This window comes from Mauremys reevesii, linkage group 3, assembly GCF_016161935.1.
Source record: "Mauremys reevesii isolate NIE-2019 linkage group 3, ASM1616193v1, whole genome shotgun sequence".
In the NCBI taxonomy this organism is placed as follows: domain Eukaryota; kingdom Metazoa; phylum Chordata; order Testudines; family Geoemydidae; genus Mauremys; species Mauremys reevesii.
This window is the reverse complement of record NC_052625.1, coordinates 135,648,729-135,872,277: the sequence shown is the minus strand read 5'-3', so window position 1 is coordinate 135,872,277 and position 223,549 is coordinate 135,648,729. Positions and strand designations below refer to the sequence as shown.

General features: G+C 41.9%; 1 long non-coding RNA gene across 4 annotated transcripts; it reads right to left on the bottom strand.

The window, feature by feature from the left end:
- Positions 1-91,805: 91,805 nt before the first annotated feature.
- On the bottom strand, positions 91,806-216,251 carry LOC120401661. Of its 4 annotated transcripts, XR_005596626.1 has the most exons (5): positions 215,997-216,251; positions 95,820-95,874; positions 93,673-94,005; positions 93,467-93,560; positions 91,806-92,660 (listed from the first exon to the last, which is right to left on the bottom strand). It is a non-coding gene; the product is annotated as an uncharacterized LOC120401661 (long non-coding RNA). The 4 variants fall into 4 exon arrangements; XR_005596623.1 differs by lacking the exon at positions 93,673-94,005; XR_005596625.1 differs by lacking the exons at positions 93,673-94,005; positions 215,997-216,251 and adding an exon at positions 184,551-184,613.
- Between the last annotated feature and the right edge of the window lie 7,298 nt (positions 216,252-223,549).

The following is a 223,549-nucleotide window of genomic DNA, read 5'->3' as shown; positions in this document are numbered from 1 at the left end:
ATGCCTCATAATCACACTCGTTTCCATTGTTTTGGTAATTTATTTAAACTACAATACAGAAAAAAGTCACAATAACCATTCAACATTTCCTAAACATATGAAAGTTAAGTTACAAACACTTGGCAACTAACACCCTGCATTCCAGTTATAATCCTGGATTTTCATTTAAATTACATTACAGAACACCAAACAGCAAAACTAAAAAAAAAGTAGAATTTCATTTTAAATTGCTCAGACTTTCACACATGCAAGTCATACAGTTTTGCTAATCATTGTCCTGGACCTGGCTGGGTACTTTGGGAAGTGCTTGCTTCTAATTGTCCTGACATTTTATTAACTGCTTGGTAGATGTTTTATTTGCCCTCAAAGTCTTTTTTTTTAAATGGGTAAGTAAAATAAATCCCGAGCTGTAATTTAACCCCATTGTCCACTTTGGCACAGGAAAAAAGTGAGAAAGCACATAGATCTTCCTAGATGATTCCCTTACTGTCATTTATAAGGCTTTACATCACTTTGACAATGTAGGGGCCTTAAAACTTTTACAGGGTTTATGCTCCTGGGGGAATTGACTGAGAATGGGAACAGTAAACTAACAATAGCAACATTAACAATGTTACTATGCAGGCAGGCTGCTACATTTATGTTTGAGGGACAGAGTCTGTCTTGTGCTTAATAAAAAGACCTAACTCTCCAAGGTCCCCAGAGAGCCGCAGTAGCAAGCGAGAGGGACAGGGTCTCTCTCAATGGCAGGCATGCATGCCCCGCCCTGCCCTGACCATGATCAATGTCTCCCCTGCAGGCATGCACACCGAGACCCCCTCCGCCTACAGTGATTTGCGTCTCTGAGGCTGCTCCAGGCACCCTGAAACATACGTGCTGCCTGGGCTGCTGGGGAAGAGGTGCATGTCCCCCGGCAGATTTTTTTTAACTTTTTTCTGTGTGGGAGGCACAGAAATATGCGGGCCATATGAATTCTGTGCTCTCACAGGGGTGCAGAATTCTGTCAGGAGTAAGAGGTCAAGCAGACCATCCAAGACCTCTCATTTGAGGGTCCATCACTGTTTCAGAGAAGATAGATAATAGGCTGCATAGCCTTAAAGACTCAAGGGTGATGCTTAAGTCGCTGGGTATCTATATGCAGGCAACAAAAAGGAAGCAGTGTTGACTGCAACAGTTGCAATGATACCCAGGGTCTATTCTTCATTCCCAAGACCTATCCAAGAAAAAAAGCAGAGGTTACAGGAGGCAACGACCACCACTTTCCTTTTCTGTAGCTACCAGTTCAGCTAGACAAGCTAGCATATCTAAGCAAACATTTTGATGAGTTGATTGAGGACAGACTATCAGTCCTGAGAGTACCATCTTCTCCTTCCCTTTCATTTGCTAACCGTTTATCCCACTTCCTAAGTGCTTGGTCCCACATCACCTTGGATCAATGGGTCTTAAGCACAGTGGAACTGGGATACCCCTTCAGTTTGTCTGTTCCTCATTCCCATCCTGGTTCCCCATCCCTCTTCAAGGACCACTCTCACAAGTTAGTGCTAATGCAATAGGTCCAATCTCTCCTACATACGGGGGCTATAGCGGAAGTTCCCCGATATCTAAGGGGAAAGGTTTTTATTTCTGCTACTTCCTCATCCCGAAAGCAAAAGAGGGTCTCAGACTTATTTTAGATCTAAAGGAGTTAAACAAATCACTGAAAAAAAATAAAATTTCAGATTGTAACTCTAGCTTCGATTATTCCTTTTCTGGACTGAGGGGACTGGTATGCTGTCCTCAGCTTAAAAGACACGCATTTCCACGTGGCAATCCATCAGAGCCCCCATATGTTCTTCAGGTTTGTAATCCACAGGTCCCATTATCAATTCACAGGGCTACTATTTGGGCTGTCATTACAAAATGCATGGCAGTGGTAGCAGCATTCCTGAGAAAGTCAGGAGTCCACGTGTTCCCTTACCTGGACAAATGGCTGGTTAGAGGCTGTTCCAGGTGTCAAGTACTGTCCAATGTGGCCTTTATCCAGTCAACTTCGATATTCTAGGACTTCTAATCAGCATGGACTAATCAATTTTGATGCCTGTGCAGAAAATAGAATTAATCGGAAAAGTTCTGGACTTTACAAAGACCAAAGCCGCCTTGCCACAGCTAAGATTCCTGAAGGCACATCCTGTCACCACAGTGTGCAACTGCCTCAGACTTCTGGGGTATGTGATGGCATGCATGTATGTGGTTGAACTCGCCAGACTGCACCTCAGAAAACTTCAAGGATGGGTAGTATTCCCTGAGCTGTCACCCTCTAGATATGGTGGTATAAGTATCAGAGCAAGTTTTGTTCTCCTTGGACTGATAGACAGACCTGTGAATGTCTGCATAGGACTCCCTTTTGCTTCCCCACAGCTAAACCTTACCTTAGTTACAGATACATTGGCCCTAGGTTGGGGAGCCAACCTGGGATCCCTCCAGACTCAAAGTCTGCTCAACATTTGAAAACACATATAATCATCAGGGAATTGCAAACTATCCATCGAGATTGTCTGGCCTTCCTTCCATATCATGAATATTACAGTAGTTATGTTCTATGTGAACAGATGGGAAGGAGCCTAGTCCTCTCGCTTGTGTCAAGAGGCAATTCTCCTGTGGTTTATGATTAACCAAGTCCATTCACTTGAGAGCTGCATATCTTCTAGGAGTGCAGATTACCCTGGAAGATCAGTTGAGCAGGTCATGCATCAATCACCACAAGATAGCCAGATACATCTTCCAGCCCTGGGGACTCCCCAAGTAGATCAGAAAACAAGAGTTTTCTGCAACAAGAGTCAACAGAAAATGCCATACATTTTTCCCCAAGGGGTCACAGGCCAGTTCATTGACAGATGCCTTCCTTCTCTGGTTGACCAACCTCCGATATGCCTTCCCTCTGATCCCTCTCCAACCCAGAGTCTTGTTGAACCAAGACAAGGCTCATCTCATGCTAATAGCCCTAGTGTGGCCTTGACAACACTGTTTTTTGGCACTGATGGTCCTATTGGTCAAACTTCCACTATTTCTCCCCCTAGATTCAGATGTGATCTCCCAGGACCATGGGCAGTGGTGAGCTGGAGCAGGTTCCCACAGGTTCTCAAGAACCGGTTGCTAAAATTAGACCTCCATGGAGAACCGGTTGTTAAAGGGCCAGGGGGTGGGCAAAGAACTCTGGTCCGTGGACCGGACCATCCTGTTGCTCCCAGGATTCCCAGCTGGGGAGGCTGAGGCTCCCCCAGCCCTTCCCCTGCTTCCCCCAGCTGCAGCGTGGCCAGCCGCCGGCACCAGCTGGGCAGCTCAGCTGAGCTCTGGAGTCGTCCTGCTGCCACTTTTTGAATGGCTCAGCAAAGTGTGGGGGGGCTGCTGCAAGCTCCAGGGCTGGCCAGAGGGGAGGGGAAGGGGAAAGTGGGGCAATTGGCCCAGGCCCTGCAGGGGCCCCTGGCCCCACAAGGATCTCTCCCCCGGCCCCTCCCCCGCTCCTCCCCCCCTTAAATCAGAACTTTTTATAGGGAACCAGTTGCTAAGATTTTGGTAGCTCATCACTGACCATGGGTACCTTCTCTCTTCCAACCTGCAGGTCCTCCATCTGATAGTGTGGATGCTTCATGGCTAACCCCTTTGGAAAGGGGTTGTTCAAGGGAGGTGCAGGAAATATTTCTAAATAGAGAGCCTTCTACTAGGAGCACTTACCTGCCAAAATGGAAAAGGTTCTCCATCTGGTCCCATCAGAAAGGTGTTTCCCTACCCTAGGCTCCTAGCCATCATGTTCTGGACTATCTGTTAATTCTGAAACATGGGTTAGCCATTAGTTCCATCAGGGTTCATCAGGAAGTGATAATAAGAACCCAATAATAGTGGGGGATTTCAATTATCCCCATATTGACTGGGAACATTTCACTTCAGGACGAAGAATGAGAGAAAAAAATTCGATACTTTAAATGACTGCTTCATGGGCAGAGCAGCAGGTATCCCCCCAGAAGGAGGACTCTAGATTTAATCCTGAGTGGAGGAGAGGAGTGGGTGTAGGAGGTAACTATAGGAGGCCAGCTTGGAAATAGTGACCATAATAATATAAATATCAACATCCATCCCTGTCTGGGGGAAGAACAACTCTGCTGCCCAACTTTCAAAATTTCAAAAAAAAAAAAATAGGGAAATGAAAAAAAAAAAGTTAAAGAGACAAAAGTAAAAAAATTAAAAGGTACAGTGCAAGAAAGTGCAAGCCCTTTTAAAGATTAATAAATAATTAAATATGAGCCAATAATCCAAAAAAAAAAAAAAAAAGAAAAAAAAAAAAAAAGAAAAAAAAGTAGCCAAAAGACAACAACAAAGAAAAAGAGAGAAGAAAAAAAAGAGAAAAAAGAAAGTGTCAAAAAATCCCAAAGCCAAACAAAAAAACAACAACAAACAAAGAAAACAATAAGAAAAGCCAAAAAGAAGAAAGAGGAGCAAGGAAAAAAGCAAAAAAAAAAAAAAAAACAAAGTAAAAAAAAAATTAATTTCAAGCAAAGTAAGCCTAACTGCACAAAGGCAGTGGGCCCCGATGAAACCAAATAAAAAAAAAAAAAGGAAAACTAAAAGATGATAAAGTCAAAACGGAAAAAATAATTGGATTCTTTGCTTCCACTTCTTGCTTCAGGTTTCAGAGATTCCCATGGCTGAGCTGGCTTTTGTAGGTGACAAAAGGAGGAGGCTGTTGAATTGAAGTGTCACTACAGAGGAGGTTTTGGAATAAATTGATAAACTCACCAGATAAACACACCACTCAACATTGCCAAGTCACCGAGAGAAGAACAAGAACTCAAGAGTGAAAAACTAACCTGTCCCAACCCCAATGTTACTATTAACCTTAAATCATAATAATGACTTAAAATCGCTAATGTAACGCCAATATTTAAAAAGGGCTCTAGGGGATCTCCTGTGAATTACAAGGTAAGTACCGTCAGTATAGTACCAGGCAAATTAAATTAAATAAAAAAATAAAAATAAAAATGAAAGAAAAACAAACAAAAAATAAAGCAGCAATCTACATAATTTGAAAAGAGCAATAGAGTAATACTGTCTTATTAAGAGTCTTACAGACTTCAACAGACATAACACAAATGTGGACAGGGGGGAATTAGTTCAATTTAGATTTCCAATTTCCAGAAAGTAGGTCCAAGGGTCCTCACAAAAAGGTTAAAAAAGGTGGGATGAAGGAAGGATAAAGGAAGGGATTTTCATGGATTGAACTGGTTGGGGACAGGGAAAAGTGAGAGGAATTAAGGGTAAAATGGTAAGGGAGAGGTAGGGTCCTAGTGGTGGGAGGTCATTAACTAGTCTAAATCCAATCAATTTATTCATAAATGAAATGGGGAAAGAGGAAAGAAAAATGAAACTAAACTACTTGTAAAGAGTGAACACTAAAAGAAGATAGATAAGAATAAAAAGATTGGAGAAGACTAAACTAATCAAGAAAAAAAAATGGCAAAACTAAAAAAATGATAAAAAAATTAAATGTAAAAATAAAAAAAAGTAAATGTAAATGGAAAAAAAATGAAAAATATACACACAACACATGAGATTACATTTTAGCTGGGGCTAAGGAAAAAGATCTTGAGTTTATGATGGATCTTTCTCTGATGATGTCATCAAGAAAAAAGAGGTGGTGCAAATAAAAAAAAAAAAGAGAATAAAGAATAAGGGGATAATAATAGATATAATATAAATCCATGGATAGCCCTAATATAAATAATCCCACATCATGCCCAATACTGTGTACCAAAAGATGTTCTAGCACTAGAAAAAAGAAAAAAAAGCAGAAAAAAAGAGCAACTAAAATGATTAGGGGTTTTGGGAAAGAGAGATTAAAGAAAGATTAAAGAGGCTAAGACTCTTCAGTTTGGAAAGAGAGAAATGGAGGTATAGGAAATCAAGAGAGGATGAAATCAAAGAGTGATGTTGAGAAAGTGATGAGAAAAGTTTAAGAGGAGAACTTATTTAAATATTTACATAATACCATAATAAAAAAAATAAAAATAAATAAAAGGCATAAGGTTTTTAACAAATAAAAGGAAAAATTCTTCTTCTTCTTTTGGATTGTGCTGAGACTGACTGGAAGAGGGGGAGGACTAGGCTAGGATGGGCTAGGACTATAAAAATGGATGGTGGAAAATGGATAAATGGCTGGTGGCTAAGGGGATAAATGGCTATGGGGTGGATAGTGAAGGAATGGTCAGGTAGATCAGAGGATGGAGAGAGATGGCAAGAGAGATTGCCCTCTGTGCATCATCTCCCTCCAGGGGCACCTGGCATTGGCCACTGGGTAGTGGGATAGACCACTAGATGGATGGACCTTCTGACCTTTGGTCTGACCCGGCCTGGAAGTGATTTTGGCTTTTCAACCCTCAGTGGATAACCGCTTTCTGTTTTCCACTCCAGTATCTATTGGATTTACAAGACAGGTTGTACCCACAGGTGGAAGAATCTATTCCCCCATGAGACTTGAATCTAGTGCTAAGAAAGCTGGGTCTACTCTTTGAGCCAATGGTATCCTGTTTGTTGCTACACCTTGCAATGATGGTAGCCTTTTTGGTAGCCATTACTTTAACTAGGACAGTGTGGGAGTTACAGGCTCTGGCAGCAGAATTTCTCTACACAGTTTTCTATAAGGACAACGTTTACCTTTGCCCTCACCCAAACTTCCTTATGAAGGTGGTTTCCAATTTTCATACTAAATCAAATAACTTACATACTTTCTTTCCAAAGTTTCATAAACAAAGATGAGAAAAAGCTCCATACTCTGGATGTTAGAAAGGCTTTGGCTTTTTACCTGGATCAGACTGAGCTGTTTAGGTCAATCTCACAGCTGCTCATTGAAATTGCAGACAGAATGAAGGGCAGTCATGTGTCCTCCCAAACAATCTCTTTATGGGATTTCTGTCTCTATTCATTTGTGTTACCAGTTGGCTAAAATAACACCCTCAAGTAGGATATTAGCCCATGCAACCAGATCTCATGCGGCTTCTGCATCCTTTCTGACTCACATGCCCATCTTGGACATTAGCAGGGCAGGAACTTGGTCATGAGTCTGTACCTTTGCCTCCCACTATGATGCCAGATTTGGTTGTGTGGTCCTCCAATCCTTATTCAACTAGACCATGAGTCTGTTTCCATTTTAAACTGCTTGTGAGTCACCTACTGTGAAATGGACGTGTGCAATCACTTGAAAAAGAAATGGTTATTAATCTATTCTGTAACTATTTGTTCTTTTAGATGTGTTGCAATGTCATTTCACAACCCACTCTCCTTCCCCTCTATATCAGAGTCTATTCCAGAAGAAGGAACTGTGGGGGCGTCAGGGGCAGCCTACACGTGGTGCTGCAAGGCAGCAGAATGTGCTCACTCTGCCCTGACAGGTACTGCTGAGGGAAAAATCTGGCAACTGTGCACTACGTGAGCACACACCTACAGTGGAATGGATGTGTGCACTACATCTCTAAGAACAACAGTTACAGAAGAAGGTTAGTAACCGTTTCTTACATTGCTTCACTTTCAAATTTAGTAGTGTTATACATAGAGTGATGAGCTGGGTGAAAGGGGCAACAATAGCAACCATCTCAAACTGACCAAAAAAATCTTGGTACCCTGATGTTCATGCAGAAAAAAACTAATGTGGTCCTGATTCTCATTTACACTATGGTCTCGCTATACCAATCTGACAGCGTAAAGGGACCTTAAAGTGAGCATAAATTACTTACCTTCCATAGTGTAACGGGCCCTCAGTGCACATGAAAAGAGCTAAAAATAGGTCTTACTTGTAATGCAAAAAGGACATTTCTTAACATGTAAAATCTATTAATTATCAAGAGATAATGCAAAAACTCAGAGCTTGCTTTTCAACACAGGTGCCTTAATAGGAAGCCCAAACGGGACATCAGATTTACATACCCATAGATAATTGCCAATTAAAACACCCACAGAGATTGTATATTTTAGTTGTCTCTATTTGAAAACTGGGCCCAGTTGTGTAAATCAGTGGTTCTCAAACTAGGGCCGCCGCTTGTTGAGAGAAAGCCCCTGGTGGGCCGGGTTGGTTTGTTTACTTGCCACATCCACAGGTTCAGCCGATGGTGGCTCCCACTGGCCGCGGTTCACCGCTCCACGCCAATGGGGGCTGCAGGAAGGGCGGCCAGCACGTCCCTCGGCCTGCGCCACTTTCTGCAGCCACCATTGGCCTGGAGCAGTGAACTGCGGCCAGTGGGAGCCACGATCAGCCAAACCTGAAGAAGCTGCAGGTAAACAAACTGGCCCGGCCCACCAGGGGCTTTCCCTCAACAAGTGGCGGCCCTAGTTTGAGAACCACTGGTGTAAATCATTTAGCTAAAAGCTAGCCTTTAAAAATTTTCCATTGCTATTTCCCACAGAGTTAAGACCATTCAGGTTAAACCTTGTTCATTTTTTTTTAATCCTGATGCTTTGTCTACTCTGTAGCAGCACCAAGACTACATAGACTGTTTTTCATTTCATTCTTCGGCTTGTCAGGCCCAACATGAGATGCAGAAATCGCATTAACATTCAGGTTTGGTAGATATATATTTTAAAATTCTAGAGCAGTCTGATGTTTATAGAACTGAGGGACAAACAGAACTGGCTGGAGCCACATGTAATATGACCAAGTGCTGCACACATTTCCAGCAGCCTGTGGTAGTCTCACTTTCCAGTGGCCTAAAACAAGATAGCTGTTCATAGCTCAATGTGGATAACAGAGATTCTACTTTAGATCATATAGGATTACTACTGCTTTTTGGATTCCAGGACAGTCTGTTTAAATGCCTTCAGAGACAGACCCTGGACACTAGTGTTCAATTCACAGTTTGAATTTTGAACATCCTTGTGATGATTACATTCCATCGTTACTTAATACTTGCCTGCTGCAGCTATAAATGTTGCTTCTGTTACCTTGAGGGCAGATGTTAGAGATGACAATCAATTGGAGTACTTCATCCCATGGCTGGACTCACACTATGTACATCCTAGACTAGGTTACCACAGTTTGGACACCAACAAGTACCAGCATTGTTCTAAGGCAGCAAGTGAATGAGGAGAGAGCTTCCTTCTAGCCAGTTAAGGAAGAGCCATGCTAAGCTTCTCTCCACTGAGAGTTGCTGCTTGTAGATGTACAGTACATATTCTAAGTTCACACTACACTGAAGCAGCTGTATGCTTATGCAGTGAGAGTCAGACATTCTGTTAAACTGGGAGAAATGTGCAATGGTCTCACCATCTGAGCACCCCATTTAGCTCAAGTTTAGAACTAGTGCACAGTTTAAGGTTCCCTCCAGGAATGGATTACAGTACTCACAAATTTTGCCAGGGCACTACATTATTGGCATACTATGAACAGTCTGTCTGCTCCATTCCCAGAATTCTCCTCGGCAAACACAAACAGTTGTATCAAAATGTGTAGTTAAGTGCTACTGTGATGACAGAGTCATGGGCAGTCGGGCCTAGTGGTCAGATCCAGAGTCGGCCCTAGTGGTCAGAGCTAAGGGTCAAAACCAAAGATAATGTCAGGTACCAAGCCAAAGGTTAGAGCCAGAGACAGTGTCAGAGGTAAGGTGGAGGAGCAGAGACCTGGAGAAGGGCAGGACAGCAGGAATTGGGAGTAGATAGGAGCCTAGGACAGAAGCCAGGAGCAGGTGGGAAAGCAGGAACCTGGAGCAGACAGAAGTGCAGGGCTCAGGAGTCATGTAAGTAGGAGGGGTTCATAGTAACAGCCAGCCAGGGATTCCCCTAGTTGCTTGGACAACTTCCTGGGTTAGATAGAGTCCCTCAGCTAATCAGGGGGCTGGATGTTTCCCCCATTTGAGAGCTTTAGGGGTGGGGCCCTCTGTGAGCTAACCCTTCCCTGGCTACCCAAGTGAGCTGCTGGATGGCAGTTGTGGCCTGGGGCCCAGGTTCAAGGCCTGTGATCCCTTACAGCTACAGGCAAACAACTTTAAATGATTAGGATGAAACCAAACTCATTTTCCTTGGCTGAATTCAGTTTTCCATCTGTAAAAATGTAGCTATATAAACTAATTTTTATAGCATTTTGTTACATTCCATTCTGTTCTGGTAGATACTAAAAGTCAGGTATTTGTAATACCTTTTAAATAAAATAATTGTTGTTTCTACCTGCCATTAGTCTCTGAAGCTTTAGTCACTGAACAATATTTATTTATTCAAATAACTTGCATGTTATTCATCCAGCTCACTATGTTCTGCTTAGAATACATAATTTAGTTCATCAAGCAATTACATCTCCTCACTTTAACATGGCTACAGTCCATTGGAAAAATAATATTTAAAATTCGGTCAGTATTTTTCCCTAATAATTAAGACACTTCCTGCCTTATTTATCATTGGTCTTTGTTTGTGCAACAGATAAACATAGCAGTACTATGCAAACCTAGTGAAAAGAGTAAATCAGGCCAGCAGTAGTAGTGAAAGTGTCATATCAATGTACCAGTAAGGTGCATTGTAAGAAGCTGTTTTAGATCAGCTTCTGGTATTACTCTTAATCATGACAAGAAAAATCCAATTAACACTCATGCTATATAAGAAGATGCAATTTTTTATTTTCTAAAGATCTGGCAAGGTTTTTAGCAGTAGATTTAAAATTCTAAAGACAACAGCTTTTTGTAAACGTGTTTTACTTGCAGTTATAATATCTGTAGTGAAATCAGTTAATTAAAACTAGATTTGCAAAGTACCCTAAAACTGCCATATCAGAACAGCCATTTTTAAAGAATTTAATTCAAGCTTTTTCAAGTTGCATTTTAATGAAGCTGTAATGATATCCAGCATGTAATTTTATCATATACTGATATCCAAAAACCCTGTTTCCCATTTAAAGATGTTTGTATGGGATCTGTAATATGTTATAGTACAAACTACTGAACAAGTTTGGCATACATTTCATTTTTAAGGTGAAATGTGCCATATTTATCATTAATTTTTAAGCTGTATTCTCCATTCTATTGATTTCATTGGGAAGGTTACTGAAAAACTGATAGCAAAATATGGCCTATTATCTTTTCAGTGTCTTATGGATGTTAGATGTATTTCCAGAAAGTGACACTTGTAGAGCCTTTTACACATAGGCAGAATGTTCCACAATGTAGCAGATTTCACAAGAAACCTTATTGCCAGCATGTACAACACATTGGGTCCAGTGGGGTCAGGATTTCACCCAAGGTGTGTTCAAAGCATTAGATGTCATATGGTCAATACATTACATTTCACCTTTAGTTGTCACAAACTACATCACACTATCTTATGTGCAATCTTTTCCCAAAGTGATTAGGAGAAATTAGTGAAATTAAATTTCAGGCATAATATAAAAACTCCCAATTAGGGTGAATGACAAAGTTTTTATTATTCATTTCATGTATATACCTACATACATATACACACATGCAATGTGCTGCAAGAACTGGTTGAGGCTTTAAAGACATGAGTAGTTACTCCATGCTGTGAGATAAATGTTAAGGTGAGTCAATTTTTAGGTGAATAAACTGATCTTTATTTAGAAAGCAGCTCTCTGAAAATTAGTAACTTCCTTTTATTTTTCTACTCCCAAAAACAAGACATTTGCCACTGTATTCTGTTTGATCTTAAGTGGAGGAAGGTCATAGTTTGCACTGGTGCTAGAGAATTTATGAAGCTCAAATTGGTCTATCACTTAACTTACTGTGCTTCCAGCTATTTGTCTGATACTCACATTTTAAAATAAAGGTTATTTTTTCAGTATAACATTTTCTTGAACACTCTGGTTCTTCTGTAGCAATACATTTAGTTTCTCCAGAAAGAACTCAGAGTACTGAACACAGTGAGTGTGTTGACTAATTCTCAGTTTTCTAGACCCTCAGGCTATTCAAATGACCTCTTTGGTGAGATTTACCCACAGGAAGTGAGAAAACAGCAGATTGTGACTCACATAGGAAACAAACTTTTCCAAATCAAGATGAGAGGGTTTTTTTTGCAAATGATACATGTTTATGGCCAGAGGCACTGGAAAGTGATTTGCCACCTTGGTATAAACAAGCTACTGTGACTTATGGTCTGAGACACAGTGACAATTTAAAAACTGCACCTTCTCTTTGTTTAAGCAAGCCATAACGGTTTTGTTGTTGGGGATTTGATTGGAAATGGGAAATCTGTCCTAGTATGAGTCTGAAAGTCTGAGGACCATCCTACAGAGCTCATCCTTGCTGAAATCCAGGAAGGGATTCATGATTTTAGATGTACAAAAATTTGAAAGTGTGCTTTTAATAAATAAGTACTAAAATACCCCTATTTTTGGAATAAACTACTGAATTCTAGTGGAAAGAGACCCTATAGGAAAGACTTTGTCTGACTCCTTCATGGTACATCCCTCAGTTAACTGGCCTGGACTCTTTCTGATGATGGGCCAAATTCTGGTCCCTACTGTTGCCCCTTGACATCACTCTGGCAGGTAAAGAGGCTGCAGAGAGTCCTGGGGAACTCCCCAAGCACAGGGATGATTAAGGCTGATGTAGGCAGTCCTATGCGACCCTTCTGTGCAGCCTCCAATGTAGGGGCATGCAAGGGGTGAAGCAGAGGTGGGACATTGTGGATCAGGGCTGGGAGAATGTGGGCTGACATTCAGTGTGTTATGGCTATCCTGGGCTGAAGACTATAAGCAGCATGCAAGGCTGGCATACATTAGAACAGCCCCTGAGATGGCTCTAAATTACACTGGAGGGCATGATGGCCCATAGAGTAGCCAGAATAAAGAATGTATAAAGGTGTCACAGAGTCACCCTATTGTTTATCATCTTTAATGGCCCAGTGTCCCATTCCTTCTAAAACTTTTAGATTTAGGACTCTAGTAAACCTCTTAGATTTAGGACTGTGCTGGAAAGGATGGAGAGCTGGTGTATTATGAAGAAAGTTACTGAAGACATTGAGCCAGATTCTCAGCTGGGATCAATGAAGCTAGATTGATATGAAGCAGTTGAGGAGCTGGACCCCCATGCCTGCAAAGGCTTCCCAGTTTCACAGAGGAAAGTGCTCACAGGCTGTCCTTGTTATTCCTTTGGAAAAGTTGGGTAGCACATGATCCCAATAGCACAAGCTATTGTGCAGGGAAGAGGGGGAAAGGAGTCCAGGAGAGGTGGCTGTATTTTAAAAAAGCCTTATTGAGGGCACAGGAACAAACCATCCCAATGTGCAGAAAGAATAGCAAATATGGCAGCTTGGCTTAACAGTGAAATCTTCAGTGAGCTTAAACACAAAAAGGAAGCTTACAAGAAGTGGAAACTTGGACAGATGACTAGGGAGGAGTATAAAAATATTGCTCGAGCATGCAGGGGTGTAATAAGGAAGGCCAAAACACAACCAGAGTTGCAGCTAGCAAGGGATGTGAAGGGTAACAAGAAGGGTTTCTACAGGTATGTTAGCAACAAGAAAAAGGCCAGGGAAAGTGTGTGACCCTTAATGAATGGGGGAAGCAACCTAGTGACAGATGATGTGGAAAAAGCTAAAGTACTCAATGCTTTTTTTGCCTTGTCTTCACAGACAAGATCAGCTCCCACACTGCTGTCCTGGGCAACACAGTATGGGGAGGAGCCCTCAGTGGTGAAAGACCAGGTTAAGGACTATTTAGAAAAGCTGAACATGCACAAGTCTATGGGTCCAGATCTAATGCATCCAAGGGTGCGGAAGGAATTGGCTGATGTGATTGCAGAGCCATTGGCCATTATCTTTGAAAACTCATGGTGATCGGAGGAGGTCCTGGATGACTGGAAAAAGGCAAATATAGTGCCCATCTTTAAAAAAGGGAAGAAGGCAAACCCGAGGAACTACAGACTGGTCAGCCTCACCTCAGTCCCTGGAAAAATCATGGAGCAGGTCCTCAAGGAAACCATTTTGAAGCACTTGGAGGAGAGGAAGGTGATCAGGAACAGTCAACATGGATGCACGAAGGGCAAGTCACGCCTGGCCAACCTGATTGCCTTCTATGATGAGATAACTGGCTCTGTGGATATGGGAAAAGCAGTGGATGTGATATATCTTGACTTTAGCAAAGCTTTTGATATGGTCTCCCACAGTATTCTTGCCAGCAAGTTAAAGTATGGATTGGATGAATGGACTATAAGGTGGATAGAAAGCTGGCTAGATTGTCAGTAGTGATCAACAGCTCAATGTCTAGTTGGCAGCTGGTATCAAGCGGAGTGCCCCTGGGCTTGGTCCTGGGGCCAGTTTTGTTCAACATCTTTATTAATGATTTGGATGATGGATGGATGGTACCGTCAGCAAGTTCGCAGATGACACTAAACTGGGGGGAGAGGTTGATACGCTGGAGGGTAGGGATAGGGTCCAGAGTGACCTAGACAAATTGGAGGATTGGGCCAAAAGAAATCTGATGAGGTTCAACAAGGACAAGTGCAGAGTCTTGCACTTAGGATGGAAGAATCCCATGCACCGCTACAGGCTGGGGACTGACTGGCTAAGCAGCAGTTCTGCAGAAAAGGATCTGGGGAGTACAGTAATGAGAAGCTGGATATGAGTCCGGAGTGTGCCCTTGTTGCCAAGAAGGCTAATGGCATATGGGGCTTCATTAGTAGGAGCATTTCCAGCAGATCGAGGGAAGTGATTATTCCCCTCTATTCGGCACTGATGAGGCCACATCTGGAGTATTGTGTCCAGTTTTGGGCCTCCCACTACAGAAAGGATGTGGACAAATTGGAGAGAGTCCAGCAGAGGGCAACGAAAATGATCAAGGGGCTGGGGTACATGACTTACGAGGAGAGGCTGAAGGAACTGGGCTTGTTTAGTCTGCAGAAGAGAAGAGTGAGGGGGGATTTGATAGCAGCCTTCAACTACCTGAAGGGCGGTTCCAAAGAGGATGTAGCTCAGTTGTTCTCAGTGGTGGCAGATGACAGAACAAGGAGCAATGGTCTCAAGTTGCAGTGGGGGAGGTCTTGGTTGGATATTAGGAAACACTATTTCACTAGGAGGGTGGTGAAGCACTGGAATGGGTTACCTAGGGAGGTGGTGGAATCTCCATCCTTAGAGGTTTTTAAGGCCTGGCTTGACAAAGCCCTGGCTGGGATGATTTAGTTGGTGTTGATGCTGCTTTGGCCAGAGGATTGGACTAGATGACCTCCTGAGGTCTCTTCCAACCCTAATCTTCTATGATTCTATGAAGAGGTTCTCACTCCACTTAGCCATGTCTCTTCAGGGGCACTGAGCACTGTTGGCTCAGCACTGCTGATTAATAGCCTCACCCCCATACACTTTGGGAAAGCAGGCAGCTCTATAATGGCTGCCTCTTTGTGGGAGTACTGGAGGGGTGTGGATAGGCACCTTCTTCCCACAGTGCACCTACATGCTGCCTCCCTAATTTGACCTGTAGTGTCTACTACATTTAGTTCAAGATTATTATACAGCAAGAAAAGAGTTAAATGCAATTTGCTCTAAACACAGCAGTACAAAAGGATATTACTCCTACGTATACCAAACTTTCAAATGCCTGTCATATTTTCTTGAATGAAAGCCCTATTGGTAATTTTTCATTATAAGAAAAATTCTTTTCAGGAGAATCAAAATCAACAAAGAGATTACAGATAGCAATTCCAACACTGTGCATATTATAGAGAACAAGCACAATAAATAAAGCTCTGTATTTAAGCAAATTTGTGGAAAACTTATTGAAACAGACCTCTTATATATATTTTAGAATGAACATACCGTAGTGCTCCTAAAAGGCATTAGACTGATTGTAATGGAAAATCCTGTATTTATGCCTAGAACGGGTGCAGCAGGGAGCCTGCCATATTATTTATTAGTACTACAATAGTGCCCAATCTCCAAGTGAGATTAGGGTCCCATTATTCTAGGTGGTGTACATGCACATGGTAAAAGAATCCAACACAGTTTACAATGTAACTAGATAAGATGGAAGGTGTGAGAAAGGAAATCTTAACTCATTTTTAAGATAGGGAACTGAAATACAGAGACATGTATTATTTGCCCAGGGTCACTGTGGCAGACAAAATTTTAACCCACATCTCCTCAGCCACAGTTCTAACAGTGGGGAAGAAGCATATGTCTCCCTCAGCAGCTCTCCTCCAACTGAGCTGCTGGGCCGGCCTTTTATACTTCTCCTTCCTGTCCCACCCCTCTGCTTCCAGCATGTGAGGCGTGGCCCTCCTGGTTCTGCTCACCAGGAGGCTTGCGGTGTTCCCTGTGCTTCAGCCTCTGAGGGTGGCCATGCCTCCTCGCTACATATATCCATATTTGTTTTTCCTTGTATACTGGACACGTTCTATAATGTGCTTGGTTTCTTTGTTTATTACTGGAAAAAATCAATAAAACATTTTTAAAAAAGGATGGTACAGATTCAAAGGGGGGAAGTGCTGTCTTTTCTTTCACTATTTTCACTTTCCTTTTCTCCCTTGCATGCTAAAATTTGAAGTATAAATTCGGTTAATCTCTGTAATCTGAATGCACAAAGAGAAAAGAGGCCAAATTCTCTGCTTGTATAAATTGGCACAGCTCCACTGAAGTCACTAGAGCTACACCCATTTAAAACAGTAGTAGAGGATTTGGTCTGAGGTATCTTCATCTCACTGAGATTCTCTTGGTAACTAGGTTCTAAATCACAATTTAATATATTTTAAGGTTCAGAAAGAAATGGTGGTGGTGTCTTTAAGAGAACCTGCTCCTAAGAATCAAAGAAAACAGCACCGTGCACGCAATTATGAAGTTAAAGAAGTTATGAGACTAAGCTCTATAGCCCTTTACAGTGTTACACAATGTGTCATTTTATTGGGAAGAGTTTGCCATCTGACTTCGCTATGTGAAATTTCAAGATGATATTTTAAAATCTATCTAAACCAGCAAGAACATAAATATAAAACCATGAATATAAATATAAACCATTTAAAATATATCTAAAGTGAGAAATCCAGGAAGATTCTGATCATAGAAAAAACTCCCAGATACCTGAATTTGTCCACATCCATGTCTCTCTGTGTAAATATCTGTCTACTCATACTCATAAATATTTCATTTGGCTCAAGTTTGAATTTGGATTCAGCTCCTTACCTACACAGGCAGAGTTCACAAATTGCTTGCTTAGTGATCTTGCTCTATTTTGTGTGTGTAGATATGTGACTCTCATGGTCAAAATAGAAACAAACTCCTTTAAAAAAAACGCTACATGGCTATATTGTCAATTTTCTGAGTAGGACTCTGAACATTCCAACTTCTCTTTGGATTCTTCCTGAAAGATTCATTATAAATTATAGTCAATTAGCTGTTCAATTCCACATGTGTGGGAATAAAATGAGGAACTTGTCATACAGAGCCATTTCTATAGCCAGTTCTAGGATACCATCCTGAAGAAAGCCAAAAAAAACTTTTTATAAAGCCTCCCTTCCAGGTCCCTGAACATGTTTGTAGATAGCCATAGAAATTTTGGGGAAATGTATAAACCAATTGCATTATCTTTTAGATGACCCCATCTCATCCTTAGCACCTACAAATTAAGAATGTTATTGCTGCATTTCACAGCTATTTCCTGTTTGTATTTTTTTAAGGTTTTTCATTAATATGTATTAGAGAAAAAGAACAACCCAATCATACATGCATAACCTGCCTTTTCTATCTGTTGTCTCCATTAGCTAACACCCAGGTGCAGGATATATGTTCAAGGATCTGATTTAGTACAGTAAATCCTGTGTTCCTGTCAGGGAAAAACAAATGGTCAAAATCACTGTTTTTTTTCCATGTTCAGCTAGCTCCCTCCAAACTAGTTTACTTCTAGTCTAAAAATCAGACATTTGAAGTTCAATAAGAGACTGAAAACAAGCACTTAGAATTCATGTATCTGGTGTCTACATGTGCTATGTGTCTACAGGTATAATTGTCTATGAACTTTTCTCTCTTTTCAGGCTTTAAACAGTGGAAAACACATTGTGTGTTTAGAACATGCAGCAAGTTACATAACAATACCGCATGCAGGTACACTGAATGCAAATCCATATTAAATAATAAGAATATAGAACATAAGAACAGTCACACTGGGTCAGGCCAAAAGTCCATCCAGCCCAGTATCCTGTCTTCCAACACTGGCCAATGCCCGGTGCCCCTGCGGGAATGAACAGAAAAGGTCATCATCAAGTGATCCATGCCCTGTCACCCATTCCCAGCTTCTGACAATCAGAGACTAGGGACACCATCCCTGCCCATCCTAGTTAATAGCCATGAATTTATCTAGTTCTTTTTTTATAATGGCACCAAGGGGTGGCTTAAGCACAAAAGAATCAAGGTGAAGAAGCATAAAACACAAATTGTGCATTTAGACCCTGATCCAGCAAAACACTTAAGCATGTGCATAATATTAACCACGTGAATAGTGCCATTGAAATTAATGGAATTGCTCACATGCTTAGGTGCTTGAGGGGTCAGGGCCTACTCTAAGAATAAAGGTAAATAAACCTTATCGTATCTCAGAAACTACTGGTTGCTATTTTATTTGGGATAAAAGAAAAAAAAATCACATCTTGAATGTGCTGATTATGTCTGCAGTTCTAACATTGAACCATGCCTTAATGGTGTGTGGGGGGATTATGTGTAGGTGAATATAGGGTGTATATCAGACAAGCAGTATACATTTATACTGTGCATTGGAAGTATCATATTCCGAAACCTGGGCAAACAAACGTAAATGTGTAGGGCAACCGTGTGGTTATTCAGATCCCTTCAGCTTTTTTTCATATTCTCATATTTTTCATGTCCCCTCACTTGGTAATCAGTTTATGTCTTAGTGTGGGTGACTTTCTGTATGCAAAAAAAGGAGGAGGTGTCATAGCATGTCATAATATTGTGTCACTGGACCTGTAAAACTTGAATTTTCCCTTAATAGAACTCTCAGTCCTTCATGACCTACTCTGTTTCCTCATTAGGACAAAATTCTCTCTAATCAAGAAGGTGGATATTGACTTCATTGTTTTGTTCTCTTTAGAAGCAGACTCTATATAGGTGTAGTTCTGTATAGGTACAGTTGGAAAGAGCAAAGTACTGGAGAGAAGATCCACCATGTAGATCTGAGAGGAAAAGTTGTAATTCACCCCTGCATGAAAGACCCATGCAAGTCCACTTATGCCTTCAGTGTACAGGGTTAAGTAGGGCTCGAGAATTTGTCAGGCCCTCTGCACTGGGACTGAATTTCACCCTCAGATTCTAGATCTACCTTATAAATTAACAAAATCTGACAGCATATTATGAAGACAAACTTCTTTTGTTCCCCCAAAAACAAAAGGTTAAAGAAAAAGAAAGCAAAGCATGTCTCTTAGGCTCTTAATTTTTTTTTAATTCATTTTCTTTATTACCCATATTATGCTTTTATTTATTTATTTTAGTGTAGTACAGTAGGTCTTGGGATCCACTGCTCTATGTAAAAACCCTGAAAATGTTATTCCTCTCACCTACTGTACATTCAGAAAGCAGATAAAGGAAAGCATATTCTGCAAATCAAGTTGGTTCAGTTCCAGTGCAAAATGTGGACTTGACTGACTGCAAGCAGAGCTGTCAGCTTGTACAGGCTTCACTGTCAAGAGCTGTGTCATCTGTCAGTGTCTGTTCCAGCTCACTGTACCACACAGAGGGAATGCACTGTTGCCTCCCAATTGATAACACGCTGCCAGGAGCATGTTACTTTCTCATCTGTCTTCTTGTAGCTGTCAAAACTGGAATCCATTAATTAGTTTGTTCTTGTGAATTTTAGTTGTTCTGAAGACATGTAAATTTCAAAGTAAGACAAAAAAAATGCCAAGGTGCCAATAGGGGGTTCACAAATTCTAAGTGGCAGTTATTAAGAACAGTAAGTGCTGGCTAGCAGAACTCAATCTAAGTGAGTGTAATGATGTGGCAAGTTTCACCACTTTGCTTTTAATCAGACCGAGCTGCTTACAGAAGCAGTGATACAATGACAGTTAAGGAGAGGGGAAAACAACAAGTCACCAACTAGTTAGGACAGCTGGGTCAAGAAGATACTACTTGTTTTTTTAATTTTATGATTTCCTTTTTACCTGTTTTCCTCCTCCAATGAGTCATATTTTTTTGATTGAGCTCCGTTTTCGTGTCCCATGAAAGACTACTGTGATTGCTGATGCAGATAAGATTTTGTAAAATCCATACATTTAAGACAAGGTGCCTTAAATGTAATATACCCAGCATTCAAATCTACAGAATGATTGCTTTGTGTAAAACTGAAATATATATATATTTTTATGTGTTTTCATGTATCTCTCACTCACACAAACTCCTCTTCCTCTGAGCGGTGACAAAGAAACTTAAGGGAAAATTTGCAAAAACTCCTAAGTGACTTAGGCACCTAAGCCCCATTTTCAAAAGGGACTTAGGCACTTAGACCTAGATCCTTAAAAGTACTTAGGTGTTGCTCCGTTCAGTGTTGAAACACCTAACCCCTAGGCAGCCTGCTGCCTAGTTTAATTTTCAGCCCCAAGCCAGGTGCCCAGGCTCTCCATACAATGCATGAGGGGATTTAGGCACCTAAGGCAGGAATTTTCAGAAGCCAGCAAACTGAATGGAGAGCCACTGAAGCTTGCCAAGGAATAAAATGCAAAGAAAAGGAGTGGAGAGACAAACGGGACTCAGATACATAAGTGGCTGACCAGGAGTGGCCCTAGCCATTTTGCTGGCTAACATGCAAAATGTTGTTCTCCACCTCCCTCTGTGGTAGAGGGGAAAAAAAGGCTGGCCAATCATAGCAGAGCAAAAACAGCTGGCCAATCTGATCAGAGAGAGAGAGAGAGAAGAAAGCACAGCAGCACCAGGGCAGAGGCTCTGCTCACTTGCCCCTAAACTCAGCCCTGTGGTTGAGCTAATGCATCTAGTTCAGGGATCGGCAACCTTTGGCATGCGGCCTACCAGGGTAAGGACCTGGGGGCTGCGGGAAGCACATCCCTCAACCCACGCCACTTCCCGCAACCGCCATTGGCCTGGAGAGCCACGATCAGCCGAACCTGCGGACACGGCAAATAAACAAACCGGCCCGGCCCATGCCAAAGGCTGTGTGCCAAAGGTTGCCAATCCCTAATCTAGTTGATAGGCCAGACGTAGGCACCTCCATCAGCTCAGGATCCCCAGCTGTCAACCCTCTTTTGGAGTTAGGCACCTAAACCAGGTCAGCTGCTCAGGTAGCCCATGCCTTACCAGACAAAACCCCTGTTCTTTCCTCTGCTGAGACTTGATACCTCTTTCACGCTTGCCCTACATTTCCTGTGCACCCAGCTGTCTTTTGTGTGGATTCTGTGCTGTCCCCTTATCCACCACATCAGTAGGGTTGCCATCTGTCCAGGCTCCTAGGAGCATCCCTTTTTTGAGGTAGCTGTCCTAGGAATCTGTAAGGGTTCTCAACACACACTGTCAGCTGTGCAGTTTTAGGGGCTCAAATCATCCCAGATGTCCCGGGGGTTTTTTGGCCCTCAGAGGTGGGAACTCTACATATCAGTGGACTGCATCTGGCCTTCTTTCTGCAGGGGTCTGACAGTTACCAGGCCTTAGACATGCTCAGAGCACAATTACATAATCAAGCCCCGCTAGCAAGATAGGCATTTCTCCACCTCGTTTGAGAACCTCACTCTGGGGCTTTCGGGGCTTCAGTTTGTGCTGGGCCACTGAGCGGCTAATTATCAGTGAGGCAGTTTCAGGTCTTAGGCAGCTTTGCAAATGTTGATCAGCAGGATCTCAGGCACCTACAAGATTAGGCAGCACCGGAGCAGTGGCTTTGAAAGAGTCAGTGGCACCTAAATGGCAGACTTATGTGCTTAAAGAGGCGAAGAGGCACCTAAGTACCTTTGAAAATGGGACTTAAGGTATGTCTCTTCTGCAATTAGACACCTATGGCTGGCCCATGCCAGCTGACTTGGGCTTGGGCTAAGGGGCTGTTTAATTGTGGTGTAGATGTTCCAGCTTGAGCTCCAATTCTGGGACCCTCCCACTTCCTAGAGTCCTAAAGCCCAAATGTCTACATTGCAATCAAACAGCTACTTAGCCTGAGTCCCGTGAGCTTGAGTCAGCTGGCAGGGGAGAGCTGCATGTTTGTAACCGTAGTGGAGACATACCCTTAGACACTTTCAATAATTTAACCCATGAGCTCATAATAAGGAATCCCATCACCAAGCTGAACCTTAATTTGGCTCTCGAAGGCCTTATCAAGCCTCCCTTTAAACATCCCATATTTGTCATAGTAATATTCCTATGATATGATTATGGCATAATTATGATGCATTTTGTATAAGATAAGTCATGTGAAGTGTTATTGGAAAAGTTATGATTTGCTGAATATGATTATCCTATTTGTATGCACATATCATTTTTGTATCTGAAGTTATGAATATTGACTATGGATCTGTATTTCAGATGGGCTTACTCTGGAAAACACCCACAGGCAGCCTTTCAGATACAACAATGAAGAAGCCAGACAGTGCTGATGGCTCATCAACAAAGACAGTGGACTGTGGAATAACTTAACCTTCCTGTGAATGTTTTGGTCAGTCTGTAAATAATAACTGCTATAATACTGCAAGGGCATGTGATGAGACCACATGTCTCTGGACGCCAGCTTGGGATGTCTGTATTTTTACACAAACTGGTCTGGGAACCAAGTTTTGAAACTAAGGCTTCCCATCATATGCTAAAGCTACATAAGGCAGGGAGTGACATCATCTGTTGTTGTTCACTCCCTACACAAGGAGACTCCTGGGAACACCTGAGAAACAAAGACTGTAGCTTGTGCCTTAAGAATCTGCAGCCTGCTTGCATCATCAATCAGGGTGAGAGATTGTTAATTCAAATCCTAGCTTTCTAGTATGGTAAACTTAGTTTGCATTTTTATTTATTTCTGCTTTGATCTGTTTATCACTTATAATCACTTAAAATCTATCTTTTGTAGTTAATATGTTTATTTTATATTTTAATCTAAACAAGTGAGTTTGGAGTGAAGTGTGTGGGAATCATAGGGATCGTTTCTGTTTTCAGTTTCTAAAGAGTTGTTAGGAAGAAATCTCAGAAAAATGTTAAGATTTTTTTTGTTAATTAAAAATTAATATTTTAAGGGCTGAATATATTAAAGGTTTTTCTCCCTTCATATAAAAGTAATTCTCCAGTAGATACACAAGCACAACCTCTCATGAGCGTTAATGAACGTTTCAAGTACCATAAATGGGAAAACAAACATATCATCATCACAGGAAAAAGTTTACAGCAAACCCTGGCCCAAAAAAGACAATTTAACGTTTAATCACACAGGTGGAAGTTAAAGGCGGTGTACAAAAGATACTGAATTTGTGCATGAAAAAGTTAAGTTATTGTGCATGTGTATAGATACCGGCATGGTCAAATAGATGTTTGCATGCATAGTTACCTTATTTGCATAAACTAATGTGGTAAATTCATGCAATTTTGTAGATGTGTGCATGTTTTTTTAATATGCTCACATTCACCTATTAAGAATTTGGCTCAGAATCAGCAACTTATCAATTTACTCCATCACTCCTTACACAGGTCAGTCTTTTGAGAAGTACAGAATATTCAAACACTCCACAGAAAAACAATAGATACTTTAGTGTGTTTTCAGCATTTTATTTGAGTCACTTAAGGTAATAAAAATGATATTCAGAGCACTGGGGTATATACTTGCAATAACCAATTTTTGTGGTTTTCACATTTCAAAACTTTGTTTTGGTATTTAATTACATACTCTAGTGAATAGGAATTAAATAGTTTGACAGGTTTCAGAGTTTTTTTCCTCCTGCTAACGATAGCTCATCTCAATTGATTAGACTCTGCCTGTTGGTATGCATACTTCCACCTTTTCATGTTCTCTGTATGTATAAATATCTCCTGTCTGTGTGTTCCATTCTATGCATCCGAAGAAGTGAGCTTTAGCTCACGAAAGCTCATGCTTAAATAAATTTGTTAGTCTTTAAGGTGCCACAAGTACTCCTGTTTTTTTTTTTTTGTAAATAGTTTGAGAGTCCTCTAGTGGCCCTCACTGTCTTTTATGTTCCAAAACCCATTAGAAACTCCGCCAAAACAGCATGTATGTATATAGCTAGACCTTGCATGTTATATATAGTTATTTGGACACCATCACATAAAGAGATAAAAGACAACATCTGCTATGGGCATTTATTGCCTTATATGCAGGCTTAAATTCTCTTAGAGTATTTCCCGGAGTCCCCCCATCCCCCTACCCCATTATGCTATAAAAACTCCAGGGCCCAGCACAGGGGTGGGGGGGGGGAGCTCAGGGCTTCTTCCCTGCAACAGGGTGGTGGGGCTCAGGGCTTCAGCCCTGCAGGACATGCCAGGGCTTGGGGCTTCAGCCCCACAAATATGAAAATATTTACCAGAGCTTTGCTACGGACAGTTCTGACTAAATTTAAGCCCTGCTTATATGCAAATCCACTATGAACCTTATCTCAAGTAATAGCATAAAGAGTCACTTGAATTAAGTTGCCATAGTACTGCAACCCTCAGGAGCAACTGCTGCCAGTGGAGGGGAGCAGACTATAAAGCTGGTTTCCCAACAGCATAACACACCCAAGCAACAGATCAGCAAAGACAAGGATCCAGAACCTCTCTGTGAGGGATGTGAGTGAACAAAAAGTCATTTTACATTAGGGAGAAAGTGCCAACAACAGTGGGTGAGGTGAGGTTTGGATATGCTTCAGATAACCCGCCAGACTTTTTGGATTCCAGCTACAGAGACCTGGACAACGCTGCCAAGAAGAGTGGACAGAGCCTCAAAGCTCCTAGAGCCAAAACAGAGCCACAAGTCCTCCATATAAATAGCCCTGTGTTTCCAGTAGGTCTTGGAGGATCATGGACTTAGTGGCTGCATTCCATTCATGAAAATGGCAAACCTTATCTCTCTGCCCAATGAAAGAAATGAAGAGGAAACACCTTGAGGGATCTGTAAACTGGTACTCCCTCACAGGGACTCGATTGGCACATCTAAATTATAACCATCCGTTCTGAAATAATCTCTTCATAGGTCAGTCAGCATTGCCACTGATCAGCCATTAACTGCACTAGCAGATGTTTTACTGTAAGACTGGAAGTTAGAACTACCTAACAGAGCCCCACACTCCCCACGTACACAATGGTGGGTCAGCCATATGCCTATATGCTTCCAATTGTTAGTTAATAATAAAGCCCTTCAGGAGAACATTTGCCAGTGAGCACTTGATCATCCCTCCTGCTTCTCATAATGGCTAGAAATTCATACCTTTATCCACACATTTATTAGTTATGACCTTCTGCCATAAGAGCAATTTGCTTAGTGCACTCGATGTGATTTTGTATGATTTGCCAAGCTAATTTTTATCTCCATGTCTAGCATTTGAAAATCTTTTGCCTCCGTATTAATTTAACATTTTTATCTTTTACCCATTAAATGCTGCTCATTGTGACCTTTAAATTCACTTACAAAGGATAATCCATTGGTTAATCTGAACCAATTGGCCTCAGTTACACATTCAGTGACAAACCATTATTTCTGTCCCAGTTCTTTAATTGGCCGGAATGCTCTTTCCTATCAGATATATTACCTGTCAGAGTTGCCTGCTAGCCTTTGCATACTTCCTGGATACTGTCCAGGCCATTAAAGCAACATCTTCTGTTCAAGTCTGGAATATTTATCCTGAGCCAAAATCCTAGCTTTCTCCCTGCTCTTAATTAAAGCCTTAAGAATGTTGGCTGGGTCATTCTACAGACAAGACTTTTGAAATGTAAAAACGGATATGAAATCTTTCATGCTGAATTTTGTTTTAACTCATTTAACTCATTTAATCACAATTTTACATTGTTAATAAAACGATTTGGCTAAGGTATTTTAATATTTTTGAAACTTTTGTTGAACTTTTTTACTACTATAAGAAAGAGCTTTCTGAGAAAAAAATACCAACTATTGTGACAGTTCCCACAGACGTTCAGCCTGCAGAGAACACAGACAGATGGAATGACACCGAATCTGCTAGGGCAGCACACAGAGAAGCAACAATTAGTGCACCCTTTAAATGGTGTGTTTTCTCTTAGCACTAGATCTGATCCACCTCTCCCCTGCCTATTTAAAACATATACAGAAATGTTGGCAGAATCAACACTCCTGCACCACTTGTGCTCAGGAAGTGGTAGCACCAAGACTTCGATTGCCCCTGGGCCCTCCATTTCTTGTTCACCTGTAAGAGTATGCCAAGAATGTGGCTCATAAGCATTATTTTACAATGGAAGATTATTTTGTTGTTTGATGTAAATCTTGTTGCTTTACTGTATCATTCCCTTCAGTCCGAAGCTTCATTAGAGTACTTCCCATTTTTCAGACTTTCAAACACTATCCAATATCTCTATTGCTTTTAAAAATATGAAAGCCAGTCCTTTTACAATTTGAAGCCACTTAAATGCAACACTAAATCCTCATAATTATACTAATAGGAGTAGAATAAACCAGGTGAAGAGTCACATATGTTGCATTACTGCTCTACTCAGATGTTCCCCATGCTGAACTATATAGAGTTGCCTATCAACAAGTCTTTAAATTCTCATTCTCCAAAATGTTTAAAAGCTGCTCAAGGCACTATGATATCACTTCCATTTCTCTTTGGCTTGATACTACACTGTATATCCAAACAAATCTGGAAGCTATAGTACACCTAAATGTACTGACATTTATGTGTGCACATCAACAATAACTCCCACCCCACAACATATTAGAAATGTTCAAAATATGAGCAAGTATGCTTCCAATCAATAAACAGATTCTTTCAATCAATGAATTCTTTTTCAGCTGGACTGAAGCTGAAGTGTTGGATTTTAAGTGTCAAAAACTGAGGACCCAAGCCTGCAAAGGGATATTTGTAAGCGTAAGTATCTGCCCAGGCAGGTCCTATTTCAGGATCGGGCCTTTATATGCTTCTGGTTTTATGTGACAATTTCAGTGGCATCCAAGCTTAAAGTACAAACCAAATTAAAAGGAAAATCAAACAGGCAAGAAGAACTGCATCACCAAATAAAGACAATGTACATTGCCCCAGCCCCTTCCAATGTGAAAGTACTTAATGGTTTAGAGTAGATCTCAAAATGGAAGACAGCATAGCAAGTGTTATTTTTGATACACATGGGGCAAGTAAAGGATATTTAACTTCTCCAGAGCTACTGAAAAATTGTCAGATAAAAAATAAAAGCATATAGGGGCCTGTTCCTGAAATAGGACTAGCATAGGCAGATCTTTACACCTTCAAAGATTCTCCCTGCCCCCCGCCCAATCTCTATGTTCCCAATCTTTGCCTTACCAATCCCATTTTTCCTCCTGCATCCTGGTTCCTTGTCAGCTCTGCCTCCTTTTCCTTCCCTACAGCTTCCTTCTTCCCACCCCACTGGTTCCCTTGTCCAGCTAATCCCAGTCTCTTCCCCAGCTCAGTCTCCCAGACCCCCATATTTCCATCCCTGACTCCCAGTTCTGGTATCCTTATCCAGCCAATCCTAGTCTCCCCACATGTGGTTCCCAGTCAATGTCTCTATTCCCAACCAGTCCTAGTCTCCCCAACTCACAGTCTCCCACACCAGGCTTTTTGTCTCAAACTGCTTCCCCCCACCAGGTCTGGCTCTTGTCCCCTCTACATTTCAATCAATCAGCTTTCTCTTCCACAGTGCCTGGGCATCAGCAGGGAATACCGAGAGCACAAGACAGACAGGGTCCCTGCTTGGTGCCTGGACCTAGATCTAGCACAGCCCAGAGCAGCTGAAAACTGCAATTGCAGGATAAATTCTGCTCAGACCCCTGCAGCCCAGACTGGAACATGCTCAGTGAGAATGGAATCTTTGGGGAATTACGATGTAAAGATCTAGGAAGTCTCTACTGAGCATGTGCAAACTGTGATTTTTTTAAAGACTTCTAATCTGGCCAGTTTGGGCAGATTTTCACTGGCACATCCTTGACACAAAGGCCTTGTGTAGACATAGCCCCAGATGTTGTTAGACTTTGAGCTTTTGCTTTTTTGTTGCTGGTGTGCATTTTAAACATGTTCAAGCTATGCACTCTTTTGGGCATCAGATATTAGCATTCAAGCAGATAATCTGCCACTTGGAATTAACATTTGGCAGGATTTATTAAAACCTGCTTAAACAAGCATCAAAGAATTCAGGTGCAAACAATCAACCAAGCCAGGAAAACAGCTTTGCTATTTGCTACAACTATTGTGGGTTTGGAGTTATCTAATTTAGAGGCAAACTTTGTCCACTTTCCCCTTTGTTTTTTCTGGTTGCTGACAATATTCACCTTAACCCAGCCCAGTGGGGAATTACTATGGATTTGCTCTAAATCGGTCAAAACTCTTGAACTAGATATATGGTATGAATCCTTGTTTGTCTGGTATCACAGAGAATGCATCTCTCACAGCCTTGATACACATGCAAAACTGTCTGCTTTCACTGATGCGGAGCAGTGTTGTAAATATAACTGAACTTGTGAAAGAAACAAGGTGTTAATTGATAGTGCACATATTCCTCCTCATCAACCTCTGCTGCTAGACTACTTGTTTCCTGTTTCTAAGGAAACCCTGATTCCTTAAAACAGAAAAGATACTAACTCACAATACAATTTATATTCTAATTCATCTGAAGCTCTGCTCATTGAAAAGAGGACATGTTGCCCATTTTGTATTCAATAGTTACTTTGAACTTGGATTAAATAAAGGTTTGACTAGTGCTGACTATAATAATCTATAGATTCTCATATTATGTGAAATGTGATACTTTGTTTTCATCTCTGATTCCTGCATTTCATAATTAGGGTCAAGACGGTAACAGACATGGCAGAAAAACAGCGCTGTGTGTCCGATCAGCTGAAGACAATTTTAAATGGCTTGTCTGTGGTTGTTATATAGTGCCTGCCAAAGTGGTATACGTGCACTGATTTGCATCACAGAAGAAAGGAAAGACCATGGTCTGTCAATGCCACCCTCCTGACAATCATATGGAGGTGATCATGAACATAGTTTCCTAATTTATTTGAAGTTAATATATTGATGTATGGTTTAAAATAAGGAACAAAAGAACTTTTTTCCCTTTTTGTTCCTATCCTCACCTCAAAAGCGCAGGCCTAGTGGCCCTATGCATCAAAACAGCATTGGCCTGAAGGCTAATAGGTACAGATGTAACCAAAAAACACAACTTATGACAATAAGGTCCACTTGCCCAAATTAATCCAAGAGAAGGAGCTGGAGGAACTCAATAATTCCTCCCTAATTATGCAACAGATAAGAGTAAACACCATTTTAAACAAGAAACCAAAAAATAAAAGCTTGAGCCACCTCAAAAGGATTCCAAGTGTGGAAGTTTTAATTGTCCATGTGAATATTCTAAGCCAAAGGGGAACTTGCACACTGAGGGAAACTTTCCAACTCATCAGACTTACAGAACATATACCCCATTTTATTTCAGGTATTTGAATTAACTCCTCTTATTATTGTAGCTGTCAAAGATGTATGTTCTCTCAATTTGTTTTCATTGAATATACTGTAGGCAACACTAGATGGTCTTTTCCAAGTATAATTTTTATGAAACATTCCATGTTAGCCATGTTGCATCATGACATAGAGCCTCCTCCTGGACTATCAGAGGTGGAAGGTTGTACAGTACAGGTACATCCTTGGAAAAATAATTTCCCACTGATTTGCATTAACCTGGTGGATTCTTTTATGACATCAAAAGGCTGAATTTCAAGTTGCCCTAGACAGTTAGAATTCAATCCAGTACTCCCATTAGAGTCTTTGGATCAGGCCCTTAGTGCTTATTATGCCATTGGCAAAGTAATTCACTCTAGAACAGTGGCTCTCAAACTTTTGTACTGGTGACCTCTTTCACATAGCAAGCCTCTGATTGCGACCCCCCTTTATAAATTAAAAACACTTTTTTATATATTTAACACAATTATAAATGCTGGAGCAAAGCGGGGTTTGAGGTGGAGGTTGACACGACCCTCCCTGTAATAACCTCGCAACCTCCTGAGGGGTCCTGACCCCCAGTTTGAGAACCCCTGCTCTAGAATCTCACATTTTTTAGAATTTCTTTTTATATGTCCAATCAAGTCACAAATTTGACAGGTCATAATAACCTGGGCATTCTTAACATGTGCCCCTGATAAATATTCTCTTTGTCTCCCTCATTTTGCAACATTGTCCTGAATTAATAACATGATGATTATTTGTCAAAACAGACTGTACTACTATCAGAATTGTATGCTAACGAACACTTCTCTGCAGGGTCACAGAGAAGCCGTATTATTATGGAAGAGATGAAAAGCATAAGTAATTGTACAATCAGCAGGACAAACACAAAAAACTGTTTTAAAATGTGTTTTATAGTATTCTCTTTTTCAGTCACCCCGTGTGCAGACATACTGTCAACTTAAATTTGACACAAAATTTAGATTTCCTAAAAAGCAAGCTTTTACAGATTCTAAAACAAACATGTTTCAATGATTTAAAAAAAAAATTTAAATGGAAGCAGATGTTTTAAAATGAATAAAGTTTCCCTTGTAATGTTTGCAACCCAAGCACTGCAGCTCTTCGGACCACGAAATAACTGTTGTGGATGTGCAGATGCCTATCGGGAGAGGAGGACGGATACAGATTCCTCAGCTGCGTGACTCTGCAGTCCAGGACATTTTTATTAATTAAGTAGACAGTTAGGGGATGGGACTGGGATTGGGACTACTGTGAGTCTGGAGTGAAGGACTTCAACAACTGTAGGGTATGAGAGCTTTTTGTTACTTGACTGTGTGTGTGTGGTGCATGACAGCACTGGCTCTGCTGGTCCGCCTCTGCTAGGTAGCAGCCCATATTTCCTCAAAACATCTTGTCTTGTTTTTTCTTGGGCCCATAATCTTCGCCCCTCCTCTGCAGGCAGGGGGATGCTGTGGCAGGTCTGGAGGAGGAAGTGAGATGGGAAACACAACCATACCATAAATTGGTAATAAGATGGTAATAAGATGGGATCTGCAGCATTCAGTAAAGATAGGGTGACATGTAAACAGTCAACAGAGATTGTTTTCACTTCTGGTGGTTGATGCTTTTCGATTAATGCAGGGAGAGCTTAGTGCTCTCTCTCATTGATGATCTCTGTTCTATCCCCATCTCTAGAAAGCCCTCACAGTTCAGAGTCAGATTTATGTTAGAATAAAAGATAAAAGTTACACATGGCTACCGCCTGCTCTGCCCCCTGATTCAGTCGGGTGGTCGGGTTAATGGCCGGGAGGTTGGGGGGGATCTTGAATATTAACGCTGCTAAATTCGAATTTAAGTCCTAGTGTAGACCAGGCCTGAGATCCTGAAAGTGAAACAGATTATAAACAAAAGTGAAACTGATTCATTGTTTTCATTGCCCACCCTGAGAGAAATGGAAAAAGGAAGCAGTCAATATAAATAGTGAAGTCATGTTCTGAATATAAATATATTTCAAAGTTGTTATTGTCAAAAACCACTATTAAGACCTAAATATTGCTAATTAATTATTATTATTATTTAATGTTATAGGGAGCCAGTAATAATCCCTGAGGTAACACCACTGAATTAAATGTGTTGATATCAATGTGTCACAAGCCAGGAACTTGCCTAATAGTCAGAACAGAGGCAGTCATGTCTAGTGGTTGCAGCTGGAGTCAGCCGCCAGGAACAGGACAGGCACAAAAGAGATCACAATGGTGGATATGTGCATTGAGCAGTCAGAGATCCGATATTGCTGTAGGGCTGACTTCCTCAACCAATCAAGTAGTCCTGCTGTAGCTCAGCTGTGCTCATAGGCTGCCCAGAGAGTGAGCAGCTGCAAGTCCTCATTCAGAGGCAATGCATGGGGAGGGGAAATGTAATGTGCCCTCTCCACTGATTGCTCAGTCAGCTGGACCCTCTCCCTGTGGGACAGCTGAGCTGGTGAGTGAGCTGCGCTGGGCAGGGAGAGGCAGCTGCTTTAACTCTGCCAAGAGAAGTGGAGGAACAGTGGGGAGCTGCAAGGGAGGGGCTGCTGCTTTCTGGGATGTGGGGACCGCCTGGGAGGTTATGACTCAGCTGTTCTGGGGTTGTGCCCCTTCTGCCCCCCACTATCTGCAGGCATGGTTCATCTTTACACAGATGTGATGATTTTGGCTCCTGGATTTTATGTTTTTTACTGTACCATTTTAAGCTCTATTTTTATTCAGAATGCAAAGTGCCTGCTTTCCTAACACATACACAAGGGCTTTAAGTGGGTTAACATACTACAGTACTGCCCAAATGTTACCTGGAGTTGGGCATCTAAATCCCCCTAACATCAGACACAAGTGGCCCAGTTCTCACCCCTTCAGGATGTGAGGTGAGTGGTCTCCCTCTGAAGTCAAAGTCTCTTCTCCTGCAGGAAGAGAATCAGGTCCCTAAATACGTAAACTGCTATTTTGTGGATGGGTAGCAGCTAATTATAAAGTTCACACATGCTAGCAAAGCTGTTATTACAAACCAAAGAAATGAAAATCTCTGGAGACTCACTACTTAGAGCTAGGTACAGTCATGACTCAACTAATCCCCAGGCCCCTCTGTCCTGTGTGGGAGGAGCAAGGTGACAAGTTCATTTCTCAGTGGTTAGACCTAAGATCCATGTAGTCTGTGCAGTATCAGGAGGTAGCCATGTTAGTCTGCATCCACAAAAGCCCATGCATCTGAAGAAGTGGGGTTTTTACCCACGAAAGCTTATGCCCTGTTAGTCTTTAAGGTGCCACCGGACTCCTTGTTATTTTTGTAGTCTGTGCAAGATTTCAAAAGAACTCTTATTCCAATGCTCTTAATGGAGCAACAATGTACACTATAAGGATCTGGCTCACTCCTAGTCCACACTTGGACATCCTGCAGCCCCAGCTTAACAGCGAGAAGGTGCTTAATACTGCACCTGAAACAACACGATTTTCAACAAGTTGTTCCTGGCCTTCGTCAGTACTCTTCAAAAGGGCAGGAAGGGGCAAAGAGCAGCAGCACCCCTGTCAAAAGGCTGCCTCAGATACCTCAGCAAGTAAAACACACCTTGGTGCTCAAATTCTTAGGCCAAGGAGTGGCTTGCGAGCCAGCCACACCCAGACAACAGAACAGCCAGGACCCTGTGAAGAGCACCACTGCATTGGCTGGGATTTGTCCCCTTGACCCTGGCATGGTAGGTGATAATTCTGCCACTAAACCACCACTGCCCTGCTCAGTTTGCAGCTCAACAATTGCAATCAGTTGAGTTATTCAAGGCCATAAATACTAATACCTTAAATTGCACTTGCTAAGCAATAGGCAGCCAATACAGTTTGTGGAGAATGGGTGTCACCAGTTCCCAAATAAACCTTTAGGGAGTTTATTGCTGTGCTCTACAACAGCTATAGTTGACAAGTAATTTTCAAGACAAGATTTACAAAACTTTGGTCTGGGGAGCATCTGCTGGTGGCATGTGGAGAGGTAGCTAGTCACAGTGTGCTGAATCCTTCTCCTTATTTCAACTTAGTACATTGCATTAGAAGAAGCTAAAATATATTTTACTGATGCTAGTCTCCTGCACAATTATAGCAGTTGCCATATTAAGGGATTGCAAATAGGAAGGCCCATGTTCCACTAAATAGCCTATGTGCTAAATGTGATTTGCATTTAAACATATTTGGGAATTTCTGTTCAAGTTTAGCCTCAGTGGCATGTGCCTCTCTGTTTAAATCCTCCATGGCGATTCAGAGAAACTTCCTTGTGTTGGTCTCTGAAGCTATCCGTGACAGGGACAACAGGACAAGCAATTGCGTGCCTGAGTTGCTCCCAAGGAATGAGAACTTGTCATATTATTTCTTTATACCATGCCTGTAAACTTTTAGATTTCAAAGAAAACAGGTAGTGGTAGCGTGTTATTTCTGCCTGGGATTAACATTGTCTTGTTTTTCCCCTGAGAGACAGACTGAGAATAGGCCATGCTGTGTCATAAGTTATAATGTAGAGTTGCTGCCAGGGATACAAAAGCATATGGATAAACCTGCCCCCTACAGGTGTACAACTTTTTGTTATCAAATAACTCTCCATCAGTCTTGGCTTTCAGCCTCGCCACTCAAGAACTGCCCTGCTAGAAATTACTGAACACATTTCCACTACCATAAACATTGGCCAGGGTTATATTTCTAGATTCCAAGAAAGCTTCTGACAGCCAACCGTGATACTTTATGTAATAAGTTGTCAGCGTGTTGTGTATAACCTAAAGCTGGCACTTGGCTTAGGTCAAAGCTGTCAAATTGCCAACAAAATATGATTACTAAAGGCACTAAATCTTCTTTTCAGCCTAGTTTTGTTGGGGTCCAGCAGACAGAGGCCTTGGTCTATTATTGTTTATCCTGTATATAAATAACCTATCTCATGAATATGCATGGAAAAACAGACTTACATGTATGTATAGAACACTGCAAGCAGATGCTGCAGTCACACTAACAAGATCTGTAAATGGCTTGTAGAGAACCACTTATTATTACTAAATGTTTCTAAAACTAAGTCTAGGGCATACTTCAGGGGCTTACTAACAAAATTGGGCAATAAATGTGTGTAATTAATACCAAATAACAAGGGCCTGCAAGAATCAAGGTATTATTCTTTGTAACGTGAACATTGTATTCATGGAAGATTTGATAATGACAGAGACTGAAGCTCTCTATCCACAGAACAAGTTTAGCCTGGAGAGCAACAGTAGTGTCTCAACGTGCCTCAGATCTGAGCTGGAGGGTCAACCCCTGGAGTGAGAGGATAGTTTAGTCTTCATGCCCATTCAGTCCTGAGCATCTATAATAAGATTGTCAGTTGTAAGTTGTCAGCCGTTTTTGTGATACTGTCATCTGTCTACTCAAAACCTGATTGAGAAGATGGATTCATTTTATTCCAGCCACTGAACACCAGATTTATCTGGAAGTTGAGGTAGGTATGTGAATTTTGTAGCCAACCCTATCCGTCTGATGGTCTGAACCAGGGGTAGGCAACCTATGGCACATGTGCCGAAGGCGGCACGCGAGTTGATTTTCAGTTGCACTCACACTGCCCAGGTCCTGGCCACCTGTCCGGGGGGCTCTGCATTTTAATTTAATTTTAAATGAAGCTTCTTAAACATTTTTAAAACCTTATTTACTTTACATACAACAAGAGTTTAGTTATATATTATAGACTTCTAGAAAGAGACCTTCTAAAAACTTTAAAATGTATTACTGGCACGCAACACCTTAAATTAGAGTGAATAAATGAAGACTCAACACACCACTTCTGAAAGGTTGAGGCACTTTAAAGAGGTCTCATTTTCAGAAGATGCAGTGACTGAAAATCAAGCCCATTTAAGGTGTCTCAGAATTCAGTATGAAAAAGATGGGGCACATAAAATCACTAGTCACTTTTGAAAATCTTGGCCCCAGTCCCTTTGCGTAGAAGGGGGAGTGCTCTTCCCTGCCACTTTTTGCACCTCCGCTGGGACAGACACCATCCTGCCCAAAATGTTGCTACTCCTATTCACCTTGATAACTTTATGTTTACTTTGAGAGTGAATTTAGTGCTCATGGAAGTGAGGCACTAATAGTACACTGTAACAGTAATAGTACAGTAATAAACTGGAAGCTTCTTGGGGCAGGGACCATATTTTTGTTCTGTAGTTGTACAGTGCCTAGCAAAGTGGGGTCCTGGACCATGAATGGGGCCTCTAGGAGATACAGTAATATAAATCGTATTTAATCTCTATAATAGGATTCCAGCATTGTCACCCATTTGTGTCTAAAATGTCTGTTGGGTCAGTGTGAAGCAATTGGAAACAGCAACAAGCATGGCTGAAATCTCTTTTTGTTCAGAGTATCACCAGGTTGAACCATCACTGAGTTTTGTGGTGTGTTACTGTCCGATTTTAAGTCCTCAGCCATTTTGACTTTACAAATTACACCTGTCCAGTGTACAGCAACAGTAAGGAATGTGTCTTATGCCAAGCCAATAGTCCTAGACTGTTGTGATATCAGAGGTAACTCAACCAGTCACAACCCTTACTCTACAGCTAATTTTCATACAACAATTGTATTGGTTGTATGAAGAAGACTGTACAGATGGTGGATTCCTTGGCTCAACTGCTACCAGGGCCGGCTCTAGACCCCAGCGCGCCAAGCACGCACGTGGGGCAGCATTTTCCCAGGAGGGCGGCAGGCAGGTCCGGCGGACCTTCCGCAGTCATGCCTGCGGGAGGTCCACCGGAGCCGCCGGACCAGCGGACCTTCCGCAGGCAGGAATGCGGAGGGTCTGCTGGTCCCGCGGCTCGAGTAGACCTCCCGCAGGCATGACTGCGGACAGTTCCCTGGTCCCGCGGCTCGGGTGGACCTCCCTCAGGCACGCCTGCGGAAGCTCCACTGGAGCCGCAGGACCAGCGCACCCTCCACAGGCACGTCCCCTGGAGCCATGGGACCGGCGCCCAGCAGCGCGCCCCCTGCGGCATGCCGCCCTGCTTGGGGCAGCCGGATTACTAGAGCCGCCCCTGACTGCTACACCCATATGCCCAACTGCCACCTGCACAAAGCAACACAAATCTCCCAGCACACGCCTCCCAAACACAAATCAGCACTACCATCCACACAACACCACAACCAATACACACAATAACCCCAACCACATGCAGCTCCTCACGGCAGCACAACCCCTCATTCATCACCTGCACCAATCCTTAATTTTCCCAGCACAACACAACCCCCATACAACACCACACATAATAACTGCAGACACATATTGCCCTCACTGCAGCACATAATCCTCATTCCTGACCCACACAAATCAACACAAATCTCATAGCACAACAAAATCCACACAAATAACTTATTACTATGAATAATAAATCTAGACATGCCTCAGTACATGTACACAAAGTTCCCCATATAATTCTGCCAGTGTAACCAAATCATGACCTGGAGTTTCTCTCAATTCATATCCTTGACTTTTCTTGATCAGCCAGTGACTCTCATACTTATTGTGCCAAATCCTAAAGTTATTTTGTGATGTGCCCATAAGGGAACAGGATGAAATTATTCAGATCTGACATTTTATTTATTACTTGGAAAAACATGTGACCTTGTTTCTTTGATTGTTTTTTTTAATAGAAAAACAATTTTAGGACCACAAAAAGTCATCACTTTTAAGTACGTACTTCTAGTTTTTGGTTGCACTGGTTAATGATTTGCTTTAACAAGGAATAAAGGTGCCATAAATTCTAAATGACTGATTACTTGGTCAATAACTGTATACAGTGATTCTGCCAAAATATTTTTCATATTAATCCTTAGACCCATGCATTTCAAAATAAAAGAGGCAGTGACTTTGTTGAGACTCTGGTAGAAGAGAATCAAAGTCACAGCATAGGATACCACTGAGAAAAAGAACACAACAATAAGAAAATAGTCTAAGGAGGAAAAAAAAGACAACAACCTGACAGACTGCAAGTGGAGGGAAAAAAACAGCAGAAAGGAACGGATTATATGTCATCATTCAGCCCTGAGTTAGAATTAATGAACAAAACCATCAGAGGCCAGGAGGTCACTTACTCTGATTGGACTTGTCTTCACTAGACTGTTTTAATTCAAGTTAAGTGATTGAGGTGCTTGTGTGTGTGAAGGTTAGCGTGGATACTCCTCACCCATTTGATCAAGGCTACAAACATTTCTTCTTTACCCTAGATCAGCATTCTTTCCCCCACCCCCTCTAACTTCCCAGAGTAGTGTGGTTGGGTTACCAGACGGGAGCTACAACTAACAGCTCCGCCTAACGACTCAGGCTGGAACCATTGCTTCGATTTTAACTTTCTCTTTTTAACAAAACACTCAGTTTAACACTGGTTTAAACATACAGTTAGCACAGTACTCTACACAAATAAGCACCGGTACCAAAAACATGGCCCCATTTTTCCGTGGCCCTACACATGCAATGGAAAAACTAATATCCCCTTTGAAAACACTGGCTGCAGATATAGATCCTTTCTAACCATAGACTATCATCCCTGCTCTGTATTTTAACTATGACCTGCACAATCAGGGGTGTATCTCCCGGATCACCAGCAGGTACAAAGTCTTTTTTATCTTTTTCTAGTATGAAAGAGTATTTGTGAAATTACCTCCAATATGGGGAATGCTTGACTGCCTAAATCATCATGATGTCCTCATTATGGCTGCCAGAACTCTTGTGAGAAAAATAGCATGTGATGATGTAATTAAAGACAAATAGCACAATTCATATCCACAGTGTTAAAGCAGTGTTAAGGTTCGATGGCCACTGCAGTGACCGTGCAGAGAGCGGCATGACTTCAAGCCTCGGGTATCCCTCACAGGCATAAGTCATGGGTTAGGACCTGCCCCCTTAGTGCTTGGAGCTTAATTTTGTCTTTTTCTGACTTCTGAATGTTTAATTTTGCAATTAAAAAAAGAAAAATGAAGAAACCATTGTTTATTATGTTCCCACTGTTTGTTAGACAGCAGCAGAATGCTCTGTGCTGCTCAATATGTACAATCAATGCAGTAGATAGGATTTCATTTTATATTCACTTTCCTGTATCATATGGAAAAAGGCAAGACTCCTGCACCACTCTGCTTTTTTCAAATGGCCCCTCTGCTGCTAGATGGAAGAAGTCCTGTGTCCTTCCCCATACAGCTTCAGTAATCATAGATATAAAGACATGTGCACAGAATCAATAAAATATTGGCAGACTGTGAAGAGTTCATATTACCAAATCCAGGGAGCTTGCAAAAACCCTTATATCTTTGAAAAATCACAGCCAAGTTCCACCGATCATTGAAAGCAGGGATCTGATTAGTAGGGGCTCGAGCTCCAAAATTTCAAGTTTTCACAATTGCACCACTAGGACTGTTCATAAAAATAATCTTTTTCTTTCTTATAATGGGAAATACTTTTCATTCTCTTTATTCTTCAGAGTGCCTGAACCATTTCCCCCAAAAACTTTCACCAAAAAAACCCCAAACAAACCCCAAAAAACCACTCCTGTGCTGAGAACAAATTTGCTTAATTTCAGTCAAAAGTTACAAGAATGACAAAATTACAAGTAGATGAAAATGACCCACTAAAGTGGAAATGGTTGCATAAAGTATGGGTGTCATGTATAGTTGTATTTATGCACACACTTCACACATATACACCACACATATGTGGTGCCAACAGTCATGTCATAAAATGTGGAACCTGAGAAAATACTGTTGAACCATGTGATTAAGGAATTTGTCATGAACTTCTGGCCATCTCATCTGTTCTTTGACCATTAATCCATCTCCCTTGGGATTATATCTGATATTCAAAAACATCTGAACAAATTCAGACCACCATTTTTTTAATCTGCTGGCCAGAAAAAATATTTTCTTCTTCCCTTCATATTTCCCAGCTATGATTCAGCCATACACCAGTGACACTCTTCTATATATAAAAATGTCACAGCTTGAAAGTCTGATAACTCACTTTTTTGCAGTGCTAAAATTAGGATCTTTATATCACTGGAAGGAAAGATTCCCAACTTCCTCACACCCCCTACAGCTTACACCTAGTCATGGAAGGACCTATAATAATAGATTTTAAAACTATGGCAGTTCTCTGTATAGAAAATCTATTTTAGGCCATTTTAAGAGGTTTTTATGGCTGCTTCTAAGTCCTTATCTGCCTTGTCTACTTCTTGACTAAAATGTGTATCAGGGTTATATACCCACATAATCTGCAGTTTAGTGGTTACTTCAGCATTAAAAATATTTATCTGATAGGTATCATGCCATGTCATGGATGATCATATACTCTAGCCATAATTTGAAAGTTGGAAGACTGATTTAAAAATTGAGGCAACTGGCTTAACAGTTCATCATTTAAAAAATTAATTTATGTTATTCTTAAAACATGTTTAGAAGATAAGAGCACATGTAATAACCTGCTGTCTGGATGATCTGAGTTTTAAAAATACAAATAAAAAAAAGAAACTGAATCAAAGCAAACCCAATTTAGCTTTTGGTTTTTTTTTATTAAAATATGGAAATGTAAATTGAAAAGTGTGTCTGAGACACTGGAAGATGCTACCTGAGGGAGTTCTTTGTAGAGAGAAGGAACAATTTTGTGGGGAAAGGAAGAGGAGTTGCTGTTTTAAAAAAAGAAATCTTTGATTGACATGAGAAAATGCTGCCACATGAAATAGTTCACCTTCTTTGAAGGGTTCTTTTGTCAGTGAGGTCAGGTCAAAGAGGTTTGAAAGGTCCTCATCAAAGGAAGTTGCCTTTCTAGGCCTAGCACACTCCCTTGCTGGAGTAGTCTTAGTTAGAGAACTACATAGAGACGTGGGAAGCAGGGTGGTGACAGCTGCATAGTTGAGTGACTATGGCTGGCTGATCCATGAATCAACACTGTCACCTGCTGTGGGGAAGACAATCTCCCTGTCACCCTGGCCTGTGGTAAATTGCTGCATGTAGGCAAATATTAAGATGAGGGTGACTAAGTGTAGTACAGTGTTGCTTGATTTATGTATATAGTGAAGAAATAGAAAACGCAATTTCTTACGACTCAATACCCTTTCCAGTCCTTTCTGGAGCTGAAATGGTGAGAGGAGGGACAAGTGGAGTACCCAAAAGAAAAACAGATTAACATTCACCCTCTCCCCGTCATAACTCTTTTCCAAGCCTCTAAAGCACTTCTGCCCATCCGTTATATGGAAAAGAGAGAATCCAGTTATTTAACTTCATGAAGGAGCTCTTTGCTGAACTCTCAGAATCACAAATTCTTAAAAGACCAAACTGCAGTTGATGGCTTCAGCTATGAATTGTTTGAGGGGGGTGCTAAATACAAAATGAGTTTTCTGCAGTGTTATCGAGCTTGATACTCTACCCCTCAGAGTCAATGGCAAAGCTCCCATTGACTTAGATAACGGCATAGAGAGCACACTTATAAAGTTTGCAGATGATACCAAGTTGGGAGGGGTTGCAAGTGCTTTGGAGGATAGGATTTAAATTCAAAATGATCTGGAAAAACTGGAGAAATGGTCTGAAGTAAATAGGATGAAATTCAATAAGGACAAATGCAAAGTACTCCACTTAGGAAGGAACAATCAATTGCACACATGCAAAATGGGAGATGACTGCCTAGGAAGGAGTACTGCAAAAAGGGATCTGGGGATTATAGTGGATCACAAACTAAATATGAATCAACAGTGTAACACTTGCAAAAAAAGCAACCATCATTCTGAGATGTGTCAGCAGGAGTGTAGTAAGAAGACAGGAGAACAACGAGCAGTCTGGTGGCACCTTAAAGACTAACAGATTCATGTGGGTATAAGCTTTCGTGGGTAAAAAACCCACTCCTTCAGATGCACAGAGTGAAAATTACAGATACAGGCATAAATATGAATTGGTATATGAAGAGAAGGGAGTTACCTTACAAGTGGAGAACCAGTGTTGAAGGCCAATTCAGTCAGGGTGGATGTGGTCCACTCCCAATAATTGATGAGGAGGTGTCCATACCAAGAGAAGTAAAATTGCTTTTGTAGTGAGTCAGCTTTTGTAGTATTTCTTCTGAGGTGTTTTCTTCACACATAGCTCTTTTTGTAGCTATTTCAGGGTTAATTGTCTTTGGCTCAAGAAATTTGTGTGAGGTTGACATAATGGTATTTGATGTTCTGTCCATGAGTCTGTGAATTGTAATTTGGTGATTGTATTAAAGCATTTTGAAGTGTGTTGCAATATTCTAACAATGGGTAAATCCCTTGAATCTGCCAGGTCTCCCCCCCCCTCTCTTTTTTATTTTTTAAATCAAGTTCTTTGTTATTTGTACTAATTTATTTGACTGCAGATAGTAAAGGTTTGGTGTGACGTGTTTGAACTAAATATATTGAAAAGAATTGATGATGTGAGTCACTTGTGAATTGTGAGTGATTATCTATTGTTAGTTTATCAGCAATGGCATGAGAGAGATGGCTAGAGTGACCACCTTGTCCATCACAGTGCCCAGTGCTATACCTCTACCACTGTGTGTAGCTTGGGGCCTATCCCCTACTCCTACAGTCTCTATGGCTTAGAGCAGCCATCTAGAACTCAAACAACAAGGGTCAGGCCTGAGCATCTCCCCTAATTAGCTCACCTACTGTCCCAGTGAAAACAGGTGATAGAAACTCTATTGTCTTTGTTTTGTATTGCTTAGAGGTGTGGCGACCTACACAGGACAGGCTAAACTAAAGCGGGTTTTATTTCTGAGGCTTTCAAATGTATGCTCTGCTCTCAGCAGCCCAGCCCAGCACACATACAGAGCCAGTCTATCAGAGTCACTGCCTGTGCCTCACATAAAGGGACAGTGCACGAGTTATTCAACTGTGCAGGATACAATACATCCCACCATCAACAAAAGAAGTTTGGAGATGACATTACAAACCTTCCAGCTTAATAATAGGATTAGGACATATCACAGTCCTTCCACTCTTTGGCTTTAAATCTTGTCCCATATCTGGAATGAGTGTTGTTTATTGTATTTGTGGGCACAATCATGTCATCAGATGATTGTGCTTGTGTTGGTTGTAACTGTGTTTTTTCTTCTCTTTGTCTAGCAGGTGGCTTGTCTGTAACACTGTCAGTGTTCTCTTCACTTGCCATTTCAGCATCCTAGTGCAACCACACCTGATGAGGAAAACATGACCTAAGAGGAGCAAACCTCAGGTGTTAGGTATTTAGGTGAAATTGCAGTCCATTCTCTCTCTTTTACAGATAACCTGGGTTCTTTTGCTGGTTCAATTACTGTGCCAGGGTAGCACTGACCACTTGAGCTTCACATCATTATGCTGGAGATTCTTGTGACAGATTTCATTTTCTGGCATTTTTATCATAGTAAGTCTTCTGTCTTCTTACATCCATCCAGCTCTGTTTTATTGTGTCGTGATTTGCAATTCAGGACATTAGAAGAGACTCCTTTGCATGTGTTACTGATTTGAGTCTTCTGCTCATTAGCATCTGTGCAGGTAAAGCTGCTGATTCCATAGGTGTGTTTCTGTAACTCAGTAAACCAAAATAAAGGTCTTGACTGTCTTCATATACCTTGGTAAGTATCTGCTTGGCTATATGTACAAATTTGTTAGCTAGTCTATGGGATTGTGGGTAATATGGACTGGCAGTGATGTGTATGAAATCCCAGTCCTTTGCAAATCTTTGAAATTTCTCAGATATATATGGTGGTCCATTATCTGAAATGAACTCACTGCAAATACCACATCTGGCAAGTATTGTCTTGGTGTGATTCATGGTACTGGCTAGTGTGTTTCTTACTTAAGTGACTTTGAAAAAAATGACCATAATAATCAGCTATTGGCAAATAGCGGTTTCCTCAGTGTTCAAATAGATCAGTTGCAAATTGCAGCCAGGCTCTGCTAGGTGTGTCATGAATTGCCATAGGTTCCTTGCAGTTCTATCTCTAGTACTTTGCACAAATGCATTAGTTGACCATTTCTTCTGTTCGTGCATTCATGTTGACAGGGCCACCCAGAGGGGGGCAATTTGCCCCAGGCCCCACAGGGGCCCCCATGAGAGTTTTTCGGGGGCCCTGGAGCAGAGTCCTTCACTCACTCTGGGGGCCCTGGAAAACTCTCGCAGGGCCCGGGCCCCTGGAGCTTCTTCCACTCTGGGTCTTCAGCGGCGGGGGGTCCTTTCGTTCCAGGACCCGCCGCTGAAGTGCCCTGAAGACCCGTTGCGGAGGGTCCTTCCGCCTCAGGACCTGCCACTGAAGTGCCGGGTCTTCGGTGGCAATTCGGCGATGGGGGGCCCCCACCGCCGAGGACCCCAGGCCCCCTGAATCCTCTGGGCGGCCCTTCATGTTGAGCCAATAAAGTGTATCTCTTGTCCATCTTTTGCATAGTCATATACAGAGATGGCCTTCATTAATCTTTGAGAAACTCTGGGTGCATTTTCTTTGGAATTGCTGTTTTTTTCCCCCTTTTCAGCACTTCCTCCATAGTCAACTCTGCTTTTCCATTTAAAAAGTCTCTAACAGTAAAGGGAACTTGCTGTTCTTGTGCAGGCCTCTCTGACCTCATTGTTTCTTTCAAAATGTTCATAGCATCATCACTGTCTGTTTCGCTATTTCCAAGTGAATATTTCCAAGCTTATTTGTGGACACTGGTAAGTGCTATAGTATCATGTGTAGCTTTTCCTCCAAGTCTTCCTCCTCTTTTGCATCTTGTCCTACAAAATTGGGTGAGAGAAGAAGATCTACATCAATTTCTTTTCGGGGCTTGTATTCCACTTTCAAATTGTACCTTTGTAGCTTTACGATGATGTGCTGAAATATTGATGGTGCAGAAGCCAGAGGCTTGTCAAGAAGGTTTTCAAGGAGTTTTTGATCTGTTTCAACTGTTACTGTGCAGCCATATATGTATTAATGAAATTGCTGACATCTAGTAATAACGGCAAATAATTCTTTTTCTATTTGAGCACAATTTTGCTGCACTGGTGTCAGCGCTCAAGATCCGTACACTGTTGGAGCACCTTCCTGCAACAATACGGCTCCAACTGTTGCTTGCGAAGCATTTACTTGTAGTGTTATCTCTTTGTTTTCCTTGTAACATTTTAGTTTTGTTTTGAGGCTGATGGCATTCTTCGCGTTTTGGAAGGTCTTGTCCAGGTTGCTGTCCCAGTACCACTTGCTGTGTGTTTTCCCCAGTTCTCATAGAGGCGCTGTCATGTCTACTAATCTTGGTATAAATCATGCTAGGTAGGTCACGATCTTTAGTATGATTTCTAATTCCTTTTGGGAATTCCTTCACTTCTCTACAGTGATTTCCATTTTGCTATGATTCAGTTTTAGGTTGCACTCTCTGCATCTTTTGAGTAGTGCTATTAGGTGGTGGTGGTTCTCCTGCTGGTACTGTCAGGCACTAGTATATCATTAATGATGACTAGGGCCAGTGTTTTCCAGAAATTGCTGCTATTACTGTGTTTTTTTTCCAAAATGACTCTTCAGTTCCGGAATCGCCGTTCAGAGGGTGGGCAGGGCACATGGGGGTCATGTGCCCTTCAGATTTCTGCCCAGAGACCCCTGATGCTCCCCAGGGTGCTGGGCAGAGGCTGGGGGCTGGCTGCTATTGAGACTCGCTGCCAACTTCTCCCCTCCTTACACCGGTCTGGGCTTGGCAAAACCACTGCAGAGCTTCCCCTGGGCAGGCAGGGCACTTGGCAGTGGGGCGCTGGGCTCCTTGCTGTGCTGCAGAGCATACGGCACTTCCACCTCATCTCGGCAGTGTCCATGGTGCCTCTCCCCAGCTCACCTCCCCCGCACACAGCTGGCTCCTGGACCCCAGCACACCGCTGGCTCTAGCCCTCAGTGCCCAGCATTTTTAGGCTAATGTTTATTTTTTGCTCATATTTATTGCTCATGTTTGTCGCTACCTGTTTTTTTTTGTATTTATATAACACATATCCAAAATACACAGCTTTGAAAATCCAAAATTACTGTTTTCATTGCTGGAAAACACTTGTCCTAATGATGACTTTGACTGCTGTCAATACTCGTATTTAATGGATTTTTTTCTGGAATATCTCTTGTGCAGATGATGTACTTAAAAGGCATTATTTTGAACCCTCAACTTCTAAATGGAGTGTGGAAAGTGATTAACTTGCTGCTGTCTTCATCCAATCTGATCTGCCAGTATCCAGATATCATTGAAGGCGGATAGGCTGCAGTGTTCCTGCATTGTTGCTTTTTAAGTCTTGAGGGTCTATGTATATCCGCATGGCACCAGTGTTTTTCTTTTCTGCTGCAGCCATTGAGCTAACCCATTCCAATGGTTCCTTCACCTTTTCAATTATATCCTACTGTTCCATACACTAGGTTTCCTGCTCCACTTTGGGTTTATGATTAATGGCAATCATGGTGCTTGTATAGTTGCAATTGCACTTGTTGCTAGCTTGAGTTTACAATATCCTAGTAGACGTCCCCATGCCTTCAAATACATCAGAAAATCTTTTCTTCATTTCCTCTGCCTTGATACGCTCTTTTATAGACTCCACTTCCATTAGATTTTTTTATCAAGTTTAATGATTTTAAAGCTATCAGTCCCAATACTGGTTTTGCTGGTGTGTTCATTACATAGAAATCTATATTGACATTTTTCCTTCTACCTGCACTGAAGATAGCATTTCCCCACTATGTGGAGTGGATGCCCTCCATCTCCTGGTAGTGTCACTGACGCAGATGATATTAGTGTCAAGGTGTGGAATAGACTTTTCCTGTAGTGAGTCTGTTTTAGGGATGAAAATTCCTTATTCTATGTTGTAGCCAAAAAGAACGCTGTGCCCTTATTGTGAAAAATCTTCTCGTTGGAAGTGTTCTTCTCCAATTGCATGCACTGTACATCCTGCACTGTTCTGTTTCCTGCTGCAGTATGCTCATGCAAAATGGTTTGTCTTCGTGCACATTTTCCCTAGGGCAGGGCATTCCTCTTGTTTTGCCTGATGCCATCCACATCTGTTGCAAACCTGCTATGTCTGTGCCTTCGCTCTTTTAATGATGCATAAGGCTGGTGCCCAGCTTGTGAGCCCCTATTTCTTTGTTGGGTGCATGTCTGACTGCTGGTCATACCTCTCTCTTTTATTACATTCATGTTGTGACTGGTGTTAGTGAGTACTCCCATTTGCTCTTTGGATATCTCATGTGCTCTAGCTAGCCTAATGGCTTTTTCTAGCATTAAGCTGTCGTCCATTAGTAATTTTTCTTTCATTTCTTTTGCATTTGATCCCTTTAATATTCTATATGTCAGCACACCATCCCCGTCTGTGAAAGCACAGTCTTTTATTAGCAACTGTTTCATCAATTGTTCCAGTAGGTCCCTGATTTCGCTGTCAGAAAATTTTTCTTTGTTTGGAGATATTGTCTGATGAGGAATCTCTGCTCCAGATGTTAATGAACCTACATCTGCACACACCCAACTCAGTAGTTATCAGACCAAATCTAGTAATAAATCCTTTTTTTGGTATCCAAAATACTGAAGCTCCCTAATTGCATTGTGAGCTTCCTCCAAGGAACACTGCCCATAGTCAGGAATGATCAATTCCTATTGTCTAGCCTGAACAAAACAACGTAGATATACTCCCTTGAGCCATCAGTTTACCCATAAAGAAATCTAATGTTCTCCCTTGAACCATTGTTCTTTCCCTACCCATGTTCAAGTAAGTGTTCTGATGCCTGGATCCAAAATCTGCATCAATTCCATTGGGACTTCATCTTCTCTTTACTGATCATGCTGAGGTCTCTGATGTCTCCAGCACTCCGGACCCTCAGCTACCATCACCACCTGGGACCCCCGATCGATTCAGGTTTCATGGACTGGTGAGAACCCAGCTCTCTCTCTCTCTCTCTAGGTATAGCCGCCTGACCCTGACTTGTGTGATCAGTTATAGTTTTCTAAACCTGACTTGTGTGATCAAATTTCAGTTAGATTTAATATAATAACTGTTTTGTTTGTTTGGCTCCCCTATGATTAGTACCTGGCAATAAATAACTTTCATAGGTAAGCTGGTTGCTTCTCTTGCTCTCTCTCCCCCCTCCTCCCACCCTACCCCACTCCCTCATCGTGGGTGTTTTTTGACTTCCTCATTCACTGTGCAGCCACACTCCTTGTACCTAAGCTAAAGGTCCCTGCAGCACCCAAAAATCCTGTGGGGTTTGCTCATCAAGTGGGTAACTACCAGAACAATTGTAACGTGAAAGTGGGGATAGTGACTTGCTGAATTTGGGGCATCTGAGGGTGGCAGCTTGGAAGTGCTGCTCGACCCAGCCTACTGAGTCCAGGGACATGTAAAGGGTCAGCTTGGAAGTGCTGATTAACCCAGTCCACTCAGCCGTGCTCTGTTAATGGGGTGTGTGTGTGTGTGTGTGTGTGTGTGTGTGTCCGCCTGATTCTGGGGCTGGAAGAATCCAACCCTGGGGAACCTAGGTCCTGCAGGATAGCTCCATTGGTAGGGAACTTGCAGAAGGGAGAAGTAGAGCTCCGTATAAGAACACAAGTGACACAAGCCATTCATTGATAGAATTACACACCACCCCCCAAGAAGAGTAACCCTAATAAATGAGCATACCCCAAAATAATGGGAAAATCTGATAACACTGTACGGACGGTCCACTGTGTGCAGCTGCTCTGTGAATGCCAGCAGCAATCTTGAATTGTTTCTTTCCATGGCACACAGCAGAGCAGGCACCACAGATTCACTTTCTGTTTCCCAGCTCATGAAATACTCCAGGACCAACCACATTGTGTTCATAATGCCCATCACCAGACTGGTTAGCACAAGGGTTGGCAGCCTGTGGCACACATGCCAATGGCGGCATGCGGGCTGATTTTTTAGGGCACTCTGCTGCCAGCTCAGGTCCCAGATGCCAGCCCTGCTGTGCCCACTGCCAGCCCAGGTCCCAGAACCCCAGACCAGCAATGGGATGAGCACTCAGCCCGCTGCCAGTCTGGGGTTCTGTCTGCCGCCTATGCTGCCAGTCTGGCACGTGAAACCTTTTACTGGCACGCGAAACCTTAAATTAATGAAGACTTGGCACACCACTTCCCAAAGGTTGCCAACCCCTGGGTTAGCAGTTCAGGATCCATGCTTTCAGGCAGAGATGGCAAGCACACAATTTACAAGGGCTGTTGAAAAATGGCACAAAACAAAGTCGGCAGCCCATCGAATGATGGGATGGAAAGAACTGCATCGTGAGATGATGAGCACACCCCCATAATGCCCCATGATCCACTCCCAGAGTTCCCGGCGGCAGATGGTGGTGAGTTGAACAGAGGGATAGCTACCCACGATGCAACGCTCTCTCTGTCAATGCAAGACCACTGACTGTGGAAGCGCTCTGCCAACACAGGGAGCGTTGTGTGGACATGCAGAACCAATGTAATTAAAGCAGCTTATGATCATCGACATAACTTAATTTAACTCTGTAGCGCAGACAGTGCCTGTGTAGACAGTGCTAGGTTGACGGACAAATTCTTCCATAGACCTAGCTACCGCCTCTTCGGAAGGTGGATTACCTATGCCGATAGGAGAATCCCTCTCATTGCCATAGCTAGTGTCTACACTGAAGCACTACAATGGAGCAGCTGGAGTGGCGCAGCTGTGCCACTGTAACGTTTTAAGTGTTGACAAGCCCTTATTTTTCTAAATGAAAGCTGAGATTATGATGTAATCATATGATTCTAGGAGTTTAAATCTGTGGCTTAATCCAGCCCTGCCCAAGATTTACCAAATTGACTGAAAACAGGTTTAATTATTTGTCATTTAAATGGTTGTTGTGTTAAGTAAAAAAATCACCTTTTTTGATTGGAGTGAGCTTCCTTCCTGAATTACACTGCCCTGTTTACGATGGGCTGAATTCTTGAAAGGGACAATCAGGGACAGAGTTTTTTGTTTTGTTTCTAGAATTTTACTGATTACATGACATTTCTCTTCCTTATTTATTTGCTTTCACATTTTAACAAATAGTTCTAGTGGTAATTACCAAATTTATATAGTCATTGCAAACTAGCACGTGTGTGTGATAATAGCACAATTTGATGTTTATGAAGTGCCACTTTTCTATAAATGTAGAAATTCTATTAATTATCACTGGAGCTGTTCATTAATACTTGGAAGTAGAAAAATAATGAATGGGAATGCCATTTATTCATTAAAATTTTACTGATCAGTCGTCCCATTCATAAATTAGCCTTGTGCTTAGTTTCAAGCAGAGCTCTGCGTATGCTGTGAGTTTTGAAGGTCAATGATACTTTAACCCACATCTGTCTCCAAGATGAAAACATGTTGCCTTCGACTGTGTGCTTGTGATGCTACATGTGATGCTGCCTTTGCATGAGATATAAAATGGAGCTTTTCCCTGAATACTTGTGGTCATTAAAAATCATAAAGCATTTTCTGCAAGAGTGGGCTTAGCTCTGGTGTCAGTTTAAAATAGGTAATTTCATTCTACCTCCCCAAAATTTCCCCATATCTATAACTGGATATACTATTTTGTCCTGAGCTGTTATGTAGTGTTACTGTGTGCTCTTTAGAGACTGGTGATGATTTCTATCTCAGGGGTAGCTACCTATTCTTTATAAAGTTTGCTGAGCACTTCAGTTTCTTTGGCAGAAAGGTGCTATATAAATGTCAGCTATTATTAAAATTATGCTTTACAGATATGTTAAACATGACAAAAATGATAAAATAGTTTTGAAATATTTTATGAAGTTTAAATGCATGAAATGTCTTTGAAGCTGTCTTGAGCTGATGTCTATTTCTGATCATTTTGTGTAATTCTACAGCTCCAGGAGGTTGAGAGAGTCACAAAGTATAAAACAATGCAATGAATAAGTAGTAATGGTCGTTTCCGGAACAAAATATCTATACATAATGAAGTTATGCAAGCCTTAAAAAGCTGTGGTTGCAGGGTATAGCAGTAAGTAGATCTATTAAAGGGAAAGGTCAGCATGTCACTTAAGTCTCCCCTCAAAAAAAAAAAAACCCACAACTCCAGTGCGATAATTTGCTTAGCAACCCATGAGAAAGAAAGCTAATGCAAATTAGCACCAATTTCTAATGCTTCACAGCTCCTACTTCTTATCCATCCTCCGCTGTGCTTAGGCCAAATTCTACCAACACTAACCCAAACAAACATACTTTCAGAGATGTGTGTTATCCATGTTTTTATTGGCAATGACTAAAAGTTCAGCTCTAGGGTTCCTGGATTTTTAAATAGAATAATGATTATTCTCCAGATTATACTATACCTTGTTCATTGGGTGATTATCACTTCTACTGCAGGTAAAGAAATGACCAGGAAGCATGTACTGTACTACTAGAAAATCAGAAAAATTCATATTGGAGAAACAAAAAAATACAAAGAACCTCAATGAAGATGTGTTAAACATTATCACATTTGATCTGATGATCAAAACATGCAGAGAACAAAACCAGATAATCCAGTGTGGATTTTCTGAAAAGGAAGTGCATTAAACCAAGAAAATTGTGATGACCTTATGTCACTGTGCCACAGTGGGTCACAGCTATGGATGCCAGATTCAAGACAAACTATTGAGAAATAGAGTAGACTCATCCCACACTGGTTATTTTTCCATAAGATGTACCAGCCAGTAACAAAAGTAAACTTCTGTCTCATCACACAGGTTAACAAGTCCAAACTGCAGTCTCTTTAGGCATTCCAGCACTTATTTCACTACCCTGACACTAGACTTTATGATGAGTGGTTATTTAAAACCAATTTAATCATACAAAAAGAGTTCTACTGATTCTAAGAGATCAGCCATATAACCAGGCCTATATATAAACTTAGATCTTACACAATAATCACGCTGTTGCCAATCCTTTAGTAACTAATACCTAAAGATTTATTTATAAGAGAAAAGAAAGGGGAGAGAGTTATAATGGTCAAGGAAAACAAACATCTACAATCGTATACAAGTTTTTGGATCAGGTTTGGAGCTGTGATGGAATAAACTGCTGGCTTATAAAGTCTATGGTAACTTCCAAAAGATTGGAAGGTCCTCAGTCTATTGTTTGGAATGCTCCTTTTAATGTAAGTCCATAGTCCAGAGATCAGAGCAGGAAAGAGGCAAAATGGAGATGCTTCTAGGCCTTTTATATTATCTCCCATGTAGAGGGGATGCTCTCAGTCTTCATTTGTGGAAAATTACAGGCACAGGATGGAATGCAGGGTCACGAGCAAGTCACATGCCATTGCATGCTTTGATGAGTCATAGGTAGGGCCCTACCACATTCACGGCCGTGAATAACACGTCATGGACTATGAAATCTGATCTCCCCCATGAGATCTAGTCTTTTGTGTATTTTTACCCTATATTATACAGATTTCACAGGGAAGACCAGTGGAGACTGTTGACTGGACGCTCAGCAATGAAGGCAGTGTCCCACCAGCAGCAGCACAGAAGTAAGGATGTCAATACCATACCATGCCATCCTTACTTCTGCTGGCAGTGGCTCTGCCTTCAGAGCTGGGCTCCCAGCCAGCAGCTGCTGCTCTCCAGCTGCCCAGCTCTGAAGGCAACGCTGCCAGCAGCAGCAGCAGCACAGAAGTAAGGGTGGACATACTGCAACCCCCCCTACAGTAACCTTGCAAACTCCCCACAATCCCCTTTTGGATCAGAACAGTTACACCATGAAATTTCAGATTTAAATATCTGAAATCATGAAATTTACTATTTTAAAAATCCTATAACCATGAAATTGACCATGAATTTGGTAGGGCCTTAGTCATAGGAGCAGCAGTTCCCCGTATTCTGGCTAAGGTGTCCACAGGAAGGCTCACCAGGAAGGTATAAACTTCTTCTATGGTCTATTGTGAGAGCTAAATGTCTTTTAATGGGCCATCAACTTGAATAGTCCATTCACAATGTGCTGGCCAGACTTGTTGTAAACTACTTTGTGGGTGTTACCCTAGGAGCAAACACATTTGAAAGACTGGTACACAGTCAATATTCATAACTTTAGATACAAAGATGCTTCATGCATACAAACAGGATAATCATATTTGATTGATTGTAACTTTTCCATTGATACCTTACATGACATACTTTGTATGAGATTTGTTGCAATTGCATAACAGTGGCAATATTAAGGATATAACTGTTGTTTGAATCTTACTGTGTCACACCTAAGACATGGCAGATATTCCTCAAATTTCCTCCTTTTACAAGCAGATCCTTCAAAAGGTAAATTTGGGCTACTGGTCTTAGTTTCCTAGGTTAGTTATCAAATGACACATCTGAAAGAATGCAGTATACAATCAGATTCAAATTCTTTTTAATCCTATTTATCAATGTGTAAAGCTGTTCTCCAAGTATCCATTGTTGGGCTTTTGTTGTTTATTTTACATCAAGAAGTTCATACCCGCCTATTGCAACAGATGGAGGGCTCTACTCCAAGGATGTAGGATGTGCCCAGGTTCTGGTTTTAACCTACTCTGAGTAATTTCTTTGGTTCCCTCTTTAAAAACATCCTATGAATCCTCCTTGCAAGATCCCTTTAATAAAATTTTGTCTGGTTTCATGAATAGCAGTTACTTATAAAGACTTTTTAAGTGCAACTATATTTTGCATAAGTACATAATCAGTTCCTGCAAAATACTTCACCTTTTGTTATTGATTTGGGAGATATAGCGTATAAAGCTGCTGCCTTTAACACTCTACAATAATTAAATGTACTTTACCATGCAGCTTTGAGACATATTTTAAATGCACAAAACATGTTTCTTATTGTGAGCCACATTAAGTTACTGGTCTAATTTCTGCAGAGACCAGCAGACACATATATTGACTCTGATTTATTTATAAAGCCACTAGTTGAATTACCAAGCTATTTACATTGTTATTGTCTGTATCAGTTAGTAACTATTTTTAAAAATTTCATGGTAATGTTAGCAAAAGTAAAACCACTTACGGCAAAAAGTTATTTAGGACCAGCTCAAGCCTTTTTCATAGGAACAGTCCCCTTAATCATACATTATGTTAATGAAATTATTTGCATGGGTTAAACTTGAAGGATTGGGCCCTAAATTATCTCCCTGTTAATTATCATCACAATAAAAGGGATGGATAATGTAGAATCCATGGAACTATGGACCCTGACCCTAGGCTAGGAAGGGACCCAATTACCTCTAATATTTGTATGTCAGGATCTGTGGGTAGGAGCCCAGTACAAGATTTTTGTTTGGTCTGCCATGGAGACTAGGGAGCAGGAGTTAACAATAGCAAGGTGGTAGCCAGGAGTGCTATGAAGCACTTTAACTTATTTTGGGGAGCACTTTGGTTGGGCTGGATATGGACCCTATTTAGTCTTAATCCACCACTGGTACATGTGACCAATCGTGGCACAAGTATAGCTGCAGAGATGACTCAGAAAATATACTCAAACTGTTTTAAAAGTAATGGAAATAATTAGCTATTATATGGATATTTTTATTCCTAGGGTGGTAAGGACATAAAGATAAGGTATAGTTAATTACTACCAACATTTTTTTTTACATGTAGATCCAAATCTGAAGTATGCAGTATACTAAGTGTGTAATCAGTTTATTTTCTCAGTTGTGTTTCTCTATTTTCTGTTTTTGTGTGTGTAGGCGGCTGAGAATAAATGTAATTATAATTTTATTATATAACACCTGGGTATTTGTTGAAGGGCCACTCTAAATATATCTAGCCAAGAGAAAATGCTCCTTCACAGAATCATGACAAAAAAAATACCCTGTAGGTCTCTGAAGGAAAATAAACTCGGAGTGCCATTATTTCAAACTCTGCAATCTAAAGTCTTTACTTTAAACGAAGGAGGACAGGTTAAGTGTCCAGAGAAGTTAGACATAGCTAGTGCCAACAGGAGATAGTTGGTGAATGTGACAAAGTTTGACACACCATATAAAAAGTGTTTCAGCAAGGATAGATGGAATTACACTGAAGTGTTTGTTGGGGGCATTAAATGCTGTTGGAATTTAAATAATTGTTTACTGGATTGTATTGAAAAGATGAATAATATTCTTACCTAAGATTAACTTCAGGTGCTGAAGTGAGTAGGAGCCTGATCTTGAAGAGCACCACAGATTCTAAGGAGATCTAAAGTATGGCTTATATTTCCAGCAAAAAAACAAACAAACAAACAGAGTCAAGTTACGAACAGGAAAAAATCATTAGCGTTTGCTATCATTAAGATTGTTTGGCTTTTAAATACAAATCACTCTAAATAGGATAGGAGGTGACAATTCCGTTCTGAAGGAAGAATTCATAGAGAGAGGGAGGCTTTTTTCTTGTTTTATCTTTCCAAATAACAAATTCAACATGAGAAGCAAAATCATTTCTGTTCAGGAACCCAGACCAGACATTAAGGGCCTGAAGCAAAGCAAACTTTGAAGTTAGGGGGACTCCTTCCATTAGCTTTAATTGACAGCAGATCATATCCAAAGAGTTTCTACATGTACAATAGTTATTGGTGAACCTCAAAAGGTTCAGAGGTGTTGGTATTTTTCCAGATGAAGTCACTTTGGTATAGAAATCTACAAAGCTATTATTTCTCACAAGATTTCTAATATATCTTCACCTCAGAATATTGTTAAAAATGTAATGGAAAGTCACATGTAACCCCTCTGCCAGGTGGAGTTGGCAGCAACAAGGACCAGGTTCGATATCTAGGGGTTTCGCTTAACAATACAAAACAGTAATCTGGGAAAACTAAACACCAGCCTGAGCACCTCTACAAGGTAATACTTCCCCTCTTGCAAGCAATGATACTGTGTATCACAAGAGATCATTTTTATTCAAAGGAAAAAAAGGGAGCACAGCATTAATTTGAGCAAACACCACCACAATTCAAAAGTATGTGACCATAAGAAAATGCCACCTTAGAGTCCATTGGGCAGTGTCCTTTGCCTCAGTTTCCCATGATGCAATGTGAAAGTCTGATGAACCAACGTTCCTTTAACTTGCCATTCCTCTCTTTGTCTGCGGCACTCCACTCACAGTTGGCTGCCCTTTATTAGTGAAGACCGAGAGTTCATAGATGTGTTCACAGGAGTTTGCCCCTGAAAAGGGGGGCATTGAGCAATGCCTCTGCTGCTGCTGCCACCACCACCGGCTTACAGTGGTTGCTGTTTTCTCTGCCACCATTATCACTGCTACTGCTGCTTACTTCACTTCTGCAATGGCATGTTCTGAGGTTCCACCATTTAACCCAGCTCTCAGTGATTTCAGCAGCCTCTGCATTGTCTTTCACTGCAACACTGTCCCCACACCAGGTCTAAGGGTATGTCCAGACTACCCGCTGTATTGGCGGGTAGCGATCAATTTATCGGGCATCGATATATCGTGTCTTGTCTAGATGTGATATATTGATCCCCGAACGCGGTCCCCGTTGACTTCAGAAATCCAGAGTGAGCGACGGTAGCGGAGTCAACGGGGAGCCGCAGCTGTTGATCCCGCACTGTGAGGACGGGAGGTAAGTCGGAATAAGATACGTCAGCTTCAGCTATAGTATTCCCATAGCTGAAGTTGCATATTTTACATCGACACTCTCCCCCACATTGTTGACCAGGCCTAAGGCTTAGCCCCTACACCTGTTCAATGATGTTAACTCTAGTAATCATTGAACAGAAACAAGAACTCTTAACTGAACCTAATCATCTTTGTCTGAAAAGAAGAGGCTCAAATGATGAGCACCTCATTATAACACCTATCTCCACCCCTTCTCATTTTCACTGGGATTTGGCATTCCTATCCCTTGCTTAGCAAATGAGGTTAAGTTTAGGGTGACCCTCTCAATCAGGGCTTGTTGCATACAGTTCTGCTGCCCTTTACTCATTCAATAAGGATAACAACATTTCATTATCTCTGCATTCAATACTAAAGTGATTTGTAACTCAAAACCAGCCAAAATCAATCACTTTGGCAAAGCAGCTCCATCTGCTGAATACCTAGGCAGAGTAGGTATATCTATGCAAATATGAAGTCTTCCCCCCCCCAGCTCTTCACTAGATGTCAGGGGACAGCTCATTCTGCTTACACATACTGTGCATATCACGGTCTGTGTTTTTTCAATGCTTATAACTTTGCTATTCCTAAACCAGATTTCTTATCAGAAACACTGTTACCTCAAAAACAAAATTAGGGTACCCCCAGAATAGCTCACCTATTGCCCCCTCCCAGGTTTTGCTTGATTAAAATGTGATGTCCTGTCCCTTTAAATGTTTGTGATCTCCCCAGTGCAAAGCCTCTGTTTCATGTTGGTTTCACTTTTGCAGCTAGAATAGTAAAGCCACCACAGCCCACCAGTGTGTACCTATCAGGTCTCTCTGCATCTCTCATAGAATATTATTAGGGTTAGGGACCTCAGGAGATCATCTAGTCCAACCCCCTGCTCAAAACAGGACCAATCCTCAGACAGATTTTTACCCCAGTTCCCTAAATGGCCCCCTCAAGGATTGAACTCACAACCCTGGGTTTAGCAGGCCAATGCATCTGTCTGTCGCCTTCTCTAGTGGCTCCAGAAATATAATATTGGCAATGCAAGACTTCTATCCCACGAATGTCCAGTGCTCCCATTGCCCAAACAAGAAAAAGTAAGCAAATAATACTGTAAAATGGGGGACAAAGGTTCACCTAGACGCACAGCGTGGCAGACTGCTGTTTTTGCTGCTGGGACAGCATGAGTCAGCTAGTTGGAGAGGGAGAAGTAAGCAAATAAAGATAGAACAAAGGAATAGGCTGCAGCCCGGAGCTTCTGCAAACAAAATGAAGTGGAAGCAAGCAGCTATATTGTTGACCACATGCTAGCAGGCAGGCAGGCACTGAGGCTCTGTAGCCAGCAGAGAAAGCCCAAGAACAGCCAAAGGACCTTATAGGCACACAGCCAGCAGAGGGTGACTGAGTGCAGATTGTACAGCAACAAACAAACAAAAAGAATTTCCCTGTGAAACAGAAGGCATCCAGGAAGTGTGATATCCAACAGGAGAGCAGAGAAATGGCACCTTTTCTGGACAATGTTTGTGAGTTTGACAACAGTCATGAAACCTGGGTGGTGTACCTCAAACGTTTTGAGCAACCTGTAACTTGCAGCAGCATTCCAGATGGACAATGAGTTTCAACCTTTCTGATAGTGATGGGTCTGAAGACCTATGGACTGTTGCATGACCTATTGTCTCTAGCTGTGTCTGGAAATGCATATGCCACAATTACTGCAGCTATACAGGAACATTTTTCTCCTTCCCCACCAATAATAGCTGAATGGTAATGGTTCCATCAGTGACATAAGGGAAGTGGAGAATTGGTACCAGTTTATTGCTGCTTTAAAGAAATTATCAGTGCATTGTCAGTTCAGACAAACATTAAGTGATGCTCTGTGCGACCACTTACACTCTGGATTACACAATGACCAGGCCTGGAAGAAGTTATTGACTGTATCAGAGCTTACATTCATAAAGGCTGCTGAAATGGCAGTTGCAATGGAGATCACAGAGAAGGATTCTCTGGAATTTAATGTCAATTGAGAAATTCATCTCCTGCATAGGTGACACAGAAGACTATGGGAGCATAAAGAATTTCCCTATGGCTGTTGTGTGCAAATTACTCACACTGAGAAGGCTTGCTGGGCATGCCAGGTTATTTGCAGAAAGTGCCAGAAGAAAGGACACATCGCTGTGGCCTATCACACAATTCAGTCACCAGCAACACAGAGTAACCCTACCTCCAAAGCAAGGCACCTATGAAGACTGAACATTAGAAAGGATTTAAATCAAGAATTCATTATGTGGAAAAAGACAAACGCTCTAGTGATATTGACCAAGACCTAGCACTACACGTGTTATCAGAAACTGGAGACAGAGGTGGCATCTCAGTCACACCCTTGATTGAAAGAGTTCCTACAAGAATGGAGCTTGATATTGGAGTGGCTGTTTCACTGATTTATGCATCTCACTATCATCAGCCTTTGTTACAAGTTCCCCTAGAAGAAATCTCCATGGTTTTGAAGACTTACACTGGAGAGAAATTAGTCCCAAAAGGAATACACCAGGTGAAAGTTCAACTAGATGGTCAGTCCGTTTTTTTATCCTTGTATGTTATTTCAGGGAAGTATCCACCATTATTTGGTTGATCTTGGCTTGGGAGGCCATTTGGACCAAGATCAAGATGATCACGAAGGCACCTCAAATATCTTCAAGAAATATTGGGCAGACGCTCCAAAGTTTTTGAAAGAGAGCTTGGACAGATGAGTAACTTGTTAATGAAGCTCACTGTTAAGTCTGACAGTCAGCCGAAATATAGCAAACATAGAATTGTGCCTTATGCTCTGAAGCCTCTGGTAGAAGCTGATTTGGACTGTTTAGTGAACATTGGAGTCTTGTCACTCATTTCACACAATGAGTGGGCAACACCCATCATACCAGCCTTTAAGAAGAATGGTTCAGTCTGAATTTGTCGAGATTTCAAAGTGCACTGAATCCAGTTTTATGTGCAGACCAGTATCCAATACTTTGTATTGAAGATTTGTTTGCTAATCTTAGTGATAGACGGTTTTTCAGGAAATTGGATTTGCTCAATGAATACCTACAAATGGAGATTGATCAGGCATCTCACAATCAACACACAAAGAGTCTTATTTTGTTGCAACAGGTTGCCTTTCTGTATTACATTGGTACCTGCTCTATTCCAGAGAGCCAGAGATGAGATTCTGAAGGGATTGAATGAAGTTCAGTGTTATTTGGATGACAATCCTTGTTAAAGGAGAGAATCATCTTTGAAATGTGGATGCTATCTTACTTTTGGAAGACCATGGACTGAGCGTATGTTGAGACAAATGTGAATTTTTTTAAACCTTCAGTGGATGTGTAATTGATGCCATGGGCTTAAGGAAATTGCTAGAGAAAGAGAAGACAGTTCCTTCAAGCTCCACCACCAGAGAATGTGTCCCAATTATGTTCATTCTTAGGACTGCTTACCTACTATGGTAAATTTCTGCTTAATCTGGCAACAGTATAAGGCATCTTTACATGAAATGTTACAAACAAAGAAAATAGAAATGGACGAAAGTACGTGTGTGCTTTTAAGGAAGTAAAAAACAAAAAAAAAAAAAAAACCCACTGTTGACATCAGCCAAAGTTCTTTCACCTTTTGTTGCTTCATTACCATTGCAGTTGGCTTGTGATGCTTCACCATATGGATGGGTGCAGTTCTTGCCCATGTTTTTTCCTAATGGCATGGAGAAACCAGCTGCCTTTCCATCACGAACACTCACTACTCCTGAGAAGAACTATGTGCAATTAGAATGAGAAGCTGTCAGTATTATCTTCAGAATTCGGAAATTCCATACCTATCTGTATGGTAGACATTTTACCTTGCTGATGGATCATAATCCATTACTCTCAATTGTTGGACTGAAATATGGAATTCCGTCATTAAACAGAAGATATTGAGAAGAAGGCAAAGTGCTTGACTATATGTCAGCAAATTCAGCATGATCCTGGTCCAGCTCATCTACACCCTTGGTCATGGCCTCAAACTCCTTGGCCACATGTTCATATGGATTTTGCGGAGTCATTAGAATGTTATATGTTTTAGTCATAGCTGACACCTATTCAAAATGGCCAGAAGTTTTTAGAATGTCTTCTACTATAGCTACTAAGATTATTGGACATCTCTGTATTTTGTTTAGTCAGTTTGGTTTACTGTTGCAGTTGGTAAGTGACAATGGCCCTCACTTCTGTTCTGAAGAATTTCAGGAGGTTCCTAGCTTCAAATGGAATTCAGCACATATGCTCATCGGAATTCAGCACATATGCTCATCTCTTTACCATCATGCTATGAATGGATTAGCAGAATACATGGTTCAAACACTTAAGCATGCTGTAAAAGCTAACAAGTCTATTCTGAGTCATCAGCAGAACATGGATCATTTCTTGCTTGTCTACAAGAACACACTATTTGCTGCTACTCAGAAGTCACCTGCAACTCTTTTCTTGAAACGATCTTCGCATATCTATTGGGAGCTGCTATATCCTGATATTGTCTCATGTGTAGCCAAATCCCAAGCTATGCAAGCTGATTGACAAAGTGAGACTTGTGATTGTTCTTTTCAAGTCAGAGACTTAGTGTGGATTTTCAGCTATGATTATGGAATTAAATGCGTACCTGGAGAACTTGTAAAATGCCTGGGATCTGTTTCATTTGTGGTGAAACTATCCAATGGTATTTTATGGAAACAACATATGGATCAGTTGCAGCCTCAACTAGCACTAGAGTCCAAGGAGGTTCTAGTAAGACTTTCTGTTTCTCCAATTGAACGTTCTTCCATTACAACTAATTTTTATGACTTGGTGGAAGAAATTTTGGTAACAGATCCTGTTGATTACATTCCAGATCCAGCTGATTCCTTACCAACAACTGCTCCTGTTGTTCAGGACACTATCACACATTATCCTAAGAGTGTGAAAACCAATTGTGCGCTTGAACTTATAAATTGTTTAGTTAGTGAGTTGCTATTCCAGGGCAGAATAATTCCTTGCAATTTAAGAGTTTGGGGTAGTCCACCAAAATTCTTAGTTAGGCTTATATAGTGTTTACTGTGAGCCATGTAAATGATAATGTGTATGTGTTTGGAAAGTTTTTTTTAAGTAGGGGGGAATGTGTTGTCTTGTCCTTTTAATTGTCTGAGCTCTCCCACTGCCAATGCAAAGCCTCAGTTTCATGTTAGTTTCCATTTTACAGCTAGAACAATAAAGCCACCACAGCCGAGTGTCCCAAAGCTCCCTCTGTCTCTCTCTCCATATATGCTGGCTGCAGCAATATAACAAAGATTGAGTAAAACCTGGCTTCAGTGGGGAATTCTGCTTAAAGATAGCATGTATGTTATAGCCTTGAATTAAAAACCACAGGATATGGCTATTGAATAAATTACTAGATGAGCTTATTCCTACTGGATGTATTTAATTACATCTCTACCCCAAAAAATCTTACCACATTATAGATGAAACCACGTTATATCAAACTTGCTTTGATCTGCCAGAGTGTGCAGCCCCGCCCGCCCGGAGCACTGCTTTACCACGTTATATTCGAATTCATGTGATATCGGATCACGTTATATCGGGGTAGAGGTGTATCTTCAAAGCCAATTCCTGAGAAACTTTATATTATTTTTCATAGAAAAATAATATTTAGTTGCAATTTTTAAATGAATTTAATTTGTGTTCATGTGCAACAGAAGGAAAAGCTACCAATGTCTTCAAGATTTAGGAAGTGAGATATTTGATTTATAATGTTTCTTTGACTACAGTCTATCATGTTATCACTTGGATAGCATGGGTACACAGACCACTCTACCTTTGTCAGAGAGTAGGTAGCTTTTATTGCTGCTATGGAGAGGGTTTACCACTCTGCCACAATAGAGTATTTTAATTCACTTATGATTTTTGTGAATATTTGGAAAGCATAGAGATGTTACTGTTTAGGGGTTGACATCTACATACTTTTTGTATACTATTTAAATACTGTTTGTGCATGAACTTGTAATGTTTCTTTTTTTCTGGATGTATATATGAATTATGTATTATTTGTTTAAAATATTCTGGGTATGTTGTAAATTAAATAATAAAATAAATTCAATTTTGGTAAAAGGGTTTTTTTTTTTATAATAAAGCTAACAAGGACAATGTCGACATGCATTTGGTGCCCCAATGACATTAATCCGTACAACAGGAAGCTGAGTATTCAACCATCAAGAGTCTTAGATAATTCCCAGCAGTGATTTGGGTGTTGGCTGACCTATGGAACCCTGACATATATTCTCTCCTGGATCATGTTAAAGAGAGATGAGAGAAAATTTACCCATCTGTTTTTGATACTTTGCATCCACAGTTCTGAATGTACATGTGTTAAGTGTAAATTTGTTTCTGCAAACCCTTTTCATACATTAATGTCAATGAGACTAATTGTATGTTATGTTTGCAAAAATCTAGCCCCATGTTACATCTTTTTTTTTAACGTAACTTTTCTCTTTCACTACTATCTGCACCATGTATTACAGGTAGAATATTGTTTCAGTGGTGTTGTAGCTGTGTCAGCCCCAGGATATTAGAGACACAAGGTGAGTGAGGTAACATCTTTTATTGGACCAACTTCTGTTGGTGAGAGAGACAAACTTTCAAGCTACACAGAGGTTTTCCTGATAGCTCTCACCAACAGAAGTTGGTCCAATAAAAGACATTACCTCACCCACCTTTTCGGTCAGGTAGAATATTGACAGTTTGAGACTGAAATCTTATATGCAGTGGTAGTGCCAGGTTCCCTACATTACCCAGTCTCAAGAGGTGAGAGAATAAATCAGTCAGCATGGCTTAGCTTCTCTGCTGAGACACGCAATAAATGAGTGCCAAGTGGGGTGATAGATTTTGTGATGAAGACACATGTCCATGGGAATAGAACTGAGACTATCAATTTATGTCAAGTAGATCACCCAACAGCCTTTGGATTGCAAATTCACTACCTAGAAATAGAAGGCTTCGTATCATATATCTTATCCCCTGAGTAAGCAGTCACCTAACAATATTATTTCGGGTCCTTAGCTTTAAAAAAAACCTCTTCAAAATCTCTTTTTTCACAATCTGGTTTTTGGTATTTACTCCCTTCCAGCATTGGTAAACTATCATCCTGGTCCCTGTAGCTGTCTCTACTCATGGTCATAGTGTCTCCGTGTGTCAGGAGTCAATGTTGCACTTATCTGTACCTCTAGCTCTCGCTTTAGCTGCTTACTTTGTGCCGCCCAGCTTGCCCTTTACCTTTGTGCTCTGAGGCTTAATCCTCCTGCTAAGACACTTCTACAGGCTTGTCCCTTCCATGATATCAAAAGTCCAATATCACAAGTTCTAATCAACTGTAAACAAAAAGCCCTTCTGACCCTCCACAGAGGAATGTTAAGACAACTTCCTTTGCCATCCTCTCTCAGAGGGTCATCCCTCACAAGAGCCTCGCTTATTTCTTGCAATTCTCTCCTGCAGAAAAATCCTGCTATCTGCAATCTCTCCCCAGCTGAACTCACTCAGGCAAATTATAAATTCCTGATATCTAATGGCTCACCACCTAACTCCACCCACTCTGTCCAAGAGGTAATCAATCAGTCAATCACCCCACAGGTAGAGCATCTCACTAATTATTTCCCTTCTCTAGCAGGTGATGGGGGTTCACCCCATCATGATCCTTCCTTAATCCTCACCTACCTTATATATTTAACTAGTTCTGTGTCCTCTCATAAATCAGTCCTTCCAGACCCCTCATTATTTTTGAAGCTCCTGTCTGAACTCCCTCCAAAGAGCCACTATTTTTTCCAACCATGAGGTGTTGAGAACTAAATTCAGTAGTTTGGGCATGTCCTTACCAGAACTCTATTACTTTCCATTCTATGATGTGATACTTCTATCTGGTGTATGCAGTTCAAAATTCCACAGGCCTTTATTGTCATATAGTATTTCAAACTCACATCTAATTTGCCCTCCATTATCACTACTAGATCTTTTCAGCATCACTCCTTGCTAGGTTTCTCCCTATAGTTGAATATCCTTGTGATGGATAACTTTTCCTCAGATACATTTTTGCCAAGTTAAATCTATGTTTTTGGTTTTCTGCCCATCATTCTAACCTCTTCATTTCCCACATTATTATTTCTCTGTCCTTACTGATGTTCACCACATTTTCCTATTTAGTATCATCTGTAAATTAGCTGTTTACTCCTCTTTTCAGATCATTATGAAGATATTGAATAAGGCAGCCCCTGCAATAGCCCACTAGATGCTTCTCCTAATCCAATATGTTTCCCTTTTCCCATTACCTTTTGTTTATGTCACTTTAGCCAGTTTTCTGAGCATGTGACACCATTCACAGGCAAGCTAGTTTCACTGGTTTTTTTAGTCTACGAGGTTGAGATACACAGCATCACTGCATTCCCCTTCATTCACTACATCTGTAATTTATTTATTTTTTTAAAAAAATCAAGTTTGTATGGCAAGATATATTCACATCCCTATTTAGTACTTTGTAGGAGGCTGGTGGTTATTTTCTAAGTTTTCCAGTACTGTTTAAGTGACAATTTTTATTGCTTTGTAGTGTATAAAGGAATAAATGGCTGCAGAAAATTATAAAACAAAGTGAAGTTTCAGCATTTAATCTATACTACAAAGCACTAGAAAGTATTGTTATTCAAAAAACAAATATAAAAAAGAAAAATGCATTGTTTTCTTTTGAAAGTACTGTGTTACAGCTGGCATCGCTGACCTACAAGCCAACTGTAGCAAGAAATGCAACGTGGTAGTTAATTATTAGAGTGCAAATTAAAAAGGAAATACTCTATCAACTTGACCCATATTGTGTGTGTTCAGTTTCAGCTAAGGGTTTTCTCCCTGAACCTTCCAAGATAAACACAATTAGACTTCTCTCTTTCTGGGAGAAATTCCAGTCACTTTTCATGGCCCGAGTACTCAGGCAGCAAACACTGGAGTTACAGTAGTGTCGGGAGAAGGATGGGCTCCTCCCTTCAAACTGTGGAGAAAGGAGAACTGCTTCATGCCTCGGGGCTGGAGTAACTTCCCCAACTTATTTCCCACTGCAGAGAAGCCTGAGTGGGTCACACTTTTTTGAACTGAGTTACAGATTTGCCAACTGCATCTCCACTCACACCTGCTATACTCAACTGTCTTCCTTCATTGAAGTGTACTGAAGAAAAAATGGTGTTCAAGAAAAATTATCTAAGCAATCTAATCATATGATTAGATATATTAGACCAAAGGGAAAGAGTCAAATGAAAAGATAAACCAAGATATAAATTAAAAGGGAAAAAAAAAGCATGAGATGGAAGAAAAAACAGGGCAAGAGAGAAAAACAAAAGCAAAGTAGAGATATTACATTGAATATTATTGTGTACAACATTGTAAAACTGTTTGTGATTTATAGAGCTAGTTACTGGTAATTGCATAGAACAGTTTTACAGGAAGTTTAATTCCAAAATGTTACAAAAATATGCACATAAAAAGGGACCTGGGATTTCCTGGATCCAACGTACCTGTTGATCTTGCCCAAACAGAGAGAGCAAGAGTGAGAGAGAGAGAGAGAGGTTACATTAGATAAATATTTTACCTATCTCATTGGGTATGTGAGAGAATTAGTTAATGTTTGTAATACATTGAGATCCTCAGTAAAAGGCACTGCAGAAGTATTGTACTGTCATTTATTTCTTTGACACTGAGATTGCCTTTCTTATTCTGAGTGTTATAGTGCCTATTACAATTAAGACTGTGAAACTTATTCTAAATGCATGAAAACAAAAGGTTATAACTCTTTTCTAATGTACCCTTTGAGCCAGAATTTTCTATGCTTGGCCTCTTCCTAAAGGGAATATGTATACAAACAACAATAATTTAGGAAGAGACTAAGCATAGAAAGTTTTAGCTTGAAGGGTACATTAAAAAAGAGTTATAACCTTTTGTTTTCATGCATATAATTATTGTTTTTGAAAGTGTGAACTAAGCCCTATCAAGCTACTCTTAGCTATCAGAAAATAAAAATAAAAAGATTTTAGCCGTTGGAGGGGAAAATCCTCACATGCTTCTTGAAAAGAGTTACAACAAAAATTACTAGCATTTGAAATTGGAAACTTTGCATGAACATAGCAGCAAAGAGTCTTGTGGCACCTTCTAGACTAACAGACGTTTTGGAGCATGAGCTTTCGTGGGTGAATACCCACTTAGTTGGACATACATCCGACAAAGTGGGTATTCACCCACGAAAACTCATGCTCCAAAACGTCTGTTAGTCTAGAAGGTGCCACAAGACTCTTTGCTGCTTTTACAGATCCAGACTAACACGGCTACCCCTCTGATACTTGCATGAACATAGTGCCCACCACAGAATGGGATCATCCATGTATTTGGGGGGAAAACATTGGTTTTAATTAAGTTAAGAGCATCTGAATTTATGCAGGATCAGGACTTCAAAGACTGATGTACTAATCATGTGTGCACACTTTTCAAAACTAGCTAAGTGGCAGTGGTTAACTCAAAGCAAGATTTTTGTAAAAAGCTTAATTGCTTTTGGTCTGTTGGGAAAACACCCCCAGCCAATTCAGTTAAACTTGCACACATTTCAAATTTGTAATTAATATTTGTAATTAATTACCAAAATATAAATAGACACTAAGCAACCCTTTCTAATGGATAATGGCATGTGTTTCAAAAATATCTTCAGTATTGTGATTTTTACCATAAAACTCTAGTGATTCTGGGGTGTTTAGCCTGCCTCATGAAAACATGATGAAAAGAATTTTCCCTGATTGAAAATAGCCAGCATTTTCTGTTACTCTCAATGAGACTGAAGCCAACAAGATAAACTGTAGGGAAATGATAACCATCCGCAGGTGGAAGTGAGTCTGCCTTTAAAAGAGTTGGCTGCCACCTCCCACTGTTTTCAGTGAGGCTGAAGCCACGCCCACAGACTAAATGGCTGCCATTATATGGTTCAGGGGGCTAGATGGGACCAAGGGACTGTGAGGAGCAGCAAGAACTCTGTGAAAAGTAGATGTGGAGAATGAGAAGGATCAGGGGGATGAGGGGTCAAAGAGGCAGATTTAGAGGTTGTGCAGAATGTGGGGCAAAGGAATGTGGAGGAAGAAAAGAAACTGAGGGGGATGCGCAGGACAGTGTTAGGGGTGGGAGTTGGAGAGGTTAGAATGGCAGCTCTGCCAGCCTGGGCTAGAGTTGCCACCTGTCTGGGTGTTCCTTGGATTGTCCCTTTCTTATCTGAGATAACTGTCCTGAGAAAATCTATAAGGGTGCTCAGTACATACTGCCAGCCATTCAGTTTTACAGGGTCAGGTTCATCCTGGATGTTCCAAGGGATTTTTTTTTTATCTCAGAAGTGGCAGCCCTAACCTGGGCCATAGCAGTAGGGAGTATTGCTGCTGCATCAAGACCATGCTAGGAAATAGATGGCAGTTCCCGTCTCTTAGGGGTGAGGCAGGTAAGTGGAGTTTCCCTCTGAGCAGCCAGGGAGAGGCTGGCATGTTTGTGTGCACATTGACTTTAAACCTGAAATTATCTCACACACAAATTGGCAGAGGAGGAGTAGATAGGAGTTAAAATGTCAAAAGACAGACTAAAGGATATGATTTAATTTAAAATACGGATTTTTTTTTTGCCAATCTCTTGTTTTTTAGCAATCTGACTCATGATTTTTGATCTCTTGATATTGACAATACTGCTTCTTACCTGGAGAGTTGCTCATAAAGGCCCAATATGGGTATAAGAACAAACAACATACATGGTTGTTACACTGTTGCATGGTTCTTGTATGTACCTGTGTGTACTGTATAATGCTTCCTCTTTGGTTCTGCAATGAGCCAGCAGGCAATGAGATATTAGCACAGACTAGTGCACATGGGGGTTTATAACTTAGGGAGTCTGCAAACAGAGATGAGAGGAACGCAGTGCATGGAGTTATGGGACCAATTATCAAGATCTAAATCCAAGTATACTATACACATAGGAGATTTTAATTATCCACAATTTTGTTTGGATGGTAAAGAGAAAAAAAACACAGGTAATCAAGGAGACATTAAAACACATTAATGACAACTTCTTGATGCACAGAGTGAGAAAAGCAATAAGGAGAAGACATATTAATAGGCTGACAATGGATGAACAGCAAGAAGTTCTGAGGAAATAAGGCAATAAAGCTTCATGGATTTGCTCAAAAACTTGTAAATGGGCAGTAGAGACCAATCCTGCATGTGGCCTGGAAAAGGCTAAATTTCCTAACATATATTTAATCTCAAATAACTAGCTATGACATATTCTAGCTAAAACAAGCATTTTTCAGGGAGGTTTATATTCTCTGGCCTCATTCTGTACTGATTAGATCAAATTTCCTGTTATTTTGTAACAATTCTGGTAGACCATCACATATTACTGAGGTTTGCTGTTATCTTCACCTGAACACTACCAAAGTGCTCTATAACAAAGGATGCTAATATTACCAAAGTACTCTGTCATCGCCAGCTACATTATTTTAAATTATATGTCATGCACTCACAATAATCATATCAACAATCTGAAGTTTCATGAGAGGAAGTTTTTATGTAGCAAAAAAGCAGACAAAAATAATTGACACTTGCCATCAGAATGAAATAGCCTGTACATTTTACAAAATTAAAATCAGTGTAATCACAAATGCATTTGTCTACAAAGGAGTTGAATAAATTTGGATGTAGAAAATGAATACAGCTTAATTATTATATTGGAATATACCATTACTCACAATACATTGGATTACTATAACTCAGATTTATGGGGCACTATTTACTGGTTTACTAGCAAATGTTGAGAATGCAACCTGTGTTATCAAGAAACAATTTCAAAATAATACTACCAGTAGAAAATATTTCTGGGAAAGACCACAGAACCAGATGACAATGACTGATTATTGTAAGTTCCCCCTTTATGTATACATTTTCCCAAAAAGAGATGGTTTCCTTTCAAAAAGGTATGGCAATTTGAATAATCTGTACATTAGCAATATCTAATTATCTCTATAGACCAGTGGTTCTCAAACTTTTGTACTGATGACCCTTTTCACATACAAAGCCTTTGAGTGCGACCCCTCCTTATAAATTAAAAACATTTTATATATATTTAATACTATTATAAATGCTGGAGGCAAAGCGAGGTTTGGGGTGGAGGCTGACAGCTCACAACCCCCCATGTAAGAACCTTGTGACCCCCTGAGGAGTCCCAACCCCCAGTTTGAGAACCCCTGCTATAGATGCACCCTTCTAGGGGCCCAAACAGACAAAGGATAACATGCCAAAGATTGTCTGGTTTTGCGGAATCAGCATTAAGAGTTTATATTCAAGACTGTTAATTTTGCTAACAATAAGATATATAATCAATGTATAACACTCCTAAGTATGACTGGGGGCATTATTGCTATAAACAGAAAAGTGATGCAGAGTAGATCTGGCACCTGAAACATATACAAGTTGTACTTGAATCCTATTACATCACATAAGCCGTGTATATTAATTAATTATACATCATTGTTGGGCCAAGCATGCTTCCACTGACACCTATTTGGGGGAGGCACTTTTCACAGCATAGGGGTTTCTCTTTTGATACAAATATTTTTTTATTTGACTCACCTTGATTCACATAACTTTAAAATCACTGGATGGGGACATAAGGGAGGAGAGTTTTCAAACTCAATATAGATTGCGAAAGGAAGCTTAAGAGTAGGAATTCTGAGTTCACCCACACCTAGTATATAGTTTGTAATGTGCTTTTGGATCTACTGGGATGAAAATCCATGTAGAAATCTTGAAGAATGTTATTAGTGAACTTTCCTTTCCATCATTTTCTGGCAATTCATGGATACATTGGTATGAGTGAGGATAATGTTGCAAGGCTAATGAGTTCCAAAGAATGCAGTTGTACTAATAATAAGATATATGCACAAAGGTTGGACTCCTTGTCGGCTGCTGCAATTGCTCACCTCTATCCAAGGCATTTTATAAAATATGGTAATTAACGTGCTGACTTTAGACATTCTAAATGTATTGTGATGCACATGTTCAGGAGTGGCAGTAAAAGGCCACGGCTGGCATTTCTTTAACTAATAATTATTGTGTTTTATTGTTGTGGTTCTCTAATGCATTAACAAGCTAGGACTCAGCTTTATTAGAATTCACTTGGCCCCACTGTTCCTATTCTCTCACATAATAAATATGCATGGATTATTTTCCTCTAGCCTTCACTAATTTAAAAGAAGATATCCTCAATGAAATGTATTCAAATATTTTGACATTTTGCTTCACCTCACTTACAGAGCAGAAATTGTTTCTGACAGTTATTATACAGTACGGGAATCCTGCTGTTTCACTCTGCTGAAGCGCAGGTTGAAGAGACACAGCAATTGCATTTTGTTCAAAGAGTGATTCTCTGGCCTAGAAATAGCAACATAGTCAGCTGTGATTCACTGGAAGTTTAGATAATATCCACTCTGTACATCTCCAACAGGAACATGGATTTGTTTGTACATTTGTTTGTTTTTCTTCTTAAAACTGAAGAAAATGAATCAGTGATGGAAGTTTAGCACCTTCAACTTTGGAGGGAGGTTCTGATTGTAAAATACAAGTGGGACTTGGGAGAAATGGAAGTGAGGGAAATTGAGCAGGATTTTCTTCCTTCTCAGCTTTCACTTGGAGTGAACATAACAACATAGTCAGTTTTGAAAATATATTAACCTATTTATGCAAATCATGCAGTAGCAAAGGTTACATTGCCTCACGTTTATATTTCCAAAAATGCATAACCCCTCTGCCAGGTGGAGTCGGCAACAACAAGGGCCAAGTTCAATATCTAGGGGTTCATCTTAACAAAACCAAACCGGCTCGAGCCCCCGTTCAGTAACTTGGGAAAACTTAAAACCACCCCAGGATGCCCCTAAGAAGCAATACTTCCCCACTCACAAACACGGAATCTGTGTATAAGCAAAAGAGAACTTTTATTAGAAGTGAAAGGGAACCCAGTATTAATTTGGACAAATGCTACCACAATGATTCAAAAGCTTATGACTGTAAGCAAACACCCACCCAGAGTCTGTTGGGCAGTGTCTTTTGCCTCAGTTTCCCACTTTGCAGTGTGAAAGTCTGACAAACATTCCTTTAACACACCACTCCCCTCTGCTGCATCCCAGTCACAGTTGGTTGTCCTTAGTCAGCAAAGACCTGGAGTTCAAAGGTGCATTCACATGGATCAACCTCCCACCTCTAAAAGGGAGAGGAGGTTGAGCAATGCATTAACTGCTCATGGTTATCTTTGCCACTGCTTATCTCTGCTGCTGCTATCACTGCTGCTGCTGGCCACATCACTTCTGTGACACTGTGTTCTGAGGGTCCCCCACTAGCCCAGCTCTCAGTGATTTCACTGAGTAGTGGGGAACTGCTGTGCTGCTGCCTCTTCATTGTCTTTTACTGTAAAACTGTCCCCGCCCCAGCTCTAAGGCTTAGCCCCTAGACATCTCCCAGGGATATCAGTTCTAGTAATCACTGAACACAAACAAGGACTCTCCATTGAGTCCAATCAGCTCTGTCTTTAAACACTGGAAAAGGGAAGGTCAAATGGTGACTAGGACTCTTTATGCAGAGTCCACACCATCAGATAGAAACACCTGTCCCCATCTTCCTCTCAGCCTGTAACAGGTCGGGACTCACCCCAGCGGTGCCTCCTGCTGATGTCTCTGGGAATTAGCTCTTTCCAGTGGAGCGCCTCCTCCTGGTGGTGTCCCGTCCGTCGTTCTGTCCTCTGTCGTTGTCTTTGGACCCGCATTGCTGCATGCTCAGCGGCGTCCTCTTCGAGGCCACTGCCCTCCAGCAGTGCCCCTTAGTCCATCTGCGCCCCCTTCCGGGGGGGAGGGGTGGGGGGCGGTAATCAGCAGTCTCACACCCCAGTCACTATGTCCAACTGCCCTCTGAGTCCAATCCCTCTTGTCAGGGATCTGGCATAGCAATATGGCCGCTCCCTACGGCCAATGGCTGGGTGCACTGCAAGGAGTGAAGGGGGGGGACCCAGGCCCGCCCTCTACTCTGGGTCCCGGCCCAGGGACCCTCTGGCGTCAGCCTCGCTGTCCTTCTCTCCCCTTCCGCTATCTGTTTCCCTGGACCGCTTCCCCTACAGCCCCTTGCACCCGCTAGGCCCTTCCCTTCAGGGCCTGCAGCCTGGCAGGCTACAGGTTCAAGCTCCCTAGCCTCCCCAAGCCTGGCCAGCACTGCGCTGTCCGTGGTGCTAGTCTCCTCCCTTGGAGACTGACCTTCCCCTGTCAAAGGCCTGGGACAGACTCACTGCTACAGCTCTGGGCAGGCTTTATATACCTCTGAGCCTGGCCCTAATTGGCTGTTTCTAAACTGGGCCCTGATTGGCTCACAATAAGCCCCTCTCTGATTGTCTCACAATAAGCCCTGTCTGCGCAGGCGCCCTGGCCTGCTGCAGCCCACTCTCACAGGGAGTGGGGCAGTCCGCCCCACTACACAGCCTCAGTGGGTTTTGGCATCTGTACCCCCTGCTTAGCAAGTGAGGTTCAGTTGAGGGTGACCTCCTCAATCAGGGCATGCTAAGTACATTTCTGCTGCCCTTTACTCATACAATAAGGAAAACATTTCATTACCCCTGAATTCAATTTAAAAAAATTATTAAAGCTTACATTAAAATTGCCTAAGGGTCCGCTGGTGACAGCTTGAATGAGTGGCTCCATGGCTAATTTGAAGACGGTGGAGCTGAGTGCACAGCCTTGCTTCATACAACTATGGATTGGGATTTCAGGGGTCTCCCCTTCCATGAATGGTGGTGGTGCTGTCTTTGTAAAGTTTCCGGACCAGCTGAAGGAAATTTTCAGGCATCCCATAATCTCAAAGCATGGCAAAAATGTGCTGATGAGGCATGGAACTGAAATTCACTGTAATTCAGTCTGTAATCCTAGCTGCAATGCAGCTGGCATACAGTTTGTACCTGGTGGAGCAAAGAGAGGTGTGTCTCCAGTTACTGGGGTTGTCTTGCTCGACCTTCTTGCTGATGAGTACAGTCAGACTTCTTCCAGGAGCTGGGAGTATGGCAGAACTGTTTGCACTTGAAGATATCAGTTAGTACCAGGCAACTGGGATCTTGTCTTTTCAGGATATCATAGCTAATGCCATATTTTCCTGGGTCTGTGGTTTTTGTCTTCATGAGTCTGGTCATTATTTCCTACGGTGTAAAGTCTTCTTCCAGCCTCCCTTCTTACCTCAGCCGAGACAGATGAAGGCATCCTGGATTCTACGTATCATTCTGGACTACACAGTTGAACACATCCTTGTGCTACCCAGGGTTCTTTCAACCCAAAGCTCTTGGTAACTTTACTCTGTGCGAGGAGGTGTCAGGAAGTAAATCAGGGGAGTCACGGCCGTCCGACTGATAGATACCTGGCACAAACAGGACAACACAAGAGTGCTTTCACTTAAAGCTAAACTTTACTTAGTCTCAAGCACTTACACCAGTCCGCAACAAGTTAGTAAAACACCCCCAACCCTTGATAATTACCAAAGCTGAGCGTGGCTCTTGAGTGACACAGCGGCAGGCTTCCGGTGGCCAAATCTTCCTTCTGCTGGTAGGGACTGCAAGATGTATCCAGAGGGAGAGTCCAAGAGAATCCCCAAATGAGTCCAACTATCTCAAGCTTTTTCCCCTTATTTATACATTAGTCATAAAATGACATGTCCCTTAAAGAAACCTTGTTAAGTAAGCAATTTCAAGCAAGAGGTTCCTTCTGACTATTGATTAACCAGGTGTGGGTTTTCCAGAGTCTGCAGCTCTGAGACCCCAATAAATATTCCTGCTCTTTTTAAAATGCATGTATCAACAACTTCAACACAATTCTTATCAGGAAGGACGCGGGGTCAAGCTGCCCTTTCCGTGGCACCCAAAACCCTCTCCCCTCCTGCCTTGGTCAAACTGAGATTGCTGAATGATCAATTTACAGCTTGCTGATTAGGTTCCTTTTTAACAGTAAACCATAGCGGGGAGGGATAGCTCAGTGGTTTGAGCATTGGCCTGCTAAACCCAGGGTTGTAAGTTCAATCCTTGAGGGGGCCACTTAGGGATCTGGGGCAAAAAAATTGGTCCTGCTAGTGAAGGCAGGGGGCTGGACTTGATGACCTTTCAAGGTCCCTTCCAGTTCTAGGAGATTGGTATATCTCCAATTATTACCTTTTACCTATAGTGGTTTTAGGCACTTTACTGGTTTGCCAAAGTCTCCCTGCACACTTGAAGTGCAAGAATAGTCTTTCAGATGGGATGACACAGTATGATGAGGGCCCATTGAGGATTTCCCTTATAGCTGTAGGGCAGTTTGACCAGTATAGCTTCTCAATCCAAGATGCTACTGCCAGATTATAGCAGCGATTGGTATTTCTTCTCATGGCTTCCCTGCTGTAGTAGTTATAGCTAGACTCAGGGATTCTATGAGAAATCAGTGTGCTCTCCTGATTTCCATCCTTCCCCCGATGCAATTTCTTCAGTGACTCTGTCTACAAGGAGGTCAAAATCATCGAAGGAGTCTGTCCTCACCAACTCCTCCATCCAAGCTTGCCATCTAAGCTGCTGCTCCTTTGGCTGCTCCATCACAGCAGGCATAGGCTGTAAGATTGTTATGGGATTATCCTGTGGCCTCTTTTACTCCCAGAACACAGGATTCCATTGCACCAGATTTTGAGGAGAGATCTCAGGTCTGATGCCGATGCCACTGGTGACAGGATCCTCCCTAACAGACTTTGGGCAGCACTGGTCCTTTTAGGAAGGACAGTCTTTGAGGCATCAGTATTGGTCCTTTTAAGGATGTTGTCTTGCTCAGGAGTTTCTGGGATGGTGCTGGTCCTTCTGTGAATGAGGTCTATCTGGTTGGTCTCTGATATAGTGTGAGGTCTTCTGGGGACAAGGTCCCATTGGGTGGTCTTGGAAGCTGTGCTGGTCAGTCAGTCTAAGGATGAGGTCCTGTTGTGTGGTCCTAGCAATGGAGATAGCTTCTCCATTGGCAGGGTCCTGCTCAATGACCTGCAAGGAGGTGCTAGCCCTCCTGGTGGCAGGATCCCGCAAGTTATCTATGGAGAAGCGCTGACCGTTCTGATGATGGGGTCATGCTGGACATTCTATGTGCTGTTTGGAGAGGGAATTACCTTGTGTAGTCTGTGAGGGGGCACCAATCCTTCTATTGGTGGGGTCCTGTTTAGAGATCTTTGAGTCAACATTTATCCTTTCAATTATAACATCCTGTTCAGTGGTCCCAGGGACAGAGGTAGTCCTTTCAGCAGTAAGTTGTTGGACCATGTTTTCCTGTTGTGGCTCTGAGGGAGTTGTCTGGGACACAATAGCAGGAGTGTGAGGAGAGCCGAAAGCCAGAGCTTGGGCATGCAGCATTTCTGCATTCCAAGCTGTGGTGCAATGCAGGTAAAAGAGTCTTCTAGAGTTGGCCCCTTCTGGTGCAAGATGCCTTTTGCAGGTAGCTTGATGCAACTTACATTTCTTCTGTGTTTCAAAAGGCATGTGTCAGACAGCATATTGGAAGGTGATTTGCTTGCTATGGATTCTCTTCAAGTGTCTGTTAAGACCACCAAGGCATTGGAATCCTCAGACAAGATAGCAGATAAGGCAAAGGGGCATATCCTTAGGGATGGGATACTGGCAATATAATCATTCAGTGAATGAGAAGCTAGATATGAGTCAACAATGTGCCCTTGTTGCCAAGAAGGCCAACAGCATATTGGGCTGTATTAGTAGGAGCTTTGCCAGCAGATCAAGGGAAGTGATTACTCCCCTCTATTCAGCACTGGTGAGGCCACCTCTGGAGTATTGTGTCCAGTTTTGGTCCCCCCACTACAGAAGGGATGTGGACAAATTGGAGAGAGTCCAGTGGAGGGCAACAAAAATAATCAGGGTGCTGGGGCACATGACTTATGAGGAGAGGCTGAGGGAACTGTCTGCAGAAGATATGAGTGAGAGGGGATTTGATAGCAGCCTTCAACTACCTGAAGGGGGGTTCCAAAGAGGATGGATCTAGGCTGTTCTCAGTGGTGGCAGATGACAGAACAATAAGCAAATGGTCTCAAGTTGCAGTGGGGAGGTCTAGGTTGGATATTAGGAAACACTATTTCACAAGGAAGGTGGTGAAGCACTGGAATGGGTTACCTAGGAAGGTGGTGGAATCTCCATCCTTAGAGGTTTTTAAGGCCCGGCTTGACAAAGCCCTGGCTGGGATGATTTAGCTGGTGTTGGTTCCACTTTGAGCAGGGGACTGGACTAGATGACCTCTTGAGGTCTCTTCCAACCCTAATATTCTATGATTCTCTCTTTCTTCTCCATGCATTGGATGGGCTTCAGTGATGTCAACAGTCTTGCTAGACAGTTCTCCTTGATTTTGGAGAGTAGTATCAAGAGGTTCAGCAAGGCAAGCATATGGTGAGGTGTTGAGGCTCCACCGGGGAGTTTCCAAGGAGATGCTGGTCCTTCTGCTGGTGGTACCTTCCGGGATGGTGTTTGCAGTAACAGGAAGCCGCCAGCATGAGGATCGTCTTGGGAAATGGAAGAGTGGAAAAGGTTCTCCTTGTGACATCCTTCTGCTGAAAAGTGTGTGAGTCGATGTTTGTCCTGGCTCTGATGTCCTGGGATGCAGTCCTCAAGATGTGAGACCTCCCTACATCAGCATCTCAGTGGGTGTTTTTCAAGGTGTTCTTAGATACTATACTTGATCTTAACCAAGAATTGTAATCCAAAGCCAAAACAGATCACTTTAGCAAAGCATGTCTGTCTGCCAAACAACTAGGCAGAGTAAGTGTGTAAATGCAAATATGGACTTCTCCTGAAGTCTTCTGCCCCAGTGGGTCACTCGATTTCAGGGAAGAGCTCACCCAGACCCTGCTTACAAATGTAAATTGTCTGAAGGAATGATATGCAACACTTGACTGACTTTCCTTTTGTGTCATGATCTCATGCACATTATATGTGTGGTGACATTTTTTTAATATCACCAATGTGTAGCACACAATTAGCAAATCCTCCTGTTAATGCTCAAATGGTGTGTCTTATGTGAACACCTAGTTTGTGGTTTTCTTTAAAAAAAATAATTCTGTTTCTATCGCTAATTACATACACAGTAAAAAATAAATTTTGTCCTTAGATATGTGTATGCAACTCCCCTGAAGTTGAAACACAGTTGTGGAAGCATATCTGAGGCTAAAATTTAGCTCTGAGGACCTTGCTGCTAAAGCTGTGTGCGAGAAAAGTTTCATCATGCTTATTTATTCTATGACATGAGGAAGATCTCCCATGGAAACCAAAGCAGCAGAAGGAAGGAACAATTTAAGGAGGAAGCTGTAACAAGATCTAGCTGATGTTATTCTGCTTCTTTTTGCTGTTTGTATTATACAAAACCTATATTAGAATCTGGGATTCACCTTTTGGGATAACAAAGGGATAGCAGAATGCACAGCGACAAGAAGGCAAAACAGAGGCACGTTATGCTGCTCTTTGAAATATTCAAGAATGGAAATTTCATTAGGACCAAAACAAATAGTGGACTTGGGGGGAAAGAGGTATACAGGGTCTATTCTCCCATCAGCATATAAGGGATTTGTTCAGGTGCAAGTCTCATTAATGCTATGATTTATCAAGGAAGTAACTCTCTAATGCACTGATGGGAAAATCAATTTAGTGTTCAGGGAGAGCATGCTGCTCAAACTGATGTCCAGTTTTTCCTGCCAACAGAGACATATGGTTGTAAACTGTGATGAGATGGACAACGAGAGTTGTTGCTATAGAAAGATTGGGAGTAATGTCTGAAGCACTACACAAAACTGAAGACACACTCTTAAGATCATATCCTGCCACTGATTTTATCCCAAATGCCCACTGGGTTCCATGGGAGTTGCTCATTCAAAATGGTGGAAGGATATGGCCCTTCATGTCCTAGAGATGCAAGTCTGCATTATCAAATGCAATAATCAACCTGGCATGAGAGCTCTGAAGGAAACCTAATAAGCTAAGTGTATAGAAACTGAATGCAATCTTGAAAAGAGCTCTTTTTCTTGTCTTTTCTTTTGTGCTACTTCATCAGAGAAGTAGAGGAAATAGGAGATGTCTGAAGAGTTCTCCAGGATGCTTTAAAAAGAATGGCATAATTCAAACATGCTATTGTACTAGTCACCAGGATGTGAGGTAGTTTTACAGTTACAGAATTTCACTCCAGTGGAATTGTTGTATCAAGACCTTGTCAAAGCAACATGCTATTTAGGAAGAACTATTGCAGATGTAAATACAGACCTCACTGACTGTTGAGGATTATCAAGATTGTATACAAACTCACATTTCTACTTCTGGATGCTGATGCGCCCCAGGATACAATCACCCTAATAGCTCCCTCCCTAGTTTATTTTAAGACACTCACTGTCAAACAAAACACCTGATATCACAACTGACAAATTAACTCTACTTCCTAGGCCTCTCTAAGTCCTGAAGTGCAGTCTCTTTAGAAATCTCAGCCCACTGAAACATTAATTTCACATATGGGAAAGGATATGTAGAAGCTTGAAATAAACTGACTAATCTGAATTGAAAGCAAGGTGTTTATAGCTGAATTGCTTGGTAATAGCAATCATAATGCAATTAAATTTAACATCCTTATAGGAGACGTAAATGCCAAAGAAACACACCACAGTAGCGTTTAATTTCAAAAAGGGGAACTACACAAAAATGTAGAAGCTAGTTAAATGGAAATTACAAGTAACAGTCATAAGGGTGAAATGCCTGCAAACTGCATGGAAACTAGTGAAAACAGCATAATAGAGGCTCAAACTAAATGTACACCCCAAACCAAAACCAAACACTAACAGAACCAAAAAATTGCATGGCTAAACAGTAGAGTAAAATAGGTGGTTAGAGGCAAAAAGGCAACCTTTAAAAATTAAAAGTCAAATCCTAGTGAGGAAAATAGAAAGGAGCATAAACCTCTGGCCAGTCAAGTGTAAGAGTATAATTAGGCAGGCCAAGAGTGAATTTTAAGAGCAACTAGTTAAAGACACAAAAACTGACAGCAAATTCTTTTTTAAGTACCTCATAAATAGGCAGCCTGCCAAACAGGCAGTAGGGCCACTGGATGATTCAGGTGCTAACAGATCACTCAAGGACGACAAGGCCAATGTTGAGAAGTTAAATGAATTATTTGCATCAGTCTTCACTGGAGAGGATGTGGGGAGATCCCCAAACCCGAATCATTCTTTTTGGTGACATATCTGAGGAACTGTTGCATATTGAAGTATCAATAGAGGATGTTTTGGAACAAATTGATAAATTAAACAGTATTAAGTCACCAGGACCAGATGGCATTCATCCCAGAGTTCTGAAGGAGTCAGATATTAAATTGCAGAACTACTAACTGTGCTATGTACCCTATCACTTAAATTGGTCTCTGTACCAGATGACTAGAGGGTAGCTAATGTAAATCAGCTAATATAACACTGATTTTTAAAAAAGCTCCAGAGGTGATCCAGACAATTACAGGCCAGTAAGCCTGACTTCAGTACCAGGAAAACTGGTAGAAATTATTGTAAAGAACAGAATTATTGAACACGTAGATAAACATGATATCTTGGGGAAGTGTCAACATGACTTTTGTAAAGGGAAATCATGCCTCACCAGTCTATTAGAAGTCTTTGAGATTGTCCACAAACATGTAGATGTGACAGAATGTACCTGTGTCCACACCTTACATACTATTGTAATCTTTGTATAATGTATACCGCATGAGATATAATTTAAAAACTCAGTAATATCATGGGAAAATGTATGTAGCAGTGGTATATGTGAAGTTATAAACATAAGCTGAGATCACGACTAAAAGTATGTTTTCCAGAAAAGTTCCTCAGAAACAAAGGACAAACTGATGCCTCAGCCAGGTGTAACCAAGGCTAATGTGTCATTACTTACTAAGTGGCCATTCTTTGGCACAAAACAGTGCAGGAGCAAAAAATCTACATCTTAGTAAAGAAACAGCATGGACTTCCCTTCCACACAGACTGTCTGTTGCCTTGTTCCCAGATGGAAATGCTTTTTCAAAGGTGGGGACAGGACTATAAAAGAAGGGGCAGGCACCCCAACCCACCCTCTCTCTTCTTCCATCGATTCACTGCACAAGAAGGGACAAATGAAGCAATCATAAATGGAAGAAGGTGTCCTGGCCTAAGAAGTATGGCCAATAAGATTGCTGAGAGTATGTGGTGAGAAAAGCTTTGCTTTGAATTTAACATAGTTTGCTAAGTTAAGCATCAGTTGTATTTTATCTTTATTTTTCTTACAACCATTTCAGACTTTTATGCCTCATTACTTGTATTCATTTAAAATCTCTTTCTTTGTAGTTAATAAACTTGTTTTACTGTTTTACCTAATCCAGTGTGTTTGAATTGAAGAGTTTAGGAAACTCCATTTGGGATAATCAGATGTGTGCAGATCATTTCTATTAATAAAATGACAGGCTTTAAATGAGCTTGTATTGTTCAGGAGAGGGCTGGGCAGTACAGGACATACATTTCTGTGGAAAATCTCGGACTGGGGAGCTGTTGGAGTCACCCTGCAGTATAAACAAGGTGTGGCTGGCAGTGACTTGCATGCAGGAGGCTATTTGTGAGCTGTCCTGACTGGAGGACAAAGAAATATAAAGGGCACAGCAGGTTAGAGGGAAGGGTAACACAGCTATGCATTAATTTGGATTGTACCCTGGGTATGTCATGGTAGACAAGGATGATCCAGTGGATATAATGTACTTGGACTTTCAGAAAGCCTTTGACAAGGTCCCTCACCAATGGCTCTTAAGCAAACTAAGCAATCATGGGATAAGAAAGAAAGTCCTTTCATGGATCATATACAGTTAAAAGATAGAACACAAAAGGTAGGAATAAATGGTCAGTTTTCAGAATGGAAAAAGATAAATAGCAGGATCCCTCAAGGATCTGTACTGGGACCTGTGCTGTTCAACATATTCATAAATGATCTGGAAAAGGAGTGAACTATAAGGTGACAATTTACAGACTCTACAAAATTACTCAAGAGGGTTAAGTCCAAAGCTGACTGCAAAGAGTTTCAAAGGGATCTCACAAAAGTGGGTGATTGGGCAACAAAATGGCTGATGAAATTCAATGTTGATAAATGCAAAGTAATTCACATGGGAAAAAAAAATCCCAATTATACATATAAAATGATGGGGTCTAAATTAGTTGTTACCACTCAAGAAAGAGCGCTTGCGGTCATCGTGGATAATTTTCTGAAAACATCCACTCAATGTGCAGTGGCAGTCAAAAAAACTAACAATATTAGGAACCATTAGGAAACGGTTAGGTAATAAAACAGAAAATATCATAATGCCACTATATAACTCCATGGTACGCCCACACCTTCAATACAGTGTGCAGTTCTGGTCACCCCCATCTCAAAAAAGGCATTTTAGAACTCGAAAAGGTTCAGAAAAGGACAACAAAAATGATTAGGGGTATGGGATAGCTTCCATATGAGGAGAGACTAAAAATATTAGGGCTGTTCATCTTAGAAAAGAGAGGACTGGGAAGGGGATATGATAAGAGGTCTATAAAATCATGAATTGTGTGGAGAACGAGTGTTATTTACTCCTTCACATAACACAAACACTAGGGGTCACCTAATGAACTTAGTAGGCACCAGGTTTAAAACAAACAAAAGGAAGTACTTCATGCAATGCACAGTCAATCTACAGAACTCATTGTCATGGGACATTGTGCAGGCCAAAAGTATAACTGGATTCAAAACTAATTAATTAAGTTCATCAAGGATAGGTCCATCAATGGCTATTAACCAAATGGTCAGAGTGCAGTCTCATGCTCTGTGTGTCCCTAAACTATCGACTACTAACCAGAAGCTGGCACTGGCTGACTGGGGTGGATAACACAAAATTACCCTATTCTGTTCATTCCCTCTGAAGCCACTGGCTCTGGCCACTGTCAAAAGTCAGAATATTAGGCTAGATGGACAATGGGTCTGACCAATATGGCCATTCTTATGTTCTTATAAACATACTTGCATTTTTTCACTGACAAAAACATATAAACTAATAAATGTTCTACAAAACATATATTAAATGATTTGCAGGCTTTGCAAAGTAGTCGGTAAAACTAATTTTAGTAAATGTGTTATATAGGAGGTCTAACTGGATGTTAGACTATGTTGTGCAGTAGGTCTCGCGTTATGAAGGAGGTCAGACTAGATGATCATAATGGTTCCTCTAATGAGTGCCCCCTTATTTGGATGTGTGTCTGCATCTCTTTCAGTCTGTGGTGACCCCTTCTGGCAGTTTCTCTGATGGTTTCTAGTGACTCATCCCTCTGAGCAAATCACACAAAATCAATATGGAACACAACTCAAACAGACCCCTTCTGGGGTTTTAGTCCAATAAAGTTTTTAAGTGCTCCTGGTCATGCCCCCAGGGCTTCCTTCCTAGAGATTCTTTACCCACTCTGGTTAGTTCTGGCCTGAGCTGGGCCTCTTAACAGTTCATATCCCCTTTTAGGGGTCTATCACTGTCCAACTGTAGTCCACCTCCCCAGTGGCTTATGGAGTGGACTCATGCCCACCCACTACTCTGGGTCCCAGCCCAGGGACCCTAAAAATAGCAACCATGTACTACCGTCTCCCCTTAACTAAACTGCTTTCAGTTCCCTGAGCCACTTTCCCATGGCCCCAGCCTTCACCAATGCTTCACCCTTACCTCAGAGCTTTTCTATGTTCAGGCCCAGCAGCCCGCCAGGAGCTCTTCCTCACTCCTCTAATCCTTGCAAGCACTGAGCTGTCCATGGTGCTGCAGTTCTTTAACCTGCTAGGAGCACCTGCTTCACTCCTCAGGCTCCAAGCAGCAACTGAGGCCTGGTCTACACTAGGGCTGGGGTTCGATCTAAGGTACGCAACTTCAGCTACGCGAATAGCGTAGCTGAAGTCGAAGTACCTTAGTTCGAATTACTTACCGGTCCTCATGGCACGGGATCGACGTCCGCGGCCCCCCCGTCGACTCCGCCAGCGCCGTTCGCGGTGGTGGAGTTCCGGAGTCGACGGGAGTGGGTTTGGAGTTCAATATATCACGTCTAGATGAGACACGATATATCGAACTCCAAGAAATCGATTGCTACCCGCCGATATGGTGGGTAGTGAAGACGTACCCTGAGTGATGCTGGCCTTGCAGCTTCTTTTATATGGCCCTCCTGGGCCCTGATTGGCTGTTCCCTGCAGCCATTATTGGCAGCCTAGGACTTCTCTACTACTCTTTTCCTGGGATGGGTGTGACAGCACACTGAGGCCTCCAGCAGGAGCCTCTGGGTCTAGTCCACCCCATCACATTCCTTTTGACCTGAAAATATATGGACTAAATTCTGACCCCATTGACTTCAATGGGACTAGGATTTTACCCTAAGAATCTATGACTTGTCTAAATATTATAATGGTTCCATGTATGTATTAAGGACCAAAAAAGGTATTTTAAGATAACAATTTAAATATTACTATTAATAATAATATTTATACAGTGCCCATGCTGTGTTAGATGCATTGCAGATAGAAAATAAACTGTCACGGACACATTAAAATAATATGGATTTATGCTTGTGAGCCTGACTTAAAAAGTAAGCCTTTAGGAGAGTTTTAAATAAGGAGAATATGACTTGGAGAACTGGGATTGAAGATATGCAGAATGAGACTAAGGGGATGGTATGGAATAAGACATGAAGATGGCCTACAGACTGGTATTAGTGGTGGAACACAAGGCTAAAAGATTTGAAGATGACTCCACAACTGCTAACCTAAAGGCCAGATTTCAGCTGGACTATTTGAGAAGTAAGGTACTCCTTAACATTAATAAGAGTATCAGAATTTGACCCTGAGATATTACGTCATGTTAGAGTTTATTAATTCAGCAGGAAAGACTGGTAGTGAGCAGCAGGCAAAACAAGAGGGCAATAATATTCCATGGAAAATTAAGTCTGTGTATATAGTTAACAAGTTCCCTAAGGGAAGTCCATATTTCAGGTGCTCAACCTCAGCCATCAACTGTTTTGTTTACTAAGAAGTGGATGAAAAAAATGAAGATGGCAAGAAACTAGAAATAATAATGTGTCTTTTGTGAGCCAGGATTTTATATTAGGATTGACTGAATGATTTATATCAGATGTAGATTCGGGTGTGCAGATAACATCTGACATAGGAATCAAGTGCAAAAAAAGGAGTTCATGGTCAAGTTTGTCAAATGAGCACTGACATTAGGTAAAATAAAGCAGCCCAAAGTTCTGTAAGTATAGCACTTGAGGCTCCGACTCAGAAGCATTTGTAGGCACTGTGATTCAGTCTAAAAATATGAATGAACTGAAGTGTTGACATCTATGGTACAATCCAAGAACACTGGTTTTCAAGGTCTCCTACTCATCTGACAAACATATTAATAGTGAAAAAGACCCAGACATGAGTGATGAAAAGTGAAAAAAATCATGTCACCTGCCTCTGAGCTAGAAATTGTCTCAACCTCTCCTCAATTGGATGCACAAAGATGAAGAATTATGGTGAGACAAATTGTTATAGAGGAGTATTATTTTATTCATTTTCATTAATTTTATTCTTTTGGCACTCAAGATGGAACAAATGCCAGAGACAGAGAATGACTTGTTACTCACCCTCATTTTGGCTAACAAAATCTCAAAAGGTCTGATGAAATTTACCAAACTTCTTGAAAAACTGAATAGCTAGTCCTCAAGAAGCCACAACTCAACCCTGAAGATCTCTCCAAATACCATCCTATTTCCAATCTCCCATTCCTGGGCAAAATAATTGAGAAAGTAGATGTTAAGTTAGTGGTTACATGTGGCATTAGCCAACATCCTGGATGTCTCACAGTCAGGGGTCAGACCAGACATGGTACAGAGAGGGCTATAGTGGCACTAAAAGACAACTTTCTCATGGACATGGACACAGGAAGGAGCTTCATGCTCCTCGCTGCAGCCTTTGACACAGTGGACCTCAGGGTACTGCTAATGTGCCTACCATGTCCTATCAGAAGAGGACGGCCCAGCACTACAGTGGCTCCAGTTGTTCCTCTTCAGCAGAACTCAGAATGGTGATGGGTAACTGCTCCTCCTCTCAGAGGCCCTCATCTTTAAGTCCCACAGCGATAGTAAACTGGTAGTGAAACAACAAAGACTATTTTAAAGAAGCAAAAAGTAAAGTTCTCATGAATGCAAGCTAATAGGCAACAGAATGAAATGTTATGGTAAAATAAAAATAAAAACTGGAGTTCAGAAGAAATACAGTATTTCAAATCCAAATGAATAGATCCCATAGAGAGCCTCAGCAGGCAATGTCATCTGTGATCCATAGCATTAGCTATGATAAAGAAAATATGTTTTAGTGGCCTGGCATAAATAACAAATAAAAATTGCAAGGAGTTTTCTGCTCATCTGAATCATTGATACCCAAAAGAAAATAAGTGTAATGATTGAACTGAGGTCCAAGATGCACAAGCTGTCCTGCTTTCCATACCATGTGGGAAGAACATTTAATGGGAGATTTCAGAATGTCTGAGCACAGCAGGCTTATTCATGAATTTGACTTAAAGTTGCAATATCAGATATAAAATCTCTAAGAGAATGAAATAGAGTAAACCAGATTGTGATCCAAATCATTTGTACACATTTTCTTCCACTGATTTTAAAATTAACATGATTTCTAACATCCATCCAGAGCATTGAAATAAGATTTCTAGCCAGTTTCTTCAAACCATCTGTTTCCACAGCTGATTCTTAAGAAAATGACAGCAGTGGATCACGCACATTCAGTCCTAACTCTCAAATAAATTCTGTTTCATATATTTTAGCACTGACTTCCCTTATAGGACACCCACAGCATCATTTTTCTAGGATTTAAGCTGTTCCAAGTACAACCTTTTCTGTTGTTATTAAACAATGGCAGTGGATTTAATTCAATCAGTTTGGACATAATATCTCAGACCTTTCTAACTCATCCTCTGTAAACTGTATGCCAGCAAAAGCAACTATAGGAATTAGCCTTCTCTCTCTCTCTCTGAGCAAATCATGTTAGCAAAATACAAAATCTGCAGATTTTCTCATTTAATTGGAATAAAGTCCAATACAATTCCATTTAATGGGTGTTCTGTTTTGTTTTAGTAAGACAAAAATACAGCACTCTCTCTTTTTAATTGATCTGAGATAATTCCTTCTCAATTATTGCATCAGATATTTCTCTAGCAGATCTATATATGTATTTATATATCCCCAAACACCATGTTATATATGCACATCCCAAGTACTATATTTTTGGATTTATATTTGCAAAATCTGTGAGGTAGGATATTATTATCCACATTTTACAGATGAGGAACTGAAACAGAGAGATTGGGGGACTGATCCAATGCCAGTTGAAGTCAATGGGGGACTACGAGCAAGATTTTAAAAGGTACTTAGATACCTAACTCCCACTGAAATTTAGGCACCTAAAAGCATTTTAAAATCTGGCCCTAAATTATTTTTGCAAGGTTACATAGGAAGTCTTTCACAGAGTCAAGAACCAAACCCAGAGCTCCTGAGTCCAAGTCCAATTCTTTAACTGCAAGACAATCCATATCTGCATCTTTCAAACTGAGGCAGATAGAATCTGTACAAAAACCTCTCATTAAGCCTTGGCATTCACCATGGCCAGTTTCCATTCCACTGAATGACAATATTTGTAGGCAGAACTTTTTGCAGACTTCAGCAACAAGTTGATACCTAATCAGGCAGTTTATTCAGGACCTCAGGTGTGTTCTTTGAAAGGAATGTAGCCAAATATCACAGTAGCCACAGACCTTTAATGCATATTTGGCAAATGCCAGGCTGACTCCTCAGGTCCTCACCCAGTTCCTATTTCATAGTTTACTTCAATGGCCGTTTTGCCTGAGTAAAGGTGGAGTAAAAAACCTGAGTAAGGAATTTGGGATTTGGCCCTATGATAATAAAATAACACCACCACTTTGCACATAAATACTACCTTCTATCCAAGGATCTTAAAGCAAGTTCCTAATATTGAAGAATTCAGGCTCACAATAACTTGAGGATGTGTTATTGTTCCTATTTTACTCATGGGAAAACAAGAGCACAGAGGGGTGAACTTTTTGCCTACAGTCATGCAGAGGAAGTTTGTGGAACAATCCAATATAGAACCCAGATTTCATTATTCTGAGACGTGTGCTTTAGTCGCAAAACCATCCTTTCCCTAAATTCATCGATTCCAAGGCCAGAGAGGGTCATCTAATCTGACCCCCTGTATATACAGGCCATAGAACGTCCCCAAAATAATTCCTACAGTATATCTTTTAGGAAAACATCCAATCTTGATTTAAAAATTGTCAATGATAATTTTCAATCCCCCAGGCGTAATACCTTGGACATTTGAACCCAGCCCTTCTTAGCCTGTAGGCAAGTGCCAGCAGCTTCCACTATGCAAGGCAGCCACTTACCCTAGCCTTAAAGTGAAGTGTGTGCAAGTAAGGCAGCAATACAACAATCTGAAAAGAATCCATTTTCTAGTGGAACCACCACATAAAACATAAGAGGAGAGAGAAACAAGACAATTAAACTGCCCGTTACATCTTTGATGATGTGTTAAGCCATTGAGCTTGATAGGCTTTTCCCTCCACCCTTTTTTTCCTCTTAACAGCAAATGTTTTGGCTTTAAATAAATATTCTGTGCTGACTTCACAGCCCTCTTGAATGCCCTCCAACAAAAAAGCCAGTTGGGGTGGGGGGGAGAGATGGGAAACATGGAGGGAAAGTATTTCTGGAACAAGGTGGTTTTTTTCTGTGACATTTCCAAAAGATTATTATCTAATCAGCACATACAAAACTAATTTAAATTGTATTAAAAATAGGTTGATCGTATCCTTTTAATGTAGTGATGTCTATCACAGTAAAGCAACTGTACTGTGGCCAGCTGAAAAGATTGAGATGTTCATAAGATACAGGTAAGGACACTGGTTAAATGGCAAGATGTTTTAAAGTCTGTTTTAATGCTGCTTGTCTGTTATCATTGCAATTTGTGTTGGCTTTCGATTTGCCTGATTGGGGAAATAATGTGTTGACTGGAGGGTTTTCTCAGCTCCTCCTTACATTATAGTCTATTTCTTTGTTTTATAAGTTTGATGTTATGCTTATCTTGTTAGATAGCCCAGAAGTCTGAGCATTACATTCTGAAGACATTTTTTTAACTGTTAATCTGGTATAGTACCAGCTGCTTTAGGGTCTGTGTATCTGTGCTAACTTTAACTTTGATGATGAGGAACCATTTAACATAGAGATCAATATTTAAATTCAATGCCTTTATTAGTTCACTCTTGATCATTTTCCAAACAGATCATATGTTTCCAAACCAAATGTTGTGGTGGCAGTGGTGTGACTATGGACGACTGTATACAATGATCTGAAGATGAGAGAAACACAATGACCTTCATTTGAACAGAGGTACCTTACGTGACAAACCAATGCTAAAGGGCAGTCAGATCTCACTTTGTCATCTCAAAGTGTGTATTCAATATAACTTTTCAGAAAACATGATGAAATGTAATTCTTTAGCTTCAAAGAATTCCTTTTGAAAAGTTGTGATGTTTCAACAAAAGATGACAATGTGCCAACACAGAATAACTTGTGAATGCAAATACTGTTCACCTCATTGTTCCTGGTTTCCTTCAGAAGCTGCACATCTTACTTTCTAAAAAATGTAGGCTGGAGAACTAATAGAATTTAAAAGAACTTTCTTTCAATGTGAAGAGTTGTAAGAGTGTTAGTTGTCCAAGTCTTTTAGGAAATCCAATTATATGTCTCTTTATATTCATGCACCTTACCAGAAGAGGAGCTTTTTTCTCCCTTGGTGTCATTTTCTCAGCAGGGACTCCACCTTGACATAGGTGTTCAGTTTCAGTGCCTTTCTCATTAGAAGACAACTAGCATCAATTCCCAAGGCACTAAGGCGGTACCCAACTATCCTGCCCTAGCCAGCAGCACATTATAAGAGGTTTTTAATGTTCAGAAGCAATACATACAGGTTTCTCCAAAGACCACTGCTTTGAAGCTTTAAAAAGTATACTTTGCTGACAAATACAAAAGTCTTAAGATAATATACATTGAAGGGTTCCCACAATGTACTGTGAACCTCCAATTGATTATTGTTCATTTTTTATTCATCTCTATTTATAGCAGAACATAGTCACTGCTTAGTATACCTTAAGTCTAAAAAAGTGTCAGTTTTCTAAATTCAATGTATTTTGGGAAATCTCATGTTTAAAAAGAAGATATTAATTGATGAAGTCTTGGTAGACCATATAGTATATTGAGTTGTTCTATATGAGACACTCATAAGACTAATTTTAAATCAGTGCATCAGAACACATTCAAACTAGCAACATTTTAACTCCTTCAAGAATCATATTTGCATAATATTCTTGTCACAATTGTTATTTACAGTTATGCAGCCATGCTTTGAGTTTAAATACTGCCTCTTTTTTATATTGATCAAAATTCTGGAATTTTTTATGCTTTCAGGGACGATTTTCAACTAACTCCCTTTGAAATCTCCCCGTTATTGTTTAAACGTGAAGCATTAGACTCTTGGCTGCAAGATGGAGAATAATGATTAAGTATGAATTCTATCATGGGAATCGTGATTTCCATGCATACTGTGTTTCCCTCAAATATCAATGACTTGCAAAATTGCTCCTATGACTCCACTATGGCTTTTTCATACAATGTACCTTGACTAACCTATAGCCCTAACCTCAGAACTTTTATAGGTCTCGTAGATTTACTGAGCCAATTCCCTGCCTCAATATGTTTAAAAGGTTACTACCCATCAAAGAGCCACAATATACTGTAGACACCAATAGGGTATTATATTAGATATTTAAGTAATTAAAGTCTATATTTATGTGTCCTTTAAAGAACATTTAGAAGTACTAAAGTTTAAGACTTCTATATTAATCTGCCATAAAGAGGTTGAATGTGGCTGATGTACGAGAGAGGGCATTACACTGAAAAAGGGGGGAGACAGTGGAAGTGGCAAAGACTTTCTTCTGGTTAAGATGGCGGGGCACAGTGCTTTCCCTCGGTTTTTCCATCTGTGCCTTAGATCAGCAGGCAGGGGTTGTGCTAGATAGCAGCAAATCCGAGAGCAAGTATTGTGGGCTTAGTATCTTAGAGCTCCTAAGATCCAACCAGAAGTTGAAAGCTTTATATAACAATGTTTAGCACTTCAAAAGTACTGTGCAAACAATAGCTAATTATAATCCATATGAAAGGATTTTGTATTTGGCAGCTCATGCTAAAGCCTTTTATTGCATGACAGTAATTGCTTAGGGGTTTAGAAATCTAACTGCCTTGCATAAATTGCTGCTCTGTGACACCAGTGGTTCATGATGTGGACAAAGTCTTGCCTAGCACTCTCCTATGAATACAGTTTTGATACAATGAATATTCTAGTAACTGGTGTACCTGTGACCTTTCTACTGGGAATAGCCATCTTGGTCTACACAATAGATGCTCTGTTGTATGAATGTCTAATTTTGAGAATAGACACATGAAGTATACCTCCAAATTATTGCAAGTACACAGCAAACATATGGGGACAGACCTTCTGCTAGTGTAAACCAATGTAGCTCTACTGACATGAGTGATGTTATTCCAATTTATATAAGCCAAGGATCTGAACCATAGTTTATCGACCCATAAAATAAAGCAACATACTTAAAAACAAAGTAAATTATGTAAAGCTCTGGAGAGGAAACACATATGTGACCATCTACCTCAATCTGTTGATTACATACATAAAAATTAGGATAGCAAGGCTGAGCACAGAAAAAACTTCTTTACATTTGTGATAAATAGCAAAAATCTTGCAGAATTTTTATGCAAACAGATTGCACAACATTAACATGGCCATATAATTCTAGATACAAATGAAGAATGCAAGGAAGCAAAGTTCCTAGATCAGTTCTGATATTAAAAGGTTTAAGAGAATTCTGGTGAAAAAGTGTGAAAAGGTATCAAAACTTGGAGCTGTGAGTATTGTCTGCAAATGCAACTCCTAGCTTTTGTTCAACTGTGCTTAATTTGTGCCAAGACTTGCCAGGGCTGAGCCCTGGCACCTCTAGGCTTGGCAGTTCATAGCCCCAATACCTCTGGGGTTTCTGCATCAGTTATGAAGGTAAAAAATTGCTGGCACCTCTTTCATTACAAATTAAGCACTGCTGTTCATTGCAATAGGTGGACAGTATTTCTAGCATCTACTCTGGCTGATTACAGTATTATAACACTCCTATGCCAGGCATATCAAAGTTTACACAACAAAGCTGAAAGTTGAGAAGTTTTTCAGGTAAACATGAAGACAAAATCAAGCATGAAAGCATGACCACTCCATTGTCCGGCAGTATACAAGTATTCTTTTATTTACTGAGTACCACCAGTGTTCTCAACACTGTACAAATGTATAAGACAAAGCCCCTATTACCAGCACTTAGATTCTAAGACGATAGGTACTATACAAATATCATTGACTAGGTAGATATAATAGTATAATATAGACCGATAAAAACTAGATATCCATTACATCAGAAATGGTTATAAGTTTGAGATAGAACAACAAAGGTTAATGGGTACTTCCATATGTTAGTGTATGATCCCTCCTAATACAGTTTTAGGGCCACGATACACTTTTGTGATTGGTATACACGACTTGGAGCAATTTTTTATATTGAAAATGCTGAATAATTTTATACACCATCTACATTTTCCCAAAAGCATACAACACACCCATATTTTCTAATTCTTTCATCTGCATGTTTTGACTTTTCTGTATTTCTGTTTCAGTTGAGGCCCCTGCAGCTGCTCTTGCAAAAATAGACTGAAAAAAGAAGCCAGTGTAGAATTTGAGCTATTTTATTGCAAGTTACAATGTTTGGCAGAATGTGCACTTCACATCAAGCAGGTTATGCAAAGGGCCTGCGGACAGCAATTAGGAGCTTCAGATTCCAAGAAATACTGCAAAAGAATGTAATGAAGCTGATTTACACCATCTGAGTAGCTGGCACTTTTATTTTCCATTCCTAGAGTATGCACATGGTTGACTGGTATAATATAAATACCATGGATATACTAGATAGATGTACAGCTTCTGATGTAGTCCTGTCTACATGTGATGCTCACTTCCCTGTTCAGAATGTCATACCCTAGCAAAATCATCTAACAAATGGGTTGGATGTCATCCCCTAAGGGATGCAAGTAGATCATTCCACATGTCAAAACTTCCACATGTAGTGAGGGTCCACTTGAGAAACTGCTTCAGGAGAAGAATGATGATCAATTAAAAAACATGTAAGGAAAGGATATGAATCATAGCAAATTTGGCTCACTTCCCTACCACTCCTACACATACACCAGAATATTTAAGGTGATATTGACCAAATGCCAGAGAGAGATATTTTGACTCTTGTAATTATGTTACTCTTGTTTATAGTTAACATATCTTGTGTGTGACAAGTCCTTTAAACACACACTTTGGGATAAAGAGTTCATTTGTTTAGGTCTCATGATCTTACAACTGCATAATCAGTAGAAGATCTTAATAGCTCTATTTTTAATATTGCAGATTCATGGTACACATTTTCGTGTTTAATGTTTGGAAGGATTTGAATTAAATATGAAGTGTATTTTCCCCATTGTTATAAAGCCAAATTCTGTTCACTGGTGTAAGTCTAGAATACTTCTATTAGATGGGAGCAGAATCTAACCAATAATCTTTACACTTAACAACAGTCTCACTGGTCTTATATATCGGGGGTATTGTTTGTGCAATAACGCTAATAGGTTGAATGGGGTCAACAGCTTGAAGAAAACATATAAGGACTAGCCATATCTCTGCTTTTCAAGACAACATGGCTTGCTGAAATGTATATGAAACAGGAAACCCAAGAGATCTTTGTGCTTTCATTCTAAAAATATCCACTCTCTAAATCTCCTTGCAAATGTGGCTCACACGTTCAGTGACTTTCCAATCTCATGGAAGCCATAACTGCTCTCAGTTACCTCCCTGAGTGAAAATATTCTATTCAACCAGAAATAGTTTCAAGAAATTAACAAATTTACCAAGTTTCCTGAGTCCATGTTGGGTCTATGGCGAAAATGCTATCGTTTGCATGGGAATCCCCCGTTGACTGGCTGCCCTTGCAAATTCCCGCACCTGTTGGGGAAAAGCAGCCAATCAGAACTGCTCTAGTCTGCTGAGAGGGAAAGCCATTGAAGCAGCCTGTGCTGCCTCCCCTCCCTCTTGCATGTACAGAGCTGGAGCAGACCTGCAGGCTCAGCCTTTAAAACACTGCACCGGCTAGGAAGCAGCTGCTCTTGCCAGCCGAGAATCTCCTTCTGTCTACTCAACTCCCCATCCTATCTGAAGGATGAAAAGTCTCCTCTCCTGCTCTCTCCCACCAGGATTTTGGGGGGGAGGGGTTCTTCCTCTTCTACCTTCCTTGATAGCATCTTTTCATTTTATTTATGCTTTCTTCTTTTTGTCTGTAAGTTTGGAGTTAGCATCACCTAGAGGACACGTAGAGTGGGTGATAAGAGTAGGAGTACAATGTCCAACACTTATGGAAAGCACCACCACAGATCCTCGCCAGTCCTGCTACCTGTTTTGTGTTAAAGACAACAAATAGCACAGTTAGTGGCAGACCTCTGCTGTGTCTATGTAAAGCTCATCCGTGTTCACAACCCTGTCGTGGAAAAGCAGCAGCTGGGTGACCAAGTGGGTACCATAAAGGATTTATGAGGAAAATTGCCTTGAGACTTTTTTCAGGTATAAATATAAGTTTTTTTATTACTATAGAAGAAAAAAGCATAAACAGAATCACTACTTGAGCAACGGAAAAACAAATAAAATAAACATTTATAAAATGTAGTTCAGGGCCTATTGAGATAACTGCTCTCTATTCAGTAATCAAGACAGGACCATGCAAAGATGAGTCAATCACATTCTACAAAGGAAGGGCATTTCCCAGAATTCCCTATCGTAGAGGGCCAATTAAAACAAAAAAATAAAAAAATATGTCCTGGGATGTTTTTTTGCAGGAACCACCACATTAACTCCTTATGTCAGGTCTCTCCATAGATATTTCCCCTAGAGAGGAAGAAATCTGTCCAAGAACTCCCCAAAGACAAGCCTTCAGCGAATAGCTATGCTTTCAACAAACGAAAAGCACAAGCAAAGGTGAAACTGAATTGAATTTCAGTTGAATTTTCAAACTTTACAGAATGATACTGAAAAAGTATTTGGAGAAAAACCACAAGGGTAGCATAGAAAAATATAAGGTTTTAAACTAGAAAGTTGATTTAGGTCAGAAATTACCAGACTAACAGGCTTGCAATCTACAATAAATTAATAATAATGAGAAAAAAAATCTTTATTCCATGCTTTGTTTTTCCCATGATAATAATAAAGTCTTGTAGAATGGAAGTTTCAGACAAAAGTTGGTGCATAACTCATTGCTACCCAGCGGATAAGACTTCCCCTACCAGGCTGAGATAAGAAAGTCCCTTGCACTCTCACTGCTGGGCCTCCTAGGCTTTCATGATGCTGCACCAAGAATGCCTAACAACATCTAGTCCAAGAAAAAAACCCTGGAAGAGCCAATGTCACTGCTTTCACTTCAGCTCAGATAGTAGGGTCCCTTTGTTCTCCTCCTGAGGGAATTCCAACTCACATATCACGGAAATTGTGTCCACATTCCCTCCAGCAAGGCTCATCCCCTTGGATGAGAATTCTGGTCAATTTGTAGGCATGTAGGAAGTGTGGAGCCAAATATTCACCTCTTCCCCCTCTGTGGTCATTTACATTTGTGCAAAGTGAGTGCTTGGCAGTTGAGAATCAGGCTTTGTATGGGGACTAGAGCCTCTCTTCTATTCTGCCCCACTGAGCAAATACTGCATAAAAAAATCAAATTATTCATTCAGATTCTGAAATGAATTTGTTTCAGCAAGGCTTGCCCCTCCTTTTCATTTGTTTTCTGTGGGCATTCCTGAGATTCAATTTTACTAGCTCAAACACTGACAGAACGAATTCTAATCTCGCCCACCTAAACCCAGTAGTGCTATACCTACTTAGATTTCAAATTCTCTTTCTGCAGCCATTCACTCCCATAGTCTGATTATAAGAGTTACTCATCCAGTCTGGGAACTGAAGCAGTACCATGTGATTTATATGACCAATCACAAGTAAGCAAACACAACTTAGGCAGCAAAGCATTAAATAAATGAGTAGAGTCATAGTGTAAATTAAAATTTGGGAGGAAATCTATCTAATTTTTGATTAATGAACAAACTGGAGAAAATTATAACAGGCTATGATGTCAGCTGACCCCTTTTATGTGTGTCAGAGGTATTAACTTTTCATAACCCCGACCCATGTCATGTTTCTGGCACCAAGAAAACAAGATCCATCTCTTACCAGCAACTCCAAAGTGTCAAAGCTTTATGACAATTGTGATTTGTATGTGGACATTCTGTGAAGAGAAAAAGAGAGGAAATATTAAAAATTATTCACTCACTTCTTGTTTCCACATTCACCTGTCTAGGTTAAAGTATGGAGTTAAATTTCCCTTAAATATCACCTTAGTGCTTCTAAGCTTCTTACCCTGAATAACATTTTGAGGTGCAGGCTGTCAAGTAAATGGTGATTCTTTACTGATATTTTGTCTTACTTTGGATTAAAAATCAAAATTAAACCAGCCTAGATATTATTAGCCTGAAACCCATCAGTTCTACACATAATAATGTATATTAAGAAATCCCACATATAGGATTAGATCCATCCCTGCTGGCACATCTGCAGTATTGCCAGCCCCATATGTTCAAAAATCATGAGACAGGCTGACCAAAAATAATGAGATTGGCTTTAAAATCATGAGATTATGCAAAAATAATAGATCTGGTGTTCTTTTTCTTTGCCTTCTGCTTTTTAAACCTTTAGGGTGCACTGGGGTCTCATTTTGAAGCTTTCTCCACAGCCACAAGGACAAGAAACTCCCTTTCCCTTTAAGAATGAAGGCTGAAATCATCCCATATCCACTTAGACTCCAGGAGCTGGGGCTCTAAGAAAAATAATTATCATGAGACTCATGACAAAATCATGAGAGTTGGCAACACTGCCTGCCGCATCCTGCATCTGTACGCTTCAGGGGCAATTCACTCAGAGGAAAGGCAATGTCTGCCCTCCCTCTGAGCTTCTGGCAGGAAATGGCAGCTTTCACTTGCAAGTGAGGTTCTCCAGCAAAGGCTGCTCAGGGGATGAACTGAACGAACACATTCTCCAGCCACCACATCCACATCCCTCATAAGACTAGAAGTCAAAACTGACATATTAGCCAAGTTTGTACTGTAATATCTTCAGAACCAAATTTTGCTCCCAGATATGCAACTCCCATTGTGTTTCATAATAAACGTGCAGCACAATATCTGAGCACAAAATCTGGCCACTACAACCAAAATCTGCTTTCGGTTACAGCTACTCAGTCACAGTTATTTCCATGGATTTGCACGGGGTCATACAGGAGGAGCAAAAATGTGGTCCTGCCCTTACTCCTCTAAATTCTCTTTCAGCATTTTGTGGTTTTGTAGTGGTGTTGGGGGAGAAGGATCTTTTTAATGTTTCTTTCCCCTTGACCATTAGTTTCCTTTCAATTTTATTTGACAAGCCCTTCTCTGTCCTTTAATGTATGTACCTCCTCTTTATACATTTTTGTTCATGTCTAGTGTTTTTGAGACCGTCTTCACAATGTTAGAAACAGTGATGGGAAAACCTCTGGAGGTTTGGATTCATTTTAGATAAGCAACCAAATATTCCCCTACTTGGTGTCTCCCCCAAGCATTCTACTCTCTCTCACTACTCAGCTTCCCTATTCCGCACACAGGTCTAGTGATGCTTTCTTCCACCACACAATCCTCTTGTTCCCCAACTGGATTCTGAAGCCTGCGACCTCCTCTCTTCAAGATCACCATGAGAAAACAGGAAAGCCTCCAGCTTTCTAAGAGCTGATTGGGATGGCCAGCTGCTCTGCTCCTTGCTTCTGTTTGTTTCTGCTGGTCTGCAAATGGGGATTGAAGAGTACTAAAAAATATTAAAGGACCAGAAGCAACAGCTGTAATGTGACCAAGCTGAGCATTTCTGCTCTACTCTGGAGCATGGAATGCACTGAAGTAATGGAATCCTTTACTCAGACATAAGCTGCTTTCCCACCAGAAGACCTCTCAGAGGAGGACTGGAGCAGAAAGGCCAGCCCATATAGAAGTACAGAGAGACTGCCTGCATATCATGGAGTAGACTGTAAGCTGCTGGGTATGTGTCTGGGACATTTTCGGACTACAGGCAGAGGAAATGATGAGTGAGCCTAAAGGAATGGTCGTACATTCTCATTCTCCTTTGGAAGGGAAGAAAGCTGGACTAGTCTGTTAAAAAAAGATTTGCAATATTTGCAAGGTTTGAGTTTCATTCAGTGTCAGCGCTGGGAAAAGGTTTGATGGTTGCAAGGTGATATAGGGTGGAAGTGGAGAGTTCCTTCCTGCTCCCTCTCCCTGGTTAAGCACAGAAGGAACAGCAGTTCTGAACAGTCTGAAACCATGTGGCCTTTGACATTCTCCTGCAATTAAAGATAGGTGTTCATTTTAATTGCATTGCTCCAGTTCAACTGTTTTATCTTGCTAGGTTTCGCAAGCACTTATTTTCTTTCCTTTAGAGCAACTTGAAATCTAGTAACAAAGCTAAAAGGAGAAAACTATAAATCTGCAATGTTTGAGAGACAATTATCATTGTCCACTTTGGGATGTGAAACATCACTGCCCCCTCACTCAGAAGCCCAGCTGCCAGAGCACATTCATCACTTGTCAGGGCTTAGGTGCATTTAAAATAACTGAACTTATACAGACAAAGAGTTAAAAATAAACTATCAGATCTTCAGTTGCTTACCAAGTTCTCTGGAGACTTTAGGTACTTGATGATGGTTTAGATATTTACAGAATAAACACATACTTTAGGGTCAGCCTGAAGAGATAGGGAGCAAACAGTAGCTCACCTCCACCTTCCTGTAAAGGGAGGAGCTAGTGGGCAGGGCAATTTCATTCCAATCTACCTTCTCCCTTTCCTCACATGTAGGGAAGGAGCCAAATGTTGTTTTCATGGCCCCTGCCTTCTCTAAGGGAGGGAGCCAACAGCATTTTCACTGCCCCTAACCATCTGCCAGCTGAGGAACATAGCCAAAAGGAGTTACATGAACACCGTGGCAAAAATCCCACCACTGGAAAAGCATTGCACTGAGTCTAAGATCAAGGAGATGGAGATGATTGCATCAAGCTATCCACTTCAGTTTACAGTGACTTGTTTGCAGCCCCATCTTATACTACTTATCATCATCATTTAAGTGACATAAGTGTACTCAGCACTGTACAAGACACATAAAAGCAAAAATCTTCTGCCCCAAAGAGCTTACAATTTAAGAAATGGATACAAAAGAACAAGATACGCTGGGAAGCCGTAGGAGGAAGTAGGTTGAAAGGATATTCGTTTCTCTCTTTGTAATATATTAAAATGACACTAACAACTTAAAAATCACATTTTTGTCTATACTTACTTTACCTATTGTTAGCCTACTAAATAACACATAAGGTTACTGTCACGGAAAGAGATGAGAGAAAACAATATTCCATTTTGTCAGTTTGCTCATTTTGTGCATTTGACAGCACTGTGGGTGAAATTCATCCCTTAGGCCGGGGGCCAGCACAAGACCTGTGCACTAGGGCTTAAACTGATGCACAGGCTTTGCTGGCCCTCAGCACAGAGGGGAACTTCAGCCAAAGTGCTGTCAAATTATGACAGCCACAAAAACATGGCTGTCTTTGGCCATGGCTGTCCACTGTGAATCTGTGAGCATTTGCCCTACAAACACAGTGGACTTTCTCTTTTCACTCAGCCACCCACCAGTTTCTATCAATCACCCATCCTTACTCTGAGCAGTGCCTTATTCCATAAGCAGTCAGACCAACATCTCTGGGACCTTAGGTAGATTAGGTTATTGTTATGCAACCTCACAGTCTCCCTATTGGCAAGTTAGAACAGCCAGGCAGAGTTCCCAGAAAAATGACACTGGCACAAACTCAATTTAGCAACAGAACCACATCTTTTTCTTAGTGGAAGACAGTACACAGGCAGCTCAATTCCTGCTACTGGTGCCTCTGGTATCAACAACTGCTTTCTCTCTCTCACCATCATAGAAATTATACACCTCAGTTTCTCAGAGTTGCTTCCTGAGACAGAAGTTCTTCCTCTCTGGGAGAAGCCACACCCAATAAGGGGCTTCCTGTGCCAAGAGACACCCACTCCCACAGCCAGCACAGTAACTCTGTTACAGTATTACTCAGCATGAATAAAGGTAGCAGAATTTGGCACTAAATTAGCGGCATTAAAAACAAATCCCAAGTGGAAATAGCCTGGCAGCCTAATGCAGAAGCTGCAAGTACAGCATTGCCAGCTCTAGTGATTTTGGTATTTTCCTGAGAGCCCCAGCTCCTGGGGATACATGATTATATAGGTCATACTGTCTGAAGTGGCTCACAACTGTGAGTGCCTACCTCGGGGCAGACTGTTGAAAAGAGGGCAGGCACCCCAAACTGATGATGTGGTTCTGTAACTAGATTTCACCAAGCCAGGACCAAATGTGAACTCTTGGATCACTATACCAGTCTTACCATGGAGTCACAGATGGTCCTCATAGACTCTCCAGTCTATCTTGCCACCTAGATAAACTGGACTTAGTGATAAATGGTCACTTATATAAAAAAAATCACACCACAACCAGGTTGCTTCAGTCCCAAGAGACCAGTCATTTACCCCCAATCAATTGGTACCCAAGATCTTACACCACAGACAACACCTGTAGCCAATCCTGTAATAAACAATAGAATTATTTATTAACTAGGAAAAAAAAGAATAAGAGTTATTTACAGGTTAAAGCAAGCAAATATATACACAAATGAATTACCATCTAAATCCTAAGAGTGACAGAGTTGTAGTGACCTGTCCATTCAAAGTTCTCTCAGGGCAGTCCGAGGAGACAGCCCCTGTGAATCTCTGGCCCTTCAGAGTTCAAACAGCCAAAAAGATGGAAAATTTTCCTGTAGCTTAGGGTTTGGCTACACTTGCAGGCATGCAGCGCTGGGAGTTACAGCTGTCTTTGTACAGCTGTGTAGGGAAAGCGCTGGAGTGTGGCCACACTGACAGCTACCAGCGCTGCAGTGTGGCCACATTTGCAGCATTTGCAGCGGTGTTGGGAGTGGTGCATTATGGGCAGCTATCCCACAGAGCACCTCGTCCCATTTTGGTGCCGTGGGTTGTGGGAAGGGGGCGGAGGATGCAGGTAATTCTGCTTCCTGTCCCAACGCCCCGTGATGCATCGCTTCACATCCCAGCAATCTCTGTTTTTCTGTCCATGTTTGGCGCCATCTTGACTCTCTCAACGGTTTCTGTGCAGCGCGATTTCTGTGGGAAATGGAGCCCAAACTGCTGAGGAATATGCTGACGAGTCTCGCCAGCACATCACGTTTGGCAGTTGAGCTATTCCTTAAGATCCAAAGTGATGAGGAGTCCAACGATGATAGCGAGTCACCTGACGCGTATGACACTAAATTGCTTCTGGCATTCACGGAAATGCTCAGCACCGTGGAACACCGCTTTTGGGCTCGGGAAACAAGCACTGAGTGGTGGGATCACATCGTCATGGAAGTCTGGGATGACGAGCAGTGGCTGCAGAACTTTCGGATGAGAAAAGCCACTTTCATGGGACTGTGTGCTGAGCTCGCCCCCACCCTGCGGCTCAAGGACACGAGATTGAAAGCTGCCCTGATGGTGGAGAAGCGGGTGGCTATTGCAATCTGGAAGCAGCTACCGATCGGTCGGGAACCAGTTTGGAGTGGGAAAGTCGACCATTGGAATTGTGTTGATGCAAGTTTGCAGGGCCATTAATCGCATCCTGCTAAGAAGAACCGTGACTCTGGGGAACGTGCAGGACATTGTGGATGGCTTTGCACAAATGGGTTTCCCTAACTGTGGAGGGGCAATAGATGGGACACATATTCCTATTCTGGCACCACCCCACATAGCATCTGAGTACGTTAATCAGAAGGGGTATTTCTCTATGGTTCTCCAGGCGCTTGTGGATCACCGTGGGCGTTTCATTGACATTAACACAGGCTGGCCTGGAAAGGTGCATGACCCACGCATCTTTCGGAACACTGGCCTCTTCAGCAAGCTGCAGGCTGGGACTTTTTTCCCAGACCGGAAGATCACAGTAGGGGGATGTCGAAATGCCCACTGTAATCCTTGGAGACCCCGCTTACCCGTTAATGCCGTGGCTCATGAAACTGTACACAGGGAAGCTTGACAGGAGCAAGGACCAGTTCAGCTACAGGCTGAGCTGGTGCCGAATGACTGTGGAGTGTGCTTTTGGCTGTTTAAAGGGGCTCTGGCAATCTCTGTGTGGGAAGCTGGACTTGGGGGAAAGCAGCATCCCCGTGGTTATATCCGCGTGCTGTACCCTCCATAATATTTGTGAAGGGAAGGGTGAAAGATTCAGTCAGGCATGGACCACCGAGGTTCAAGTCCTGGAGGCTGAATTTGCACAACCAGAGAGCAGGGCTATTAGAGAGGCCCAGCACAGGGCTGCAAGGATTAGGGATGCCTTGAGGGAGAAATTTGAGGCTGAAAACCAACAGTAATGTTTGGTGCCTTGCACGGGAGTGAAGTGCAGTGATTACAATGTTAGTAGGAATCTATTTTTCCTAAGCTGATTTGCAGTGCCTGTTTCTTTCCTGGGCTAAGGTATCTTTGACTTTCTGCAATAATAAAAACTGTTTTCAAAGCCAAGAATTCATTTATTGAAAAGAAAATAACTTTATTGACAGACACACATCATTTTGGGAACCTAAAAGGGCAGGGGAGTGGGGTGGGGAACTCTGCAGTCACAGTTTTGAATATGTCCTGTCTGGAGTGCTGTGCAATGACTGCTGCACTTCAGGATGCCTATACTGCATGGTGATGGGGGTTGAGTGCAGAGGGTAAAGGTTGTAGTTCTCAGGGCTGGTTGGTGAATGTACAGGTGTTGGAGGCAGCTGGTGGTGGTAAGAACCTGGATGCTGGGTTTTGAGTTGACATTGGGGCACAAGGGAAAGAGCTTTGGGACGGGGGCGGGGCGGCGCGGTAGTGCTCTGCCTGCATGGCTACGAGCGCCTGGATAGAGTCTGCTTGGCGCGCCAGGATGCTTATCAGCTGTTGTGTGCTTTTCTTCCTGGCTGCTGCATTTTTCTGGCGGATTCTGCTTTCCCTTTCCCTCCAGTCCTGCACTTTTTGATTCTCTCTGGCAGAGTGATCCATAACTGCTTGCAGCAGGTCTTCTTTGCTTTTTCGCAGCTTCTTCCGGAGTATTTTGGAGTCTTTGAGCTGTTGATAACACGGGCAGACCAGAACTCAAGGTTGCTTGTGGAAAGTCAAAAAAGGCAACACTTAACAGAGGCAGCATTGTTTATATCTCAGGCAGTTATTCCCACACAGTGAAGGAGTAACATTCTTCACAATAGCATAATTTTCCCATACCAAAGAGAGCGCACATAACCCACAGGAGCCCCAAAATGGTGAGTAAGGGGGACTGATTGCTTCAGGGCTGTACTGGGGTTTCTGTGCATTGGGGAAAGCAAACAGCTGCCAGGGGCACCTACACTGAACACTCTCCCAACATTTTCCACAGGAGTTGATACTGAAAGATATCTCGCTGCTGCAGGTCACCTGGGAAGAGCGGGAGGGTCTTCTACAGCAATGCGGATTCCACCCTGGCCCCTATGCAGCTTGCTTGTGTGCAGCAATGGTCCCCCCTCATGGCACAGTGCCTCATGGCACAGTGGCGCAGATGCGTTAGCCTGACTGGGACAAGGACCACGGTGGCTCTCCCAATAAACTTGCGCAAGCGCATTGCCCACGCTCTGACTGAAACTTTTGAAGAGATTACCGAGGCCGATTACCGCTATGTGATAGACCACATCAATGCGCTGTTCCGCATCTAGGCATGCATGCATGCAGAACCCTCCCTCCTCTCCCAAAAAATTTCCATCCTGAAAATAAAAAGCCGCTTACCGGGAACCCGCTCCTCTGTTTGTCCTCCACCAAGTACCGGCTGCTGTGACTGGCTACCTTCCTCCTGGCTTGAGACGAGCTCCTGGCTGCATGCCTCCTGGGACTCCGGGGTGTCTCCCCCCACCCCAGTACCCTCACTCTCGGTTTCCTCCTCCCCCCTTCCGTCTCCCCCCCGCTGCTCTGAAGTGTCCATCGTGGTCCTCGGATTGCCGGTGGGGTCACCCCCAAGTATCGCGTCCAGCTCTTTGTAAAAACGGCAGGTCGTGGGGGCAGCGCCGGAGCAGCGGTTTCCCTTGCGGGCTTTGCAATAGGCACTCCGCAGCTCCTTCACTTTAACCCTGCACTGCAGCGCATCCCGGTCATGGCCCCTTTCCAGCATGGCCTTTGATACCTGCCCAAAGGTATCGTAATTCCTACGGCTGGAGCGCAGCTGGGACTGCACAGCTTCCTCCCCCCAAACACTGATGAGGTCCAGCAACTCGCCATTGCTCCATGCTGGGGCTCGTTTGCCACATGGAGGCATGGTCACCTGGAAAGATTCACTGATTGCACTCCACACCTGGCTGAGCAAACAGGAAGGGGATTTTTAAAATTCCCTGAGGCCAGGGCAGTAGAGTTCGAACTGATGAGCAGAGTGGCTGAACAGGCATTCTGGGATACCTCCAAATACCTCTGGAGGCCAATAACAGCGCTTTTGGTGGCTACACTGGCGGAGCAGCGCTGCATCACCAGCGCTGCAGTCGTTATTCCCCAGGTCGAGGTGGAGTACATGCAGCGCTGTAGCCAGGGAGATACAGCGCTGTATGTGCTTTGCAAGTGTGGACAGTGAGTGAGTTGCAGCGCTGTAAAACCACCACCAGCGCTGCAACTCTCCAGTGTAGCCAAGCCCTCAGTCTTGTTTCCTTCATTCAGCTTCCACGTCCACAGAACAATCTCTTCCTTGTATATAGGATTTCCCAGGCACAATAGGGCCATTAACCAATTCTTTGTATTGAAATGATCCTTGATGACATCTGATTTTGATAGTCCTTCTGGGCATGGGGCGGGGAGAGGCAGAGGGGTATGAGTCCCATGCCTGAATTCATAAGATCAGAGAAAACATTTTCAAAGTTATAAAGCAAAACTTACATATTTCCTGGTTTATAGCATGGAATACAGACACTGTGAGATTAATGCATGCAGGAGTTTACAAGCACTTGCTAGAGTCAAATCACTAAATACATTCTTATTAGACTAATACCTATTTTGAGCAAAACTAACATACAGGTGCCCTTGTTGTTCAGTCTCCAGCTATGAGGTTGTCAGTTCTTAGCCAATGTCTGCAACCTGGGCAAGCGCTGGCATCTGGCCTGCCAGCATCACAACATAATCTCTGCTTTTATTTTTTTGAAAAGAAGTCATTTCTCCAACTCTTATGGTTGCAAATAAAAGCTTGAAAACATGACCCAGGTGCACCCTAAAATCTCAAGGATCAGTGAGCAAATAAAAAGATTCAAAAAATTATTTTTTAAACTCAAGATTTTTAAGCCAGTCTCAATGATTTTGACAGGGCAGGGGGCTGACTCCGTTTTTTGAACATGTGAAGCTGAGATGGGTTTTTAAAGATATTAGGTGCCTAGTGGGATTTTCAAAAGCACCTCTGTGCCCAAGGGTGCCTAAAGAGTTAAGCTCCTAGCTGCTTTTGAAAATCCCATTAGGCCTCCATCTGCATCTTTAGGCACCTCAGTATCTTTAAAAGGTGGCAGGGAGGGGATGGCACCATGCAGTGCTGTCCAGCTATGAAAGTGACATTGCTGGACTCCAAGGGTGAAGGTGTCCTACTCTGTCAATGACTTAGTTGCCATTGTGCAGGGACTTGGAAAGTGAAGGAACAGAGTATAACCAGAGAAATTAGGAGATCCCACAGGAGTCCCCACCCACTGAAAAAGAAAATTTGAATGTGAACATCCAGTGTCCCAGTGGGAATTTTTTTAAATAAACCAAGAATAAACTGATTGTCAGTTTATCACATAGTAAATCTTTCCCCATTGGACCCATATCCGTTGCAAGGTGACTCAAATCTGGATGAAAAAAAGGTTTGAAGCCTGCTTAATTGTTTAGCACATAGGGTACATTTCTGGTGTGATGTCACCTTCTAAGGCAATGAAAGTGCACCCCAGAGTGTCATGAGTTGTAGCATGACCTAGGTAGCAAAGTATGTTTGGGACCATAGCCACTCATAGATTCATAGCTGGATGTCACAGCAACCTCTATCACTTTCTGAAAGCTCCAATAAAACAAGCATGCAAAGCTAAGGCTGTCGTCTCTGCCTATTGATTTATCGACATCAGTTGCTCTCCCTTCCCAAAGCTCTATAAATATGAAGCAAATGGCAGCCAAAAAAACCCCCAAAAAAACAAAAAACCCTGCAAATCAGGCTCTTGTATAACATATTCGTATTTGCTGCTACTTGACACTTACTTAGAATAAACGCAGTCACCAGTTTAGGATAAAATATATACTTAGCTGAACAGTGAGACTGGGGAAATGAAAGCAGAAAGAAAATAATATACAATTCTGGCTATCCCAAACAGATCCCCAATCCTAGTTGTTTACCCAGAATATTTTTAGGCTGGCAGAATTTGATTTTTCCCTGTAGTTTAGAGGGATAATATCAATATTTATTTTTAAGCATTTTTTTATTTGTATGAATTTAAATTTTCACAGTTGCACAAAATTATGTGTTTTAAGCTTTTTCATTTTTTATGGATTTAAATTGTCACAATTGCAGGAAATTATGGGGAGACAGGCAATTATTTAATGACGGTAGACATTGCGATTCAAAAAGATGGAGATTTATAACCATTAAAACACAAATTGTCAACACAAGATGTCAAAATATACAAAGTAAATACCCTTAAATCAAACTCTAGTAAGTTCTCATGCAGCATTTTTCTTACTTTGTCTATCTGTAAATTTCTATTACTGATGAGAATATTCTTGTGTGCGTGTGCGTGTGTGTACAGTGAAACTGAGGTTTACCAATATTTACTGATAAAAATCTAATCCTTCCAAGCCTAAATAGTTTGATTTCTTCCTCTGTTGTCTACCTTTATTGCTTCTAGGACAAGATAGGTTCAGTGCGTATGCACCAAGTGAAAAAAAAAGTGGTGGAGGAGAAATGCCAGGGAGGGTCTATGACGGGGTGTACCAACCCCACAATGGGGCAACGGGGCAGACCAATCACCGTGGGCCCAACAGGCCATGCCCCCACTGCTTATGCTTCAAGTGGAAGGGGCAGATAAAAGGAGGAAGTCCTGCTCAGTCTGGTCCAGCTGAGGAGGAAGAAGGATGTGTATTGCAAGCTCCTGCAGAGACACCTGAGACTCTCCAAGTGGAGCAGAGTGGGTCCAAGTTCTCCTACCCTACCCCACTTGCCATTAGGTGTGGCTACTGTTTGCTTTCCCCACCCAGGAGGCTCAGGAGCTATAGACTGGCTATTTGTTCTGCCTTGCCCAGAAGCCCTAATTGTTACTGTCTGCTCCGGCCAGGAGACTCAGAGGGTATGGACTGCTTGTCCTACCCAGCCCAGGGGTCCTGAGACAACATTGTTGCAAGTATTTGATTCCACACCACAGGGAGTCCAGATGATTGTGTGATGGGATGTACCAACCCCACACTGGGCCAACAGGAGCAGCCCCACTCAACAAACAGCCCTCACACCGTCACAGGGACTTTGACTCATTCTAGGGCCTATGTCTTATTCTTTTATAGCTCACAAACCAAGACAGTCCTGCTTCTGATCAAAATGGAATATATTTCATAGGAATACATTTCATAGAACACATATGTGTATCTACTGTTCCCACCAGACAATTTTCATAGCACTGCCATAATCTGTTGAGGGTCTTTTTACCTTCCTGTAATCACTGCTGACATTTGCTTCAACAACATAAAGGGTATTGAGATAGCTGGAAGTGGGTGGTATTCTTGTTTTTAAGTTCGGCAGAGGAAGGAGAGATTTATTCTTACTAGATTCCTAGTCTCAGGTGGCACTGTTTGTTTTATTGTATTGTTTTTCTGACAAGTTATTTTGAATAAGCAGAGCTGCTGTTACTGCTGTTTAGGGTGGCACTTGCTGCATCCTCAACTTACAGCTTCTTAGACTCCTTTGATGTTCCTCGTGGTTGTTTCTCAGTTTCCCTTTCCTTCTGCGATATCTCTGGTCCTTGTTTCATTATGTCGAGTCACGCAGAAGACAGAGTGATGGGCTTGTGGTGCAGTGATGAAACAGGTACTGAGTCTGCACAGTCTGTAGTTGTTTATTATTGCTGCCAGTGAAGAAGAAATCTAAACTTGGCAGGCTCAGCCTGCTGTGAATCAATATTTTTCAGGTAGTGTACTTTGAAGAGATGACACAAAGACAGACTTTGGCAGGGGAAGGGGAGGGAAGAGAATGAGAAAGAGAAGAATTTATCCTGACATGCTTTGACAGACTTTTCCAGCAAAAATGAGGAAAACATGCAACAAGTGTTGCTGCTGCTTTATCACAAGGCAGGACTGAATCCTTTACAAACAGTATTATTCTCCACAATTGCTCCACCACAAAGGGGAAAACCCAGCAGTGATTCAACTCAGCACACACAAAACCTGTTCTTTGGAATTACTACAACGTGAGGGAACAGAGTAACACCCTCACAATGGGCAACATCAGAGTCAAAGCCTCTGTGCAGCAGAGGAAATGTTAGGGAGGGGGAAGACATATTTGATGTCCCAACCTTTTCTTCCTACCATTTTAGAGCTCTTTGTAAAGCTTGATTTTTATTTGCTTACTTATTTTTGGTGTGGTTGGATGAGCCATTCTTCATTAATTATCAGTGTACAACTGACTGGTTTCCTAATACACCATATGGTTCTATGGCATCTAGTTACTTGGCACTGGCTGCCAGTTTACTTCCATGTGAAATTCAAGGCATCAGTTACAATATACAAAGCTCTGGCTATCTCAGAAACCATCTCTGCTTGCCTGCCTCATCTCTGCATCTGCATTTAGCCCAGATACTTTGGCTGCTGCTCCGAAGGGTGGAGATTGCGGAAACCAGGGCCTCAACCTCCAGAATTCCCTGCCATCACAAGTAAGTTTGGCCCAAATCCACAAAGGGACTGGGACATTACAACACTCAGCATTGCAATGCCTAACTTCTAGGGGTTTAGAAAATCACAGGACAACGTTGCAATGCACAAAGCCTGAGTTAGGTGGCTAGGCTTCCCATACAATCAATGGGGAGAAATAGGGACCTAAGAATGTGACCCACAAAAGCCACCATTGTAGGTGGGGATCCACCTAAGCTAGTCAGATGCCAAAGACAGGAGTGTGTCCTAAGCGCCTCCAATCTCACTAAGACAGGTGCCTAAGTCCTGGCTGCAGGGAGGCACGTATCTTTGCTAGCAATCCACAACCAGGAACCTATCTCCTGGAGTCAGGTGGCTTTGGTGGCCAAGTCATTTCTTGTGAGAATAAGTGAGATGCCGGCCTTGTGCCACACACAAAATGGTGGGGAGCAGGGGAAGGTGGTGGTGCCCACCTTACAACTTTTAGCCTACTGGTTACATCTCTCACCTGGGATGTGAGACAGCCAGGTTCAATTCCCCCCACCCTGGCAGAGGAGGGCAGAAAAAAAGATGAGACCTTAGTTCAAATCCCAGACAAGAGCTCTAACCACTGAACTATGGTATATTCTCACAAGAAATGACTCGGGCACGCTCTCTTTGGCTCAGTGACTCTTTCAGAGTTTATACTCAGTGGAACAGCTTCAACAGGAGAGAATGAGGCAGCTCCCCCAGCAGAATAGCCCATTGCTCAATGGTTAGAGCACACTGTTGAGAAGTGGGAAACCCTTGTTCAAATCCTCTCACCCCATCAAGCAGAGGTAAAAAACTGAACCTGGGTGAGTGCTCTAACAACTGGGTTAAAAGTTATAAGGTAGGCATCAACCCCCCCCCACACACACACACGTTTCAAATGGGACCCCACCCTGATCCAATCTGAGTACACCTATTGGATCAGGCCCCGCAGACAAGATAGGCATTTGTCTGCCTATCTTCCCCCAGTTTGTGAATTGCTATGGGGCTTAGGTAGGAGATAGGCATCTGGACACCTAGAGTGAGTCAGCAGTGCACGTGACCAGAAGCAGAAACATACCGTAGATTCTGAGGAAACTTTTACACTGAAAACTTAGGCATCAAGTGAGTTTAGGATCCTGTAGGGTTAGGAGGGAGTTTTGTGGAGCATATTGGAGCCTAAAACTGGGACATAGGTTCCTGAGCCTGGTGGGTAGGTGACTAAGTACCTTTGTGGAGCTGGGCCTTTGAGCCTGAGATAAGTCACTTTTACAATACAATGTAAGATGCAGCGGCAGCTCCAGACACCAGCGCTCCAAGCGTGTGCCTGCAGCGGCAAGCTGCAGGGGATGCCCTGCCAGTCCCTGTGAGGGCAGCAGTCAGGTAGCCTTCGGCCGCATGCCTGAGGGAGGTCCACTGGTCCTGCGGATTCGGCGGCGGGTACACCGAAGCCACAGGACCGGCGGACCTCCCACAGGCAAGCGGCCGAATCCGCGGGACCGGAGACCTCCTGCAGGCAAGCTGCTGAAGGCAGCCTGCCTGCCGTGCTTGGGGCGGTAAAAAAGCTAGAGCCGCCCCTGGTAAGATGCAAGGTGATAGGTGCCTGAAATATAGAATTGTCTTGCATATATACTACTGGTTGATATTCCCTATTTCTGGTCCTTCCAGGAAGTTGGTGCAGCTGCTGTAAAATGTTGCAGAGTATATGCTCCTTAATTTGGGTGTCCTCGTCTAAATTTTATAGTAAAGGCATCATTTTAAAACCAAATACTAAATGTGGGGCTCTTTTATTTGACTTCTGGTTTCTGGGCCCTTAGGGTACATTTGGTTCATGTTTTCAAACTTTCATCCATAATCATGAGGGCTAGCAGTGTATTTTATTTAAAAAAATAAAAAGCTAACATTCTCATGCTCTCTCTTCATTCCAGTAGCTGAAACCCTTTAAGAAAAATATTAAATAGCAGCATGAGACTCACAATAAGATCACAAAAGCTGACAGCGCTGAGTGTACCCAGCTACCAAGGTGATAGGTGCCTTATGAGGGCATATCATAATGTTGCATTAAAATTAGCATAGAAGTCAAAACAAGGAAATAGCTTGTTTATAGCACTAAGATCAATCTCTAATCAGAATAGGAAGCGTAGTGTCCTTGATATTCATTAATGCAGGGACCATAAATTGTGAACTTTTGCCTAGCACACCAACACTTATTATGTTTTATGTTGAAATCTGAATAAAGCTAAACTTTCTAAAAGGAACTAGAATCATATTTCTCAACCTTTGCAGAGTGATGTCCAAAATTAGAAACAGTGGTGAGACTTAGTACCGCAGATAGTCCCAAGAGATAGAGAAATAACTGTAAAAATAATGACGTCTGCAGATAGTTTTACCACAAGAAGGCTAAATTTCTAAAGTTAATATTTCATGGCAATAAAGTAATGGCTCTGCACCTTTAAGGGATAGAGAAAGTTTGACATCAAAATAAGGAACTCCCCCTGATAATAACAGACTACTTACAAACCAATCTCACTAAAAAGTTGTTAATGATCTTCAGTGAGAACTCTATGGCATAAAATATTAGTAGATACAGACCCACTAGAAACTGCCTGTAGCAAGAGGAAAAGGTTAGGCGTACAGGAGTTATTGTGACTCAGTTCTGGACTTCTAGGGTGATTTGAAATTTGTACAAGATTTCTATCCAAGGCAGATACCAGTGCCAATCTCCCAAACTTACTCATGAGATAGATGAATTGTACTTGCATTTGAGGCATTCTGTCTGAAGTAGACATCAGATCTCTTGTTCTAATATCCTTATCTTTAAAATCTGTGTAACATAGTGACCAATGGTTCAAAGACACACTGTGATGATAGTTATTAGCAATAACAGATGAACTCTACAAAGTAATTTTGGTCAGGTATAAAAGGATTATTTGATTTGATCACAGAGAATTATAAACCAAATTACTTCCAATATAAGAGATATTATTAGTGATCTCCATGGCCTCGGCAACTCATTTAAAAATTATTTTGCAAATTTGAATAATGGAAAGTGAAACAATATAGATTTTTCCCCTCCAAAATGTATAGATGAAAAGATCCTTAATCCACCTGTGTGTACCTAGAATAATAACTGATCCTGGCTTACTTTTAAGTCTGTGCTTGCTGATGAGGTTGATAATGAGCTGACATGAATTAGAGTAAATAAAACTCATGAGACCTATAACCTGGAACCTCAGTGTATTGGAATTGAGGTCTTGATTAATGCTTAAATTACAACTCAATCATTTTAAATATTGAATACAAACAATGAAGGAGAATACTACAATATATTCATTGTAAAATGGATGTTGAGATCTCACATACAAAAATAGATCCATCACTGCTTTATGTTAGTTTGACTCAATTTCTTAAATGGTATGAATGCATTCAGACATAAAATACATGACCTATCTAAGCAACCCCTGGATGAGTCTGCTCCGCAACCTGTTTAACTGCCTGTATGTTTCCCTTACAGAAAAATATTGAGTGTGCAGCAAGTGTATTTTGATGGGAGAAACATGTTTGAACCACACATGCTGCTTGCTTCTGTTGCTGAAAGGGAACAGTCTGAGCTATAAGATGGTTCAATCACCTTTCCCATTCAATTCTTCATTTACCTAATGAAAGAGCCTGCAATATCCTCATTTTGTATGTGTTTTTTGTGATCGGAATGCTTAACACTAGGAAGTGAACCGAGACCACTAACTTATTTCAGTTAAGTTCAGTTTCAGAGGCTCTTGTGAAGTAAGTTAACAGTCTCATTTTAGTTCTTAGTGGTCATTATTAATAATGATATTTTTCATAACTAGCTCTCATATAGTGCTTTTCATCAGTAGCTCTCAAAGTGCTTTATCCCTATTTACAGAATGGAAAACTGAGGCACTGGGCAATTCACTTCCAGTCTCTAAGTCACACATCAGACCAGTGGCAGAGCTGGGACTAGAACACAGGTCTTCTGAGTGCTCAATCCACTAGGCAGGCAACACTGTGTCCCATTAGTTCCCATTTATTAAGAAAGTGAAGGATTGAATGGGCATAGAAATATATTTGATTAAGTGTGATGAGAAAAAAGCTCTTACTCAAATGTCCTTTCCAATGCCAAATCCATTTCTTGTACCATCTATAAAGCTGACAGGAACTGATATACAGACTTTATACCATTCTGAATAGGGAATAGCATTAACTATTATCCCTGTTTTAACTAACACATTGCCTTTGTATATATACATGCTTTACGCACTGTTGCCAGGCATCCAGGTAATTATTATTACCCAGCTACTCACATTGATCTTTATGCCTGTTTGCACATGCAGAATAGTCGCACAGGGATTTTCACATTATTGAGAAAGTAAAAATTTCCTGTCCACCAGCTCTCTCTGTCTCGCTGCCTAATGTTTTGACTGTAAACCTTCCACTTATAGACTGCTGGTCCTCACATCTCACCAAACCTGCCATCTATTGGACTGTTAGAGACAGCAAACTGTTTCTAGATACAGTCCCATTTCTGGAACCCAGGTACACAAGCTCACATTGGCTTTTAGCTAACCATTAATTGGGTATTTTTTCATTGCACTTGTTTGCTTATCATAGGATTATCATCATACCATTCTGTATGATGCATAATAGCAGTGTGAAAATCTAACTTCTCAGTACAATTATCTGGAATATACGGGATACCCAATATGCACTGTACATAAAGTACTGAGGGGAAAGATGTCTTTCCCCTTAGTCTGTCCTACTGAAATGTGGATGCTTTTAGCGGTTAGGTTTTGAAATCTTGGTACATTTTCATAATTAAATCTCAATTGTGGAAGTTAAATGTTAAAAACTGAACTGTACAAAAAATAATTTACCAGCTAATCAGAAGGCTCTCTCACCCAACTGAACTTGCTATCATTTCTTAATAAGTTATTAATTTTCATCTGTTTCTATTACTCTAATGAAACTATGGATCACTGGTACATATGGTCACAAAATTAGAGACAGTGAGGGGATGAACGCTGCTGTATTTGATATGTCATTAAAAAAAATTCCAACAATTCTTCCCCTAATCTTCTTATCAACAGTCCCCTCAACTTTGTTTATTTCAGTTTTCTCCCAGTGTCTCATTTCTTTCTTGTCTAATTGGGAGAGTGCAAGGAGCCTTCCACACTCATACCACCTGTGTAAAAACCAGGCTCAATAGCCATTCCAGTTCTCTTCTAAGTAGTGGGACAGATACCTTAAAATATCCCCAAGGGCCGTAAATAGCCCCAAAGAGGTCAAGGTGGAAATATAGCCCCAGGCTCTCTCTGGGCTTGTCAGTAGAGGGGAATGAACACTGTACATTTCTAAGGGAAAGCACTGTCAACCTGTCTGGTAGTGAGCTCTGGCAGGTATTGTCTCTAGCTAACCTCAAAGTGAGCCAGTACTTTAATGGATCAGTCTGGTCTTTTAGATGTATAGGTTCAGTGCTGTAAATACTCCCTGCCCCGTGGGCAGTGTGTGTTACCATGTGTGCTTCTCTTGAAGCCAATGGAGCTATTCCAGATAGTAAGAAATATCCAATAGTAAAGGCTTTCAAGATCAGTCCCTAAGTTGTAAGCACAGCATCCATTTACAATATAATATACATTATTTTTCATGCTAAAATTGTTGGTATCTTTGGTGTACAGAGAAAAATAGATGATTTGTAAGGGGCACCTCGGAAAGCTCAGCTAATATTTGGCGTTCTGTCTTACCTCACCTGCCTACCCCAATAAAAGGAGCAGATGTCAGGTTTTCCACTCTCAATCCCCTAGGTGTTTTTCTATCCTTGTAGGTGGCCTTTATTTGGTGGTAAGGAAAGGATTTGTTACGTACAATTTCACTTTAAAATCAAAGGGAATTTGTTGGGAACTGAAAGACTTGATCTCTATGAATAACAATGTTGTATGATTTAGCTCTGACACTGAAAAACACTGAGTATTAAAAAAAGAGAACTAGAATAATTACAGTTTTACAGAAGTAAGATTATATTATACACATCTCTGAAGTTCAGATCACTGTTATACTTAATTCTACCATTCAAAGTAGTTGTAAACATATCAACATATCTGTTCGGTTTAGGTAGAAAGAGTGCTTTGGATTCTGAAAGGAATCAACTTTTAAATGGCTAAGACAGTTTTATGAATCTTTCCCTGTCTACAAGATGAAGTATATAAACCATTCTCATTCATGTGCCTGTATTTTCAGAATGTGAACAGACGGTTTCCTTTCTATATACTGATGACTGCTTACTAGGCTGGCACCTTTTGTGCAGTATAATAGGTAACACATCTGCAATGTCGTTCTCAGATACAGGAAAGGCAGCTGTTAGAATTACACTTTTCCTGTTTTAAAGCCATCAGCTGGTTGCAAGGCTTGTGAATATTGTTAAGGAGAAATCTTACCTCACCTCTGCTTCTGAACTACAAAACAAGACCAATGAAAAACAACTTCCAGGCACACTGCTCACGCATTTTCACAACAGTCCCATTTAAATGAGGTGCAGTAATATAACAGTAGCATAGTCAACAATAGCATAGTCAACACCAACTAATTCTCAACCACTCTGAAATCAGGTTCCCATTAGATAAAACTGAATCTGTACACATATTATATAGACATATACACAGGAAGATTTGGAGGTCAGTCCTTCCCCCACTGAAGTCAATGGCTGATTTTCCCTAGAAGCAGGAGTGGGTCCATGGTTGGTTATTATACATATTCCTCATACTTTTACATGCATATATTTGAACTGTTCGTAACAGTGGCCAGAGCAAGGTACAACCAGGGAATGACATACAATGTCTTATGGAATATACACATACATATACATACATTATATATATATCCATCTGATACCCAGACCACTCCTTGGAACCCTATGAGGTTGCTAGTAGGAACATCAGTTAATAAAGGGCAGAAAAACAGATAGCAACACAGTATTTCAATAGAAAATACCCAGCATCCAAACAAACAAGTAAACTCCCATGTTAGAGATCATAGGTCTAATCTATTCTATCATAGATCTAATCTAATCTGTCTGCACATTTGTAGCATACCACACTCAACATTCTAGCACTTTAAAAAGATAATCACAACCATAAAACAGAGGCTTACATATGGCGTGCTAATCCAGACATTCCCCTTTGTCTACCACAGGAAGCTCTTCAATAACTTACATGTTATCTGGATAGTAGACTATATATAGGCATTTGGGGCTAGAGGATTTTTTCTCCTGTGAAGAATGTGGGAGATAATGGTATTATTTGTATGAATATTGTGTGTACCTCTGTGTATTTGATTGTAATGCTCTTTGCCACTGGGCTCAAAGGGTTAACTCCTGTAGAAGCTTACCGCATGTTCCAGGAAGGCAGATATTACTTTCAATAATGCAGTCAATAGTATTTAACTGACAATACAGGTGTCAAGGCCTTTGCAGTTTGACAGACCAAGCTGGGCACAACACTGCCTACTTTGGAACAGAGACGGAACTCTTCAGATAGGAAGCCTCAAACAAAACACTTTGGAATCATTGGGGAAAAAAACAAAACACAGAGAGGGAGATGCAGGATCTGCAGGAAAGCAGATAAAACCCCACTCTCCAGAATACTTGGGACAAATTGGGTCTGCCTAAGTCTCAAGGGGGAAGGGAGATGCAAAGCTTTAAGTAAAACATATGCATATAGGTCTTTTGTTGTTTTAACCCTTTCTTCTCCGATTGCTATGCTTCTATGGATAAATACTTCATTTTGAAGAAACTGTTCTGAGTCACTGTATTTACCAATGGGGCACAGATCCAGATGGGAAGTCTCTTGCAAGGGTCAAACCCAGCTGGACCTGCTGAGGAAACACAGCTGGTAAACAGGGGTACTCTTGCCAACTTCAAGCACAAAAAGAACTATTAGAAGGGAAAGGATCTTTCTGGAACTTGAGCTAACCTTCTAGAGCCCCTCCGGATAGTGATATTTAGCACACATGTGGTCAGGTCCTTTTCCTATTAAAGTTAATGGCAAAACTTTCATAGACTGCAATGGGTACAGGACTGGGTTCATATAGTACTTTTCACTTACCCCTTTTCGTTATGCAAGACACAAAATGAAGACACTGCCTGCTCTGAATCTCTTACAACTGAACAGACGAAGGTGAAAATGCAAGGTGCAATGGCAGATGAATACACATTATAATCCACATTTTACAGGTTGGAAATTGAGGCAGAGAAGATAAGATCAATATTTTCTAAAAAGTCAACTAATTTTGGGTGGGTGCTCACCATAAGTAAACTAGGCCCTGCTTTTCAAAGGTACTAATCAATGGTTAAAGTGGACTGAAACAGCCAAGGAAGAGCAGGAGGTCTAGGGGAGGCTACACAGAGGAGAGGGAGATCCTCTCTGCTTTCAAGCAGAGGAGAGAAAGCACTTTAACCTGTGATCCTGATCATCCATGCCACAATTCCAGATGAAGTCAATAGGAGCTGTGCTTGATCTGTACCTAAAAAATCAGGCTTGGGAGTAGTGGTAGGGGGGAAAGAGATTCATCTTTGCACTATAGCCACTTTGTGCCAATTACACTGGTGCAAAGTGGTTGCATAGCCCTACCAATGAAATTTTCCAGTGCATCAGGGCCCTCTGCTAACTTTGCAGCAGTTCCCAGTGCAGGGGACATTCTGGGGCAGGTGGGTATGGGCTGGAGGAAGGAGGATACAGACGAAGGGCAAGAGACAGCGTTGGCCCGAATGTTCTTATTCCCCAGTGAGTCTGTGTTCTGAGGGATGCCCTTGTCTTTGCCAAGCTGGCCCGTACTGACCAGGATGAATCTGCCCATAGCTAGGAACTCAAAAATTCAAACACCAAATATTATTGGACACTAAGGAAAATGTGGGCCTAAATGATTTACCCAAGGCCACACAGTGCATCAGTGCAGAGACAGAATTAGAACCCCAGGAATTCTTTGTTCCCCTTCCTGTGCTCAGATCTCAAGAGGAGGTTGCCTCTAATGAATTCTGTTGTTATCTATTAAGCCCTGTGTCCTTATATCCTTAAAATAAATAGTATATTCTTCCATGATTTCTAGAACTTCACAACAAGCTCTGGTGAGGTCTTTGAACACCAGCCTTTAACGGAATGTTTAAAAAATCCATTAAAATCACATATACATGCCCTAGTACACAAGATACAGGTAAGATACATGGTTATGGTACCCCAGATATCAGCTTTCCATGGCACTGTTTGTCCCTCATTAGTAAACGTTTTCTTTAAATTATCTTGGCTACTCATTAAATATTATCAGCTACTTAGAACTAAAGGATAATTATGAGTTTAATGAAGCGTGTACCAGCTTGCTCAAGTCTAACATTTGTTTCTCTGCTGGGACTCCATTTTACTTTGCACTTATCCTTCAGCAAAGCTACTCTACAAAGTCACTTTGGCAAAAAGAAGTATTTAATTAGATTAATGAATTTTTATCACCTCTCCTAGGGATTAGGCTTGTTAAATCCTGGCGACCAAAGAACAACAGATTTTTTATTACGAAATGTTTAGGGATGCATTGGTTGTGTTGCTGTGGCAGTCCTCGTAAGTCAGGCTGCTCTGGGCAGTTCTACCTTATATATCCCTGGGTAGGCTAGGGATATTTGGCAGGGACAACTTGTGCCTTCAGTTAAATCACAGAAATCAAAATGCAAAAGAAGGCATGAGTACTCCAGACAGGGCTTCCAGCAGCTGACTTTATTTCAAAGTTTTCTGGTTCTTCGCTCCATGGGAGGATTAATGAAAATAGCACTAAAATAGCACTAATATGGATTTGGTTTAGCATACTAGCTGAAGACTGAGGATATTGCAAAAGCTGATGAGATCATTTGTTATTATTTTATTATTATGTGTACTATCATAGAGTCTAGGAGCCCTAGTCATAGACCGGGGCCCCATTGTGCTAGGAGCTGCTCAATCACAGAACAAAATGATGGCTCCTGCCCCAAAGAGTTTACAATCTAAATGATTTATAATATCATTCTAGATACACAAGATCAACATGGGGAGCACATTTCTTTATGGAATATATGTCACCTGTCCATGGTGGGTGTGTGGGTGGTCCCCATATTTACTGTAAATGCTATAAAATGCTTTGGGATCCACCAAATATACAGTACTATATTGTAATAATCTTAATACTTAGCTCAAACACACAGCTCGGCATTTTCAAAGCAGTTTATAAATATTAATTAATCCTCCAAACATTCCTGTAGAGTGAGTATATGAGTTATTAGGTCTGTGCAAACAGTTCACCTAGAAATCTGAACCCACTCCAAAACAAGTGTGAACCTCTGCCAGAGTTTAAAAATGGGGCATGAATCTGGGCTGATGCTTTTCACAAATTGAATTTACAGGGGATTGCTTTCACAATGCAAACCTTGAATCACTTGCTCAGGTCTAATTATTATCTCCATTTTACACATGAGGAAACTTAGGCTGTCATTTGTAGGAGGAGATATGCAAAAGTGCCAAAGGGATTTAGGATCACATTTCCCATTGAAAGCCAGAGGCGTGCTCCTAAGTCACTTGGGTACTTTTGAAAATCACCCTCTTAGTGACTTGCCTAAGGTAACAGAAAAAGTTGGTGTTAGCACTGGGTTTAGGATTCGAGTGTTCCTGGCTTCCACTCCTGTACTCAGACCATGTCAATTATTATTAGCACTCTGCATTTCCCATTACCATACCATATTGTCTTTTTCAGCATTGCCCAGCACCTACCAATGAAAGCTAAATATAGTGCTGGGGTTTTCCCTGCCAGACTCTGTACTACTTATACACTACTTGTACACTAATCTTCTCCACAGCAGCAACTGTAGTCAGGCATTAATAGGAAACATTGCCTCTCCCTTGAGTAGAGTTGCCAATAGTCCCTTATTACAAGGGATGTCCCTTATTTTTTCATGTCTGTACAACAATATCAGGAGTTGTTGAGTGGTGCAAAAAAAGCAGCAAGAAATACCCCTGGTGAATGTAGGTGAGTACTGCTTATTAATTATTATTATTATTGCTAATAACAATAATATCAGGAGGAGCAGTGGGTGGGGGTGCTAAGAAAGCAATCCCTTATTTTTGAAATATCACGTTGGCAAACCTATGCCTTGAGTGTCTTAAGAAATCCTGGGGCATGAAGTCAGACTAGTGGCAGCAACAATTCTGACAGTAAAATCCTTTTTAAATGATTGTTTGAAATAATAAAAAAGAAAATACAGTATTGATGCACAGGGGCAAATTTTGAAAGATAAGGCTGTGCAATTGTATGCATGCATTTGCAAAGGCATCCAAATATGATAGGCATGTGCATAACAGGTGGTTTGCACATGACCTTTTAGACACCTAGCTGACTATGTGCATGAACAAATACCAAAACTGGATGTGCACATTGAGTCTCTGTGCACATAATCTAAGCACGCATTAATGTATGCATGCCTTTGTGCAGCCCTGTCTTTACCAATGTCTCATTGGACTATCACAGGGGTGGCCAAACTGTGGCTCGTGAGCCGCATGTGGCTCTTTTACAGTTAAAGTGTGGCTTCCTGAGCTCCCCAAACACCCCTATTCTCTGCCTCCCAGACTGGGGGGAGGGCGAGCTCATGGTTTCTGCCCTGTGGTGGGGTGTGGGGCTTCTGCCAGATATGACTGGTGCCTGCTAAGAGTGGGGAGGGGCACAATTTAAAGGCCCAAAAGTCACACACCCCTTTTTCCCTCAGCAGCCCCTCCCTTCAACTCTCAGGTGTTAGTTCTGCATGGAGAGGCAGCAGCAAACAGCTGGGAGCTGCAGGGAGGGGCCTCTGCTTTAGCTCCTCAGGGAGAGGCAGCAGCAAAAGCATGGGCTCTCCATGCAGTTCCCAGCTCTTTACCACTGCCTCTACCCAAAGTGCAGCTCCCAGCTTGCTGGCTCCAGCAGCTTCCATGCAGGGAGGGGCCCTGGCGGCACCATGTGACTAAGCAGGGCCAGCACGTCCTGGCAAAAACCTGGGAGGGCATGTGACCCCATATATCCCCCTCCAACATTGCCTCTGGCTTCATCTTCGTGGGGAGGGAGGTCTCGGGGAGGGCTGAAGCCCCAAGCACGGCAGTCGCGCCCCGGCTCTTGAACTTCTGAAGATTGTCGTATGCGGCTCAGAGGGGCAGTATGTGTGGCCACCCCTGGACTATTATAAGGAAGCAATAATTAAACTGTTCCATTAGGGGGAGTGAATGCTTAGGGGCAACTAAAGTAAAAGGCAGTAATTGTATAGTCATTTGAACTTGTTAGTGAAGATTACTCTGTGCTGATAATGCTAGGAGAGGAGGAGAGAGCTAAGAGAACTAGAGTTTATCTGTATTCTGCAGAGTGCCTCCTACTAATAAAGTCACCTTCCTCAGAAACCTTTTGCCCAAGAGTGAACTCTCTTCTACATAGCCTGTTTAAAAGAATCTTATATTGCACCTGCATGAATAATAGTAAGTAATACTTGATTATAAAACTTTTCAAGATGAGGGACACAAAGGCGAAGGACAGAGAAGAGAAGCAATGAGTGGGAGGAAACAAAGTGAAGAGTAAGGAAGGGGAATGTTAGTTAAAAACTTAGGAGACAAGCAGCTCTCCCTAACACATACCAAGGGGGCTGTGGAAATGCAAAAGCTGGGATTTTCAAAGCAGTTCAGGGGATTTTTTTTCACACATCTTCTATTTGTTCCAGAAGAAGATGGGTGGCTGAATCTTCTGTGCTGCTTTGAAAACCTGAAGCAAACATGTATTTAAAGGAGTGATTTATTTTTTATAATTTCTGTCTTAAAATATAACATTAGAAACATCCTCCAAATATCAGCATATTAGACACCAGAAAATTGTAGAATGCTGCTAAGGTCATAATAGTCAGAAATAATAATAATAAAAACCCTATGATTGTGCCCAGCTCCTTTCCATGGCAGGATAGGTTTCCCCAACATATCAGCTATTTAAATCATTATGTTTGATTTTTTTTTACTATCTGATACAGTGAATTAAATATTTCATCTGCTTCCAAAAGGCTGTCTAGCCCTACTAGTTTCCGTTTTGCTTTTGCTTTTATTCGGTCATTAAAAACTCAATTTATAAATTCCACAGAAGGACATGTATGGCTGGTCCAGAATGAAACTCCATCAACTCACTGACAAAATGACTCTTTCAGTTTGTACCTGTACAAAAGAGTTGAAGGTACACAGCCATTATCCTAGTTACACAGACATTGTTATGTTAGTGGAACCTACTCATTTAGCTCTGCTCATGGACCAGGTACAATCTGTATTCATTGACCATGTGGGCATCCTTTGCTAGTTGACTTTTTTCAGAATAGAATGCAGCCCCCATCATTAGTTTAAATAAGGAAGGAATAATGGAATGTGGATGGGAGGGCAGAGAAGGAGGGGACAGAACAACACTTGAGCAAGTGGAGAAGTAGTAATAATGAGTACATAATCTTGCAATCTCCTGGGCTATTAGTCAGAATTGTCAAAACTCTGCTACTGAGAATCTGGCCACAGTAGGGAAACAGGTGGGAGAAGAGGTGGAAACAAAAAAGGAAAGAAAACAAAAAGGAATAAGAGGCCTAAAAGTGGGAACAAATGTGAAGTGCCAAAGCCTAAAACTCACATACCTAAGATAAAATATTATCTTTCATTTCTTTTATCTGCAGTTAAAAAGACACGGTTTAAAATAGCTGAGTGGTTGCCTTTGTGCTAATATCATTTAACACTGTGGCTTGAGTGGCAGGTCTGATTCATCAAGAAAGTGAGATCTATCCTGGTTCAGATGGCTCTTCTTCACCTGGAAGACAGCTAAATGACTGAAGATTAAGAATCTGCTCTTGAAAAAGAAGTCCAGTGTCAGACTACCCCCTGCTGGCCAAAAAAAATAGAAATATACAGACGGGGATTTAGTTACTTTTTCCTATTTTCAACAATACCATCTGAACCCATTTATGATTTACAAGCCTAAGACATCTTTGCAAAAATTGCAAAGCATTTGTCACAATTAGATCCTTCACAGATGTTTACAAACCCATCCACGGTTACAGTTCAGTCCCAAGCTTATTATACCTATATATGTCAAAACTTAATGTGTCCTAATTTCTCTCAGCAAAAGTGCTACAGTTTCTTTTCTTTATATATTTTCAGATTGACCATGAGTCAGTGTGGCCAAGAAGTAGGGGGCTTAGTGCAATATGTGCGTCTGGTTTATTAAACGTGCAGATTAATCAAGCAACACTAGGTTTGCAAAAGCCAACACTCTAAATCAGGATATTTTATAAGTAAAGGTTTCTGGTTCACCAGAAATGTTGCGAGTGATACAGCTGCTATCATATTGGGTAAAGGAATTGGAAGGAGAACTATTTTAGTGCAACTCACAGATACAAAATTAATGTTAATACATGCACATTAGCAGACCTGGAATCTGAACGAGAGATTTCCAGTTTCACACTGCACTACTGCTCAAGGTATAAATTCAACATGTGTTTCCTTATGTTAGAAATAGAAAACAGAACTTAGGACACTTACAAAAGTGACATACATCTAAGGCATATCATTGGATGACCTGAACAAACCGAGAGTGTTAATTTACCTGTTTTGCTAGTAGCACGTGTGTGGCACCTCTAGATTGTCCCACAAGGGCAGAATTAAGATTGTTTTTAGAATGTGCAATGTGATATTTTACCTATGTAAATTTATTGAAGAAACTGGATGAAATGTGAGGATATTTAGATAGTTATCTACCTTCCTATAACTGGTCATTTCATCCTTTTAAATACCTAGGTAGTTTTAACTGTAAGCTTCTCAGTGCAGGGACTGTCTTTTTGTTCTGGGTTTGTATAGTGACTAGTACAAAGGGGTCCTGGCCTACAATTGAGTTTCCTAGGCTTCCTTGCAATATCAATAATAATCACAATAATTGATATGTGTGTTTCAATTTTAATATTAAGTAACAAACCTAAAAGTAACCAAGTTTTTTCTCTATTTCCTTTTTAGGAGACATTTCAGTTCAGGTTAATAGGTTAATTTTTAATTCTCTGTCACTCAAAAATCATTCATTTTCTGCAAAGTTTGGAGGAGAATTCTCCCTTGCCTTCAATTTTCAGCTCAAATGAAGTTTCCTGGCCATCATTATATGGGGACCTAAATATGGAACCTAACTGCAACTTTAACTATGCTTCCATTTTAATACAGGAAGATTTCATTCTTCGAAACCAGACTGCAGTTTGCATAGTAATTTCTTAACAATAATTCAATGTAGTTTACTGTGCAATCATCAGGCATACTGTATGACGGTGCTATTGTGTATATACAACAACTAAACTGGGACCAATATGGTTACAACAACACTGGAAGATACCAAACTTTGCCATCTGAAATGGAAACTAACTAAAACCTATGCAGTCACCATATAAGTCACTTGAGTACCTTGAGCACAGGATAATTTTATTCTGTATCATAAGGCTGCGTCCACTGTAGTATACAACATTTTGGATTTCCGCAATGGAATCTCTTATGCCTTTGTAAGAGCTGCACAGTGTGTATGCTAACTACTTTCTGCAAAGCCTTTGACAAACATATGAAGTTTAATTCAATATCACCCGCTTCTGTTTTAGCAATAAAATCATTCCAGCCTTATAAATCTTTCTGTTTATCTGTGCACTCACAGATAAAGCAGCATGATGGATATGTCACCATGTTATCTTTGTTGTTGCATATAGCATTTAATTTAATTTTACGTTATATGGCATTTATTTTATCTGTTATGATTAAACTAATTCTTCAAGAGACACATGAAAGGTGACTGAAGGTGACCCATGCAGTCTTGTAGAATGTGGATCTGCATAGGCAACCCCTTCTATCCAGCTAAGATTGGTAAAGCCACTGAATATGATTAGAGGGAAGGTCTAGACAGCATCTAGGCTATTTGGCACTAGGGAGGGATTACCAAAAAAAAGGTAAAACTATAATTTTGAAAAATGAGGATTAAAGTTTCCATTATTCATGCTGTTTTCACTGTGTATGCTGAGGTAACGACATACGATTTTACTGAATGAAAATATGGGCCACGTACAAAGCTCATGTGGTGCAGATAAATCCCCACAGGGTCTGTAATGAATACAGGTTAGTGCCGAGCAGGTGTGTGGCTGGAAACCGTTTTAGGTTTTGAGCCAGTGTAAGAAGAAGAGATTGTTCCTTGATGTACTGGGGAGAACAGATAGTCTCTGCCATGGAACAAAACACACCCTAGAGATATAGCGTGGCACCATGCTGTATCTTCCTGCTTACCGTGTTCTAGTGTAAGGATTCAACATGTGAGCTCCCAGTTTGTGGTGCTGGTTGTTTATTTTCTCTGAGATTACTTTAGTTTTTACATATTTGGTAAATTGGTATTTTATAGGAGTTTTTTGGGGGGGGAACTAGAAGTGGAGAGTGAGTCAGTCCAGTCAATAATAAATAATGCAGATAGGGCTGCGTGAACCTTTAAAGGGGCAATGAAGATAAGGTCACCTGCCCCAAGGGGGCTTATGTTTAAATTAGAGATAACACAGCAAGTAGCGATGGCCTACAAAGATAGGGAAGAAGGAGAGTTTCAGTAATAAAAGATCCAGGTGACTTCATCTACATGTATCTTATTAATTCCAGTGTTTACATGGTTGGACAGGTGCATCAGAAGTAGATGGATCAGAACTCAGCAATGAAAACCTCGCCAAAAAGAAGGGAGTTTTGAAGAGGGATTTGAATGAGAAGAGAAAGGTCATTTGAGGCACAGATAAGAAAGATGTTAGCAGTTTTGTTGCACCTGTGCTATCAATAGTATATGTTCTAAGCAGACATGTTTTCAGCATTGGGTTAGATGACATGGTGGTTTACTCCAGAGTTTACACCAGTGCTGAGGAGTGGTTAGCATTTTTCCCAGTTTAAGTGCAACCACAGAGGGAAGCATGGGGTGAAACAAGGAATAGAGTCATAGATGCAAGGAGGAGACAAAAGGAGCAGCATGGCGAGAGAAAGAGGTGGAGCATAGGACGCAACGAGAGACACTGAAGGAAAGACCTGAAACAAATAAAAAAGGCAACATTTTGAGTTTAGTCCCTTTTTACTGGACTAAAATATTATATAAATAAATAAAACTGTCCTGAGCTTTTGTGATTTGCTGGGCCACATTTTCAAAAGGCCTCTGGAAGGAGAATGGCTTACATGGTGATCAGGGGCAGTCCCGGATGACTGGAAAAAGGCTAATGTAGTGCCCACCTTTAAAAACCAGACAGAGGAGGATCCGGGAAACTACAGGCCAGTGAGCCTCACCTCAGTCCCTGTAAAAATCATGGAGCAGGTCCTCAAGGAATCAATTCTGAAGCACTTAGAGGAGAGGAAGGTGATCAGGAACAGTCAGCATGGATTCACCAAGGGCAAGTCATGCCTGACTAAGCTAATTGCCTTCTGTGGCAAGATAACTGGCTCTGTGGATGAGGGGAAAGCAGTGAATGTGTTATTCCTTGACTTTAGCAAAGCTTTCAATACAGTCTCCCACAGTATTCTTGCCAGCAAGTTAAAGTAGTATGGGCTGGATGAATGGACTATAACAGGGGTCGGCAACCTTTCAGAAGTGGTGTGCGAGTCTTCATTTATTCACTCTAATTTAAGGTAATACATATTAACGTTTTTAGAAGGTCTCTTTCTATAAGTCTATAATATGTAACTAAACTATTGTTGTATGTAAAGTAAATAAGGCTTTTAAAATGTTTAAGAAGCTTCATTTAAAATTAAATTAAAATACAGAGCCCCCCGGACTGGTGGTCAGGACCCGGGCAGTGTGAGTGCCACTGAAAATCAGCTCGTGTGACACCTTTGGAACCCGGGCCATAGGTTGCCTACCCCTGGACTATGAGGTGGATAGAAAGCTGGCTAGATCATTGGGCTCAACGGGTAGTGATCAACGGCTCCATGTCTAGTTGGCAAGCGATATCAAGTGGAGTGTCCCAAGGCTGGTTTTGTTCAATATCTTCATTAATGATCTGGAGGATGGCGTGGATTGCACCCACAGCAAGTTTGCAGATGACACTAAACTGGGAGGAGTGGTAGATATGCTGGAGGGTAGGGATAGGAAACAGAGGGACTTAGACAAATTAGAGGATTGGGTCAAAAGAAATCTGATGAGGTTCCATAAGGACAAGTGCAGAGTCCTGCACTTAGGACGGAAGAATCCCATGCACGCTACAGACTAGGGACTGAGTGGCTAGGCAGCAGTTCTGCAGAAAAGGACCTAGGAGTTACAGTGGATAAGAATCTGGATGAGTCAACAGTGTGCCCTTGTTGCCAAGAAGGCTAAACGGCATTTTGCGCTGTATAAGTAGGAGCATTGCCAGCAGATTGAGGGATGTGATCATTCCCCTCTATTCGGCATTGGTGAGGCCTCATCTGGAGTACTGTATCCAGTTTTGGGCACCACACTACAAGAAGGATGTGGAAAAATTGGAAAGAGTCCAGCAGAGGAAACAAATGATTAGAGGGCTGGAACACATGACTTATGAGGAGAGGCTGAGGGAACTGGGGTTATTTAGTCTGCAGAAGACAAGAATGAGGGGGGATTTGATAGCTGCTTTCAACTACCTGAAAGGAGGTTCCAAAGAGGATGGATCTAGACTGTTCTCAGTGGTAGCAGATGACAGAACAAGGAGTAATGGTCTCAAGTTGCAATGGGGGAGGTTTAGATTGGATATTAGGAAAAACTTTTTCACAACTTTTTGCAACAAAACTGCTAACATCTTTCTTATCTGTGCCTCAAATGACCTCTCTCTTCTCATTCAAATCCCTCTTCAAAACTCCCTTCTTTTTGGCTAGGTTTTCATTGCTGAGTTCTGATCCATCTACTTCTGATGCACCTGTCCAACTATGTAAACACTGGAACTAATAAGATACATGTAGATGAAGTCACCTGGATCTTTTATTACTGAAACTCTCCTTCTTCCCTATCTTTGTATGCCATCGCTACTTGCTGTGTTATCTCTAATTTAAACATAACCTCCCTTGGGGGTGGTGAAGCACTGGAATGGGTTACCTAGGGTGGTGGTGGAATCTCCTTCCTTTGAGGTTTTTAAGGTCAGGCTTGACAAAGCCCTGGCTGGGATGATTTAGTTAGGGATTGGTCCTGCTTTGAGCAGGGGGCTTGACTAGATGACCTCCTGAGGTCCCTTCCAACCCTGATATTCTATGATTCTATGAGAGCAGTTACACATGCAACAGAGGTTCCCATTTTGTGTGCCTAAATCTAGGATTACATATTACCTGGAGATGAGTCTGAGCCGCAGAGATCAGATATGGACTTTCAGTGGGGCAGAGATCTGGGGTTTTGCTTCAGGCCTACTTCTAGTTAAAGTATTAATATAGTTCAGAATTCCAGGCTGAAGTAAGGAGGAACGTTGTCCTAAAGAACCTTGCCATTTTCACTGATTCATATTTACCCTCTTTTAATGATGGTTAGCAATGCAGTCAAGTCTCTCATTCAGGTGCCCAGAATCAACCTTTTTGCCACTCTGTCTATTGCTTGATCTCACTCATATTCCAGGCACTGATAGAGAGACTATGATTTTCCAAAAGTCACGGATGGATGTCTTAACTAGGAGGCTTTTAAAACTTGTCCCACAAAATCTTACCACCAAGAATTTCCTATTGGTTTTGTTCTGTGATTTTGTTCTGTGGGTTTTGCCGATTTAATTTTGATATTTAGTGCCTATGTTATTCCATTACTTTTCCCTGGGATGCACTTTCTGCTCCATTTCAATATGCCAAATGTGCGTAATAACAAGGACAAACATTGGGTGGCAATAAGTAGACAAAAGGGGAAGATGGTTGATGGGCAGCACGGTCCCAAGGAGAAGCAGCAGGTTTGTCAGTTGTCCGCACCTGACCCATTCAGGCACTGTGTGTTTTCTGGAATAAGAGACACAGACACTGGGTTAAATTTTGGCTGCACCAAAGTCAATAGGAGTTTTGCCACTGACTTGAAGGGAGCTAGGATTTCACCCTTTGTGGTTTGCTGTAGAGTATATGGCTGCTCTGAATGCATACTGCACCTAGAAGGGTCTTGTTAAACCTTCTAAAACAGGTCCTAGCTATCTTGGAGCACTGGACAAAATTTGGTCCAAAATACTACTGTGGCTGCTTGAGGACGAAAGTCAATGCTCTGTACAAGAACAAAAGACGGTGGCGAATTAATGACTTAAAGAAATGCTACCTATTGCTATAATATAAATATCTAGTATCCTAGGAGTTCTATAACTTTTTCTCATTTTATTTAGTGCAAGAAGACATGACCAATTATACCAGTATTGGTAGTCGCAAGTGTCCCAAATCAGGAGCCAGGCCTCAAAAATTCATGATGTTTTAGAAAAATCATAAATTTGGGGTTCTTTTTGTGTAGCCTTCAGTTTTCCAGCCTAACTAATAACCATGAGGTCTACAAAATTATTTTTTTCTTTTTAAACGAAAGCTGAGATAGTCATGTCACAATATGACTCTAGGTACTTGGGCTCTGAGAAAAAACACTAATTTAATATTGCAACTGATGTCAGTATTTTGCACAGAGGCTGCCTAATTCACCTGACAAGCCTAGACTGACAGGTATACTCCATTTATTAAACAAGCAAACACTGCATGGAAAAGGACAAGTTTACCAGTCTAGGCTGTTTTGAGCTCTCGGCCAGTCTCTTCAAGCTGTTACTATTTTAAAATGTCCCCTTCTCCAAGCTAGTGCAGATTACTCTGCACTGTGTGGTTGGTGTTTAGAGAACACAGGAAAAAAGGGCCAGTGGCCTGTGTTGCCTTTGCCTGGTATTGATTCCTATTTCTTCTCTTTGTGTCTTCCAGAAAATAGCTGAGTCCCTGATATGGTCCAGCTTTTGTTTCTAATTTGTTATTTATTTTAAGAGGTCTTACACCAGGCTGCATATTAATTTAAAATGTTAAGTATATTGTTGGGAGACTCTTTGTTTTGGTCTCTTATAATATGTGTGTCCGAATGTGTGCACATATGCATGAAGAAAAAGCTTTACTTGCATCTGCAAAGCAGCTCTACAAAGTATAGACTTGGCTATTGCAAGAGCCATAGCAAGCAAAGGAGGAACGGGGAAGACCTTGACCTCTAATAATCAGAAATAAACCTGTACAGACAGTGCAGTTTCTATTACAGCAGTTTTCATGGAAGCCCTGAAAGATCTTTTAGAGTGTCGGGTTAAGTGCAAGTGCAATCAGTGCTAATGAGGATGTGACTGGCTGGCATCTTTTCACAGGCTTTCAGCACTTTTGGATTTGGGGTTGGTTGGCTGGTTGGCTTTTCTATTGTTATTTGTTTATTTATTGAGAGAGTTTTTAGTGGGAGGCTGGATAAGTGCATTTTAAAAGGAACTCACGGAGATTGCATAACCCAGGGGATTGGAAGTAAAATATAGAATTTTTCACCTCTAGGTCACTGGCTCAAATACAATCCAGATGTCTTTTCAGTGGTCACTGTGAAATTAGTTGGTGATCTCAATCCAAGCCAAGTGAAATTAGTTGGTGTTCCAAGTGCAATCCCTGCTGGGCAGATATTCATTGTGGCGCTCTTGCTGGAAATCTTGTCAGATGCATCAAAGTCTGAATAAAGTCTAAATAAGATGGCATGAAGCTGCGGATGAAGGGTGGGGTGCAGGAGGATGCTTCAGGCTGGGACTGAGGGATTTGGAGGATGGGAGGGGGATCAGGGTTGGAGCAGGGGGTTGAGGAATGGGAGGAGGTCAGGGGTGCAGGCTCCGGGCAGCGCTTACCTCAAGCAGCTCCCAGAAGCAGCAGCATGTCCCCACTCTGGCTCCTACACAGAGGCGTGGCGCCGGCCAGGCGGCTCTGCGTGCTGTCCCATCCGCAGGTGCCGCCCCTGCAGCTTCCATTGGCCATGGTTCCTGGCCAATGGGAGCTGCAGAGCTGGCACTTGGGGCAGGGGGCAGCGTACAGAGCCCCCTGGCTTCCCCTATGGGTAGGAGCCAGAGGGAGGACATGCCACTGCTTCTAGGAGCCATGCAGATCCATGGCACGTGTGGAGCAGGGAAAGCACCCAACTGTGCTCCCTGGCGGAAGCTCAAGGGCTGGATTAAGAGGTCTGACGGGCCATGTGCAGCCCACGGGCCGTAGTTTGCCCACCCCTGGTATAACATGATCCAATGGCTGGAAATTAAGCTAGATAAACTCAGACCAGAAATAAGGCACTAATTTTTGAAAATGAGCATAGTCAAGCGTAATTGGAAAAATTTTGGATTGTGTTGGATTCTGCATCACTGGAAATTTTTAAATCAGGATCGCATTTTTTTAAAGCTCTAGTTTGAATGTGGAAGTCCTATGGCCTGTGTTATATGAGAGTGGGATCAGACTAGATCACAATGAACACTTCTGGCCTTGGAATCTATGAATTTAGACTCCCAGGGCTTGATTTTCCTTACACGTGTGTAGTCATTTAACTGTGCAAAGCACTGTCAAATCAAAATGGTCATGCTTCCCACTGTATTATCACAGGTGTGAGTACCTAAACAGGGTGCTCGGAAGTGGAGAATCAGGCATCTTGAGATTTACCTTGACTCTTCTGACTGACTTCTCAATTACACTGAGGCTCCTTATGCTACTCTGGCAGCATTAAGGGCCTCAAAGTGGTCATAAAATGTAATGCTACTTCAATGCTCATTTATGCTGTCGGATGGGTGCAAAGGGACCTTAGTGAAATATGAGAGTTAGGCCCTTAGCATCACATCCACTTACTAACATGTAATGTACACCCTCCACCTGTATTATCCTCTTAATTTGGCTGTCTGAAACTAGGGGAGACTGGATTAGTGTGATTCACACATAAAGAGGCTAGAAAAGAGGGTATCAAGAAAAGTTACTAGTAGGAAAGTATAGGAAAGTAGGTGAAGTAGGCCACTCTCTACTTTAACAGAGGGTTTATCTATATGACAGGATTAAACTGGATTAAGTTGAGTGAATCCAGTTTGAAAACATTTGCATATACAGGAAGCAATTTAGTATAGTGCACTAACTCCACATATATCACAAACTCTGGAGTCCTCCTTCACAGTGAACTAACTTTGCTGTGAATTGAGTTAGTTCAGTCTGTTGTTCATGTGTATGCAAAGCTGCTACACACTATTTTTGAAAATCCTCCAACAGCTATCCCACACCGCTTTGTGGGTGACTGTTACGGATCTGCCTGTTTACCTTCCTCTGCTCTGATATCAAGCTGACCAGATGTCCCCTCCCCCTATTTTTTTTTAAAGGTGGTGAGGAGCAAGATTTTGTCTGTTTGCTCCTGGATTGGAGTATATCAGGGTTGCTGCAATATTATTCATGAAGCCCTATAACATGCCACAAGCAGCCACTTGCAGCAGTGCTGAGTCCCTGGATCGCATTGCCATCTGGAAGTAAACGTTGGTGCAGGAAGCTCTTATGGCCAGCCACTGGACTAAAGATTTGTTTGTGGACATTGCTAAGTAGATTTGGTTGCTGACTCTCAGCTCCAACCCTCTGCAATGCCTTCTGACTGTGACTCCAGTAAAACTTTCAGCTTAGGCTTTGGCTTCTGGCATCCAGCTACAACCCTTGACTTCACTCCTTGACTGGCCCCATCTGGATTCAGCTCTAACTGCTAGGCTGACTCTTGCTCCAACCACTAGGTCAGACCACCCGTGACTCAGTGGTTGACAGTTTGAGCAGCCCACTGTGAATGAATGAGTCATGGATGGTTTTGCCTAGTGGATGGAGCAGGAGTCTGGACTACCAGTTTGAAGAGAATCCAGAAGAGAAGTGAAGGTTCAGAGATGGGTGTCAGAAACCAAAGCATAAGATGAAGGGTTAATCAGAATCACAGTTAGAAAATAGAGATGAGGCTCTGAGCTGGGACTCAGAAGTCAGGAAGAAGCGAGGGTGAGAGCAGGAGTGGGTACGGGTTGGGACAGGAACAAGGCTAGAGACAGCAGAGGCAAGGACAAGATCGAGCACAGTTGCAGGCTAGGAATTCATTGAGCAGCCACTGGATTGCTGCTGCTGCGCTTAAGTATCAGCTTGCTGACTCCTTCAACCAATCAAGTGGCACAGTTTCTATCAGGGTCAGCTGCACCTGCACTCACTAGTTACCAGGTGACAGGCTCTGCTGCAGGCTAGGCTCCTGAAAGAATCCTACCAAAAGTGGAAATGTGGACAAATTATAAGGAGGAGTACAGAAGAACAGCACAAGCATGCAGGGACAAAATGAGCTACACCTAAGAAGGGATATAAAATGCAACAAGAAGAGGTTTTTAATATATTAGGAGCAATAGAAAGACAAAGGAAAGTGTAGGTCCTCTACTTAGCAGGGAAGGTGAAATAATAACAGATGACATCAAGAATGCTGAGGTGTTTAATGTCCATTTTGCTTTGGTCTTCACTAAAAAAAGATTAATAGTGACCAGATATCCAACACAATTAATATTAACAATGGGAAAGGAAAACAAGCCAAATTAAGGAAAGAACAGGTTAAATAATATTTAGATAAGTTAGATGTATTCAGATCAACAGGGCTAGATGGAATTCCTCCTAGGGTACTTAAGGAACTCACTAAATCAATCGTAATTATCTTCAAGAATTCATGAAGGATGAGTGAGGTCCTACAGGACTGGAGAAGAGCAAACACAATACCTATTTTCAAAAAGGAGAACAGGACCAGGGAATTAGAGACAAGTCAGCCTAACTTCAATATCTGGAAAGATACTGGAACAAATCATTAAACGATCAATTTGCAAGCACCTAGAGGATAATAGGGTTATAAAGAATAGCCTATATGGATTTATCAAGAACAAACCCTGCCAAACTAGCCTTTTTCCTTCTTTGACAGGGTTACTGGTCAAGTGGATGGAGGAAAATGGTAGAAGTGATGGATCTTGATTCTAGTAAGTCTTTTGACATAGGCCAACAAGACATTCTCATAAGCAAACTAGGGAAATTTGGTCTAAATGAAATTACTTACAAGGTGGGTGCACAACTGGTTGAATGACCGTACTCAACAAGTAGTTATCAATGGTTTACTATCAAACTGGAAGAGCACATCTACTGTGGGCCAGCGGGGGTCTGTCCTGGGTCTGGTACTAGTAAATGTTTTCATTAATGATTTGGATAATGGAGTGGAGAATGTGCTTATAAAATTTGCAGATGACACCAACCTGAGAGTGGTTGGAAGAACTTTGGGGGACAGGATTAAAATTCAATATGGCTGGACAAATTGAAGAACTAGTCTGAAATCAACGAGACAAAATTCAATAAATACAAATGCAAAGTACTGTACTTAAGGAAAAACCAAATCCACAAATATAAAATGGGGAATAACTAGCTAGGCAGTAGTGCTGCAGAAAATTATTTGGGCTTATAGTGGATCACAGACTGAATAAAAGTCAACAATGTGATAGAACTGCAAAAAAGACCAATATTTTGGGGTATATTTACAAGAGAGTGTCATATGTAAGACATGGGAGGTAACTCAGCACTGGTGAAGCCTGAGCTAGAGTATTACTTCTTGGCCACACTTTAGGAAAGATGCAGACAGGAGAGTAACAAAAATGATACAAGATTCAGAAAACCTGACCTATTAGCACAGGTTAAACAAACGGGAGATGTTTAGTCTTGAGAAAAGAAGACTGAGAAGGGACCTGATAACATTCTTCAAACAGGTTAAGGGATGTTATAAAGAGGACAGTAATCAATTGTTCTCTACATCCACAGAAGGTAGGACAAGAAGTATTGGGATTAATCTGCAGCAAGGGAAATTTAATTTAGATATTAAGAAAAACTTTCAAACTACAAGGGTATTTAAGCTTTGTAACAGGCTTCCAAGAGAGGTTGTGGAATCCCCATCCATGGAGGTTTTTAAGAGCAGGTTGGACAACCATCTGTCAGGGATGGTCTAGGTTTCTTGCCCTACCTCAGCACAGGAGGTTGGACTTGATGATCTCCTGTCCACCCTACATTTCTATGACACTACATAAGTATCTGTCTTTACCATTTTTTATTATTATTATCATCATCATGCTCTACTGCCATGCTAGCTTCTCTTCCAGGTGCCAGAGCCATTTTAGGCAGAGGTGAGCTGGGAGCCTTTCTGAGTCGAGGCCCCACACTGTCCGTTCAGCCCTCCCATACAGTTTCAAAATGGCAACTGCTCTGGTCAGGCGACCGGCCTCTGTCTCATGATAAAGCCGCTTCTATTGACTGTTTTTAGGCCCATGGCATGGAGGGCACATGCCCATCCACTTATTTTTTTCCCCTCTCCTCATCTGCTCCTACCATATTCACCAGCTCAAAATGGCAGCCAGCAGCATCCACAGCCTCTACTCCACCCCACCTCCTGCAGCAGGTTCCAATAATGAAAACATTCATTTGTGTGAAATGCAAAAGCTTATCGAGATAGTGGTTACAGGGAAAGAAATCTGGTTAGTATTCTCAGTTTACGTGATGTAGACATGAAGACTGCATGTCCATAAAGGGACAAAGATTAAAGCTCCACTCTGAGGTATAAATGCCCTGTAACATGAATTCTTACAGGAGAAGAGCTTTACCATAGCGATAGCAAAGCTCTTAATGTCCTTTGACAGGCTTGCACAGAGAAAAACTGGGAACAGTGCATGCTTCACACAGTCATTGCACTTTCACCATGTCTGCAGAGAAGATAAAGCAGAATCTCAGGCTAAGAAATGCTCTATTTTTGACCAGACATTCTGAGGGATAGCTGCATGGTCATTCCCTCCCCCACACCCCACTCCTGGTATAGTTCACTACTTCCTTCCACTCCTGTAGCATGTCTGGGGGCGGGGACCATCTTAGTGCATAACTTTACAGCATATCTCACTGGTCTGCTTTTCTGAATAAGGCCATTCTCTGCTTCCTCATCACCCACCTCAGTGTATCATCATCAAGAGTCAGGACAGCCTAACGGGGATGTAGAGGGGATTTCTATCCACCTTGCACCAGATCTCACCTGCCGACCCCGCCAACACCTTATAAGCACTTCCAAGGCACAGCAAAACTGAAAGCCAGATTGGGAACATAATTCCGAATCCACCACCCACACCTATAGAGACTCCAAGGCACAACAGCAAAGCCAAAGACTGCACAGACAAAAATCCCAATACAGCTTTCCTCTCTGCTCACACCACTTACCATCTCATAAGTCCCCCCACCCCCAAGATTGGGAAGAATCTCAGGGCGGGGGAGCCAGAAATGCACATAAAAATGCTAGCATTGCTTCTCTGGAATATGAAACATCACCACCTGTGGTTTTTTTTGTACTCCCACAGCTCACAGCACCTGCACTAGCCAGGCCCTCAAGGACAGGACTTTTATCAACAGGGCCGCCCAGAGGGGGGGGCAAGAGGGGCAATTGCCCCCCCCCCCCCAGCCCCCACCCCCCACCAGAGATTTTCCCCCCCCGGGGTCCTCCCTCTCTTCCCGAGGGGGAAAAAAAAACTGCGGGGGGCGGGCGCGGCTTCTTCTGCTCCCTCGGTCGGGCGTCCGTCCACCGTTCAGCCAGGTTCAGGGTTCGGCGGCGGGCGGGCGGGCGCCCTTCCCGGGCGCTCCGCTCCGCGACCCGCGCCGCCCCGCCCAGCGGCCCGGCGCCCCCCCCGGCCCCCACCGCCGGCGGCGGGGCGGCGGGCGGCGCGGGGCGGGGCAGGGGGGGCCGCCCGCGGGCGCGGGGGCCCGGCGCGGGCCGGGAACTGGGCCAAGGCCCCCCTGCCCGGGAAGGCCCCCTGCCTGGGCTGCCCGGCCTGGGCCCGTTTATCAATGGCCTAGCAGCCAGCTAACTTGAGAAGGAGAAAAAGCAAAACTCGCGATTAAATATTCATTGACCTCATTTCAGAGTCTTCAAAAAACCCGGAAGTAGCAGAGAGGCAAAGGCTGTACATGAGGACAGAGAGGGAAACAGACAGAGCTCTCCAGAGAGCTCCTGGAGTGGCCAAGGACGGTATTGCCATGGCAAAAAGATAGTATTGAAAAAGACAGGGAGGTGCAGAGGTAACTGCTTGAGGCAATACAGAGCCAGAATGCCCTGTTGCCGCATATGTTGCTGCTAGGGCAGCAGGCCGTGCAGTACTGTGAGCCAACAACCAAACATGCCAGGCAGCCCCTGGACAATACGGACTATTAGGACCAGCAGCAACCCTTACTCACTGTACCTCCACAGCACTGCTCTGAGAAGCCACTCCCTTCGCAGACACAAGCCTGAGAGCCAGGCTCTTTTGAGCCCTCTAGTGCCCCCGTAACGTATAGCCTCAGTGCGCAACAGAAGCTCCACCGACAAGAAGCAGCACAGGTAAAATGTAGACTTGCCTGTAGCTCCCCCACTTTGTGCTGTGCCCTGCATCACATTGTTGCACTTTGGTGTGGTTTTTTTCCACTACTTTTTTAATTAAAAGTGTCTTTGTAGTTGTTAGATAATGGATTGCTGTTCAATATATTGTGTGGAAATAAAACCCCATTGTTTCATTACCATTTCATGGAAAGGTTTATTTTTGTTTATTATATAATAGATTGTTGTGAAAGAATAAAAACGGTGAAAGCTTCAATCAGAAGGAGTTGGCAATGCATTGTAATCAGGAGTGGGTGGGTGAGGTTCTGTGGCCTGCAATGGGCAGGAGGTCAGACTAGATGATCCCTCCTGACCTTAAAGTCTATGAGTCCATGAGAAAATCATTAAGTTTGAAACAATTCATAAGATTTTACAAAAGTATCTAGGCAAAGACACAAGGTAATATAAGAATTTCCAGAATGTTGCACTTCCCACTACCCATAAACAACACTAAACAGCTCACAATCCCATCCTCTCTCCCTTTCCCCCCTCCCATATGCACCTATCCTCTATGGGTTAACAGCTGGATGTATAGCTGCACAGTTTCAGGCTTGAAAGTCAAAATAAGAGCAATAGCATCCCTGATAATATTGCCCAGCTGTTTCCATTTTCTGTTGGATGCCTTGCTGGCTGTTCAAGCCACTGAGCAAGTCTCTGCACCTCAGCCTTCCACCCATCGCTAAGACTGTCTCCCTACTCTCACAAATGTAAGAGCTGTGTTAAGTGGTGGGACCTGAAGACATCCTGGTGGACTGGCAATCAGTTGGCAGGATGGCCAGCAGCGAGGTGCAGTGGGCAGGCGGCAGGGCAGCCAGCAGCAAGGCAAGGCGATTGGCCAGCAGGGTGGCCAGCGGAGAGGCACTGAGCACCAATGGGCCAGCAGAGTGGTCATGGAAAGGAGCAGTGAGCGAGTGCCCAGACAGTGGAGCAAGTAGGGTATCTTCTTACCCCTCCCTCCACCCAGGGTAGGAGCTGAACTCTGCAGATGCACCTCTGAACTCTGGGCCCGCACTGACCAAGAACAGCAACTGTGAGTTGGGTGCAGAAAAGGGATGGGCACATTAAAGGGACTTTTGGTTGCTGGACTTAAGAACCTGAAGCAAAAGGTCACTACCCAATGTACTCAGGCTTTTGCTCATGGTCTTATGTTTATGAATCCTGCTTGTGGCATTTTCCCAAATTAATGATGGGTTACTTCCCTTCTTTTATTAAAAGTTTCTTTTCTACACTCAGACTCTGTGCTTGCAAGAGGGGAAGTATTGCCTCTCAGAGGCACCCGGTGGTGGTGTGTAAATGTCCCAGGTTACTGGGTGGGGGCTTGAGCTGGTTTGGTGATGTATTGTTGAAGAGGAACCCCTAGATACCGAATCCTGTCCTTTTTGCTGCCAATTCCAATGGGCAGAAGGGTTACACAAATATTGTGCAAAATACAGTATGCTGCTATAATCTTTTACATGGATTTTTCCTGCTGCTTCCTGCCTATTCCACAGACAGTGCCACCTTCTTTTCAAACAGCCAAATGTACCCGCCACCGTCACTCTGCAGCTACCGAGCTGATAGTTAAACAGCTCCTCCCTTCTCTCCAAGTGGCCTGTGAAGGGTTTTGTTAACCAGGAAAGCAGAGAATAAACTGGGTCTCTCCCAGGATTACTGGAGCAATGTGTCCACAGCATTAATGTCCATAGTGTTTCTGGGGGCAAACAGTCCTTTTTCCATTAAGGTAAACAGAGCTGAGTTCCAAAAGATCCTAGCATCGTGGGCCCTTCCAGATCACCCTGCATTTGTGTCCATAAACCTGCCCCAGTCATCAACCAGCCCTTGAGGCACCACAGACAAATACCCCTTTCTGCTTATAAATTCTGAGCCCTGATTGGTGTGCGGGGCAAATAATAGACTCCATGCCTCAATACAGCTTGGGAACCTCATGCATGCAAAGCCATCAATATTCTCCTGAGCATTACTCAGCTTTATAACCCACTGCAATAGTACCTTTCCCATGGCATCACACACCTGGATGATCGATCTCCCCACGCCAAACTGGTTCAGTATAGAGCTGTAGCATTCAGGGTTGGCCAGCTTCAAGATGGCAATGGTGAGCATGGGACACAGCACGTTTGTATGCTGCTGCTGCAGCTTCAGAGTTAGTTCAGCACATGTTTCTAAAAGGGTTGCCTTCCCCATCCCAAAATCCTCTTGACACTGCTAGTCATTCCAGGTCTGCACAACAATTGTTTCCCACCACTCTACACTGGTTTCCTGAGCTCAGAAATGGCACTGCACAGTGTGAAAATGATCCTGAATGATCAATTGCTCAGGGTGTCCCTCTTCTTCCTCGTCGTGCTTCTGCCTTTGAAGGCCATCCCACTGCTGCTGCCACATTATCTCCTCAGTGGTGTGGTGGGCAGAGTTCAAACTTGAATTCATCCTGCTTTGAATGCAAAATACAGACCAAACAGCCTCTGCATATGCACAGTTGCCAGCATAGCAGCGCAGAGCATTGGTGGGGCATTACTGACCAACCGCAATTCAAAAATGAAACTAACACATCAAGAAAGAATATATGGGGCAGAGCCACTGGAAACGTGATTTTTCTTCATTTGTACCCACCTGGCTTCTGCTACGCATATCACAGTGTACAGTGAGAAAAATCTCAGAGTGCACACTGCTCTGCAGAGAACTAAAGGCCATGCATTTAGTAGACAGGAAGCCACTGCCATGTGTACATCATGCTCATTGAAAGAGGGAGCACCATCCCACGTGCTTGCTGTTACTGCAGTTTTAATATTGATCATTACCTCAAAGAGATGAGAATTAATACCCCCTATGTAGACAAGCACTATACTCCTTTTTCCTAGGCAAGTAAGGTACACCAAATTTAGACTCCCTTACATGTTGGGGAGTGGGAGTCAGCAGGGAGTTTAAATTAAGCCAGCTTCCACATCACCTCTGAAACTGACCCCTGTCTTTGTTTTCAAATCCAGAGTTTCTAAACTGTCAGTCCAATTCATCCCTACATCTAGGCTAAAATTATTCTCCTTCACTGAAATCAGTTACCTGATTACACTTCAAAGGGACTTTTGAAAGTATATGAATGTAATGTTTCTTAAATTTAACAATCACCTTTGAGGAGGAAAACTTTATATTCTGTTTTAACTGAGCAGAAGGGCCCCAGGCACCTTGGTTTAAGAAGTGGTGTGACAAGAAATGAACATTGAAATGTTCCTTGACGTATGCACAAGTGACACCTCAAATTAGTAGTAGAGCTTCATAAAATTAGCAGAATCCTCATCCACAACTGTAGACCCTACGCTTGACAGTTCTAGAGTTGAACTCTGTCATGCTAGATAACACAGTACAATGCCAGTACTATTCCTGTATTTTATTTTCAATCAGGAGAGAGAAAATCTCTTATTTCTCACTGCTTCCTTTTCATCAAAAGAGATTTTACTTCCTCATGGTTATATCTTATGTTTAAAATTTTGCCACGATTATGCTTAAAAAACCCAACACATGGGTACACAGGAGGAAAAATGGAGAGATACAGAACAAAAGTGATGCGCTGGACTCAGCTTTCAAACATGGATGCCTGAATAAGACATCCATATCCAGAGTCTGAAGCTAGATTCTGCCTTGGGGTACACAAATGTAGTTTCCATTGACGTCAATGGGAACTATGCTTGTGCATATCTGGTGAGAATTTGGCCACAAAGTACTTAAATCTATATTTACCTGCGTAAAATTTTGCTCCAGAGTACTGATCTAAGTACCCAAATGTAGGATTTGTGAGCCCTGTTAAAGTACTCATGTTTACTACAGGGTGCTCCCTTTTCTAAAAAGATTTAGTAAAATCTTCATTTTTTCGCACACTCTTTACCTAAAGTATTTTTCAAAAGCTATATTTACAAGGGTGTCTTCTCTATTCTCATTCTTTTTGATCCATTCACCTCCTTTGATGCAGGTGATCAATCCCTGCTTCTCTCTTCCCACGACTTCAGAGACTCTCTGCTCTCCTGTCACTCCAATCATCACACTGTATGCTTGGTGGCTCAACTTCCTCCCTCCTCTCTAGCCATATTCCCCAGGTCTTTGTCCTCTGCTTTTTCCTGTTTCCCTCTAGATGCTATCCTTAGGTGACTCATCTATTCATATCACTTGTCAGCTAACTCATAACCCTGCTCTCTGACCTCATCCCTTCAGTTATGTCTCTGGGAGGTAGCTATGTTACAGCTTAGAAATGTAAAGGTGCAGTACATAGAAAACTAAGTAGCTTGGCTGTATGGCGAGGCAGCTGCCATTTTGGAAAGCAGGATTGGTTCAACATGCTACAGAAGAGACTTGTGATCTGTCACCGAAGACTTTTCTTTGTTTTCTTGATTTGTTGCTTCCCTTAATCTAAAATAAAAATAATTCATACTGAAAGTATATGATTGTTCTTTCTGTTTAAAAAATATAATAGTTTCCTATAGTTCACTGTTTAATACCCTACTAGATGTCCCATCTCCAGTTCAAACTCAATATGGCAAAAAGTGAATTCCTTATCTTTCCTTACCTAAAGAGCTTACAGTCTAGTCTTACATCCTAAAACTCCCCCTCCCCCTGCACCCTCACCCCATGTACAAGGCTGTCACCGAACACTAACACAGTTCTTCATGTTCAAAATCTACTGTTTTCTCTCCAAAAGGTTCATCCATGCATTGATCGTCTCCCATATTGTTTAATGCAACTTCCTCTCTGGCCTTCCAGTCTGTTTCAAAGAGTGTATCAAACTTCAGATTCTCTCTTAGCCTAAGACATTGGTATTTATATTGCAGGTGTTTAAATTCAGAAATATACTGACATCTCTGTTGTAGTGATACATGAATCCCAAAGACTCAGCAGTTTAACTTTTGGGTGCTTGTCACAGGCTGCACTCACCGCTGGGGGCACCTCCCACTGATTAGCTCTGACCATGCATTGCGCCCTCGCCGGTGGTGTTCCTCCCATTGTCCTTCTGTCCTGTGGACCCCTCTCACTCCAGGAACTGCAGCCTTCTCCCTCCAGCCAGGTTACCATATGTGTTCCCGCCTTCCAGGGTTCAAAGTCCTTCTTGACAAATGGGCTCAGACAGTCTTCCTGCTCCATTGCCCTGCTGGTGCCACTTTATCAGTGACTGGTAGGGGGACCTGGACCCAGAGTCTACTCCGGGTCCCAGCTCAGGGGCACTTTCATTGGCAGCCCAGGTTTGACCTACCCCATACCTCATTGCTCTTTCCCCTGAGCCTTGCCTACCTCTCTGGGTCTCCCACTTCTCTGGGCTTGCCAAGCCACATTCCCTCCTCCCAGAGAATAACTGTAGGCTATTTGCCACTAGCCACAGATACACCTCCCTTTTCCCAGGGAGTGACTGAAGACTCCTTCCCTCCAGCCCCCTTCTGTTGCCACCTTCCTGGCTTATGTAGGCTCCCTCCTCTTCCTGCCCAGCTGAGACTGTTCTACTTAAATCCCTGCTCCCTGTCTCCTTCTCCAAGTGCAGCCTGGGCAGTTAATTGGCCCACTTTCCTGGCCCTGTGTGGGGTGAACACCCATCACGGTACTGAAACTTTTTCACCTGGTTTTCAAAAGTTGCTGAGCAACTCTTTCTGACTTTAGAGTTGTGGGTGCTCTGCAACTTTGACAAAAAAATCAGATCAATAGATTCTACAAATTTCAGCAAGAAATATCAAACAGACGAGTTCTTTTGTGAAATTTTCAATACTTTTCTCTTCCACCTGGGCTAGAAACACGAGAAAGAGCAGCCTTTCTCCCCGTATTCTGGAATTTGTGGCTCTAGTAAGAATCAAAATGTGTAGATGGGGGTGTGAAAAATGAAAAATAGATGCATTTTTTAACATTAACCAAACTTAGTCAAACCTCAAAAAAAAATCTGTTTGGGATAGTTTTGAATGAAAGTTCAAGATGGTTTCTATTTTAGCCAAAGTGCTTTGTTCATCCCTGTGCAGCTGAGGGAATTCAAAAGCACATAACATGCGGTTGGTGCTATAAAATAATGATAATTTATAATTATTGCATATTACTCAGTATAAGGTTAGTTGTCACTTACTTGTCCAAAGCAGAGTCCAGTTCCTCCTCTGGGGAAAAGGGTAATTCCACTTAATTTTGGCCAAGATTTGTCTGTGTGTGAGATCAGTTCCCACAAGAATGGTCGAGAAAACAACCTGCTAGGCTGGAAAATAAATGCTTGCTCCCAAGCCCACTGAAGTCAATGGGTATGTCTCCATTAATATCAATAGACTATGGATCAGGCCCTAACTGAGGTGTCCGCTTTAAGATGTTTCACGCCTAATGAAACATAGGCACGCCATGTGGCTCTGATGGCAGACTTTGGCCCTAAATCATCCTGTCACATCAGCTACGCAGAGAAGTGCAATAATTCAAGTGGGTTATGACAGTCTGTTCAAGTGTGAGATAACTCCTTTCAAAGGAAAAGAAAGCTAGTAACCGGCAGTGTCAAAAAATCAGGTGATGAAAGAGAATGATCATGGAAGGTTTTTCACTTAGTTATACAGCAACAAACTCTCCCAACCACCGAAGAGGACACCAGTATTCTAAGAGTTTCTTTTCCTACAAGATAAGTTGCCTCATGTTGTAGAATCTTATTATTTAAAATCATTGACTGAGGAAGCGCAGATACCATAGCAATTAGTGCACTATAAATATATATAGGTCAATAGATGCCTTACCTACATCACAGTATTGGGTTAGAAGTATATTTAAAACACTGAGATCCCCTTATGAAAAGCACTACAGACATACAAAGTATTATTCAATATTGGGGTTGCCTTTATTTCACTGAATGCCACTAGTACCACAGTGGGTGAGGTTGTAAAACACTTTCAGTTTCAACTCTTTCTTTTGATATGCTTACAACTGTTTTTGGTCTCTTCCTAAAAGAACATGAGATAAAAAAAATCTAGACATTCCATTACAGTGATAACTAATTTTAAGTGGGCAAAATTAATTTAATTTTCTTTTTGCCTGCTCAGAAAAGAAATTTTTTTTCCAAATAATATAACTGCCTGTATTACAATATCTGATATATGTTTACAAGGGTTCTCCAGCCTGTGTCTTTTTGGAAGCAAAATGCTGCTGCTTACTGTCTGACCAAATCCTAAAACTACATAGCTGTACTTTCTGGTATTTGGCACAAAAGCGCTTATAAATATATATGTACAGCAAATAATTGCAACCTTTCAAATACTTACTAATGTTCACAGAGCACCCTTTTATTCAAGAGACCATCCATGGATAAAGCCTGCTTCTTTGTCCCAGGAAATTCTGTAACAACAGGGATAGCACAGCTGCAGTCTCAGCTTGTGTACTGCATAACATTGTAACAGTCAGTCTTGAAAGATTTATACAGTGATCAGCTGCTTCAGCATCCTGAATCACTCTGGAGACAGTTTGTAAAGAAGAGGCCTTAGGGAACAGAAAATGTGAGCAGGAAGTGGATTCACTCACACACACACACAAAATAGGAATTGATACAAGAGGGGAAAGGTGAACCATAGCCACTGGAAGCTGCGGGCGGTCATGCAAATGTAAACAAACTGTCTGGTGGCCTGCCAGTGGATTATCTTCACGGGCCGCAGGTTACCCACCACTGCATTAGACTGTCCAAACCAGAATGGACTTTCCTGTAATTTCTTTACTGAACATAACCTAGCCCTCCTTGGAGAAAGATTATATTACAGTGGTTCTCAAACTTTTGTACTGGTGACCCCTTTCACACAGCAAGCCTCTGAATGCGACCCCCCTTATACATGAAAAACACTTGTTTACATTTAACACTATTATAAATTCTGGAGGCAAAGTGGAGTTTGGGGGCGGAAGCTGACAGTTTGTGACTCTTCCCCCCTCACCTAATAACCTTGCAATCCCCTGAGGGGTCATGACCCCAGTTTGAGAGCCCCTGGTATAATAGGCCAAATCCTGCCTCCTCTTTCACAGATGTGTAATTTCTGTGAACCAGGGTAGTTCTGATGTGTGAATTAGAGGGCAGGTTGTGTGGCCCCGGCAAGAAGTCACATCTCTTATGCTGCAGGGGAATGAGGTCTGCAGGGCCACCCCCGCACAACCCGCTGAAGTAGAATTTGGGAGAAGGGTAGTGGTTGACCAGGAAATCAGTGAGAGCTGTGGTTCCACCTGTCATTGACTGGTTACAGAGAAACTAATACAACCCTGGCCCAGCTCCAGTGCTACGCTTCTCTGGAGTGAAAGCTATATCCCTGCCACACTGAAACTTTCCGCCCCCAGCCATACTGCCTGTAGGCCTGTATTTTAAAACAATTGTAAGAATGTTTAGAGAATGGTGGGGGGTCTATATTTTCCTCACTCTTCTCATACTCAAAAACAACTGAGCCATTTTTACTCAAGACTTCCAAAATATCTACTTTGTGCAGAGACCAGGTCTGGATAATTTTAGTCCAATAGGCAGGAGATTTGGACAGTTATGAGTGACTCAAAATAGGAGTTTGGAATGGAAATGCATCTGCAACCTTAATTATGTAAGTTGCTACCATTCTAGCTATAATCAAAAGCCTCGATTAACCCCATGAGATAGACACACATATATATCTAGGGAAGTTAAAGTGAAGTTCTGCTGTGAAAAGTGATTCTAAAACTGGCATTCTGGTGTCTTATACTTATTCTCTCTCCTTTTCTGTATTTCAGGTGTTCAGTTTACAAGTAAAAGGAAGTTTTTCTAACTGCCAGTCCTGAGAACTCAGCCTGGAATCTGAGATTCGCACTAGGTTCTTTCCTCCTCATGCATCCTCACTTGTAATAAAGATTTGCCAGTCAATTTGCCAGCGACACCATCACAGGACCTAACCAGATCAGCCACACCATCACCGGTTCATTCACCTGCACGTCCACCAATGTTATATATGCCATCATATGCCAGCAATGCCCCTCTGCTATGTACATTGGCCAAACTGGACAGTCTCTAAGGAAAAGGATAAATGGACACAAATCAGATATTAGGAATGGCAATATACAAAAACCTGTAGGAGAGCACTTCAACCTCCCTGGCCACTCAATAGCAGATCTTAAGGTGGCCATCCTGCAGCAAAAAAACTTCAGGACCAGACTTCAAAGAGAAACTGCTGAGCTCCAGTTCATCTGCAAATTTGACACCATCAGCTCAGGATTAAACAAAGACTGTGAATGGCTTGCCAATTACAGGACCAGTTTCTCCTCTCTTGGTTTTCACTCAACTGCTAGAACAGGGCCTCATCCTCCCTGATTGAACTAACCTCGTTATCTCTAGCTTGCTTCTTGCTTGCATATATAAACCTGCCCCTGGAAATTTCCACTACTTGCATCCGAAGAAGTGGGTATTCACCCACAAAAGCTCATGCTGCAAAACGTCTGTTAGTCTATAAGGTGCCACAGGATTCTTTGCTGCTTTCCAGTCAATTTAGGCCTTCTAATACATTTTTGCAACTCTACTAGCTTCTGATGTAACTAACTGGAATTTAGCAAATCATAATGTTGATAGTACATGAAAAGGGATAGAATCAATCTTCCTCTCTTTTAGTTGTGCTGGTTCTGCACTGCCAACAGAATAAAAAAGCAGCTAAAAACTTACTATCGTCATTAAAGTCAACATATTATTCTGAATACACATAGGGTGAAGAAATGGTTGAGCAAAAAGATACCATTTTTTCCAGTCACTTTTCCAGACTAGAATTATTTAAGGAAAAGTGTGTGAGAACTATTTGAGTTGGGAATGCAGCACTAAATCCATCTCTTCAGTTCTCCTAGGCATATCTTTGAATGTTGTGTCAAGATTCTCACAGTAACTCTAACCCTCAATCCATACATCACTGGGTATATTCCCCTATTAGAAGAATTCAGCATGCACATCACCAAGCTAAGTTTAAATAAAAAGTTCAGCAGAGAAATCGGATTGACTTTAAATATTTTTTTACTGCTATGTTAAAATCAGGTCTAAGTGATACAGCATATCCTCCCATGCTTATATATGTACCATTCCTATTCAGACATATGGAAGTTACATGTGAGCATCAACGTGAAAATACATTCCTTTGAGAGTTGTTCTCATAGGTGACTTTTGTTGAATTACACTCTTTAATACAAATATTGGAATTATTGAGATGGTGTAATTTAATTAGCTAAAGAACAAATCTTTATCTTTCTTTTAAAAGATTTGTTATGTTGAACACTGCTTATTGTTGGGGAATTTCATCTGCAAGGAATGCTACCAATTTAAAAGTTGAAACCATTCAGTTTGCCTTTCATCTTAACTTGCTCTTCAAATCCTGCCCTGGGCATCCGTGACTGGAAGTTACTACTCTCTGACAGCTGTTCATTAGGATTTGTTGGTGGCCTCAGTCCAGTTCCTAGTGGACAGGTGGCCACATGACTAAATAAATCTCTTACAATTAGCACTAATTGACACTCTTGTGGGCAGTACTCAGAAGGGAGGTCAATGATTGAATGAGATGAGGGACTCATTCTTAGAAGTGCTCCCAGAAGATCAGGTCAGAAGCATAGCAACAGGGCACATGGGCAAGCTTGCATTACTACCACTGTCAGTGCTGTCGTATTTCTATGTATAAAACAGAAAAATCGATCTCAAGTGCTTTGATTCCAACACCATTCACCAGCACCTTCTCACTGCCACCAGTCCTATTGTTCACTGCAACAATGAATTGGACCATTTGGGCATTAGTTGAGTTGTAAAACTGCTTCAGTCTGCAATTACACATTTTACTATCTCTCTGACTTTGCTCCTCACCATCCTCTGTGCCTCCACCCTGATTTCACTCTGATGGGCCAGTTTTCTGAGTAGACTCAAAGATGTTGCCAACTTCCATTTTTATTTTCTTTTAGGAACATTTCCATGTTAAAAATGCAGCTTCCAAAAATAATTGAGTGCAGTGAGGTACAAGGTTAGCAAGTGAAGGGAAACGGCATCTAAACTCCCTGCTATTATTTATTTGCCAACAACTTTCTTGGTGCTGTTACAAGGCACAAAGAGTGAAATTTACCCCTTTGCAGAAGACAAGTACAAAGCCTCTGTGCCACTCAAATGTCACTTTTAACCCTATTTTGAGATGAAAAAAGAGCCTTGTACTAGTCTTCTGTGCAATAGTGACTTTCACTCAAAATGGAGGCAGCCCTTGCCCTGCAGATCTTGCAAGCGAATTGGAACTGGGTTAGCCCAAAAGGGATGGAATAATTTAGGAGCTATTTGGGTTTTTTAACATTTGATTTGGTTCATTTCCTGTGGGCATCGCAAAAGGAGCAAGTCTTCAGAAGGGGGCTCCTCTGTGTTAGTCTTGGAAATCATAGAAGAAATTTACTGCATACAAGACAATATTATATATTTTAAAATATACTCTAATAAAATGATCATGGAGTATCTAGATGCCCCCAAAAGATTGATAAGGAAACCTGAAGCTTCTCATCTCTAGATCCCCAATTCATACTCAACCTACATCAGTATCGGTAATTCGTTGTCACCCCTTAGAGCCATCCAGTAGCTTTTGCAAAATGAGATGGTCCGTCCATCTACCTATACTACTCCCAGTACTGTAGTATCCAAGTGCTCTGGTGGTTTTGTAGTCTAGTCCTGTAGAGGACAGGTGTTCACATCACAGTCTCAGTAGTAATGTCCAAAACTGAATGGACATGGAAGCTGAACTGCCCTGACTTCTACAGAGATGGTCCCCAGGCCCTGGTCAAGTTTGAGGTACATTATTAGAAAAGCATTGCCTACAATCTTAGCAGATGCATGTTTTAAGAAAAGTGGAAACAAAGAAAATTGGTTGAGTGTGGTGTGATGTTGCTGAATCTACTTTTGCCAAGAAACTCAGGATGTGAGTACTCCGCCACCAGCTCCAATGTAATTTCCAGCTTGGGCAGTCATACCTGCAGTAGCTCTGATTGAACTAGCATGCTAAAAATAGAAGCATAGCTGATGCAGTGCAAACAGTGGGACAGGCTAATCACCTGGGTTTCAGACAGGATCGTGCTCTGGCACCTAGCCCGTCCTGCCACTCACACCACCACAGCTACACTTCTATTTTTAGCATGCTACCCTGATCAGTCCTAACACATATGTTTACCCAAGCTCTGGTGTAGACATACTGTCAGATAGAAAGTTTGAACCTTGTAGATAAATCCACACACCATTAGCTGATTATTCTCCTTTGTAATGCTGGGTTTTATGAGGGTAACCACTTAGGAAAAAGCCCAGGGTGTCACTGTGAACATCTGAATCAAAACCTCTGCTCAATGTGCAGTGGTGGTCAGAAAAACAAAGACTGCTAGGATACACAAAAGATGGGACAGGAAAATATTGAAAATACTATGATGCCATTATACAATGCTTCAATAATTAAAGTAATCTGAAGATAATCACTTCCTGTTGCACCCGCATGATGTATATGAGATTACACTTCACAAATTTTGAACAAGTTTTTTTAATTAAATAAACCCAAAAGGCATAGGAATATAGAAATTGCTGTAGAAGATCAGACAATAGGTCCATCTAGTCCAATAGCCCACATACAGCACCAGACGCATCAGAGGCAGCTGTGCTTATGGATCATTGTTCTAATAAATAAAGCATAAGATGGGGTACTAGTTGGTGACTGTAACAGACCACCACATCATACTAGGGAACAGAATGACTGCCTCTTTACGCACTCATCTACAATGTGTAGGGAAAAAAACTGTGTGATCAAGGGGGACTTCAATTTGAGTGATATATTTCCTAGACAATTTCCTAACTCAAAAAGTGTTGCAGCCAACGCAGAGGAATTCTTTATTAAACCTTGTCCTAACAGGTGACGAGGAACTTATCACAGAACTAAAAATTAAAGGTAGCTTAGGTACAAGTGATCATGACTTGATCACATTTATAACATGCAAGCAGAATAAACTCAAGAGCAGTAACATATATGCTTGGTGCTTTTATAGGGCAAATTTCACCAAGCTGAAAACAATTATGAGCCAAATCAACTGGAAGGAAGAATATAATCAGAAAAATGGGAATGATAAGTGGCAATCGTTTAAGAACACCTTACTAGATGCCGAAAAAGCCACAACTAAGGGAAAAGGCCATACTGGTCTAAAAAATGACATGGTTTAGAGGGGAAGTGAAGGCAAATATAAAAAAATTATATGAAAGAAAGGGGAAGTTGATTGTAATGAATGTATGCCAGAAGTTGGGAATTGTAGAAAACTGATAAGGGACACAAAGAAAAATCTATAATGAGCAGAGTTAAAGACAATAAGAAGAGTTTTACATTTATTAGGAACAACCAGAATCATAACAATAGTATTAGTCCATTACTAGATGGGAATCGTAGAATCATCAATAATAATAATGCAGAAAAGGGCATTATTCCTGTTCTGTACTTGGGGAAAAACAGATATAGTCTCATTGTATGGCGATAACACTTTTTCCATTCCACTAGTATTTTTGGAGGATGTTAAAACAGCAGCTACTGAAGTTAAAGATAATTAAATCAGCAGGTCCAGATAATTTGCATCCAAGAATTTTTAAAGAGCTGGCTGAGGAGCTCAATGGATTTTTTATTTTACTTTTCAATAAGTATTGGACCACTGGGGAAGTTCCAGAAGACTGGAGGAAAGCTAATGTTGTATCTACTTTTAAAATAGAGTAAATGAGATCACCTGGATAATTATAAACCTATCAATCTGACATCAATTCTGGGCAAGATAATGGAGTAGCTGATACTCAATTAATATAGAATTAAAGGAGGGTAATGTAATTAATGCAAATCAACATGGATTTATGGAAAATAGAACCTGTCAGACTAACCTGATTTTTTTTATTAGATTACAAGTTTGGTTGATACAGTTAATAGTGTTGACATAATATATTTAGACTTCTGTAAGGGGTTAGACTTAGTAGCACATGACAGGTTGATTAAAAAACTAGAATGATATAAAATTAACAGCACACATTAAATACATTAAAAACTGGCTAACTGATAGGTTTCAAAATGTAACTGTCAGTGGGGAATCATTGCGGTTCTGTTTCCAGGCGGGGAGGGGGCAGGGGTGTCCGACAGATCAGTTCTTGGCTCTACACTATTTTTATCAATGACCTAGAAGAAATCATAAAATCATCACTGCATCAGATATCACAAAAATTGAGGGAGTGGTAAATAATGAAAAGGATAGGTCACTGATTCAGAGTGATCTGGATTATTTGGTAGATTGGGAGCAAGCAAGCTATATGAATTTTAATACAGTTAAATATAAATGGATGCCATTATATAAACTATATATGTAATATAAAGGTATGCATCTGGGAACAAAGAATGTAGGCTAAATTTACAGGATGGAGGATGCTATTCTGGGAAGCAGTGACTCTGGAAAAGATTTTGGAGTCCTAGTGAATGATCAGCTGAACATGAGCTCCAAGGGCGGCTCCAGGCCCCAGCATGCCAAGCGCGTGCTTGGGGCGGCAAGCCGCGGGGGGCGCTCTGCCGGGGCCGCGAGGGCGGCAGGCAGGATGCCTCAGGCGGCTTGCCTGCGGAGGGTCCACTGGTCCTGCGGCTTCGGCGGACCTCCCGCAGGCAAACCGCCGGAGGCAGCCTGCCTGCCGTGCTTGGGGCAGCAAAATCCCTAGAGCCGCCCCTGATGAGCTCTTAGTGTAATACTGTGGCCAAAAAAGCTAATGCAATCCTAGGATGCTTAAACATGGGAATCTTGAGTAAGGGTAGAGACATTATTTTACCTCTGTATTTGGCACCAGTGCAACTGCTGCTAGACTACTGTGTCCAGTTCTGATGCCCTCTCCAAGACAGAGCAAGTTATATGTCTATAAAGAACTTACTGAGAAAAAAACTAAGAAGAGATGAGTTTTGTATTTAGGACTGAAAGTCATGATGTCCATGGTCATTCTTATCCCTTGCAAAAGCAAGTTCCATAGTCTAGGTGCAGTGCCTGTGAAGGTTCTGTCTCCTTCACTCACAAGCCTTTCCCTGTTGGTTCAATCCTATGAAAAAGAGCTTTAATTGTATTCAATGTGAAGTCAGTGCAGAGAGTGAAGCACCAGGATGATGCACTCACAGTGACCTGTGCTGTGGAACAAATAAGTTGTTGGAATTTTTTAGGGTACGAGTTGGAACTTTTTCAGGGTGTTGTGGTTACTTTCCTACATGTAAGGCATTGCACCCAGAAGTCAATAATGCCTAGATCAGCATGGCCGGGTCTGTATCTGATGAGATGATGCACAATCTTTCTGACAACTTGCAAAAGGAAGTGAACTTTTTTTTGTCACCGTGGTTATTTGAGCATCTGACAGCATTGGGAAGAATCCAAAAGGATCCCAAGGACGTATTCTAACTTAATCTAAGGCTTTATGTCCTCAAACAGTGAGGGTTGTTACGGAGAAGGCAAGTTCTTCAAAGAACTTCCCTCTTCTGACCGGCAAGACTTTAATCTGACTTGCGCTCCACTCTTTGTCCAGGTGCTGAGTTCATGTAAACATGAGAACTGGACAATGGTGTTATTTATACTTGCCCTAGAGGAAATGCAGAGAAGACTGCTGTAAGTGTATTGGTGGCACCAGCTCTCCTAAAAGCCTCAGATAACTGCTGAGGACAGCGCCTTTGGACAATAAAGGTAAGATGGCAGAATAGTTTGCATAACGATTCTTTCGGTTTGGTCCAAGAAGAAGGATGCGACTCATTTCAGGGCATTCCTATTTCCCTTGATGGCTTCTTAGAGGAAGGACAAGAATATTTTGTTATCTACATGAAATATCAGCAGGATGAGTATCAGTACTTCCACAAGACCACCCTTCCTCTTCCAACCAAACAGAGCTATGACCGCACTTTAGATCACTAATAATTTGAAATGGCTAGCTGGAGTATTCCAGGTACAGTTAAATTGTGAAAAGAAACTATATTTATTCAAGCTTCAGCTAATAATTCTATCATTCAGCTTTAACTCTGTCTCTGCAGCCACATAATCACACTTCAATTTTACACTCCAAAACAATAAATAAAGGTCAAAGGCGCACTGACACACAGTAATTCTCAGGATTGAGTTTGCAAAGCGCAATGCAAAAGCAGGATCCACTGCTGTTGGTTCTTATACAGAAAAATATAAAATAGAAAGAATCAGAAACGCACAGAATAAAAATGGAGATTACTATTAGGATGTGCGCGCCTTGCATCATTTGTACCATATATCTCTGCACCTTTTGTGTTGCTCTTTATCCTTTCCTGGAATTAAATTAGCTTTCAGTCTTTTTTTTTTTTTTTACATTTGATCTTATTTAAATCAGCCCCTTAGCAGGTTGGCTGTATTCTTGAAAACCTAGCCCAGCTTGCAGATGTCTGTCTGTGCAGCCACATGGCAGAACCAGGCTTTGGGAATCCCTGGAGCCTAGCATAGGACCAGAAACTTCTAGGTACTAGTTCCAAAAATCCATATCCCTTTCCAGTTCATTACAAACGCCTATTGTTTGCCATATTTATCTGCCATCACTGCTGTTTGTTAGCAAATGGAAAAGGAAATGCCAGGACTAAATTTCAGCCTGCCCCTAGAATAGTGGAAAGGGGCTACAGGAATTGAATGACAGATGGTCTTTGAATGATATACAGAACCTCTGCCCTTGGGCCTGCTTTGGAGGAGCTGTTTTGGTTGTTGCTCATAAGAGTGGGAGGTTGTTGTCTGATATGTGATTATTCCATAATAATTTTAATTATTTTGCCTGTTTTCAAACAATAGTCTCAGCCTTTTTTAATTTTTACACTCACTGAGTTGTGACACGAGCATTCTTTTCTCTGTGTTAGCAGGGATTAAAAATCAAGCCCTGTATCCCTTCCCATTTTTCAAATAATCCATGTTTAAATAAATTACCTCCGTCTGGAAAAGTGAGTTATAGGGCATTCTCCTGGCATTCACAGTGGCAAGGAAAAAAGGAGGGGAGGGGGAGAGAAGCTTTATTGTGTTTTCTAGCATGAGATTGTCACTGTAACAAGTTTCAAGAAGAGGCTGCTCTTTAACTCTTCTTTCTCAGCACTGAGAGCACAGCTCTGGGAGGCTCATTTACATGCATATGGGTATCTGATTGGATCTGTTCAAAGGTACAGTAGGAGTCAGTCAGATTGCATATGATGTGCATATAAATGAAGTTCCCAAAGTGGGGTGTGATGCTTCAGGAGAGACAGGGAAAATATGCTTTTTCTGCTTCATCCAAAGTCCATAGAAACTTGGAGATGTTTTTTAACTGGCTACAGATAAGCAAAAGTGCAAGCTACATTCCCCCATCCACCTACCCCCATCTTCAGAATTTAAATTGGATACCAAATGCAACTCATCGCCGAAACTCCACAAACTAGGTTATCTTTGTACTGGCAGAACACAGGTTGTTTGGTTTACAGGACTACTTCATACCCCAGTGAAGTCACTGGATTTAATTCCTTTGCAGCATGAGCAGTATACGAGACATGCCAGTGCTGCTGCCTGCTGTGTTGTCCCCCTGGCCAATACCACCCCACCTCTGACAAACGGAAAGACCAGCAATCTTTTCTTGCTAGCATATGGGCTGCAATGAATCCTGTTCCCAGCAGAAGCCATAAATACATTAATATTCTAGTTATGGTCTATTCACTGAGCACTTCAGTGCATGACTGCCACTGGCGTTTGTTTCTCACATTCAGTTCACAAGTCCAGGAAAGGCTGTGGATAACTCGAAATGTGCAGGCAAAACTGACACAAAATGAGACAAAGTGGGTGAGGTAATATCTTTTATTGGACCAACTTCTGTTGGTGAAAGACACTTTCAAGCTACACAGAGGTCTTCAGGTCTGGGAAAGATACTCAGAGTGTTACTGCTAAATACAAGGTGGAACAAATTGTTTAGCATAAGAGTTAGCACATATTCTAAGGGACCGTTCAAGGTGAAGTGGTCTGTTAACACCCCTGCAGTCACAGGACAAAAAAATGAGATCATTGGGTTACCAATTTACTCCTGAGGGAATTCTGCACCAAAAAATTAAAAATTCTGCACACAATATTTTAACATTTTGCAAATTTTATTCGTCAATAAATAAATGTGGCTCCAGCATAGCAGTGGGGAGCACAGGCCACTGACTGCATTGAGGTGGGAGATCACCCTAAAGCCCCCATCTACCCCAGTACAGGGACTCAGCAGTGAGGCTGCACCTGACTCTGACACAGTGTAAGGGCTGGTCCTGCCTCAGAAACATCCCAGGGTCCTTCCCCTCTGTGCCAGGTGCACCAGGAGCGGGTGGGCAGCCTCAGCCCATCAGGATCCAAGTATGGGGTGAGAGGTTTGGGTGAGGGGGGCTCAGTGGGAGATCTGGATGCACAGGGGCTCATTGGGGGCTTCTGGTGCAGGGACAATGGGATTCTGCAGGGGATCCAGGGGAAGGTGGTTGGGGCTCAGTAGGAAGGTCTGGGTGTGGGGGGCTCAATAGAATGGGTGCCAGAGAAGAGGAGCTTGGTGGGGGGAGTCATGGGCGGCAGGTGGAGCCCCCCCTTAGGGGAGGCTAGCCCTCGGCTCCACCCCTTCCATCCCCCTCTCCAGATCCCCTCGCCCCCTCACTGCCCCGTGACCCTCTCCCCCCTGCACTCCCTCAGCACCCAGAGCCCCCTGGGCCTCCCTCCACAGCTGGAGCCCCGAGACCCTCTGCCCTCCCTTGCAGCCTGAACCCTCCCCTTCCATGGCCAGAGCCCCAAGATCTCTCCATGGCCAGAGCCCCTGTTACAATGTATCATGTGGGGGGAGAAAAGAAAGATGTTATGGACCCCTGCTAAGAAATCACAGGTATGGCTGTCCCTGAATTAGGATCTAGCACCTAATTGATCTCAATGCAAATAAGGATATGGGACAAGAAAAGGTAAACTAAAAAAGTGCTTTATTTAACATAAGGTAAGTATATGGACAAAATATCTCAGTGGCTTGCATGGGCATAGACTCATAGAACATCAGGGTTGGAAGGGACCTCAGGAGGTCATCTAGTCCAAACCCCTGCTCAATGCAGGACCAATCGCCACCTAAATCCCCAAATGGCCCCCTCAAGGGTTGAACTCACAACCCTGGGTTTAGCAGGCCAATGCTCAAACCACTGAGCTAGCCCTCCCCCTGTTGAAGCCCAGAACCCTCTCCCTCTACAAATGACAGATAGAGGTACTTATACTTTACAGATCCAAGTTCATCTGATCCTCTGCCTCAGCCTCGAGATGTTGGATCCGGACCTACCAATGAGCTTGGGAATGACAAGTGGTGCAGGAGGGACTTGGACCTTTGATGACTACTGGATCAGGCTCAGGATCACTTCTCAGGTAAGTAGCTGTGGTGGTATCTCTCAGAGATCTTCCAGCTGTTCTTGATCCTACAACACGAACACAAGCTGCTGCTAGGGAGGCCAACACCCTAGAGCCGGGAGCGGGGGCGGGGGGGCGCTTTTATATCCTCTAGACAGATTAGCGATCACCTGACCAGATCTTTTCCCGCCTTTCCACAAAAGAGCACCAAACTCAAACAAAAGGGCGCCAAAGTTCCAAAGAGAAGGGTAGCCATCATGGCTGCCAAACAACTACTGGACACCATTCAAGATAGCGATTTTAACAAATTTTTGACATTACCATTTGTCGGGGTTCCCAGGTAAATAATACAAGATACCACATAGACATAAATCAGAGCATGCATATTAAAACATAAATATATGAATAATGCTGTACACCCACCCCCTGTTCCCCACTCCACCAGCGGACCCCCAAGACCCCCTGCCACCTCTCCCCCTGCAGCCAGAGGAGCCTTGGGCCAGCCAGAGCAGCCCTCCCCAACCTGCTCAGAGGAGCCCCAGGCTGGCCGAAGCCCCCACAGCTGTGCCTCCCCTCTGTAGACCCCAAGGTACCCTGCAAAAATTCAAAAGCTCATCTCTTCTTCTCTCTTCCAGAAGAAAAACCTGAGCTTTTTCTATGCCCCATGCAGGTTCTGGGGTGGCTGAGGAGGTGGTATGTGTTACTCAGCATCCTGGGTTCATCAGTAATCTTCCTGGAGTCCAGGGAGATTACTAATGAACCCAGAAAGCTGAACAACACATACTGCCACCTCAGCTGCCCCAGAACCTGTGTAGGGCATAATAAAAAGCAAACATTTCCCTCTGCCGAAGTGCAAGTGGGGTCCCATGGCAGTGGCTGCTCTAGGGGAGGCAGAGCCTCCTCTGGCCTATTATACCTGCTGCCCGTAGGGAGGGTCCAAGGTGCGGCTGGTTGGGGATCAGTGCGGTGGGGATCTTGGCATGGGGGGCTCATCAGAGGGGTCCAGGTGTAGGGCGGTAGGGCTTGTCAGGGTGAGGGTTTGATGGGCCTGCTTAACAGGGGAGCCCCAGCTGCTGCTGAGGAGACACTGCAAACCAGGCTCCCACTTTCCTCCATGATTCCCCTTTCCCCTTTTCTTTGCCATCGCCTTCTCCTCACTCCCACATTCCCCTCCCCCTGCCCTACTCCCCCACCCGACCCTCTTCCCTCATTTTCCCCACCCCCTCTTACCCAGTCCCATCATGGGCACTCACTTGTGCACAGAAAACAGGAAGGCTCCCAGCACACTGAAGGGGATCACAATTGATACTAGGACCCAGGTGGCAGCATTCAGCTGCAGAATCAGCAGAGCAGAGAGGCAGCCTCCTTCAGCTGGGCAGCTCTGTGTTTGCAGAAATGAGAAGGGGGCAGTTGCATGTAACCTTGTGAGCCCCCCCAGGCCTTACCTCTGTTTAAACTGAGCCCATGGTCACTCCGCCCTCCCCCCACACACATGCAGCTTCCCTGCCATTTTCTGCAGGAAAGCACAGGAATTCTGCAGGAGGAGCATTTTCTGCAGGTACGCAGAATCCCCCCAGGAGTACCAATTGTTGTAATAAGCCATAGATCCAGTGTTTTTATTAAACCAAGATTTTTAATGTCTAGCGATGTTATAAATGTTAACTCCCATCCTCATCTTTTGAAGGTGTTGTACAAGTTTCCTTTGAGGATGAGGATGGAAAGGTCAGATACGAAGTAATCATTTTCTGAAAGTTTTCACCCACAGGTGATAGGGTGTTTGTGTCATCATTTTCCTGTGAGAGTTCATTCAAGAGAATAGTGATTGTATGGTTTTACCCACAGAGTTGTTACTGGGGCATTTAGTGCCCTGGATGAGGTACACCATATGTGATAGGCATGCAGAAGAGTAGGCTCAGTTTTCAACAGCAGTTAAAAATTATACTTGACGTGACTGAGAACTGCTGGACTACCAACGTTCTCTTCTTTCAAACTGCTCCTTAAAACACACATCCTCCATGCATCTTTCCATGAGAAATCCACCATCAAAAAAAAAAACCTTTTAGAGGACTATATACACCAGTTAGGAATCAGATCTCCCAGTCCATGGTGATCCAGTGTTTCATTTGTGTCTGAACTAGATTGTCTGTCTGGGTTAGACTGTAAACTTCTTTTCCTCCTCTACCTTCTGTTAAGCACAATAACCATGCTCAGTAATAGCAGAATCACACAAAAAAAGGAAACAAAATGACAATTTTTTGTTAAATGTTGCTGACCAGTTCTGATAACTCATAATATGTTACTGAACCAGGTTAGATGAAACAACTCTGCCTACATGTAGGAGATGCCACTAAATAACAATGTGATCCAGTGGCTGGGCCACTAGCCTAGAATTTGAGGGAGCTGCGTTCAAGTCCCCACTCCATCAGACACTCCCTCTGTGATGTTAAGCAAGTCACTTTAGCCTCTCTGTGCTTCAGTTCTATAGCTGTAAAATGGGGGATTCACGAAGGTGATGTGAGGAGAAACACATTAAAATTGGGAGTCACATAGATACTGTGGCATTGGAGAACATATAAGTACCTAAAATAGATTCTCAATCCTGTGCCATACAAGCTTTTGAAAAACATCGTCAGTGTCTGTCTTGCCTACTTAGACAGCAACAGCAAAGTGTCCGCATTTCCCTTGTCTCAAATTAGCTGATCAGCATAACTTCTAAAATAAGGCACTGAGCCTATGTGACTGACTAGCAATGGTTGTTACAAAAGAGAAAGACAAAGCTCATATAATGTAAGCTACAGATAGAGGACTCCTACGTATAATTCAGGGGACACATTCTGTAACGTTTGCAGTTTTATTATAATCAAATCTTAGGCACCTCTCTGTAGAGAAAGAGTCCAATTCATCCAGCAGTTAATACCCAATTGAAATTCAGATTACTCCCCTCACATCAGTAGCGAGTGCCTAGGAAATATAGTCCAACTGTCCATAGGGAATACACGCCAGTGATGAAATCTAGCCAGTCCCTGCAGGGTTCTGTTACACCAGAGGAAAACTCAGAGAGCATTTATTTACCGGGGGGGGGGGGGGGGTAGAGAAAGATTCACAGTATTCCCCAGCACTCACCATTGCAGATAGACTTGAAGAAACAGTATAAACAGTGATGATGATGCTCTGGTAAACAGCAATAGCCCCTCAAAGTCACAAAAGGTTCAAAATCCTTAAAGCAACAATGTATATCTCCACAAGAATAACTTCCAGGTAATTTTTGAAATTGAATACAAAAGCTTTACCTACCCAAACCTGTGTTTCAGGTGTCATCTTTTCACGTGACACAACACATGATATTAACACTTAGGAAGGTATCATTAAAGTGGATTAGCAGCTGCATTCACTGCACTGCTTTAGGAATTACCAAGTGATATCATCAGTCATAAAAGAGGGGAAAACAGCCTGGAACTTAGGGGAATACAAGAGAAATGGATTTTCAATTCTAATGTTTTAAAATAATTGTTTTTATAACTTGTGGATGTTTCCTACTCCTGGTTTGGAATCTAAACAAGTTGTCTTCTCCTTTCTCTCTAAATTATGTTTTTAACTCCAAAACTAAAATCTATAGCAAGCAGAGCAGAAGTCATGTCTAAACGTTAGCCATTGGAGCCTTTTTTCAAGACAAGGAAAAGTAAGAGGACTACATGACACACGGGACTAGTAATACAATCAGATCCTTCTACGTCTAAATCACTTGCAAAATATGATGCATATCAGTAGTTATTACCATCCCCTGGCTATTCATCCTTCTGCTATATGTGCAATGAGTTTTGAGGTCTCAGTGTCAAATCATCCACATCTCAAAATCCTACACCAAATTGGTGCTAAATAGTTCCAACATAGTGGTCAAGAATTTACTGGGCATGGAGACCGAACACCCTAAACCCTAGAGTTGTTTACTTCTGATTAGTATTGAGGCAATTGACATGGCAGTGAATGGAACCTTGAATGGCTGCAGCCCATCTAGTGTTGTTTTCTATGATTAGGGACATCAGTCTTTATGTTTGCTCATTTGATGTGACCTGCCACGGTCCCTGGTTATTTTTCCTTTGTCCCTCAAAAATCCCCCTTCATTTTGCCAGGATTCAAATAGGTTAGCAACTTTCAGAAACACTAAATTCAGATGCAGAATAAAAACAGAACGAAACTACACAAGGTTTCATGCAACTGAAACATCACGTTTGCTTCTGCACTACCTGGCAGAGCATAAAATAAAAGAACCCACAATTTTGCTTGGTTGGATTCATTTAAGAGCCTCTTTAGTGACATGTCTTCTAGGAGGAGGAGAACTTCTATGCAGTGATCATTATTAAAAACCTTCAGAACTGCCTTACCAATTAATTAATACTATCACTTTATGCACAATACTCTCTATTAGTAGTATAGGAAATATGTATACCCTGATGCAACACTGTCACATTCTGGTTCTGGGGTGCAATCCAAACCAGTAAGGAGTTGTGTCACCAATTGCCCTGCAACCCTGGGTGCCTTACAAATGCTTTGCTGCTATAGCTCCCAGACTGGGAGGCTCACAGCCATCCTACAAGTATGCAGATTACACCCTGAGGGTCTATGTGCTAGACAGCCTGGGTTCAGCAGCTCTTACCCCTGGCAGCCTGTCTACAGTCCCACTCTGTTTCCACCAGCCTTGTTTACACCAGCAAGGTGATCCCAACAGACTCTCAGTCCCAAATTTTGCCAAAACTGTGTGCCTTGAAGCATCCAGCCCCTGCTGGACAGCTCAGGAAAATAATAAGGTGTGTTACTCCATCAAAGGGACAAAAACATTATATATTAACTTAACTGGGTTAGATACATTCTTCCTTTCAAACACAACACTAGCTGGTTTATTGTAAAAATAAAGCAAATTTATTAACAAAATATACCTATGAATAAGTGAGTTCAAACATAGGGAATAAAGTTAGAAAGGTTTACAAACAAAAGTGAAACCACACATCTAGAAGTCTAAAACTTACCAGAGCAAGGTACAAGCTTTGTTCAAGATGGTTTCTCTCACCAGTCATTCCTCTTCCCAGCCCTAGTTGGACATTCCACAGTAGTACAAGTGAAAGATCTTTGCCTAAACAGTCTTCTCAGCTATCTCCAGAACTTTAAACCCCCCGTCCCTTGGTTGAAGGGCCCATCTTTCTCAGCTTACATGAGCTTTGCTCCCTTGTGTCTGTCTAGTGATGGACACCAAAGATGGCTTCTGTCTTTACTTATTGCTTCCAAAGTTCAATGACCTTGCTTCAAGAGGCAGGATGACCTTATGACATTTTTTCATTTCTTGTGGGCTTCCCATCCCCCTCTACATAAATGGTGCTACCTTTGTTTTGATTCTACCGTGCTTAATTTACATAGGAGACAGGCAAATAGCTGTGACTTTCCTTCCTGTCTGGGAGAGACCTGTTTCTCCCTTTGTTTGGTCACAGACGGTAAAGCCTAATATCAGTGAGTTTCCATAATGCCTTATATAGTGTTAATACATACATTTTATTATATTAATCACCTGTGTGTTATTAGATTTCAAATGATATATTACATATCACTTTTCGAATAGATATAAGATCAGTGTGTGAAGTGTAGTGAGTTTGTCAGGCCTGACAAGAGTTCCTGACAGAGTAGTGAACCCAAATGGGCTTCTGTGTCACGAACACCTACTTGCAAAGTCAACATGATAAAAATATTAATGGAAACCATCATACATAGCAGTAAATTAATATAAAAGTTTTGGATAATTAAGTATATATCTAGCTCTAAGCATTAATATTATTAATTTATTATTATTAACTATAATAATAATTATTATTATATCTTATACTTTATTTAGGTTCTTATGCCACATCCATCACCATGATAGCTGTATGCACTGCAAAAGTGGGTATTATCCTCATATGAGGAACAGAGATGAAGGGTTAAATTTTCAAAAGTGCCTAAGACCCAGAATTTTAAAGGTATTTAGGCATTGCAGGGCTCAGCTTTGCAATACTTAACTGACTTAGACTCCTAAATCTCGTTTTCAAAAGGGATTCAGGTTTATTTGACAGTCAAATGCTGCAATCCTGTCTACAGCACTGCCTAAATAACTTTACAAATCTGGGCCTAAATGACTTAAGAACTTAAGTTCTATTTCCAAAAGTGCGTAAATCACTTTTGAAAATAGGAGTTAGGCACTTTTGAAAATGTACACCTGACTTTTATTCAAGGTCACACAGTGAGTTAGTGATAGAGCTGGAAATAAAACAAAAGTAAAAAAGTTAGTGTCAAATTTTGCTATGAATTATCCTTTGTGCATACACCATGTTACATAGCTAGTGATTAAATGTTTTGGCTTCATTCAGTTGCCATTCTGTAATGCAGCTGCTCAGTGATTTTGCAGTCTCTTCCCTTAGTGAAACAAGCTAGCTCAGAATTTTTCATATTTCTGAAAAAATTAGTTCAGTATATCTTACATAATGTTGTTCCTTGGAGCCAAGAAATGAGTGAGAGCAACATGTATGTCTTAAGGGTTTTACTAAAGGACTTCAGTGGAGTGGAAAGCCAGAGATCAACAGAGGTCTCATAGTAAGAGTTGTTTTGCCATGCCTTCGAGCAGAACCCTAAACTGGATAGAAAGCAGAATATTGGATTTTTTTGTAAAGATCCCAATACTTTGGAAGCTACATTAGACAGCCATAATTTTAAAACAACTTTTTCTGTAGACTGAACTTGAAGATTTAACTTATGTCCAAGAAGTGACATCTAATTCTTAGTTGTCATGGATTTTATAGAACTATTTTGAAATTTGATTTAAGGCCCAGAAAAATATTGTAATCTGACAACTATTTATGGGCCTGATCCTGAGCGCCTCTCACAAGTCAGTGAGGGGCTGCTTGTCTAAGAACTGGAGAATAATGTCCTTGCTGAAATTACATATCACTTTTTGATATTCATTCGATAATGATTATTTCGATTTCAATAATCAATTATTTCCATATTTTCGATAATAAGTATTTTGTTCTCTGAAGTCTGGAAATTGTGTTCTCACATTTCTTGCAAATACATCACTACATTTTCTCTTGTGAATCAAAGCAAAAAGTTTCTCTCTGAAAGCAAAGGTGTTAAATATGAGCTGTGCTTGGCCCCTTCTCTTTACTGGCTGGCAGGGTGAAGACATGTTATTCCCTCTCCAATTTTTCAAACATACACACACTTTCATAAAGAAACCCAAAAGGTGCATCCTGGTATTTTCCAAGGGATCTAGGGACGTTAAATGCCCATTGAATGCAATGGAAAGTGGGCACTAACTCCTTTAATCTCCTTGGAAAATCTAAAAGGAGTATTTGCTCAGTCCATTCAGCAGTAGTACAGAATAATGTACCCTTAACTTGAGTATCAGAATCTGATATTTCAACTCACTTTGAGTAGCGCCTTATACAATGAATTGTAGCGAGGTACTATTCAACATGAATAAAGATACCAGTATTTAAACATTCGATTTTCTTCCTTATTTAACCCACCCTTTCACTCAAAAATATACTTATATCCGTGCATTATGCATCACAGGACACCCTAATTCTTGCTTACAATACACACATTCATTAGTTATTTAAATCAATGGTATTGGTTTCAGATTTAAACATGTATATCGTAAAAGACAAAACTCACTACATACATTTACATACATGTCATACACATGACAATGTAAAAACAGCAAAACTTAACATAATATTTCTGTTACAATCCTTGTAAAACTATACCTAACGCTGTACTTTAACAGTAAGCTTATGGGAAAATAAGGATTTAAAAAGTCAAACACACACAAACAGTTCTCCAGCAATTCTATGCAGAGATATATTACATAAAACAAAAAGCAAATTATAATGCTAGTACTCTATAATTCCTGAAACAGCATCTCTCTCGTTAACTGCAGTAGAAAGGATTCAGTGAAATTTCAGTGATCATTAATAACATGTGCAAAGAGGATAATTCTGTGAGCACAAAGAACTCATCTGCACTGCACATTCGACTGTGTCCCTGGATGTGATTACAAATACAATTTTGAAGTGGCAGAATTCCCTTAAGCATGTCCCTAAACACAGCTAAAGCCTTGGTTGAGTTTCCACATACTGGTATCACTGTTCAATTTTTTGTGTCGTATAGATAATCCCTGTTCATTTCAGTGGTCCATGTCACGTGCATCATCATCCACTTGAGCTACATTCACCAGACTAATGGCAACAGAGGGGACAAAGATGCAAGTCTTTGTCATACTGTGAGTACAATGGCTTTTATAACTAACTTTACTTGATGTGCTTGCATTTAACTCAGTAAGCAGCTTGTAAACATACTTTTTATTTTAACGAGCATTATTTCTACAAGATAATAATAGAGTGGCTTTCATTTAAATATCATGGATCAGTAGCAACATGGTGGATGCCAATGAAATATGAAAACCAACAATATTCACATCATAGTGTTTGTCTACCTGGGGAAAATTACCAGCATCACTATACTGATATTTTGCTGTCATTATTCCAGTACGACTCTTTGTGGGGACACTCCTAATCCAGAATAAGAGTGCTTTCTGTGTAATGTATGCCACCTTCAAAGAGATATAAATTAAGCCAGAAAATGGCACTCTTATTCCATAAGAAGAGCATCTACACTGGGAGTTTTATCAGTGTAATGATAGTGGTATAGTTATGGCAATCTGTTTCCCCATGTAGACAAACCCTTAGCAGTTTGGTCATATTCCCTAATACTCTAGCATCATTAATAATATTTGACACAGCTAAGAAGAAAAACATTGAAATTATCCTAAATATAGATGTTTAGTGGCAAAGTTGTGAGAATTTAAAGGCTTTAAATATTCAATATTTTAAATAAATCTTTTTTATATTCCATTGATTTAGCTCATCTTCAGTACAGTAGCATGAACAAAGGGAAGTCAGGAACTGTCTAAAAACATTATTGAAATCAAGGTGAAACCACCACATTTACAAATACTTGTAAATTCTGTAGGTATTTTGCAATGGGATTTGTCAATGTATTCATTGTTTCTGCACATGACTGGGAGAATAGAAGGTAATAATTTATAATTTTTGCTGACAACTGGCTAATTACAACAATCTACATATCCAGTTCTGAGCTCCTGATTTTTTATTGTCACATCATTCTTTTAGCTGACACACATATCTTCAGGTAAGATGGCGACTGTGTTGCAATTTCCTATAATATTCTGTGGATCCACCAACAGGAGAGGGGCTCTAGGAATCCTACAATAATTAGCACTCCACCTTCACTCTCCAAAATCAGTTACAGTAGGTCAGCTATGTTATGCATTGCTGATCCAATAACCCAGAAAGTAAAAGTGCTGGGGTCATTGCCCGTGGTATCTTGCAGTAAATTCTAATAGATTCATCTCATCTTTGTTATGGCAGATCACATTATTACCAAGACATGGACCTCTGCAGCAGGTATTTAGGATTACAATAAACTTTCCAACAATCTTTGTGCTAGCCACCCCATTTGGCAGAGTTTTCTAGCTCTTTTTAAAATTATGCCTTTCTATAAACAAATGTTTTCTTTTTAAAAAGATCAGAAAAATAACAATACTGCAACAGATGAAGTATTGATACAAGAAAAGCAATTTGAGACACTTCATATCTTGGGGAGCAACTCAATAGAAAGCTCTTTACCAGGAGAGTTTAGATTGAAACAACATCAAACATTTAACAATACTCCCTCAGAAGAACAGGTCTTTCATATTACTACATGTAGAGTATGTCCTCAGTGAAACACAAACAAAGTCATGAAAAAAAATCAGAAACTTTTGATTACAGTTCATCAAATAAAGTGATTAAGATTTCATAAACAACTCCAAGTCTTTTTGATGTCTGATGTTTCATTAAAATGCCTCTGCCTCTGTGTCCCAGAGTTAATGTGGTGGGGAAACAAAGCTGAGAAGAGAAGGATTTAGGGACATTTTGTAATGTAATGGTTTGAGAGAGTGACTTTAAAATGTAATTAAGACGTCTGGAGTATATTTCCAGCAACTCAGGGGATAAACTAAAAATCACCAGTTATTAAAAATGATGTGAAAATAAATAAATAAATAAATAAATAATCTAGTGTGATGGGACTAGAGCATTTATTGTGGTATGTTTGAATGTTTCTAGAAGATCGAAAGATAACTCACTAGAGAAGATGCAGAATAAATCTGAGGTATTATGACAACCAGCATGGTATTTCATTTCAGCCTATAAAAACCTGTTTCAGAAGAGTTTAGTTCTCTTATTGCCATTCGAAAACCCAGCCTTTTGCAAGCCAAACACCTTCACATAAGGCAAACAGCCTAAAAGGTTTTGCTAGGAGATAGTCTTGTGGTGAAAGCACAGGACTGGAAGTCAGATGATTGGGGTTATATTCCTAGTTGTGTCCCACACTTTCCGTGCATCCTTGGGGAAGTCACTTACAGCACTTTTTCAAAAGAGGCCACTGATTTTTAATCTCCAGCTTGACACTCCTAGGATATGATTATCAGAAGTGCTCAGCACCCACAGCTCCCAGTGAAATTAAGGAGTAATGTCTGGAATCAGAGACCATCAAAGTTTACCAAAAGATTCCCATCAATTTCAAATCTGGCCTTAACTTGAGTAAGGAGGCTGAACTATCCTCCCACCTATAGGAGGTGATCCTCTCTAGATCATCTTCGAGGCATACTGGCAGACCACTACCATTGTGCTAATTCTGTTCTGTTTTTTAAATAAAAGGCTTCTGCCTCCAGTGGCTTCAATCTGGCCCATTTCAGAAGCAGTAAAATTCAGGGTGGAGGTTTTTTTAATTGTTTTTAATAATGTTTCCTGGTTGCTCTTTGATAATACCGGTTTTGTTCTCAAGCCTTGTTTCAGTGATTTTTAATAGAGGTAGGAGGGAGAAAATATTTCCCATGGGGGGAAAAAAATCTGTATTAGCAAAAGAGGGTTTCATGCAACTATAATTCCATTTAGATCCCTGTCAGTGACAGACGGAATTTACTTAAAGATATTTTCTATGCTTTACAGTTACTCATTCATGCAAATAAAGATAGCCCTTGAAGCCAAGTCACCTTGCCCTCTCAATCATCAACCTTGCCCTCCATGGCTCTGGGAGGAATGCTAAATTAAAATCTCTCCGCACTGGCAGAGGTGGGCTTTTTGATATAAAGTCAGAATAATTATTCAGACATATGTTTACAACTGCAAGGTTATATTTTGCTGAAGATTTTTTTAAAGTGAAAACTCAGTTGCTAATGGGTTTTTTGCTTAATGACTGCATAGGCATAGGTGTGTGAGACTAGGAATGCTCACAAATATCCCCTCTTTCATTTCACCTCATGAAAGTTTTATTTTATTTCTTAATAAAACAAGTACTCACATTTTTTAGTGCAGGAGAAAAATCAGTCAATATTGGGAGGGTATATTTGTGTATAGAAAAAAGGTTACAAATGTTTCTAGCTTTTACCGCTTAGTATACTATGATGACAAACACAGGACACCTCCAGGACTGGAGAAAAGACCATTGGAAAAACATAACCATGGTATTAAGAGTTCAATAGAGGGCTTAAAAGAATATTTAAAATAGCTTTACAGCATTGAAAATTAGCTTAAAAGAAGACAAATGCAAATTCAAAATGAGAAATGCCTAGCTAGAATTTACAAATCCTTCCATAATGAAACTAGATCCAGACTTTAATTTTTGAGCCATAAAGCTCCCTGAAGCAACTGGGGAGAATAGAAGAACCAGAAGGAGAAAATTCTAAAATGGAAGAAGAATCTGCATTTGATGTTTTAATGGCACTCATGTTGCATAACCCTTGTAGCAACAGGTAGTGCCATACAAAATAAAACATTCCAACAATTGAGAAGATTTTGCTCCAACTATTAAAATATTGGGTAGCAATGCATCTAAAGAAACCAATAGGTGATGGTACTCTTGAAACACCTTTAACCATCCTCCCACTTTTTATTTAGGTATACTTTAGCCTTTGATGACAGGCTCTGAAACAGCAGTGGCCTGTGACGTTAACAACATAATCTGTAACCGCATAGATCACTGTTGCAGCCACTGTTTTATATTTGCAGCAAATATTGTACAAAGGTTGTCATGTGAGGTGTCTATGGGAAGGTTATGATTTGCTGGGTATGATTATGCTATCTGTATGTGTGTATCATTTTCGTAGTTAAAGTTATGAATATTGGCTCTGTACTTGTATTCAATGTGTTTTGATTCTGAAGTAGCCTTAATAAAGCATTTGGTCAGCTTCTTGAGAAAAGAATTTGCAAATTAAGTGCCCAATCAAGAAACACTCAACTGACAAGGGATCTTGGAAGACTCCACTCCACATAAGAGGTCTTCCTGGGAACGTACAAGGTAGCATGTGAGCAATGGCTGCCACGTGTAAAGAACTGAGTCATGCATGCACATCTGACTTGCCCGTGTGACTCCAAACTCCATTTTGCTATAATTTTCCATATTAAGAACAAAGAGGTGTCCTACCACCTGGAAGAGACTATAAAAGGTAGCTGCCTCACCTCCATCTGGTCTTCAATCCTGCTTCTTACCTCTGGAGGGACTTTGCTACGAACGGAAGCTCTACGTAAAGGACTGATGACCCATCCCAGCTGTGGATGTACTCCAGAGACTTGATTTGAACCTGCAGTTTATTCCATCACTGCTACAAGCCTGAACCAAGAACTTTGCCATTACTGTATGTAATTGATTCAATTTAACCAATTTTGGCTCTCATCTATATCTTTTTCCTTTTATGAAGAAACCTTTAGATTGTAAAGGATCTTATTTGTGGATAAGATCTAATTTGTATATTGACCTGGGTCTGGGGCTTGGTCCTTTAGGATCGGGAGAACCTCTTTTCTTTTACTGTGGTATTGGTTTTCATAATCATTTGTCCCCATAACGAGTGGCACTTACTGGGATACTGGGGTGGAGATATGGGAAACTGGAGTGTCTAAGGGAATTGCTTGTGTGACTTATGGTTAGCCAGTGGGGTAAAACCAAAGTCTCTGTTTGGCTGGTTTGGTTTGCCTTGCCTTGGTGTGCATAGAAACCCCAGCCTTGGACTATAACTGCCCTGCTCTAAGCAATTTGTCCTGAATTGACACTCTGTTGGGTCCCGTCAGAACCAGCATTGTTACACGGCCACAGTATTTCAGGCTATCCATTTCCACCTCAACAGCTGGAAGATAAGTACAGTAAATAAGAAAAGCAGTGCACTCTGATTTTTGTCCTTTTCTTTTATAAGTACAATAACTAACTGCCCTCAGAAAAAAATCAAGTACAGCTAGATCAATGATTCTCCACTTTTATCATACCACAGGTTCAGAAAAGAGCTACAAAAATGATTTAAGGTCTGGAAAACCAGCCATATAGTGAGAAACTAAAAAAGTTCAGTCGAATTACTGTAATTTATCCACAAGGGTAAGAGATGACTTGATCATGGTCTACAAGTATCTTTGTGGGGGAAGAGATTTCTGATGGTAGAAGGCTCCTTAATCTAGCAGAAAAAAGGCATAATACAATCCAATAGTTGGAAGATGAAACTAGATTAGAAACTAGTCACTTTTTTTTTAAACCGTGAGGGTAATTAAACATTAGAATAATATGATGGATAGGGATGTGGTGGATTCTCCATCACTTAAGGTCTTTAAAGCAAGACAGGTTATCTTTCTAAAAGATACATTACAGCGCAAACAGAAGCTACGGGCCCAATGAAGAAATTACTGGGTGAGGTTCTCTCACCTCTGTTATGAAGGAGGCTAGATTAGATTAATTTAATGGTCTCCTCTGGCCATAAAATCTGTGTGCCCATGAGATTGATTATGAAAGTAGTGAGATACTCAAATAACTCCATGGAAAATATTTTCAAGCTACAGGGCCTACAGGCAGTGACATTTCGCCTGAAAGCCTAGACAGCTCGGGTTACCTTATTTCTGTGAATCAAATGCTCTTGAAAGTAACCAGTGTTTATGTGGGAGGGAATAGGTGGAAGAGAGAAGAACAACTTTAAAAGAATCCAAGGTTTTCTTTATCTGTTCGTCTGTCTATGGTTTATGTACTGCTGTTGAGACAGTACTGTGTAAACCAAAAGTCAAGGCTTTCTTAATTATTAACAAACATATCTATGTATTAGAAAAGTCTTTTTCTCACCTATGAATCTGTAATCCTGGGTAATGACATTACATTTTAAAAACAACATGGGATCAAAAGTGTATCTGAGCCATATTCCTGGATCCATGTACAGTACTTTCATTATTACATTCATTTGTCCTTGCACAAATGTCTTAAGACTCAAAACACTGGATCAAAATAGATATTTGTGTCCCTGTAAATCAGGGGTCAGCAACTTCTGGCATGCGGCTCGCCAGGTTAAGCACCCTGGCAGGCTGGGCCAGTTTGTTTACCTGCCGCGTCAGCAGGTTCAGCCGATCGTGGCTCCCACTGGCTGCAGTTCACTGCACCAGGCCAATGGGGGCTGCTGGAAGCGGCGCGGGCCGAGGGATGTGCTGGCTGCGGCTTCCCGCCGCCCCCATTGGCCTGGAGCAGAGAACTGCAGCCAGTGGGAGCCGCGATCAGCCAAACCTGCCGACACGGCAAGTAAACAAACTGGCCCGGCTCGCCAGGGTGCTCACTCCCTGCTGTAAATTAAGATTTACCAAGATTTGATATTTGTCTCAGGTCTGATTCACAAAAAAAAGCTAAACCATGTTTAAAAGTACCTTTGCAGGTAAAATTCCATTTCTGAATAATTGCAGGACCATACTTCATATAGGAGTTTAGCACCAGGAATAGAAGCAGGATAGACTTATTAGGTTCTTGAGATTAATGAATCAACATGGAATTAGCCAGGCAATTTTAGTCCTAGTTATGTATCATCATCACCTTAAACAAATATTTTTCCATTGATTTAATTTAAGAATGAACTTTTTGCCACCGTTGTTCTTTGAACAATCAGGAATGAGGTGGAGTGTCGTAGAGATTACTTTTCTGAAATGATTTTTTCCCATTTACAAATAGTAAAGATGCCTCTAGACTTTCTGAAAAAAGCCTGGGAATGGACTTTTTTTTTTTTTAAGGATCTGTTTGTTTTCCCTTATTTTGTTAATGTCACAAAAAGGATTATCCTCCTGTTTAAATGAACAGCTGATTTGCTAGTTGGAGAAAATCCAACTTGCAGATTGACTACTGATATGGCAAATAGTTGTCTTCTTTCATTAGGCATATCTAACAATTCCAAAAAATGGACTGTTCACCAAATTCTGCCTGTAACTGGCTTTTTGAATCACAGCAAAGGGCTCGTCTTATGTCTAATGTCCTCGAGGAACTTAAAATGCCAAGTGCTCTTCTCAGTAGCTTTATATTTTAAACAGACAACTGTCAAGAAAAATTGACAGTTCTGAGAAGCTATCGTTCATCCTATGCAGCGAATACAGACTAACTCCATCACTTCACTTTCTGCAATATTGTAAATGGACATCAGTATTATTCTTAACAAAGATGGGTTTCTTTTTAGCAAGATTATTGATAGGAGGCTTAATTCTTCAACCTTTATTTCCACTGAGTCATACCAAGTAGTACTTACTTATGCAAACAACAGTCCCATTGAGCTCAGTAATGAGCATATGTTGCAGAACTGGTTCCAGAGTAAGGATGATTTTAAACGAATGAGGGAACATGACTACACCAATGGAAAAATAAAGACAATGCTGATCAACGTCCATCATAATGATCAAATCTGAAGGCTAACATTTGCAAGGATTCTGTCAATTTCAATGGCTTAGGGTACGTCTACACTGCAATTAAAAACCCATGGATGGCCTATGCTAGCTGACTTGGGTGTGATGGGTTGTCACCCTCAAGGTACAGTCTAGGAGCCATTGAAACCACTGTGCCCTGTGACAATTCAACTGGCTTGGCCTCTCCCTCTGCTCTGCCAGTGACCCACAGCCAGCCCTCTCCAGGCCCTGCTACCATCAAACATGACAGCAGGTGGTGCCACACATCTAACTGAGTCACCTGAGTACTTCACCTAAACCACGCATGAACCAACCAGCCTGTTTCCCAGCTCCCCAGCATTGCACCCCTACTGGAGTATGAGCCCAGAATTATACAATCTTGTACTGCATGGGGATCTGTACGATGCAAGTTCATTAATTAATCTGCTCCCCCTCAATGGGGGATAGATGCAACATTTTTTTGTTACAGAGCTAAGATTTTCCTACACACACTCAAAAAACACTGGTTAATAAAAAAAACATAAAACAAGTTTATTACTACAGAAAGATGTATTTTAACTGATTATATAAATAAAACAGATGAAGCAAAGTTACCTAAATTAAACAAAAAAACAAATTAAGACCTATACATAACATATATAGATTTTGATCATATCTATCTCACCCAATGAGATGATAATGATTTTTTTTTTTTTTACAGGCAGGGCTTTCAGGGCTTTCTTCTTTCCCCCCACCCCCCCCCCCTCTTTGTTCCTCTTTTGTTTTGTTGTGTTGTGTTGTGTAGGGTGGGGGTAGTGGAGTCATGCCTCACTATATACTTTATTTAGGTAGTTTTTTTTTTTTTTGATTGTTTTTTGCCAGTCCAGCAGCAGAGAGCAGCAAAAGTGAAAAAAGTACAGAGTTCAAAATGGAGATCAGTATCATGTGAATGATGCATGACATGATGACATGAGCATGCTGCTGCTGGACTCATAGGCTGGCCCAAATGAGGACAAGCCTTTCCATGGGCCACATGTTGATGTGCCATTTGTTGATGGGCCATTAACACTGTCTGGTACCTTCATGTGAAAGTTGTGTTGTTCTCAGTTCAGTCATTCAACATCAGATACAAACAGATACATAACAACTACATATACAACAGCACAGTCAACAATACAACAACAAGATGTAGTAAATCAGCTGATCAAGACTTTAAGATGAACACTTACTACTTATATTGTACAACACATATCATAATAACATCATACATGGTTACATTGATCATGGTGCTGTCACACATTGGGCTGTTTGATTCAGGCTTGGGCTGTTTGCTGATTTGAGACTTGACCAACCCACCTCAGATGCCCCTCTAGCCTCCAAGCCCAAGCCCCAAAGCCAATGCAAACACAAAACAAACTTAACCAGCCCAAACAGCCATGCACAAAGGTCAGTTGAGCAGCCGCCCAGTTGCAACAGGCTGCCATAGGATACTATACTAGAGCCAGATTCTGATGCCTATTATCAGATGAATAGCCCTTCCTCCCTTCACAGTGCCCAATGGTGAATGTGTAAGTATAATGGTAATGTGTGTTAGTAAAAGTAAAAAATGTCTGTAGTTAGCAAAGCAAAAAGTGCAGAGTTGTGTGTGTATCTTTGATTTAGGAAAAATCATTCCAATTCCAGCTATGCTATTCAAGCAACAGTGAATGATGTGATGCATTCCATTGAGATATATCACTAGTTTAAGGTATAGCATGGTGCCATCGTGAAACCTGTCATATATTTATTTCTTTATATTTTATTTATTTATCTATATTTACATTCTCTCCAAACCTATCCCACAAAAGGCAACTCCTTCACTGATTCTCCCTATGCTCCTGTATGTATCCCATGCTCCTGTAACGATAAACTGGCAGCAAAATAAAACAGAGGTACAGAGAAAATAATAGGCCAGAATTGAGTCGTAGCCCTAGGATGAACAAACAGAATTATGGTAAAAAGAAGAAGTTCTGCATTCTACACTTTTGAGGGGTCAGTCTTTAAAACACAGCACTGTACCAAAACCTGCTTTTCATACCACATGATTCTTTGATTTTATTAGGGGTACTAGTATTCTATTAATTATTTACAAGGAGCCCATCTCTGTAGTATCTGGATACATTTTATATGGCGTACATTAAAAAAATTAAAAATCACAAATATAGGGAACAAATACACTTGACCCCTTGCAACACCATATCTTTAAAGGCAGAAGGACAGGGAAAAATGAAATGGCTAAATTAAAGTTACCACCAAACAAGAAGCTGAACATAAACTAGGGTTACTTTTCTGTCCCATTGCCCGAGAAACTGCTTTGAGGGATCTGGAAATAACCTGACAGGCCCAAGGGACAGGATACCACAGACTTGGACAGTGTTGTTTAATCCAGCAGTAGTTCCCATGAACAAGCATTTCATAGTCACAATGTAACACCAACGCTCAGATACTCAAAGGTATTTAGGCATCTACCTCCCATTGAAATCAATGTGAATTAGGCACCTGAATACCTTTGAGGCTGGGGCCCAAGTGGTTTAAAATTGACAATAAGTTGAGCTTAATGTTCCAGGTAATAGTGAATATTAAAGCTAGAGCAGGTCAAAAATTCCCAATTTTTTATTTTTTTAATGAAGCTTTGCATCAACATTTGATGCAATGAAAATTTTCGTTGAAAATAAGTTTTTGTGGTAGGTGAGATAAAATAAAAAAAAATGTAACTAGGTTGAAAATGAAGTTTTTGACCATCAAAAAAATGAAAGAAATTTCAGATGTTCCCATTTTTTTACATTTCAAACCACAATCGCAGTGAAATTTGTTACTAGGTAGGTACCCCCCTCTTTAATTAAAGATAAAGAAGCATTAGGAGACTAAAGCTCTCTTTAAAATACTAGACAGAACTGAATCACTTTGAGCCAAATTATGGCAAGCCCAGAGTGTGTGTACCCAAGTAGCATGTAAATCCTTCCCCCAAGCCTACAATATGTGCTTAGCAGGCAACCATAATATGGCTGGCTGCACTTCAGATTGCAAGGTATTGGGATTGTCTGACATGTGCAATAATGGTCCTGGCTCCCTGCACACCAGTATATGCTATCAGGGGAGCCTTCAGACTACACACTTTGAGAGTGAAAGATCCACTCCTTATCTCACTTCCCCCAGCACCACTGAAGGCATTGTGTGTTATATGGGTACAATGCCACATTCCCCGACTGCTGAAGTCCTATAGGGGCTCCTCCCACCAAAATGCTCCAGAGGCTTATAGGGTCATACTTGGTGAAGTATGTTGCATGGAGAATACTGAACTTAGGATAGCTAATGTGATGCCAATTTTTAAAAAAGACTCCAGAGGTGATCCTGGCAATTATAGGCTGGTAAGCCTGACTTCAGTACCAGGCAAACTGGTTGAAACTATAGTAGAGAACAAAATTCTCAGACACATAGATGAACATGATTTGTTGGGGAAGAGTCAACATGATTTTTATAAAGGGAAATCATGGCTCACTAATCTGCTAGAATTCTTTGAGGGGATTAACAAGCATGTGGACAAGGGTGATCTGGTGGATATAGTGTACTTAGATTTTCAGGTACCTTACCAAAGGCTCATAAGCAAAGTAAGCTGTCATGGGATAAGAGGGAAGGTCCTCTCATGGATTGGTAACTGCTTAAAAAATAGGAAACAAAGGGTAGGAATAAATGGTCAATTTTCAGAATGGAGAGAGATAAATAGTGGTATCCCCCAGGGGTCTGTACTGGGACCGGTCCTATTCAACATATTCATAAATGGTATGGGAAAAGGGGTAAACAGTGAGGTGGCAAAATTTGCAGATGATACAAAACTACTCAAGATGGTTAAGTCCAAAGCAGACTGCGAAGAGTTACAAAGGGATCTCACAAAACTGGGTGACTGGGCAACAAAATGGCAGGTGAAATTCAATGTTGAAAAATGCAAAGTAATGCACATAGGAAAACATAATCCAAATTATACATACACTATGAAGGGGTCTAAATTAGCTGTTACCACTCAAGAAAGATCTTGGAATTATTGTGGACAGTTCTCTGAAAACATTCACTCAATGTGCAGCAGCAGTCAAAAAAGTGAACAGAATGTTGGGAATCATTAAGAAAGGGATAGATAATAAAACAGAAAATATCATATTGCCCCTATATAAATCCAGGGTATGCCCACACCTTGAATACTGCATGCATATCTGATCACCTCATCTCAAAAAAGATGTATTGGAATTTGAAAAGGTTCAGAAAAGGGCAACAAAAATGATTAGGGGTATGGAACAGCTTCCGTATGAGGAGTGATTAATAAGATTGGGACTTTTCAGCTTGAAAAAGAGACGACTAAGGGGGATATGATAGAGGTCTATAAAATCATGACAGGTGTGAAGAAAGTAAATGAGGAAGTGTTATTTACTCCTCATAACACAAGAAGTAGGGGTCACCAAGTGAAATTAATAGGCAGCAGGTTTAAAACAAACAAAAGGAAGTATTTCTTCACACAATGCAGAGTCAACCTGTGGAACTCCTTCCAGAGGATGTTGTGAAGGCCAAGACTATAACGGGGTTCAAAAAAGACCTAGATAAATTCATGGAGGATAGGTTCATCAATGGCTATTAGCCAGGATGGTGTCCCTAGCTTCTGTCTGCCAAAAGCTGGGAATAAGCAACAGGAGATGGATCACTTGATGATTACCTTTTCATTCCCTCTGGGACACCTGGCATTGGCTACTGTCAGAAGATAGGCTGCACCTAACCTGAAATAGAAACAGATTGCTGGCATGTAAAATTAAAAAGGAATAGAGGAGTTTGTAAACTAAGGGTTCAGGGAAAACCGACAGGTGAAGAGGAGCATATGGTTTGGAGAGAGATATCCCATCCATAGGGGAGGATCTATTAAAGGGGATTCTCTATGTTCTAGTGAAGAGGAGAGGATAGAGGATGATAAAAGTACAGGTACAAACTGACGAGAAATAGTCAAATGAAAAAAAGTCCCATTCATTAACCTATGAAGGCAAACAACTAAATATTGACAAATGTTATAAGTGCTTATACAAATGCAAGAAGTCTAAATACTAGTGTAGCCCAAGGTCCTGTATGCTTCAGCAGCAGCAGTGGGAACTACAAGTTGTGGACTACAAACTGATGTAAATTGAAAGAACTTCCTGGCAGGAAGTACCCTCCACCGTCCCAGCAGGAAGTGTCAGTGCTGACTGAAGCTGGGAGGACGAGTCAAGCAAGCAGAGAAGAGGAGACTGCTGGGCTGTAATCCTGTTCTACATTTATAGAAATAAACTTTGTTCCTGGTGGATTGTCTGAGTGGGTCTGCTCCGAGATGATATACACTGACACACAATGCCATGCACATAGAGAAGCCTTGGGACTAATTTCCCAAAGTTGTATAAAAAGCCACAAGGCAGACTTACCCTATCTTGAACAACCTCATACTGGGACAATGAACAAAGGGGGGGCAGGGGTTATATTGAGGAGGGTGACTGAGTATGAGGATATTGATATAATAGGCATTACAGAAACTTGGTGGAATTATGATAATCAGTGGGACACAGTAATGTTGGGGTACAAAATATATAGGAATGACAGATTAGGATGCACTAGTGGAGGAGTGACACTGTATGTGAAAGGAAGCATAGAGTCAAATAAAGTACAGAAAACTTAAATGAATCAAACAGCACCACAGAATCTCTATGGATAAAAATTCCTTGCTTGGCTAAATAACAGAGTAAAAGAGGCGGTTAGAGAGAAAAAGGCATCTTTTAAAAATTGGAAGTCAAATCCTCCTGAGAAAAATAGTAAGGAGCATAAACTCTGGCAAGTCAAGTGTAAAAGCATAATTAGGCAGGCCAAAAAAGAATTTGAAAAGCAACTAGCAAATGACACAAAAACTAACAAATTTCTTTTAAGTACATAAGAATCACAACATCTGCCAAACAAATCAGTGGGGCCACTGGACCACCAAGGTGCTAAAAGAGCACTCCAGGAAGACAAGACCATGTGGAGAAGCTAAATGAATTCTTTTCATCAGTCTTCATTGCAGAAGATGTGAGGGAGATTCCTATGAGTCATTAGGTGACAAATTTGAGGAACTGTCCTAGACTGAGGTGTCATTGAGGAGATTTTGTAACAAATTGATAAATTAAACAGTATTAAGTCACCAGGACCAGATGGTATTCATCCAAGAGTTCTGAAGGAACTCAGATATGAAACTGCAAAACTATTGAGGGTCATATGTAACCTGTCACTTAAATCTGCTTCGGTACCAGATGACTGGAGGATAGTTAATATAACACCAATTTTTTTTAAAAAAGGCTCCAGAGGCAATCCTGGCAATTTACAGCCCAGTACGCCTAACTTCAGTACCAGACAAATTGGTAGAAATTATAATAAAGAACAGAATTATGAGACAACATGGCTTTTGCAAAGGTAAATCGTGTCCCACCAATCTACTGCAATTCTTTGAAGGGTCAAACATGCAGACAAGAATGATCCAGTCAACATAGTGTGCTTGGACTTTCAGAAAGCCTTTGACAATGTCTCTTACCAAAGGCTCTTCATTCATGGGATAAGAGGAAAGGTCCTCTCATGGATTAGTAACTGGTTGAACGATAAGAAACAAAAATGAGTAGGAATAAGTGGGCAGTTTTCACAATGGATAGAAGTAAATAGCAGTATCCCCCAGGTATCTGTACTGGGATCAGTGCTGTTCAACATACGATCTGGAAAAGGGGGTAAACAGTGAGGTGGCAAAGTTTACAGATTATACAAAACTACTCAAAATAATTAATCCAAAACTGAATGAGAAGAGTTACAAAGGGAACTCACAAAACTGGGTGACTGGGCAACAAAATGGCAGATGAAATTGATTGTTGATAAATGCGAAGTAATGCACATTGGAAAACAGAATCCCAACTATACATACAAAATGATGGGGTCTAAATTAGCTGTTACCACTCAAGAAATATCTTGGAATTATTGTGGATAGTTCTCTGAAAACAATTGATCAATGTGCAGCAGCAGTCAAAAAACATACAAAATGTTAGGAACCACTAGGAAAGAGATATGATATTTTCCGCCTTATTATCTAACACTGCTTATACAAATGCATAGTATGACCACACCTTGAATATGGCATGCAGTTCTGGTCACCCCATCTCAAAAAAGATATATCAGAATGGACAGGGCAAGAAAAATGAATAAGGATATACAACAGCTTCCATATGAGAGATTGAAAAGACTGAGACTGTTCAGTTTAAAAAAAGAGATGACTAAGGGGGGATATGATAGAGGTCTATGAAATCATGGTGTGGAGAAACTCAAGCGCTGCTGATGCAGCGCTACCCGGACAGTGTGGCCACCAAAAGCGCTGTTATTGGGCTCCAGAAGTATTCGGAGGTATCCCTGAATGCCTGTTCTAGCCACTCTGCTCATCAGTTCGACCTCTACTGCCCTGGCCTCAGGTGACCAACCATCAGACCCGCCCTTTAAATGCCCCGGGAATTTTAAAAATCCCCTTCCTGTTTGCTCAGCCAGGTGTGGAGTGCAATCAGTGAATCTTTCCAGGTGACCATGCCTCCATGTGGCAAACGAGCCCCAGCATGGAGCAATGGCGAGTTGCTGGACCTCATCAGTGTTTGGGGGGTAGGAAGCTGTGCAGTCCCAGCTGCGCTCCAGCCGTAGGAATTACGATACCTTTGGGCAGGTATCAAGGGCCATGATTGGAAAGGGGCCATGACCAGGACGCGCTGCAGTGCAGGGTTAAAGTGAAGGAGCTGCGGAGTGCCTATTGCAAAGCCCGCAAGGGAAACCGCTGCTCCGGCGCTGCCCCCACGACCTGCCGTTTCCACAAAGAGCTGGTCACGATACTTGGGGGTGACCCCACCTCCACTCCAAGGACCACCATGGACACTTCAGAGCCGGGGGAGGAGGAGGAGGAGGAAAGCGAAACTGAGGGTACTGGGGCGGGGGGAGACACCCGGAGTCCCTGGAAGCATGCAGTCAGGAGCTCTTCTCAAGCCAGGAGGAAGGTGGCCAGTCACAGCAGCCGGTACTTGGTGGAGGACAAACAGAGGAGCGGGTTCCCAGTAAGCGGCTTTTATTTTCAGGATGGAAATTTTTGGGGAGAGGAGGGACGGTTAGGGCTGCATGCATGCATGCCTAGATGCGGAACAGCGCATTGATGTGGTCTATCACGTCGCGGTAATCGGCCTCGGTAATCTCATCAAAAGTCTCAGCCAGAGCGTGGGCAATGCGCTTGCGCAGGTTTATTGGGAGAGCCACTGTGGTCCTTGTCCCAGTCAGGCTAACGCGGCCACGCCACTGTGCCGCGAGGGGTGGGGGGGGGAACCATTGCTGCACACAAGTAAGCTGCACAGGGGGCAGGGCGGAATCCGCATTGCTGTAGAAGACCCTCCCGTGCTTCCCAGGTGACCTGGAGCAGTGAGATATCTTCCAGGATAAACTCCTGTGGAAAATGTTGGGATAGTGTTCAGTGTAGGTGCCCCCTGCAGCTGTTTGCTTTCCCCAACGCACAGAACCCCCAGTACAGCCCTGAAGCAATCAGTCCCCCTTACTCACCATTTCGGGGCTCCCGTGGGTTATGTGCGCTCTCTTTGGGATGGGAAAATTATGTTATTGTGAAGACTGTTAATGTGCACTCACTCCTTAACTGCGAGGGAATAACTCTGTCTGGTATAAACAATGCTGCCTCTGTTAAGTGTTGCATTTTGCCTTTACAGATGCCACCTTGAGATCTCGGCTGTCCGTGTTATCACCGGCTGAGAGACTACAAAACCTCCGGAAGAAGCAACAAAAAAGTAAAGAAGACATGCTGCAAGAAGTGATGCAGCAATCTCTCGCCAAAAATCAAAAAGTGCAGGACTGGAGGGAAAGGGAAAGCAGGATCTGCAAGAAAAATGCAGCGCAGAGGAAGAAAAGCATGAAGCAGCTGCTAAGCATTCTGGAGCACCAAGCAGACTCTATCCAGGTGCTCGTAGCCATGCAGGCGGAGCACTCCTGCGCCCGCCCCCCTCCGCCGCCACCCTTGTCCCAAAGCTCTTTCCCTTGTGCCCCCATGTCAGCTCAAAACCCCCTTCCCCAGCATCCAGGTTCTTACCACCACCAGCTGCCTCCAACACCTGTACGTTCACCAACCAGCCCTGAGAACTACAACCCTTACCCTCTGCACTCAACCCCCATCACCATGCAGTATAGCCATCCTGAAGTGCAGCAGCCATTGCACAGCACTCCAGACAGGACACATTCAAACCTGTGACTGTACACTTTCCCACCCCACCCCCTTGCCCTTTCAGATGCCCAAAAAGTTGTGTGTCTGTCAATAAAGTAATTTTCTTTTCAAAAAATGAATTCTTGGCTTTGAAAACAGTCTTTATTATTGCAGAAAGTTAAAGATACCTTAGCCCAGGAAAGAAACAGGCACTGCAAATCAGCTTAGGAAACACAGATTCCTACTAACATTGTAACCACTGCATTTCACTCCCGTGCAAGGCACCAAACATTACTGTTGGTTTTCAGCCTCAAATTCCTCCCTCAAGGCATCCCTAATCCTTGCAGCCCTGTGCTGGGCCTCTCTAGTAGCCGTGCTCTCTGGCTGTGCAAATTCAGCCTCCAGGTGTTGAACCTCAGAGGTCCATGCCTGACTGAATCTTTCACCCTTCCCTTCACAAATATTATGGAGGGTACAGCACGCGGATATAACCACGGGGATGCTGCTTTCCCCCAAGTCCAGCTTCCCATATAGAGATCGCCAGCGCCCCTTTAAATGGCCAAAAGCACACTCCACAGTCATTCGGCACCGGCTCAGGCTGTAGTTGAACCACTCCTTGCTGCGGTCAAGGCTCCCTGTGTACAGTTTCATGAGCCATGGCATTAACGGGTAAGCGGGGTCTCCAAGGATCACAATGGGCATTTCGACGTCCCCTACGGTGATCTTCCGGTCTGGGAAAAGAGTCCCAGCCTGCAGCTTGCTGAAGAGGCCAGTGTTCCAAAAGATGCGTGCATCATGCTCCTTTCTGGGCCAGCCTGCGTTAATGTCAATGAAACACCCATGGTGATCCACAAGCGCCTGGAGAACCATAGAGAAATACCCCTTCCGATTAACGTACTCGGATGCTAGGTGGGGTGGTGCCAGAATAGGAATATGCGTCCCATCTATCGCCCCTCCACAGTTAGGGAAACCCATTTGTGCAAAGCCATCCACAATGTCCTGCACGTTCCCCAGAGTCAAGGTTCTTCTTAGCAGGATGCGATTAATGGCCCTGCAAACTTGCATCAACACGATTCCAATGGTCGACTTTCCCACTCCAACCTGGTTCACGACCGATCGGTAGCTGTCTGGAGTTGCCAGCTTCCAGACTGCAATAGCCACCCACTTCTGCATCGGCAGGGCAGCTCTCAATCTCGTGTCCTTGCGCCACAGGGTGGGGGCGAGCTCCTCACACAGTCCCAGGAAAGGTTTCAGAGTAGCAGCCGTGTTAGTCTGTATCCGCAAAAAAAACAGGAGTACTTGTGGCACCTTAAAGACTAACAAATTTATTTTAGCATGAGCTTTCGTGAGCTGCAGCTCACTTCTTCGGATGCATAGAATGGAACACACAGACAGGGGATATTTATACATACAGAGAACTCTGCCTGTTGGTATGCATATTTCCACCTTTTCATGTTCTCTGTATGTATAAATATCCCCTGTCTGTGTGTTCCATTCTATGCATCCGAAGAAGTGAGCTGCAGCTCACGAAAGCTCATGCTAAAATAAATTTGTTAGTCTTTAAGGTGCCACAAGTACTCCTGTTTTTTTAGTCCCAGGAAAGTGGCTTTCTTCATCCGAAAGTTCTGCAGCCACTGCTCGTCATCCCAGACTAACATGACGATGTGATCCCACCACTCAGTGTTTGTTTCCCTGAGCCCAAAAGCGGCGTTCCACGGTGCTGAGCATGTCTGTGAATGCCACAAGCAATTCCGTGTCGTACGCATTACGCGACTCGCTATCATCGTCGGACTCCTCACTGTCACTTTGGATCTTAAGGAATAGCTCAACTGCCCAACGTGATGTGCTGGCGAGACTCGTCAGCATACTCCTCAGCAGTTCGGGCTCCATTTCCCACAGACCGAAACGGAACACAGAATTGCGCTGCACAGAAACCATGCAAAGATGGTGCCAAATGTGGACGGAAACACAGGGATTGCTGGGATGTGAAGCGATGCATGACAGGGCGTTGGGACAGGAACCAGAATGACCCACACCCTCCACCCCCTTCCCACAACCCATGGTGCCAGAATGGGAAGAGGAGCTCTGTGGGATAGCAGCCCATAATGCACCACTCCCAACACCGCTGCAAATGCTGCAAATGCGGCCACACTGCAGCGCTGGTAGCTGTCAGTGTGGCCACACTGCAGCGCTTTCCCCTACACAGCTGTACGAAGACAGCTTTAACTCCCAGTGCTGTACAGCTGCAAGTGTAGCAACACTTCCTTATTCAGGGTTTGATTTACTTTTTCACATAACATAAGAACCAGGGGTCAGCCAATGAAATTAATAAGCAGCAGGTTCAACCTGTGGAACTCATTGCCAGGGGATTCTGTGAAGGCCAAAAGTATGCCTTTGGGTTGAAAAAAGAATTAAATAAATCCTGGAGGACAGAACCACCAATTTGTTAGGCAAGATGGTCAGGGATGCAATCCCATGCTTTGGGTGTCCCTAGCCTCTGACTGCCAGAAGTTAGGACTGGATGACAGAGAATGGATCACTTGATAATTGCCCCGTTCTGTTCATTTCTTTTGAAGCATCTGGGGAAGAGACAGGAGTGGGATAAGGACAGTTTGGAGGGCATTGGGTTGGAGGGGTCATGCTTGGGGGAACGGGCAGGAAAGTCTGTGATCACTAGAGCACACTCCCCTCCAAAATCTGGAATGGAACGCAAGTTCCCAAATCTCACCATTCTTCTGCTGTCTGCAAATATTGTAAAACCCACTGGCAAAGTTTCTTCCCTTTACCCCACTTCCGAGTCCTGGTTCACACAGAGGATGATTACCTACTAGTATTAATCAGTCCATTTGCTCAAATGGCAGAGGTCTGTGTGGTGGATGAACCCTGCTGACAAACAATGTGGGTGTCAATCTGATGCCACAAGATAAAGCAAACTGAAAGATCAGATTCTATTAAAACCTAGTTATTTTGTGTGTAAATTCCTATGTTAAAAACATTCTGGTTGGACCGTCAGGCACTTACAAATTAGATTGAAAGTGGCACTCAGTGAAGTGAAGCAAGTCCACTTTGTATTCATTTTTCCAGCTTCAGACCTTTCATGTGAACCTTCCCACTGAAAAGAATATGAATAAAATTTTTGAAGCTGAAATCATAACATTTACTTTTCAATTAGGACATCAAGCAGTTGCAAAATCCAGCTCATTAAATCCCAGTTTCCCCTAGTTTTCATTAGCCTTTAATTGACGCACGTTACATGGCTGTTTAAGCCCCTACAACCCATAGTAAGTAAATTTTTCTTTCTGATCATGCCATACGGCATGCATAAAAAGTAAATGTTGCTCTTTTAGTTTTGGCTCACAGTATCCATTATGAGAGTGCTTCCCTCAGAACTCTTTGATAGTATCTAACCAGCCTGGGGTTTATAATGATGTCATCTCAGCTATCACAGCATCCCAGCTAAACTCCCAGAAGTGAAAGCTCAAATGTTTACCGATACGAGGTAGATCCCATGTGTAATACACTCAGTGCAGTCTGCACCCAACGCATATCCAGAGGAAACTAATTAGATGAAATAATACTTTATTTGCTGATGTAGCAGTACTGCCATCTGTTACTCTTTCCACATTCCTATTGCAGGTGAAACATGCCAATACCTGCAATACTCGTGCTCTACAAGTTAGTGTCAGTGAAAGCAATAAGCTCAGATATCCCAGAACATTACTTTCCATGGGCTGGGTCTGCACCATCATTAGGGTCTCTAACCTTGCTAAGTGGATGAGAGTGATATCTTCAAGCATCCTATTTGTGCAATTTAAGCTTCCTGGGGAAGAAAAAAAAAAAAGACAGACTTGGTTTCTAGATTAAATTTTATACCTCCCTCCACTATTTCTCAGGTTGCTTTCTGAATCAGGAAATCCAAGAAATATATTCACAGATGTTCCCTTGTTTATTTGTTGACTCTGTGTAATTTGTTTGCCCTAATTTGTTTTTGTCTATCATGGGACTTCCCTTTTTAATTTCCCTTTCTCTGTTTCCCACTCTTTGTGGAGCAGCGGTCTGTTAAGCTGTGAGAGGCGCATGCCAAATTAAAAAAAAAAAAGGCACCGCAGATTGTTTTAAGCATTGGCTGCCCCTTTGGGCCTGAAGGCCTTGCTTGAAGCCTGCACCTGCTCCTCCTCCTGAGACAGAGGGCTCCTGATCTTTATCCCCTGCCTTTAAGCTGCCTGATTCCTATTATCCAAAGTCAAACAGCGTTCTCTACATTCACGCCTCCAGCATTTGGCATGAAATTAATAAGCCTGGCTGATATATTTCCCTGGAAGCCTGCCACTCTTTAACAGTGGTGTTAGATTAAAAATTTTGGCATGGTTAATGAACAGGGAAAAGCTGAAGCCAAAAGTTTCATGCAGCAATGCAAAGATTTGGGGGTTATGAAAAGAATACCAACTTTGTTCACATTTTCTGAATGCCATCCTAATTGCAGGGTTAGATAATAGACACAACAACATAGTCATAGCTAGAATAAAGGGCATGTTCTTTTCCTTCCCTCACATTTAGATTTTATCTTCAGACTTTCCAATCACACGGTATTCTGCTATATTGTGTTATCTAAAATGCAGAAATAGCTATTTATGTTCAAAAGTCCTGTTTCACTATTGTTACAATTAGCAACACAATTCAGTTCCAAATCTACATTTTGAGCATCCTATAATTCACACTTGGTTCCAATTTCCAGAGGAGAATTGGATTTAGATTTGGATTCCAAATCCTTCTTGTCTTCAGGGTATTTCAGAGCTATGGTTTTGGTTCAACCCCATCTCTGGGTACAATGTATTTAATTAACAAGATTCTGGCAACATTTAGGATCAACATTTCATCCTTGAAGGAAAGTAAATTCCAAGAAGCATCCCTGGAGTTGGGTGGTGGGGGAGCTGTGTGGTGTGTGTGTGTTTTAAGAAACAATGCCTGGGTCGCCCAGCAGTATCTCTTCACCACCCCAATGGGGAACTTCAGACCCACTTGCTTTAACATGGGATTTGTCCTCCTGCTCCCCCCACCCCCAACATACACACTCTTTGAAAACATTTTATTGAAAATGAGTAGCCCTGGAGTCTACCCACATACTACAAACGACTTTCTGTCTCAGAGCTGGTGGCAGTGTTCACATTGGTAAAGCTACAAAAACATGTCTAGACATACACTGAGGCACTGCTAAAGACAAATGACAGAAAAAATGCTGAAAAAACCAAGGAGTCCTGAACATGCCACCTAACAGTTTAATGTTAAAGAAAATTAAACACAGTGCCATCTCCTGGAATATCTACTCCAACTGTTTGCCTCCAGTGGATCCAACAAACTGCAAAGCAACATCAGAAGCAAAAAACAGTACCATACCTGATGGTGCAAGAAATGCTGCCACATTCCATGCACAGAATATGGCGCCATTCATCCTGAAAACCCCTCAAAGCACTTTACAAATTGAACTGTAAGCAAAGGGATCACTCCCTCTATACCAAAATGCAGCCATTTCTGGGAAGTGACACAGCAGTCATTTCGTGCCAGAAACACTGCAGAACAGGGTTAATGACAACAGTTGAGTTTAGGAGGCAAGAGGAATAACTTCTACAGTTCAATCTTCAAGGGAATTTAGAGAGGAAAAGGTCTGGTCTTCTCTCACTTTGATCATTCCTACCTCTCCCTATCATTCACTCTTTTCTCTCCTCTGTCTTCTTTCCCTTTGCCTACAAGCATACAATCATTTCCCTACCTTGAAAAACAATTCTCAGCCCCAAACATCTCCCCTACTACCATACTATCTTTCTCTTCCCCTTTACCTCCAAAATCCTTGGACATGCTGTCGTCTTCCGCCTAGGCTTCCTCTGGACCTACTCTTTCCTTGACCCCTTTTAATTTAGATTCCTCCATCTATACTCCACCAAATCTTCCCTTTCAAAGGTCACTAATGACTTTCTTCTAGCCAAGGCAAAGAGACACATTTTTCACCTTCAGCACCCTGACCATTCTGCCGCCTTTAATGTAATTAAACTCTCCTCTTACTCCCTGGCTCTGTCTGCTGTACCATTTTTCTAAAATGTCCCACTCTTGCACTACCACCAGAGATAGGAGCACAAGTTGTATCAGCTGTTTGTGTCTTAACCATTACGTTCTCTAACCTTGCTCAGAGCCTGTCTAGACAACAGGCATGTCTAATTGTCTGTTTAGATTTCCATTCCCATCATTGCTTCAGCAAGTGTAATGCCAAGGTGAGAAATATTCGAAAAACTGCTAGTATAAACAGGGCTCATGACTAAATTTTCTATTCCTACCTTGCTGACTGCTCCTTCAGCCTGTCCCGGGATGGCTTTTCAGTCTCTCCCCCAGGGTATCTCACAGGGCCTGTCCTATTCTCTCTCTCTCTTTAGGTCACTTCGTCAGCCCCCAAAGTTTCAGCTACCCCCTGAATGCCAAAGACTCCCTAATCTACCAGAACTTTTCCTCATTCTCATATCTCATCCCAGCCCACCTCTATCTTAAATTCACTAACATTTCACATCTTATTTTTCCTCCAAGTCCTTCTCTTTTTCTTCCCTTCTTTGTTACAGTTCTTTCCATCTCCTAGGCTCACATGCTAGGTGCCATCTTTGTCTCTTCTCCCATCTTGTCTCTCTAATGCATGTCCCATCTCTCACTAAGCCCTGTCACTTCTCCCTCTTTAATATCACCAAAACCTTTCCTTTTCTCATTATCTTCCACTAAAATTGTCCACATCTTAAGCCATCTGTTGCCCTTATTACTGAAACCCTTTTCTCTGTCTTCCCTGCTTTTCTGCTCTCTCGCCTCCAGTCTATTCACAATGCTACAGCTAAAGCCATCTTCCTTTCCTGATGCTTCGACCATGTCAACCCTTTCCCTGAATCCCACACCTGGGCTAGATTCTAGTCTACAAAATACATGGTTCACTTCTTACAGACAAACTGCTGCCACCATGCACTGCATGCACAGAGCCAGTGTTACATGCTGAGTGGCCTGTTTTTGCCCCGTGGCAGCCTGTCCACAAGCCTACATTCCTGACTTCCAGGGGCCTCACCAAACCAGGTCCCTCCTGAAACCTGACCCTCTTTCTCCAGGTCCACTCATAATACAACATTCCTGCCTCTTACTACATCAAAATAAAGCTCTTCCCCCTCACTAACAAGGCACTGAACAACCTTGCTCCCAATCTGCTTTCATTTTCTCCAACTTCCCCATCTATCTATGCTCTGCCCAACTCTCACTATTATCCAGCCCAATGTCATTGTCTTCTGATCTTGACTTTCCCATTTTTTTTTCATGCTGCCTTTTGCATTTGCAAGAGTTACCTATTTCTTGTTCACAGTGCCCTTCTCCTGCAAATCTCTCCTCAAGACCCAGTTGTTCTAGGAATCCTCCCTACTTTGCTCTCCTCATCAATAAACTCTCCACATCCTCCTCTGACTCTGTTGTAAAGTTTGGGGTAAATTTTTGGCATAATAAGAGCAAATTAATAAATTTAGATAAGCAAATCTGACTGGGACATCAGAGTTCTTGCAAAAAGTGACACAGACTGTTTAAAAAGCACCAGTTTTCACAGCTATTTTACTTCTCATGTGAGAAATGGCACCTCCAGAAACACCAAGTTTCCTAACACCACACTGAAGAATTGGACTGGTAGTCCAAAGGAAAAAAGCCACCAAAAGCTGGTCAGAAAATGGGGAGGGGTTCTTCAGACCTTTTCAAGTTTTCATTGAAAAAGTGCAACTTTTTCATTTTCAGCTGAATACTGCCAAAAACAGGGGTGGGGGATTAGTTTTCAGGTTTGGGGATTTCTTACAAAAAAAATCAAATTTTCAAGGAAGGCTGACACTTTCAGCAAAAAAAATAAATAAATCATATCACCAAAACCCCAATTTTCCATAAAAAAATTTTATGGAAAATTTTCAATCAGCCCTGGTCATCTGCATCACTTCGTTCATCATACAGATCTACTTTCTGAGTCTCTCATAAGTGCTGACCTGATCTCCTCCCAACTTGGCACAATCAATCTCACAGCACATTCAGAAGTTCTTTGTTAATCAGATGCACTCTTCTAGATAGTAAAGCTGGATAGCCCTTAACTTGTTCTACAAATAGGGCTGAGGCAGACACAGCATGTGTCCAAAACATGTCAAGATTGATAATTTAAGTAAAACAGCAGCAAAAGCAACTGTGAGCCCATCATTGCTATTTTACAATCTTCCCTACTGTAACTTTACAGAGAGCCAAGGGGTGGTTTAAAAATCCAGAGACAAATGCAGATGTTGATCTTTGTTCTTGATCTTTATGCTCGCTTATTTTGACCTATGAAAATAAATAATCAAAAATAAAGGATAAAATAAGACAAATTCCCAATTACAGAAGAGTTAGTGGGAATAGTGTGTGTGTGTAGGAAAGGGGCATGATACAGGGGCCATGTTCTCCATGGGGGCTCTGCAGAGGGGCTGGGGACCAGTGGAAGGGAGCTATGCTGTAACGCTGGACCTCAAGAAGCCATCATCCATGCTACCCCTGCTCATCCCAACCCCTATTCATCCCCCTAGCTCTCCACCGCATCTACAGTTTTTGAAATCTATGAAGGCAAGTCCCAGGCTGATGCTGATACACAACGATGCATATAGAAGTTGACACAAACATTTAAGAGCTGAATGTGGTAGTGAAGTAGAGTGTGTGGTACAGAGAGGAGATATGGGGAAGCATGCTGAGGAACAGGGCTGTGGGGAAGGGGCAAACAGGACTGTGCAGGCAGGGAAACATGGGGCTATCCATGTTGTGCATAAAGGAGACATGGAGAAGAATGGACCCTACTCATGATATGTGGGAGGAGTGTAGCTCTGTGGGAGGCCAGGAGGGATTGGTGGCGCTGGAGGATAGGACATGACAGACATTACACTGCAGTAGATTACAGACATCAGTATTGCCAGCTATACATGTGAATAACTATCAACAGTCATACTTCCTTTACCTCTTCTTCTACAACCAGTATTACCCTTCTGCTGAGTGACAGCAAACAATGGGGGGAGGGCCCTGCACTTCAGCTTCCCAATAAAGGAGAAGTCAGAAAAATGGAGTCTAGGTATACTTTAAGTGTAACTTGTGTTGTTTACACATACAGCAGTCCAGGAACAGAGGTGGTCACTAACAGCATGCTGGGCAAGCAATTCTTCCTTCCATGAATACCAGCCCAACACCACAGCCCATTTCCCAGGGAGCAACTTTGCCTCAAGAATGGACTCTAATCAGGGCCCAAGACAAAGAGGAAACTGTCCTGCTACTTGCCTGGATCAGTGTCTCACAATGCTGCCTCTTCACCAAAACCTTGCATAACTCAGAAGTTATAGCACAGCAAGTCTTTCCAAGGGTACGTCCATACTACCCGCCCGGGTCGGCGGGTAGCGATCGACTTCTCGGAGTTCGATATATCGCATCTCATCTAGACGCGATATATCGAACTCCGAATGCGCTCCCGTCGACTCCGGAACTCCACCACCATGAACAGCGGTGGTGGAGTCGACGGGGGAGCCGCGGACTTCGATCCCGCGCCGTGAGGACGGGTAAGTACTTCGAACTAAGGTACTTTGAGTTCAGCTACGCTATTCGCGTAGCTGAACTTGCGTACCTTAGTTCGAACCCCCCCCCCTAGTGTAGACCAGGCCCAAGAGTCAAACTTTGGTCATATGCCACAAAACAGAACTTGGAAGTCTATGTGTAACTGCACCACCTAGTGATGCCTGCCATAACAACATATTACAAATATGGGAAATTCCCCTCCAAAATTAATTTCCCACAGGCACAAACAATACAAGGGAAAGAAATAAGCAATGAAGTCATTCAGCTCCTCCCTCTACAATGTACTGATTGGTTCCCCTTCTCAACCTCAGCTACTGAACAGATCACTGTCAATTTCCGACTCTCATGCACTTTCACACCTCTCTCCTGTTTGGATTTATTACACTGCAGGAGAAATTTTAAGCACTTTTCATTTAAATGTGCAACGTACTAATTTCACTTTGACTCTAACCAACATACTAATTCTATATTAAATTGATATCCATAAGTGGATAAACGCACCTTGCATAAAGTTTTCCCCTTCCCCCCAATCTCAACATCCATATAGCATTCGCACTCTTCCACTACAGCACACATATTTCCCAACAATTTCACCTCTGCAGAAAAAGCCTGAGAAAATAGAAAAGGCTTGCAGTGTGCCCTAATTAAACAAGTCAATAACGTAACAATTATATTAATCAATTTTTGAAATTAGGAACAAAATTCTATTCACGTTAGGTTTTGTAAAACTGCCCATTTGGGGCATAAACTGTGTCCCTGTAAATTGATTTTTTTTTAAATAGTGCTTAGAACGCATAACATCCCTTCTTTATCTCCATCTCTGCCCCACATTTCACAACGGTTTATCAGCTACCAAAAGCATTTTTTCAGCAAGTCATCCCCCACCCCACCCCAGGCCAAGAACATTAATTATCTTTGTCCTACAGATCCATCCATGATTGTCTGGTATGTGAATCCTGCTAAATATATTAATGCTGGGGAGGGGGTTAATTCCTGCCAAAAAAGCCACTAATGTATGCATCTAAAGGGTCTAGAATGAACAAAAGAGTGTCCAACCTGGAGAAAGTAACATAAAGGAACCAATAAAGAATGAAACCTTGGGAGGATGGGACTGGGTGTGGAGTTGTTGGGGGTTGCTAGTACTGGCTTAGGAGGCTGCATTTGTGGGTGCTGGGGTTCTGACTGGGGTGGAGATGACTGCTGGAAGTGGGAGGGGGGCTAAAGCTGGCTGCTAAAGCAGAGGCGTGTCTTTTCTACACCAAGAGGCTCTGAATGCAACTGCAAAGCCTCTAGCAGCACGGCTTTCCCCAGTTCCAGAACTACACAATTTGCAGACAGGAGAGTAAAGGAAGATGAGAGCATCAATGTAGCTGGGGAAAAGAAGAGCAAAGCATGGGAGGGGCAGCAGGAGGAGGAACAGGATTGGGTTACCCCTTCTTTTGCCTCCCCTGACTCTTTCTGGATCCTACCGATTTCTCAGCTGATTGCTGTGATCCATTGGGCACACCATTGTCACCCACTTCCAAGTCACACTCCATCAATTCAGAAAGTTACTTTATATATATATATATATATATATATATATATACACACACACACACACACATATACATATATATATATATATACACACACACACACACACATACATATACATACGCACACACACACACACACTTACTTTCTTTGTGTTTTGTTCCATTTTAAAGCACTGGAAAGTTCTCAAATAATCATATGATCTATAAGGATCAAAATCCCAGCTGAAGCTGAGAACATGTAATTAGATAAGAGGAGACTTCCCGCTCCCCATGGGCTATCAGTGAATCACTTGTGCTACTCTGTGGCCATTGCTAACTTGCCCTCAAACCAGCAAAGGATCCTAAATCATTTTACATAGGTGCCAACTGCAGGTTTTCAACTGACCCAAATGAAGATGGCAAGCTCCCATCTACTCTACGTGACCCATAGCAAAACCCAGTACAGTGCTTACATTCAATCAACTTTGCTCTACAGAATTTTTGTTACTGTTATTTTTTCAGGGGTCTAAGGATCAATCTTCAACAATTTGTGGAACTCTGATCTTGCAGTTACAAACTGATTCATCACCTCAGGGCCTGGGAGTGCACAACTGCTCTGAGTATCAGAAAATCCCAGACACCAGAGACACCTAATTCAAAACACTATGCCACAGACTCAGTTCTCACTTCACATTTGCTGAAACACTGAAGGCCACATACATTGAAGATGTTAGGCACAGTCCTGTGGGTATTATTGATTCCCTGCCAAGCATCCAACTGGCATCAGCTACCAAGGCAGATGCTTGCCCATATCTCCCAGCAGGAGCATTGCTGAGTGGTGACTATCCATGAGAGGCAGAGAAGCACAAATAAAATCCTCATTAAAAGGCCATCGTATGCCCCCAAAATCTGATCTTATATTTCAAATTATTTGACTCAACACTTTTAATGTAACCAATTAACAAGAAAGTGTAATTGCTTGTGACATAGGAATTACCACATCAGATCAGATCAATAGGACTCTTTTTAAGAAGGGTAATGCTTTTCATAGGGGCTGGCCCAGAACTGTGGAATAAAGGACCATCACAAACTTCACTATCTTCCACTCCAAAGCACATTGGAAAAAAGCAAGGTTGAAGCAATGTATAAGCATTGCGTATATTTTTTTTAAAAAATCCTCAACAAAACCCTACCAAAACAAAACATTTTATTGCATACACATTACTCCCCACCACCCACCCACCCCCGTGGAGAAGATGAGAGAGAGAGAAAATCTCACATGATGCATCTTAGACACATCACCTAATGCACTACTGGAAGGCGCTCAGATATTAAGGTGATGAGGGCAGTATAAGAAGCTGTATAGAATATAATAGATTTATCCATTTTGGCCCAGCTGGTTAGCCAATATTCAAGGCCTTTTGATTTTTTTCCTTAGGAAGAGAAATGACAATAGCCAGGTATTTGTATTTCTTTGATGCAATCCTATTTATTTATAAAGAATGTAAACAAAGTCCTGTTTCCCTGGACACAATAGGAATCAAACAAGAAGCAGGGCTTTTTTTTTTTATCATAGCTCCAAGCGTCTTTTCAGCAAGCACTCTGCCCAAAAGCGCGCTCTCTTTTTGCTTTCTCACAGGGAAATTTTTCAGTGATTCTCTTGCTGTCTGCTTGCACTTTTCTTATCTGCTTCTCTCTGCCTGTTCTCTAGGTGCTTCTGCTCACAGGCACACATGGCCTCCATCAAACAATATACAGCTAAACCCCTCTGCCCACACTGTCCAGCTTCTGAACAGCTGTGAGTCAGGTCACTCCTGGTCCCAGGACAAACCACTATATAGTCCTCGGCTGGGTGTAAAGAAATAAAAGGAGTTTCATGGCTGTTTCCCTCTTCAGAAGGGTCATCACCTACAATCTCTTGCCGCTGCAACAGCAGGAAAGACACCAGTAGCAAAGCAAAAGAACAATAGTCCTGCATCAGGCCTACCTTTCCTCAGAGGGGCAGTATTAAAAGGCGCCAACTCATGAATTTTCCCATATTCAAAATGGCCACCATCTCTTATTACTGCCAATGGGGCTGAAGCCAGCAAGATGGCCACCATTTTCCTACAGTCTATCTACATGTGGCGGTGAGGCTGCCCTTAATAACTCTGTATGCAATGTAGTTATTGTCATGTCGGTCCCAGGATATTAGAGAGACAAGGGGTGTGAGGTAAAGTCTTTTACTGAACTAACTTCTGTTGGTGAGAACGACAAACTTTCAAGCTTGCACAGAGCTCTTCTGCAAGTCAGGGACAGGTACTCCCAACATCATAACTAAAAGTAGGGTGGAACAGATCAAGCCCCCTGCCGCCTGTTAACCCTTCCCCGTGTAGTGTGGGCTACGTATATCACCACAATGGCCTTACACATCGACTTTGTTTTGGGGAGTGACTCTTATTTTTAGCTATCTAAAAAAAAAGAGCTTAACACATCCATCGGCTTCAGTGAGGTTTCACCCAACCTCCATCATAACCATATAACAGAATAGGTCAGTATACTGTTTGTTACTGGCCAGCACCATAAGCTTCAGGGAAAGTTACCCCCATATGGACAAATATGGCACAACCTGATTACAGACAAAGTTTCTGCCTAATCCCTGTCAGCGAATGGTTTGCATATTCCCTGAAGCATGAAAATTTACATCCCTTTTACATTTTCATCCTAACACAAAACTGTAGATGTTCTAGTTATCCATAAATTGCCCTAATGGTAAATGTCTAATCCTTGGTTAATTTAGCTAAGTTCTTGGGCTCTATGATATCTTGCAGGCAAAGAGTTTCACAAGTTTATTTTGCAGTGTGTGAAAAAAATCTCTTTTTTTCAGTTTTAAATATGTGGCCCTTCATTTATAAGACATTCATTTGTTCTTGTATTATTAGAAAGGGTACATAGGAATACCCAATTTATTCTCTCTATGGATTCATTATTTCCTTAATGTCCCATCTTACTTATCTCCTCTGTACACTAAACAGTCCTAATCTTTTTAACTTTAGTGGAGGCCCCTCCATTCTTATGGCCATTTTTGCAGTCCAACAGTATATCCTTCTTATTTCTGCTATATCCTTCTGGAGACAATGTGGTCAGAACTAAAAACAGAATTCTAGCTGAGGCCATACCTCTGATTTGTATCATTAGGCCTCAATCTCATTCTTTACATATCCTAACATTTTGGTTTTTTGCTTTTTACTACAGCTGTGCATTGAGCAGCTGTTTTCATTGAACTATCAAAATGATATTCAAGTTATTTTCCTGAGTTGTTACAGTTAATTAGATCCCAGCAATAGGAGTGAGCAGTTCTAATTATTCCTTCCCTACACTTTCCCTTGCATTTGTCATCAGCGAACTCACATTTTAATTTTAGGGTCTTTTGATTAGTTTCTTTTTTTTTCAAATCCTTATGTGGCCCAGGTCACTCCTGGGCTCCCAACAAACCATTGGAGGGTCTCCAATCGGGTGCAAAAGACAATAGGGTTTTATCTGACTGTCAGCCCCTTCAGATAGGGCACCAGTCTTACTCAGTATCAACAGGCAAGTCACTGGTAGCAAATCAGAACAATAGTCTTATGTGAAGCCTCCCCCCAGGGTGGCTCTGGCAGACATCAGTATTGAGTCAATGCCTGCCCCAACAGGAGAAAGCTGAAGGCTGAAGCCAGCTCCCAAATGATCTGGGCTCCCTCCCTCTATTGCAGGTGTTGCAGGGTGGACTGATTAAGACAGTGGTCCCCAAACTGTGGGGCACGCCCCCCCGTTCTGGAGGGGCATAGCAGGACACAGGCCAGCCCCCCTCCCCGAGGGGTGGGGAGGGAGCGCCACCCAGCCCCACTCTGGCCCTGCCCCCAGCCACAGCTCCAGTTCCCAGACCCTGGCCATGACAGGGTGCAGGACAGGTTCCATTACGAGGCAAGGGGCATGGCAGAAAAATTTGGGGGATCACTGTCATAAATGCTTGTTAACTCTCTCCTGGCTAGCATAGGTTTTGTATACCCCATCACACTTCCTTTCTGAAATTCAGCCTCACCTGGTTAGTTATTGGCATAGTCCCTCCTGTAAGGATGTTGAACTTTATTATAGTGTGGTTCCTGTTACTTAATGACTCCATTACAGTTACTTCTTGAACAAACTCCATTGTGTTACTTAGAACCAAATTAAAAGTAGTGAGTCTCTCCTTCCGGAGCTCTAGAATCAGGCATTCCAAGAAGCAATAATTTAGGCCTCAAATTCAGCAAAACACTTAAGCACATGCTTAACTTTAAGCATGGGGCTCAAGCACTTGCTGAAGTCCTTTGATGAATTTAGGCCTTGAGCTGTCAAGGAATTGTTTCTCTAGACCAGGGATCGGCAACCTTTGGCATGCAGCCCGACAGGGTAAGCACATTGGCGGGCCGGGCCGGTTTGTTTACCTGCCGCATCCGCAGGTTCGGCGGATCGCGGCTCCCACTAGCTCCAGGCTAATGGGGGCTGCAGGAAGCGGTGCGGGACAAGGGATGTGCTGGCCGCTGCTTCCCACAGCCCCCATTGGCCTGGAGCCACGAACCGCAGCCAGTGGGAGGCACGATCGGCCAAACCTGTGGACGCAGCAGGTAAAACAAACTGGCCCGGCCCCCCCAGGGTGCTTCCCCTGGCAGGCCACATGCCAAATGTTGCCGATCCCTGCTCTAAACCTTGCCCTATTGTGACACACAACCTATTTAAATACAGGTAACTGAAGTAATACATTATGTCAATCATTGCACTTTCTGCGTATACAAAGAACAAAATTTGTAGTTTAAATCTATCTTTCTCCTTAATCTGAAATAAAAGTAACAAAGAACAAAAGTCTAAAATTTCCACCAGGGGACCTAGAGGACTGAGTGTACATGACTTACTGACATTAGACATCTGGAACGAAACACAAAATGGCAACTCCCACTGCAGCAGGGGAGGGAAACCTCTCCACTTAAAGGTGCAGTAAACAGAAGCAGAATGACAATTTCTGCTTTTGGTGATATGTCCTCCGGCAGCACAGTTATCACCTGAAACAAGCCTTGCTATTCCAGGTGTAAGTAGCCTGTAGCTTTGTCACATCCAAGAGAAAAGCATGCTGTTATATTTTGCCCAAAGGATCTCAGCAATGGAATAATACCACTGACCAAGTGTAGATAGACCAGAAATAAATGCAGTGACAGGTATTACAGACAGTGCTAGAAGATAAGATATATTTATCCAGTTAGTAAAGATAAAGACTGATCAAATAATTCACTTACAACTACCAACTTTCCTCAAATCACTGTTACCTTCCCATAAGATAAATGTAGCATCTTTCTGTAAGCACTGAACCAACCTAATCACTTTGGTTAGGTCTATGCTTCAAATGAGGTGTGAATGCACCATGGGTTGTCATACCAGCACTAGCTTTTAATCTAGCTAGCACAGCTAAAAATAGCAGTGAAGGTGACATGGGCTTCAGCACAGGCTAGCAATGTGAGTACACTTTGTACCACTTTGTCTTCACTTATTCTTCACTTTTATTCTTATAATTTACTATGCACAGTTTTAACCCTGAACTGAATACAGAATTATAAACATCCTCGTGGACTTTTTTATGACACTCATTACTGTGGTATCTCAGCAGTCCACAAATATTAGTTAATTCATCTTTACAATATCCCTGTGATGTAAGAGGGTATTTTTATCTCCATTGTACAGGTGAGAACTGAGACTTTCAGAGATTAATTTTGGGTGCCCAACTTCACTCTACAACCCCATTCACGTCCTGAGCACCATATGAAACAAGGATCCCTGTGGGCTATTTACAGCACCTATATACTGCCACTACAGGGAACACAGGGTGGAATCCACCAACGTACTTAGGCACACAAGTCCAGTTTTTACACACCATTGAGAGTGACAAAAAAAACCCATCAGCTGCTGCCTAACCCTGTAGACATCTAAATTCATGCTACATGAGACTTAGGCGATTGAACACCTATCTTCCCCCAGTCCAGACTCAGGTGCCTACCTCCGAGAGAGGGCAGGGCTTAGCACACACCCTTGTCATCTGCACTTCCCACTGACTACCTTAGGCAAGCAGGCTGGCTTTTGTGGGTCACATTCTAAGGCACCTGTCTCCTCCCAGTCATTGTATAAGTGTCTGGGCATCTAACCAAGGCTTTGTGAATTGCAGTGCTGTTCCTGTGATTTTTCTAGGTACTTAAAGGTTAGGCATTGTGGCACAGTATCACAACACCTAAGTCCCTTTGGTGGATCCCGCCCATGATCTGAACAAATGCTATGGTTTGACAAACTTCTTGGAGGCCTCGATTCTCCTATCTTGAAAACAGTGGCAAGAACCCCATTAACTGTAACAGGAGCAGAACTTAGATTAACAAACAACAGTTAATAAAATAAATTATCATTTTTAAAGGTTGCTTTTCAGTTAGCCCCTGCAGAGCTACTCAAATGATAGGGTTCAAAACAGGTAGATCTGTATTTCATCTCATTCAGCATGGCCTTAAGCATCCATATTCTTTAAAGATAGAAGGAGGTAAAGAACATACATCCAGAAGACAGAGTGGGAGCATGTTGGACTATATAGAATTCAACAAGCCAAAAAAAAAATGTGACAGCATTGTCAGATACACTGATACAAATATGATGGGTCATACAAATGTTCAGAAGATTAGACAATACAATGGGGAATCTACAGGACAGACAACACAATATGATATGAATCTGACACAACAGGATCAAAGAATCCGGAGGACGAGGAAATTATTTCATTTAGAATCAAAAGGACTGTTAGAAAGACAAGGGAGAGCACAGGTAACAAGGCTGGCTTTCAGCCACCCCACCTCTGAGCAAATAGCCCAGAGGAACTTTACAGTTATGTATTTAAACTGTCTGAATACCTAAATGAAAACTTAAGGAATATCCCAGCTAGATATGCAGCATTCTGTCTACAAGACAGTCCTATTCCAGCAGAAATCATTGCTTAAGTACAGGAGAACATTAAAAAACAGAAGGTTAAAAGCAGGAGGGAAGTGATGGGAATCTTCATTTGCACTTGATTTGTCAGCAAATGGATTTATTTGGAATAAGAGAAATTCATGTCTTTCACTACAGAAGAGCTCTCAGAATTCCAGGGTCCATTGCAAATACATTCACCAGAAGGTTCCTGATAAACATTCTAACAAAACCTGTAGCCATCTAGGAACATCCTGGTTGCCACTCTGGCCTGATTCTGCACCAGTATAGTCCTCAGAATCCTTTTATAATGGAAAGACAGTCAGACTGAAGAGCAGGTGATTCACATCAGAAGCTGATAATGACAAAACTAACTTGACAAAACTCATGTCCAGGCATAACAACCACATTTTGTCACACTTTAATTGCTTTCAAAGTGCACCTTAGAGACCAACTAACACTGACTTCAATGAAAGTTGGATAAGGCCCTAAGTAAAATTTAAAAGTACACCTCTACCCCGATATAATGCGACCCAATATAACACAAATTTGGATATAATGTGGTAAAGCAGTGCTTGGGGGGGGGGGAGCTGCGCACACCGGTGGATCAAAGCAAGTTCGATATAATGTGGTAAGATTTTTTGGCTCCCAAGGACATCACTGTATCGGAGTAGAGGTGTATTGAGTCCCACTCCTTGTGGACACATTTGGCTAAATACATCCCCGGCAGAACTCCATTGTCTTACAGCAGAGATTAATTTGGTCTGCTCTTTTGACACTTTCATGATAGGTTAAATGCTCTATCCTCTACCATTTATAAGAAATGACAGCATGCAATGATCAAACACAGATATCCCATATCAACAGGGGCCATATATTTTATTTTGCTGTAAAACAATTGCTGGCTAAATGGACCCTTCTGTATTAGTATTCTAGTGGCACCTGAGCAACAAAGTGGCATTGAGGCTAAGCAGTTGTTTTGGGTTTTGTCCATCTTGTATTTTTAGCCCTCAGCACTGCCTCCAGCCACTGGCACTTACTTAAGAGGATCATTTGCTACTGATATTTGCTTGACGCATCAGCACAATGTGATGGCCTTGCCTTGGCCTAGGGAAATAAGCAAAGTTAATGACCAGGCAGATGGCCGGGAGGGATTACTGATGATTAGGGATTAACACGTCTTGTTTATTTTACCTTAAAAAAAACAAAAAACAAACAAAAAAGCCAGCCTAGAAATTTGTTAATTGGGGATATGGCTGGCCTACTTAACCTTGGGTTTCTATCATGTTACCATCTTTCCCCAATCTATTCCTGCTGTTAGTCAGGTCTACTTGTTGTGTCTTGTTTTTACAGTAAACTCTTCAGGGCAGGGATTCTCTCTTCCTGTGTTTATACCGCACCCAGGACAATGGATCCAGATCCTGACTGGCATCTCCAGATGCTACTTCAATGTAAGTAATAATATATTTACAAAAGGAGTGAGGCATGCTGCCTTAGTAATCAGGGAAAACCATAGAGCATAGAAGCTCAGGAAAGGAACCACATCATTTCTTAGATTGGGATCCTCTAGTGGTGCTCCATACAACTTCTTAGACAAATCATGTCATGGCAGGACATGATGAGCTATGTTAGGTTATCTGCTTCTCTTGGCTTCCCTGTATCTTTAATACCTCCTGTTGTTATTTCCACACTTACAAGTTGTCCCCAAGTTAACAACATCCAGCATCCTATCCTGGGCAACTGGGGCATTCAGCTCATTATAAAGATTTACCCATGGTACATAAATGGCCTCCATTGCTGTAGTATCAGAGCACCTCTGTTGTGACAATTGGGCCTTCACATTTACCTGAATTGTGAACGCAACTGTAAAATATGTCATAGTTCAGCCGTTCTCAAACTGTGGCCCAAAGTGGGCCATGACCCCATTTTAATGGGGTTGCCAGGGCTGGTTTAGACTTGCTGGTGCCCAGGGCCAAAGCCCAAGCCTAAGGGCTTCAGCTCTGGGCAGCAGTGCTAGGGTTGCTGTGGCCCCAGCCCTTGGGCTTCGGCTTTGGCCCCTCGGCCTCGGGCAGTGGGGCTTTACCCTCCCCACAGTGTGGCTTGGGCTTGGTCCCCCATCCTGGGGTCCTGTTGTCACAAGGGGGTCACGGTGCAATGAAGTTTGAGAACCCCTGTCATAGTTCATAAGATGTTATAATAACCTATGATAACAAATGTTGATGAGGAAAAGTAGGAAAGGAGACAGAATAACTGAATTACTCTGAACAAGAAGGCCAAATTGCTATGACTGAAGGACTGTGTTGAAATTATGCTTGTTAAAAACAGGAGATGTGGAGCCAGAAATTAATGAGTCAAAATTGGCATGCCAGATATAAAGCCTACTTGGTGGACAAAATAATGAAGGGATGGGTTATTCCACCCATCACTGTCTTTTTAGGTCCTTAAAAGAAAGATATTTTGTGGAGAAAGTATTAAAGAAAAAAACCAAGCACAGATGGAAAGAATAGAGGTTACTGGCGTGAGCTTCACCATCATGGCTGCCACCCCTACCGTGGGACCCCAGGCCTTCATCATCCTGATCCTGCGATATGTCCTGACCAGAACAGGCCAGATGACATTAACATCCCTACCCGCACCAGCTGAATCTTAAACGCCACTTGGGATGACAGTTATCATCATCTTTGAAACCACCTAAGAGACTGTCAAACAAGCGGGCTTGTCCTTCTAAGATCAGACTTTAATAATAGCAGCAGCAAAGACATCTCCAGCCCATCTCAACTAACTTCTCTTTTCCCCAAAAGAACAGTTCTTATCTTTGATACCATCCAAGAGACTGTCAAACAACTGGGTGGGATAGGGAGGAGGAGGGAAGGGGAAGGGTCCTTTTAAAAAAAAAAAAAAAAAAACTCTCCCCAGCTAACAGGAAAGGGAACAAGACATGATGTTAAAATGAAAGCCTGATTTAATACCTTACATTTCAAATGCTTAACTGGTTTTCCTCCTTTTCTGTCTCTTTAATAAAAGGTTAAACGACTTGTAATGGTGCATTTGCTATGGTCCTAACCATGTACACCAAAACCCACATCTTGTTTAATGCTGGACAGTTACTGGGTTATATTAACACTAGGCGATCAAACTATTAAAAAAATAATTGCAATTAATAGCAAAATTAAAAAATAGTCATGATTAATAGCAGTTTTAATCACACTATTAAACAACAGAATACCAATTTAAATTCAGCATGGAAGCATGTCCTCTGGAATGGTGGTCGAAGCATGAAGGGGCGCATGAATGTTCTGGGATGTAAATACGCCAACTATAACAGTTCCATGCAAACGCCTATGCTCACGTTTAGGTGACATTGTAAATAAGAAGAGGCAGCATTATCTCCCGTAAATGTAAACAAACTTGTTTGCCTTAGCGATTGGCTAAACAAGAACTAAGACTGAGTAGATTCAAAAGTTTTACATTGTTTTGTTTTTTAATGCAGTTATGTAAAAAAGAATAATAATTCAACATTTGTAAGTTGTACTTTCACAACAAAGAGATTGCACTACAGTACTTGTATGAGGTGAATTGAAAAATACTATTTTTTTGTTATCTTTTTACAGTGCAAATATTTGTAATCCAAAATAGAAATATGAAGTGAACACTCTACATTTTGTATTCTGTATTGTAATTGAAATCAATATATTTGAAAATTTAGAAAAACATCCAAAAATATTTATAATAAACGTAAACTGGTTTTCTATTATTAACAGTGTGATTAAAACTGAATTATTGCAACTATTTTTTAATCTAGTTAACTTGTTTTATGTTAATCGCTTGAGTTAACTAATTAATTGATAGCCCTAGTTAACACTTTAGTCTACATATTCCATCTAAATTGATGCATCATCTCTGTGAAGTAAGGAAGGAATATTATCTCCATTTTACACATGGGAAAATGAGGCACAGAGAGGCTAAGTGACTTGCCTAAGGCTACACAGGAAGTATGTGACAGAGCAAGGAAACTGAACCTGGATCTCCTACATCCTAGGTTAGCACCCTGCCCACTGTACCATCCACCTCACCCACTTTGGGGGCAGGGATAGCTCAGTGGTTTGAGCATTGGCCTGCTAAACCCAGGGTTATGAGTTCAGTCCTTGAGGGGGCCATTTAGGGAACTGGGGTAAAAATCTGTCTGCAGATTGGTCCTGCTTTGAGTAGCAGGTTGGACTAGATGACCTCCTGAGGTCCCTTCCAACCTTGATATTCTATGATTACCTAACAATAGCAGCTGCTCCACACAATTCAGATGTGGTTTTGTTCAGGCCTATCTTCTAGTTTACTATAAACCATCCATCCCATTCATTCCTCATTCTCATGCTGACTATGAGGGAGAAGAAAGAAGCCTTGATCTATGTGAGGTCTGCTGTGGTGCACAAAGAAACAGAGACAGTCTCTTTTTGTACATTCTGTACTGTTCCCCAAAAGGTTTGGACACTGAAAGCCACCCTGCTGTGCAGGTGCCACAGGCAGCACTCTGTCTCAGACTTCATTGAGGGTTCCTACTCCTTCTCCATTACAACACATTTCAGTCGTCATGTGAGAAGAGACTTCAGACTGAAGGTTCCACAGCAGAGCCTCAGGCTTGGTAAACAGAAGCAGATACTGGGGGAGGGAAGGTTCTGTGCAAAGTAAGAACAGACCTAGACTTTCCTACTTTCAACATTTTTACAGATCACCCTGGTCCTTGTCTCCTTCCCCCTGCTTTGGAAATTAAGCACATCACCATCACTAGATGACCTCAGCTTTACTGGTACCATAATGAGACACACAAGGCTGCTCCCTTCCCCCACCCCCGCCACGGATCTTCTATGGCCCAGCATATATAGTTTCACCTAAGCCATCTGGACAGCACAGATCCTGGATTCTTAAGGATTTAGGAAGGCTCCTGGGAAAACAGAGCAATTCAGCTAGACGGTACCATTTATTCAATCTTTTACAGATTTGTGGAATAGTTTGGATAAATAAGAACTGACATGAATTTTTCTGAGTTTTGAAAATGCCCTTCTCACAAATATCTGTTCTTTCTGGGTCTAGAAGCAGAAATACTGAAACACTATGACAGCGGCTCTTCTGGGTGTATTTCCAGTTGGGTCAAAACTGGCGAGGACTGGAAAACTAATGAGAAATTCTGATTTCTAGCCTCTCTAGAGTGGAGGCTCACAGGTCAGATTTGGCACTCAAGATGTCTTTATCCAGCAGACATGATGTCTTTATCCAGACAGATTCTGCTTTTATAGAATAAAAAAATATTTAAAAATAATTGTCTAGCCATTAGGATTGATGAGAAAACTTTCTGCATCTGAACGGATATATCTCTGCCTTAGCGGGAAACAACAAATGTAAGGGTCTGATGCTGCACCATTGAAGAAAATGGGATTTTTATCATTAAGTTAAATGGGAATAGGTTTGGGGCCTAAGAGAGGTGAGATCTGTCCTCATTCATCAAAAATGAGTGTGAACTCTGAAGTTTACTAATGCTAGAGTAAAGCCTAGCTTTTCAAACAACCTAGGTACACAACAGTGTGCTTACATTTGTGCAGGCATGTGTGGTAACTGCACATGCAAACAGCCAAATAAAACAAAGGGCAGAAATAGCCTGAAGTGTCCTATCCTTTTACCGCTCCATGTGGCAGCTGTTGGGAGAGTGCTCTGCATGTGTGTATTTGTAAATAGTTAACAGACAAGATGCCAGTAGGTTGCTCTCAAGAATCTGTAGCATAGATCCTGGATTCTGTAGAACCAATAAACTTTCTGCTGCATGTACAACCCCCCACCCATTTAGTGTGGCACTCTGTCCCCAGCTAGTGGTGGCTGGACCACACAGCTAGTGATTGATGAGTCTGCTACAGCCTTGTCTAACAGAGGTGGGTCTTATTTATCACAGGCAGTAGAGGCTCTCACTTTTAGAACCAGAGGTCCTAGGTTTAATCCCCACTGCTGACAACTTATCCATCAGTCTGGTGTTATTTGTGCACTGCAAATACCATCTTTTGTACAGCTGTTTACATTGGCTGTTAACAGCAACAAACTAATTATAAGTTTAGGCCTACATTTCAAGAGTCACAGATTTTAAGTCCCAGTTTTTAGACCCATTGAGCCAGATTTTTGTGAGCTGCTGAGTATCCAGAGCTCCCATGGGCTTCATTTGGAGCTGTGAGTGCTCAGCACTCCTGAAAAAAACAGGCACTAGCTGTCTCAGTTTAAGCATCCAGAATCAGTGATGACTTAGGAAATACTGACCCTTACTTACTAGATAAGGGCTATACCCTACCTTGGGTCTTTGTGCTGCCCTCCTACTATCAACACTGGCAGATCTGCTGGAGATTGAGAGTGGTATATGGTTCAAACTTTGTAGCCCTTACCTACAGACAATAATTGAAAGTAGAAATCATTGGAGACAAACAAATGAGTTTCACAACTATGATGTTGACCAAAGAGGCTTGGTTAACCATTTGGACTTTGGATGCTTATCTGGAATGAACCAAACTTTTAAATTGATTATTGGTTTTCTGTGGAACATTCCAGAGATACAACAAAAGGAAATAATGAAACAGAATGAGCACATATATCAAAAAGATAGTGCCTCAGTGTCTTACAAATCAAGCCATAGGCTATTCATCAAAAGGGAAAGAATCTAACACTACATTTCTTGAAGTACAAGAGCATATGCACAATACCTGAAGCAAAAGAAACAATTATAAATGTACAGACACTTATTAGCAATGTGGACAACACATGACAATTTATTAATTTTGCCTTTTTGTGCATGAGAATTGTTCATGAATAGATTACATTCAAGAAAGTTGCATTCAGTATATGAAATTATTCACTAAGTATTTCCTTTAATTAATTCTTGGTCTGTAGTGGGTTCACAAGCAGTTTGTTCTCAGTATGTGATATGCAACTTTTGAGCTGTTTTGTTTGGACACAGGTCTCATGTTGCGTTTGTGTTCTCTCTCTGGTGATTGTGACACTAGTGCAAACACTCATGATGATGACCTTAGAATCCATTTCACATTAGTAGTCTACAAAAATTGCTTAAAATTTACTCTGTCAGCAAACATCCCTGCCAGTAAACTAATTTCCAACAATATATGAGGAGAGCAAACAGAAAAGGGACATGAATACAATAAAAATAATGGTTAAAGAAATATTTGTAGCCTGTGTGTGTGTGTGCGCCTTATTTGCCCACATTTTAGTTGTGATATTAATTTTTGCGGTGCTTTGTATAATATAGATGGGTATTTGAGGTAATGCACATAACAGAAAAGTCTGTCTTTGTCAACAAGTCTGGATCTAGTTTTGGATGTACTGTAATCCAAGGTTCAAGTCTTCAAATGAGATAAACCATGAGATAAGGCTTTTCATGGAGTCAATCAACAATTCCATCCATGACTTACTTAAGCATGGATCTTTGCCTTTTCAGTGCCACATAATTGTCCATTTAACAGCAAGGAGGGCCAGTGTCATCCATTTTTTACTATGTGTGTTACAACAAGGATCGGTCATGGAATAAGCAGATATGGGATTAATGGTCTATTTATACTGTAACTGGCCTGCATGTACATGTGCCATTGACCTCCACTAGATGGAATCAGAACTGCTCCGCTCTTGGTCATGGGTCCTACACTGTTAACAACTAAAGGAAGTTCTCCTTTAGCTGATGTGGTGGGGAGCTTGGATTTTTGGAGAATCTGAGATCTGTTTGTGCTGTTGCCATCCAGTCTGAGGGGCCTGGTGAGCAGGTCTGACTATACTTATGAAAAACCCAGAAGCTGTAAAATAGCCAGAGGATAGTAATGCTTAAATGATAACACTGTTATAGCACCTTCTATCCCAGGATCTCAAAATGCTTGTGAATTCAGCCTTAGAACAGCTCTTGTGAGGTAAGTTAATGCTGTCCCCCTACTACTAGTGGGAACACTGAGGCACAGAGCACTTGGATGACTTATACAAGATCACACAATGAGTTGGAGGAATACTGGGAATATGGCCTAGAAGTTTTGAAATGCAGAGTTCTAGTCTAACAACAAGGACTATATGTCATACCTTTCTGGCGTATGATAAGACGCTCTACTTTTTCCCTTCGTGCTCAGTGTCCTACAGAAGCAGCCTCTCTTCTCTTGCACTCTATTACAAATGTTTTAAAACTTCATTTGTATTGGGAATTGTATCATTTTTATTCTATTTCTAAAGAATGTTTGCCTTCCCAGGATTTTGTTATTTCTACTTATACCAGCTCATGCTGGTTACATCCCTTCCTCTGATCTTTTGAGGTTCGCTAATTTCTACACATCTTCTAAGATTCAGATTCAGCGCAGACAGCTTGTCTACTTGCTTTTGTAGACTGTCTTATGTTCTCTGGAAAAAGACTTCTTGAGCCCCCCACAACAAAAAAAGGGAAGATCATGTTTTGTTTTTCATACTTTGCTCTTTTTTCAGTTACAGCTTATAGCCGTTACTGATGGGCTGGATTTGAACGGATATTGTACTGTCAAAAGACTCTACAGCGCATCAGCAATCCTCTAAACCATCCAAATTCACTATTATGTGGGTTTCTTATTAAATTAGTTGTTGACAGAAGTCTGGCATGTGTGATAAATCTAGAGGGATGTTTTAGGCAGAGATAGCAGAATTCTCAATACATCAAGGCCAATCTGTGAACCTGTAGAAATAATCATTTAAAATGTCCTGGGCTTCACTTTTTGTTCTTGCGAGAAATTCCTGACCTTGAGAGTTGTGCAAACATGGAAGTTGTGCAAACATGTTTTCCCTCAACCTTCCCTCTTGCTCTGAGTGCAATTCAAGCGATGGTACTGCTCACGAGTCACACAAGGATGGTAAGCTGAACTAACAAGAATATGAAGAAAATGTGCCAAACCCACACAGGGAAATGAAAATCAAATCCCTTTTCTTGCATCAGCGTCAAATTTTTATTTCTTAACAAGATAGGAGTTCAGTGGAAGGGAAACTAAATGATTAAAATACAGATGATAAAACTAGGACAAATTTTATATGACCAAATCATCTACTGCCCTCTTGTGGTTATGGCTAAAATAGCTTCAAAACACTGATTTGGAATCTATTCAAACAACATACTGAATTGGTAGCATGACATGATTGATTGTCTAATCCAGCTAGTTGTGTTGTGCTGTTAGCAGCAAGATCATTTCTAACTTAAATAGTGACAGATAAATGAATCAGAATGAATATGAACAGAAACCTAGGGAGAAAGATAGTGTATCTACACATATCCACAATCTAGAGAGAGAAATGTAACAGTATATTCATATGCAAAGTCTTAATATAATAGCATTATTAGCTGGAATTAAACCTGTATTTTTCTTTGCTATAATACAAAAACCATTATAAAATTATTAGATTAGGATTAGTTAGGATTACAAAATCTATTTTCTCAGGCTTTCTCCAATGGAGGGGGATTTGTACTGTTGAAAGGAAAGGATGACCTTTTAGTGGCTTTTGAGCCAATAACATTTTGCATGTGATTTTTTAAAAACATGTATGAGCCAAGAGCATTGGAGAGACACGCGACAACCTGAAATCAAAGGATGAATAAATATAATTTAAAGAATTTCTACAGTCTTGTTTCATATCAGTTTTACACTTTTGTTAATAATGGAATTTATGAGCTCAAAACATATTGCTAAATACTGTAAAAGTATGTCCTGCGTGATAGAGATGATGAGGTATTATCCTCATAGACTTTAAGGTCAGAGGAGACCATCTAGTCTGACCTCTTGCACGTTGCAGGTTTAAATAGTGTAAATGGTGAATTCTCTGTAATTTGAAGTCTTTAAACTATGATTTGAGGTAACTCAGCTAGAGGTTATGAGTCTGTTTCAGCAGTGGGTAGGTGAGATTCTGTGGCCTGCAAGTGACCCACGCTACAGAGGAAGGCAAAAAAAAACCAGGGTCTCTGCCAATCTGACCTGGGGGGAAAATCCTTCCCAACCCCAAATATGGTGATCAGTTAGACCCTGAGCATGACAGCAAGACCCATCAGGCAGATACCTGGGAAAGAATTCTCTGTAGTAATTTAGAGCCCTCCCAATCTAGTGTCACATCTCCAGCCGTTGGTGATTTTTGCTACTGGCAGTCACCAGATGGGCCACATGCCATTGTAGGCAGTCCCATCATACCATCCCCTCCTTAAACTTATCAAGCTCAGTCTAGATAATATTAATCCAACTACTCCAGAGTGGCAAGCATACTGCTATAATCAGCGCCCTGTATATACAATTCCATGGCTGTAAAATTTGCTTCAGAATACATCTTGCTGCAGATTTATGTTATAGGGTCCCCAACCAATGAGTTGTACTGGGTCCTGCCCAGGGGCATCTCCCCTTCCCAGTTACCCTCATCCCTTCTCCAACTCTATCCGCTCTTCGTCCCCTCTCCACCTACCGGCACAGATCTAGATCCCAAATCCACATCCTGCTCCTCACCTCTAATGGCATTTGCCCCATCTCAGGCTCTCCCTTCATCCCCATCCTCTCCACCTCCCGCTACAGTTGCTGCTGCCATCTCCACCCCTCTCATGCCTCCATTCCTATCCTCACACCCATCCCCCTCATTAGCCATTCCCTGCTCCCCTTCTCCTGATGTCTCTGGAATGCCCATTCCATATCTGAAGTGATCACAGCCATCCATGACCTCTTCATATCTCACTTCTTCCAGTTCCTAGCTCTCCCAGAGACCTGGTCCCTTCATCTGACATTGCCTCTGCAGCTGCCCTCTCTTACACTCCCTGCCCCAGATCAGATCATGGTGGGGGTGTTAGGTCTTACTCTTCTGTCCCTGCTGCTTCCAATTTGTCCCTTTTCCCACCTTTTTCTCTCCTTTTGAACAGCACTACATCTGACTTCTCTCCTCTCCCCCTCCATCTTGCTGTTCATCCAACTCCTCCCCATCAGCATTCCTCTCTGCTTTTAGCTCCTGGCTCTCTCTCTTCCTCTCCTCATAACCTCCCACACCTATCCTCAGTGTCTTCAGCTTCACGCTAATGACCCACCCCACCCCTTAGCTGTATGCTTCCTCACTCTCACCTTTTCGTTCAACATGCAGCCCTGGTTCAACTCTCCCACTCACCAAAAGGGCTATTCAGTTGACTTGGCCCTCACATAGCGCTGCTGTCTCTCTGATCTCTGTTGCTGAGTTCCCCCACTCTGACTATCCCACTGTCTCTTTTAGTATCACCCATCAACCCTTCTCCCTCCACATCCTGTCACTCAGCCTTTCCATGTCTTTCAGTTCCTCAGCTTTGATGAACTTCTCCTCTGCTCTCAGCCCTCTCTTCCCTTTCTTCCATCTGTATGGCTTTTGATTCTTTTCATGCTTCACTCTTCTACACCACTGATGCTTTTGCCTCTCTTCCCAATTCACAAGGACCACCCTGCAAACCTCCAGCCCTAGCTCACTCTAAACATCTGCTTCCTCTGTTCCTGCTTTCCCCCTGTAGAATGTCTCTAGCAGAAATGGGGGTCATCAGGCTGACTTTCTCCACTATAAATTCATTCTCTCTTTTTTCAGTTCTGCCATCTTCCTAGCTAAACAACACTACTCCTTCAACTTAATTGAATCCCACACCACAGTCCTAGCTGGCTTTTCACCACTTTTGACTCACTCCTCAAACCCTCCTCTTCTCCTGCCTCCACACTTCTCTCTGCACAGGATCTGAGTAAACTGACAAAATATGATGTGCACTTCCCCCTCTCCTTAGCTCACCTTCATGCAGGGACAGGAGTAAGGGGGGTGTGAGGTAAACAGTTTGGGGTGGGGACCACTGGCTTTCAGCACCTCCACTGTAAAAATGTTCAGCACCACTGCTGTAGACCATAATTTTCTTCATTAGATCATGTCCTCCCTTGGCTCTTGTGATTGTCCTCTCCTGGTTCTCTTCCTACCTCATTCCTTCAGAATATCCTTTGCAGGATCTTCCTCATCCCTCCTCTAACTTTCGGGGGGAGGGGCGGAAGGTTTCCACAAGGCTGTGTCTTTGGTCCCCTTCTCATCTCCCTCTATGCCCATCTTTCAGTAATCTCACCCGCAAATGCAAATTCATCTCCCAACTTTATGGTGACGACTCACAGATCTACCTCTCTACTCCAGACCTGTCTCTTTCAGTCCAAATTAAAATCTCAGCCTGTCTGTCTGTCATCTCCTCATCAGTCCACCACTCCCCCTCTCAGCCCTTTCCACTGCCTCCTTGCTTAGTCCCTGTGGACTACACCACTATTCTATGGTGACCAGATGTCCCGATTTTATAGGGATAGTCCCGATATTTGGGGTTTTTTTCTTATATGGGCTCCTATTACCTCCCACCCCCCGTCCTGATTTTTCACACTTGCTGTTTGGTCACCCTACACTATTCTGGCCATCATTTAGGCCCATAACCTGGGTGTCCTTTTTGCTTCTGACCTCTCTATAGGTCCTCACAACCCGGCTATGTCTAAATTTTGCCTATCCTTTCTGCATGGCTAAAATGCAGCCTCTCATCACAATTACTGCAACATCCTTTTCTCTGGTCTCGATGAATGCAATCTCGCCCAGCTCATGTCTATTCACAATGCTGCTGCAACGATTATTCACTTAGCCCAGGGATCAGCAGCCTTTGGTATGTAGCCCAATGGGGGCTGCGGGAAGTGGCATGGGCCGCAGCCCCCATTGGCCTGGAGTGGCGAATTGCGGCCAGTGGGAGCCACGATTGACCAAACCTGCTGACGCGGCAGGTAAACAAACCGGCCCGGCCCACCAGGGGGCTTACCCTAGCGAGCCATGTGCCAAAGGTTGCCATGCCCTGATGTAGGGTATCTCTTTGACCATCTCACCCCTCTCTTTGCAGCCCTCCACAGCTCTCCCTTCTCTAGCATATCAAACATGAGTTTCTTGTCTTCAATTCAAGGCCTTTCATGCCTATCCCCATGCAGCCTATCATCTGTCTTTCACTATCAAGATGTCAACTCCAGCCGCCAATCGACCCATACTGCCAGCATCCATTTCCCACTGGTTAAATTTTCAAACAAGCACCTTCCTGCATTCTCCCATGCTGCCCCTCACAGCTGAAAGGAGCTGCCCATAAACGTCCTTAAAACTTTCCTTGGCAGTGATGCCTACAAATAACTTGACAATAGCTAGGCTGCTGGTGTGCTGATACCACTGCCTATCATGCTAAGCAATATTGTCACATTGTTTCCTTGTATTCCCCTGTCTGTCTCCGTGTATCCTTGTCTTGTACTTAGATGGTAAGCTGTTTGGTCCAGAGACTGTCTTTTTGTTCTGTGGTTTTACAGCACCTAGCACAATGGGATCCTGGTCTGTTACTAGGGCTCCTGGGCACTACAGTAATACAAATAATAAATATAATGGGAAAAATAAGGTTTTAGCCTTTATTGGTGTGGAGAAACTTTCAATATTTAAACAATTGGTCTGGAGCTGCCACAGAATCTCCAATCTGCTGCGGAATCTAGGAGGCATGTTGCAGATTGTAGTTCAAGCTTGCCATGAAGTACACAGGACTTACTAGCCAATATAAGCTGAGTAAGCTAGATGGATGGAGTGTTATTCCAGTGAAGCAGCCTTTCTTATGTAAATCCTGTGGCTGAAATTCTAGAGGGCAGGGAGCTCTCTTCTTCCATCTGCAGGTGAAGAGGGAGAAGAACAATCTGCTTTATCTGCATAAGCTGAGAGGGACAGAAGCTCCAGAGGTGAAAGCATTCTCTGCCACCATCTATTGGTAAACAGAGGGAAAGATGGCTACAGACAAGGCTTCATTTGCATAAGCTTTCTACCCAGAATTCCTCCAGTGACACTTTGGAGGTCACCATGACTGCACAAACTCAGAACTGATTGGACAGTTGAATTGAACTGAGAAAATGGAAAAGGGCTCCTACCTTATAGCAAGGAGTGTGTGTCTGGTGACAAGGACTCTGCTCATGGGTCCTAGCAGGCTACTGGTTCTTCTCCACTGTGGGTCCTGTGCTGTTGGAATGGCTCTTTGGGGTGGGGAGCAATAAAGTAGAGGCAGTTCTTTGCTGAAGCTGCAGAGGACAGCAGCACTGCAGAGTGAATTCTAGAGCGCCTACCCACCCAGGCACTAAATAAAACTTAAAACACTATAGCTGAGTTAGGTGATGGAGTCTCAGAATGAGAGACAGGCCTGCTCAAGTGCACCTCAGGACTCTGGGCCTAGGCTACCCGCTGACACCAAATCATGAGTGGGATTTATCAAATGAGTGGTAAAGGACATTTACATATTGAGCAGTCACGCTGGCAGGTGGAGAACTGAGTTAACGGACTACGGCCCAAAGTTACTGTGGGGGAGTATTTTATTTATCATTCATATGGACAGATTGCTGCTGTTTTCCCAAGCTCATGCTGTGTTCCCTTTTCTTCTAATAAAGTTTTCCTTGTTTCAGACACAGACTCAGTGCTTGCGAGTGGGGAAATATTGCCTATTAAGGGTGCCCCAGGAAATTTGGGGGATGGGTTGGAGGTGGACCAGTTAGTGGTTGTTAGTTTTAAGAGACCACTTGCTATTGGAGTCTGGCCCTTGTTGCTACTGCCAACACCTGGCAGAAGGGTTACACTTAACAGCTTCTAAACTCAGCAGTAATAATAATGATTTAAAATGGCAGCCAGAGTGTCTCTATGTCTATCCCTGGAGAACTTAAGAGTGCCATTGGTGTGGGTGCAGCTATTGAGCTTCTAAATGCTAAAAGTCATTGCAGTGCTTCTAAACTCAATGGGGACAGGAATGGATCTTAGAAGTTCTGCCACATATTACTGGGGAATCTTCTTGATATTCATAGGGAAGGATTGCATCTTGCAACCCAACAAAGTGGCATTACGTTCACCAGTAAGAGTCCTTCCCATTGAATATTAGTGGGAATAAATTGGCTTCCTGTGAATCGTCTCTATTAAACATCAGATGTGCCTATTTTCCACATACAGATTAAATGGAGTGTACTTTATATTTACTTTTGCATTTGTTCCTAGCTACGTGCTTGTGTGAGGGACACCCTCAAGAAAGACTGAACTGGGGACCTCCAGAGCTGAAAGCATGAGATTCTATGGCTTGAGCTAAAGAGCCAGATTCTTAACATCAGTGACGATAGAGTCATCCTCTGCGGCTCAGACACAGAGGGGAATGCATAACACACACTGACCAGTGGGTTACCTGTGTACTGTTTGGCAGACTAGTTACTGCTTCTTTGAGCTTTAAAAATGTGATAGCTAAAACAAAAAGTTTACTTGTATTGATAGTGTGATATAGTGACTAGAGTTCTGAGCTTGGACCCAGGAAGTACTGTATTTTAATCCTGGCTCTATTACTGACTTGCTGTGTGACCTTGGGAAACTCTTTCAACCTCTCTGCCTCAGTTTCCCCATGTGAAAATAGAGATACTACTACACCTTACTTTGGGGTGCTATCAGAATTACAAATAGCTTATAGAGATAGTTGAACAAGTAAAATGCTATGTGGTTATACTTTAGAGCCTTCCTATCTCTAGCAGATGAAAATTTGTCATGAATATAAGACAACACATGAGCTTCTCACACACCAACTGTAAGCTCCAAACAGAATAAAATAATACACTTCATGAGTTAATCAGCAGCAGAGAGAGAGAAATGAACTGTTAGATGAGACTGGTAAAGAGTCAAAAAAAACAAAGAACAAGAAAGAATGACTTTTAGGCACTGAGGCTGAAATACTCCCACCCCAGAAGAATATTAAAAGCAATTTTCTTCCTTTGTTTTCTTTTTATACCCCTACTTATCTTTCTACAGAAATTGGGAGAAAATAAGTTGGGCAGAGGGTGCACACGGTTCCTGCCTTCACCAGCTCTGTCCCTGACATCTTGCAATGTTGCTCACTCTTATGACATTGGGTCTTGTGGTGCTGATGATTTTGTTAAAGCCCTCGTTACTAATCATGCTATTATAGGAGCATCTCAGCTTTCAGTTACAACAAAAGTTACATTTCTAGCCCTCATGGTGGTAGCCAAAAGTTTGTAAACATGAACACTAGAGGCACACAACTCATAAAACAAATGAAAAGAACCCTAACATTTTACTTAAAATCTCATGATTTTTAAGTCAGTCTCACAATACTCTGGGGCCTGTTCTGTGATTTTTGCAGTTGGTGAGAATGCCCTTGTCTGCCCTTTCTCCTACTTCCAGGGACACATAAAAAAAATAAAATTTCTATTTTACCTCTGCTCCCTTGGAGATGGTCAGTGTGTGGCTCCAACCCCCACTAGAAAAGGAATCTTACCTGCTGCTGGCTGCTTCTCTGCCAGAGTTATGCTTGTCTGGGAGAAAGATTTCAAAATGGAGAATAGGGTTTTTATAGAGTAAGCCCCTCCCACAGGTAAAGTTATGATAATTAGGAGTAGGAAAGGTGAATGGGCAGGTCTTTGAACCTGGCTGATTTTCTGATGTTCTTTTGTCAACTGACTCATGTTGATGGAGTCAGTCTATTGACCATTGGGTGGGGGTGAGGCTCCTCAAAGAAAGTTGATTGAGTCAGATTGACAAGCCTGTGCAGTCTACCCTCCTGCTTATACATTAATGAACCCTTCTTAAAGGGAGCCAGAGGGTGTACGTGGCATCCATGTGATCAATTACAGAACCAACCAATAAACTGCACTTATCATACACACTTGACTACCTCAGGTGTCTTCTCCTCACTAATCCATCTCAACCAGGGCTGCTTCGAACAGTCAGGACTTCTGAGCAGTTCCAACTACCGCTAAAAACATTTATAAAAACCCCAACAAACTACCTCCATGGCTTATGGAATCCTTCCTCCTTTCCTCTGCAAACTAGGCTGGCAGGAGATGCAGAAAGGGCACAGATTAGTTCTGCAGAAGTAGGAGTACCAGGAGCTTTATACCATTCAAAAGGGCCTGTAGTGGATGGGAGATTTCTTTCCTAGTTAAGTGAAAAAAGCACCTGGGTTTCCAGTGCTGGACAGAGGCAATCACACTAAAATCATTTTAAATTATCTAAAACCCTAGTCCTGCAAACACTTAAGAACATAAGAATGGCTGTACCAGGTCAGACCAAAGGTCCATCTAGCACAGTATCTGTTTACCGACAGTGGCCAAAGCCAGGTGCCCCAGAGGGAGTGAACCTAACAGGCAATGATCAAGTGATCTCTCTCCTGCCATCCATCTCCATCCTCTGACAAACAGAGGCTAGGGACACCATTCCTTACCCATCCTGGCTAATAGCCATTTATGGACTTAACCACCATGAATTTATCCAGTTCTCTTTTAAATGCTGTTATAGTCCTAGCCTTCACAACCTCCTCGGGTAAGGAGTTCTACAAGTTGACTGTGTGTTGTGTGGAAAAATACTTCCTTTTATTTGTTTTAAACCTGCTGCCTATTAATTTCATTTGCTGACCCCTAGTTCTTGTATTATGGGAATAAGTAAATAACTTTTCCTTATCCACTTTCTCCACATCACTCATGATTTTATATACCTCTATCATATCCCCCCTTAGTCTCCTCTTTTCCAAGCTGAAGAGTCCTAACCCCTTTAATCTTTCCTCATATGGGACCCTCTCCAAACCCCTAATCATTTAGTTGCCCTTTTCTGAACCTTTTCTAGTGCCAGTATATCTTTTTTGAGGTGAGGAGACCACATCTGTACACAGTACTCGAGATGTGGGTATACCATGGATTTATATAAGGGCAATAACATATTCTCAGTCTTATTCTCTGTCCCCTTTTTAATGATTCCTAACATCCTGTTTGCTTTTTTGACCGCCTCTGCACACTGCGTGGACATCTTCAGAGAACTGTCCACGATGACTCCAAGATCTTTTTCCTGACTCGTAGTAGCTAAATTAGCCCCCATCATGTTGTATGTATAGTTGGGGTTATTTTTTTCAATGTGCATTACTTTACATTTATCCACATTAAATTTCATTTGCTTATGCATATGATTAATATGGCACAGAAGTCAAGTTAAGCGGATGTGTAAGTGTTTGCAGGACTGGGGTCAGAAGCATTTCCATGTATTTTGGTAAAGTATCTGGCACATACAGAATGTTCCTGTATATATTCCGGGCCTTTGTCAGACGTGAATAATGCAAACATCACATAATCATGCCAATACATTGTTATTCCACACCATATCATCGTACAGTTCCTACACAATATTCTAGCTGGAGTGCTATGGTTGCCTAAGAATTTCTAGTATTAGAGGGGTAGCCATGTTAGTCTGGATCTGTAAAAAGCAACAAAGAATCCTGTGGCACCTTATAGACTAACAGATGTATTGGAGCATGAGCTTTCGTGAGTGAATACCCACTTCATCAAACGCATGTAATGGAAATTTCCAGAGGCAGGTATAAATATGCAGGCAAGAATCAGTCTAGAGATAACGAGGTTAGTTCAATCAGGGAGGATGAGGCCCTCTTCTAGCAGTTGAGGTGTGAACACCAAGGGAGGAGAAACTGCTTTTGTAGTTGGCTAGCCATTCACAGTCTTTGTTTAATCCTGAGCTGATGGTGTGAAATTTGCAAATGAACTGAAACTCAGTGGTTTCTCTTTGAAGTCTGGTCCTGAAGTATTTTTTGCTGTAGGATGGCTACCTTTAAATCTGCTATTGTGCGTCCAGGGAGGTTGAAGTGTTCTTCTACAGGTTTTTGTATATTTGTCCATTTATCCTTTTACGTAGGGATTTCTAGTTGCTTATAACATTTCAAAGCATTCAGATTGGACACAACTTGCCAGGTGTCATAACTATAAAGGGAAATGTAACAACCCTCCTGTATACAGTTCTATAAAATCCCTCCTGGCCAGAGGCACCAAAATCCTTTTACCTGTAAAGGGTTAAGAAGCTCAGATAACCTGGCTGACACCTGACCCAAAGGACCAATAAGGGGACAAGATACTTTCAAATGGTGAGGAGGGAGGGTTTTATTTGTGCTCTTTGTTTTGATGGTGTTCGCTCTTGGGACTAAGAGGGACTGGACATCAATCCATGTTCTCCAAATCTTTCTGCACAAGTCTCTCATATTTCAAACTTGTAAGTAGCAGCCAGGCAAGGCGTATTAGTTTTATCTTTGTTTTCTCAACTTGTAAATGTTCCTTTGCTAGAAGGAAGTTTATCCCTGTTTTGCCGTAACTTTGAAACTAAGGCTAGAAGGGGGTCCTCTGGGCTCTTTGAATCTAATTACCCTGTAAAGTTGTTTCCATCCTGATTTTACAGAGATAAACTTTACCTTTTCTTTTAATAAAATCCTTCTTTTAAGAATCTGATTGATGTTTCATTGTTTTAAGATCCAAGGGTTTTGTATCTGTATTCACCAGGACTAATTGGTGAGGGTATACTCTCAAGCCTACTCAAGAAAAGGGGTGTAAGGACTTGGGGGGGAGGAATTAGTCTCAAATCTGCCCAGGAAAGGGGGAGTTAGGGACTTGGGAAATATTTGGGGGAAGGCAGTCTCTCCCCTAATATTTGGAACACGCTTGGTGGTGGCAGCTTACTGTTAACCTAAGCTGGTAAATAAGCTTGGAGGTCTTCCATGCGGGTCCCCACATCTGTACCCTAAAGTTCAGAGGGGGGAAGGAACCCTGACACCAGGTCTGATCTTTTTAACCCAAGGTGAGGGTTTTTTTTTAATCCAAAACAGTTCCTCCTTTTTTGAATGAGGAAGTTGGGGGATGAAGGGGGCAATTTCCCCAGTTATACAACTGATTCTTGTGGCTTTTTTCTCAAAAAGCTCTATTGCTGTAGGGGAAGTTGTAAGAAATGATCCAGGTACTGTAAGGTTTGAGGTCTTTTTCTGCAACCATATTAGGACAACAGCAGCCACGAGCCAAGAAGCAGAAAGTCACATCCTCACATTCCTTCTAAATTACATCAAAACAAGGAAATATCAGGCTGTTAAGAAGTTGCTTCTGTCCTAATAGTACCCACCACCACCAGATAAAGAAACAGAACTTAAGATGTTTAAAGAAAAAACTTTGTTTGATATATTCTGTCTGGCAAGGAATCATTTATCAGCAGTTGTGGGTGTGAAATATCTACTTCTTCATTGTTTTGCCTTTATGGTCCCCACTTCCCACAGCTCTGATTGGCCGGTAACGGCGAACCGCAGCCACTGGGAGCTGCGGGGCGGTCGTGCCTGCGGACGGTCAATGTAAATGAACTGTCTCATGGCCCATCAGGGTAATGTTGCCCACCACTGCCCTAGAGTGTGCGGCTAACAGTACTGTTTAGCTACTTCATTAGGAATATAAGTCTTTAAAAAAGACAGGTGCAACCTTGCATCCCCAAGCTCCAAATATTCCCAAATACTGGGAAAGTTCAGCTCCATACCCCTGAATCCTGATACAGCACTAAATATCATGGCTTGGACTACTTTGTAATGATCATCCAATTACAATAGTGGTGCTGGGATAGGCTATGTCAATGATCTCCACTGGTTAGTCACAGATCATTGTTTGTAGGGACTGCCTGGGGCAGAGGTTCCCAACCTCTATTGTTGAAGAACAACTTTGTGACAGATTCAAGGATGGACACCCATGCTGCCCCAGTACCCCATTTCACTATGCCTGGAACAGTTGCTATGTCCCTACTGCTTTCTGTCCATTCTGTCTCCGCGTCTTCTCTCCTGTTCTGTCTCCACTGCTCTTTTCCAGGTTTGTCTTGTTTTTTGCTCTCACTTTTGCTGTCTAATTTGCATTCACATTTTTCCTTTTTTTTCTTGGTTTTTGTTCCTTGTTCCACCCAAAGTCTGTGTGCTGCTCAGAGTGAGGAGCATCCATTGGAGGCTTGGTGAGATCAGGCTACACATCCTCACGGCTAAGCTGTGTTGAAAGAACCAAGATACAAAGCATGGGTTGGTCCATCTATGGCTATTAGTCAGGATGGGCAGGGATGGTGTCCCTAGCCTTTGTTTGCCAGAAGCTGGGAATGGGCGACAGGGGATGGATCACTTGATTACCTGTTTTGTTCATTCCCTCTGAAGCACCTGGCATTGGTCACTGTCAGAAGACAGGATACTGGGCTAGATGGACCATTGGTTTGACCCAGGATGGCCACTCTGATGATCTTAAACTCCAGTCTGTAGCCCTGTGTGTATTCTGCTCCTATAGCCAGCTGGATTAGAAACTGCCACAGAAACAGGGAGGAAGGTAGGTTTCAAGGAGCTCCCAACCGCTTTACCCACAGCAGTACATTTGCAGTGGGGAATTGGAAGATTTCTCTAGCCTTGGACTATAAAACACTGTCTGAGGGGGATCTCTCCAGTTCTATTTCCCATTTAAATGCATTAAGTTGAAATTCCACTGGGTAACCAGAATACTTGAAAAATTCATTCTCTATGATTGAAGTCCTAATCCTGCATACACTTAAGCATGTGCTTGACTTTAGGCAGATAAGTAATGCAACTGGGTGAAATCCTGGCCCTACTGAAGTCAATGGCAAAATTCCCATTGACTTCAACAGGGCCAGGATTTCACTCATTAACTTTAATGGAACTATTCTTGTGCTTCATGGTACATATGCACTTAAACGTTTGCTTAGATTATTACCTTAAACTCAGACACACAACAGGTATCTATATATGGGTCTATAAGTGGATTGTTTAAATGCATACCAACTGTCAGCACTTCAGAGATTCCTCTAGTGTAAATAGTTAGACAATGAAGATTTGCAAACTGCAGAGCTATTCTGAATAAAGACATGCACAGCAAAGTATTTTATATCCTTTTGTTATCATTTACACATCAATTACATACAGCATTAAGACCAAATATACAGATTTTCATATGTATATACATTGATCAACATAGTGCACAATTTAAATTTATGTTACAATCAAGTGTACAAGTTTAAATATGGCTTTATAAACTAGTAGTAGTAACTATGCTAAAATAATTTATGTCTCATGTAGGTTCACACACAAACAATGGAATGCAGCTGTACTACTAGATTCCCCAATTAGCAGTGTGTTACTTCATTATGTTGGTAAACTTTTGTACATCATATAATCAGTTGTAACCCCCCCCCACACACACACACACATACTCTATTTCAGAGGTTCTCAACCTTTTTCTTTCTGAGCCTCCTCCCCGCCCCCACAACATGCTATAAAAAACTCCACCCCATCTGTGCCACAATAACTGGTTTTCTGCATATAAAAGCCAGGGCTGGTGTTAAGGGGCAGCAAGCAGGGCAATTGCCTGGGGCCCCATGCCACAGGGGCCCCAACGAAGCTACATTGCTCAGGCTTCAGCTTCAGCCCTGGGTGATGAGGCTCAGGGACCTGGCTTCAGCCACATGCGGTGGGGCTTCGGCTTTCTGCCCTGGACCCCAGCAAGTCTAATGCTGGCCCTGCTTGGGCCCTGGGCCCCTGAAACCTGCTTGAGACCCCCCTAGGAGGCCCTGGACTCCTGGTTGAGAACTACTGCTCTATTCTGTCCATAACACGGTTGGATTATATATTATAATTATAAAAACTTTGGGTCCTGCAATTCTCAAGTATCCTGAAAATATCAACCTGTACATTCTAGGAAAGATTAGTCAGAATAACAAATCATAATGAGAGGTGAGGAACACACACGCAAACACACTGTTCTGTAAGAATACCATTACAATCAGTGAAGCTGAAAAAGTAAGGGCTAAACCCTGCTTGTCGTACTCCAGTGAGTAGTCCAATGGAGGCAAATTGTTAACCGTGAGAATTATTAGCCATTGGAATAGTGTAACAAGGGATATGACAGATTCTCCATCTCTTGGAACCTTTGGGTGAAATCCTGACCTCAGTGAAGCTAATGGGAGTTTTGCTATTTACTTCCGTGGGGCTAGGATTTCACTCTACGTCAAAATTAAATGTCTTTCTAAAACATATGTTCTAGTTCAACCCCACATTGTTGGGCTTGACCTGGGAATTATTGGGTGAAATTCCATGGCCTGTGTTATGCAGAACAGACTAAACTATAAGAAGACCAAACAGGATTTGGCCCTAGAGGTTCAGCACTATACATATCACATAAAACATTCTTCTGTAATAAGATTCCTGTGCTGTACACACATACTTCATCTCTTTTCCCAGTACCAAATCATGGAACTTCAAAATCTATGCAAATAAAAAGCACTTTATATTACTGACTACAGAAAAGGAATGAAAGAAAGGCCCTCTGTGATGACCATCAAAGTAAGGAGTCCTCAGAACTGCTGTCTCTCTCTGATAAGGCAAAGAAATGAAGACCAGAATGAACAGTTCTCCCATCCCACCCGCACCTGGGCCTGATTCTGTGAGGTACAGAGGGTGCCTTCAGCTCCTACTGATTTAATCTGGAACATAAGAGGATAGGAACTCAGGACATATAGGACTGGAAGGGACGCCCTGGGTCAGTGAGTCCAGCCCCTGCTCTCACGGACAACCCCATCTATACCTGAAATTGAAGGCACACAGTATCTCACAGCATCAGGCTCACTGATAAGTCTAAAACTAAACTCCATGTAAGGCTGTCTGTACAAAAAACATTTCCAAAAGTCTCCTACCAGGTCTAACATCCTTTAATAAACACACCGACAGTTCTCCAGAACAAACACAGATCTTTGTGAAAGGACAGCCCAATAACCTCCTCACATAATAGTTAACACCTATCAAAAGAAATATCTTCTTTGTCTATTTAGCTCTAAGGAATACCTGCAGTTTATGGCACTACAAAGCTATTAGACACTGTACATACTGTAACTGGGTGCTTCAAAAGTCTACATCATCAACTTTGTCTATGAGATGTTATGGATGATTAGATAGAGCTACCTTGACATTCCTCTAAACTGCAGTCACCAACG